Source organism: Parasteatoda tepidariorum, chromosome 8 (assembly GCF_982258835.1).
Source record: "Parasteatoda tepidariorum strain Cologne lab strain chromosome 8, Ptep-v5.0, whole genome shotgun sequence".
NCBI classification, from domain to species: domain Eukaryota; kingdom Metazoa; phylum Arthropoda; class Arachnida; order Araneae; family Theridiidae; genus Parasteatoda; species Parasteatoda tepidariorum.
The window spans coordinates 45706427-45994784 of NC_141762.1; positions in this window are offsets into that span (position 1 = coordinate 45706427).

The following is a 288358-nucleotide window of genomic DNA, read 5'->3' on the forward strand; positions in this document are numbered from 1 at the left end:
AAAAACTTTCTAAAGACAAAGACTTTTTTTCCACGTATAACTTTCCATATAATTAAAAGAAAATCTCATCCCAACTTCATCTCTTTTGCCCTTCCCTGGCGGAAAGAGTAATAAAATGCAACCTTCACAGATAAAAATTGGTTTCAAAGCCACCCCTGACTTTCAACAATTTCCTTTCCACTCACTTTGGCATATAATTCTGGTGGCCAAACCCCCCACAAAGACAGTTATCTGACTCCTCAAAAACAGTCACCTCATGTTACACACTGTGGGTAAAAGTACTTTGCTTCTTAAATTTTCATTTTTATGGCCTTTTGCTCCTTTGTCCTCTTTTTAAAATGTCAGATATCCACAGAAACATATCTTATTTGGATATCTCTTCGTAAATCGTCTCAAACAAGCAATTATCTAGATTTTCTGAGAAAACAGGTGTTTTAAGCTTTTAAGGGATCTAAACTGGGGAGGACTTATTGACATTTTCTCTGGTCTGGTCTTTTTGTGATGAGACATTTCTTAGACTAACGTAAATAAACGCTCTCTGTTAATTTTTTTTTTTAGCTCTTTTAATTACATAATTTAAGTTATCAATTTCAAAAAGAAAGCATATTTTTTTATTTTGTTTAATTGTTTTAAATTATTTGGTTGTTTTTTGTTCTGGTTGTTGTTGTCGTTATTTTTTTTACATCAGTTTGATAAATTAAATAACAAGGAAACGTAAAATAGATATCGAAAGAGGTAAGCAAATGTTTTCACTTCATTAAATTATTTAATGCTTTAATAATTATGCATTTATGTACTATTTGAATTGTTTCAGATAGTTGTTCGTATATCAAATACATTTAAATAGTACATTAGTTCATGATTTTACCGTTTGTTGTTGGTGTATGGATTAGTTTATGCTACGAATTTAATTTTTTTTAATTGTTAAATAATATTTTGAATTCTTTTTACTTTTAAAAACTTTGTTTTTATTCGAAAATGAAATTCAACCTTTAATTTTTTAAGAAAATCCTAGTCAATAAAAAAATAATAAATAAAGTACCTTGAAATAAGAAATTTGTTTTCGTATTTTCGATTATTCTTTCAACTTTTAGGAGGTACATTTTAATATCGGTTCCTTAAGATCATCAATGCCTTTATTTTATTGAAATTAATTTTCTTCTGCTCTTTTGGCACAAAAGTGATATTCATTGCAGATTAATATACTAAAAATAAATAAATAAAAATGACCGAAAAACTATTGATTCTAAAAACAGGAAAATAACACGATTGAGAATGCATCATATCAGCTCTGAAAGGTGTTTTTCTTTTTCCTTTTTCTAATTTTTTAAATTTACTATTTTATTTTTATCTTATATGATAACTATTATTATATTATGTATATCATATGATTACGTAGAGCAAAACTCTAACACCAAATCTGTTATACATTTACTCTCTCTCATGTGAAATAAACCAATTAAAAAAAACATTATACACCAACAATAATTTGTATAAATAAGGATAATTCGTTTAAATAATGATAATTTTTATTTTAATACAAACAAATTAACTACCATTTTTATTTTTAACAATGAAAATGTTGAAAAATTATTCTTTAAGAAAGGTTCATTAAAAATTTTCATAATATTTTATTATTCTCAGTAATAAAAACTTTAATTAAACAAAAAACTTATTTTTAAGAATGGGGCAATATTGGAGGGTAAAACACATTCCGTAACATTGGAGGGGAAAAAATTATCCGCGTAATTTTTGTAGTCTTTTTTTTTTTAATCATGATTTCATAGGATGCTAAAATTGTGTTAATTAACTTTGTGAAAGCTTTTTTCATGAATATTTCTTCTGAATTTAAAGTATTAATTTTCAAAAATTTTAATGCTGAAATTATAAATGCTGTTGATGGAGATTAAAAAATTAATGCGATCAATACTATTGTAATTCATCATTTCTTAAAAATGTGAATATTTCTCTTTATCAATTGAATATTTTTATTTTCCGTTTTAAACATGACAATTACGACTTAAATCCAGATAAATTAAACTGGAACAATATGAGAAAAATACTACACATAAAACTACTTAAATTTCATTTATTTTTCCGCATTTTGTGTTATATTATATGTTATATATGTATTATGTGTTATATATGTTATATATATGTATTATGTGTTATATATGTTATATATATGTTATTGTGTTATATTTTTGTTTATTTTATTTTTCTCTTTAAAAATCCGAAGCAAATAAAATTCATTGTCAAGACAAGCCATTAAAAAGAATTTTTTATTTAGGAAAAAAGCTGTATAACCTTTTTCTTTGGTATTATATTTGCTTTGGAATTTCAAATAAATAAATAGTTCCCTGTCATAAATGTTTACTCATATATGACGTCGCGAATATATATATTTACATGCCATTCTGATCAGAAGTTTCAATAGGCAAATTATTCAAAAAAGAATCTTCTTTGAAATATAGCCATATTTTTAGGTCCCTGTACACACTGGAGTAACGTAACTTTATTTTTAGCTCGATGTTAATTATATAACTGCTGAATATTTTTTTTATAGTGGCTTTTTAAAAGGAGAGCATATGTGATACATAAAACCGTAAAATTCCATCCAATTTCTATAAAATGTGTTGAAAATTTTTAATTTGAAATCAATAAGTAATTTCATTTTTTATAACTATATTTTTAACAGATTCAAGAAGTTTTATGAAATTGACACTTCATGACTTGCATTATAATTAACTTGTTGACTAGGGATACTTTATTTAAGACTTTTTATGATTACTTTATTTATTTAATTTTAAGTTATGAGCTTCCATTACCCATAAGTGATATATGCGCTAGTTTTATAAACTTAATTTATACAACAATACAGATATTTACTAAAATTGTCTGAAAAATTAAGCTTAAAAATAATAATAAAGTAATAACTTAGTTAATTAAATTAGCTCCAACTGTTATTATTCTTTTTTTAATTTTACAATATCATCTAATCTAATACGTCATATGGTAACCATATTATATATAGACAGAGCTATACTTTCTTCAAAGTTTACACTTTATATTAAATCCATTTTTTGATTTTATAAAACCTTCGAAATACAATTTTCAGTGTCTGACCTGTTAATTCCATCATACCTGTCTTTCTGTATACCGGATAATAATAATAATCTGAATCAAAATATTTTGGTTTCATTTGATGGCCTGTAGCCTTAATAGCTTTGTTTAAAAAAATTTTCTTTGATAGACAATATCAATGAAACTTTGGCGTTAAGATTGTTGTTGTTATAAGATTGTTGTTTCATCAATTAACATAAATAACGCACGTCGCATGTCGTTTTTATCATCAGTTCTCAAATTCATTTTATCCAATTTTAAGAGTTCTATAACTAATTTGTTTTTCGTTTAGTTTGCGTAACATAATAAAACTATAACCTATAGTTCAATTAAAAATTAACTTCAGAAATTTTTTTAGAATTTTGAAATTTATGTACAAAAAAGAAAAGTTATTTCTTATAAAATAATTTCAGAAAGCTAAAAATATGCAAAAATGAATATAGAAGTATGCACCAAAGAAAAAAATGGGATAATTTATTTTAAGATTTCGTCTGAAAGAGATAAAAGAAGTCCCTGGGCAAAGTAGAAATCGGGAGCCATCACCGATTTTATAGTTAATACATTCAATGTCAATTTCTCTTCTACTAATCAATTTTCAGGATCTCTTAAAACGAAAATCTTCGCTTAAGTTCCAATTGTTCATGCGATTTCCTGACAATTTTGAGGAATCTCAACTAAAATTATTAATTGTAGCATTTAGAAGAAGCAAACACATATTCATCGTCGACATTGACACCCAAATCTTAAAAAAAAGTTTAAAACATTGCTCAATTTTATAAAGAATTATTAAAATAATTGAATATCCATTTATTAGTAAATTATATTTAGTTTTTTTGCATCACATTATTTTTACTAGAAAAGCGATAAAAACAAAGCTATTGTATTTTCATATTCTAATTGGTCAGTTAAATGTGAAAATTTACGGAACATGTACAGAAACGGCTAAACCGTGCAAACACAAATTATTATTTCGTTCAAATTTGAAAGTTATTTCGTTACTTGAGTGGTGAGGTTTAGCACTTTCTTGTAATATCTCGCATGCTCACGCACTTTTAATTTTTGATTCTGTGCAGTGCAGGTAATAATTATTTATGTACGTGAACTAACAAGAGGCTAAAGTTTTCTATTTTGTAGCAAAATCAAACAATGTATTGAGCGTAAATAAATAAATAAACAAAGCGAGCACTCTTAGATCAAACAATCGCATTTTCATAGGACTCAATTCGGATAGTTCGGGAACCTGACTTTAAATATGCGAAATAATTAGTGTAAGGGTAGACGATTTTAAGAGTCAAGAAATTTCCCCCACGAAAACGTACTTGCTTTGAATAAACTTTTTCAATCAACGTATGCAGATTCTTGACCCTTAAAATAATGGGATAGCTGTAATCTGGAAGGAAAAAAAACAGTTCGACAATTTAGTCAGAGCAGTTAGAGCCTTCTTATGTTTGCGATTTGAATATTTTTGTTATACACAGGGCTGACCATTCTAAGGTTGTTCAGTGATGATCAGTAATCTTTTAATTTATTCCTTTTTTTTGTGCGTCAGACATAGTTTAATGCATTTTTTGCAGGTATACCTGGCTCAGTAATTACGATTTTTGTCTGACATTATTTACTTTCTATATTTAGTCATGTATTATTGAAATGCTTTTTCCGAACATTTTAATTTTCAAACTTCGTAGTTTACTTTGATTATTAGTCAGTTATTTTTAAAAATAATTTTTTTTCGGATTTTTATTTTCTCTATAATAATTTCTATTCCTCTGTCCTTGTTATTTTTCAAACATTTTTAAGCTAAATGGGAATTTTTGTGATTAATTTTGTGACCAGTAACTCTTTATTCTCATTAATAAAATAATAAGTCTTAATAAAAACTATGTTATAATACAACAAATTTTTAATAAGTACAGCAAATTTTTCAGATTTAGTCTTTGTTTAGTTGTAATAATTTTTTTAGATTTCATTTTTATCGGATTTTTGCTTTTACGCTTATGTTAATGATATTTTTGTTAATTGTTTTCTCTATATTTTGTTAGAACATTTTAAATTCTTTAAATATATTTCATTCAATTTATACTTGTAAATTTTTAAATATTTTTAAAGTATATAACATAATTTCCCAATATCATTTGGTTTTTCGAAAGATTCTTTTAAATTTCCATTAGTCTTTTTCGCTCTACAATTTTGTTTCGAATAGCTATAATTCAAAAAATAATATTGCATTGTTAAGTTCAAAAAGCACGTAGCCTCTAATATACAATAAAATTTTTGGTTATAATTTTATAATGTGTTTAGATTATACTTCTGTAAATAAGAAACATATTTAAATATGGCGAGCTGGAAATTAATTCCTTCATTTGTTTTAATTTTTTCATCCCTAGTCCTTTATCATGAAAACTTAATATGATAAAGTTAATTTTACTTCATTAAATTACTGCATATTTATATGCTTAAAATTGTATTTTTTTTTTCTTTGTATACATTTTAAGCTTTACCTTGGAATTAACCAGAAAAATCAGAAGACTTGTTAAAATTCAAAGTCATTTTAAAATAAGATTTAATTTTAGAAATCAATCTCTTTTACTCCTTCATTTATTTTAATGTTTTTATACCTTGTGCTTATCATTAAAATTATGATAAAGTTAATTTTCTATTTTTTTTGTAAACTGAAAATTTATATTCATGATTAAATTCAAATCTATGCTAGAATCAAAATTTAAATAACAAGTTATTTTTAATTCAATATGTTTTTGAGGAGCGAAAAACCATTTTATGTCATTATAATTAAAATGTATCGACAAAATGTATTGCTCAGCATTAACAAGTTTAAAGGAGTAAAATTACAAAATTCATTAATTAAATTTTTTACATTTTAATACACTTTTTTTCTTTTTAATTAGTTTCGGATTGATAAATCAATTTTTGCTAATTAAATTGGTGTGGATGTAATAGTTAAATCATCGTCGTCATAAACAACGGAAATAGTTTAGATAATTACAATTAGACAAATTACAATATTAAAATAATACAACTAACTTTAAAATATTAAATCAATCAAAGCTTATGACTTTGCATTGGCTCGCCCCCCCAGTCAAAAAAAAGTTGGCACGCCACTGTAGGGGACAAAATGTGCTTCCCCACATTCTTTTTAGTTCAAGGACTTCAAACATACTTATCTGGTGATTTCAAACCGTAATGAATATCTATTTTGAATTCTTAAAGACAATTTCTGGTCCTCATAATAAAAAATTAATCTGCACTAAAATATTTTATTAACTATTAGCGATAAGCAAGCTTACTAAATTAAAAAATTATTGAAGTCAAAATTCATTTGAGTACTTTTCGTAAGAAAAATTTTTAATACATATAAACTGGGAAATAATGCTTACATATATATTTTGATTTGCGGAGTAGTAAATTAGAATATCGTTTCTTTATAATGAACAGTAAAGATTCCATAATTAAGGACGTTTAAGTAAATAAACCATTTTTTAGGTTTCATCAGCTTTTTAACAATTTTAGTACATAAAAACACGTTCTACTTTTATGAAATATTTTTTATAAATAATTAAATAACTTTAATTGGGCAAATTTATTTACATTAGCAAACTGGCTGTGTAAAATATAATATTAGCACTACAAAATTATAAATTTTTAAAAAAATATATATATATTTTCGTCTAAAAGTCTTTATAAATCACTCCCCGAGTTAAGAATTTTTTTGTTTTTGTTTATGAATGAATGCATGACGACTGGTTTTTTTTATATCATTCAATTACATTACTAAAAAATAATTATATTTTTGGTTGAAAGCTAATGATCAGAAAGATTTAAAATCCTAAATAACCAACTGCAACAAATTCATTACCTTGGATACTTAAAGCAAAAATTTGAGGTTACTTTATTTTTCTACTAAATACTTACTTCTTTTAACTATCTTTATAAGGATAATGATGTTCTTTTAACTTTCTTACAGATGATATTCATACGATGAAATTCTATTTAGCTATGCATATTTATACTTTCTATGGCATTAAAATTCAGGATTTTTAAATTCTTTAACATAAAAATCGTAACTTTAACTTTAAAACTTTATTTTATTTACGTTTAAGCAACAACATTGATTTTAGAAATCCATTATTAGTTTTCAAACAGTTTTATTTAGTTTATATTTTAAATTTATACTTTGAAACACACTTATATACACGCAGTTTATATTTCAAAACATGCATCGAAATTTTTTGAAGTAACATCAGTTTTTATTTTGCTATTATTTGCATAGCTATAACACATGAAAAACGTTATTTTTTATTTTATCATTTGAAACTTTAAATATTTCATTAAATGCATAGTTAAAAATTACCTGTCTATTTTTTGTTTAAAAATCATTTCATTTATACAAAAATAAAAAATAGCAGGCTTTACCCTTTTCTTACTCCGCTCACTCCCGTAATTGCTTATCATTCATTCATCATTGATTTTTTTTTCTTTATATATACTTCCTTAAGCTGCAATATTTTTCACTTTTCGCAAAACACATAACATTTTATTTTCAAAATATACAAGTATTGCAGCTTTATGTAAGAACATTTTGCTAAGCATAATGAAATAAAGGATTTAATAAATTTGAAAAATAATTATCTGTACTTGAAAGAAAAAAAAACTTAAGGAATTTAGATTGTGTAACTCAACTGGAAAAAAAAATGAGAAGTAATACTACTCGTTAACAAGACTTATTGAAGTTTAAACAGGGAACGGTTTTAGCGTTATTTATTAAGTTTATTGTTTTTTAAAAATGTCAATATAATTATTAAGAGTGATATTAGGCAACAAACAAATCTCTCTCTCTGGCTGTCTTTCGCTACTTTTTATTGACAACAACTTGAGCGCATGTTTATAAAATAAATTTTTTATGACAATGGATAAATAGTCAATGGTCAATATTTAAAGCAAAAAAACTTAAAGAAAGATATAACGAATGGGTATTTAAATTTTCAATTGCTTTCAAACATATTGGAATTTCAAAACAAAATTCTTGTTAAGTTCACACATAAATCCGCCCTTTCAGCAAATTAAATTTTAACCAAGTTACCTTTCAGCCAACTACGCGAAGAAAAAGTTTTTCTTAAATTACCGCATTCTATGATAATAACATTTTTTCAAAACAAAACCATAGCTCTGTTAATAAAACCAAGTATTTAAACCATTTATTTGGTAATTTTTTTGTTAAAATGATAGCAGTTAACCGGATACTCTAGCTTTCAAAATTATAGCTCTTTTAACCTCACATTTAGTAAAAAATATAAAACTGAATAGTAAATTTTTCTGAACAAATGGTTTTTATACAGTGCTCTAAACTATCATGGTAAAATTATAAAATTTTACCACGTTTTTCGCATTTCAACTCATATTATAAAATCTAAATTTTTTATTACTTTACCGAAAACATTACTAAACCACTTCGTTAAAAAATACTGAGCTTTTTGGTTTTTCCCTATAGCCGGAAATAAAGTAAGTTTTACAATATTTTGGTAGTTTTGATTAAATTTTCTTTTCTAGCAAACATATCAACCAATCGCAGTATTTTTTTATTAACAATTAGTGATTTTTAAGTTAACAATCGAAATCGAAATTTTCTCTACAACTCATCATGAGAACAATCACGTGAAAAGAAAAAGAAGAAGAAAAAAGGTGCGTAAAAGGCAATAATAAAATTGCAATAAATTTTCGAACATATTTGAATACCGGTATTAATTTCAAGATCAAAATTAGCCTTTACAGAGCGCACAATTTCTAATTAGTATTTGCATTTCTGTGTTCTACAAAGCAGCCAGTACAGTATTTTTTTACACCAGATTTTGCAGATAACAATTTCCAAACTAATTATAGAATAGTCATTTTCATTTTCATCGCACTCTCTGTTCATTTTTCTGTAATCCTTTGTAATTTTATTTTATAACTGTTGTTGAACAGCCAACCCGAATTTGATCTCATGGTTACCAGTGTTCAACTTTATATCATTGTAATTTTGAATCTAAACCAAGAAATAAGAGAACTCCTGTACAAAAGTATCGGGAACGAATTGCCTTCGTGGAGAACTTTTTCATGGTGAGATAAACCACGAAAACCTCCCGTGATTAGCAAGACGAAGATGGGACTCTAATAATCCACGATGCGTCTATCACTTGGAATATTTTATGTCAGCCGGGTACGAAATTCGTATCAACCAGCAATTCTTAAGATTCAAATCCTCAAAACTCATTAGTTGGCTAGCGTTCCTTCTCCACCGCTTATCCTTCGTAATTTGAAACTTCTAAATCTTATACTTTTTGTACAGCAAAGCAAAATGTAAAGTTAAAATAAACACCCAAAAATAGCGGAGGGGACTTCGCTCCTTAGGACTTTTTTATTCAGAGGGAAATGTATTATAGTAAATATTTCTTTCAGGATTCGGCTCAATAATTTAGTAGTTTTCCTGCCACTGTTTATGAATTTTTTCATATAAAAATTAAATAAAAATACAATATATTGATAATTTTTTGCAGAATATTTTTCTAATTAAAAAGATGAAATCCAGTTTAGAAGTATCTGAGTTAACTCCTCAAAGTAAATATACTAAAAAATAGACATTTAAGTGCATGAATTATAACAGATCCAACATTTTACGCATTTGTGTCTAGTTGAATAGTACTAATTTTTGAAGTTGCGAAATAAGAAGACTTAACAATTTTATTACCATTAATTTTCTTCCTTTTTTTAATAATTTATTAATAGTGTCTAACTTGTGCTTGAAAAAAAATATTAAACATTTCTTTAATTAGTAAAACAAATTCTAACAAGAAATTTTAAAATAATCCTACTTAAAAGTTATTACTATAATGGGGAAAAAAATACTATGATGCTTCGTCAGAGTTTCATAACAGTTAAACTTCTGTTTGCGCATTTGTTTAAGAAATATAATGTGCTTACGTTGTAAAAAAAAACCAAGATATTCAAGAAATATCGCAGTGATGCATGAACACGAAGCTTATTACAAATTTATCAGATAAATTACTCAAATTTTTGAGGGTTCAAAGAATCTAATTTCTTGTTTTTTAATGTTCTTTTTTTACCTGCACAAAAATATATATGTGTTTATATTTGAAGCATTTAAAGAAACTTGATTAATTTGTATCATGGCGTACTATAAACGTACTATATTATCTCAATAGTTGTGAAAGACTCAAATAGTCGTTCACCATGATTTAAATAATTTACAAACTTTCGACTGCTTAGATAAAGAGATGAAAGATAAAGAAAAGAACGAAAAATGATGTTGTGTAGTCTGAACATTTTAGCCAATTTAATAAATGAAATACGGTTAGAAGTTTCCACCTTAACTCATAAAAATTAGGACATTAAAAAATTAAAATTTATGAATTACAAAAGATCTAACTTTTATTGCATTTGTGTCCAGATGAGAGAAAAATTTGATTTTACTAATTTATGAAGATGCGAAATAAGAAGATTTAACAATTTCGTTACCGTTAATTTTTCGTTTATAGTTTTCTTTTTATATTTTAGCTTTCTTTATTAGTGCACGAACCACGAGATATAGCTAATTAAGTAAGCTACTGATTTATTATATCAATTGTTAAAATTAAGGAAGGTTGAAACTGATTTCTCGCTTTATAATGTTTTTTTTTCCTACAAACAAATATATCTGCTTATAATTTTAAAACACATGAATGAGAATGAATTTGATTTATTTGAATCATTTACAAACTCTTGACTGTTCAGATACAAGGGGTTTAAAAATCCAAAAAAGTATTTTTTTAGAAAAAATAAATAGTTCAATTAAAAGCATATTGCAAACAATTGAAAACAAAATTGGTTTTATGAAAATGTTAAATAATAATAATCATCAGCAATATAAGGAAATAAATAAAAACTGAAATTTTAGTGAAGAAAAAAAAAAAAAATTGGAAAAGTCTAAAGTTCCTCAAGAACTCTGACCCCCAACAGGGTGGGATGCGAGAAGCGCATAACCGGACGTCGTTAACTTCTCAATTTACCATACACTAACAAAGAGAGGAAAAGGATCTTATTTTGAAACAGCTACATTCCATTACTCGTCCCCCTCAAAGCAAACTGTAACTAATTCTAAAATAAAGGTCTTTACTTCTTTTTGCAACAAATATTTTAATATCATGAAGGACACACAAATACATTTACAAACTCCCTTTTATTCCTGAAATTCTATTGCATAAAATTAATTGACCATTAAAATTCTTATGATTCTCTTTTTGATATAGACTTTACATTTAATATATACAGTAAAAAATCGCTAGTTCTTACCACGTACAAAAGTGCTTGCATTACAAACTACTAATTTTAGTGCAATAATTACCAATAATACAAATTATTATAATTTTATCGAAAACTATTTAAACCAGCACTAATTCGAGGAATTAATTATCATGATGGGTCGTGTAAAGAAGGGACAGTGAGTAAACTTTGTTTTTACGAAAATAATTCAAAATAATATTTTCATTTAATATCTGTCATAGTAGCGTAAAGATTAAAGTGTTAAAATTCTGAGTAGGAAACTAAACTCCTTTAATTTTCTATTAAGATATGTATACTGAACTGCTCTAAATTGATTTTATGGGGATATTTATTTGAGCTAAGTCAAATAAAGAATAAATAAGTTAATGCGGCAAAAGAATTACGCAGCGTAAATTACTCAACGTTATGTTGAATTACAAGTTCTTCAAAATAAATATTCTACAAAAAATATGCATATCAAATAAATTTTTTTTTTTTTTTTTTACAAAATAAAGAGTAAAAATTTAACTTAACTATGTCGTATTTGTTAAACTTCTTTATTCTTACTATAATTGCGAAATTTATTATATTTAACTGTAAATAAACTAAGAATAAGTTACTAGATATTAGATATTATTTATATAAAATTTTATTGAAAGATTGGTTTGAACTGTTTTCTAAAAACAGAATCAATTCAAAAAAAGATTACTAAAATAAAAAATTAAAAAAAAGTATGTGTTATTAAGAGAAAGAATATACAATTACAATTTTATTCGTTAATAAAATGATTAATGGAAGTTACAGAATACTATTTGTTTAATAACATGAGAGAATTGTAATTGCACTATTCCAATCACTGGATACCCATTAATCATTTGTTTTTTTGGATAGATTTTTTTAAGGTCGTCATTAATTACAGAAGGTGTCTAAATTAATTTTTGTCCTTTTGTCAGTCAATGGGCTAAATTGATTTTTAATTCCAGCCAATATACGTTTCGCAGAAAATTCTTTTCTTTCTTCAGTATTAATATTTATATAATAATTGCTGCCAAAAAGAAGAACAATAGTTGTGTATAAGTTAATTATAAAACGAATATAAAATTGCTTTAAAGTAATTTAATGTAACACTATTAAAATTACCCTCTGGTGAAAGTAAAAAGAAAAAGGTCAGTCTGTAAAACAATGAATTCCAAGAATTTCAAAAATTATCTTCTTTATTTTTAATTATATCATTTCGAGATGCTTTTTGATTTTCGAGATGCTATCATGATTTTTTTCATGACTCTTAGAATTCTTTACTTAAGATAATAGTGTTGAAGTTAATCTAATCGATTAAATTGGTCTAATCGAAAAGTGCGAACGCATGAGAACCTAGAATAATAGCATTAACACTGACCATTCCTGAAAATTCTTTTTATATGAAGTTGGAAAAATAAACTGCATTGTTAAATTAACGTGAAACGAGCAGATATTAATAAATTTCCTTCTCTGTCAGAAAACTGAATAAATTTCCTTCTCTGTCAGAAAACTGAAAAGGTCACTGATACCGCCACTGTTTTGGGGTTTTCAACTTAACGTTACATTTTATCAAACACTGTTTGATTTAGAAACTTCAAATTACGTTAATATGTAGGAAATTGAACGGAGATTACAATGGAATTAAAAAATAATTCTAAAATTAAGTCAAGATTATTTTTACTCTTATACTTGTTAGAAAAATAACATGCGGGCCGCTCTGTGACCGCAAGAATTCAGCTGCGGAAGTTAAATTTGGTATGCTGAAAGAGCCAAATTTGTTTTTAACCGTAACATAGAGTCTTTATTTCCTTTTAGAAACTCTTATTTGTTTGAAAGTTATTACAATTTAAAAGTTTTTTTTTTCATTTTTTCTTTAACTAATAATTATTTATTGATTGTTGTGGAAAAAGTTTTCATTTACGCGATTTTCATAATATCCCTCTTGACTTAATATTAAAAATAATGAAAATAAAGAAAAAAATATTATATAGAAAAAGGCTAGGTGTTGCCAAATATAAAACTTCGACATTTTATACCGACATTTGAAAATATGTGTAGAATAAAGAGAAATAAGAATTGTTTCTTATATGATCGGTTAACAAGAAAAAATTACTTCTAATTTATAAATTCTTTTCATTGTGTCGCACACTCTGCCTTTCTAAAATGTAATTTTTTTAAGCGCAGTTATTTATCATTCAAATCCAGCTATCCTTTTTATTTTGTCAAAATTAACAAGTTAATATAATGAACTTAAATAAAAGTATAATAATTTTACATTAAGCAAATAATTTTTAATCGACTTTTCAGGAAAAAAAAACTTTTAAGAACATTGTTAAGAACAGTTTGTGCCAAATACCTCTAGTTCTGAGAGAATAAAAAAACGAATTTGCGCGCGGGCATAAACTGCTTTTTCCATAGAACATCTTCAATGCGTAATAACTCTCGGCGAGACCGTTTTTCCTTCTTCTTCATTTGTCAAAACTTAGGAATCCTTAAAATGCAACTGCTGGCAATCCAATCGTAATTTTTACTTAAAAAAGTGGAAGAAAACAATTTGTACTTGATCTTCAATTATTTCAAACTTGATGAATGAGATTCAACTACAGGGATTATCGAGCGTAGCGAACAGGTGACGGTGCCTCCATGTAGAAAACAAGGATACATAAAAATAAATTGTGTCGAACAACTATTATCAGTAAGCGTATGATTAATATTTAAAATTGTCTCTAAAAAAGGACTGTAGAAGCTGATCAATTGATAAAAATTTATCTGCTGCAGTCAAGGTATAAATTATCGTCACTATCTGAAAAACATTTAATATATTTAAATATTAGCATGTTTACGAATTATGACCTGTTTTTGAATTTTTTTTAAATTAACGTCAAACTTTAACCGGATTTCAATAAATTAGTTCAAAAAGAACTGCACTCTTTAAAAAGGAGGTATGAAAATGATTCATTGGATTCGTTTTGTACTAAGAAAATTGCCAAGTCGATTCGGCAGCATGAAATACTATTTCATTTTTCACCAGTTTATGGTTAAAAGAGCTCCACTTAGTTCTAATTACATAATCATTCAATTTCGTCTAAATAGTTATGCCTTTTCTGAAATATTGATTTGCAAATTTACCGTAAATTTAAAACTATACCTACAGTTTAATGGGACAAACAGATAAAATTTCGGTTCTCTTACCGTTATTTTAATATTTCAGCCATATTTCTGTTATTAGTTCCTAAGATTTAAAACATAGCACAATTTTAAAATTTGTTAACCCAAAACCCCTTGTGAGAAAAAAACAATGTTTTTAATTCATGTATAGGAAACATTTTGCAAATGACATTTGAAAATGATTAAATGTATGTTTATTATTTTGTATTGTTATGTTTCTTTCATTTTTCTACAACTAGGGAACATTACTGGAAAATGAGTAATTTTTCACACAATGCATTTTTATTTAAATCTTATATCGACTTCGTAGAAGAAAAAATCGGTGACTTTTTTTCAATCCTGCTGTAACTTTTGTATTTTTTCCAGCTTTAAATACAATGCTATTTTTATTAACACTTGAATTGAAGTATGTGACGAATGTAGTGTAAAGAAAGATTGAAACAGAGAAATTTAATGTTTAATTTTGTCTAATTTGCTATTTAAAGAATTTAGTTTCAAAATAAAACTCAATAACGCAATTATGGTTTTAAATAACTACTCCGCTATTTAATTGGTTAAGGCAATATGCAGTAGAACATTTCTTTATTTATGTCACATTTTATGCTAGAATAAATAGTGCAGACCCTTGCCACACATGAATGATAAATTTGCTTGACTATAGTAAGCAGAAGGGAGAGGGGGGGGGGATATTGTCGCCGCAGTGTCCTCAATTGGTTATGCCTGGACAAAAGCCGTACCGACTGTCATTCTGAGTAAATTGGCGAAATTCTATCAAAGTTAAAAGAAAGGCAACCCTACAAGACCCTACACTTTATATTTTCTGCCATCTATCCGCAGGACTCGAAAACACGTCTAAAGTAAAAAATAAAAAACAGCGCCATCTATGTATTGCATTCAAAACAGTTTTTTTTCCTTAATGTATATAAACTATTTTAAAAATAAATTAATGCTGCATGAAAAAATATTTTTGTAATGCAAATAGTTTTGAAAGTATAATTTTAATTTTTATTTATATTCTGTATTATAAGTTTTTTAAAAAAATTATTTGCTTAATATTTTGAAGTTTAATTAATAAAAATATCCAAATGTATTTTTATTACTTAAAAACGTATATTTAAGAATAAAATTTCCTAAACAATTATTATTTTCAAGTATTGCTTAAAAGTTTAGGGGAAAAAAAGTTATTTACTTTATTAGACTAGACATTTGCTATAAACAGTCAGAAAATTTAAACACGATTTTTTTAAAATTCAAAATTCTTAAGACCATTTAAACTATTTTGAATCCAGTTTTTAAGAAGTAAGTGATTAAACTAAGATATTAAATTTGAAATGAACATTAAAATAAAAATAAAATAAAAAACAATTTATATAAATAAAACGTTTACTATTATAAATGGTATACATTCATTATTACAAAACACTTAAATTGTAATAAAAGTTAGTAAATTAATGTAATAAAAAAGCCCATCTCATTAAAAATCCTTGCTCTAAATTCAAGATATTTATAATTTCTAGGAGGATTTAAGCAATTTACAATATTTTTTTATTCATTTATTTTCTATAAATAGATTTTTTTATTTACATGAATTTTAAACTTACCTATTCATTTTTGTTTTAGAGAAGGTTTAAAAAAGGAGTCATAGTCTGGAAAAAATTTATGTTAATTTCATTTGGGGCTTACAGTAATAATTTTCAAGCGACCAAAACATAAACAATGGGAAAAGTTTTCATATCGCTTCTTCCTAAAATGACAAAAAATAGACAATGACGGACCTTTAGCCTTTTACTGCTATCATATAAATTATACTAGATTTTTTTTTTTACCATGAATTACAAAAATGATGGATTTTTTATTGAATCCTTTAACGTTAAAAATAAATGTATCGCTTATTCAATAAAAAAATAATAATAAGTCTTCAATAAGAAAAAGTCTTCAATAAGTATTCAATTCAATAAGTCTTTCTTAAGTACATGTTTAATACAATAAATTTAACAAAATTTTATAATAAACAATCGAAAAAATAAAAACTTTTTCTCAATGAACAAAGGAATTGTTCTAGTTAAAAGTATTAATATTTATTCTTATTTTTAAGGGAATATGTATTAAATATTTCTAGAAAGAAAGAATATATTATATTTCGAGTTAAAAATTATACTTCAGAAAATGATTTCAAAAAGAAAAAATAAATAATATAATAGGTAATACCACTGGTAAATATAATAGGTAAATATAATAGGTAATACCACATAAAGTATATTTAGATTATAGTAAAATAATAAAATTCAAGTTTTTAATATTCTATGTAAAAATTAGCAGTTTTCAAAGAATAATAAAAGTTGTTTTTTTCCTCTCAAAAATACGGTTAACGTTTTATGGATTTTTTCCATTCTCTCCTGATTTTTTTCAAATTTTTGAGTTAAAAGCACATTTTTTACCAACTCTGCATCTATTCATTATTAATCTATTGTAACATTACACTTAATTAACGGTATACAATAAAGGTCCTGTAACTAATTAAGTGTAAGAGGCCAAACAACGGTATACAATAAAGGTCCAGTAACTAATTAAGTGTAAGAGGCCAAACAACGGTTTTATTTTTCGGGCCTGTATAGGTGAAGAGTTATTCCGCCTCTTCCTGAAATGCCTCAAAACAAACGATAAAGGACCCTATTGTACTTGCCTTTTGCCGTTACCCTACCTAGAATGCCAGCTTACGGCCTTACGTTTGCCGTGAGGTGTGTGCTTACTGGGAAGTTCCCTATATAAGAAAATCAGTTTAACGTTAAACCTTATTATCACTACCTTAAATCATAATAATGTGTAATTCTTTACAAATAAAGTAATTAAACTAAGCTTATATTTTATTTATGATACTTTACGCCTTTGATATTTTTTATGATATAATTTGCTTATATTTTATTATGATATTTATATGATATTTGAAAATAGAACATGGATTATAAACAGTGCAAAATGTGCTATACAAAAACACATAAAAAAGAAAAATGGTGAGCAAATTTGCTGCACAAATTTTTCGTGATTCAAATTCAGTGAACCAGGAATCCTGAGAGAGAATTGAAAAGATGAGGCTGAGATAGATCTCAAGAACTTAAAAGTAAAAAATCGGAAAACGAATACCAATCCAAGATGGGCTTTAGTGCAAGAGAGTTAGTAGTAGTAAGTAGTTTCAGCGCAAAATAAACTATAAATTCGATTAATAAAGTTTAAAAATTTATTTAGTTCGTATTGGCATTATATTAAATTACTATGTTAAAAGATTTCATGATGTAATGCGATATTTAAAAAAATTCATGTTCATAGCATTTATTAGAAGCCATGGCGTTTATTTGAAAGCAAACTCATTTAGTTCAATTTACTCTTAAACTGTAAGAATTGTTTTCAAACTCAATGTGACTGAGTGATTTATAGCCTACATATTTCTTCCATTACTATGCAGCACAAAAGGTAAGCCCGTTCCCCAACAAGAGAAATGTCTGAAAGTATTTCTCGGAAATATGATAAAACTTACAGATTCTTAGGAATTGGATTACGATTGTCAAAAATGTTTCAACGAAATTCAGATGCCGAAGGTAGGAAAATGTAATTTGAACGAATGCCTCTTACACTTTTGCGACAGCTTGAATGCCTCTATGTTGCAGAATCCAAAAAGACGGATTTCTGGTACGTCACTTTTCCAAAGGTAGATTTGATTCATATATGATTCTCAAGTGTGAACATAAAAATGGCACTATAAAAGCTTTGAAAAAATGCCTCTTAAGAGATATGCATTCTGTAGCAATGTGAAAGTAGAAGTGTTCCATTACACTATCATTACATTACATTTAAACTTTAAACATTTGTTAGAAATTTTTAAAATGAAATTCAAAAAAAAAAAAAAAAAAAAAAAAAAAAAAAAAAAAAAAAAAAAACTAAAAACCCTGGAAAATAGCTAATGCTAAAAATACCTAATATTAAAAAATCTGGAATAAGCAAATGTCAAAGTAGAAACAAGTAGTAGATTGAGTCATCAGTATAATACCAATAAAAAAAGAGTCCTTATTAAATGTGTTATGTGAAATTTCAGAAGATTTCGAAAGTCACTGTTTGGGGACGTATTATAGTTCAATGGTTAAAGAAACAATAATTAAGAACCATTTTTCATCATCATCATCACAGTTTACTAGACAGACCATTGTGAGCCAATGCCTTCCTCTGAAGATTTCTCCATGATGACTTCCGATTTATCTTCGATCTCCAATTTTTTTCATTAATTGCGAGAAAATCAGACTCCACTGAGTCAGCCCATGTCAACCGCGGCCTTCCCCGCTTTCTTCTTCCAGTGGGTCTAAAAAGCAGTATCTTTTATATTGTGTTGTCGTCACTCATTCGAATCGCGTGGGCGATCCAATTCATTCTATTTATTTTTATGTATCTAATAATATCAGGTTGTTTATAAATCTTGTACAGTTCGAAGTTAAATCTCCTTCTCCAGTTATTGTTTTCATTTACATCACCAAGTATACCCCGCAAAATCTTTCTCTCAAATATTGCGATACAATTTTCCTCCAATTTTGTCATTGTCCAAGCTTCAGAAGCGTATGTCAAGACTGGCCGGACAAGAGTTTTGTAGATTAAGAACTTTGTTTTTCTGGAAAGAAACCTAGATTTAATAAATCTTCTCCGCCCATAGACAGCCCTATTCGCCAAATAGAGTCGGTTTTTTATTTCAGGAGTAATTCTAAGAACGATTTCTACTATAATTAAATTTAGGAATATATATCATTCGAAATATACTAGGAGTACTTATCCAAAAGAAGCGAAATCTACATATACAAGTAAAATGTTAATTCTAGTAAGGGATGGAAAATCAAAGCAAAATGATTATTTATTGCAGGAAAAAAATACAAATAAATGGAGGATTTAGTACCCCCTTGTGCAAACCTCGATCGCGAATGCTGGATGCGTTACAATCCGGCATTTAGGCATACAAGTGAAAACTAAACTCAGTGGCGTGACAGCCCATAGAGGGCCAAGGCCAACTGTGCCCATCTCAGTTTTCTTGACCTTTTGGCTCTGAGGTGCAAGAGCAGATGTTTCAATTGGGTGGTTAGCCCAACGCGGAACCCCCAGTGTTTAGTTTCCAATCATGCTTAGTACTCATTTTATCGACCCACTGAAGGGATGAATGGCTGAGTCATCCTTGTCCGGCTCAAGGATCGAACCAAGGGACCTGTGGCACGACAGAGCGAAGCGCTACAGCTCAGTCACCGGGCGCCAGGCATACAAGTTCCTTGCTATATATTGCTACATCTTGTTCCGCAGCTGTTGTAAAAACACCACTAAATCGACAAAAATTGTAAGATGCTCAACTCACGACACCCCTATGTATTCTCAGATACGCTCATTCGGTGGCAAATTTGGGGATCGAGGAGACCAGAGAATTATGATAATGAGGTTAAATCACTCGTGTGACAGCCTTGAGTTCTGTACCCGACCACTTTTTGTTTTTTCATCACAGTTGACTAGATGACCCACTAGGCGGTTTTGCGGTTTTGAATGGCCCCAAGTCAATCAATTTACCCGCTTCCCAGAGAGCATTTCTTGTTAAAAAATTACACCTGGAACTTTGTCGTGACTGGCAGCACATGCGGCTGAAGGATGTATCAAAAAAGTCGCTGAGCTGTCATGCCACTTTGGAGTCATTAGGGGTGATTCTGTGTCGTATGCGATGGCGTAAAATACTATTGCAGAGAGTTTAGGAACTGTTCAGTCTAACCAGGATTGACACTCATTCAACATGTCCTCCGTTTGGAATGGTGTCACTCTCGGCGGGATTGGGCAGCAACCGAATGAAATCAGGTCATCTTCAATGATTTTATTTGGGCAGTGATGACCATCGTGTACGTAGAGTGACCGGAGGATGGGGTACTATAGTCAACCATACATCCTGGAAAAGGTTATAAAAGCAACTGAAATTGTTCTTTTTTTCTTAATTCATCTAAGCTAGCATTGGAGGTTTTTCTTATATAAAATATTTTAAAGGAAAGTTAATGAAAAGTAGTTAAATTTTTACTCCTCGCGTGCCACATTGAGACACGTGTGTCATAGGTTCACCCTCTCTGAACTATACTTAAAGTGCAACGCTCTGACTGAGTCCATTTACCCTTTCTAAACCTAGTGACAGATATATTTGGAGCTATTTAGAACAAGTGTTAGTGTCTACCTCTTCTAGTGTTTTCGCTATTTATTTCAGGCTTAAAAAACAAATGACTTTTGTGGATTCAGGAAAAGGGAAACAGATTAAGTATATTTTCTTCAAGACTGAGCAACGTTGCATCAAATAATTGTGTCAATTGTCCCGCAGCTCCTTCCACATAATATTAAATATATAATTATAATTTCAAGAACTTGTCAAAGAAGCTAAAAATTTTGCTTAAGATACCTCGTCCTGTAAGATTTACCAAAGAAAAGAAAAAGAAAGCGTAAAAATTCCAAGAGATAGTTTGGCAGATATAATCAAGTCATGAGTGATGCTCGCTTGTACAGAAAGAAAAAAAACGGGAAATGTTTGCTTTTTCTCCTTTATTTTGGTGTCAGTCTGTTTATTGAATGCATGGTCTTGGAGTCCTTGTGTCATAGGAATTGATGTGTCTCATTTCCCTAGAGTTATCTTTAATCTTCTTCTGCGCTATCTTTTAGCTTTTTTATTTCCAACTGAACACTGATAAGATTCAAAGATGGGTGATGAATAGATTTTAGAGATTTCAGTATGCATTCTTTTACTTTTTCATCTAACACCGACAAAAGTAGATATATTTTTTTTTATTTAAATAAATCCCTATTTGCTTTATTCCGTTTGATCTGGACCTCATAAATAAACATTTTTAAAAATTTAAAAATATTAAATAATCCAATGTTTAGAGGAAAGTAGCTGAATCAAGCAAATAAGCTTGGAATTTCTATTTTTATTATTTTCTCTCAAAATAATAGTTTACGAGGTATTTTTTCTATGTTTATTGACTGTTAGAAAGAATGTTAGAATATATTTGAGAAATAGAATACATTTTTATTTTTTAAAAGAAACTTTGTGGCCTAGAAGAAAGCCATTATATAAATTGCGCACAGTGAAAAAATTATTCACGGTTTTCGAATTACACGAAGTGTGCAGAATGTAAGTGGTTCATTATAGGAATATTGCTCAATAAATGCATTCATTGAGCTAATCAAACATGTAAAATATGTATTTTTAACGAAACAATACACTTAATGTGAAGGATTTAACAATACAGTTAGACTTTTTCAGATTTTTTTAAAGTATATTCTCTAAGTTTATATGATTGAATTGTTAAATATTTATTGAACTGCAATATATAATCAAAGTATTGATTTATATTCTATGATGTGATTTGATTATAATTGATTTAGACACAGTTGATTTAACTGAATTTAGCTTCTTTTTTCTTTATTATTTTTTTTAGAAAAGACATATTTTAATTTCCATCGTGGGGATTGCTATAAATATCAAAATTTGGATTTATAGGTAACTATATGTCTACAAGCTTATAAAATTAATTCTTTCAAGTGAAATAGAAAAGTATCCTCAAGCGTTTATGTCGCACAAGGTTAACTTAACGAGGGTTTTGAAATATATTACAAATTTATTTTTAGCAAAGACATTGTAGTGATATTTTTAAGCAATTTAATTTCTGCGAAATAACATAATATATTATAATTTTATATCCATAAAATAATTTTACTACAAAACTCGTTTTCCGTTGCTTAATAAATTTCAAATTTAAAATATAGAAAATTTGTTATCGTACGATGCTGTCATGAAATATAACAGTGATGATATATACGAGTTTCTTCAATATCAGATAGGTTAGAGTTCTGGTATTACCAAATTTCATATGGTTAAATTTTTTCATGTTTCAAAGATATTTTTATGGTTTTCTTTTCCTCGCAATTCCATTGAGAATTTATTCCATTAAATCAAGTTTTTATTGATAAAATTTTCTCGATAAATTTTCCCTGATCTTCAACTTATTAGATATCTTGTTTTCACAGTTTACTTCAAAATTACATTGTTATGAAATTGTTGTTACAAATAACAAAATAAAAGTTGAATTAATTACATCAAGCTACTCGCTATGGAATAATATAGCATATTAAACATGAGATAAATGAACATTCATATAAAATCACCGAAACCACAATGAAAACGATAAATACGTCTAAAGTTTACATAATTAAAAACTAAAATGACATAAAATGTCAAAAGTGAAAAAAAAAGCGTGCTCAGGACAACGATTGAGTTCTTAAGTAGGGTTAAGTTCCGAGCAGACGAGTAAGTGCTATTTATTCATGGGTTGAAATTACAAATATGGCTATTTGCTAAAATACCTGTTTAGTTGAGATGTAACAAGTAGCCATAGCCTTTAGCTGTTATTCATTTAGCACCGCTGAGGGGCACGTGTGACGTAAGCAACTCTAAGGACTTGAATAACACAATCCTTATTGGGAATTTGATATTTAAATATCACACAATTGAGGATAATTGATGGTTACAAAAAAAAAAAAAGAAATGAATGTCTGATTTCAAATCTAATGTCTTATTTTTATTTAAAATAAAATTATTTAAAACTTGTTGAAACGTAAAGACATTTGAATTCATAGTACCATTTGTTGAAACATTAGATGTGTCAAATTCAAACATATTTCATAGCTATTTGGAAACTTAACATTATAAACTTGGTAAGGTTTGATATGCACTACATAGTTATTAAGAGTGCATACTGTAAAACTTTTTGGCACATAAAATGCCCCTATTTTTGGAATTGGGGTAAACTATAACGCAAGTAGTTACATTTTTTATTCATTTTTTCACTTTTATGATTTCCTAATTATTAATTCATTTCTTGTTTGTTAGTTAACTTAAAATACATACTTTTATGAGCATTCGAATCAATCAAATAGCTTCATTGGAGAAACATTTCGCTTAAAAACCAATAACAGTTTAGTAAGATATTTGCACTAATTCTTTTAAACAGTTGTTAGTTTACAAATTCATACTATTTTTCGTACAATAGCTGTATTTTATATTAAAAAATGTATTTAATTTATCAATACAAAAAATGGTGGAAAATATACACAAATATTTCCTACTGTGCATGTAAAAGGAGAAACTAAATTTCGGCTATATTAAGAATTCAAGTCTAAAAATATAATAAATTTTAAGAAATAAAAGAAATTCTGATATAACATATAGAAACTCAGGCCAGTTGAATGAAAACTGTCAAGCCGACATTTTCAATAAAAGTCAAAATTTGAATGTAGTTACTTATCAAGCCTATATTTCCTTCAATAAAATTAAGCAAATAAAGTGTGCGCTGTTTTTATTTTTAAAAATTCAATACTATTTTAAACTGTTTGACAAGCCAAATGATGCATTAAATTCAAACGTTTCTGATATTAATTACATTATTCCGTAGGATAAACTTGGAAAAGTGGGATTTAAAACATGATGTTAAATATCGGTACTATAATGTGTTCAAGTCTAAAAATATAATGCATTTTGGAGAAGAAAAAAAAGAACTTCCGATTTAACATTCAGATACTCAGACTAGAGTAATGAAAAATGAGTATCAGACATCTATAACAAAAATTGGCTAAAGTAATGTCTTTCTGGGAAAGAAATAATATCTCATAGCTCCTTTCACTAGATAGCAGGACAGACATGAATTCACCTAACAAAGGTATCAGCAGAAATGCCAATCCCGGACGGAGGTCCGGTGACTGGGATAACGGAATACCGGATATTGAGCTGGATATTTCATTACCCTGAGGACGTAGAGTGGGGTAAAGGGGTTTTCTGAGGAAATTCATGAATACTTCTTTTTTTTTTATTCCTTTCGATTTCCCACGCATGATGTATTTTGTCAGAGCTTTAGAACGATGAAACTTTCCCTATTGTATTTACCTCCTCACTGGAACGTTGTTCCAGATTTGAGAAACAGATTATTTTTCGAAGCATTATCGGATGGTTGAAGGTTTAGAAATGCTTCTGTAAAGTTACTTTGTGAATTGAAAAGTAATTCTTTAAAAGTGATATAAATAAAAGTTAATGCGTGCTCTAAAAATGCACTGGATGATTCATTTACGATGTTTCATCGCTGTACAGTTTGATTCTTAGTTTTTAGAAATATTTTTTCAGTTAAGTTTTGTACTCTTGATACTTGAGGTAAAGGTTTTTTTTTGTTTTCTAACCGCCGTTGAACAGCTGACTCAATTTTGAGTTTATGACGATCAATGTCCAATTCCTTAGTCTTTTTATTGAACCCGATCCGGAATTTTGAACCCAAACCGGAAAACAGGGTAACTCATGGTTCAAACATCGGGGAAAACAAGGACCGTTTTCAACAGCTTCGTTGAGGAGCTTTTGATGGAATTAACCCACATTTGTGTTGCATGGAGAGGAAAGCCACGAAAACCTGCAACGGTTAGCCCACCCACCGCTACTGACCTTCAGCTTATCTTCAGCAGCTAACCATTTTTGTTCTATTTTTATTACTCCCACTTCAAGTTATCCAGGTAATGCCTTTTACCTTTAATTCTATTACTATATTAACTATATATATCATTGCTATGTTGTTGTTAATTAAATACAATATTGCTTTCCCATGTGCTTCCCTCCCAGCAAGCTTAAACAGACGAGTTTGGTGGCTCTGTGGGGTTGTAGGATTGGTCACTAGGTGCTCGAGACAGCACACAAGTCTTCTGGGTGATGGCTGTGTCGCTTCTGAGTCCGAGGGGCATGGGTCCTGCGAACCGCGTGGGGATGATGCATTTCGCAGTGGTCATGACAAGCCACAAACCCACTTCGGGGATCGACTGGCCACCTGCGGGGATCAATCGGTTAGCCCAATGACAGGGAGATTTCAAGTCATGATTCGTCTGATTGATTGATTGAATGTAGAGGTTTTATGGCACAAGATCCAAAGGAGGATATGCTACGCCAAACAATTTGCTGAGTCAGATCTAATGGTAAATTACACACAATTATTTCATTGTCATAAATTAAATGAGACTAATAAAATTGTTTATCTCAAGACACGTATTTTTTAAAAAAGTTCATCAAAATCGATATATAGCGTAATTCTATAATATACACATTTAAAGTAAAACGGTTCATGAATAAGAAATAAGAGTGAATAAAATCAGATAAAACAGTTATATACAATTTAAAATGCCAATAACTCGCAGAAATGCGAAAATGTTAGGATGATGAATTTCACCTAACAAATCCTTCATACATAAAATAGTGCTGTTAAAAAGGGTAAGACGATGTCGGTTAAAACAAGGACAAATGGTTAAAATGTGATGAACCGTAAGTAAAACATTACAAGAGTCGCATTTGGGAGGAGATTCTCCAAACAACAGATGAATATGCGTAAGTCGAGTGTGGCCGATTCTGAGACGATTTAGCTTTACATCTGCATTACGTAGACGCAATACAGGTAATGGATCTATATATGGTTTGATGTTATAGAGTTTATTTTGAGTTTGAAGGTCCCAATGCTGGGAGATTTCAAGTCATGATTCGTCTACCAATGAGGGCATTTTACGTCAACACTGTAGTCGGGATGAGCCGGGAGTAAAATTCATATCAACCTCTGGGATTTGAGCCTGGGTTCACCTCATTAGAAGGCGAATTCTTTATCCTCTGAGTCTCCAGTGAAATGGTTATAAACATGTTAATCATAGTTACTGTTAACTTCCCAATAAAATAAGAACTTGGAGATGAATTTTATATCTTTTAATTTAATGTATTTTCATTTTATTTATTTTTTAATTCACCTAGCAAAAGCCAACCATAAGACACTCTTCCACCCTTCTCTGACATGTTTTCAGCCGCCATTCAATCCATTTTAAACAATAATGCAATTTCACCGTTTTCTTCCATACCTGGCAAGTCAAAAATGCTTCCTTATCTGAGATATCTTTAACGGTATTTAGAAACTGCTCAAGAAATTATAACTTCTGATTATATGGTATTCTATTGTTGAAAAATCGCAATATTTTTTAAATTTTAAATACATTTGATCTGATTGCAATTAAAGAATATTGAAGCTAATTATCCTTTATATATCAACTTATAAATTGAATGTTTTTACTTTCATATTACTATTTGCATTTTAATTTTGAAAGCGTCAGTAACCTAGTTCAAATATCGGCTACTTCATTTGTTTTGCTTTGAAATCATTTCATTTAAACGTTCGAATATTTTATATTGGTGATATACGTTTTAAATAAAATTAACTGATATTGTTTACTGATTTCTATGTAAAGTTAATACTTACGCAATTATAAATTGACTTTTCATAAAAATTTATATGGAAAATAAGTATGATCTTTACGTTGGTAAAAAGAGTACTCATGCTGCAAAGTTAATATTATTTTCATATTAAATACTATTTAATTTAACCTTTGGCTTACGGCTGGTACAACACGTGGACCACATGTGATGGTACAACATAGAACATCGTAAGCAAGGGTAAAAATATTTTTCAAGTATAGAAGACGCAAAGTACGCTATGATGACATGAAAATGTTATTTACATAGATAAGGAAAATAATGGCACCGTAACTGAAACAAAGGAAATAAATTGATGTACTGTAAAAATTTTCGAACAAATTACGGTGAAAAGTATGGCACTCAAGGCACTGGTACTTTTTATTGTAAAAATCATTTTTACCAGAACATGTCACGGAACAAAGTATCTGATATACTACAATTTTTATTTTAACAATTACCGTAAAATCACTAAATTACACCAATTAAATAAATATAATTGCAAAAATTACGGTATGATATTTTACGGAAAAAATGGATTTTGTAGTTAATGTACCCAAAGTGCCAGTACTTTATATCTTCATTTAATCTGGAATTTTTTAAGTGCAATATTTTAAAATGTTTAACAGAGGCGATATGGACTAACTATTGCTCTTATGCTATTCTCTATAACAGCTTGAAATTTAATTAAAAAATAGAATATGAGAAATAAGTGTTTAAACATCAATCGCTGACGAATATTCCTTTTAAAATCTTTTATCTGCGCCGAAAGCTAAATAATGTAGCAATAAAGAATTTGATATTTAAATTACAATTATTTACCTAAAAAGTATGGGTTTAGTAATATGTGATTCAATTTGTTTTTTGTATTTTTATGCTCTAAAAATTGGTCATAAAATACATAAACAAATTAAACGCTTCTTTGTCTAATTTGTGGTTTCTAACTGAGTTTAAGCATGCCATTTTTAAACTACCTGAAATCAATAATAAGGATAATTTTGAGTCTTATAGATGCCTTAGCTTTTACTCGTAAAAAAATCAGCTATAAAATATAATTAATCAAAAATCTCTTGTTAGATATATTTCGGCATTTCAGTTTATCATTATGATTAAATTCTCAAATCATTCGAAATAATTCTGAATAATTTTAATATTTATATTATGATGAATACTTGAAAAAGAACTTTAAAAAATAAGCACTTTAAACATATGAAAAAAAAAACAATTGAACATAATACTTTACAGAAATTATGACGAGTAACACGACAAAAATATTATAATACTGATAAGGCATAAAAATTAATCTAAAATAAACTTTATTGTTCCATGTCAAATTTATTCTGAAATCGAATGTTTTAGATCTTTTTATGACTACAAAGTTTTTTCTTGCATCTTAATCTAATGATATCACTGGAAGAGCACCGATTTTTATTTCACATTTCAGCACGTACGGAGAAGTCTGTAACTTTAAAATATTTATGAACGAATTCTGCAATGTTTGAATTATGGTATTTGAATAACATCTTTCTCCCTAAACATCACGTTTCACAGTTAAATCAAAATGTTTGGAAAATCTTTAGAAACTTATGCCTTGCCATATAAAATTACTGCAAGCCAAAGTTTGCATCGCATAAATAAGTTATGTGCTTAAAATTTCAAATTTTCAGTTCTTAATATACTGAAATGAATTATATTATCAATGTCAAACATTTTTTTTCTATGTTATTGTCAGTTTGCTTTATCTAAAATTAAAATCAACATTCAAAGACAGAAATCAGTAAATTCTTAGAGGGCCGGAAATAAAAACATTAATCAACAGTAAATTGCCGAAATTTTTGATAAAAGTGCCGGCATTTTTTTGCACATCTTCTATAAAATCTATTTTATCTTCAAATTCACTTTTTTACCATAAAATATTATAGCGTAATTTTTGCGGTAATATTTAGTTAATTATAATGATTTCGTGGTAATTTTTACTGTAAAAATTATGTGTTATCAGTTTTTTTTTGTTCCGTAACATGTTCCAGTAAAAACTGATTTTACGGTAAAAAGAACAGCCACACTGAGTGCTGGTGTTTTTTACCATAATTTGATCTAAAACTGTTTATAGTGTATACGCTTCGATTCTATATCGGCGCATCATTTTCAGTGTGCTCTAAAATATATCCGGTCTAAATAAAATGACGAAGAAACATTGAAACATACAGTATAAATATTACAGAATCAGCCAGTGAGAAAAATAGATAGATACTTCATTTGTTGAAATTTTAATGTAATATTTTGTTGAACAGTATTACCAGACATCGTAAACTTGATTTTAAAATTTATTGTTTCAAATTTAATGAAACAGGCTCAATATTTTTTAAGTGTGAAACAGATATGTGCCATGCTATGGGATCAAGAAACCAATGTTATTGAACGAAGTAAAATTGACTTTCCTGACAGTGTATAGTAAATAATTAAAAATATCAAAATGACTGACTGATTATGATATTCTTTTAACAACTTCTTTTCATTTAGTCATCTTGTTTCATGCTGATGATAATTTTACCTCATAGAAGGAAAACATGTTTACAATTTAATAATAAATATGCTTGTGCATTTGTGTTTAATTGTTTTCTCATTATAACAAAACTTTATTTTTCTTAAAATTTATATTATTTCACGCTCAAACTGCAAATAATTAGGAATGTTGTGAGAGACAGTAGTCATATAAAAATACTTTGTATGACTATCAATATCCCGAAATTATCGATAAATGTAATTTTTTAAAATACTGTTTATAAATGTTTAAATATTGTTTAAAATATTGTTACAAATAAGTTTACGAGAGAAATCGATTTCAATTTTGAAATCTAAAATGAAGAAAAAAAAATCTTCAAGAATCAAATCTGAAATCTAAATGAATGATTTCTAAAATGTTAGATTTATTAAAAAGAAATTAAATACAAAATTGCTTACCGGTATTATCGATTATAAAATTATTCAATGAGAGTGTACAGATTGGATCATTCAAGTGAAAATGATCCTTTTCCTGTATTATGAATTTACGAAATTATGAATTGCTGTTGTTCTACCTCTGTCAATAACTGCAGCTGCTTTTGAAGGATATTTTGTCACTCGAAACAGAATAAAATCTAAAAAACTAACTTTAGAGAAATTGGAAGATTTTTTCATATTGTTTGATGATTGGCACTTTTTTAATAAAAAATTAAATAATATAAAAAAAAATTTTTTGATCGACGTATTTTATTGATAATTGCTTAAAAACCTTAGACAAATTAGTTCATAAATAGTAAACAGAGTTGAAAATAATGTGTAATATTGTTTTTTAATAAAATATTCAAGCAATAAATTTTCTGTAATTTGAACTACGTATAATCCGTGTTATAAAATGACAGGAATATATCTTTGGAAATTCACCTTTCTATTTTAGAATAACAGAGAAAAAAAGATTCCTTAAAATTGCTAGAGAAGCGAAATTGTTCTCTAAAAATTTTTTTCGGATAGCCTTTGCATTACGTAGTTTTGCGCTTAGTGTGAGCTAACATTTTTAGCATTGTAAGTAAATGTAAGTGGAAAAATGAATTTTTATATTTCAACTTTTTTCGCTTTTGGTTATTTTTCCTTTTATTAAATTTCATAATTTTTCTTCGGATACAGGTGGATTATATTTAGGGGAAATATAGGTGGAATAAAAAGGCATTAATAAATACAGGTATGATAATAAGGATTAGGAAGTTTGTGTCACTTAGCCTCGCAAGTCCTTATTGATTTAAGAAGAACAACCACACGAAAGACGTTTTCTACGATATATAAGGAATCCAATAAAACGTTTAAAGCCGACCGGCCTGTGTAGGGGTTAGGGAACTGCCCTTGCATCAGAAAGGTTCTGGGTTCAAATCCTGGGTAAGGGATGGATGTTCTTCTCTGTACTATCTGTCCTTACTGCGGGAGCAACGTTGGCCCACCTAATATGGTGTCCCTGAAAGAGTGGCCAAAAAGTCTGCCCTTCAAATGGCTGTATGATGCCCAGGTGGGTTATTCTAAGAGGTGGTCATTGAAAAAAATAGGCAATGAAAAAAAAAAAAGGAAAAAGATAGGGCAATGAAAAAAAAAGAAGGACCTATGTATAAAGCTGGATTTTTTTAAGCTAGTATAGTAGTTACTGAGAACGAAAGTTAATTTCAGTGTTTTAGTGAAATATGTTACATACATATAAAATAGGATATTTAAAAAATATGTTATATAGCTTATTTTCTTTGACTTTCTGTTATTTTTGACCCATATATTCAGCTTATAATGTAGGATTATAGGTGATTTTATGTTATGATAATATGTAAACAAAATATTTGCATTATGCATTAAAACATTCTGATTTTACGTGTTTGTTTACAACTCATTTTACTTGATAATTTCTAAACTACAAGGAATATTTTTTTTAAAGTTGTGAATAAGGAAAACAAACAACACAATTTAAAATATTTCCAAATTTCATTACAATCTGAGCATTAAAAGTGCATTTACTTTGTATTTCTTTACTTTAAATGAGTTTTTATCAACTTTATTTTTTTCGATACTTGTATCTCTTTGAAACACTAAGGCTTTTTTTCTATTTGACTTAAAACTCTCAAATTTTCACACAGTGTTAAGAAGTGCATTGTTAATAATAAATAGTATGGAATAATGTGTATGATGTGTAGAAAATTTTATATTGGATTTTAAAGTGGAAAACGTTGAAAAATTTCCGATTTTTTGCTAAATTTTCACGGTAAATGCTAGAAAAATTTAACAAATGAAAATAATGCTTATTCCATACTATTTAATATTACTGGTTCCCTATCGAATGTGCTCAGAAAATTTCAAAAGCAGACTATTAAAATTGAAAAAGAAGTAGCGTTTTAAAAAAATTAAAAAATTTTAAGAAAATTTAAATTTTTTAAAAATATACTTATAAAATTAAATTTTTTTTAGAAGATTATTGTATGATGTTTGCTGACTGAATATAAATTGTAAAACTTTAATGAAATAAGTTAAAATTTATCAAAATAATTTTTTGGGTACCGATTCCCCTTAAAGCCGACCGGCCTGTGTAGGGGTTAGGGAACTGCCCTTGCATCAGAAAGGTTCTGGGTTCAAATCCTGGGTAAGGGATGGATGTTCTTCTCTGTACTATCTGTCCTTACTGCGGGAGCAACGTTGGCCCACCTAATATGGTGTCCCTGAAAGAGTGGCCAAAAAGTCTGCCCTTCAAATAGCTGTATGATGCCCAGGTGGGTTATTCTAAGAGGTGGTCATTGAAAAAAATATGTTTAAATATGTTTCGTTGCTTTTGTTTAAGCATTTAAATATTTCTTTTCAGATACACATGGAATGTATTTAGGTGGAATACAGGCAGAATATAAATACAATTATAAATACAGGGAGAATATTTAGGGTTAAGAAGTTTGCGTCACCTAGCCTCGCAAGTCATAGTTGCTTAAGGAGCATTGCCGCTCGTAAGACACTTTCCGTGGTTTGTAGCTAATCAAATAAAAAGCATAGATATGTTTTGATAACTTAACCAAAAGAATAAATTTAACTATAAAATCCATTTGTTTCTAAATATATTACTAACCCGGTTTTAACTTTGAATATTGACTCAATTGTGCTTGTTTTTAATAATTTATCCAATAACACAGTTGAGAAATGAAACACAAAAGATGCGATGAGAAACTAAACTAATAACAGTTACAATGTACCCGTTTATTAACTTAGCTCAAAGTTACAAAATAAGGTTAAAATCAAAATAGGACAAAAAATTGGATATATTCAAAGTAGAAATTACTATCATCATAGGTTAGTTTCTATTCATAAGCATCGAAGGCAAAAAGTAAAATAGAAGGCTTTCTCGTCGAGGAATAATGTCTTAAGCGATGTTCTTTGACATGTATTATGATTTCCTTAGATACTAATGCATATTTGACATGTATGATTAATTCGTTTCCCGCAAAGTCATCCACGAGAGTTTAGGTCACATTGTTACATTCATCTTCTTAAGATATTTTTTTTTTAACAATGAAGTTCAAGAAGTATATCCTCTTATTGCATTTTATTTTCTAAAAAAAAATTAAAAAAAGCTTCAATCGGTAAGATAGGAAAAATCTTGTCTTAAGCTTTAATTGAAAAGCAATAAAAATTGAATAAAAGTCTTTAATGCCAAATACAACAAAAGTAGCGAATTCGTTACAAATAATCATGTCATCTTAAGTCACATGATTTAATTTCATTTATGTATCTAATATAAAATTAATTTCATGTTTTGTTATTTGCCTGATTTTTTCAAAACAGCAAGAAGTTTAGTTTTTGCTAAATAGATGTTTCCGACAAAAATTTTAGTATTTTAATTGCAGTAGCATTTTTCAATGTAATGCATATGCTGTATTGTTCTTTTTCCTAAAACTATAAACATTTATGGTTATTTAAATGTTTAAAGTTATGATCTACTAAAATTATGTTTACCTTAATATTTTTATATTCATGCATGCTTCTAATTATCATAGAATTGTAAATCAAGATTACTTATAATAACTATTTTAATAGTATTCACAAATTATGATCACCTATAGTGACATACATACACATATTTCTCTTCATTCCGAATTGAAGCATGGGGCTTCTATTACAGCTCCCCCTATTTGTTGCTAGATAATTTGCTTCTCTCCATGTCTTTCTTATTCATTACAATTCACATATAATCGTCCTGAGACAAGTAGTTTTTAGGTCTCCCTCTTTTTCTATTGCCCTGAGGGTTCCAATTAAAAACATATTTCACTTAAATTTTTCAGGTTTATACAGAACATGACCAATTTATTTCCATTTACCTTTTTTAATTTCCAGTTTAGTTAGTTTCTGTTTTGCTTTTCTACGGAATTCTGCTTTTCAAACTTTACGGAATTATGATGCAGAATTCTTCTTAAAGTGGCGTTAGAAAATACTTGAAGCATTATCCTTATTGTAGTTGCAGCTACAAGTAATTGATTACTACAAATTCATTACATTAATACATTGTAATCAATTACAGTTGTAATAGTATTTTTTTTTGTAATAGATGTCCAACTCTGCTTTGAATTATGCTACTTTCTGTTAAAATTATTTATTGGAACAAATTATGACATTTTCTCGATACTAACTCTGTTTTAACGCCCGGGATGCTATTTTCATATTTTCCTAAATCCACTCATGGGGAGGTTTAATACATTCCAAATAGAGTTTCAAAAAACTATTTAAATCAAATCATCTGACTTTATGTTAAAAATTCATGCCTCACTTAATGATCAAAGCAATTCTTACGTTTGTAACTTTTAAAAAAAATGTCTTGCATAATAGATGTTTGTTATTTCAACATTCATTTGAAATGTCTTCAGACTTGAAAAATCCTTTACGAGAAAATTTTTTTTTTCTCGATTTGCTTATTTCTTACTTTCATTCAGTTGTAATAAATAAATAACAAGCTATTTTTATTCAAAAGTAAAGAAATATGTTTGGAGGTCAGTTAGAGAAATAAATGCAGCAGCCAAAGGTATAACGAAGTAGCATGGTTTGTCTGCGTCTCGGCAATATGCATTGATCTGTCGCAGCGATTGTCCACGGAAGGTTGCTCACGAAGCCACGATATAGGACTATTGTCAACGGAACTTATAGGCTTTCCCTGACATATTCGGCACAGAACATCAGTTTCGCAATAATTGGCTTCTATTTTGAGAATGGTAGTTAAGCATCCTTGAGCATTTGATCCAGACCCTATGCTGTTATTTATACAGAATAAATTTGTTCTTGCATTTGAAAGAGACGTGAAGACTGTTCATTTCCTTCCTATTTTTTCGCCAAATAGGAATAAAACGAACATTTTTACTGCAAACAAGCTCATTAATGTATCTCTATGGAGATTAGTGTTGACTCAAGAGGAAAATTGCTGATGATTTCGACTGAAGGGAGATTATAATTTGTTGTTTTAATATACGAATGATAATTGGAAATTTAATAATTGGAAAGGGTGAATGATGCTTCATATTAACAAATTTGCTGATCAAATAGTATGAAGAGGATAAAATATATTGGTGAAGCAGATTTTAAATAGTAATCATTTTTTTAATATTTGCAATCAAATGCTCTATCGTTAAGAAAGACGGGATCTTTAAAAAAATGTAAGACACGAATTTACAATTGTGAAAGAAAAGTGTAACTGAGAAAAGATGGACCTCAAAAGAACACAATATCATCACTTCAAAATCAAAAATAAAATGACATGTAGATTTTAGGATAATTTTCATCAAGATAAGTTAAGCTGGATTCAATGATTTGGCTATGGATTTTCCACTTCATAGCCAAAGGAGGAATCTATGATAGAAAAAAGACCATAGGAGTAATTATCTATAAATTGCTATTTGGTCTTTTTTCTTACCCTTAAGCATACACAATGAGTTGACGTAGGAAAGTTGGTAGAACTTATAACTGTAATTTATAAAATTGGAACATTGCATCAACCCTGCAACGAATTGCAAATTTTATGTAAATATATTAAGGAATGTAGAAACGATGATCAAAAATAGAACAGGTTTATGTTTGCATAGCCAAGATAAAGATTTTAAGCATTATATTTATTGAAGAGAGAATTAAATGATATATAAATTTAGATCTTAAATTATAGGAAATATGTTATGTTTTTTCCAATGCATTCTACTATTTTCTCTTAGTTACATATTTTTTAGGGAGATTATCCTCTTTCAGACCAAAATATCAAGCCATCTTTTATCCAAGGAACTCTCAAACGAGACGAGAATCCTGGACTTGACGGTCATTCTAGTGAAATAATCAGTGAGCTTTTCTTGGAATAAAAACCTTGTTTGCTGAACTTATGAGTACCTATTTCAGTTTTTCTTACTTCCGGACTTCGCGGAAAAGACAAAACTAGTTTTATTTCCCAATACTGGGAAAGATTTGAGAACTACAGAAACATATAGGCTTATGTCTTTCTCGTCGTGCATAAAGAATATATTAGATAAGGCAACGGCAAACCATTTACCATTTGTTTAATAATGAAAACAAAATCTTTTTTCAGAATAATGTCCAAAGCACAAACTCTAGATTACCTGCTGAATTTTTAAATGCTGCAAAAAATGCTTCTCATTTACTAACTACAACATATGATGTTTGAAACGCTATGCTTTTAGAAGAGCTTCCTGGACAACGAAGTTAGATAGCGCAGAAAGTTCCGTAACTTGTAACTTTTTTTAGATAACTCGAAGTTTCCTGTCTTCTTGGGAGGTTCTGTACGAGTATTCGGGGAAACATCATTCTTAACTTACAAACAAAGACGCTCTATAAGCCTCTAAATTAGGACCAATCCTTAGATAAATGACATTTTTAAATTGAAAAAAGATGATACTATGCTTTTAGCTAAACGAACTTGCATGTTTTATTTTAATAATATGCATAAGCATAGCAAATTATTGATTTTCTAAAAAGATTATTGATTTATTGATTACTAGCTGTACCCTGCGTGCGTTGCAACGCTTTCAATTTGAATTTGAATTTTGTATTTAAGTGTGTAAATGACATTTGCGATTATGATTTGAAATGCAAATTTTATTTAATGGTGAAAAAAACCAGTGATAGTCTCAGCAGTTAATTCTCTAGGATATCATTAGTGCATTTTCAAACAGACATGTATGGTGATGCACACGGAGCATGAAACATATTTTGGACAATGATCTGAAATAAGACTGGATCTATGGTGACATCAAGAATTTCTGCTGATATCTGATCAGTTTGGCAAGGTGTTTTTTTTTTCAATAAGAAAAATTAGAATGTGTGCCTGAGGCAATCCTCGTTTTTGCCATTCAATAGAGTACACCCAACACCGTGTCTCTCTAAAAACATGACGCTTCACAATGAAATCAAGTAAAGATTATCATTTTTGTTTGAACACACGTGCTGTAATATCATGACGATCCGATGATGATTGTCTTGGTAACAAAATATCTCTAATTTCAACCCAAGCAGAATTGCACGTAAATGTAATAAATAAATCTAGGAGCCCATATGCGAGAACATATGTCATTGCATCCTGTGAGTATTCATACATGTGCCTTGGAGTCCAAGGCACATGTATGAATACTCAGACATGTATGAATACTACATTTGCAGGGAGTCCAAGTTTTTCTCCCTGCAAATGTAGTCGGCAATATAATCATTTTCCCCACATCATTAGGATTAACGTTACCATCATTAATTATTGCATCCCGTAAATGAATGCATTCTTCTGAACGTAATTTGGTTTGATTTAATTTAATATACAGAAGGCGTTCAGTTTCAATTTTCGCATACATATCGATAATGTATTAATGAACTAATTGTCGACATTTTAAAGTATGATTATCAGCGTTTTGGCAATCATTAATCTATATGCATAAAAACTTATTGCACTTGCTTTCTTATTGGTTTTCTCGCCTGTTTGCGGACTTCTTAATTTTATGTTAAAATAATATCCCTCCTCTCCTAACCAAAATAAAATAGGATATTGCAATGCATCATATGATCGATAAGTTTCTGAGAACTCTTTGAACGTCACGATTTCTGCGATGAAGAACTGTATCGCGGGAGGTAAATTCTTCGCCAACTATAACAATAGCCACTTCATCCAATGTTGGCGCATTGTATTTTTCTTTGTGGTGGCCTACAGGTGTTTTTTCAGCTCTAATAACAACTTTGTAAATATCGGATGACATTTAGTCAAGGGCAATTGTGAACAGCCTAATTAACTGATTATGTTGATCGAAAAATTTTTGTAATACGGTAACAATTTTTCGTTTAGTGCCATTGTTTACCTGACAACGTTGATTGACTTGATCATTTGTGTTATCCATGAAATAAATTTGTAGAAATTTATGATCTGCGTTAGGCATTGAAAGAAGTGATCCTGCACGATGATAAATTTGGCCTTGCACTTTGAATGTTGGGATGTAATTCTCGTTCACGATACGTGTAGCATTGAATAAAGTAATTTAGAAACACGAATTGTACCGGCGTATATGCGCCAAAAAATGTTTCGATTGGTTTGTTTGACCTGATACGAAGGTTGATAATGTCTCGGCAGGCGACGTAAAATCTTGTAGTTTCAGTATGCCTCTAGAACAGCAAATTTCAGCTTTTTCATTTTTAAATTTGAGAGCATTACAAAACATACATAATTGATATATTTCTCCGATGATGACACTTGGGGGAAGACTATAGTTTGTTGTCGGATCATAGTGAAATGCACTGAAATTCAAATCAGAGTATTGGCAGCGTCTGAATAGCGAAATGCGTTCTCGGTCGGTTTTCATTCTTGCTTCCCGTTGCTCTGATGTTTCCGACGAACGGGCTTGTGTAGTTCGTAGTTGATTTGTTGACAGTCTTCTTTCCTGTTGCTCAGACGTTTCTAAGGAACGGGCAAAAGCATTCTGTTCTCGATTAGTTTCAAGTCTTTTTCCCGTTGCTCCGACGTTTCTGAATCCACGGGTAGTTCTCTTTTTGCGCGCTTGAGATGTCGACCGACTAAGAGCGATTTGCTTAGGCGGCATATGTTTGCAAATATTCTTTCTGACAAAGAAAAAGAAATGTAAAAGTTGACAGTGGTCGCAAATTTGCTAAATCGAAATATCACACACATATTTTAAATAATAAAAAGAGCAATAAAAATGAGATGAATAAGAAATATGAAAATTATAAGATTTAAAACAAAAATCAATTTTATAAATGAAAGAAATAAAATGGATGAATTCGAAAACTTTGCATAAATAAACAAACAAACTAATAGTTTTCAAATGACAACTGTCACAGCACTGAAATCTTCGAAAACTATATTTAATTGTGCTAACCTAAAATTACGTACTAAATATAAATATTTCTGAAAACGTGCAATTTGAATGACATTTGCTTTTGTCTTTATATTTATTAAACAGTTTTCACAGTACTGAATCCGTGATACGACCAACAATTAAGAAATCTATTCTCGTTGATTTTACTTGCTTGTGCTCACCTGACATAAAGAAACGCGCGAATTAAAAATTAAAGTATATGCAATTTACTTTAATTTACTTTTCTAAATGAATAGAGTTATAAGATAGAAAATATCACTGTTGTTATCTTCAAGATATTTGAAAAATTGAATCGTTTATAGCAAAATTTAAAACAATGGCTAGCTTTTAACCAATCAGAAAATTCCATTTCGACTTTCACTGATATCGCTGGAACGGTTTATCGCAGAATGTTCTAATGTCGACAGAAACCTTCCTCGTGCTTTGAACTATCTGTATGCCAAGTTTCATAGCTTTCTGTCGGATGGTTTAGGAGTCTATAGAGGACAGACAAACAGACAGACACACATTCACTTTTATATATATAGATGTTGCAAATTATTGATTTTGTTGGCCGTTTGCCTGAATTAAGTCTACTAAAAACATGACAGATCGTTTACCCATACAGACTTAAAGGAAAACGCCGCAAATTGGGAAAAAAGAATTGTCTACATTCTATCCCAATTGAACCAGGTAAATTTATTTAAAACACAAATCAACTGACCAACTTGGATTTTGTTTTCGAACCAATCTAAATTTGATCCTGCATTTGAGGAATGTATAAAATTTTTTGAGAAAGTTATTGAAATTGAGAAAGTTCTAAGATTTTGGTTGAAATTAAAGTATTCTAGGAAGGTCAGCTTTGGACTGTGCAATACATTTCACAAAAATATTTTACGTATGCCTATATTTAACGTATATCACTAAGTAATTATATTTCATGGTTCCAAGATTTTGAACTTCTGTTTAGCGAAAATGCTAAAAAGAAAATTATATCAAAGAGTATTGTTGATAAGAATCTCGAAGTGTTACATATTCCGTCTTCATCGTGGACTTACGAGTATTATATTTGAAATCCTCCCAATCGGCATTAGTGGTGGAGTAGCATCTATTAGTAGGACATTCTTACTTAAAAGTGACTCGGATTTCACCCCGTTTGAAATAACAAATAATACTGAACCTAGATAATGAACATATTTGGCAGAGCAAGTTCTACGTTGGTCATATGCCCTCCCCCCCAAAGTATGATTGATTTATTGAGATCTACGCAGTCGGTGGTAAAATACTGTATTGAGATAGTTTACGAACTATATGAGTATTTACAGTCTGGAATACTGGTTCATATATTGAATGTTATATAATTTAATTGAATAATTGTTGCACTGTATTTCACACAGAACCTTTAGCTTTAGATCTAGCCGTAAAATGAGGAACGAAGTCTAACTGCGACTTCCGCTCTGCTTTGTTGGTGTTCGAAGCAACTGTAATTAACCATTCTCCTCGGGATGTCATTATACTGATTCTTAAAGGAAAATCTGTACCACACTGTATTAAAGGATTTGTAGGCTAAATAGATAAGGAGAGAGCCAAACAAAAGAGGCAATATAAGTCATTGCCTTATACTCTATTTGCAATCATTTTTAACTTTCAAGGATTCAGTTTAAAAGCACAGGTGTAAAAACTTTTACTTTCTATGTTCAAAGTAGCTGGAGTAGTTCTGAGAATTGCAGATTTAATCGAAACTGTTTCCTTGAAGCATTTTTATTCTGATTTTTCTTTTTCCAACTCATTACCTATCTTAGAATTTTAAATATTACCTGTTACCTTTTGTAAATTAGAAATCTGTCTGATTTTTAATCTTCGGGGGGATCAAGATCATGGTATCTTTTAATTCCCAATTCTTTTGAATATCAATAGAGGATATATTTTATTGAATATTTATCCGAAGAACTACAGAGAGGTATACATAAAAATGGCCTGGAGACCAGAGTTTCAGTTTACAAAGACACATCGCAATTGAAAAGATCTGCTAATAAGAGGTGTTAATAATGATCACCATTAATATCTTTGCACTTTTAAGCCTTGGTCAGCAAGTTTCAGATAACAGACAAAAGCTAGGGCTACTGGAATTGACCGGCACTTTGACAACATTAAATTCCCAAACAAGCAAATGGCCACAGTCTTTCCATAAATTTGTTTTAACGTGAATTTGTTTAACGATTACCCTCTTCTTCTCTATGAGTACCATTTTCACTTGTGCACTAACCAACTCACACTGAGACAGTAAGCACTAAATCTGAACGGTTGTGCGTACACGTGATTATAGCGTCATTTCTATTAGGTTACCCACTCACATTTTGCTCAACCTTATAGAAAAAGATAGTTTATCATTTGCAATTTAAACATTTTCATTCTATATTTGTTATATTTCTCAAATAGCACACGTTCAACCATCTCTGCGTATAAAATTCACGAATAAGATAATTTTGGTAAATAGAAACAAATGAAAACTTGTCTAATTAAAAAAATTAAAAATAGTTTAAACTTATTTTAATTTTCTACATATTTTAAATTGCTACTTATTTTTAAAGTGCATCAAAGTTTAAGAAAACATTCCTATTAGAAAATTGAATTTATTTTAAATAATTTACAACAATTTCGCGTCTAAAAATATTCAGAGAAGAAAATGTTTATTATTAGAGACGATGTTTTGAAATAAATAAACATCATCCGTATTTTTTAACTTATAATTCGTTATTTTTTTTAAAAACATAAACAAAAATATTTATCTTTGCTTTTTTTTTTAAAGTTTTCCATGTATACGTGCAAGCAAATAAAAGCTAACATATTTATAACATTCAATTCTTTTCCTTTTGTACCTTCTGGATATAAAACGAAACAGAATATATGGAGTGTTTAGGACATACGCTTTCGAGGACCTACATATCTTCGAAAAAGAAAACCTACCATTGAAGAGGTGTTGTAACGGCAACTATCTCTTCCGATGTATATAATAACCTCTTTCAAGAAGAAATGAGATCAAAGATTGGACATCAAAGCACCCAATCATGTTAAAGAAATCTTGCTAAAAAGCGAACAAAAATGGAGCCACCCTCTTTTTGGAGCGTTGAAATATTTCTGTTGTCAGGGATTTCTTGCACGTAACTCCCAGGATTTGTACTCAATTTCTATCATGTTTTCAAAGCTCTATTCGAATGTGCGTGGAATTTTTTTTTCTAGTGAATTCGTAGCAGGTTCTTCTCCAATAAATCTGTATTATCTAAAAGGATTTTTCTTCTTTTTTTTTAGGTTTCGTCATTTCATAAAGCCGTGAGAAAATTCAACCCTGAAATGCGCAACCTATTTTTTTGTTGTTAGAAGAGTACAACAAAATCTTTTATTAACATAAAATATTTTGCACTTTTGAGACTTAAAAAAATTAAGCTTAAATAATTTTATAAGCATAATTTTTTTGGGACTATTTCTTATTAAATAATATTGAATGACTGAATCTTCGAAGGAATATCATTTAATCTCATTGGAAAATTTGCTAATTTAAAACGTACTAAGAAGAAACTAATAATATTGTTGCCTAAAATTTTTACTGACGTTTTAAAATGGCCAAGATGAGCTCTGACAAATGAAATATTTTAATCGATTTCCGTTATTCATAATATTCAAAAATGTATAACCTACGGCCTTCGGTCAAAAATGTATAACCTGATAACTAACGGTCTAAGAAGAGTGCAAAAATTCTTGTTAATAAGAACATAATTGGCAGTACATGATTGTAAATCTCACAAAAAAATGAGCAAAAATGAAGCCCCCCCCTCAATTTTGAATGCGGAAATATTTCTGTTGTTAGGAATTTCTTGCATATAATTTCTGCTGAAATTTCTCGATTGCCACGCTTATAAGAAGATCAAGGTTATTTTCATTCATAAGAAAAACAAAATTAAGATCATTAAATCTTAGCGAAAATTTTACGTAAGTTAAGCCTTATAAAAGTAAACTTTATGATAATTTTTAGAAAAGACTTAACTGAGTTCTTACAAAAGCTTCCTTTTCTTTAATTTTTGTCATTTCACAAAGTCACGAAAAAATAAATCCTAAAATACACAACTTTTTTCCCAATCATAAAAAGAAAAAGAATCAGGCGAAATTACTGTACTGTATTGTAATTGACATTTTTGGTAAATGGAACCATATTTTTTCCAATAAACCTCATATATTGCACTCAAACCGCACATTTGGTAATTCTTCCATTAATATCACGGTGTAACGAAAATTCTACTTTTCAAAATTATAGTTCTTATTACTAATCATCTAGTAAAAAATACGAAAGTGAAACGTAAATTTAACCAAATAAAATGGTTTTTATGACATTCTCTAAGTTATCGTGATAAAATTACTAAGTTTTACTAGATTTACCAAATTTCGTCACATGTTATAAAACTATGTTTTATTGCAAATTTTACCAAAATCATTACAGAAGCTCTTTATTAAAAGCTAGCGAGGATTTTTGTTTTACTATATAACCAGAAACATGTAGATTTTACCATATTCTGGTAGTTTTGACCATTTTCCCCTCTCATTACAAGATTGTTTTTATTTTATTAAAAAATTTCCATGCTTAAGGACCATTGAAAATAAATTAAAATTATGTTTCGATGAAGTCTTCTAAAAAAACCGATATGAGTTCAAACAAAAGAATTTTTTTAATAAAATCTTCTTTTATGACATGATAAAAATTGCATAACTTATTATCTAAAACGCATAACTTATTATTTCTCAAAAGAAAAATACAATCAAACGTGTTTATCCTCAAATTTATGTACATGTTTTAAAAATAGTAAAAAAAAAACTAACAAATGTGTAAAAGTTTTACATATTTTTTTTAAAGAAAAACTTAAGATGAGTTCTGAAATTATTAGAAACTATGTTTTTTTCTCTTTTATTTAAGAATACATTCACACGAATTGCGTAATATTTAATAAAAATGTTATTGCGTTTCTCAAATTTCAAATGAATTTACCTTTAATGCACTGGTGTGTTCGATATTCTTTTTCGTTTGTATACAACTAGTATCTTTCAAATTTTATTTATGAAATTAGAAATTTTATTAAGAAGTGGAATATTTTTGATGGTTATAGGGTACGTTTACAGACAGAACGCGCATAGGTCTAACACACATAGAATGTGTGCAGTGGATATTCAATGTTTTTCTAGAATTTGAAAACTGAGATTTATTCTTCAAAGATTATTAGATTACAGCTTCTAACTATTTTAGCATATATTTTTTTTTCTTTTTGAATAAAGGCTCGAAAATAATTAATTGATGCTTTTTTTCAATTACCATGTCTAATTTTTTTAAAACAGATTTTTTATACTGTGATTTTGATAAAGCTATTCTTAAGCTAAAGGTAAGGTGGGCGGACACCTGGGTTTCCATGAAAAATAAACAAATAATTTCTATTAAATCAACAACGTGTATATAAAATTAGGATATCCACCTCTCTTTTCATTTGAGTTCTTAGTCCATTCACCTGATGAAGCCGGAATATTTCTGATATTTTCAGAAACAAGGTTCTAAATTTCTCAATACAAAGCCACTTATCAGTTTTTTCTCTTCTAGAAGCATTCACGATAAGCAAACTAAGATCTTTTTTTCAAACCAAGTGCCATTTAATCTCCAGCGAAAAATAGATTTCTATCACATTAAATGTCAGCTTAATAGAGGTTGTTATAGTCTATCTCTTATTAAAGAGAATGGTAATTTATAGAGAGAAAATCAAAGTTAAATATTCTTATTTTAGCAACCATTTCATTTCTTAAATTTAACGATTAGTTTATTTTAATTAAAAAAAATAGGCTATTGTTGTGAGAAAACATAATATTTTCCCCAAAAAATTGTTGGATGATAAAACGATCTGTTTTATGGGCAACTTGATCTGTGTTTTAGCCACAAAATGCAGGGGAAAATTTCGTCTCGTGATATCGCATGATCGGCAACAAATGTGTTTATGCAACATTTTATAAAATACTTATTAAACTATGTTTACAAGATTATTTATTTCCATCATTTTCATTTTTGAACTCATTTCCTGTTTATTCAACAGCGCTTATTTAGTACAGGTTATAAGCTTGCAACAAGAAAATTAACATGCATAAATCATGACGCATATCCTTTCATGCATACCATGCTGTAACATATTACGTGTGTATCTTTACAGATTCTTCTTAGTTTAGTAGTTGCCGGGAACTCTAAATGCAGAAGGGGGGACAAAGGCGTGTCATTGCCGAGATGAAAGTGTTAAACACTAAAACAGTTGGTGGTCATTTTGATGTTTAAACACAGAGGACTTTTCTTGTTTATACAACCGAAATTATAATATGACCGTTTTTGTACCTTTCTTTGAGCTTTATTCACAATGTTTTTATTTTTATGAACCGCTTATTATTCAATTACTAGCTATGTAGTAGAAAACTACGATGTTCTTATTTGGAGATATAATGAGCATTAAAATTGTGACCATAGGCTGAGCTCATCCCAAATTTCTTAACCTTGGACTCTGGGCTTCAAGAGTAGAGATTCCGGTTGGGTGAACATCTGAACGCGGAAGCCCCAGGATTTAAGGCGAATAGAAGGGAAGAAAGATAGAATCAACCCTGCCGCGAAAATTAAAGACCATATTTCTGTTACTAATTTCTGGGATATTAAACATATTTCGTGTGAAAGTGGTCTTGTTTTTGACGGATAAATAAAACGTCGACTTAAAGAACATGAAAAATGAAGCTCAAAATGGGGATACTGAATGATCTTCTTTCCTACATTGTCGGAATTCTAACCGCAGTTTTCTTCTGCTGAAATCATTCATCATAGCTCTTCATCTACCCAACTTTATTTCTGGGAATCATTTCACATTTTTAAAACTTTTAACAATTTAATTAGTGATCTTTACAGTGTGCCACCGTTTCGCAGTATCTGGAATTCTATACCAATTAAATCTTATGCAGACAGGGATTCCTGCTAAACCTGTTTCTTATCTCCTTTCTTGTACTATCTTGTTCAGATTTGTTCCTGTGTTGCTGCTATTCGTTAAACCCCTTTGCACGTGTCTTTACTTTTGTAATCTCATTTGTTGTTTATATACAGAGGAAGGTTCTTTTTTATGTATCCAAAACTGAAGCATGTCCATTTCTGTACTTTTATCTGTGCTTTATTTATTTTTATTTCTGTTTCTGGCATTATCTGATTAAAGCAATAAAATGCATCTATTATTTCTAAAGTAGAAAAATACCAAATTATTAGTCACCTTTATATAATGTCCCCTTAAGAACAGCTTAAACACAATCTAAAACTATTTGTTTTCAAAAAACTATCTTTCACTACTGGAAGAGCGAGCTTATTTCTTGATGGAAGCAACATAAACCTTGCAACAACTTTAAAAAGACCTTAAAATTTCTCCCTACTGATCCAGAGCTAAGGGAGGGGGCATTTTCGGTATAAAATAGTTTCCAACGGAATCCCACGGTCCTCCCTCTTCTTCTAAGGTCTAAAATACACTCCGTACGTTGTTCGTTTAATATTAGATGTCCGCAAGTGCACTTGGCATTTATCAAGAAACTAATGTACTTATCCTTCCCAATCCTCTGGAGTATTCTTTAACCCCCCATGGTGTTGTAAAATTTATCTTCATCCAAGGAAGGTAATCCCTTCACCATTTTTTCCTAGTTTATTTCGTTGTCTGATTTTCATCCTACTAGTTTCTTTTTTACTTTGTCATTTTTCGATTGGGAGATAGAATTTACTTTTTTTTTTTTGAACAATAAGATAAAGCTTATTTTTCTTTAAACTATTCTTTGTTTTTATATTGCTTGAATTGAAGCTTCGTGCTTTTGAAAATGTAATTGAAATTATATTACTCGAATGATTTTTTAATAATAAAAAATATGGTTATTTTTTTACAGTTTCCAAGCGATAGATGTTTGAAACATTTTTTAACTGTAAGTTTATTATGAGTTTATCCTCTTTATTGTATTGTAGCTTTAACTTACAGGTTAATTTGATGATGTTGCTATGAGTACAGTAGATTTTTCGTGCTAGTAGATTCATGATTTATTATTCATTTGCATATTTTCTTTTCATCATTATCCTGGCTCTACAGCCATTGTAGAACCCTGGCTTTCTTTAAAGTTTTGTCCTATTTTTACGTATTTTGTAGAATCATTACCAAGTTTTTTAAAATAACCGTGTAAATTGTATGAATTTATCTTTTAAACAAACTGATATAATAAAATTTAATTTCACTTTTTTTTGAAAACGAAAATGCTTTCCGCCATTTCTTGAATGCATCTAATATAGAAAAAGAATGCTCGTTTATACCGGAAGAAAAGCTGTAGTTAAAAGGAGTTCAAAACTCATAACATATTTACTATGATTTTATTTATCCAATATTGATGATAATGTATCATTGATCTTATTTTATTAAATACTAGGAGGCTTTGCCCCCTACTTGCTGGCACTCGCCAGCCCCCGGAACTGCTTTCGCAGTTCATTTCGGAATGCTTCGCAATCCAATGCTCGCTTTGCTCGCTCATTGGATACGTTCTTAACGTCTAGCTTTTGTATACTTTTTTGAATACTGATGTTCCGAAAACTTTTCACTGTAGAAAATTCTAAACCTGTACATTTCAATATTAATTTGCAAACAGTTCACATATTTTGCTTAATCACACTATTCTAAATTTCAGTTGTTGAGAAAAGTAACTGTTGTAAGTTTTGTTTCAAAGTCTTTCCCACCAGAGGGCTAAAGCCACGTGTTGTAAAACAATATGAAATAGTAGTCTGCCACTGAACGCCGGATGTAAAGCATCGGCTTCGATGAAGATAATTTTGTATTTTTAATTCTCTGAAGGGCACCACCCTAATAATATGGAATTTTCTAAATAAATGTATATATTTTTGATTGTTGATGAAGCCCATCATTTTGTGTTTTTATCAGTGTTCAGAAGCAGAACAGCTATAAGTTTTTTTATTTTATCACAAAAATATAAAATATATAAAAAACAAAGAAAAGAGTAAGAAATTGAGCATAGTCATAGAAAAAGTTAAAATTATAATATAGTATTTGTCAGTTAAAATATAACTTTTTGTTTAATTCATTGTTAACAATTCAAATTTCTCCGAGGCAATTCTAAACCCTAATTTTGTTCTAAATGTCAGTATTCAGACACACAACAGAAGTTTAATATGAAGTTCTAAAATGCATATATATATACATATATATACATATATATATAAAAGGGATCTTAGTAATTATATAAGTAAAAATTAAGGTAGTATTGTTAAGTTGAAACGCAATATTTTTAGTTTTCATGTCAGCAATACAATTCAATTTTTCACAAAAATGATTGTTTCCATTATAAAATTCAGTGTCAACTCTGAACTTCTAAATATTTTTTTTTATGTACGCATTTCTAAATGTCAGTATTCAACCACAAAACAACTTAGAGTCCTCAAATTTAGCATGAAGTTGTAAAATGTAACGAAAGAGGGTCATAGCAATAATGTAAGTAGAAGTAAAGTTAGTACTGTAAAATTAACAATATTTTTAATCAATGAGCCAAGTTCTTCAAGAAGCAGTTGTAGAAGTAACTGGATAGAAGTTTTTTTATTTAAAACTTTTTATAGAATTTCTTTAAAAACACAATTGTTAATCTGGGAATTTGGCGATACAACACTTATAGAATTGAAGGATTTGTTACGTCAAGCGCTCAGGTATCATAATTTTGAAATAGTTGCGCTTCTGTGTCATTTTGATTTATGTTGCTAAGTTAACTTTCAAAAAATTCTATGGCTGGCAACAGCATTTTTATTTTTTAAGTTGTTTATTTTTATTTCTTTTGGAATTCGTAATTTTTTTAGCGAAATGTTTTTTAACCTAACAGAATTCTTTGCCGACTGTTTTCTCTATAAATGAAGAAAATAAAGTAAATATTTAAGTGTTGTGAAAAGAATCTTATTTAGTTGTACAAAGTAGTTCTTTAAAAATGAAAACTGTTGCCACCAGCGGAAAAGAAATACAGCCAAAATTTGGGAGCCACGTAAGAGAATTATATATAATAGATACACCATTTATCCAAAATTTCTGGTTTCCCTAAGTCTCAGGTGGTTAATTTTTTTTCAAGATTATTTTTTTGCTATCTTCCAAATACTTTGAGTTGGATTATACGTAATTTTAAGGTACTGAGTTGTTATTCTATAAGAGTTATTCTTAACGTGCAACAGATGGCGATCCAATCGACAGTTTGTGAAAAATGGACATTAACTATTCTTTTCCCATGATCTTTATATCCCTTATACCTTTTATATTTATTCTTGCTCCATATTTATTCAAAGAAAGTACATTTTTGTGTTATTTTAATTAACTTTTCGCCTGCGCGAGGTAATCAGAACATTTAAATTAGACCCTTGAACAATTAAGTTTTAGTAAGGGAAAATCATACCACAAGATCAAAAATTTATAAAAATGTTAGCATTTAAATCTATTTCTTGCAACAAATATTACAAAACATGTTCCAAACAGTTATTAAAAAACTATGCTGTAAAGTGACTTTGTTTTGACATGGGCTGTCAGTAATTACATAGACTGTGCATACTGACATAGGCTGAACTTGATTGTAACCATTAACATGATTTCTTATAGGCTTGATCATTTCCTATCGTTAATTTGATTGAACTATAGTGATTCAGAGGGCGCTACAATCCTAAAAGATAACTTATCGTTAATGTTATATAACATTACAAATTTCAGCAATAAGAAGCATGTTCTAGTTTTTTGGTAACCAAAGAATAAGTTGAATCGTGTTTAAAAACAGAACTTAGTTGATATTTCAATGATGTTTAGAGTGTTGTTTCTGCTGTATGTTTGGGATGTTCTCTTTTGGGGGAATAATGAGTCATACCGAATTGTGGGGTAAGTACATTATAGGCTGCACATTCTGACATAGGCTTAACTTGATTGTAACCATCTAAATACTAAGGCTAAACTTGATTGTAACCTTTAACATGATTTTTTTTGGTTTTATTATTAAATAACTTTAATTTGATGGGACATTTCAATTATAGTGATTCAGAGGACGCTACAATCTTAAAATATAACTAATCGTCAATGTTCCTTAACATTATAAATTTCAACATTAAAAAACATTCTCTAGTTGCCACGACAACCATAGAATAACAAAAATCATGGTTAAAATTTTCACTTAGTTGATACTTTAATGATGTGAAGATTGTTGTTTTTACTGCATGTTTGGGAGGTTTTCTGGTGGATGGAAATTGATCTGTTAATTGTTTAGTACATACGATGTGCTAAGATATTAAGATTACATATTAATCTACATTAGTAGCTTCGGAATGCCAACAGGATTTTGATCTTTCAAAGAGCAATACTGTGATGAGGAAATTATTCTATGTAATGCAATAACTATTTTTTAATGAAATCAAGTTGGTTTCAAATTATGTTTATTACTTTAAATGTTTTTACGAATTTAATTATTTTTAATGAGGAAGTGCAGATTCATAAGTAAACATTTATAAAGTCTTTAATTTCAAAAAATAATAATATTTTAGGATTTATATTTATCTGAGACTTTTAAAAGCAAAATTAAGAGACACTAATAATTTCTAAACACGATAAATCATATTTCATACTTTAAAGATAATATGTCATTTCCTAAATTGGCTTGTCTAGATATAACCAGAAGTATTGACTAAACGTTTTAGATAGTTTAAATAATTTTTCACATTGAGAATCTTGCAGACCTAACAGAAGCAACGTAGCTTTTGTGAAAGTCCATTTGAGTGTACGCAACAGTTAAGTTACTGATCTAGATCAGACTTGCTGATACTTTACTTACATAAAACAACAACTAAGCATTAAAGGCTAATCAAGATGTACTACTTTAACAATCCTTTCACTGAAATCAAGTGTAGTCCAGTTTTTGGTAATTTATATATATATATATATATATATATATATATATATATATATATATATATATATATATATATATATATATATATATATATATATATATATATATATATATATATATATATATATATATATATATATATATATATATATATAAATAAACATGTCTTTAGATTTATCACCTTATGATTAAATATTAAATTTAAATGTTAAAATTTTCCAAATTCTCTTTTATACCAGTCTTTCTCAAGTTCGAATGATATTTTGTATTACTTTTTCACTTAATTTAATTTCAACAATTGATTTATCCCTAGTCTTTGGAACTCTGTACATAATAATTTTTTCTAGAAAAATAATCGTATTAATTAATTTTTATAAGTTATTACCTTTTTAAACCCTTCCATACTGGAATAAGTAATGTTTTGAAGTTACGATTTACTCTATTAGCAGTCGTTTCAATTAGTTTTTAGGTTCATAGTTTCTGACTTATTAATAATTTATTTCATTCTCACACCTTCTACATATATATTCTAAGCGAGCGCAAGTTTTGCTAGTTTTTGATGAAAGTGAAATTTCCGTTTTTGATACTAATGTATGAATTTTGCTTCATTTACAATTTCACATATCTCCGCATGTTTTTAAAAGTTTTTTAGTAACATTTTATGCCAAATATAATGATCTTTATTTACCTACCTTTTTGAAACTTTCGTTAGTGTGTCAGAAACTGTAATTAAGCCATCTGCTTTTTAATCTAACATTACGTTCAATTCTTACATATAATGAAGAGAGTAATAGTAACAATGTGCAACGTTAATCTAAATTTGAAAGAAACTGGTCCAATTTTTACAGAGAGGCTGAATTTGAGTTACAGAAATTATGATTTGATTTCTTTCAATACTTGCAACTCGAAAAAAGTAAAGTGATTATGTCCAACCAAGTGCTTTAAATTAGATTTGATTGGATACCTGGAAGCGACTTCACGCCTGTGTGTCGAACCTTATTGGCTTCTAAATCGTCAGATGTCACGATTTACCTACGATGACATCACTATCAGTTATCCAATAAACAATAACGTGATTTAATTTAAATTTCAGTATTTAATAACTTAAACTGCTTCAAATGTAAAAAAATGTACAAGTTTGTAACAGAGTTTATATGTTTAAAATACTCCATAATAAAGTCTTTGTTTTAAAATCTAATCAAATTTCTTTGCTTAGAGCTAACTTTGATTAAAATGGGGTGTTAATATTTTAAATAATATTTTATAACTCTTAAAAAATGCCTTGAGGTTCGTTTTCTTAAAATAACGTTGTTAGAAAATTCTTTCATGAAAAGCATAAGAAAAGAAACTTCTATTTTATTTTCTTTTATATGATAGACATTAAAGTAAACCTACAAATTGCATCGTAAATATAAGAAGTTTTAGACATAAAGAAAATGGGCCAGTATCTGTTCCCTTACGTCGCATGAAAAGGGGCAGTTTCCTGAATTTTAGAAGGATTTGATGATGAAAGCAGTTTGATCTTGTAATTTGTTACTGAGGTTATGACGTGTATGATAGCAACACGTAGTGAATCTCCAGGAAGTTATTTACTCTAAGCTTCTTAGAGAAGCTCCCTCTTGAGTAAGATAAAAAAATTGAAGTTCTCATTTAGAAGATAAAATGTTTAAGAAGGAAAAAGATGAGGCTGAGGACTGTTTACTTTAGTGACACGTTTTGTATTTGCTTTTCTACTCGCTTGAGCTTTGATATTGTTTTCCAGATATAAAAACAGCAGTGTTATAACGAAAGTGAAGTAGTTACCAAGTGAAACCGTTTTACGAAGATGGAAAGAAAAGGAAAATAAAGGAAAGAAACCATAAGATAATTTTAATAAAATTTAATATGAATCGTAACCTTTTCATATTATAAATTTTGTACACCAATTAATTTGCAAAATAATGCAAAGTGATTTAGTAAAATCACGTAATAATAAAAAGGTATTTACTGCAGTAGCTTGTAAAATTTAATATTTGTTAATGTATTGTAATGCTAGATTAATATCTTTAATAATATTTAATGCCACATTCCACTTTACACATTGTAATACACTCTCTGTACTTTAGATCACAGCTCAATTTTGAATTTTTTTCATTGTACACTGCTCCAAAAAAAACTGACTTTTGAGCCCTCTCTTGACAAAATTATTGGGACTATATTTCCCAGATTGCGGTAACTCCCCATATTTTGGGAGTCAAAAATCCCAATCCGTCAAAAAAAAAGGGTGTGTTTTCAAGGAAAGCATGTTTTCGTGTCTGATTTCGAAACTTAAAATATCGTCGGCACTTTTTAATTAGCATATTTGAGATCACTCCCTCGAACCTTTAAGACAGAGTCCCAGAACATAAAAATCCGATAATTAAATCAAAAGTTATTCAGGTTGGTTCATTTTTAACGCACTGTACACCCATTTGAATTTGAACCTCTATATCTTAAAATTCATAATTGTAGAAACCAATTACTGTCCAAAATAAGATTTTAAATTATTCGGTTGTTTTAATCCTGAGTTTTGCTGTTCATTTAGTTCAACATCCGGTTTTAGCGCCAATATGTTCTTTTTTTTTAATTATTTTCAATACGTAACAAACCAATGTAACAGCTTAAGAAACGAGTAATTATATTTTGTCCTCAATATTAATTTTTGACCAAGAAGTACCATTATTTCTTTTTTATACCTTCATCAAAATTGAAAAAAAAATGTTTTTCCTGCAACATACGAATCTAAGCAAAGCTTTCACTTATTTTATTGGGGGTTGTCTACTTTTGTTTCGAAGGATCAATCAGAATGAAGCAGAAAAGCTTAAGCCCTGAAACACTTTCATTTCAAGCTTCTCCAGAGACACATGTGTTTGTCATAGTTGTCGCCAAGAGAGGTGGATGAAGTGTGGCAATCAACTAGCATTAGTGTCTTTCTTTCAAGAAATTGAGCTCGTGATGCTGGATTGGTAGTTTTTCGATGGTGTTTTATTAAGGGGGCACAGAATATTTGGCAAACTTTACAACAATATTTTTTCAAAGCAAATTAATTGCATTCAAAAATTGCACCTTTAAACTTTAAAAAAAATATTCATAAAATTTTGCAAAGAGATTATTTAAAAAATTATCTGCATTCAGAAATTCAGGCCGTTTCCCATTCAAAGTTATTAGAAAGTACTGAGTCTATATAGTTTGGAATTTATGGTTTAATTTTGATTAGTTATCAAACCATATCGCTGATGGGCTGCAATAGCGGTACAATTAAAAAAATCAAGTTTTGAGATAAGTGGGTTTAAAGTTTTCATTGCATAATGCATAAGAAATGCTTTAGTTTGCTTAAATGAAGATTACCTTCAAGTTGAATTATGAGTTGTGCTAGTATTGCTGCTGAAAGAATGTGTATCTTCATATTTACACTTGCTCTTAGTCCAAAATGCGTGCTTTTTGAGTTGTGCCGCTATTGCAGCTTATGAGCGATATACAGACATCTGAGAAATTATCTAAAGGAATGAAATAACTTAGTGAAATATAAGTTGAAGAAATTTCATTTTCTTTACTCAGAGCGACATGCTGAAAATTTTTACATGTTATGCAAATTTAGTAGTTGTAACTGTACGCTATACTGTCTGAACGATTATTCGATTGATTGTGTTAGCAAATGAATAGTTTATGATAAGCACGGTGAATTTTATAAAAATAATATTTAATTTGATGAGTAAAGTATTAAAACAGATTTATTCTAATTTAGATCATAACCGGCACCCCACAGGTTTTGTTCAAGTTTTGTTAGACAGCTTGTCAGACTGTTCAAATCTTGTCAGATTGCTTCTCCAGAAAATCATCTCAAACACTCATCATGTTTCTCTAATTAGAATAATTTTTTTCCTCTTTTTGATATCCAGAACAAAGAATGCTTTAGTCCGAATTTGTGCACTGGCGTAGCGGATCCTTACAATGATCTTACAATATCTGTGAGAAAAAAACTACACATTAGAATCGAGATACAATATAAGGTCCTTTAACTTTTTACAAATTTTCTTAGGTTGGTATATTATTCTTTTTAATGATAATTATATGCTAAGACTAATATTTAACATTTTTATGCTAAAATTGTAATATAATTAAAATATTTTTTTTAAAAATTTTTCGTTGACATTCAAATCACCCTAATTTTTATTAGGACATTCCATTACTTTCTTGTCTACACAGCATATCTCCGATGAACAATGGAGTCAAAAGGACATTTTTTATCACTGTCCGTTACTCTTTGAATGCTGCGTGGACCTATTGAGCTTGGCCTCCTTGCTCAATGGATCTCAACTCACAGGGATATTTCTTCGAAGAGCACATGGAATTCTAAGTATATTGAGGTGGATGAAGATTTCATAGCAAGAATCGTAGTTTCTGTAAACAGAATGAAAAAAAATGCTAAGAATCTGTAAGAGAATGTGCCAATCCTTCGTTTGCCAGTGAGAACTTGCAACGACACACGTAGCTGCAAATTTTGAATACATACTGCTCTTTTCTCTCCAATTAATAAACTTTTTGGTATCATTCATTTTTTTTCACAACATGATGTAGTAAATTAAATGTGAAATTCTAATTTCAGCCTTTTCTGCCTACGGGAGTTAAATGCAACCTTATTTTGCAAGTTTAACGAGCAAAAGAAGTCGAAAGAACTCATCAATATTCTAATTTTTTTTTCGTGTAAAATCAGCTCTCTTATTTGGTAAAAGCAATTTAAATATATACTATTTATATTGCGCACTAAATCCGCTTTTACAAAAAGAAATATTTTTCCCCTTGCAAGCTTAAAGAGCAAAAAGAATCCAAAGAATTTATCCATGTTCTAGTTTTTTTTTCTTTCCTTTTTTTACAAAATCAGTGCCTATTTTATATTATTATGCCTATTTTAACAAAAAAGCACATTTCCTCCTTCAGAATAGCAAAGCAATGTATGTAATATTGATTCATAAAATGCGTGTTTCTGTGAGCCATATGTATTCACAGAAAAGTCGATTAAACGTTGAATCTTTATATTAGTACCATGAATTACAATGCTATAATGTTTTGTTTTAACCTTAATCAGGTATAAATTATAATCATCGCATTTCCAAAAGCTATGACATTGTGTAGTGTAATCATGTTTCTGGAAGGGTTTTTCAGACCCATAATCTGGTTCATTTTAACGCTGCTTAAAGTGTTAAATTGAGCCAGAGTGTGACAAATTGAAACGACATTGACAATATAAAACTGTGTGGTGTGTATATACTAAGGAAATATACAGATTAATAAAATAACTGTTAAAAAATATTTCACAACGTATGAACAATAAATGTGATTAAATATATATTTTACCTTTTGAATATATGTAACCTAACCAATTTCTTTATTTAATGCATCATAAATCAGTGAAATTTAAATGATCTTGTTATTTACATAAATAAAAAAAAGGAAATTAGAACTACGATTACTATCAAAAGAATTATAAAAACAAGATTTGTTTCCTCTTCAAAACTATACTGAAGTAGTATTATAGTATTTTAGCTGATAAAATGCGACAAAATCAAATATACCCTTTCTTGCTTGTTTGCTAGCAACTAATAGAACGTGATCCAAATAACAACGGCTTTATGATATCTAATCTAATGAAAACTTTACGCATAAAATTTCTTCCAGGAAACTCAAGAAGAAATTTTACTTCAGATGAGACAGTAAATTATGACCCATGGGACTACTACCATAAAGTATTTCCACGATCCTTCATACATGTTTGAAAAATTTGCATTGCAAATCATCTGGTCTTTCTTCTCAATTAATCCTATTTAAAATTCACAAGTGCTTCGGTTTTTTTCCCTCCTGTAAAACGAAGAAAATAAAGTAAATGTTATTGGAATCAAATTTCTAAGAAATATTTGATAAAATAATATTTTTTTTATTTCGTTGAGAGTTTTTTCGTAATTGCGTTATTTGGAAGATAAAATTTAAAAGGATATTTTCGAAGCAGACTTAAGAGTTAGTTTAAGTGTATTTCGAAATTTTAAACTTCTTCAAGAAACTCCGAATCTGCTTAATATCAGTATTAAATGGCATTGTAAAAGAGCCTTTTTGGAAATTTTAATAAAAAAGGGGTGGGATTTATAATTTTGATGCTTGATGATCAAATCAAAAGTATTATTATTACTTATTTTACATAAATCTAGGAAAGAAATAAGACTTAAACTGGAAATAAGAAAGAAATTAAGGCTTTTGTTCATTTCCACAATAAATAATTTAAGTGCATCGACTAACGAAAACTGAAATTTTCTAGCCAGTGTTATTTTATTGTGTTTTCCGGATTTCTTTCGCTGAAGAAAGTTAAAAAAAAGTCAAAGTTTGAGCATCCTAAATACCAAGTACATTTTAACTTTGACTTATCTTGTTGTAGAAAACTAATAGGAACTTAAAACGCAAACGAATTGCAGAAATACCTTTAAAAATATTAAACCTTTTTTTAAATATAAATAACCAATTTTAAAGAATTTCTCTGTCGAAATAAATATTGAAAACAATGAATACTTTTTGATTCATGGGTTTCATCGTAACATAGAAGCGAGATGGACAAGTTGGTTCGACGTTACCTCGTATGCTGATATCTAAGTGAAGGTCCTTTAAATTAAGGGTGTTAGCTTTTACAGCAATTGCATTCTTTTATCTCCACTGACATACACAGACTATTTACAAACATTAATAACAAGAAAAAGAAGGAAAATTGGTTGGGTTACCTATCAACCAGGCAGAGTTGTAGTTGTTATATTTACAAGAGATGGCAGACGGTTTACAACAATTATTTAAACTAATACTCCATTGATGTCGGAGCATCCTCTCCACCCTGGTTAACCTCAAGAGGGATGACCAGCTGTATAGGTCGAGTTATAGTCTTTTCATCCACTCTTAATACGCATGTCCGAATTTCCCCATCACGTCCCTGAATTAGATTGGTAATTCGGGCCTTCTTCCACAGGTGTCTGGGTCTGACGTCTTCTTGTAGTACCACAAGATCTCCTGTTCGAATGCTGAAGGAGTTATGAATATTGCGAACATGGTGATAAGAGCGCAGTTGCAGCAGATATTCATTGGACCATCTTTTCCAAAATATATCCAACACGTCTTGTTGTTGTTTGTGCCGGTGTCAAGTTTCCGTATTGTCTTCATCTCCCTCTTCATGTACAAGGGGTCTGCTGTTACGGGTGACTTCTATCCCGACTAGCACATTTGATAAATTTTCTTTATCTAATAGTGCCCGACCAAGAGATTTACGAAGACAATTTTTCGCTAATCTGATTAGGCTTTCCCACCAACAAGGAAAATTGTTTGGGATGCCTAGCAACCAGCCAGAGTTGCAGTTATTATATTTACAAGAGTTGGCAGACGATTTAAAACAATTATTTAAACTAATTCTCCATTGATGTCGGAACAAAGGGAACAAAAAATTAAGACACTCTAAATTAAGGGCCCCTGGGCTGGAAGAGGATATGTAAGTAAGTGAGCATGGCAAGCTTATTTTTTTGAAACGAAGCAATGCAGTGCCGAAGAGAATTTTCAAACATTAATTCCTTCAAGATCAAGATTACATATGATGGTTGACCGTGAAAAAGCGCTAGGGGTTTAACTTCGTCGTAAGAATTCCCGGTTACTACTTCTGACTGATTTTTAAGCCTAAGTTTGAAAAAACTCATCATCCAATATTATAATACTTGTCCAACATAACGCGTTATTTAAATTCAACTTTCAACGAAACGAACAACAATTCGGCAAGCTTGGCTTTGATGCTACTTGAAAAATAACAAATGGTTCTATTTAACACAAATATAGCCAAATAAGGAATAACACTCAAAACATGACTAACTTTACACTTTATTGAAGCTGTAATATCATTTTTGTGCATTTTTTTTTAAGTACGCTACTTGCTAGAATTTATAAATTAGAGAAAACTCTTATGAATGATAAAACTACACGTAAATTTAAGCAAAAATCACATTTATAAAACCTCCCAGAATATACAGCCGGTTCACTCATTGCTTCGTAAGCATAACATAGGCGGAGAGATACACCGGAAGTCTTCTAAATTGCTTCCGGGTTTAGGAAGTTTGTTTAGTCAACCATCCCTACGTGATGAGACGCGATTCACCTCTCATCGTCCACGCGCATTTACGACTCTAGTGGCCCATGTTCTCACTGACGTAATTTGGTAGATTTTATTTAAATTTTTTAAAGGGTTAATTTTAAATTGCATCTTTTACGGACCATTTAATTGAATGAAAACCATTGAAAGTTCATTTTATTAATTGAAGTCTGCTAAAATTTCGAAAAACGTCTTATAGTTTAACCGCCAATATGTGCTTTCGTTTCCCAGTATTTCGCTTTTTTTTAAAGCAAATACATGCGTTCGGCTCTTCAGAGTAGATTAGTGAATTAGTCACGAGAAACACTACGCTTTGCGTTTTGACAGAGTTAAAGGAGGATAGAATGCTTATTGTAAGCAGAATTGTCGTTTGCAGTTTGGTGTTTTGGTATGTTGATAGTATTTGGTATGTTTTGGTATCAGATTTGTAGTTGTTTAGTTAAATACCGTGTACTACATATTAATGCAGTATATATTCAGGTATTTTCAATGATAACTATAAATGTCAGCATATTTGATTGCAGTTTTTTTATGGGTTTTTAAATGAAATTTACCTTAATTGGAAAAACCGTCATCTCCCGCACATTTATATATTCTCAGAGGGTAAGGACTATTGAAACCACGACTTTCTCCTGAAGTCGATCCTAAAGAGGTAAAAAATAGATTAAATGCTTAGCTTTTTCTCAAAACTGTAGTTTTTCACTAAGTTGATATTTTCAATATTTTCTTATTTATATTAAGAACAAATGCTACATAAAACTAAATAATTGGTAAATGAACCTTATGACATAAATAACAAACAGATAATATTTCACAATTGTAAAAGAAATGAAATATTATTCTTTGAAAACCTTCGTTTCATTCGACATCGGAAGTATTTGTAAACGTTAAAGATTGTGAGTAACTTTTAGTCTTTCAGGATCTAGAGAGTATATATAAAGATTCAAAAATGTATGAACATTTCTAAATCTCTTTTATTCTAAAATAAAACCATGTAAAAAGAATTATTTCAATTTTTAATATTTTTCTAAAAGTTTTTATTTTAATTATTAATAAAAATACCTTAGAACTATAAGATACTCATACTTTCAAAGAAAATTTTAAACTTACTTATCATTTGAAAAAACACATAATTTAAATAATTTTAATTCCGAATTTCAATAGAACTTTATTAATTTGTTCTTAAAAAATAAATTTTGAGAAAAATTGCATATGCTGCAGTAAAACTTAATCCGCTACCATAAAAATTAAAATATAGTAAATATTTAAACACATGCATGGGAATAAAACAAATTAATAAAACTTTAATATTAAATATTTAAACTACAAATGAAGTTATCTGGAACTTATTAAAAGCTCTATTTGTATGTAACTCGAATTTTATTTCTATGAAAAAAATTTAAATTTAATTAGTTTTTTATTATAAAATATGCTAAGAGACTACGAACAACACTTAAGCTTTTGGGTATAAAACAAAGTTTAGTTAATCTTAATTTTTATTCGTTATAGTTAACCATTCAGCGAAAAAGAAGATAGAAAATAAAAGATAATAAAAATGACAAGGAATAAATATATTTAAACACGACATCTTTAAACATCCAATTCATTTAAGAAAAAATTTTTAAAACTAAAAATAACAAACTATTAAAGATTCTTTTTAATAACTTATATGCGAATAGTAAAGATATTGGTTAAGAATATGAATATTCAAAATGAGGATTATAAAGTAAATTACTCGAAATAAGCTCACTTTAATTTCTTGATGAAAACGCAAAACTTTAAAAGAATTTTTAATCTGTTGGGATTTTAATGAATGAAACAAGCTATTGTTTACAACAAAGGTAAGAAATTCTAGTGGATTAAAACCTCTCACTGCTAGAGCTTCGTTAATGTAATGAAAAGAGCAAATATTCTCTCAAACATTCGTTTGGGCATTTGAATTTATAAATTAATGAGAGAATATTCAGAATAATAATCCTTGTTTATTTACCGAAAGAGATTAAAATCATTAAAATTGAGTCGTCCTAGATTCACTTTAATTAATAGTTATATTCCTATTTCCAAGTTTTATGATACTTAGAAGGGAAAGCAATAACGGAGCTTTGCTCGCAGTTTATTATATGAATAAATTTAGCTTTGAGTTGAGTTTTGTCAGTTATTGGATTTCATTGCTTGTAGAAATAATTGCTTCTGCAATCATAGATTTTAAAATAAGTACTGATGAACACAGCATTTAGAAAAGAAGAAAAAAAAGTTGATGGGACACAAAAAGTTAAATTAGATAGAAAATAATTATGAGGTAAATGACTGAGCTATTTTTCGTTGTGCGCGTTATTTATTTTAAGATTTGTTAGTTTTCATTTAAAATGCCTAGTACTAGACCACATAAAATATATTCTAAGTTAAATTTTATTGCAAAATAAGTAGTTAAATTCTAGAACTGTTAAATTCTAAATTATTTGACAAAAATTACGCAAGTTGGTAATTTATCTATTGGTTGGTGATATGCATCTTATGCGTGCAAGATAAAATAAGGGTGAACTGCATTTTTTCCCAATAGGATATTTACATCAACGAGTTATTTAATATTAATCCCTGATAGGTACTTTTAAATTCATAAATTTATTCTACTTAACAGCACAATGCATAGAAGCATCTTATTGTCTGCTTCACAAATGCAGTGCTTTCCATCAGAGCGCAATACACCGAATCATCTTATTATCGTCATAAGAATTGTAGTGCTTTTCGTCAAACCACAATGCGCCAAAACATCTTATTATCCTGCATAAGTATTGTAATACTTTCCATCAAAGCTCAATTCATCAAAACATCTTATTGTCAGCATGGGTATTGTAATGCTCTCCATCAAAGCTCAATGCACCAAAGCATCTTATTGTCAGCATGAGTATTGTAATGCTTTCCATCAAAACGTGATGCACCAAAACATCTTATTGTCAGCGTGAGTATTGTAATGCTTTCCATGAAAAAGCAATGCACTGAAACTTCTTATTAACTTACACTCATAAAAACACGTTACTGGCGAGTTTGATACTGAGGCTTGTTATTGCATGCTCCAAGTTCTTCAACTGTAATCGAAATATTCCCCACAAAACTTTTCATAAGTGTTTCATTTATTTACCCTCTCAAAAAAAGTTAAAATATAGAAATTATGCATCAAGTTCAGTGTTTAACATGAAATTAATTATAAATATTTTTCATCAATAACTTTAATTGGTTTATTTGAAGACCGACAAAACAGTATGATCAAAGCAACCAGAATATGGTAAAATCTGAAATGCTTCTGGCTTTATGAGAACACCAAAACCCTCGGAGGTTTTTTACCGAAGTGCTTTGGTAAAATTAATAATAATATATCTTTTTATAATATCTTTTTATAAAATTTGTTAATTGTGGTAAAATTCGGTAATTTTATCATTTACACCTTAGAGCATGGTATAAAAACCTTTTTTAGGTTAAATTTACTTCTCAGTTTTTAATTTTAGCTAAATGTGGAGCAATAAAAATATAATTTTAAAAACCAGAATTTCTAGTAATCCGTAACCACAAAAACGGAAAAATGATCAAATGAATTTTGTAAATACCGTATAGTTTCGTTTTATTCACCGGGATTATGGTTGTTTTTACCAGAAATGTCCTTACCATAGAGCGCACTGATTTTAATGTCAGCAACAATTTTTATCACAAAACCCAGCGAGGTTTATAAGTAAGTAGCAAATAAATCACGCAATCTTGAAACAAAATTTAATTTCATTATGAGAGTTTACACACTTTGAGGATCCAATTAAGTTTTTTTTCTTTTTTTTAACGAGATAGAATCTGCCTTTGCAAAACGAGGATAGAAAAAGCTTCTGAAGTCGAAAATGAATCATGATTTACAAATCAAGAGTAGAACTGCGTTCTTAGACAAAGGAGAGATTAACTTTCTCAAGGTTTATTTTAAATTTTATGAACAACAATAAAACAAGGTTCATTTGTACAGACTTTTATATACTTTTTTAACATTTTAAAAGTGAAGAGTGGCCTGATACGTAAGTTTTCAAGACACACAAAATGCTGTCTGAACAAGCTGAAATGAAAAATAAGGTTAGTTTGTTAGTCAAGAATTATTGGCGCAAAAGTTATTTTTAGCCATACCACCCACACCTACAACTTGTTTTATAAAAAAACATTCTGCTAGGAGTTAAAGATAAATTGATTTGTAAAAACCAATGCCCTGAGGTAAATGAAAATGTTATTGAGTGGTTTATCCCCAATTAATAAGTTAATATTTGATTAAAGCTACCAAAATGGCTGTGTCTCTGGGTTTTAAATTTGAGAGAGCTGTTCCCCACAATGTGAACATTCGAATGCAGGTTCGTTTAATAAAACATGCTTATGGGTTATTCCAGGAATGTGACCAGTTCACAAGTAATTTAATATTACTTCATGATTTCAACTAATATTTTTACTTTTGTAAGATTCTGTGGTAGGTTTAATGTTGTGCAGTTTTATACTTATTCAATTTTTCCAATTATTTTTCCAGTGAAAATTCTGTTTATCGTTAATCGCATTTTTGATTCGTGTAGGTAAAAGGGTTTTTTGATATATCATTTGTTAACTTAGCCACGATATCTGCTGTTACTTTTCCAGTGTAAATACTGCTTATTGCCAATCGCCTTTTTGATTGGTGCAGGTAAGAGGGTTTTCTGATATATTGATTGTTAACTTAGCTACGATATCTGCTGTTATTTTTCCAGTGTAAATACTGTTTATCGTCAATCGCACTTTTGATTAGTGTAGGTAAGAGGGTTGTTCGATATAATGTTTGTTAACTTAGAAACGATATCTGCTGTTTTGTTAACCCGAATACTAGCACGACCCGGAACCGAACAGAAAACTATTTCATATTCTTTTAGGAGTAAATTGTTGTACTACTCTCTAAGGAGGATCTCTTTAGCAATCCTCTCCTAGTCTTCGACTTTCTATCAGTCAACGAACTCGTGAATCTTGTCTGACTCCGTCAGACAGAGAAGATAAGCAACAACAACAAGCAACAACAAATTCAATAAGTTGCATCAATACCTTACAAAATAAAGAACTATACCCACATTCCATTATAAATAATATTTTAAGGTCCCATGCAATCCAAGAGGTGCTCAGGAGAAGCCTGGTGAATTTGCCACTTGGTGCAGGTGACGAAGGTTTTCCTGCCCTCGTTGAAAGTGAGGCACTTGATGTGACCGCTAGCAAGCCTTGATAGAACAGTCCGGGTTCGTCTGTTACACGGGAGGTCAAGGGACAAACCCGGTTTTGATCCCTTGCTCCAATTATGGGTTGGGGGTGTTTTCCCCTCCTCCGAGATTTTTGATTTTTCGAGAGAGTACTTCTTGAATTTTAATATATTAACCATTTTTTAAACTTTGTGAGGAAATGTATTGGATAGCCAGATAAATTGCATGGCATTCAGATGTAAATACAGAGCATTTCGAATGTGATTCCTCAGATATCGGTAAAAATTGTGTTAAAATCACTGTAATGTTCTCGGTGAGAATTAAAAATCTGTAGGTAAATGTTAGCAGCAGTTTGAGCTTTTAACAAATTGTTAAAAAAATATCAATAGTTTGGAGAGGAATGGCTGTCGGATGCAAGTAAAATACAAAAACCCTTCTTGGTTTTGATCAGATAAGAGCTTTTTTGTTCTCAAGACAAAAGTCGGTGTTGTAGATGTTGCTAAATAATCCTCCTTAAAATGGATTTATAACATTTGTAAAATTAGGATGACAATAATGGCTTTTAATATGAAAATAGTACCTCAACGTTAACTTATTTCGTCACTCAGCAAGAGTTGGTTCATGATATAAAACGCTTAAACTTTATATGGGTGGCATATGCAAAATGCTCTACCTCTGAGGGAATTGTAGATAGTGTCAAGGCATTTAAGAACATATTTTCTAGCTGATACGTAAACAACACAACCATAGTAAAGTATAGATCAAATCACCCAATTGTAAAAGTTGAGCAAAGCATCCGTATCTGCACCATAAGAAGAGTTTGACAAAAGTTTAAGCAAATTTAATTTTAGCACACAGATTCTTTTTAAGTGTTTAATATGAGATGCAAAAGTGAGCTTAATTTAAGATCAAACGGAGAAATATGTTTCTTTTAAAACGAGAATACGGAAGTTTTTGAGATATAGTTCAGAATCGGATTGAAGCCACATCGTTGACAGAAGTTTATATTCGTTGAATTCATAAGAATATAATAGACTAACAATCGTGAATCTGAAAATATAAAACCTAAAACCACATCACCCAAGTGTCTCAAAGTTCTTACAACAACCCCTTTTCAAGCATCAAATACGTTAAAATAAAAATCTGAACAAACTTCTAAGCTGTCACAAATCTCAGTCCTATCAACTTCTGATCAGTTTTCATCTCAAAATGCTGTTGAAAACAGTCGATACCGAGAATTTACCACGTAAATGGTCAATGTTCTGCACAAAAAATAAACTCACTCCTCTCCATTTTTAAGTCAAGACAATATATACCTGAAAGCAGACAAAATCTTTTTAATAAAAACCAGAAAAAAATTTCAAATAGCAAACAGGATTAGTTTTCATCTGATTCAATAGACGACGAAATTTGCTCAGTTGCTTCTCAAAATTCTCAAATGCAAATAGAAAAAGGGATTTAAACTCCAGAAAACCTAAACTCTAAAAGCATTAAATCTAAAAATATGAAATAATGGCTGATAAACTTATATTGTGGAATTGTTGAGATCTTTAAGTTAGTTTGCCAAGTATTAAAAATATATGAAAAACATTATCCCGTTTGTTTCTCACTGCTTGAAACACTTTTGAAATCTAACCCGAATGGCAGTGTACAAAACTATTCATGCGTGAGAAACGATTATATTAATGGAAATAAGACACGTGGAGGTGTATCTTTTTCGATTTCAAGAAGTTATCCATTTTCGCTCGTTTCACTGACCTTTGTAGCAATAGCAGCATAAGTTACATTTCAAGCAAATCTCATCCCAATATGTAATCTCTACCTTCCACCAAAGCAATCAATATTACAATCAGATCTTTGCGACTTAAAAACTGAATTACCGGTACCGTTTATAATAACAGGTGATCTAAATGGGCATAGCATAACTTGGGGAAGTGATACTGCAAATTCTCCAGGGAATCAAATTGAAATATTAATAGACGGCCTCCAACTCTGTTTACTAAATACTGATAAAAAAACATTTTCACTTTCCATCATAGTGACCATTTTCCTCTTATTCAATATTTTGAAAATTGGAAACACTAATACAGCGTGCTTCCCTAGATTACTAACACATTTAGCAGACTGATCACTTTTTCAAGAGTCACTAGCACTCAAGAAAGAAACTGTTGACAAAAGTAATACTGAGGAAACTACACTAGACATTATAATTTCTCTTATAACCGCATCTGAGAATTCCATTCCATGTGCTTCAGATAGTTTACCTTAAAATCCAAAAGTATGATTAAACGAAGAATGCAGGCAAACTCTTGAAGCACAAAGACGAGCCTTGAGAATATTCCGCCGATACGCAACTGTTAAAAACTTCATTCTGCTTAAAAATTCCCGTGTACTTGCAAGGAAAACTAGAAGGCAAAAGTCAAAGAGAATCTTGGATTAAATATATAAGTACCATAAATAACAATACATAAGTGAAAGAAGTTTGGGCTAAGATATATATATATATATATATATATATATATATATATATATATATATATATATATATATATATATATATATATATATATATATATATATATATATACAGAAATTATGGAAATGGCAATTACTTTAAACGAAAACTTTTTCCGAGCCTCTAGTACCGAAATTTACTCTCAAACTTTCCATAAACACAAAAAAAGTACTTAGACCCTCTTTTGAGCCCCCATAGGGATTATAATTCTCTTCAAATAATAACTGAATTAAAATCTGCCATTAATAAGTGTAAAGAAATATTTTCAGGCCCTAACAATATATACAATATGCTTAAACACCTCTCTGCAAAAAAGCATCTAAGTTTACAGTAAAAACCAAAAAAATAAGATGCATACCTTTAATCTATATTTTTTCTCGTTTTTAATAAATCTTTAATGTAACAAACTTGGTATACCAATAATTCTACAAGGTTTGAAAAAACGATTAAATAGTCAACCTTTCTATGCCAACCAATTAAAAATGAAAATGTCGCAATGTTGCCTAATATTTGAGTGCTATCCAAATCAATTTTGGTCGAAGTTTTTTATTAATCCCAATTATTTGTAACTAATAAAAATAGTTACGCTTCTTTTAAAATATACATGACTGATTTATAGAGGAACGCAGAACATAAAGTTTTCTTTGTATGATACGTGAGTAAATTCCTCAGACATCTTGCATTTAAATTCAGAAATAGATGGAAAATTATTTTTTAATCTCGTTGGCTTTGCATCGAATACATCATAAATTAAAAACTCTTTTTTTATGCATGAAATAATAAAAATATTTCAAGGGTTGCGCGAGTATATGTTTAGCTATTCACAAGATAATTAATTCTCTATTTTTTTGAAACCTTTTTTTACGCACTGGAAATCTTTATGAACGTGATCATATTTAACAAGACTAATTTTTGTTCGTTAAAACTTTTCCTTTTTTTTTACACTACCTTATCTACGAATTCACTACTCATTTTTCACTACAAAGATTTTTACGCTTTACCTAACACCATCAAAGAGAAGAAAAAAAAATTCTAATTCTAGAAGTGAAATAAAATGTAATAACGAAAAAAAAAAAAGAATGACATGTAGGTCTGGCTAATGATCTAATAGATTTTATACCCTCATGCTAGAGAAAATATTTCTTTTGAAGTTAACGACACAAAAATGTAGAAAAAAAATATAAAATGGTAGAATATTCGATTTTAGAAAAGATTTTGGATGGCAGTTTTTTCTTTTATAGTTCAAAAAAAAAAGTCTGGTTAATGTTGAAAATCAAACTCCATGGATTCAGCCATTAGGTAAATAGTAAGCATGCTCCGTTACACAGAATCGAATTAATTTCCAAGTTCTTGCTTAAAAGCAGGAGCGCTATAATCAGGTTTAGGCTCTTTCTTTTTTAAAGCTTATATATTTTCGCCCAGCGTAAAATGACATAAGAAACTTATTCAAAGGAATCATCCTCTTCATTCCCTCATTTCGCTCCTTTTTTTTCATTTTCTAAAAGACCTTTTTTGTTTTATGAAGGAAAAAGAATTAATCACTTTCAGTGAAATAATATTATTTCAAAGATTTTTTTTAAAAAATTCTTTCAAAAAACATTCTATGTTTTGCGGATAAAGGAAAACAGAGCTACGTTAGAATTCTTTTTCTTACTTGATCAAGTCATAAATTGGAAGTATATTAAATTTTTATTAATCTAGTTTTTCAACATTTTTTAGAGCAAGAATATGATTAAAATTTATAAAAAAATAAAGAATATTAGTTTAAGAGTTCAAAATTGAATTCAAACGTTTTTGTCTGACTTCAAAAACTGTTTACTTTGTTGATTTCCGACTTCCTACTTTTTTTTTATTTTTAAAATTCTGTTGCTATTTTCTTTACATTAAATTCTTTTCTAAATTTTTTTTAACGAAAGAGCTTTGGATTTATTTTCCTACATCAATGAAATTTCGTTAAAGTTTACAGAATATATTTTTATCTAAGGTTTCAAATAAGTATTAAATCCAGAAAAGATTCCAGAATGTAATGAATTAATTTGTTCAATATTTAAATTTTGAATATTTTTTGCCTTTCAAAAAATATTTCCCGAAGAGTCATCGCGAAGAGAAAATTAGGAATTTTCTTTCTTAGAAAAATAGTGGATCTTTGCTGTTTTATTCAAAAAGGAACTAGAAATAAACTTACATCCTAAGAAAGGTATAGGAAAATTTTTTAATCTAGTTTGCAGTATCAAATTATATTTTTTTAACCATTGTTATTTTTGCATAGTTTACTATGCTTGGATTGTATAACAAGTTTTGAAATCTCTTGGTAAATATGGTATGACTTTAAAAATCAAGATATTAAATAACTGTTTTATATATGTGTAATATATTTTAATTTAACCTGAATCAAACAAATTTTATCAATTCAAGACACCCAGTTTGGCAAATCTGGCATGTGAAGGACAGCATCATTAGCATAATAATGTTATGCCTGATATTATTAGCTCATACTGAAAAAAAAGCAAAAAAGAAAAACGTTGCTTTTTAGTAGTTAGATATTTAGTATAACTGTACTTGTTGCAGTACTGATCATAGAAAAAAGGAATTTGGAGGAAATGTGTTTTCAATAATATGTAATAGTTTTTTATCCATTGGCAAAATGGGTCTTGTTTGGGCATGATGGCGTGCGCACTTTATTTGGACGTCATCACACATTTCAATTGTGTTCAAGAGTAATAGAAAACAGTGCGCATGCGTTGCTGCTTGATAATTTTTTTAGAATTCTTTCTTTCTTTTTATTTTCACTAGCAGTCATTTTTAATGTATTTACATAATAATAATTTGAAGTATTTTTATATTCCTTTTATCATTAACTTATAATTACTGTCAGGACTGTGATTTTTAATATAAATATGAATACTGAAGAAGGAAAAGTATTTTGTGACGTCTTGAAACACGTATATAGCCCATATTTGAAAACCAATCCGACGACAAACATCAATTGAGACTAATCATTGGTTTTTGCAACCCATGATTTGAAATGCTGTGGCGTTTTTTGGAGTCAAAGCAGAAAAAAAAGCATTCGACTAATAGGTAACCAGTTATCGTTATAAAGCGATCACAATTTTTATTTAACTTTAGTTAAAATTGTTATTGTTTTTTTTATTGTAAATAGTTTTTTTATTAAATGTGTGACATAGAAGCTTACACATTACAAACAAACATAATTTACAAGAAAGCATTATACTAAGTAGAAAAGTTTCTTCTCAAAAAAAGAGTAAATCACAATTTGGAGAAAAATATCTTGGCAATATTACAAAAATAGATTCCAGGGAAGATGCGTTCCTCTGAATTATAATGCATTCATGATATCGACTTTTCGTCCTGCCAACTGAATTGCGAGCGTGGCCACATGAAAGCTTTTTACAGTTCTAGCAACGACCATAAGGGAGGTCTTAAGTTTACAAATTATCGGTCAAGGATAGTCCTAAACATTGTCTAACAAATTTATGTCCGAATATTAAGCTAGCAAATCCATCTACGTATATCTTCATATAACCTATAATCCTTGACTTGTTGATATCTTCGCACTAGCACATTATTGTCCAAAATGAAATCCAATCCAACTGAATATCTAAAAAAAGCAAACAATTGGCAACAACGTCACCTCTCTATACTTAAACTCGTAACAGTGTTTCTTTTAAAGACATGGGACACCACGAAGTTATCTAAAATGATGCTCTTTTTGATCTTCAAGCCTATACCTCGATAAATATCGATTGCTTGAACATTGGAAGGCAGGTAGCGTGTTTTTAGTTGATACTCTTATATAGAAAGAGCCTAACCTCCTCCTTACTTAACCGTCGCTTTCCGATTAATCGACTATTAAAGAATTTAATGCTTGATCGTTTTGGAAAACTTCATGTTATATATATCAATGGACACCATATCATTTGAAGGGACACCGTTACGGATTTGAGTACAAATCAGTGTTCCTGAAGGCCTGTGCTAGCCTTTTTAGGGACTCGGTTGATTATTTCATTTCATGGTTTACTGCACTCGATAATAAGGATCTCAACAAGGCGAAGATTTTCTGGAGTATTAAGATATTTACCGGAAGGATGAGTCACCAATATCTCCTGACCTGAATCTGATAGAGAATGATGGTGGGTACTTTGTTACACAAGGTTCTGTCTTAAGCCTTCCTTCGTGGACAATACATGGGTTGAAGCAAGATTTACACCATATATGATCTTTGTTCCCTCTTTGCTCCCTCTGAAAACTTAATAGACTGAATTAGTTTTCCCTTATATATTAGTTGAATACAAAATCGTAAACTAATTCTGAAATTTAAAATAAATTTACTTACCAATGGCTGCCAGACAAAAAATTACTATTTAATAAAAACAAACATTTTAATTAAAGTAATATTTATAAATGATATCATCAATTTGATTTAAATTTCTTTGTCGTAAATTAATATATATGCCTTGCTGTTTTTTCTGAAAAAGTTTTTGCTCGTTATCAAAAGTGTTATAAAAAGGTAAACTCAGAAAATTTTAAATATAAAAAGCAGCAGCCTTTTTTAACACTAAATTTATTACTCAATAATTTATGCATGTTGGCTAAATTTATCTAACATATATATACATATATGTTTTAATTTAGAAATGCTTAGTTTTGCCTGGATATCTGAATGTTTATATAAAACAGCAGAATTTCGTTCCACCTGTATAATATACGTACGTACCAATCAGATTTTATTTTGTAAATTGAATTAAATATTATAATTAACAAGCGTACAAATAACAAATTATCATCATTTCGTTAAAAGTAAACTTTATTCCTCTGATATTTTTCCCGTGCTACTAATTAAGCTAATTTTCTAATAAATTCGGGGAAATATTAAGCAATAATACATAAAACTCTTAGCAACTCACTAAAAAGTATGTTACAAAATACGTGTTTACTAGCAGAATATTTGCTCTATGCTTTATGAACAATAAAATGTCAAGCATTTTATCATTGTATGCGTCCAATTGCATAATTTCTTCCGTAAAGTGTTTCTTTATCTCTCTACTTCTAAGCAAATACTTTTTAATAAGAAATCTTATTTATTTAATAGTAATACTTATGAAGCACTTGGTGGTGATGAGTATTAAGTCATCAAAAAATGTCTGAAAGACTCACACTATGCAGGCTGTAAAGTGGGTCCATAGTTGGCCGTGTTATTCAATTGTTCACCAAATAAATGATTCTCTGTGGATATAGTATGAATATTTTTAAAAGTATTCTCTTCATTTTGTTAAAATAAAAAGAACCCTTGTGAACTATTCAGAAAGTAGAAATATTCATAAAAAAAATAACAATTTGTTTTTGAGAAGCAGTACTGATTTTTGAATATCAAATTACCTAGGTTCAAATTTATGGGGTTGTACTGAATCTCCTCCTTAACATGTGCATCATAACATGTGAGATATTTCAATGTTGAAAATAACTTGTATGTGTAGAACATGTAAGGGAAGAAACTTTGATTTAGTATTTTTCCTATATATAATAAGCATAACTCAAGAATTTTGTGAGAGCAGATATTTCTGTTTAAAAAGTTGTCTCAAATATTTATCAACAACCGGTAAAATAAAAATTATAATCTTTTAATATTTTTTGACCTCTATAAAGCTCATGGATGAATAAAATATTAAGAAAATTGCATTGCCGAAGATTGCGACTTAGAGTAATTACATATTCATGGTATTAAAACATACATAAGCGCAATTCTCAAGAAAATAATTTATTCAAATAATTTAATTTTCACAAAATTCGATTGAAGAAATTAATGCAGCATTTAAATATGGATAGAAAGATTGCCTTACATTTTTTATGTATTTCATACAGATTAATGTTCAAAGCAAAGTTTAATTAAATGTACATCAGTAAAGGTGCTTTATAAATTGAAGGTATAAGACACTTCTAATAATAGCTCATTGAAATATATTTGTATGGAATATTGCACAAATATCTTGCCCCTCAATTTACAATTTCAATGAATTGTAATGAGTTTAAAGCACTAAATCTAATTAAAATATTCATGATTACGCAAATTTATACAATATTACATATGATCTCTTTTCATAAATTAATATATTACGTTGAATTTGTCTTATGCAAACATATTTATTCCATGGAATTAATAGTTGTACGATAAGGTATATTTTTAATCATTAGCAAAAATATTGATAAGATATCTATATTTTCTGTTAATATTTCGCTATTAACAAGATAAGCACAGTTAAAAAATACGTATAGTTAAAATAAGTCAGATTGTTATCTCTTAAATAATTTATATATTTGTATTGTAGTCTGCCTAATGTCTATTAATCATTTCTGAATTCTTTCAAAGCAAAATTATGATATAATTTATATCATACAGGTAATATTTACAATTGTGATAATATATTAAAGTAATTAAAGCGATAAAAATGTCAAACTCTTGAAAAATAGGACAGAAATTCTAAAACTGATCTGCATTGCAATTCTAATTGAACCAGTAGCATTACAGTAACATTCTTTATCCTTATGAAAATAAATTAAAGCAAATGAAGTGATATTAAAACAAATAAATTACTTTAAACAAATGAAATGTCTAAAATAAGTCTCTAAAAACTTATTAGGAATTCAAACAATGGATCAGCATTTCATTTATTGAACTATAGTATAATTCATAATATATGGATAGTGTTTTAATCTTTGTAAAAATATTGAAATAAATAAAGTGATAAAATAATTGAAAGTTGCACAAGATAATTAGGTAAAAACTAAATAATTTCATCTAAATTGATGTTCATATAAAGCCCACCGACTTGTTTATTAATTTTCTTTCGCTTTTACATTTATATTAAAGATTGTTCTAAGACTGAAAATCAATAATTAAATTCATTGATTCCTAAAACAAATTCATCATTTAAAGAGAATTGAAATTTAATGATATGCAAGATTCCTTGTAAACATCTTTCTGATCTCCATTATAATGGAATCAGCTTCAAAGAAAGTTCCTAAAGGCTAAAGATGCAACTTCGATTCTGATTAAATAAACATGACTGGTTAATTGAGTTTCAAAGATACACCACGAGAGGACGCGGTAGAATTCACTGAAAAGAACTCTTTTATTCTGAGTATTCCTTTGGGAGCATATAAATACATTTCATTCCAGTTTAGGATCATTTCAGTTTTTATATATGTTTTTTGCATTAGTTTTTTAATGCAGTGAAATAGTTTCAATATGCATTGAAAAGTTAATTAAATATCCTAGAATCCATGCATTGTTAGTTATTATAATTAAAAAAACGAAATATATTCTGTAAGAAATTGTGAGATAATTACATACTTTTTTTTGTCGAATGTTAAAGTTAAATCGGAATTTTTTTTTATGGTGGACAAAAGATGTTCGATTTAGAAATCGAATATTCTTTGTCTTATTTCTGCTCGCAGTTTTTAGACATGGTGAAATTTTAACATTTAAATAATAATAATATTAAAAGTATAAATCTGGAGATATACTTAAATATAATGAGAATAAAAAAAGCAGATATAGATTTAATAGTTTTTAGATTACTTAGTACTGTTCCTTGGTTATTTCTGTTTATATTCCGCTTTTGGAAGTTATTCTAAATGGTTTCAAATATATTTTATTAAGACATTTTGCTTTTATTACTAAATGGAACTTAATACAACATGAATTAATAATTGAATATTTTAGTTACATGATTTATTACAGTTTACTTTTTATCTATTGTAAATACACCCATTAGACATAAAATAAAATTTTGTTATACAATCATGTTACGTAACTAGCAACACAATTATTGTTACATAATTATTATTACACAATAAGATGTACTTGAAAGTAATAAGAATAAACTACACATAAGAAAAACAACACAAACATAAAGATACTGGAAAATTAAACATAATAAACCATAAACGTTTTTTGAACACAGGTTATGCCTGGTAGTTTCCGTTAGTATTGAATTTTGCTGTTAAATGCAGTTGGTTTCAGATACATTTAATGTTCATACTTTTATTTTTATTATTAAAATAAAATAAATGAGAATAGAATTTAATTATTTTAGTTCATCATTTCATACAGTTATTATTTCGAATTATTCCATCTCTTTTTTAATTGTAATCACGCCCATTCAGCATTAAACATTTATATATAAAATTTTCAGATGAAGTTTTAATGTAAGAAAAATATTATCTATGAACAAGAATAAAACTAATAAAACTGGAAATAAATAATGAAACTAATGAGAATAGAATTGATGGAAATACTAACTAATGAATATATTATCTAATGAATATAATTACTGATTAAAATAAATTAATATAATGATGACTAATAATAATCCAAAACTAAAACTTGATTGAAGAATGTCCTGTCTGGTGATTTCTATATTGAATCGCTTCCGGTGCTTCTTGTATATGGCTTCCTACACATTTAAGGGCAAAATTGGTACATTTATTGTAAATATTTTGCTATTGTGCGCCTTTTACCTGATGTAGATATGTACTTTGATCTAGCATTTTCCGGATCCGGGTACCCAGTACCTGACAGAAACTGAATATTTAATTCGGTTGGTTCCAAGTACCCAGGAAAAATTTTATTTATCGCCAGGCCGGTTCCGCATTTTTGATTAAAAACTGAATGCATAATTCTGCTGTCATTATGGCTTTTGCGCAAAACAAAATGAAATAATATAACCTTACATAAGGGAAGGCGTTGTTCCAAAAGGACAGTTTCAAATTTTTATTTTCGCAATATTTATTTTATTATACAATATTTATTTTATTTTATGACATTACTTTTTAGGATATTTAATTTTACAAATATTTTTATTTTTACTCGGGTAAAGATTATAGCAGAAATGAAAGTAATTTCTTATTGCTTACCATTTAACGAATCAACAAGTATCCCAATGCACAACACCATGTTGTTCTTTGGAATGCATGGTGTTGTACCTTGGGAGGCAGAATATTGTACCTTGGTACCAGATTAGTCCACGGGTAAGTCATATGCGCAGAAATTCACAGGAAACTTGAGAGATTGCTTCTGACGCATTAAAGACCCTGTTGCTGAGAGTTAAGACAATTTACACAATATTTCTTCATCTATTTCATAGTTTTATTTCTTACAAGGAAAGTGTTCGTTTTCGTTTTGACAAGCACGAGATTCCCATCGTTTCCATTTTAACAATTTAGTCCCATAACACATTGAAAAAAACGTGGCCTGTAAAAGTGTTTGCTGTTAGTTGTTTAGATTAATTAATCATACTTAAAAGTAGATCATAATCAAAGGTTCAATGCACTATTTTAATTTTTAACTCTAATAAATTAAGAAAAATGATAAATGAAGAAAAAAATCGAAAAATAACGAATATAATTATTTACTTTTCCATGAAATTTCTCCCTTTTACTTTCTAGCTTCCACAAATCTCACTTTACAGTGGTTAGCTACTTTATGCAAACACTTGGTGGTAAAGGGAACAACTATGTCAGGTTAGTTTAGTTAGTCGTCAATTGATATCAGAGCTACGCTTTTCGTCCCAAGGAACAAATATTTTACAAGATACAGTTATTTAAATTTCAGTTATTAAGTAAAGCTACAGTTATTGAGTAAATTTTTTAAACGCTTACGCAAATAAAAATATGCATCTTTAATTTTTAATACGTGTTATTAATAATAATAAATTAAAAAGTTTAATTGCATGGCTGTTTGTCCCTCTTAAAGCTTTATAATCGTTTATGCAAACGTCCTGAAATTCGAACACTGCCTAAAGATTCAAAATTATCCCCCGATTCTAAACTAGAGCATTTGGGAGAGACGTTTTAAAATTGGAATTCCCCCAATCACTCAGAACTATAGTCGTTGATAAAATTAAATGTACAGAATATTCTGTTTTTCAAATATTTTGAAGATAACATCCGTGAGGTTTACCAACTTATAGCTCTTTATAATCAAAAGAGGAGTACGTTCGTTAATATTTAATTATATTTAATTCGTTCTATCAGAGAAAAAAAGGTTCAACGTGAAGGTGGTAAAAAAGGTGAACTATATCACCACTTAGCATCTCTAAAGTTATCTGAAACCACGTGTTTATTGTGTTTTTAATTATTCAATGAAAAGGTATTTCCATGAAACTAAATAGTTTGAAATCAATAGTTTATGAAGGGAAATAAATGGTTAGGTATTAAAAAGCAATTTTAATAGAGATTTCGTTATTAACTAATTAGAAGTAATTCATGTAGAGAAACCGTTAAAAATCTCTATACAGTCATTGGCGGAAATTAATTTTTGTAATAGTTTCTAAATGAAAATAAAAATAGCTATGTACTAAAATACAAATTTAAAGGAGAAAAGGTAATTATTGGTTTATTTGAATCGTAAAAGTTTGGCAGCTCTGATTTCATCTAGGACACTGCCTAATTTGCTAGATGTTCACCACCAAACAAAGCACAGGTCACTTTAGTGTCAGAGGATTTATCTCAGGTTTGATTGATTACCTGCGCATTTCACACATTTAGGTTCATGTCTACCGAAAGAGGAAAACTGGAAATATTGATGATACTTGTGAGATTGTGCATGCCCTGGTTTCCTATTGTATTTTTTGACTCTGATCTTTAAATTTTGTGGGTGAGTAATATTACCATTACAAAAACTTTCATTGACATGATTTTGAGATTGTTTTGCAGTATCAAGATTGATTTAAGGTTTATTTGAGGTTGTTTTGCAGTATCAAGGTTGATTTAAGGATTATTTGAGGTTGTTTTGCAGTATCAAGGTTGATTTAAGGTTTATTTGAAGTTGACTTCAAAAAGAACCTTAAAAGACCAACCCATCGAGGTGTATAATCAAGGAATATGAAGTGGTTTTATTCACATTTGAAGTTGCTGGAAATTTACTCTAGAGCCACACCAGCTTAGAGAGGATATTTTTGAGGTGTACAGCCTATTTTTTCTACACTTCAAGTGAATTAGCATTTTTGGGGTGGGAATAGTTTCATTCAATCTACTAAGAGTATTGCTGAGTTATATATATGAGAATTTCATGATGCGTAAATGAGGTTGAAATTGAGGTTTATTAATGAGGTTATATTTGGCGCAAAACATAACCTCATTTTCTACTTCGGGTGTATTTTTTTACATCTGTCAACCTTAAAGCACTTTACTCTTTTTGTAAATGTATATATCGGTTTGGAATGCTTACATTTATGTAGGGTGCAAAGAAAAAACTGTAATAATATTTCAGAACCACTCCTTCATCGGGATATTTGTGTCAGATCACGAATTAATTTCATGCATAAAATTATTTGCGCGAATTATTTTGGAATTACGCGTGAATTCTAAAAAAATATATTACATATCATTAATAGTAAATAAAGATGTATTATTTAAAAAAAAAACAGTTTTTTGATTCGTGTTTGTTTAAATTATTCCTCGCATTTTTTAGTTATTTTCGAATTATTTCATGTAAATTTACCTTAATACCCCTCTAAGATATTCAAATTTTCTGATAACGGAGAATTTTTCGAAACTACATTATTTTTTAATTTCTTAAAACTATTTCATGGAATTAAAAATGCCCACATCAATATTTCAAATAATATGAAATTTATCACAAACGTGTGAACTTTTCCCAATTTTATTCATATTATAAAATTTCCATTTTAGCATAGGAGTGCATTTTATCCTATAAATCCACATACTTATGCCAATGATAAGACACATGAATTACTTATCATCTTATGAATTACTAATTCAGCTTCGAGGAATGATAGTTACCTGTTCTTAAAATTAAACATTTTAACGTATTCATGAAATTACTCAAATCATTCTTCTTTTGTCAGTCTTGTCTCATCTATAAAATATTTACAATTGATTATTCGCGACATAAACTAGTAATAGCATTATAATATAAAGCACTGCTTAATTTAGTTACATTAACTTCCGTGTGTCAAATGAATGCTTATCTTGAAATAATGTGTGCCTTTTTTTAATAAAAGTTTTTTTATTTGTAAAATAATCCTTTATTTCGCATTCCAAAAACTCAAAATTTTTTTTCTAACATTATGACTATTCTCAATACACGTTTTGAAACCGTATGCTTAATTTATGAGACATTTGAAGACATCTATTACGAGGGTTGCTTTTTTCAAGTAAAGGCCGTTTGAAAAAAAAAAACTAAACGAAAGAAAATTTTCAAGGAGAAAATTTATTTCCAGATTCTACATACGCTTCTCTTTTTTTCAACATGTTTGCCAAGTTTGTCTAAGCACTTTTCATACCTTACAACTAGATTTAGAATACCCTCTTACAAACTTGCTGCCTGCTCCATTAACCAAGAGGTCACAGCCATGTTTACGTATTCGTCATCGTTGTAGCGATTGCCACAAAAATGTTTGAAATATCGGGAAAAAATGAAAATCACTCAGCACATGATCAAGACTGTAGGGAGGGGTAGTCCAAAACTTCCCTATCCAAAGAGTCCAATAAAGGTGGCATCTGAGCTGCGTAGAGTAGCAAAATTTCCTGTCAGCATGGCAAGGAATTTTCTTATTTTACAAATCGTAACATCACAAATCTGCCAGTGAAAGTATTTAGCAGATAGGTTTTTGCAGACTAAAAATGCATCACTGATCGTATCTCATGCGTGGTGGGTGAGTTGTTAAATTTGAACATTTTAAAGACGCAGTACCGTACCTGAGCGTACAGTTTATCTACACGGCTGCAACTGCGCACAGTTGTTCCTTAAAAATCCCGGGACACGATACAAGCATTCGTTGCACAGAAAAATGTCCCCCCCACTTAAAAAAACAACCCTCGTATATAGTATAAATGAAATCTTTGTCTAAAAACCATTTTTGTAACCTGTGTCGTATTTAAAATATTCACGTGGAATATTAATTTCCATTATTTTAAAATATTGTTGCATTTTTATTTTGTATTCAATACAAGGAAGATTATTGATGATATATTTGAAAAGTATTATTAAATTTCAGTTTCGTTATTCTAAATAAGTTTGTTTGAATTACATGATGTTTTAAGATTAAGCCTTACTTTAGTTTTTACTTTCGTCACAAATGATAGAAGCCAAAGTGCACTGAAAGTTGTGAAAGTACTGTTAAAATGCACGTATTAGTATTCTTGAATGATGTCATTTGAATTTCAGTTTTGAATATATGTACTTAAACAACAAACATAATATTACTTGTAAAAATTTTGAAAGTTTTTTTATATGTTTTTCCTTCATTTACAATTATTGCTTTTATAATAACTGTTGCACCGTAATTGATAGCTTAATTTTTTTTTTACTCTCAGTATTAAGAAACTAAAGAATCCACCCCATCTTCAGCAGAATTAATGTCTCTTTAAACGAAGTTCATGGCGAATTCTATTCTTTTTTTACCTTGTGTTACGCCCGTTTTCTTTTTTATTACATATTACTAAAAATATATATTGTTCAAACGTCTGCAATTTCATTTAGATTATTTTTAATTTGCACAAAGATGATCTTCCTAAAGATATGTGAACTGATTCTAAAAGTTTCGAAACAAAGGGATTTCATTATTTATTAAAAGTCACTTTTATACAGGTACATCTATGCTTAGAAATAAAAAAAGAAGTGCGTAGTCAGTACAAAAAAAAAATAAAAAAATTTGAAGAAATAGAAGACTGACTTAGCAAATTAACTTTACAGTGCTAGATGATATTTAAATTTTGAAATTCACACAACTTTAATATAATTATGTATAAATAAAAGCCCTTTGTCTTTTTCTCGCTGTTGCCAACTGCTTTTTAATAATTGCTTCATAATTATTATTATAAAAATAAACAGAGTATCAAATACTTCATCTCTTTTGTGGCAGCTTGCGTGGCCACTAGTGATTAAAATCAGTGTTAATATGAACTGTTAATGATTTTTAATATTCATTGATATTAATCTTATTCAAATATAAATTTAAACAAGTTTATAACAAAAGGGTAAACTCAAAAACAATATAAATAAATATATCAAATGTATGTAAAATTGTACGAAATTATGCATTAAAAATAATATTAATAAACAAATAATAAAAAATAATGCTATATTTTTTTTTAAAGATTATCTCTAAATTAAGCTTTTGCAGTACACTGAATTTTAGAATGAATGAAGTTCTGCATTATAGTCAGGAATTTACATAAAACGAATAATATTTCACGATATTATCTAACTGGCAATTATTTTGATTCTTTAATGTAAGTATCTACTTCAATTAAATTCGCAGGTTCAACACATCGTCGTTTGATGTAGTAATGCATTGAGTCGGCCAAAAGTCTAAAGTGTAGTTTGCAAATAAATAATGAGGAGATAATGGTATATATATTTTCCTAACTTAACAACTATACATTTACGAAATCTCTTACATTAAACTTGTTTCAAGCGTTGATAAACTGCTGTCAACACGATGTGAATATTACAAAATTCTTTCCTAATGAGACATAATATACACATGTTTAAGACATTCAAAATGTTTTACTGCATATGTTTTCTAAGTATTAAATATTTTCCAACTTAAACAACAAAAAAAGACATAAACAATTAATAATTCTTTCATATGCATTTAGGAAGTATTCACATTAAATTCGTATGGAATATATTTTGAAAATAAACATTAAAGATTTAACAGTTTATATATCATTTAACCTTCGGTTAATGTATCACTCGTGACCATAAAAGTATATTCCGATTCAGAACTGAAATGATTACTGTGAACCAACAATGATTAAAAATAGTTCACATACTTTGTTTTTTTGCTAATATATAGATTTAAAAAAAAAATTCTAAAAAACCTTAGTTTTAAATCCAATAATACATTATAAAAGCCAATGAACACAAACATAAAATATTTTATAATATTACCTAGCATTATAGTAACACTTATCGATGGAAACCTTTCTTATAGATTCATTTTTCAACATTTTACTCAATGCAGTAGTATAATCAGAAATCTAAATGTATAATTGAAAATAAACAATCAGTAAGTAGGAAACTATTTCAATTAGATTGAGATTCATCATGTCACTCAACGAAGTAATATATTGAGTCAGAAATCAATTAGCACAGTGGTTACCAACTGGCGACCCGAGGGCCGCACCCGGCCTGCGAAGCCTTTTTTTGTGCCCCACGAACTAAAATATATTAGTTGTCATTTTTCTGTGAGCAATTATCGTAAAAAATCTATATGGGCTTAAAATACTTTTCTTTCGTTGAAAAAATCTAATTTCTTCGTTTCTGTGAAATCTAACATACCAACGGTGCAAAAAAAAATTATTTCTCACGTTTTGCATCCAAGAAAATATTTATTCCAATACAAAAATAACTGTGCAAGTCACCCTTTTTTATTTCGTTTTTTCGTATTTTGTGAATACAATTTAGCGTGTGTGCATCAGAAATTTCTCAAAGTAATTATCCGATTTAACTTTTTGAAATCATTCATTTTGGACGAAATAATTTGCATTTGTAAATTTTAAAACGCATAAAGGAGGTAATGAGTATCATGTTTTATTTAAATTCTTTGAATTGAATATAGCCTAAGCGGAAAAGAAAAAGAATTAATTTCAGAGGATTGAGAATTTTTTTTTGTTGCTACAATTCCTAATAAGTCGAAATTTTTTTAAATTTATCACAGAATTAGATTTAAAAAAAAAAAATCTTGTCACTAAGCTTCTGATTAAAAGAAGATTCAAAATGATACGTGATTACATTATTCGTAATGCTTGTTATTTTGTTTTTTAACATTAAAAAAACTTTATATTTAAATCAAAATATAATTCTTATTTTATTAAATTTCCATTCCAATGCAAGTACACTTCCTCGGTCTCTATTGCAGGCGCCAATGAGTGTCAGCTGTGTTACCTATCTGTTGCACATTAATTGTTTAATACATAGGTGCACATTTAAGTTATAGTAGCCAGAATTTTTTAATATGCAAGTAAATAATTTAAAAAAATCTATTTTTTATTTTAATTTGTGATTCAATACTTTTGTTTTGTTCAACTTGAAAAAAATCTGAGAGTAATGTTTAATGTTACTTCAAACATAAAAGAGTCCTATACAAAATTTTGATAAAGTTGCCCCCCTTCCCCATATGATTGGCATTTTTAATTGCTGCCTACGGCCTCATGTAAGTTGGAAACCCCTGAATTAGCATATCCGCAAATAAATAATGAGAAAATATACTAATATTTCGTTTTCAAACTTGACATAAAAATTTTAAGAATTTTTTACATTAACATTGATTTAAGTTCCAGTGAAATATTATTAACTCAATGATTTAATATATTGAATTATAAATATACATGGGTGTTTTTTTGTGAATAAACAAAGTGGAAATAATATGAATTGTTTTTAAAACGTGATGTATAAGTTTCAAGAATCTTTCACATTAAACTTGTTTTAAGCACCGATGAATTATCCCTGACGTAACGGAAAAAATATATCTTAGTAAAACTGTCTTCAATTAATGACCTATGCAATAAAAGGGAAAAGAAAGAAAGTTCTAACATTTCCTCTATTATTCTACTTCGGCAACCCTATGACCCCACCCCACCCACACCATTTAGAAAACTTTATTCAACCGTGCATGATAGATGAGCATTATTAGCCTTCTTTGTTTCCAGCACAGAAAGTTCCAAATTCTATAACTTTTCTATTTTAAAGAATATGTGATTCCTTACATTTGGTTTGATTTAAAGTAATGGGATTTTTCCAAATAATAAATTTTTTTCCAGATTTGAAAATTATAGAATTATCTTCTAGAAAATAGATTTTGATTGCAGATGTTTAGAGAAACAATTTATTCGCGATAATTCAAGCATTTATTATTTGTTCAGTTTAGATCGAAAATAACGTTTATTTTTTTTTTAATGCAAGGGATATTTTCTTGAATTATTTGCTTAACATTCAATGAATTCTATTCTGTTTTATGAATGATGACAATGTCGTCAATATTTATTAGACAGATCAAGAAAATTAATTGTTTTATTGTTAATTATAAATTGAACTCGGAGGATCTGTAAGATCCATAAACTAGATATATTTGTTTTCAATAAGCTCGGCGATACAAATCAGCTAAATTGATGAAAGAAAATGGTTTTGAAACTAATTATAGGAATGGTTATAGCTATTTCATTAATAAATTAATGTCATGCACCCTTTTTTTTCCACTTACATTTGTTATCTGAATATTTCTCACTTTATCCATTAGTAATACTCACTTTATCCATTAAATACACGTGTCCTCAAATACCCCTTAAAAATATTGAATTTTTAAAGAAAAGTCTAAATAAGTCTATAAACAAATCAATCTTGAGATAAAGGTTAAAATGAAAAGTTTAGTTTTTTATTTTATATTTATTACTTTATAAACCAAAGGAATAACCAGACTAGGATTGTTACAGGAAAACTGTTTTTCAATTTTTACGAAATCTTCCTGAACTCTTCGAGATAAAGATACTGTTGAGGATATGGGGTTCTAAGGAACTGATCTCATATCCTCAACAGTAGGGCTCTAAAAATCCTTATATCCTCAACAGTTCCGTAAAAGTTTTGAAGAGCCACATGCAAATACCACAAATTTATTTGACTGTACACAAACTATAAACTGATTTTTTCTTAGCACTTGCTTGGCAACTAAAACGTTTAATATAGATTTTTGGATACGAAGAGCACTATATAAAAGAATTAAAACATTTATTCTACTATTAAAAATATATGAGTTGAATACCTAAATCTGTAACTACTAATTTTGAAAACAAATTATTTACGAGTAATTACATTGGCTTGAACTTGATTAGAAATAAATAAAAATTGCGTTAAATATTTTCACGGGTCACCACGTCCTTTAACTATATTTTCTAGACGCCTGTAATACAGCCGTATGTTTGAAAAATCAACATAAGCGACAAAATTTCAAAATTGAGATTTTTATGTATTTGGCATTTTTATATGATAAGTTATATGTTGCAAAAAAAAATAATTCTTTTGTTTTATCAGCTTTTTGAAATTCTATTTTAGCATTCCTAGCATTAGCAATAGAAGGAGAAAAGTTTTAAATACACTTTTCTCGGAATCAATCGTGATGCGTTCTCGTTGTTTTTTCAATTGCACGGTAGAATAGACTGGTAAATTCTTATGCACATGAAACATTTACATGCTTTTAAAAGTCATCTCCATCCATATATATATATATATATATATATATATATATATATATATATATATATATATATATATATTATATAAAACGCTAATACGTACGTATGCATCAATAAAACCGATGATATTTCTTTTCTCGCATTGGCAACAGTTTTCATTTTTAAGTGATATGCTTCGGCGCGCAAGAGCACGTAGTGAGCATATCATATGGCTAATCGGGTGAATTCTCACCGAATTATCAAAATTATCTTCATCGAAGCCGATGCTTTGCATCCGGCTTTCAGTACTATTTCATATTGTTTTACAACACATGGTTTTAGCCCTCTGGTGGAAAAGACTTTAAAACAAAACATACAACAGTTACTTTTCTCAACAACTGAAATTTAGAATAGTGTGATTAAGAAAAATATGCGAACTGTTTGCAATTTCAAATTAATATTGAAATGCACAGGTTTAGAATTTTCTACAGTGAAAAGTTTTCGGAACTTCAGTGTTCAAAAAAGTATACAAAAGCTAGACGATAAGAACGTATCCAATGAGTGAGCAAAGCGAGCATCGGATTGCGAAGCAATCCGAATTGAACTGCGAAAGCAGTTCCGGGGGTTGGCGAGTGCCAGCGAGCAGGGGGCGAAGCCTCCTAATATATATATATATATATATATATATATATATATATATATATATATATATATATATATATATATATATATATATATATGCCTCAACTAGAAATGACAATTTATAATTTACGTAAAAATATTGGTACGTAGCAAGCATCGGTTCAAAACTTATTGCTTAGTACATGTAACTTACAATACTTCAAATAAAGATTAATTATTGAGAAGCTTCGGAAATATTAATGTTTCTCAACTATTCACAAAAGTCGCTCTTTGCACCACCAACTTTTAAAAAATAACTTCCAATGTAGTCTACATATTTCCATTTAGGAAACCTTTTAGAATTGATTGAAGATAATTAAACTTTAAGTACGAACACGGATTCAGCATTTCCCTGCAGATGTATTATTATAATCCGAAATCGGGAAGCTCCGGGCATTAATGATCACGGAGTTAAATATATTCGAGATGAAAATTCTTTAAAGCGAAAAATAGATTGGAAAAGGGTATAGTTAAAACCGATGAGCAAGTGGTCTGATTATGTAGCTTCGTGATTAAGAATCTGTTTTGCTAAGGTAAGAGTCATTTATCTGGTAAGTCTGCAAAAGTGGCAAAGGTACTCACAATATCGTAATTATGATGGATCCTTGGAAAATGTTCTGGCAAATGACAGCTTCCTTCTCATAAACTGTCTTTATGGGGAATTCAGAATATAAATGAAGGGTTGTAAATGAGATGAATGATGAAAGTTCAAAATGATATCACCAAATCATACTTAAGTTGACATTTCGTACTGAGCTTCTGATAAATATATCCTCTCCACATTTGATAAATTTTAAAGGAATAAATATTGAGTTGTTATAAAATTGTAGGTTCCATCTTAGTAAAAATGCATTGAGTCTAGGTGCAAGGTATGTTTAGCGCCTTTTATTTATTTTGAGTACCTCGTTGGTGTTTGGGACGTTATTCTGGATTTGGTTAAGAAACGGAAGATAGGGAGTGCGTTTCATTGTGTTATCTCAATAGTGTAAAAAATGGGACCCAGAAGATATTAAAAATAAAAATTCATTTATGGCAAAATTATAGATTGAAAATTTTTTATAAGAGCTCATCTCCATTGATCTTATTGCTTAAGTGATTGTAAAAATAACTAGTACTGTTTCCATTATTCATCATTATTTAAACTGTCACCTTTATTATTTTTAAAATTTTTTTTTTAAACAGTATTTGTGAGAATAATTTGGGTATTCAGTTTTTGTACTAAATTTTGTAATAAGCATACACTTTTGAACAAATAAATATTAACTAGTAATTTCATAACTTTTTGAATACGGTTAATAAAAGAAGAAGAAAATGTCAACTGGAAATATTTTTCACATCACCTTCCAGTGTTTTATTGTGAATAAATCATTTTAAAAAAAATCAGTTTAAGAGAAAATAAATTTTTTCCGAATTTAATTCCATATGGAATTGAATTTATTTCAGCATACACTTTTTCATGGATAATTTAGTCGAGAAAAGATATTGTAGCTTTAATTACAATAGCTGTTGTCTGAATCATCTGTATTTTTCGCAGTTTTATTTTACTTGTAGTAATAATGATAAATTGACTAGTTATATATGTCTGCAAATATACTTTAGTAATAAATTTATGATATGTATGTGTCTGCAAATTTACTTTATTTGATTTTAAAAGAATAAAAACTAAATATGATTTTAAATATTTCTACATTTTTGGAACATCTAGTTTTTATTTATTTATATAGGATCCAAGGTCAGATATATTCTTGCACAGAAATCCAATGATTCAAATTTGGTTTGCAGTTGTAATCTATAACCAATACCATTTCTTTCAACTTACTTCAGCTAAGCGAACGGTGGGAAATGAGGCGGCTGGTCTCCTGGTAAAAAAGGAAGCCTCTGTCCTACAGAGATCTAATTCCAGGCTCCTTTTCTATAATATCAAAAGTCACATAAAGAGCATCTTCAGGACCTTTTTTAACGAGGAATTCAAAAATCGTAATTCCAATAAACCATGGCTTAAACAGATTCTGAATGTCCCTCAGTGGTCTAGGATGAAATCTGTTGCCATGATTCGTCTGATAACTGGCCACGATTGCCTGAAAAAACATCTATGTCACCCCAACGTGGCTCGTGAGCCCTTTTGTACATTGTGTGATCCCCACGAGGTAATGGACTTGTCTCACCTCTCTAGGTGCCCCGCTCTCCCTCGGAAATCTATCTGGGGACGCTACTGGACTGCTCGCTCTTCTTTATAGATTTATTGTTATCTTTTTGATGTTCAATTGTCTTTTAATGTGATATTGAAAATAAAAAAAAAGAACTTAAGCGAAGCTGCGCAAGTTTTTTATTGCTAAATCGAATTATCTAAGTTCTTAATTAAGCAGTTAATTGGCTTAAGTTCCCACCTTTTAGTAAGCACGCTTTTAAATTTTCTTGCCGCTTTATCACTATAACAGTCAAAGTTTTATTTTCTTTTTTTTTTAAACTTATCGTTCACAGGTGTACTTGGAATTATCAAATTCGTTTGAAGCATTTAAACCAGATTGAACTGAAAGATGAAAATAAATACCCCGACAGCAATTTTAGAGATTTCTTAGATCATAATTCCCTTATATGTTAAAATTTTTAATATAGCTGTGTAATATCTGATATATAGAATAAAAGAAATCTACGGAATATTTGAAACAATATCTTATTAAAAAAAATCTGGGGTACGGTGGGAGTAGTTTCACTGTTGTCCAGAAACACTATTTAGAATTGGGAAGTCAAATCAACCGAAATTACAATTTACATTAATTACAATAAACTAAAACTAAAATCAGTTCATAAACATATAGTTAAAGTATACTAAAGGTAATAAAATTCACATTAAACATAGACTAATTATGTTATGAAAGCACGTCCACTGTGAAAAATTTGGATAAAATTATTGTATAAATTACTGGCACTCAGGATGTCGGTGCTTTCAATCATAAAATCCGCTTTTACTGGAAAATGCTACGGAACAAACAATCTGATATACAGTAATTTTTAAAGTAATAATTACAGTAAAATCCCCGAAGCACTATAATGAATTAAATAATACTGTAAAAATTACGGTATATTATTTTACAGAAAAATTGGATTTTACCATAAAATGTTTTATGGATAGCGGCATTTACACCGCTATCCATCCCGGTATTTTATACCGTAATTTGGTCTGGAATTTTTTTTACTGTGTAGTTGAAATGTAATAAGCTGTTATTATTTTTGCTAGCTAAAAAAAACCCCTTGTTTTCAAAAATGAGACCCATCCCATTCAGGTACTTAATTATGTCCCGTGTTCTCGTATAATAATTCAGCATTAATACCCTACCCCACTAGACGTTATCACAAAAAAAAAAAATTTAAATTGCCACAACCGCAAAAAATTTTCACACAGCTTGGCGTTTTCTGACTCGCTTTACTTTAATTTTTCATAAAACTGATTCATAATGAAATGAAAATTATTATAATTAAGATATAACTCTGCTATTTTGATACAAATAACATTTTTAACACTTTTTTTTAAAAATAAGACGTCTAAAAAAAGGAAAATTTTGAGAAATACGATAAAATCGTGTACCCACATATTTTAAGCTTACGGATAATGGTCTAGGGCCTCAAATAAATGAAAGCACTGAGTTATGACGCAAAATTTGACTAAATAATAATGCTGCATTTCCTAAAAAAGTATTACAAGATAGCTTTCCCATAAAGGAAAAATGATGCAGTGATTTGGATGCATGTTATAGAGGGAAGTCATATTTGAAAAATTATTCCATAAAAAGAATTTTAAAAATTAAATCTAACGTTAGTGTTATTATGTGCTATTTAGTTTTAATTAAATGAGATTAAAATTCTAAAATTATACTTTATATAGCATTAAAAAGCGTCCTTAGGGAAGGATATTATTTACGTTACCGAAATTACACGAGCTTAGATTTGGAAAATTAACTTCGATTATTTTAAATATTAATAAAGCAAGTAAAATCCAAATTTATTCCTGTCAAAATTAAATTTATACATTTCTATTTAAGATTATTTTTATCACATTCACTTGGAAAGTGAAGATATTTTCTTAGAAAAAATACATTAGAATTCTTTCTTAATTCATAAATGCATTACTATGTATTAAAGCTTTAACTCTTCTTAATATATTTTTTTATATAATCCATATAAGCTTCGGATGCTAAATTTTTTTCTACTCATTTCTGAGTTGTACAAAATTTTATAAATCTAAGAGTATTTCTATCTTTTTTATGTGCTTCAAATTTAGTTTTCTTTTTAATGGAAAAATTAAAACATTAACCAAAACAATAAATTAAATATATTTTAAGAAAGACGCCATATTTAATTAATTATTAATACCTTGCAGTCATAAAGCTTTTAAAAGCTTTGGAAAATTACTTTAAATTATTTTTATTTAATTACGTTCTCCAATTTACCCAAAGTAATCCGCTTAGTTAGTAATAAAAATGAGCAACATAAATATATATTAATGAGTTGATTTCATTAAAATTACAATAATTTTGCTAGAATGAGCATTTCTAATTACTTAGGAATATGTTAAGTTATGAAATGCATTTTAAGTTAGCGAGAAATGCATGTTTAATTTTTCCTACATACATACAAACACATTTTCCTATAAAACTGAATCTGCTTACATAATTTTAGACTATTTATTAAGTTATAATATTAAGTAATAATATCTGACAATTATTGCGTAAAAATTTAAATTAAAATTTTAATTTTTTTTGCAATTTAAATTGATTATATACTGAAGGTTTCAATTCAACACATAAAATTAGGATTTTTTTATATTAACGAAAGAACACTACTGCAATTTTCCTAAGACTAGCTTTTTTACATGAATAGGAATATGTATTATAACATAGGAATTATAAGCATTGCATATAAATTTCTTCACACGTTTTGACTTGACAGAAAAAAAATCAAACGTTTGTCTCGTTGAAAACATAAGACTTTTCTTTAGAGGTTTCTAAAATGGCAGACTCAAAGATCCTGTTATTTTTTACGTGATTTACTTAATAAATTTAAAGTTTGTATATGGTTCATGTATCCCCTTTCAAATTTGAGACACCTAATGTTGCATACAATAAAGTTTTTATTACGAAGAAATGTGTTCTTTTAACTTAAGTGTTTGATATTTTATTAATTAAAAAAATATGAAGTTAATAAGAAAATTCAACTTTCAACAAAACTTACATTAATTTAATAAAGTTGTTTTAAACGTTGCATCATTTATGTTATACAATAAAACCAATGAAAAAAATAGAGTGTTAACTGCACTTTTAGATTCACATAAAAATTTCTTGTCATACTATTGGAAATTTCTCTGAAAAAATGGTTAAACAATAAATTTAATTGTTATTTTACCGTGTTCAACCATAGTAAAATAATCATAAAAAAACGATGGAATTCAAACTGTTAATTTCTAGAAAAATCATTTGTTGACTATTTTCACCCGATACGTTTAAGCAACCAGATTTTTAACCGCATCCATATCCAATGAGAATCTCTTACGCATTCTTCGAAAGCTGGAACCTAAGTCATGTGATATGAACATGACCTAATGTAAGTCATGTGACCTAATAATCATAAAATAATTAAATTGCATTGAGTACCTTATGAAACCACTTAATGCTTGCAACGGAGTACACATTTTGGCCAAGAAGACAAATCTGCCAATCTCAATGCCGACTGAAAGGAGGTTCGAATCTCAGCGTTTACATGACAATATTTCCTTCATTCTTTCCGCACATTGGAAGTAGTATTACCCATCTCTCACGATAGATGGCACCACTGGATAAACTAATTAAGCTACATTCCACAGTGTACTTGACAAAACTATACTTAACCACAATCTAACTCCATGCCCTTTGCCTAATATAGCCTAACTCAAATGTTCAGTTAGATCTCATTTTCGCGAATTTGAAACCATGCTATTTATAAATGATCACGAAACCATAGAATTTTGCATTCATAAATTTTTAATTATATCAGCTGTAAACGGTTTCAAACCCGTAAAGGTAAAGAAATGTTTCTAACCGAAGACTAAATGATTAATTGGACGACTAGACTGCTAATGGTTATTTTGCCGTGATTTTTTGAATGAAAGTTCAAACATTGAACACACACAAAAAATTACTTTTTCATCGTTAATTAGCAATTTGAGTAGTGTGCGTCCTTTTCAAATTATGAAGTTTACCCTTTTAGCTGTCAAAATTTGCCGAACATATCATGCGATTTAACGCTGTTCATCAGGTGTTAGTTCATCAGCTTCAGGTGTTTAATGCTAACCGTCTCAAGATTTATGTTAACAAGTCTGTACTAACGCTGTATTAAGTTAATTCAGCCACATTAATGTAAAATAATCATCAAAAATTTCAAAAACGAATCTATAGGTGACAGTGAAAACGTGTCAGATAACTTAACTATTCTACGCACGATAAATAAACTATTCTACTGTAAATAAACTATTCTCGTATATACTATTGCCATTTCCGATATGCTATTGTACGCACAACATTATACTGTAAACATTAGAAATGAATAAAATATCGAAACTTTTAAAACAACGAAAAATATTTTTTGTAATATATTTGTAATTTTTGTTTCAAAATTTTTTGAAAGAGTTATTTAATCGCAATTACCTTTCCGTATGGATTTCTTAAGACCTTGTACTTGCTGTTTAATTTTCGAATAAGATGTTTATTTCTTCCTTTTTTGCTCCTTTAAAAGTTAAAAAAAAATAAATTGCCCTTTTAAACTTACAGAATTGCTTTTTCTTTCAAATATTTAATTTCAATTTGAACATGAACTTAACTAATTTTAACTTTTAATAAAACTTCTTTTTTCTTAAAAGTTACTTAAGGAAATCAAAAAATACAATATCCAAATTAATGTGTAATAAATATTAACACAAAAAAAATATAGCAAAAAAATATTTTACTAATGTGAAAAAAATAAAAATGCAACTTCTAATTCGAACATAGTTCAATTCTAAAGTGCTTGTATTTTATTCAGAACAACAAATACTTATATAAACTATTTTTAAAGATAAGCAACAATGACTGGCAGATATAAATTGAAATATTTTAGGCAAAACATTTCATAAATCTATTTTTCTTTCACCACAACACAATCGCAAAACGCAGAGGAGGAATATTTTCTCTTGTATACAATTTAAATGTTTCACGAAACATATAATGCATGACTTTTATGTTAGTTTTTTATAGCTAGTCCAAAGTTATCCTTTTTCTAACTCTAACCGCAATAACAATAAGCCTAAGGCATGTTTTAGATCATATATTGTGTGCAACAGTATTAAAATGAATTCTGGTAACAATAAACAAACGAAAAATCTTCAAATATCTGCCAAGTGCTTGAAGTCAACAATTCTAGATGTTTTCTATGCCAGTCAAGCATTTGCTGAGACGCAGAAGTGGAAATGCGAATAAAAGAAAGCCGAACCTGGAGAATGTGATATGGAAATTCCACAGGCACTCTATTATTTTACACACAAGCCATGAAAGTTTGTTTTCTCCTTTCGCATTTTTTCCCCTTCTTATTTGTACCTCTGAGCCTGGCCGTGAAGTTTTTGTTGTTATCGTTCGTAGAAGATGGTTTTCCCTTGCTTCTGTAAGTTAAAAAAATTTGGAAGCATCTGTTCAAAAAAGAGTTTATTTTCTATACCTGAAAAGAGGGAAAATTTCAATTTCAAAGGAAAAAAGGGGAAAAAAATTGTGCTTATTAAAAAAAAAAGATTATTTCCATTACAATAAACACTTTCATTTAATGATATCCAACAGATATATTTTGAATTTTAGGAAATATGTTGGATATTTTTAAAGGTTCAGTGCGCCATAATACACCAGCGCAATGTATTACCTATTGAGGTGTAAGTTCATCAGAATATGTGTATTGCAAAATATTCCTGATTAAATTACTGTATACGGTACAGACACTTTGGATGCATCATCCATAAAATCCATTCAACCGTAAAATCCATTTTTACTGTGAGGTATTGTATTGTAATTTTTACAGTAATATTCATTTTATTTTGATTGATTCAGTGATATGATGTTACTGTAATTATTATTGTAAAAATTCCGGTTTATTAGATTTTTGTTTCGTAACACCTTGAGTGCCGGCACTTTTAGTCGTAATTTGATCTGGAACTTTTTACCGTAGAGCCAAATTTTGTGATAGCGTTATTTGGTAAAACCACTGGAAAATGACATTAGCAGGCTGGCGTCATAATGCATAAGGGTTAGCTTTGTTTTTAATATAAGGAATTGATTGATGGTGTCGGCATTTTTTACTGTAATTTATCCAGAACTTTTTACAATGTGAATTAAAATTTTTTTTAACAAAATCGCAAAAACTTGCAAACGAGCAAAAATTGGTACCTCAAGCATGGGGAAAAAAATCTAGATCCCGAAGGGCGAACATTCCTCGTGTAGTAAATGGTGACTCATGCAAGTTAAATCTTTCAGGTCATAAAGACCTCCTTGTTTCCATAACAAATTAATATCTTTGAAGGTACTGATTTAGAGATTGTTAGTTCTCTGGTTCAGGGTCAAAATTATAATCTGTTGATGTATAAGTGGATGTATGAATGGGTTTGCCTTATAAACGGGCCATGACATGTGTGGAATGGCAGTCGTATCCTTGGCCATGGATGGGCCACTGAGAAGCAAGAAACGCACACTCTGCCTTAAGGTTATTCGATTTCATCTCGTAGGCTTGCTGGTGTCGGTAAGTAGCATTGGAAACAACAACAACATAACTAGAATATCTGAATAACGGTCATATTAAGGCACATTTGTAAATACTCATTTGTGGAGCTTCTTATTAATAGAGAAATTGTTGTTCAGTAATTCAGTTGAAAAATATGTTTTTAATTATTGCACATCTTAAACTTAATAGCTCTAATCTTAACATCTCGATGACTTTTAGAGGTCAAAACTGACTTAATGACTTTTAGAGGTCAAAATACCCTTCCACTTATATATACCATTTTTGTTTCAGGAAAACCCTATTCAGTACATCACGTATTAAAAGGCTCAAAACATTCCACGAGATGTTAGAAGTCCTTTATATTTCAACTGTATTATTATTATAATTTTATAATTTTGAAAAATTAACAAAAATCATGAAAATATATATCAGAAAGATTTAAATACATTTTATTAACAGAAGTTTTCGAAAAAATCTCTTTTTTTATATTTTTCTGCTGATAGCACAATTGTAAATATTTCCATCATTATTTAAATTATTTAAATGAAACTAAAAGAAAAAAACGGGAAAGGTACAACGTTTTTTTTTTATTCCTTTTGTCATATTATTTAGAAATAGTTATTAAGAAAAGGCAGCCATGAACGTTTAATTTATTTCTAATTTTATACAGTGTTATCAGAATGAATTTGGTAAATAATTTTGAAATTGTTCATTTAAAAAGAGAAAATCTTTGAAAAATGTAAGTAATGGCTTCAAAGCTCTTATTTTTTTTATTGTATTACAAACTATTTTAAGCTTTAATCGGAAATATTTCCGATTTTAATTTTTTCAATTAGATTTAGTGGGTTGATTTTAGTTTTGGAATTAATAATATCCATAGATAATTAATTTATATCCAGTTTATATTGTCAGTGTTGTGCTAATAAATTAGTTAAATGAAAAGAAAGTAATCAGATTTTTAAGTCATATTTTTTGAGGAAACTAATTTGCAGTTATGAATGAAATTAAATGACTTTTTGGTCTGTAAGAACTTAGTAATTCCACTAATTTTTACTTATTTTTTATACAAGCAAGTTTAAATTACTATAACCGAATATGATTAAACTAAATTGATTTAAGACTAAATACTAATAAAATTTTTAAATTTTATTCAACAGTTATACAAATATAGAAAAAAAACCTAATTCATTTATAAAATTTTCACATTTGACATTAAAAATGCTAACTTAGTGAAGCATGAAAATTAATAAAGCAAGTAATAAATAATTAAATGAATCACGCTTGTTACGTTCAAACATTTTAAATTTTTTGAAACTGCTAACGTAAATTAAGCCACAAGATAGCAATTTTAACTTTATTAAAGTGAGTGCATTAAATATAGAATAACCACAGAATGTTCTGAGACATTTCTGTGATGCTTATTTCGTAAATGACCATTTTGCATTCCTCGAAACCTAATTAAAACTCAATTATAAAGAAGTGCTTTGGTGTGCAATTTAGAAAGAATTTAATTACAAAAGTTTTAATTTGTCTTTATTGTTCGGGAATTTTTAAGATGGTTCTTTATTTTTAAAACAAGGAAGAAATATTAAGAGTGTTAAAGATTTTTCAGAGATTCAATGAGTGAGGGAATTTTCTATTCATAATAAAAGAAAACTTAGTTATAATTTTAAATAATTCAAGTACACTTTAAATCGCAGTATAGCAGATCTGAATTGTATAATAAACATTCTAAGAACCTTGTTTGTAAATTGTGTTACTACAGTGATTTTTTCATATTTCATAATTATGTAATTCGAGTTATTCAATGATTTTACGTCAATTATTACGGTAAAAATTACAGTATATCAGATTTTTTGTTGCATGTTCCGGTATAAATGGGTTTTACGATAAAAAAACCGGAATCCTGATTTCCAGTACTTTCTACCGTAATTTGATCCGGAATTTCTTACAGTGTGGAAGCAATGCAAAAAAAAAAAAAAAAAAATACATGAGTTTCTTTAACTCTTTTATAAAATATTAAAGAAAATGAATATTCCAGGCACTAAAGGGTATATTGTAAATCAGGTGTAGTCTCCTTTATATGCTCATAATTTTTGCAGTGAAATTTTCTTACTACCCACTGATTTCACAGTAATAGTTTTCAGTAATATAGAGGAAAAAATTATTCCAGAAAAGAAGAATTGCAACAAGCTAGGAATATAATGGTTTTCATAAATGTTTAGCAATATTTTTTTATCTGCTATTTATCGAAGTTTCTTTATTGTGCTAGCAGGCAGCAAATCTAACTATTAAGCCTATACTGTAAGAAATTCAGGATCAAATTATGACATAAAGTTCCGGCACTCTAGGTGCATCATCTGCAAGATATTATACTTTACATTTTACAGACATGTTTATTTCATTAGATTGATTAAGTGCTTTTGCGGTGATTATGGGGCGGGGAGGTGGGAGGTTGAACTTATGTTCGTGAGAACGTGAGTTCGATTCCCCCCTGAAGAATTCTCGGCTATTAAATGGTGACTTGTACACGTTAAATCTGTCAGGGTCACAAAGCTCTCCAAGTTCCCATGAAAAAATTAATACCTCTGAGGGTACTGAAATTGGAGATTGATCGTTCTCTGGTTCAGGTCAAAATTATGATCTGTGGATTAATGAATGGGTCACCTCTTGTGAAATAGACTATGACGTGCATGTGGCTGAAGTATTTATTCTTGGCTATAGATGGCTCCATTGAAAAAAACATGAAATGCACTCTCTGCCTAAAAAATTCGCTTGATTTTTAAGTAGGCTTGCTGTTATTAGCAAGTGGCATAAGTAACAGCATTAACAGTGATTATTGTATTTAGATTTTCAGGTATTTCAGAATTTTCGGTCAGTAACATGATCCGCTACGGAAAAAATACCAGCACATTGAGTGTTGGAACTTTTTGTCGTAATTTGATTGGAGATTTCTTACAGTGTAGCCAAATTTCGTTATAGCGTTATTAATAAAGCTACTGAAAAGTGACGTTAGCAGGTTGTCGTAGTTTCGGTAATGCTTAAAGGTTAGGTTTATTACTCGTATAAAGAATTGATTGAAGGCATTTCATAACACTGCCATTATTACATGCTAATATTTTTAAAAAACTCCTGAATGAAAAATAATTAAAACTTAGTATACTTTGTGATAAAAAGCGCAATTGTATTTGGTTTATTTTTCTCACAGCATTGTCTCTTTAATACACAGGGAAAAAAGTATGATTAAAACTACGAGAATGAGATAAAATTTATCATGTCTAACTGTAGGGGAACACCAAAAAGATCGGTAACTTTAACCGACGTGCTTTGATTATTAATTTTCGTGATTTTATAGTGTGCGATCAATATGGTTTTATAGTGTACTAGGAGGCTCCGCCCTCTGCTCGCTGACGCTCGCCAACCCCCGAGAATTGCTACGCAATCCTATGTGGTTCACGCCGCGATCCATGGCTCGCTGCGCTCGCTCGCCAATTAACACAATGATCTAGCACAAAGACATAGTATATTATCATCAAAGACATAGTATTTTATCATCAAAGACATAGTACTGTACTTATGTAGAAGAATTCTATCAATGTTTTTATTGGCTTTTAAAAAAGTATATTAGCTATTCAGATTGTACATGGGGAAAAAATCAAAACATTAGCTAAATGAGAAACATATTAGCAAAATAAATTATCAAATATTGCAGTTACTCACCTAAATTCAACTAAATGTGTATAATAAATTAGTTAATGCTCGAAATTCTGAAAGTTTTAGAAAAAAAAATTTATTATTTAAAAATATAAACTTTAAACCCCAACTTTTCCTTGTGAGATAATAACCCTCAAAAAGTCTTTAATTTTCAAGAACACAAAAATTTGTTTTATCGTCAAATGAAATATTTTTTGGTGATCAGCATTATTGAAATCAATTTCTATATTAATTAACATTTGTGATAAAGCACATAACATTTTAGAACAAAATAAGGATGTTTTACATACAATAAATTAAAATGCATGGCTGTTAGCATTACCCGAGAAATACCACGTGGAGGTCGCCATGCGGCATTTCTAATCGGGGAGTTTTGATTTTGGCAGTTCCCCTTGCCTACTGCCAATAGAAGTTTCAATTAAATTTTTTCCAAAAAACATTTTTTTCTGAAAAGCTCTAAGAAATTAACTCTAAGCATTTAGAATTTCTTTGAAAACCCAATTATAGATTTGGCATCTTGGAGAAATTACTGAAAGGCTGTCAAATGACTTAACTCTTGACAGGCCAACATAAAGCTGTCCATGACAAAAAAACTTGTTTAGTCAATACATACTGATTTTCTCAAAAGTCTGACCTTGTGACTTATTTATAGTCATGGAGAAGGCCAGCCTAATTAATTCCTAATTGGGTATAATATAAAAAAACACAACTACTTCCACTTAGTAGGAATAACATTTACCATGACGCAATACTAAATTCTATGCCACTATCCACATAAATGCCACTATCCACATAAATCAATTATTAATCGAAAATCGAATATCAATTACTTTTCTTTATAATGCAATAAAATCTGGTGAGCAGCTATTTAAACGATCAAACACTTCGTTTGTTTATTTGTGGCTTGAAGTTAGGCCCGCAGAAAATGCCGTTCATGGGTTAAATTTAGTAGGAATAACACAACCTGTGACGTAGGCTATAGTATACCCAATTGGGTTTAAATTAAATATTATCATATTTTTAGGGCATGAATCTGAATTGAACAACCTGATAATGCTCACTCTGGTTATTGTTTCCGTTTTTAAAAGCGCTATATGTTGAGCCTGTTTAAATGAAATATTATGATGTTTTTAGGGCATGAATCTGAATTGAACAACCTGATAATGCTCACTCTGGTTATTGTTTCCGTTTTTAAAAGCGCTGTATGTTGAGCCACCTCATGTGACATTTGTCATGTGACATTTTTGGCAGCAATCATTAGTCGATTTTCTAACGTTGCCATACGGGGAGTTGTAATGAAGCTTTTTTTTTGGTGCCGTGTAAAAGCAATATATATATAGATGACGAAACTTAGTAAGTGTGGTATTATTTGGTAGTTTTACCATACCTTAGAGCATTCCATTAAAACCATTTATTATATATTTGGATAAGTTCATTTCTTGGTTTTATATCTTTCCAAATGTGTTGCAATAAGAGATATAATTACGGAAGCTAGAATTTCCGCTAGACTGTTTCTATCTGAACAGAGAAATTACCTAGTGATTGGTATAAATACTGCATATTATGAGTTTTATTGCCCCAATCAAGATATTTTTTAATAGAAATAGCATTACCATGTAGTTTGTTTAATTTCACCAAAATTTGTTTTTTCGAACTAAGATGAAATATTTATTTTCCAATGCCTACCTGGAGAATGACCTTTTGACATACATATTATGACATACTGCAGATTTGTTGGCTACTCTTTCAGGGATACCATATTAGGTGGGTCAATGTTGCTCCTATAGTAAGGACAGATAGTACAGAGAATGAAAGAACATCGATGCCTTGCACGGGATTCAAACCCAGAACCTTTCTGATGCAGTTCCTTGACCCTTACACAAGCCAATCGGCCTAAGATGAATTACAGCAGAGACGAAATAAAAGTCAGATATTCTACCATGATAGGAACTCTTCAAATTTTATAATTTTTTTTTAATTATTTAATTCTCATTTAGCATCCCTATATTTGTTAGGTTATTTTCACTTAAAATGGATAAGATTCCAAATTCGGAGCAATTTGAATTGAAAGAATAAATCAATCATATTTTCCTAACTTCTGCGATGATTAGAGTTTTTTTTTAATAACTCTTTTTAAAAAGGACTTTGAAATGAATTTTGAAAGTCAATTCCTTTAATGGGCTGAAAGCTAAAATAGTTTCGTTTTTTATTCTTTGAGGAGAATAAATGAGCAGAACATAGTCTATGAATAATTATAAAATGTATAAATTTTATATCTAAAGCCGTGTTTCTTTTTAATATGAAAAGAAAGTCTGCATTTAAATATGCATGAGATGAGAATAAATTTAATGACTTTTAATATTTTTTAAAAAAAATAAAGAACATTTTTCAAAAATTTTTTTTGATTAGATTGATAATCGAAAGCGATAGAACTCATTGTTATTAAAAATGCATAGATTTCAGATTATAATTAGAATATTTCTAATATATTTTTTTTCGTTTTCGTATTCTACTTTAAAATTTCAACTATATTTAATGGCCCAAAGCACCGAAGTGTATTTGTTATCAAGTAAATATTAGAAAATTTCGTAATTTCATGGCGCAATAAAAACAAATGTTTTTGGTATAGTTTAAACATAAGTTTATTGAACATTTAATCTCAAATTTTGTTAGGAGTGTTATTTAGATAAATATCACATTAGAGAAAATTAAAGCATTTTATCGATTAATATATGAAAATATATTCTTTGAAATTAATTCATGAATTAAGCAGTTTAAAGCTATTTCCAAGACGTAATATAAATATGCTTTTAATCTAGTTTTAACGTAAGTTTGTAAAACAATTCAAACTTGAACTTTAATAAGAGTGTTATTAAGATATATATCATTTTAGATGAAATTAAAATATTTTATCAAATAATTTATTAAAATATAATCCTTGAAATTAAATCCTGAATTAAACAGTTTAAAACTATTTCCAAGACGTAATAGAAACATGCTTTTAATCTAGTTTAAACGTAAATTTGTAAAAGAATTCAAGCTTGAATTTTAATAAGAGTGTTATTTAAATATATATCACTTTGGATAAAATTAAAATATTTTATCAAAGAATTTATTAAAATATAATCTTTGAAATTAAATCCTGAATTAAACAGTTTAAAACTATTTCCAAGACGTAATAGAAACACGCTTTTAATCTAGTTTAAACGTAAGTTTGTAAAAGAATTCAAGCTTGAATTTCAATAAGAGTGTTATTAAGATATATATCACTTTGGATAAAATTAAAATATTTTATCAAAGAATTTATTACAATATAATCCTTGAAATTAAATCCTGAATTAAACAGTTTAAAACTATTTCCAAGACGTAATAGAAACATGCTTTTAATCTAGTTTAAACGTAAATTTGTAAAAGAATTCAAGCTTGAATTTTAATAAGAGTGTTATTTAAATATATATCACTTTGGATAAAATTAAAATATTTTATCAAAGAATTTATTAAAATATAATCTTTGAAATTAAATCCTGAATTAAACAGTTTAAAACTATTTCCAAGACGTAATAGAAACACGCTTTTAATCTAGTTTAAACGTAAGTTTGTAAAAGAATTCAAGCTTGAATTTCAATAAGAGTGTTATTAAGATATATATCACTTTGGATAAAATTAAAATATTTTATCAAAGAATTTATTACAATATAATCCTTGAAATTAAATCCTGAATTAAACAGTTTAAAACTATTTCCAAGACGTAATAGAAACATGCTTTTAATCTAGTTTAAACGTAAATTTGTAAAAGAATTCAAGCTTGAATTTTAATAAGAGTGTTATTTAAATATATATCACTTTGGATAAAATTAAAATATTTTATCAAAGAATTTATTAAAATATAATCTTTGAAATTAAATCCTGAATTAAACAGTTTAAAACTATTTCCAAGACGTAATAGAAACACGCTTTTAATCTAGTTTAAACGTAAGTTTGTAAAAGAATTCAAGCTTGAATTTCAATAAGAGTGTTATTAAGATATATATCACTTTGGATAAAATTAAAATATTTTATCAAAGAATTTATTACAATATAATCCTTGAAATTAAATCCTGAATTAAACAGTTTAAAACTATTTCCAAGACGTAATAGAAACATGCTTTTAATCTAGTTTAAACGTAAATTTGTAAAATAATTCAAGCTTGAATTTTAATAAGAGTGTTATTGAGATATATATCACTTTGGATAAAATTAAAATATTTTATCAAAGAATTTATTAAAATATAATCTTTGAAATTAAATCCTGAATTAAACAGTTTAAAACTATTTCCAAGACATAATAGAAACATGCTTTTAATCTAGTTTAAACGTAAATTTGTAAAAGAATTCAAGCTTGAATTTTAATAAGAGTGTTATTAAGATATATATCACTTTGGATAAAATTAAAATATTTTATCAAAGAATTTATTAAAATATAATCTTTAAAATTAAATCCCGAATTAAATAGTTTAAAGCAATTTCCGAAACAATATAAACAAATGCTTCTGGCATAGCGTAAGAACATTCAATATTAAATTTTAGTAAGTGTTAGTAACACGTTAGCCATGGTGACTCAGGGGATAGAGCATTTGTCTGTAAATGAGATAAGCCAGGTTCGAATCCAAGCGGTTGCTGGTTAAAACGAATTCTGCTCCAGACTCACACTTCTTGCAGTTGGGCTAACTGTGGAGATATTCGTGGTTTTCCTCTCCATGTAACTAAAAATACGTGTTAATTTTACCAAAAGTCTTCCACGAAAGCTAGTTTGTCTCAATGCTCAATTCAAGAGTACCCTTGCCTTTGGGCTCAAAATTACAAGGCTACGGAGTTGAATAATGATAGTCGTAAACTCAGAATTGAGTCAGCTGTTCAACGCTGATTACGAAATGAAATATCATATTAAATAAAATTATAATATTTTATCAAAGTGTACAGAAATATATTATCTTTAAAATTAATTTCTGAATTAAGCAGTTTAAAACAATTTTCAAGGCTCTTTAAAAATATATGTTTTTAACATAGTTTAAACCTTAGTTTATTGATCATTTTATCTTAAGTTTAAATAATAATGTTAAAGAATTTCTAACAGCTTTTTAAAATAAAATATATCTTTGCAATGCCAGCTTAATACATGACTACCGTTCAGTTTAAAGTTTAACGAAAATATATCTCCACCTGCTATTGTTAAACTAAGCTCACGGAGTTATTTATAGAGTAATTAAGGAATAGTTTTAAACTAGCGTAGTCGAAACGTTAGCAATTGTGCGTTGTGATAGTATAATAGATTTTATTCCGGAAAATTTGCATACTTCAATTGTTATTGAGTAAACTATCTTATCAATTTCTATCTCTTATATACGTGTGCAGCAATTAAAACAGAAGTAACTTTTTGTTAAGTAATTTAAATGTACTTAAACTATCTAGATAATTAGAAAAACATGCTTACATTTACTAGTTAGTGTGACTAGTTAGAGTTGTCTCACATTTGCGTCAAATCTTCTATATTTTAACTGTATTTACTTAGTTTTATAGTTTTTCAATTTAAATGTGAACTTTCTTGTTCAAATTTTATTAATTGCTTTCAGTTTTGTTTATTTTTGCCGCGTTGGCATTTTAATTATTAATTGTTTAATTGATTTCTTTATATCCATTTTCCTTTCCTAAATAGCAACCGTGAAAAGGTTACATGATTACGACTTAAGGTTACTATTTTTGAGTGCGTTTTGTTTTGTTTTTTTCTTTTACTTTTTAAAATATTTTAGCCTTGGTATCCAGATTGTGTCTCTGGAAGTTTTAAGTATTATAGAAATCTAGAAGGTAAGGGCCGGGATAGCCTCGTCGGTAGGGCGCTGTGCACATATCCAAGAGGTCGTGGGTTTGATCCTCGCCGACCGAAGACTCCCCGTGTAGTAAATGGTGACTGATGCACGTTAAATCTGTCGAGTCTCAAAGTCCTCCATGTTCCCACAACAAATCAATACCTCTTTGGGTACTGATCCAGGAGTTTCCTTGTCTTCTGGATTAGTTCAAAATTACAAGGCTACGGAGTTGAACGTTAGTAGTCGTAAACCCATGAACTTGGGTCGGCTGTTCAACGACGGTTATAAAAAAAAAATCTAGAAGGTAAATTATAATGTAAAGAACTATCAGAAGTTATACTCCTCTTTTACTTCCTTAAATATGAATATTGATCGGAGCCAAGTGACAACTCCTGGATGGTGGATAGTGAATCATTATCAATATTCAAATTTGAGGAAGTAAAAAGATGAGTATAACTTTCATTATAATTCTTTCTTTACATTATAATTCTTTCATATAGAGTAAGTTGTTTACATTATAATTTATCTTCTAAATTTCTAAAATACTTTGAAATTTCAGACACACAGTGGGACAATGAGGGTCTAAAAATTGAAAAAATAATACTCAAAATCATAGTCAATTAATCTGGTACCAAACACTCATCAAATGATGCTAAGCTGGTACTCCGGAGTCATGTACCCTGCTCTTGGTTACAAAGAAAAATTGATGTAAATAAATAAATAAATCAGTTAAGATTTTAAATACCAAAGTGGTGAAAATAAGTAAAACAGAAAAAAAATAAATTAATCTATGGATGGCCACGTAAAGCTAAGCACAGTTAGTGCTAGAGGTTAAAATTCGTCGTAACGCTTCCGGGTTATGACTTCCGATTTATTTCTGCACCTAAGACTTAACAAGCGTGACTTCCAATATCATTATACTTGCAATATATATAACTTTTACAATATAACGATTTCTGTCATTTAACTTTAAACGAAACAAATAAATTCAGCAAATATTTGCAGTAAAAATTGCAATAAATTCAGAAAAAAATTGCAGAAAAAATTTTGGGCAGCATCATAGCAGAAAATAACAAACTGTAATATCTAACTCTTGATTTAGCCAAAATAAGAGATAACATTTAAAAACATGGTAAACCTTACGCTTTATTCACGCTTAATTATCTCAAATCTATTTGCGGCTCATGACGTTTCAGAATTTCTAAATTACAGAAAATAGTTATAAATTGTATAATTATCAGTAAATTTAAACACAGATCACAATAATAAAACCTCATAGAATATCAAATCCATTCACACATCACCTCGAAAACATAGCATACGCGGAAGAATACACCAGAAGTTTTCTATGCTTCTCCCGGTTTTGGAAAGTTTGTTAATAGTCAGTCGCGCCCATCTATTTGAACAAGAAATTTTTCATTTCGAAGAAATAACTGAAACCAATATAAATCTAAGCAATTATAGTTAAGCTATTTTATTTTATAGCCAACGTTGAACAGCCGCCTCGATTTTGAATATACATCTATCAATGTTCAACTCCTAAGGACATTGGTAGGATTGAGTTGAACCCAATCCAGAAGACACGGGAACTTCTGCATAAAGCATTGGAAGAAATTTGCCTTCGTGGTGAGAACATTGATGGAAATAACTCACGTTTGCGTTACATGGAGATGAAAACCAAACCCCAAAATGTCCCATGCTTAGCCTGGCGTAAAGGGGATTCCAAACCATGATTCGTCTACCACTGAGGATATTTTTACGTCAGTACTGAATATACAGAGAGCCGGGTGTGGAATTTGTATTTACCAGCCATCGTTGAGAATCGAACCCGGGTTACCTTATTGGGACACGAGCTCTCTATCTTATGAGCCACCACGGATCTATAGTTAAGCTATTGAAAATTTGATTCAAGTAGGATGCAGCAATATCACATTTAATGTAAACAGAAATAAAAAATTAAAGGGTGTGATTTATAATTATGGCGCTTGAATTAAGAAATTTATTTTGACTTGATCATTAAAAATTGCTTTGAGTAAAAACAAATTATAGTTGGAAATTATCAATGATATATAAATGTTGTATTTTACTTTAAACTTTTTAGGAATAATTAATTAAGAGGATAATACACTGTTGGATGTTAATTTTATGTATGCAAATTAATAAATGTTTTGTGGGTTATTCTCAACCTTTCCTCGTTGCAGAATTTAATGTAAATACAGTTAAGTTGAAAAGATCACGTATAAATTAACTAGCGAAGTTTAACAGAATGTAAAAAAATAAATAAATAAAAGAACACAGTTTATAAACCCGAATCCTTTATTTACAAATTGATTTTGATGGCTTCGACATTAATTTGATGGTATCCTTAAACCTGACATTTTATTCTTGACTATAAATAGAAAATTCAATCTCAACCTTGGATTAAAATTGTAAAATTCTTCCGGGTTGAAGAGAATTGATTTAGGTTGTCTGTTGGAAAGAGAAAAAGAATAAAAACAGCAAAGTGAAAAAGTAAATGAATAAAATAAAAAAAAAGACGATGCCGAAAACTTTGGTTGAGAATTCGGCTAAATTACAGCCATCCATCAAGAGGCTAAAAGAAAACGCTGCAATTTTCAGCGAGAAACGGAAATTTCTTAGTTTTTTTTCCAGTTTTTGTTTCCAAAGTAAAGCGCTGAGAGAGGAACGCCTACCTCTTCTTTATTTAATAGATCTCTCTACTGTGTTTGTGTGATTTGTTTCACAGGTAAATTCTCTAGACTTTAAAAGTTGGCAAGACTGAAAACTGATGTAATGATAATTTGTTCATTTGTGCTAAAATATTTTTATTATTTTGTTACAGAGTATTATATAAAGAAAGTAAATATTTTGTATATAAGTAGATTTGGGTACTTTTTTAAATATTTAATTTTGAGACGAGTATTTTTCGGAGCTAAAATAATATTGGGGTGTCTATACTTTGTAATATTGGTCTTAGAATGGCTTTCAGTACTGGATTGATATTATTTCATATGAAGCATACTTAAAGGCTTACAGTATTCACCTTATTCCTGATCATGTTTCATGTTCTCCATGATAAGGGACAGTATTTCTAGAGGTTGTTTCATATTCTGGTGGAAAAATTTCTGCAGGTGTAAACTAACTTGCTTAAATTCGCATCTCAACGATCGGGAATTGCATAACAATATAGGATAATTTTCCAAAGTACTTTTTTTCCTATCTTCATCTGATATTTTAAAATATGAAGAACAAAAGATCATGTTTTTCGCAAAGAATTGACACAAAAATTAAATTTAGAACAACTGAGTATTCCGAGTATGTACGAACAAACCCGAAACGTCAGAAAAAGTAATACGTCAATGCTATGGAGATGACTATATAGAAGAGACCAAGAGTCCTCACAAGAGGATCTCAAGACTTCCAGTAGGTTTTTTTTTATTTTTAGGATAGATGGCGAATTGGGTAATTATTGGGATGTCTATATTTTGTAATATTGGTCCAAGAACGGCTTTTAAAAATGGAAAAATAGAATTTTTTCCGTAGGATCATCATAAGTTTGCAAAATTGAGTACATATTGGGATGTCAGTATTTTGTAATATTGGTCTTAGAGTAGCTTTTTAAAGTGGACCACGATTTATTTCTATCTAGACCTGTTAGAAAGTACAAATTGTTTCTTAAGGTTCACATAAATAATACTTACTTTTAAGTGCAAATGACTTATTTTAGTTTAGAGTCTTAACTTTTCAGCCAATTTTTTAGAGTTTAAGAAAGCTCGAAAACAATATCGAAGATTATTCTCTAAAGCTTGCGATGATTCTTATAAAGAAAAATCTATTCTAAGTAGTAATGGCAGTTTCATTATTTGTAAACCCATTGAACAAAAAGTGAATATATTGATTGAAGCTGAAATGAAAATCAAAGACAATCTTAATAGTAGTGAAGTTGATGAAGCAACATGCGAAACTGAATTTGTTGAATTGGAAATGTAAATGGATCTTTGGCTTCCTTTACAACAGAAACTTATGAAATTCGCAAGTTCTGAGAAGGAAGATTCTGTATTTGGTGGGAATACTTTACCAAAAAAACGTTTGAGAGATGTCAGGTTCAGATCCTGAAAGAGTGAAACTAGAGAGAAGGTTTCTGAGAAAAATTATCTGAGTGATACTTTCGAATTTCTGAGAGATGAGGTGGAGGCAGAAGAAAAAATAGTTTTGGCTTTGATTACTGGAGAATTGAACGCACTTAAATAGGGGACCAAAAGTCATTGAGTTAGAAAAAGGTTTTATATCATAACTTTAACTTTGGGAATAATGGACAAGTACAGACAACAGCTAACCTCTTGAATTCGTCACGAAAATCTATGAAATGTATTTTCGATTCGAACTGTCAAAATTTTTCTGATTGCTTGAAGGTGACGAAAATTCTAATCGAAGAGAGAGATAAATTATGAAATCCTATACTGTATCTCAAACCAAGACATTCAGTCATTGGATGAAAAATAAGAGCGGGTTGTCTGAACTGTGAGAAAAGACACTCATGTTTTGTTACATAGAAGTATGCAAACTTAAGCATCATTTTGTCTAGAAAAGGTTGATGAACCCAAGAAAGATTCACCTTATGTGATGCTGCGGATGACCTTAATCTGTAAGAGATATCATCATGAAATTCTGCGTCTAAACGTCCATACCTGTTAAACGATACTCCTGAGGAGCTGAACTACCGAGCCAAAATTTCTGACTATCTTAAACATGCTCGTTTTGATGGGACTAGTACAGTGAATAACCATAGATTATTTTAAACTATTTTTAACAAGTGTTAAAGGTGATTAGTACCAAAAATTTGATGTGTTGAGTCAACCAGCCATTTGTAAAGCAAGTCCACTAACAAAGTTTAAGTAATGTGTCAGAAAACTGTCATACTTTGGTGTTCACATTGAAGATGATCCACATGCCTCTATTAAAGCTATTGAAACAAGGTTAGAACGGATCGTCATGGGTCACATATAGTACGTTATTTTTAGTGATTGTACCACACTGATTTCGATGATTAGCAAAAATCTAATATTTGTAGATTTGAGGTCTTTAGGCAGTTTGAGAATTACAGATCCATCAAAGAATAGAACGAAGAATGTGCTACAGGAGAAAGCTAAAGCCCAGTTTTTGAGCACCGTGAAAGTGAAAAATAAGCATTTTGTAGTGCATTTACCTTGGTTAGAGAATCATTGAGCACTTCCTAGCAATTACGAATTAGCATTCAATAGACTAAAATCTGTGTCACTGAAATTAAAAGTTGAACGTCTTCAGGAAGATTATGGAAAGATATTTGAAGTGTGGCTAAAGGAAGACATCATTGAAGAAGTACCATCAGATGAGAAAAATGTGCCGTGTGCTATTACCTGCCAAAAATGTACCGTTACCAGCCTCAGAGAGCTATATTCAGAGAAAATAATGCAACTTCAATAAGGCCGGTGTTCGATGCACCGTCGAGAAAAAAAGAGATCACCGTGTCTAAATGAGTGTTTGGAAACATAACCAAATCTAATTAAAATGATACTTACTATTTTAACAAAAATTCGCCTTGAAGAAATTATAGTAACTGCCTCTATCAAAAGATCTTGCCTGCAGATTAGTTTCTGTCTGAGTGTTAAAAACTTTTTGAGATTTTTTTGCTTTGATACTAATTGAGACATATTGGCTTACCGTCACTGTAGAATGGATTTTGGAGAAACATCCAATTCATTCTTGGTTTTAACAACGATACAATACCATTTGAAACTAGTTTTAGAAAAGGTACTTATCTTATAGAGATTTATAGAGAAATTACTTGCTATTTTTTACATGGATAACTGTATCACGAGTGTGAAAATGAGAGAGAGAGAGTTGCAGAGCTTTATCAGTATAGCTACTAATGTTATGACAAAGAGAAGTTTGAATTGAAGGGAGAGGGAAACGCGAATTCTTCATTGCCTTTTTTTCCACTAATCAATGTTCTTGGAATCCTGCGGAACAAACTATAAGATACTTTGAGAATCAATCTGACTCCTTTCAATTACATGCCCGAAAGAAAAGTAACTAAAAGAATAATTTTTGCATCATCCCATAAAATTTTGATTCACTTGATATGACACCTCCAGTTGCCTTACTCCCAAAGCTTCTTTTACAACGTTAATGGGACACTAGTTTGAGTTGGAACCAGGAAGTGAATCCAGAAATAGAGAAAAACTTCCAAATCTGGATAAGGAGATGTACAATATTTGGAAAATAACTTAAATTGACACATTTTCTGTGATGCAGGTCAATTTGCATATGCAACAATTGTCTTTCGAGTTGAAAGAGAATGCGCGGTTTTCGTACATCTCATTCAAGTTTAAAGCTAGAGTTTTGCCTCATAAGAAAAAGAAACTAGTATTGTACGTAAAGTATTGCTCAGAGCTAGAATTCGAATAACTTGAAATATCTTCCTGTGAAAAATGTATGAATTTGGACTGATTCGACTACAGTGCTTACGTGGTTAAGACGCGAAGATTTATGGAACTCATTTGTATGAAGTAGAGAGACAGAAGGTTTAAAGTTAACCCCTCAAAAAACCGGGAGATATGTTCCGGGTAATATGAATCTATTAGACCATCAGAAAAGAGGTAGTACTATCCTAACATTGTTTTCGTCTAGCTGGTGGGAAGGTCTTGATTAGCTCTATTCTTCACAAACAATTCTGTGACAAATAATCATCTTCGTACTACTTCACTACGTATGGATCGTGTGAAAGACGCTAATATGCTGTACACCATGACGTTCATCTCGTACTTGTGTCGTCTTTTTCTACTGCTACTTTTCTCTTATCCTTTCATCGCTTAGTTGCCCAAAGAGGTGAACCATTCTTAATTTACATTGACAACAGTACAAATTTTATATCATGTGTTGACTTCAACAAGATGTCTGTTAAGACGAGAGAAGAACCACTTGGAGTTGCCCGGTTGAAAGGATGGTGGGAGTGACTTATAGGAAATAAAAATATTTTTAAAAAATCCCTAGGAAAAACAAGCTTGTATCAAGAAGTAATGACCACCGTTTTATGCAATTGTGAAGATATTTTGAAAGATAGACCTTTAACTGACGTCACAGAGGAAACAAATCTCAGTGCTATTACAGCTCCTGATTTTTTGAAAGAAATAAGGAGCAACGCTATTCCAGATATCAGCACAGTCCTTAGTCAGAAATTCTATCGCCTAAGATTGTACTACATCAAGACTGTACGAGAAGCATTTCGAGTGAGACTTTGAAAAGATTACTTGGAGGCATTGCGTCTGAAACAGACAAATCGTAAATTATCACCCTTACAAAAAGGCGATATAGTGATTTTAGGAGAATGCGACTAGCAAAAATAATTTTGACCTCTTGGTCCAGTTATGAAGTATTGTTTGTCAAGTCAAAGTCAGGACACAAAATGGAGAACTTTTGAGAACTGACCAAAAAGTATATTTCTTGGAACTATCTTCCAATGAAGCTGAGGTAAAATATCTATGTACCAAGGCAAAGAAGATTGAACATAAAAGAGTACAGTCAAAAAAGAGAGTATGGAAAAATATGACAAATGTTACATCTGTGACACAAACTCGTTTTGATTGAGTGATCAAGAATGCAGAGAGACTGAACTTGTGATTTTACACATTTTTCAATTTCAGACATTTTATTACTATTTTTTTGGTTAAATTTTAAATGTTTTATCTAACTGTTATTAATTTTATCTTCCCTTCAAACATTATTGACTTAAAAGTAAAATTTTTAAATTCGGGGTTATAGGATGTTGGAAATCGTGGCCTTTTTCTTAAGGTTCACATAAGCATTATTTATTTTTCAGGTAAGTGCAGACGATTCGCTTTAGTCTATTTTTTACCAATCGTATCCATTGTTTTGGGTCTTCTATAAGCTTAAATGTTAAGAGAAGGCTATTATTTTACTGAATTTAATGGGATAAATGAGTAATTTACTACTATTATTTATTTGAGAAGCCTCATTTAAGCTTATATACTATTTCATTGAGTTATTTCATGAAAATCTATTTGTTAAGTGTCTATCGTTAATTCATCATTGTTTGTATATAATCTACATTTGTCGTCAAATAAAGTGCTTTGTGATTACCTCTGAGATTCTGATTTGATGTCTACATAATTTAATAACAATGCCCCGTATTCATCTAAAATAATTTTGATGTCCATACTTTGTAATATTGTCCCTAGGTAGAAATGATTCTTGATCCAATATTGAAAACGATTCTTGGACCATTATTAAAAACAATAATTGATCAATATTGGAATGTCTAATACCAATATACCAATACCTCGGTGGATGTTCTCTTAGGAGGATTCATATTGATTCAAATTTGAGCCCATTTGGAGCTAATGTAAAATTGTTTCTAAGGTAATTACAGAAATAATTGAATAGCTATTTATTTTTCGTAACCAGTTTGAATATCAGGAAATCATTTGGTCATTTTTATTATTATTTTTTCTTCACGAGGCACATATTTTCTGTGAGGGTCACATATTTTTAGTACTCATTGAAAATATTATTTAAGCACTGCACTGCTGATGAAAATTAAAATAAAAATCGTTACAAAAGTTAACATTGGTTCATGAATTATACTATTATTGTTTTGTCACAAGCACAAAAATCCATCGTCAACGAGTATATTTTTTTACATTTTAGGAATGACTATTTGAAATATAATTAGGAAATTTCAAAAGAGATAAAGTCTACCCCATTGCAGAGGTTTTTTTTTATATTATTCGATCATTTTTAAATAATACAATTGCAAGAAATCAGCTCAAATTTAACCAATATATTTTTCCCTTGAATCCTTCATTATACTGTGTAAATCTACTGCAATATTAATTTGTTAATACAAATATTATATCCATTTCAGTTGAATTATAGTATTGTTTAAATAATTTGAAGAATACAATTATATGGTTCAACTTGCATCCATACATTTGTATTCCTCTTCACTTCGAATCGAAGCATTATGTGGATACTATTATTGCTTTTCACCTTATTCTATTAGTGATTAGATTTTGTTCGATTGCCTGGTTCTACTTGCATACATACATTTATATTCTTCTATGTTTCTACATTTATATTCTTTATATTCTACATTTATATTCTTCTATATTATTCTTCTAAGCATGTGTATTATATCATTGCTTTTTATCTTGCTCTATTTGTGGCTAGATTTTGTATGATTGATTGGTTCAACTTGCATGCAAACATTTACATCACTTTGAAATGAAGAATATAGCCTACATCATTGCTTTTCAACTAGTTCTATTTGTGGTTAAGTATTTTGCTATGTTCTATGTTTTTCTGATAGAAATCTCTTATGACCACTTTTGCCAAGCTGTTTCAGGTCTTTATATTTTTGTAATTCCATGAAGGCTTCAACTTAAAAATTGGTTTTGCTTTAAAGTTCTTGGTTTACGGAGAACATGACTTATCCATTTTGATTTACCTTTAATATTTCCAATTGCAAACAGTAGTTTCTGATTTTCAATTCTAAGAATTTCTGCATTACAAATTTTATAAATTTACTTGCTGCATAAGATTCCTTTTAAAATGTTGTTGACGCATTTAAGATTTTTTTCATGCTTTTCATGTTTTTTCATTTTTTTTAAAATTCTAATTTTCATAAATGTCGTAATATTTATGACTTTCATAATATTGCAGTCGTTATATATATAATATCTAACTATCATAATTTAATTTATAGAAAGTGTTAACGATATTGTGTTTCAACATGTTTTGAAACTATAAACAGAGCAGGCCATTTTTGAATCGAAATTACTTTTCTTACAAAACTAACAAACTTATTTTATATAGTGCACTTATTATTATATAATTATATTTATCAGAAAGAAGCTTCATCGCATACCTAATATTTTGAAAAAAAGCTCTTTTAACGTTTTAATTTTTATATTTAACTTTATTTTAGTAAAGCATTTTATTTAATGACAATCTGCTTATTCAAATAATAGCAATAAATATTTTTTCGGAATAATCTAAAAATATTTCGTAATAACAAAAAACTCCGAGTTACTAAATAGTTATTTTGTAAATTTCGAAGCACTACGCGAATAATTCCAAACACTTTGATATTTTCCATGAAGGCAAAATAATTTTCTACGATCATCGGATCCTGTCTTCCCAAATTGGATTACCACCTTAGGCTATGAGCATTAGTAATGCGATTATGCTTGAAATTCGGAATGGAAAGTTTACAGAGACTATTCCTTATCCCTAAGGAAAAATGGGCAGCCTTTCTACCATTCCTGTTTTCATTATCTTCGTAGATTTCATAACTAGGCGGTAAAAATAAAGTATCCTTGGAAAATAATGAGAAATATCAAGGATTATTTAATTTCCTTTTCAAAGAAAAATGTATGGGGAAACATTTCAAATTTAATATTATGCTATTTCTTCAAACTCGCTATTTTGAACCTACGTGAAACAAATATTTTCAAATTTAATTGTTAGTTTTGATAAATAATATGTTTTATCTCTATAAATATACTCTGCAAAGAAATTGATAACATTATCTGAATTTCCATTAACGCTTCTGAATATTATAAGAAAAAAGGTATTAAAAAAAGCTGGATAAAAATGAGTTGATATTGGAGTGTTTATGCATTTGTGTTTTAATGTATTTGGTTCCGTATTGATTTAAATAATATATAAGTTTAATGTCTGCTATTTACGTAATCGTGTCTAGATTTTTTTCCCTTAAATTTGTCAGACATCTAATGAGAAAATCTGATGTGATTTTCTTAGCAGATTTAAGTTATAATGCAACTATTTCTAAATATCAACACTACTTGTAGAAAAACAATTTGGTAAAATTACCGCACTGTATGGCACTTGGTAAAATAAACCGTAATTCTGGTTAACAAAACCAAAACTTACGGTATTCAAACCATTAATTTATTAATTTTTCCGTTCATATGATGACGGTTTACCAGAAATTCAGATTTTTGCGCATTTAGAAGCAAATGCAAGACTGAAAATTAATTTTGACCAATTAAATGGTTTTTATGCCAAGCTCTAAGGTATCACGACAAATTTAAAAATTTTACTTTCTTTTGCCAAATTTTGCCATGGGTAATAAAATTGTATTTCTTTGTAAATTTTTCCAAAGTCAGTATCTAATCACTTCAATAAAAATTACCGTGTTCACATAGAGCAAGAAACCCGGTAAACTATACTATTTTTTGGTAATTTTGACCATACATTTTTCTCAGTATGTGTTTAATTTTAAACTTTAAATGCAAGTGAGTCCTAGAAAATAGTGTTTTCGAAAAACTTTGAATCACTCCATTTGCAGGAGAAATGTTGCATACTGTTTCACAAAATCATACAATGTATGTAGTTCATATTTGTTGATTTCAAAGTTACAAAATTTATTTGTCAAAAGTAAACCTATGCTGATAAAAATGCATGTTTCTTTTGTAGCGCGAGAAAAATATACACGTATCTTCCTAGTCATAAAATGAAAAATGGAAAATATAAGTTTATGAGTCGGGAAAAATATAAGTTTAAGTTTTAAAGTATTCTTTATGAAGATAAGGAACAACTCGAATTCGTGTTCAAGTATGAAAACCTAATACAGTTATTTTGCAGCGTTAATTAGTTAAATAGCTAATTAATAGTTTTGATAACTTTTTGTTTTATTTTCTTCAAGGAAATGAGATTCTTTGACCCCAAGGATTGAAATTTAAAGTTGTAAGCATTTTTAAAAAGTTTTACAAGATTTAGAAATGCTAACAAAATTAAAGGACTAAAATTTTGTGACTAGGTTCAATAGAAAACATTTTAATGAATAAAATGAAACAGAGTATACAAGAATTTTAAATAAATAAAGGAACAGTGTTTATATAATTCTTCATAGAATCTTTAAAATCTTTTTTCTCTGTGATGGTTTCACTTGAATCGGAAAACAAAAACCAGAAGTAATTCTTATGAATTTTTTTTTCTTAAGAAGTTAAAACTGTGTTTATAACATTGGAAACACCAATAAGACAAGCATATAACAGCAAATCATGCAAATGAAAATTATTTACAATGCTTTTATTAACTTGTTTTCCTGTTTGGGTCTGTTAGAGTTGAACCTTCCAATTGAAATTTCAACCATTTTCTAACTAGCAAGGTAGATACACTTAAATATTTACTTAAGCTCCTTTCCGGTAAACGATGCGAGTTTTTTTTTTTTTTTTGAATTTTCTGAACACTACATTAAAATTTTTAAAGATTATTACTGCAGAAGAGGATTTATTAGCAATCAAAATTATTTATTACCACTTCTACATTGAGAAATAAAAGTATGGCCAAAGCTACTATAATATGCCAAAATTTACCGTGTTTCTGGCTCTATGGGATCACCAAAAGCCCGTTAATTTTTACGATAGTAATGACTTTGGTAAAATTAGCAATAAAACATGGCTTTGAAATATGCGGTAAAATCTTGTAATTGAGATTTCATTTGATCATTGTATCATAATATATTATAATATGGCATCCAACCATTGTTTTGGTTAAATTGGCTTGACAGCTTCGTATTTCTCACTAAATGCGTGGTAATAAAAGCTATAGTTTAGAAAACCAGAATTTCCGGTGATCTATCATTATGCAAATGAAAAAATTATCAAATAATTGGTTTAGATATCCTATATTTTGATTTTATTAACCGAAATTATGATTTTTTTTACCAAAACTATTATTAGCATACAGTACAATAATTTTAACAGAATTTTTTTCTCAGTATGGAATTGCTAAAATGCACGCATATTTATTGGGAGCTCTGTGAAACAGATCGTGATTCAAGTTACAATTGTTTTCTGAATAGCGAAGGAAATCTTAACGCAAATCAAATTTTCAGCCATGTTTCAATTAGCTGGAGGCTATAATTATGTGCCAATAGCATATATAAATTACAATGGCTTCATAAATGATACAAGTAAAATTAATCACAAACGAAAATTTTGGAACAACTGAATCATGGAACTTCGGAATCATAAATTGAACCATTTTTTTAAATAAACAGCTTAACAGCTAAATAAACTAAATTAACAGACACAACACTAAAGAAAAGAAAAGAATATAATACAATAAAATATTTCAAAATTACGTTTTCCTAGAAAAATATAAAGGAAAATGAAGTTATTCTTCTTGAAAAATTGAAGTTATACTTCTTATGCGACTTCCAACAAGGTTGCGTTAAACGTTTAACGCTACATTTTTATTGGCCGGGAAATCACGTGGTAGGATGCAGTTTTCCCTCATTCATTTCCATATTGTTTTGGTTCTCACTAGCATAAAAATAATAAAAGTCATAAAAGTATTGTTTTTCTATAAATGTATTTTTAGTTTGTTTTGATACGCATATAATTTAAAAGGGTAGTATTTTTTATTTTCAAATTTAGTGGATAACAATTGTAAAAAATGAGTGAAAACAATGCCACGGACAATGCGACGGATTTAAGGTTATGTCAAGGTACGTCTCTTGTGAATATCAATTGATTGTTAGGTTTTCTCTTCTGAAATTACATTATGACGCATTCACATACATTATTAATACATTTTCCAGGGCGAGACGATGAGGCAACCACAAGCACTTCCACTAGTTCAAAAGGTCCACGAGGGAAAAATGCACAATATTACCGTGATTACAGAGCACGAAAGCGAGCGGAGCATTAAAAAGAGTCGTTGAATAGATTTAGTTCTTCTTCTACGACTGCTAATTCTCCTAAAATTAGCATCGCAGGTTGCGAAGTTTAACTTCTTCCGCGCGGAGATACTCCACGCACTATTTTTTTTCTTGAAGGGTAGTAAACTGAAAAAGTTGGGCTCATCATTTTGTAATGAACTTCTATCGCCACTTGAAACAGTTTTCTTTAATATGTTAAAAAATATTTCTCTTTAATAGTCAACTTGAAAAACATAGTTTTGCGTTTTTTTTCCTTTATAAGAAACAATTCATTAGACAATCATACTTTTAAACTTTTGACTGTGATTTTTTCTAAAGTTCATTTCACAAACATGGCTATGCTCTAAGCAATAAAAAAATCTAAAATAGTCAATAGGAATTTTCAGACAAATGTAGCTCAATGTCATTTTTTTTTATCCTAACTTAACTATTTCAATAGCACAATTATTATTTTCCTGCTTAGGAAAACAACAAGCATGCAAACAAATAACAAGTAATATATGATTTTTTTTTTCCTTTCAAATACAAACTTCGGAAAAATGTTTTACACGGTCGATAAGACAAACATATCTTCCTTCTAAACAACCAAGTGTGAGAAACAGGAAAGTGCAAATTATTAAAACAAATGTACAACTGAGTTTTTATTTTGTTATTTCACAGAACAACTATTCCCAACAAATGCGAATTGCGAATCAGATAACCTTATGTTTATAGGAAGACATGAGCTTTCAAGTATGCGAGGGATGGTATGTTAAATATTGACGCTTTATTCATGTATTTTTACCCAAGAGTAAAAGCTTTTTCTTTCGGGGCAGAGACATACATGTTCTTTCTTGCTTCACGGAATAGCTTCGGTGTTTGTCTTCATACATACTTGTATTGAATCTATAAAGAAAAGAAAAGTAAGAAAAAAAATCTCGAAACAGGGAAGAAATGTATAGCCTATGCTAAATATGGGTAGATATTATCTTTTATTAGACTTTTCCGAGAATAAATGTTTGTTCTATTAAGTGTCTCGTACGTGAATTTGGAATAAAACTGGGGATTTATTTCTGCTTGCAGAAAAGATCAGAAATACTTATATATGATGTAACTTTTCTGTTGAGTAATTTCTGTAAGGGAATATTGAGCATACTTCAAAGAGTCTAGCATAAATAGCTTAACGTATGTTTCGATACATTTCAATTTAACGTATGGTAAATAATGTATAATTTCAATTTCAGTTTTTATATGCTTTTCGAAAATTTTATGTAGCAATACTCCACTGAATTATTATGATTATGATTATGTTTGGAATTCCCTGCATCTAAAAACAATTATTGGAGAATGAGATTATGTCAATTGAATATGAGACATGAATTATTTAGTTTCTGCTTAGAACAACTAGCACATGAACAAATAATGAGAAATATATGTTTTTTTCCTTCCAAATACTTTGGAAAAATGTTTTGAGCAGTCGATAAAACAATTCTATCTTCTTTCTAAACATCCAAGTGAGTGAAACAGGAAAGTGCAATAAAAAATTGATAAAATATGACACGATAAGACATGAAACACGATAAAATAAAAAAAAATATTTTAAAAATATTAAAAAAAATATACATTTTTTCAAATTTGAATAAAAACATATGATTACATTATTTGATAACAAAGAGCAAGTAATTATTATTTAAACGAAAATATTTGACAACTTATTTCGTTTTTATATTGGGAAGGATTTAAATAAAAATAGTGAAACTAAGAATATTTACTTTAATAACGTGAGCAATTTGATTTACTGAATAAGGATTGGACAAAAAAATCGATTTTTCAATTACGAGTACATAAAAAAGAATATTTCTGAACAAAAAATAATTTTGAGCAGTTGCTGCTAGAAAATGTTCATTTATTCAAATTTATTCTACAATGATGATAAACTTTCAAAGATAACGGTAAAAATAGCAGTAGTGGTGCCAGTAGCAGTATCGAGTAAGAATTAATAAAATTTTAATTCATTTAATTTTATCTTAGATAATATTTTGTTTATTATTATTTTTTTTCCACTTACATCATGTCGTTAAAAAAGCAGTAATATACCATTTACGATATTGTATAAATTATTTATCATAGTATTAAAGTAATTTACTAACAATAAGAGACTCAGCTAATGTTGACAAGTCTCCTCGGAGTTATTAATTCGTATGAACTGATCATTTAATTTTTGGTTAATTAAAAAGAAAGTAAGTCAAATATTGTCTTTGAAATATGTAATAAGCATATTCATTCACAATACAATAACACATATATATTTCAAGACAATAAATAAAAAGGGAATTAAATTGCAATTAAATCTCAATTAAATTGATTCGTTGTCTCCATAAAAACTTTTTTAAATGAATCTACACTTGAAAGTGTAACACCACAGTTTTGCCAATCAGAAAAATTGCGAGTGATAAATACCTGAAATATTCCATGTGTCAACCGTAGACCTATGTCCAGACTAGCTTAATTCTCCCTTAATTTTAAATTATTAATAATTATTTAATAATTTTATGAAAATTAAATTCATTTAATTAATTATAAATTAGTTAATTTTTAATTATCTTGTTTAATTAAAAATTAAACAAGATACTTTTAATTTTTTAATAAACATTTTTATTTATAATTAAAAATTTAATTTTTATTAAATTAATTATTTTGTTTTTATCTTGTTAGTACATAAAATACCTTTTGTTGGCGATATCAAACAAATTACTAGGAACTTGAAGCATGTTCTAATATGTAAGAATAATGTATCGTTTCTTTAGTATTTATTAATATAAAAGTAAAGTTTTTCTTCTAAAATATGTTTATAAAAATATTCGGGAATAATAATCTAAAACTTTAATAGCATCATTCTACGTTGCAAATTTTTTCTAATCGTAATTTGGAATTAAGTACATAATTTGATGTAGGTTATATAATGGAAGAAAAGAACACAAGAAAAGAAGCAATTCATGTAAAATGTATTATTTCAGAATTTAATGTTTTTCTTTATCTCTCAAAATTATCTATATAACTTGTTTTCGTATTTAAGTGTCCCATTTGTTAAAGAATGGTTACTGAAAGTTTTTGTTTTTCTGAAGATAGTGAACGCAAGTAAAATTCAATGTGAGAAAACACCAAGTGCGAGATTTTCCTCTCAACGTGGAAATTGCCGAAACCAGTGATTGCGTGTTATAAAAGATGTATATTTTTTGTACTTTTCTTAGATAAAGATGAATTGTTCAGTTTAGTTTGTTGAGAATCTTTCAAGTAGACACTATGAAAGTTTTTAGTTTTTTTACTCCCATCAGTTAAATCTCAAAATGACACGCAACTACAATAATAACTGTAAACGATTTTACCTTAATAATATGCTCTTATTTCAAAATGGCGTTAAATTGCTCTAATACTTTTCTGCAAATATCCATTGTATTAGAAAATAAGCTTTTTTTCAATTTAAAACGAAAATGGGTAACCTTTAAATTTTCGATTATAATGCTGCAGAAATTTCAATACTTATTGAGTATTTTAGACATTCACCACCCTCTGTTTTTAATTTTAAAATGACTTAATTTTCACACTGCAAAGAGAATTCTGTTAGAATTACTATACTGCTTGGTAGTGGCATTCCTAGTAAAAAAAACGTAATTTTGGCAATACAAACCAAAGTATACGGTGTTTAAACCACACTTTTGGTACTTTTTATGCTCATTTGATGTCGGTTTGCCGGTATTTCTGGTTTGCAAAAATATAGTTCTTATAACCACACATTTCGTAAAAAATTTAAAACTGAAAAGTAAATTTCACCGAATAAATAGTTTCGAATGAACAGAATAAATCGTTGTAAGGTATCATAAGAAAATTATCAAATTTTGTCATATTTTATCACACATTGTAAAACAATATTTTTTTCTTAATTTCACTACAGTCATTAACAAAGTGCTTCTATTAAAATAAATGAGGTTATTAGTGTAGACCATAGAGTCAGACACACAGTACTATAATCTGGTAGTTTTGCCCACTTCCTTTTTCTCAGTGTGGGAATTCATCATTCATCTGGGTAAAATTCAGTAAGAACTATGTAACCGGGGGTGTTCTTATTTCTCTTTTATCTCTCTTTCTTTTTGTGACTAAGACTTATCTAGGGTTTTGCCTAACAAAGTCGCGACTGTTGAAAACATTTTTTTATTGCAAATACTGGGGCTTAATTCTGTATCTGAGGTTCGCACGATCTTCAAAAAATTTAAAAGGTGTTAGCTAAATGATGACAGTCCGACACTTAAAATTCTATTTATCAGGAACTATTCGACCGATTAAGCTCAAATTTTGTATTTTGCCATACATAACTACATTCCTTAAAATGATGTAGAAAATGTTATACCTTACGATTCGAAATTTTTTCGGCCATTTTTAAATAAAATAATAAAAAGTAATAATAAAAAATAATAATTATTTATTAAATTATTTTTTGCATGGATAAAAATCTTTGAATAACCGAATTTTATAATTGTGTGTAAAAGTTTTTACGCAGAATGTTTTTTTTTGTGTGTAAAAATTAATTCCCATAAAAAGTTCTCGAGATATAGCGAAATATGCGAAAAGTGAAATTAACATTAAGGGGTTCAAACTTTGGATCCCTCTCCTGACCAAACTCTTCGGACCGTATTTCCCAGATTGCAGCTACCCCCTATATTTTGGGGGTTAGAAATCCGAATCCGTCGACAAAAAGTTATGTTTACATGTTTTTATGACTGATTTCGTAACTTAAAATATCGTCTTCACTTATTAATTTGCTTATTTGAGGACACCCCCTCGAGCCATTAAGATTGAGTCCCAGTGCATGAAAATCCGATCATTAGATCAAAAGTTGTTCAAGATGGTCCGTTTTTTTAATTTTGCGCACTGTACAATATAGCAGCGCAGCCACACCGATCTTCAAACAAGTAACTTTCTTTTTATTACTCTTATTTTTAACTTAGACTGGTTGACCGTGTAAAACTAAAAACAGATGGCGCTAGGCGTTAAAATTCGTCGTAAGATTTCTAAGTTACTACTTCCGATTGATTTTTACGCCTAAGCTTGGTTAAAAGCCCTATTTAATAATATTATACTTGTAGAGTTCACAATTTTACAATTTTTTTCAATTTAATTTTCAACGAAGCAAATAATAAATGTCATTTGGACGACAGCACAAGCATACTATGATGCTACCCAGAAAATAACATCTTTCAATATTTTACACAATTTTCGTAATGAAAGTAAACAATAACACCCAAATTGTTATTGTTTACATATAGTCACCTATCCACATCGCATTTTTACTTTTGAAATACATCTTAAGATTATTAAATGAAAAATTCAATATTAAAAAATCCATTTTTCAATGATATAAATATAAAGATTAGATTGTTTTGTGGTTTAGCATCAGAGTTATTCAGCGTTGAAAAAAAGGATTATAAAAATGTGATACACAAATTGCTTTTTTCTTTTCAGTAACGTCTAAAAGCTTAAAACATTTCATCGATTGCAACTTAATAATTTATCCGAGATGTGAAATGAAGTAAATATGCCAAAAAACAATACATAGATTATCCGCAGTTATAACCTTAGGCATATATATTTGGAGTTTTTCATTCAAACGGATTTTAAAACTATGCATATTAGATAACACAAAAGAACATGCAAGTGTGAAAAAGTAAAACCGTTTTTAAATTATAACGTGCTTACATAAATGAAAATAAAAATTCCGTATGAATTTATTAAAAGGTAATGCTAAGAAGCTTTGCCCAACAAAATACTAGACAATACTCAGTCCCATTTGAAAAAAACTGCTTTCAAGGATTTTAACACTACTCTTGCACTGATTGACCTCTATAATTTTTGATAACATTTTTGTTTCTTTGAACTTAAAGCAGTATTTTTGACTTCATTTTAAGCAGTGAATCCAAATTATATTTGCAGATGATAGACATTACGGTGTATTCTCGCATTTATTTTCTAACCTCAAATAATTTCGCTTAATTTGCCATCAATAATTTATTTGATTGTAATGAATTAAAACTTCATCATATGAATCGTAATTATTTTTTTTAATACTAATGTGTCAATTGATTCAGTTTATGAAGTGACGCGGTTTATTTCGTTGCGAAACAATTTTGAAATAATTCGAGTTGTACTCCTTAATAATGGGAAGAGTTCGTGTACTGATTAAGAGATCATTTTCTAACAGTTAATTTACATCTGTGAGTAATTTAAAGTTCAATTCTGCTTTTGTGATAATGACAGTCTAATTATTTTATCCATAATCCTCGTCATATCGATCTGTCAAAATTTTCCCGTCTTTCAGACATGCTTCCCAATAATTCATTGGATTCTTACACAACGCTTGAACAAGCACCAGTCGATTAATTTGAATTAGTCGAAACATTGATTGTTAACAATTCAAAATGAGTAATGCAAAATGGGTGGGTGAAGACCAGGACAAAGGACTATGTAATGCTGCGCCCGGATAATTCTCTATAGGCTATGCTTCCATCATTTTCACATTCTCTTCCTGCTTAAAATATATAATGCCACGGGGGCTCTCAGTTTTCCTAATCCTTTCCTGTCATAGCAACCATCGCTGTTGCAGGTACTATAGCATGTTGCGGAAGTGGTGAACGAATAGTAGGGAGCCAAATCAGAGGTGTACGGGAGATGAGTTGGGACTGGAGTAATTAATATGCCTGTCAAGAACCCCGTTTATGAACACGTGCCTGTGGTTATGTAAGGGTCATACATTTTAACAGGTACCCCCATGCATTGGGTTCTCTGTATCCTCTTGGATATGAGGTTGTTTGTTGAAAACTGTAATTACACGCTTAAATTGTCAAATTTAAGAGAGAGTAGACGTTTCGCTAAAAGAGACGGTTTTATTTTTGTGTCATGTTGACGAAAATGTTCAAAGTACTTATTTTAGCGACAAATGCTTTTGATGGCAGTTAAAGTTTAGTGTGCGTAAAGTAATAATATATATTTGTATTGATTTAGTTGTCGATAAATTGATTACATTCCGCGATGAAAGAATGGGGATTTGTAAACTGCAGTTATGGAGAAAGTTAATTCTGACCAGATAGAAATTTGATTGTGATAATTTACATCATTATTGCATCCTAATTCAGTTGCGTCATTAAAATGGAAAGCATATAAGGATAGAATAAATATTCAAAATGTATGAATGAAAGCATGGTAATGAAATTGAAAAAATTTTACCATTTTGTATGGGGGTACGCTCAAGATTTTTCAAAATTAAAAATAAATAAGACGATACATTATTGATAGATTAAGCTAAGGAAATTTTTTAAAGAATCAATTAAAAAAAGTATGGGTCATTAAAATCATTTTTACTGAAACTTGACTAATGAAAATTCCAGAAAAATTCAGTAAAATGATTTTCAATACACTTAATATGTAAGTACAAAATTAAAATTTAATCTAAAAATACTTTCCTCTTGCAATCTTTTTTCAAATTAGGAAAAAAAATAGTGTAAGCAATATCAGTGGACTGATAGCTGTATCAACATCTTGATATTTAAATGCGAAACGCTCGCTGAGTTAAACATAATACACGAAAGAAGTGAATAATGAAAAAATACAACTCTGTACATAGCAAAATTATTAAAACGATTTAGAAAAAAAACTTGAAACTTTGGCTTGTAGCAGACTCTGCCGCATGAGGAGAAATATTAATATTTTAATAATAATGAAAATTTTCAAAAAATAAACAAAATTTCTTAAGGATACCTCCTATTTTTAATTTTCGATGCATATATATAGTACAAAAGCTAGAAATGTATTATTAGAAATTTTTTTGATGTCTTACTCAAGATGTTATACACTCTTTTTTATGTTGAAAAATAATATATCTTGAAGAACTACTGTCATCAAATATAAATCTACTTTATTTCTATTTCCGCATTTTTTCAAAAAAATATGGTTTCACTTTATTACGAAGAGCAATTTCTAAATAGAATGATTAAGTGAAAAATATTGACTTAATTAATTTTCAAACACTCAAATTCTTAGCATATAAATGAGCTACTTTTAAATATATCGCTTAACATTATATACTTTTGTTATGAATATCTTAAGAAAGTTTTATCAATTAATAAATGCTTTATCTATGTACGGTAAGAATTTTAGATTTGTTACTTTACAATAAATGGTCATTCTTGCTTTTATTTACTCACAATGTTTTTCTCCTCAGCGACTAACTATAACATTTTATGCTTAAATATTTATAGACTATATCGGTAAACAGTTCTCGTTATTTTTATTGCTGTTGTAACTATTGTTTGCTTTATTAAAAAAATGTGAGCATTGTTACACATTTTACACTAGTGTTAAATAACATGCTTTCCCTCTGCACGATGCATTTTTGCAAAATAGATTTATGCGTGAGGCTGTAAATTAGTGTTCATTTAGTATTTGTCATTTTGTAATTAAGTTTCTTTAGTCGTTAGCATATAACAAGCCTTCCTATTCTCAGCTGATATTAAATTATTTTTTGCAATAATTTTTTAAATTATATGCATAATGCTCTAAAACTAAATGGTAAAATCAAACTGATTGATAGAGTAACATTTTTAGAAGTCAGTTGGGAGTCCATTTCAGGGAAATTTCTGTTAGTTCTTGTAAACTAATTATTTCGTTTGATAAATATCTTCTGAAAGTTCATAATATAGTGATTTTATAACACATCTCCTTCAAAATTGTGCCTTTTTTTCAGACATAATAAATACGTTCAAGGTAAGAACTGTAATGATGCGAATGTTTAAATTAAAAGGAATATGAAAATTTCCATTTTTGCTTGCTGCTTAAAAAGCATCTCTACAAACTTTTTGTTAAGAAAGTAATGACGTTCGTAAAAAACATTTCCGTTTTTTTGAATAGCTTAAATGTACACTTGAACGTTGCGCAAAAATTTTAATTTTCGTTTGCTTAAATTTCAAAATGTAACTAGCAATTGCTTATAATTGGGGTTAAGTTAATGTTCATTGTCCCACGCTAAAAAAAAAGTGTACGGAAAAATATTATTGACTCGCAAACGCTATAGCCCCCCCCCCCTCTAAAATTTGCTAAAATTGCGATGCTAAAATTTAAGTAAAAGGTCAATTAATGAAAGTTATTGGCAAAACATCAGGTAAAATTTATAAAATCGTAATAGTAAAATAAGAACAATGGGGAAGTCAAATATAAAATACATAAAAATACAGATGTAGATAGCATAAAACAGATGACAGCTAAGAGACACGTGAAATGGAAATTAAAAAAACAAGCAAAAGGCAGTAAAACCGCTTCATAGGTAGCATGTAAAATCAGCGAGTAAAAGTTAAAACAGTGAATAGGGCTGAAATACTATATTATGTTATAACTATTCAGTTACATTCAGTTACTATTCATTACATAACTATTCAGTACAATAAACGACAGAATCGTGCCTAGTTCAGTTATTTTTTCAAGGATACAAATAAAAACGTTTGACACAATCTAATGTTTTATGTAATGTATTACATAATTTCGCATAACGTTACATAATCTAGCATAATATTTAACCTATTATTGTATTTATTTTTCTTTTTTTGACCAATTTCTCCTCACTAAATTTTTAACCTTTTTTATTCAATAATCACAAATGTTATGTTTATTGCTTAATAAATGTAAATTTAGATATGAAAATATGAATTATAAAATATCATTACCTTGAACAACTTGAAATACACAGTTTTTACATGTCTTAATAATCAAGGGATTTTAAAATTATTACCCATTTGTTTGTATACTTTCTTTTTTCGAATAAAAAATTATTTTTCAACTTCACTATTTTAGCTTTTTTTGATTTTTTGTTGCTTTGAACACATAAAATCAGTTGTACTAAAGTATAAATCTCATCTGAATTTAAGAATACAATTTTTCAATACATAGAAAGGCATACCTAAAAGTAGAAAGAAAGAAATTAGAAATCTAAATGTATTCCTGTTACCCAACATGACATACTACGATTCCATTTTGTATTTTTACAAAGTTTAAAAAAAACTATTTAGAATTATTTGATTAAACGATTTAGAATTAATTACTAATTAATTAATTTAAAAAGTTGGAGGTTATTATGTAAAAATATTATCGTATTCGTGTTTGGAGGAATGCATTACATTTTGTGAAGTGTTACACACAATATAAATAATACAATAAACTATAAAAAATAATACAATAAACTATAAAATATAAAAAATCTTTATCAATTTGCATTATTCAAACTGTAGCTTTGGTAATAATCTAAGAAAATATCTCTTTGATAATTATAATCTGTCTTTAAAAAATCTTTTTTATGTTTTACATTAGAAAAAAATAAATAATTTCAATAATTAGCCATTTCTAAATTTAAAAGAGATATTAATGCTATTTTGTAATGAAATATAATTTTACGTTTTGATAATATACAATTTTTAAGATCTTTGTATGCATAAATTTGTTTTTATACAGTCTATTTTAATATTGTTCATTTTTAATGTACAATTTACATTTTTTCCTTCGTCAAATAAGGAAATTTAAATCTTAATCCTACACATATTTTCAGATTAAAAGTTAATGATAATTAAAAATAACTCTACTCTCACTATTAACATTAAACACAGTAACTTTGTGTTTTTCTTTAATCTTTGCGCTATCCACAGTAAATTAGGTGTTGTGAAATTAAATGCAGTCTACTAACTTGTCAATAATATGATCTTCTAACAAATAATAAGTATTCATTGATAAACATGCATTTATTTTATATATTTGAGGAATAGGCTTAAAATTTTCCTATTTATCAAACACTTGTCAAAAATCATTAAACTCGTTCTGACACAACCCATTCGCGTGAAAGGATTCCTACTTGTTAGCGTTGACAAATAAACAGATCCTAACTTCACGAGATCCAACTATATCTGTGGAACAAAATATCACACAACACAGATGAACTCTGGACCCTAATAATTAGATCACATTCTCAGACATACAGCGATTTATAATTACGGTGAGCAAGTAACGAGCGTTAAGCTGCGTTCTAAATGATTTCCAGAGTAAGCAAATTAGCGGCAATGAAGACAAATCACTTGCATTTTACGAATGGCGAAAACACAGGATCGCACTAGTTTACCATTTGGTTGGAAACTAAAAGGATCAGACATTGCACTGTGTTCTTGCGAGCAGTCTGTAATACTTTCAGAATATCTAAGTATCTTCCCCGGATGAATGCTGCAATGGAATGGAATTAAAAGAAATCAAAATTGATAGAGGAGGAGAAGTGATTGGAAGCGAGTTTTCGGCATTTTGCAAATTGAAGAATATCTAATTAGGTAAGGAATTTAATATCATTGGAATATTTTGAAGAGCAGAAGCAGAGATTATTTTCCTTCAGATGAGATGAAAATTTGATATATATTTGGTAAATAATTATGCAAATTAAAAGGATTAACTTAATAAAATTAAAACTATGATAAAGCAACACGAATAATTTTATACTATCTATTAAAGAAGGTGATTTGAAATACAAAAGAAATTCATTTGTGATTTAATAGAGTTGTAAACTGCCGGAATCACAGGTTCCAATGAAGGGAAAAGAACAGAATCAGTTGCAGTTTGAATTGCAGCAATATCTGAACCAATCTATAGTCAGGTGAGAATCATCCCCAGCCTTCGTTGCTCGAAACAAACGGTAGGGACTCGGTCAAAATTGGCTGCTTTTGAAAACAGAACTTTCTTTTTTTTAAATAAGGAATTTTCACTTTGAATTCAGAATTTTAAAAGCTAGTTGATGGTAGTCCACTCTACCACGCTTTCACGATCAACCCACAGTCCACGTTACCCAACTAACGGTGATAACCGGTGCATCACGATGTGATATAAATCCGGTAGACATTTCGAATATATCAGATCCAAACATTACACTGTTAGAAATTTATCGAAAAAATAGTTGAATAACAATTTATTTAATTGCTATTTTACCATATTTAAACAAAACGCTCAAATAGCCATAAATAAAATGGTAATCAAACTGTTAAATGTGAAAAAAACCGTTTATTAACAGCTTCTACCTAATATGGTTAAAGAACCAGAATTTTATCACACCAACTAAATGAAGCCGCTTAGCTCCTTACAACTGCGTAAATATTATAGCTCAGCTGATTAATCTGTCAGTCTCATCACCGACAGAAATGGGTGAGCGAGTCTCACCTTTGATACCGGAATGTTTCCTCCATTGCCTTCAGCACATGCAAAGTTTACAAATTCCAGCACGTTTGAATGCCCATTACCTAACGAAAAACATAGATCCTATCCCCGGTTTATTATACTTTTTATAGTTTTGAAACAATTCTATCTGTAAATTGTTAAAAAAAAAAACATATAGTTCTGACTACATGATTTTTTTAACCATACTACTTATAAACGGAATTAAAACCGTAAAGGTAAAAAATGTTCTTTACCTTAAATTTTACAGTTTATTGGATGGACAGACTGCTGCGGTTATTTTACCATAATTCTAGAATGCAAATTCCAACAGTGTATCTATCAATAAGAGATGTTACATAGGTGAGTGTCTTCAGTTGTGCCTCGGTGGGAGATTGCTTCTGCAACGTTCTCTTCCCACCGATAGAGCATATTCTGCTAAATTTTCTTTAAGCACAACTAGGCTGGAATAGCCTGGTTGGTAGGGCGTTGGGTCCATGTCCAAGAGATAGTGAGTTCAATCCCAGTCGGTCAAAGATTCCCTGTGTAGTAGGTGCATGTTAAAATCAGTCTGGTCACAAAGCCCTCCATGTTCACATAACAAATCAATTACTTTATTGGTACTGAATTGGAGATTGATTGCTTTCTAGTTCAGGTAAAAATCACGATCTGTGGAAGAATAAATGGATGTATAAATGTGTCGGCTCCTTAAACAGGTTGTGACGAGTGTGTGGTTGAAGTTGCATTCTTGGTCATAGATGGCGTTACTGAAAAACAAGAAACGCACCCCCAGTTTTAAATTCGCCTTGCTTCACCGAGCAGGCTTTCTGTTTTCGGTAAGTGGCATTAGAAACAACAACTACAAGGAAGCGCCCGTATATATTATAATAATACAATTGGAAAATACATTTTGTTCGAATTAAGAAGTAATTAGAAGTTTTAAATGTATTGTATGTTTCTCTCCGTCTAAAAATCCCTAATGCTCAAAATGTTACGAAAAATATGATTTTAGAGTCGCAATTTCTAATAGTCGCAATGATAAAAAATATAAAATAGTGACTTTGGTCTTAGACAGTTTTTCAAGAATACTTAAAGCATCATAATAAACATTAAATGCATACACTGAAATAAATAGAAAGTGCAATATTGATCGTTCTTGAACGCGATTGATAAAATTAAGCGCATATTTCTATATGACAAAAACAGCAATTTTTTTTTATAAAAAATAATTTTATATTGCCACTTGGTTTTCCGTTCCTGCCTTACAATATAAAGGACAGAAAAGCCACTGGCTAGTTAATGACTGATTAATTAGTCCGATTTTTCCAGCAATTTAGTGGATAATAATTGGTGACTTTCCGAGACTTGGTATCATTTTTTCTCAGTCTTCTCAAAAAAGCGCATTCTATAAAGGCAATTTTAAATATCTCATTAAATTTCGCCAGCTTGGAGATCATTATGTTCTTTAACATTTATTAAATATCATATTGATATATAGACTACTTTGTGATTACACCAACTATCTGCCACGCAGTCAAGTGTGAAGAATTTTGTAATGCTTTTATAGAAAACAATCTCTGAAATATACTGAAAAATATAAAATTTTCACATATCGTTATTTTATCCATACAAAGTATCAATAAAGTAAAATATAACACTATTGACCGTTAATTCTTGAAGCACCTTCCATATTAAAACATCGGGTATAAATCTACAACCATTCTTTTAAATCGATGATCGCCAAAACGTCAATCACAAGTCACTATTACCTTGCAGAGACATTTTTTGTACATCGCGTAAAACTAATTGCATGTTTGTTTCAAAACTAATTTCATGTATAATGTTATATACAATAAATCAAAATTAAAAATTAAAAAAAAAATGGTAGATCTTTCGATTGGTAGCCTGCAGTAGGATTTTAACTTGCCACGGTAGTTCAGAAGCTTCATAAGTTTTGCAGCTACTTTTTTAACCAAATAATTACAAAATTAATAAAAATATTTTCCAAATATCATGAAAGTTCATAACCTCTTAACTAAGGAATATTTAAAGACAATAAATTTTAAGTGTGTTTTTGTTCCATTTTTGGAACATTCCATTTTTCGCAGTAACATTGTTTTAGCTACGTTTCAGTAAGTGTCTTCGGGCGGAATAAAATGGTGCCCATTTAGAAGCAGAAATAAATTGTAAAATGTCTATTTTGAAAATTTATTAATAGTTCATACTTTCGTTTAAGCTTAAAATACTACATATTCTTAAAAAATTTATTATTCCTTAAAAATATATTGCCTTAGGTTTATACAGCATGTAATATCAAAATTACAAAGCATATAGGATCTTCTGTAAAGACCAACCAAAATACGTGTTTTTTGAATCTTTATTGAAAAAAGAAAGAAAAAAAAGCATGCAAGTTTGGGGTTGCAAACTATCCAAGAAGAAACAAAAACGCTACGAGAATTTGATAAATCATAATACTGAAAGCCTGACGTAATAAATAGCAATTTCAGGTCTAATTCCAAGTAGAAACAGAATAGAATTGAAACATGGTTATTACTTTTTCTGTATTTTGTGAGATTTCAATAACGTTTTCGTTTTTTCGTCTCACAAATAATAATTTAAGATCCTTCGTGTGCAATACTTTTTTGGTTTCTATTTAATAAACATTCCACATTTCATAGATTAAGGATGACCTTGATACAACAACCTGTAGAAATGAAATCAAAGTAAAGCGATTCTGTGAGTTTTAGTAAATCATGGAATCTGACGTTTTACTTAAAAAGTCGCGTGTTCTATTTCATATGAAAATGGCTGAGGAATATAAAATAGATCATGCTTTTTCCTTAAATTTGATTGTTTAACTTGTTTCTTTTTTTTTAAATTTAGTGATTTATGACAAATTGTATCAAATATTATAAAACATAATTTACTGTCAATTTTACCCGTACAATTATCAAAGCACTTCAATAGAAATCACAGAGAATTTTGTTGTTCCCATAGCGTCAGTAGCACAGTAAATTTTGACCCTATTCTGGTAATTTTAACAGTATTTTTTTCTTTGTCAATGATAAAACTTGTGAAATTCACTAATCACTCACTTAATTTTTTTATTTTGGCTTTTATTTTTCTTCAGGGAATTTTCTAGAACTTTAATAAAACAGAAATTATGTTTTTTATTTAAAAAAAGAATGATAAAAGAAATGATAAAAAAAGTAGAAAATTAAAAAAAAAGCAGAATGATGTATCTAGAAATAGTGTCAATGAATTCTACGAAAGTTGTAAATAATACACCAAAGTTTGTCATTTCAACATGATGTGTGCGATACTTTCTCCTACCTCATGGTGAGTTTAAGATAAACACTTCAGTTCATTGAGCTCTAAAGATAAATGTAATAATCTTAAATAAAGTTCTATGCTGAATGTACACAGAAATGTCTCAGAAGAAAATATTTCATTTCGAAACTCGTTTTGGGTGATATTTTTGAGCTTTTTATGTACACAGAAATTTTGTTATATACAGAAATGTCTTACAAGAATACATTTCATCAAACAGAATATAGAGCAGAACACAGATGTACACAGAAATGTCTAACAAGAATGCATTTGATAGAAAACTTATTTTGGGAGAAATATTGTGTGCAGAAATTTTGATGCGCACAGAAATGTCTTATAAGAACACATTTGATGAAACAGAACACAGATGTACACATAAATTTCTAACAAGAATACATTTAATAAAAACTCGTGTTTGGTGGTATATTTTTTTATGTACACAGAAATGTCTAACAAGAATACATTTAGTAAGAACTCGTGTTTGGTGGCATATTTTGAGTTTTTATGTTCACAGAAATATCTTACAAAAATACATTTGATGGAACAGAACACATATGCTCACAGAGTGGTCTCACAAAAATAGATTTGATAAAAACTCATTTGTGGTTGTATATTTTGAGTTTTTATGTGGATGAAAATGTCTCACAAGAATACAGTCTATGCGAAACTCATTTTTGGTGGTACATTTTGAGTTTTTATGTACTCAGAATCACTTATTGAGAACTCGAATAATTTATTATAATAGAGAAAAAACAAAATTTGTCAAAGCAGTATTTCCATAGTGAAAAAAGTACAGTAAAAAAATATTTTCTCCTTTAAAAATGTATCATAATGCGTTTCAAAATATGGCGAGTTACGATGAATCTGAAATACATTTAATTAAATAATGAGTCTAATTCTACATACGAACCAATTTTACTGAAATTAATGTTCCAAAATGTAAACGTCACTAAATACTCAAATGAATAATATCTTGAGAGCGGAAACAATTCATCTGAGTAAGAGTATTAATTGAATTCACTGTAGATTTAATTTGCTGCCATGAAAATTAATTAAACTTCACATTGTGTTTTGACATTCATACGCTTTCTAAGATACGTAACTTTTATGTTATCGCATTTTATTGGTTTTCATTGACTATGCATTACTAGTTTCTAAAGGTAGCCTTCGATCTAGTAACGTAACCTTATAAATATGAAATTATTAAAATTCATATTCCATTTCAACCATTTCAGAATAAATCACTGTATTTAACTAATTTCAGTAAAATATTTAAAACATCGAATATTTTTTAACAAAATTTTCATGAAACGGATATAAAATTTTTTATAAAACTTTTTCGTTAAAAGAAATTAATATCAAGTGAAGTGTGGCGCAATAAATTTGCTTTAAATAAAAATTTTATCTTTTCATATTAATATTGCATAAATTTAAAATTAAAATCTGAAAATTTATCTCTGAGAATTGTCTGGCACCGTTCGAAAAAATGTAATTGATTTGAATTAAGTAAAATTTTTATCTTGGCATATCAATGCTGCAGGAATTTAAAATTAAAGTTTGAAAAATTACTACTGCAAAAAGTCTGACATAGGTCGGAAAAAAGTAATCATGATTGTATCATTCAACCATGTTTATATAGAACGCAATAAGAAAGTGGTTAATAAAAAAATTGAATTAAGAAATTTTTTTCACATACTTGATACATTTTCCTCCATAAAAATCACTAACTAATAAAAACAGATTAAATAAATGAAAATTTCTGAAAAAGCTAATAACACTTGGTTACTAAAAGTGATTTAAAAAGTGCATTGAGAAATTTTTTTGACAAAATACATCCATTTTGAAGGGGAATGAAAGTCCGTAAATAGATGTTTGCAATATAACGTCGTCCATAGAAATCCGTAAATTATTTGCTCTAAAAGAGCACTTGATTGTTGATTTACATAACTCGTATAAGATGCAGAACATCATATATGTAGGCCATGGAACTTTAAATGAATTAGATAAGTCAACACGAATAAAAGTTTACTTCTTATCTGAAAATTACAAAGTAATATCTTTCCTGTAAGAAACAGTTACTTTTTCTTTAACTGGCAAAAGAGCATTCTTATGCTTAAGGAAAGATTTGAAGAGACATTTCTTAAGCTTCATCTGTAAGGATGTCCATAATTTGAAGTGGATGTTTTTATCTGAATATTTTTATCACAGAAGTGGAAATAGGTAGAGCAAGCTCTGCATGATAATTTTTGTCCCCAGAGTGAAACCACCTAAATGGAAGGAAAAAAAAGGCAATTTTTTACCTTCCGTTTCCTCTTGTTATTTCAATGGAAGAAAATCGATACGGGAATGTTAAAATCAAAATCCCTAAAATATGGTGATTTTCCGTGCTGAATTTGGTTGTACAGAAAAATTTGTTGAAGTACCTTATAGGTAAATTAATTTATCTCTTATAAACGAATAAGAACTTAACGTTGCTATAAAGTAATGATTACATAAAACTACTCATTAAGAATACATAATTTTCTCTTCTTTTAAAATTTTAATCCTAAAATGTAGTAAGAGAAGTTTTAAAAATTTTGATGTTTCTTTATTTTTTCTTTTATTTACGTTGTATTTTTTTACTTTCTGTAATGCTTTCGTAGGATTACATTTATCAATAGTTTTTATTTATTTAAGATGCTTGGTTTGAATTCATATTGATAGTAAAATACATTTTCTCACAGTGATGAGGGGTATGAAAGATTATTATAAAAAAATTTGATAAATAAGGTAAAGTTCCATTTTTTTTTAAACACAACACTTAATTGTAAATTTTTTGGGGAAATTGTCAGATATTTTTAAATTAAAATCTTCTGTTCTTTTTTAATTGCCATAATATGAAGAAATTCAAAATACTAGCAGTGGTACTAAAGCTGGTTAATCTTGTCATTACAGGCATAAAGTTTAAATAAAATTGAAAATTTTAAAAGAGTGAAGTAGATTTAAAAAAAAGTTTTTTTAACGTTATGCAGCTATTTTTTACTCAACATTTTAATTTCATTTTTGACTTCATTTTATTATCCAATATCATTTCTTGTTTGTGTTTCCGAAAATTCCACATACCGGAAAAGACATCCATGATATAATGCTACTGTAAAGATCTAAGTTAGATCTTAAAAATACATTTTTACCGTCATCATTCAAACATTAAAATTTTCTTAATTTTGCAAAAATGTAAACTTTTTGTACAGTTTATCGATATTAACAATTGGAACTCTAAGATTATTTTTAATATAGTAAAGTCTTGTCAAAAAATGATCCTATATTTCAGACTGTAAATGGAATTTTTCAAAATTTAGTAAAATATGTCGAAATGCATCCGAAATAACTATAGCCGTATTTGAAAACAACATGTACTTATTATTGAGTATAGTGCTATGTTCAACGGTTTTTAATACTTCATAATTTGTAAGAAAATATGACGGCAAGATAGGAATGTTTTGTATTCCGATCTGAAGACATTCTTTACTCGTACAAGTACAGTAAATATTTATATAATTATACTTTCTTTTCGAGTACTCGATGGTTTAAAACTGAAAAGAGTTTTAACTTTGGCACATTTGAGGGTGATGCATTATTTTGTCATGAAATATCATTTTTAAGACTATTCACTTATATATCACTATATTCAATAATGAATACATGGGATTTCCGAATTCCACTAATATTTGTTTAAGAGCTATTGTGACACATTTTTACTCAATTTGGCGAAATATTTTTTTACCGTGCACTATTCTGTTAATCTTAACGCTCCTAAAGCTTTAAACTTTACCCTTTAAAAAAAAATTGAATCTATCAGAAAAGAGAATTTTTCTGATAGATTCAAGTTTATCTAATCTGTCTCACGACAAACGCCGCAATAGAGGGAGAGAGTAAGTGACTGAGGGGAGTCTGATTTTTGGGACGAGGAACGATGAGTGCTTGCTCTACTCCTATTCTAGCTCTATGAATTGTATATATCTTTTAAAAATGATTCAGTTTGATTATATTACACGCTATTTATTTTGAAATGTAAAATTATTTAAAAAAGAAATTATAAACTTAAAATTATTTTAAAAAGAAAAAATAAACCTAAGGCAATTTTTACTCTTGATATTTTTAAACTATAAATTAAATGTAAATATTGTGTTTAATATAAAAAAATACACACACACTATGCATAATAATAAAAAAAAAAACTAACACATATACTTTAGAAAATTCAGCAAAAATTAGTTTTTAGAAAAATATTGATTGTGTCTTTTAGATATAAAATCTTTTGAATGTAAAACAGCTTATACAGTTAACAGCTTATATAGACAGCAGCATTACTAGCAAAATAAAAAATAAAAAAACTTCGAAATAATTAAAAGATTAAAAAAAGATATTTTAAACACAGAGTAATATTTTAATTGATCAAAATATCCTTTCATGTCAAAAATTATAATTTATTGAAAATAAAATGACAGAAAGAAAAGAATTCGACAGAGACAAATTTAAAAGACTAACACATCTTATCAATGCATAATGATTTATTCATTAAGCTATTCTTTTACATAAAAATCTTTCTTTTTTTTAAAATTTCGACACATATTTAATGAAACAGCTTGTCGATGACTCGGCTAATCTGATTTATTTGACTTAAATATTTTATTTATGGATTATGCAGATTCTTTTTTTTTTTATTTAAAACCTAGTGGTGACCCTAAATATTGATTTTTCTTACTTTAAATTCCAGTTGCTAATTACTACATTTTGTTCGAAATTGACATTTATATATATATATATATATATATATATATATATATATATATATATATATATATATATATATATATATATATATATATATATATATATATATATATATATATATATATATATATATATATATATATATATATATATATATAATTCAAAGATAAAATTAGATAAAAAATAGACGTGAAATAATTAAATTGAAATGAATGAAAGGTTTCATGGTCACAAGGTCCGAAAAAGAACATGCTGCACCAGGACACGAATTAAACAGTATTTAATAGTACTATGCTATTTAGAATAATTGCATGACAGCTTAAGGCAGTTGCAGAAGATATACTCCTTAAAATGTAGTTAGAATTTATTTTAAACATAAAGTGATAATGTATACATTTTATTTTAGTTGTCAGCACATTTTTGAAATTTTAAGACTAAATTGATCTGTGCGAAATCGATTTTCAGGGAAAATAATACAGAGAGTGATAACATACATTATAGGAGAGAAGGAATTAGGAAAAAAAACTATAGATTTTATATCATATATTATTCATTAGGGAATAATTGACATCCACCAGGTCTTTAACTAGTTACAAATTTCTTTAATATGATTAGATTCATCTTTACTTCTGTGGAACATTTATCATTCTTTTTTCCAAGGACGTCTTATTTGCTTCGAACTTTTGATTCCTGTTTACTGACTTTCATAACATACTTTTACGTCTGTAAATATATGTAACGGAACATTTTTCAGTTGTTGCTCGGAGCTCAGTAAACATTAAAACTTTACATCTGTACATTGACACCCGTGAGACCTAGGGTCACTCTCAGGGTTGTTTGATTTGAAGGTCTCCTTTGGTCATCAAAATCTATTTGTTTTCGTGTACTGATAAGACACAGACATGCATTTCGAGACCTCAGTATTCCCTCGATGTCCCCTATTGGGGCGGGGTGGGGTTAAGTTAAGTTATTATATATTATACATTAGGAACGTTATAACACGTATTACAGATTAAAAAATTTCTAAATTGAAGTGTGTTTGTTTGCAATCATTATAAATTTATCAAGCAAAAGTATTTTTATTTCTGTTTTTTCCAACCATTTAGCAAAGCATTGTACAAATTCCAGAGAAACATCAGATACTTTGTTATATTAAATGCATGAAAATATTGGGAAATGCTTACAAGATATAGAGCGTTATTGGTTAAATTGACTTATTTTTTTAATTAAGGAGAACTTTATCCCTCGTATTCAGTATTCTAATTAAGCTTTGAACAGAAGCTTATAAACTTATTAGTTGTATACTAATCGAAATTGTAAACTAATATTTGGTAATGAAGGAATGCTTGGAATACCTTTTCTGCCCCACGCATTAATATTTCTTTTAGATTTATAAAAAGGAAAATATTTCATGTAAGACTTGGTATCATCAATGATAAGAGAGTTGACAAAATTAATTTACCTTAATTAAATTTAGATTATTAAATTAGTTTACCTTAATTAAATTAATATCTTTTCATTAAGCAAAGTTGTTTCAATATTAAAATGAAAAAAATTATTTCTGCATCTTTCTTACAGAAAGCTTACGTTCTTAAAGCCGCTGAAAGTTTCTCTAATATTTCATTTCAATACCAGAAAAATAATATATTTTATAAGTTAAAAAAAACCCAGTAATCATTGATATTAACTGTATTTGTCAGGCACAGATTTCTTCTGTTTCATATTCGAAAAAAGCTTAATATCAAAGCAGCGTTAAGCAGTAAGTTTTAATATTGTTCTCTTCATTCAAAGAGAGTTTATCTTGATGCTATGTAAGAAAATATTTCATTTTTGCAAAAGTTTCGGTGGTTTTACTTAACAGGACCTACGTCATACAAGGGAATCTGAGTAATGAATCTTTAGCTGCAACTATATAAAGCTTCCGAACTCGTCTTGGTTGAGTGTACACATTTTTCCAATGTGAATAGATCATCTGACTAAAGGCCTGTTTATACGGTCTAAGTTTCTGGACAAAGGGTGATGGGAACTTATTTTGCTCGGAGCTTGGATCGTGTTATAGAACAACCGAGCTCCTGCCCTAAGTCCTTGAAAGATAGTAGAGCATTTTCTATTTCCCAAATGAGTTTTTTTCCCCTATAACCAATAAACTTTTTAAGTTTTATGACGTCAGGAAGTGGGTATTTCGATGTTCCATTTTGTTGTCCGTTTTCATATATTCTATTCTAAATAAATTAATCTGCTAGGATCCATTTGAGTTAACATTATTTTATTTTATTATGTAGTTTTGTCTAAATATGGTTTTAATAATCTTGAATAAGAACAATGCACGTGTACAAGTTTTTCATCCGACTAATCAGTGTCATTCAAAAACTTGGACAGTGTAAACAAATCATTAAATTTCTTGAACAGAGAATTTCCAAGTCCTCCGATTCAATAACTTGGACTGTCTCAACAGTCCGAGGGTCCCTGATTCGCTTCTATCCAGTGTCCAACAAACTTATGTGGTTCTTTCGACAGATCGCTGACCTGCCATTATTACATTGCCTCGTTACACGTTCCTCTGACTCGTCAATATTTCTAACAACGTCACTAACACCGTCAATCTTTCTTTAAAGTAAACTGTACAAACTCTTACTGTGCGCTGCTTAACTGAAAATAATTGTTATATACAAAAACTTTTTGTACAGAAAATTTCTGCGAAAGTTCTTTTGTAGAAATTCCGTTTTCTTTCGTTTTTTGTTAAAATACGAAAATTCTCTGACAACTTTGCTATCAGAGGTTTTACAGAATTTCTCAATCAATTTAATTAAGCATTTTAAGATATCCAAGTTCAAACTAGAATTTAATTCTGCATATTTTAATTTTCATCGTCTTCAAGAGGGAAGTTTGTGATTTAGTTCTTAATTTCAAAGGTCTGTAAGAAAAAGCTTCTCATGCATATCGAATACTCATGAGCTTACCCTATACAACAGCTAATGAGACCTAAGTGAATTGGCACGAATACAAAAGTCATGTAAAATGTTTGCTGCCTTTACAAGAAGCCATTGCGAAAATTACGCTTTATATAAGAAGTCAAAATCGATCTATTAAATTTTTTCCCCGCAAATTTGATTTTTTTCATATATTTACCAATTTTTACCAAATTGCCACAATTGCTATTCTTATTTGAAATACCCGAGAAATAAAAATGGACGATCCATTTAAAAGATCAGTGAAAGGGAGAACCATAACAGAATACAACTACCAACTATGAAACACAGAAAAAATTTAGTAAATATCAATTGATCTCTCTGTTTGATTTTAATATATTTTGTGTGCTGCTATCTAATTTCGACTTTCAATAGAAATTATTTTTATCTAATTAATATCAACAGTAAATTAAAGTTTCAGATATCAGTTGCATACATGATATGACTTGGACTTTTTCTGCCTTTGCATTTTGCTTGCATGTGTCATTGTTTTATCCTTTTGGAACTAGGTAGGAATTTATAAATCAACGTAAATTAGTATTTAACTATTTCATATTTATCTGAACCAAATCATCTAATCTTAACTTCGTAAGAAACCACATTATAAAAAATTCCGGATCAAGTTATTGTGTCGGTACTTAGCACCACAAAATCCATTTTTACTGTAAAATTTTACGGAACAAGAATTTGATAAGCCGTAACGTTTAAAGTAATATTTAATGTAAAATCACTGTAGTTAAGTAAATATTACTGTAAATATACGTAAAAAATTTACGGTAAAAATGAATTTTGCGTTAAAATAATTTTGTGGAGGATGCACCCAGGGTACCAGTACCCAGGATTTCTCATATACCCTGGAACTACATTACCGTATTTTTTACAGTGCAATTGCACAGAAATACTCGAAATGATTCTTTGAGTATCAAAAATTTTCAAAACACAAAAATTTTAATGTATGATGCTAATGAACGTTAATATATATAGTAAGAAAAGAAATATGCTTCCTAGTAATAAGCCCATCAGCTATTTGGAAGAAATTTGCCTAAGAAGAAAAAGTATGGTCAAAATTACCGGAATATGGTATAATTTACTATGTCTCTGGCTCTATGAGAGCCTCAAAATATTTAAACCGAAGCGCTTTGACTATAATTTCGGAAAAATTAACAACGAAATATGGTTTTATTATATGTAATTTAAGTCGGTAAATGTGGTAAAATGTCATACTTTTATCACGATGACTTAGATTATGCCATAAAAACTACTCATTCTGTTAAATTTACTTTTCAGTTTTGTATTTTTTACTAAATATAATAAGAATTGTAGTTCTGGAAACCAAAATTTTCGTTCATCTGTTATCATATGAACAGAAAAATGGCTCGCATGGCTTGAATACCTAATCAACCGCAATTTTTTGTTTGTCCCACAAATATGTTGTTTTTAGCTGGAAAATGGTAAAAGTAAACTTGAGAAACTTAAAGCATTCGAAATACTTATAATTAATACAAAAATATTCTAACGTTTAAAAATACTGCCTGCAGTCGTTAAAATATAACTTGAAAAAAAATTTGTTTTAAAAATAAATCTTTCATGTTTTTTGAAGTTATACTTCTTATGCGACTTCCAACAAGGTTGCGTTAAACGTTTAAAGCTAAATTTTCATTGGCCGGGAAATCACGTGGTAGGATCCAGTTTTCCCTCATTCATTTCCATATTGTTTTGGTTCTCACTAGCATAAAAATAATAAAAGTCATAAAAGTATTCGCGATCGCAACGAACTATAGGGGGCGTTGTTGTATGAGACGGATACCTGCGATTTCCATATGAACAGTGATTCAGTTACTCTAGAGACGTCTTTAATGTAGCACGTAGCATTGCAACGTTCCTTCTTTATTGTGGCTAGTTAAATTTAAAAAAGAAAAATATTTGGTATTTTTTCTTATGCAAACGAAAACAAAATGGTATCTCTTTTTATTAGAGAAGGAATATCCAAAACACATCGGAAAAATATTTGTACATTAACAGAAAAAAATATGTATATTCTTATAAGAGTTAAAACCTAATGCCCGAGAAATAGTTTTACTAAATTTAATGATATAACATGAAAGGCCCATTTAAACATTACATTCTATAGCTTTAAGAATCATATTACTTCAAAAATTAAAATGAACAGAAAGTATACATAAACCTTATAATTTTATGAAATTTAATTTTGTAAAAAAAGTTTTTTGACAACAATTTTTATCAAAAAATTTCAAGTTTCAATAAAAAACATTATTTAGAAACTAAGAAACGTAAAATAAAAAATGCTGACGAAACAAAAACAAAAAAACAATTCTTTTTTGTCGCCATATTTAGTGCTACGAAAATTCGTCTTTGGGATTTGCCAAAAACAAAACAAGATGCAATTTTATTTTTTCAGGAGGGAAAGATTTTACTGAAAAAACGAAAATGCACCAGTTCTCACAACATGAAACTTCATCTTAGTAAATGTACGTTTTGGAAATGTTATTTCATTTGGAATCTTATTTATCAGAGTTCATATGGCGATATGATTGTTTTTAATCTATGCTAAACTCTATATCGGCTCATTTTCCACCGAAATCCGATTGACTATTTTGATTTTAAATAAAGTGTTTTATTTCATGAATTGTCGCAAAAATTTTAAGTCTAGATTTGCGGCACTTAAAAACCGCCAAATCTGTAGCGGCGGTGGCGTTAATACATAAGTACCGAATTTTTATTCCATACTTTTCTGAATCATATTACTTCAAGCATTAGAATATACAAGAAGTATACATAAACACATAATGTTATACCATTTAATTTTTCAAAAAAAGTATTTTGAGAACAATTTTTATCAAAAAATTATAAACTAAGAAACGGAAAATAAAGAATTCTTAGGATAAAAAAACGATTTTAAGAATTCTTTACATTGAAATAAAAATTTTCATATTGTTTCTTTTTTTATTATTCTTATACTTCTTAATCAGACGTAAAAAACCATTCTGTAGAGAACCATCATCAAATGAAAAAAAAAATATTTACAAGCAAATTTTTCATTGTAAAAATCATTGCACTTACCTGATTTATATTTCCGTAGAATTCCAAAATGATATGTTCTTTGTTTGAAAACTTTATTCTCAAATAATAGATACATAGTTTATCCTTTCATTACTTTTAGATAACATACCACACAGCAAAATTTTATAATTGTAACATCTTGATACGAATTTGACTATGTAGCTAAAAACAGAATAGCTGAATTCTAGTTTAACTTATTCTTTCGAAACTAAAAAATACTTACCAAGAAAACGATTAAAATGAATTAAGAATCAGCACAAATGGCACTATTTCAAGTAACTTGGATAATTTTTTATTGTTGTTTTCCGAATTATATGGATACAGAAATATATACTATTCTATAACGAAGAAGAATATGCTATAACTATTACAATTCTGTATGTTCTGAATTCATACTTATTCACTGGAATGATGAAAGCAATGTTAACTTCACTTTAATTCGTAATGAATTGATGACAGAAGAAATGCGTTTTACCTTAATACACACATCTGTAACAGTATCCGAAATCGGAAGTCATCAGTTGCAAGTTTGTTGATAATAGAAATTAAAAATTATTGAGGAATTTTTCTTCAAATGTTTGGCGTGCTCTGTTCCTGAAAGATTTACTAATATTCTGGAGATTTTTTTCAAGTTCTTCGGCCTTTTCCTTAGGGAAATTTTGATTCTTATTTTCTGCTAAAAAATGGCGTCTGATTCTGTCAATGATTTCGATGGAACTAAATGAAAACGTGATAAATTAATGTCTGATATTTACAGGCTTCCGCTAGACGGCGTACTCGAGCGTTGCGATCGCGAATAGCTGAATTCTAGTTGAAATTATTCCTTCAAAACAAGAAAATAATTACCAATTATTAATAATCAGCACAAATGAATCTATTTCAAGTAGTTCGGATGATTCTTTATTGTTGTTTTACGAATAATATAGATACAGAAATATATGCTATTCTATAAAGAAGAGCAATATTCCATAACTATATATTATACAGTTCTGTGTATATTCTGAATTCTTATTTATTCATTGGAATGACGAAAGCAATGCTGATTTCACTTTAATTCGTAATGAATTGAAGACAAAAAAATTATTTTACCGTAATACACACAATCTGTAACAGCAAGTGATCATGAAATTGGAAGTTATGTTGTTGGTAATAGAAAGGTAAAAATTATGGAGAAATTGTTCTTCAACTTCTTGGCGTGTTCTGCTTCAATGTTTGGCATGTTCTGGTTAGTTTTTTCAAGAAGTTCTACCTTTTCCTTAGGGAAATTTTGCTTCTTATTTGCTGCTAATGAAATGGCGTCCGTCATTGCCAATGGCTTTGTGGCAACTAATGTCTGATATTTTAAGTCTCCTGCTAGATGGCGTACTCGAGCATTGCGATCGCGAATTGTTTTTCTATAAATATTTTTGAAGTTATACTTCTTATGCGACTTCCAACAAGGTTGCGTTAAACGTTTAACGGTACATTTTTATTGGCCAAGAAATCACGTGGTAGGATCCAGTTTTCCCTCATTCATTTCCATATTGTTTCGGTCCTCACTAGCATAAAAATAATAAAAGTCATTAAAGTATTCGCGATCGCAACGCTCGAGTACGCCGTCTAGCGGGAGCCTGTAAATATCGGACATTAATTTATCACGTTTTCATTTAGTTCCATCAAAGTCATTGACTGAATCAGACGCCATTTTTTAGCAGCAAATAAGAAACAAAATTTCCCTAAGGAAAAGGCCGAAGAACTTGAAAAAAATCTCCAGAATATTAGTAAATCTTTCAGGAACAGAACACGCCAAACATTTGAAGAAAAATTCCTCAATAATTTTTAATTTCTATTATCAACAAACTTGCAACTGATGACTTCCGATTTCGGATACTGTTACAGATGTGTGTGGTAAAATGCATTTCTTCTGTCTTCAATTCATTACGAATTAAAGTGAAGTCAACATTGCTTTCGTCATTCCAGTGAATAAATATGAATTCAGAACATACAGAATTGTAATAGTTATAGCATATTCTTCTTCGTTATAGAATAGTATATATTTCTGTATCCATATAATTCGGAAAACAACAATAAAAAATTATCCAAGTTACTTGAAATAGTGCCATTTGTGCTGATTCTTAATTAATTTAAATCGTTTTCTTGGTAAGTTTTTTTTAATTTTGAAAGAATAAGTTCAACTAGAATTCAGCTATTCTGTTTTTAGCTACATATTCAAATTCATATCAATTATAAAATTTTGCTGTGTAGTATGTTATCTAAAAGTAATGAAGGTATAAACTATGTATCTATTATTTGAGAATAAAGTTTTCAAACAAGGAACTTATCATTTTGGAATTCTCCGGGAATCATAAATCAGGTAAGTGCAATGATTTTTACAATAAAAAATTTGCTTGTAAATATTTTTTTTTCATTTGATGATATTTCTCTACAGAATGGTTTTTTACGTCTGATTAAGAACTATAATAATAATAAAAAAAGAAACAATATGAAAGTTTTTATTTCAATGTTAATAATTCTTAAAATCGTTTTTTTTTATCCTAAGAATTCTTTATTTTCCGTTTTTTAGTTTAAAATTTTATGATAAAAATTGTTCTCAAAATACTTTTGAAAAATTAAATGGTATAACATTATGTGTTTATGTATACTTCTTGTATATTCCAATGTTTGAAATAATATGATTCAGAAAAGTATGGAATAAAAATTCGGTACTTACGACGTATTAACGCCACCGCCGCTACAGATTTGGCGGTTTTTAAGTGCCGCCAATCTACACTTAAAATTTTTGCGACAGTTCATAAAATAAAACACTTTATTTAAAATCAAAATAGTTAATTGGATTTCGGTGGAAAATGAGCCGATATAGAGTTTAGCATAGATTCAAAACAATCATATCGCCATATGAACTCTGATGAATAAGATTCCAAATGAAATAACATTTCCAAAACGTACGTTTGCCAAGATAAAGTTTTATGTTGTGGGAATTGGTACATTTTCGTTTTTTCGGTAAAATATTTCCCTCCTGAAAAAATAAAATTGCATCTTGTTTTGTTTTTGGCAAATCCCAAAGACGAATATTCGTAGCACTAAAAATGGCGACAAAAAAGAATTGTTTTTTTTTGTTTTTGTTTCGTCAGCATTCTTTATTTTACGTTTCTTAGTTTCTAAATAATGATTTTTATTGAAACTTGAAATTTTTTGATAAAAATTGTAGTCAAAAAACGTTGTTTACAAAATTAAATTTCATAAAATTATGAGGCTTATGTATACTTTTTGTTCATTTTAATTTTTGAAGTAATATGATTCTTGAAACTATAGAATGTAAAGTTTAAATGGGCCTTTCATGTTATATCATTACATTTAGTAATACTATTTCTCGGGCATTAGGTTTTAACTCTTATAAGAATATATATATTTTTTTCTGTTAATGTACAAATATTTTTCCGATGTGTTTTGGATATTCCTTCTCTAATAAAAAGAGATACCATTTTGTTTTCGGTTGTACAAGAAAGAAGATCAAGCATTTTTCTTTTTTAAATTTAATAAGCCACATTAAAGAAGGAACGTTGCAATGCTACACGCTACATTAACGACGTCTCCAGAGTAACTGAATGACGGTTCATATGGAAATCGCAGGTAAGCGTCTCATACAACAACGCCCCCTATAGTTCGTTGCGATCGCGAATTGTTTTTCTATAAATATTTTTTTAGTTTGATTTGATACACATATAATTTAATAGGATCTTATTTTTTATATTCAAATTTAGTGGATAACAATTGTAAAAATGAGTGAAAACAATCCTACGGACAATGCGACGGATTTAAGGTTATGTCAAGGTACGTCTCTTGTGAATATCAATTGATTGTTAGGTTGTCTCTTTTGAAATTACATTATGACGCATTCACATACATTATTAATACAAATACATTTTCCATGGCGAGACGATGAGGCAATCACAAGCACTTCCACTGGTTCAAGAGGTCGACGTGGGAAAAGTGCACAAGATTACCGTGATTACAGAGCACGGAAGCGAGCGGAGCAGGAAAAAGAGTCGTTGAATAGAACTAGTGATCCTTCTACGACTGCTGATTCTTCTCTAATTAACGTCGCAGGTTGCGAAGTTTAACTTCTTCCGCGCGGAGGGACTCCACGCACTATTTTTTTTAATTTTATTTTCTACTTTACATTACTTCATAAAAAAAAAAGGAAAATGCTTTAAGCTTTTTCTAAACATTTAAATTATTCAGAATTCTTTCAAATAAAATACATAGTTTTTAAAAAAAACTTTACTACGCTTTAGAAGCAAATAATACCTTACTTATTCATTCATAAAGTTTAGGAAAAAATTCGAAACTCAGAAACATGCATCTCTTAGATTTTATATTACAATTTTTTTTATTTTTATTTTCGAGTATAATCTTCTACCTACTTGAACCAATCTTCTGAAACTTCATTCTTATTTTAGATCTCTAGCCTTTTCAATCAATTAAGAAAATAGATCGGAAAATTACGAAAACTAAACGATGCATACTCCATCTCCATCTTCTTTTTTCATGAATAGCTCTCCAGAGTCTTCAGATCATCTAACTAACATCACGAGGCGGCAGAACACATGCTTACACTCCTCTTCCACAGCATTCCAACATGCAGGATTTTCTTAATTTTCTTTTTCCCAAACACAACTAATGAGAAAATCGTTAGTGTAAAATTCTTTTCAGAGAAGAAAAAGATGCAACTCCCCCCCCCCTCTTTCTACTATTTTTAAAGAGGGTGAGAACCGTATACCCCAGTAATTAGCACGATTTATCTAATTAGGCTTGCATGAAGCAATATTTAATGTGCTTCGTTGGATAAAAATGATGCAAAATGACAAATGCAACACGCCGCAACAGTTAATTTTCGACTTTATCTTGATTTTATCACAGTTGAATTTGTTTAAACATAACAAATAAGTTAAGATTTACGGATAAGTAACTTCAATTTGTTGTAAAAATTAAGTAACACTTATTCCGCGAACATTAACGTCAGGTTTGTACAATTCCATCTGATTGTGATTAAGTTTGTGATTAATGCAGACATAATTAATGCTTAAGCATATTTGAAACCAGATTTACATTTCTACTAATTATATTACCCTTATGTAATTGAAAAAGATTTGAGCATTTTCAAATTATGTATTATTAATTTACATCTTTTCGTAGTTCAATAATCATAAAGTAAGTTTGTCAGGATAATCAAATGATAGCAAATAAACGAAGATTTGTGAATAAGTAACTTCAATTTGTTGTTAAAATTAAGTAACACTTATTCCTCGAGCATTAACATCAGGTTTGTATAATTCCATCTGATTGAATTTGTGATTAATGCAGACATAATTAATGTTTAAGCATATTTGAAACCATATTTACATTTCTATTAATTATATTACCCATGCATTATTGAAAAAGGCTTGAGTATTTTCAAATTATGTATTATTAATTGACATCTTTTCGTAGTTCAATAATCATAGTTATGTTTAAGAAAAATTGCCAGTATATTCAAATGATAGCAAATTAATGAAGATTTGCGAATAAATAACTTCAATTTAATGTTAAAATTAAGTAGCACATAATCAGTGAACATTAACCTCATGTTTGTACAATTCCATCAAATTATGATTGAGTTTGGTCAGTCCTAATGCAGATATAATTAATGTTTAAGCATATTTGAAACCAGATTTACAATACTATTAATTACCCATGCGTTATTGAAAGGGGTTAGAGTGTTTTCAAATTATGTATTATTAATTTACATCTTTTCGTAGTTCAATAATCATATTTATGCTTACTTAAGTTTGCCATTATATTCAAATGATGAAAATCTTTCTGTTTTGCTAATCCAATTTTAATTTCTAGAATAAAGATCATAGACAACTGAATATGGAAAAAAATATATAAATTTGTTTCTCACAATTTTACTTACAGTTATTAAATATGATTTGGATACATTGTTTTGAAGCAATTGTGTTTATGAAGCTTTTTAGGCTTTTAAAAGCATGAAAATGAATAAGTAGAACTTTCAAATTGAATGAACCGTTTACATGCCAATATTCCAAAAATGGAACATGGATTGTGAGTTACAATTTAATGAGCAAATGAAGTCTAACTAATATTATTTTTTTAATATGTTTAAAATTTACATTATGAAGTATTTTTTATTTCAGTTTTAGTCTGTTTTCATCATTATTGATTTTTTTATTGAATTTTGAAAATTTCATGAAATGTGTTAATAATTTTTTCCAATTTGTAACATAATTTTCCTAACATCCAATTTTTTAATGAAAAGACTCACATATTTACTGTGTCTTGAGACGATAATATAATCAGGCATCAAATTAAAAATTTTATTTCAAAGTTAAAGTATTATTTCAAAACAAACTGTTCCATGCCTGGAACATTGGCAATTTGAGAGTTATATTTTCAGATTTCGTATGATTCATTGAGTTATAGTGTTTGCATGTAATTCAATTGGTTTTATGACATTTATTCAGAAAAAATAATGATTTTTGAAAAACAATGATGTTGAAATTGTAAAGGGTAAATAAATGTGTGTAGATTCAACTTCTCTTGAATTTGCAGGTGGAGCTAAAAGCAGTTGCAGAGATTATCGTTAACGCAAGATCTGAATTCATTCATTATAAGTATTTTTCTTTTTTGTTGAAATAATTGCAGTTGAAAAAGTCAATCTTTTAGTTAAGGTCATGGATTTCGGAGGGTATTTGTACTATTCCCTGTGTTATTTGACAATGAGGGAGGTGAAATTTAACATCAAAGAGGTTTTTCAATATAACCCTAACAAAAATTTAAGATATTTTTGAGATTAATATGAGGTCGTTCTGAGACGATATGGTTTATTTCAGGTTTATTCGCAGTTGATTTCGAAAACAATCTTAAAAGAGCAACTCCAAAGATTTATACATCTTCAAAGTGTATGGAGTTGTTTTATTCTCACTTGAGGTTGTTTTGAAATCTACTTTAGAGCAACCAGCTAAGGGAGGTTGTTTCTGAGGTGTACGGTTTGAGGTTCTACACTTCAAGCAAATACGTAGATTTAAGATGTGAATAATTTCACCCGATCCAAACTAAAATTGTTTGTGAGTTATATACAATTTTGATTTTGTGAGATGTAAAAGAGGTTGAAATTTAGGCTTATTAATGAAGTTATTTTTGGTTCAAAACATAAGCTCTCCTTTTTTTTTTTTTCTTTCTTTTTTTTTGCATCCGTCAACCTCAAAACAACTTAAAAAAACACCTCATGCTTTTGTTAGAGAATAGCACTGGATAGATCATTGTAATTGATAGTTTCTCTGCTACGTTCTTATTTTATTTATTTTATTGTAATGTAACTGAATGAGTTAAATTATATTGGACACCTTTTTTTTTCAAATGCCAATTATTATGTAATTAATATTACGTCTGACTTCCAGTACTGTAATTTATCAGATTCTTGTAGCGTTTTCGTTTCTTCTTGGCTAGTTCACAACACCAGACGCTTGTTTATTTTCTCCTTTCTATAAAGATTCTAAAATTGCGTATTAAGGGTTGTCTTTACAGAAGACCCTACATGCTCTGTAATTTTAGTTTTACATGCTGTGAAAACCTAATGCAATATATTTTCAGTAATTATAATTTTTTTTGAGAAATATATATTTGCTATATATTGTTGCAGAATTGCGTATTTGTAAATCAATCCAGTGATCTCATTTAATTATTGTCATGAAATTTAGTATTTGTAGAGTTTAGAGACGTTGTGGCCTAAGCCCTAAAGGATAGAGCGCTCGCCTGCCTCCCTATGAGATGAACCAGGTTAAAATCTCAACGATTGCTGGTCGATTTGAATTCCGCAGATGGATCGCACGGACCACAGGGCTGACGTAAAATATCTTCAGTGGTAGACGGATCATGGGCTAGAGTTCCCAAAATGTCAAGCTAACCGAGGGGCTTTTCGTGGTTTTCCTCTCCATGCAGCGCAAATGTGGGTTAGTTCCATCAAAAAATCCCCCCATGACGGCAAATTTCTTCTAATACTTGATCCAGGAGTTCTTTCGTCTTCAAGATTGGATTCAAAATTACAAGGCTACGGAGTGGAACATTGATAGTCGTAAACCCAAAATCGGGTCTGCTGTTCAACGACGGTTATAAAATAAAATAAAATGTATGTAGAGTTCAATAACTTCCTTTCACTGTAATCTGATAGTTTAAACCATCGCAAGATTTGCTCTTTTTTTAATAAATGGTTAGCTAATACCTTCTATTTAAAACACTCATTGTGATAGTTATAAGATAAAATAGAAAAGTACCCGAAAGTAAAAAAAAAGAACAGAATAACTAAAAATATATTTTTTAAATATGTAAAGAATTCCAATATTACCAGCTTTAAACGTTACACGAATGAACGTTTTTACATTTTTCCTATTTTTTTTTATACACTCCTGCGAAATTGGAATTTCAGGGCGAAAGTGCTGGACCTTATGGTAAAGTGAAAAAAAATTCCATCAAAATATTCCGTCCCTCCCCTCTCTCATCCCAATTCATACAATAGAACAGACGGAAGTGCAGGTTGGCGGGAGTGTTGGCGAAAAATTTAATAACACCAAATAATCTGCATCTTCTATAGAAATAAGAGAAGTGAGAAAAGGAAAATCACAAAGGCTTTCCTCAAAAAGCTGTCAAAATGATAGCCCCGCCTGAAAAGCGAAGGATTCAATTTTATGGACCATTTCACTGGACAAACCATCTTTTTTTCTTACGAACTTCTTTTACTTTTCTCAAAAATTGAAGAAGAAAAAAAAATGACGCAAGAGATATGGAAAAGTGCCGCGATACTGACTCAATGAGGTGTAAGAAAATGACATTTTTTTCTCTATATTTTACTAAAGCAGATTTTTCCATAAATCATTGGCACCTTTTTCGGGGTGATATTTTTCTGTCTCTTTTTCTTCTATTTTTCCGTAATATCATTCGTTGGGGGTAGTTGTCCATACTTTTTCCTTCCAAGTGTATGAAATTTCTATTTACGATGCATATAAAAAGCAAAGAAATAGCTTTAAAAAGACATACAAGTAAATCGTTGATGTCCGTTGCTTTTATGTACGTCAAAAAACTGGAAGAAAACATTCGATATACGTATGAGCAGCTGATAAATGTATTGCAAAGAGATTTTATGAATCGGTGTAATATTCTGAAAATGAGATGGATAAAGGGACGGAAATTTTCGACTTTCTATTATATTTAATGCCGAGGAGTAAATTTTTGCGACATGCACGAAATTTTTTTGCAGGAATATGTTTAGGACACTAGTTAGAATTTAAAAATCAGTACTAGAGAAAAACGGATATACACACTATTAATGATACTTTGTTGTATATTGATAGTTATTCTTTTTTTAAACTAAAAAAAAAAAGTTTTCTTATTTTTAAACAGTTCAAAGTATTTTCGCTTTTTACATTTAATTGACAATACATATTAATAAAAATTTGTATTTTTAAATTTTTAAAAATTTAAATTTATTATTAAAATGTTATTAATTTTTGAACATAATTTTTAAAATAATGCTCTTTTTGTTTTCATTTTTGTTTTCTTCTACTTTCAATTGCCAATTTTTCAGACTCGTTTTTTTATCATAAATGATTTGATATCATTTGCTGATATTGATTATAATTACTCACATTAAACAATTTTGAAAATGATTAGGAAAATTTATCTCGTGCTGTGTTCCATTACGTTACGGGCATTTGTAAGGCAGTAAGTTAGGTTTTAAAAACTGCTTATGATTTAACTATCAACATCAAAAATTAAACATGTTTTTGTTAAAGTGCTAAATTTAAACTAAATATGACGTTAATGTGCTCAGTCACAAAGTGTCTTGATATTGTTGTTGTTTCTTACGGCATTCGGACAAGTTAAGCATGCCTCTACCATTGGCCTTTTATGAATTATGCAAAGGTGCACCTTTGGTTTGACAATAAATCACCGTAAGGGTGAAAGTATGTCTCGGCTCAGAAATACAGAGATAGATTACAGCACCAGTCATTCGTGGGGCCACTTCTTTAATTTAGACATAGATTTGATGGGGAAGGAAATTCTCTCCAGATCCCGGTACGTATGATACTGCTCAGTGATCGACTACAGGATTTTCGATTTTCGATCCCACATATCTTACGAGCACGTATATCACATGTATTCGGTGGGTATTACTGGAGTAGAGTACCAAACGCTGCCCCCCCCCGAACCGGAGCTCGATTCACTAACCAATTGGCTGCGACTGTCTTATCTTAACAACTACGTTTCTTAAATACTTGAAAAAATATGTAATATTTTTTATTGCAAAAATATTTAATCAAGTACTTTATCCGAACATAACTTTATATAAAATATTGTCTTATTTAGAAACTTCTTACGTTTTAACTTCAATAATAAAAATACTCATTCAGATTTTATCTTTTTTAATTTAAGAGCTTGTTCTGCTAACTAATAAACATGAAGCTAGTATTAATTTTAAAAAAAAATGAAGAGCGAATTTATGTGACTGTAACACAATTAACTTCAAAGAGTTTTCGTTTCAAATGACATGTATTTGGGTCCAGTTACAAAATAAGTACATAAATAAGGAGGTATAAAAAAGAAACCAATAATATTTCTTCTTAAATTAATCCATTTAAATAACTTCACAAAATTATCTCCTTCGTCAAAACAATCCAAAAAACCACGAATAAAGCACTTTACCCTCGAAGTAATTTAAATACTTGTCACGTGGACCCGTCATTTATATCATTTTTACGACGAAAAATAATCTATGTAATGTCATTAAAATGAAAAGATGTATATCAATATTCAGGCCAGATGAAATGAATACCATTTCAAAAATATTAAAAACATTAAAAAAAAAAAAAGATATTGATAAATTTCTTCAAACTGCTATTTCTACTTTTGACAGAAACATATAATTAGCATTCACCCGTTTCAACCGATAAAAGAAACTTATTTTATTTAAACCAATTAATTGTTGCTTGAATATCATATAACTGATTTTACAAAGTAAAGTAAATCATTTAATGCTTGTGTTGAATTAGCGTGGGCAAATTTATTTTATGTTTTTTTTTCAAAGATTATCATTTCAGATAAAAAAAACTGGTGCATTATGATATGATTTAAAAAATTTTATTACTTTTATCGATTCCCTTTATCATTGAACTGGTAAATGAATGTTTCTTTTTTTCTAACCTATTAAAATTATTTTTTATTGTTTTGAGGAATTAAATTTATGATTAGATATATCGTATTATAAATGGTTCCTTAAAGATTACGATTCCAGTTACTAATGTAAGAATTGCTAATATATTTGAAAGTAATAATTTTATTTGCAACTGGATTCTGCTTTTGTAACAAAATATATAAATATTTCTTTTTCAAGCAGATATGTATTAATTGCGTTGTAACGAGCTAAATTGTGCTTTTATTTTTAAATGCATTTGATAAATCCCTGATATTTAGTTTCTATAACTGTTCTATTTCTTAAATGAAATCCTACATGTATTCTATATTTAGAGTTCTAGAAATATATTGCAGATATTTTTTGGCAACAATCACTAAGATTATTATAGTTATAGTATTTTGAAATAGTAGTGTTTAATTTATATTATAGTAACGGTGGCTGTGTTGTGCATTTGGTTTGCCGTCCGCCTTCTGAACCCAAGTCTGCGGGTTCGGCCCAGACACCGGATTTTCGGGATGCAGAAAATCCTCAGCGGCCATGTCGTATGATTATGCGGCATGTAAAAGATCCCTGGAGTTCCTTATTGGCTCATGGCATTTCCGGCAAAATTAAATTCCTAATGCACTTTTGCATCCAAATAGAGTCTCGGTGCTGCCATCTAGTGTGACAGAAACTAGACGTCCAAATTAACATGGCCAACGGTATCTCACCCATTGTGGTGGTCCTGAAAGAGTGAATACCACTTCTGGAGAACGCACTAGGTCTGCTCATCGGTAAGACTGATTGTGCAGTTCATAGGAAATAAAAATATCTTGATCTCAGAAAAAATGCGTTTTTGTGTGTGACTTCGGAGCTTAAAATACTGATATAATGAATTAATTGCCATATTTGAGGTTATCCTCATAAACCCTTAAGGTTTGGTCCTAGTGCATAAAAATGGGATCAAAATTAATTTAAGACGCTCTGTTTTTTTTTAATTTATTTTGCACACAGTAGATATACACTTTAAATCGATTATAAAATAAATAAAATATACTACTGGTGCAAATAAACAAGCGCATTGTGAAAACTATTTTAATATATTTTGTTTGAAAGTTAGTGCAGTTGAAAAATATTCTTTTTCTTTCGCTTAGCAAGAGCTCAATGTTAAAAAAATAATTAAATTCAATTGCATAATAAACATCATATTTAATTTATGCTTAAGAATTCAAACTTCATGCCTGTCACAAGAGCTTTCTTATCACTAGTTGAAACGGATTTCTTATATGGAAGAAAATCATTCCATCTTTTCATTGCAAAGCCAATCTCAATTTAGGTGTGCCTTTTCATCTTTCAAAAGCTTTTTCTTAATCTTCTTTTATATCTAAACGCCTTTTCTGGCTATCAAAAGAAAAAAAAAAGATAGAAAGAACATTACCAAGAAATAATTTTTGTTTTTCTTTTTTTTTTACACACTTATAGCGTTCTACTTATTTTGGTGTGAAGAAAGAGTTTTTTATGGTAAGTTTTATGCCCCCGAGTGAAGTTTTTAAGATTAAAGCCTTAACAAAATCGATTGAAAAAAAAATATAATGTGACGGTCATTGTGTTAGAGTGGGTAAAAGTTTATTTCTTGTTGACGTTTGCAAGAAAGTGATGGGATTTGTTTTTTTTATTTTCTGCTTAAATAGCATATTAAGCGAAGGAAATATTCAGCGTCAACAAATATAATGATTGCAATAATTGTCGATGAAAGAAAATAGTAAGAGGCAAACAAAATCATCTCATATGGTCTGATTTTAATGATTTCTCTTGATTTAGTAATGTTTGAATGTTTTTTTTTAAAGAAAAAAATATATTTATATAACATTGAGGTCTTAATTCCGTATTTAATATGATGATTTATAATAGTGAGTTTAAATAACGCTGAAATAAGTGATGTGCGAAAGATGACAGGTTTGTATAGATGTGCGTAGCTGTTATCACTAAGTTCGAAAGTGTTCTTCATGTAACGTGGTCTTAATTTTATATTTAACGTAAACGTTCATAACAGTGATTTTGAATAACGCTAAAATAAGTGCTGCGAAAAGGATGACAAGTTTGTATAGATGTGTTAAATGTTACCACTAAAGCTCAGAAGTGCTTTCAATATAAAATTGCTTTAATTTTGCACCTAATATGTTAGTTTATAAGAGTGAGTTTGAATAACGCTAAAATAAGTGCTGTGCAAAAGATGACAGGTTTGTATAGATGTGCGTAACTGTTATCACTAAGTTCGAAAGTGTTCTTCATGCAACGTGGTCTTAATTTTATATTTAACGTAAACGTTCATAACAGTGATTTTGAATAACGCTAAAATAAGTGCTGCGAAAAGGATGACAAGTTTGTATAGATGTGTTAAATGTTACCACTAAAGCTCAGAAGTGCTTTCAATATAAAATTGCTTTAATTTTGTACCTAATTTGTTAGTTTATAAGAGTGAGTTTGAATAACGCTAAAATAAGTGCTGTGCAAAAGATGACAGGTTTGTATAGATGTGCGTAGCTGTTATCACTAAGTTCGAAAGTGTTCTTCATGTAACATGGTCTTAATTTTATATTTAACATAAACGTTCATAACAGTGATTTTGAATAACGATAAAATAAGTGCTGCGCAAAGAATGACAGGTTTGTATAGATGTATTAAATGTTACCACTAAAACTCAGAAGTGCTTTCAATATAAAATTGCTTTAATTTTGTACCTAATATGTTAGTTTGTAACAGTGAGTTTGAATAACGCTAAAATAAGTGTTGTGCAAAAGATGACAGGTTTGTATAGATGTGCGTAGCTGTTATCACTAAGCTCGAAAGTGTTTTTCATGTAACGTGGTCTTAATTTTATATTTAACATGAACGTCCATAACAGTGATTTTGAATAACGCTAAAATAAGTTCTGCGTAAAGGACGAGATGTTTGTATAGATGTGTTAAATGTTACCACTGAAGCTCAGAAGTGCTTTCAATATAAAATTGCTTTAATTTTGTACCTAATATGTTAGTTTATAACAGTGTGTTTGAACAACGCTAAAATAAGCGCTGCGCAAAAAATGACAGGTTTGTATACATGTGCCAGCTGTTACCACTAAAGATTGGAAGTGTTTTTCTTAGAACACGGTTTTAATTCTTTTACTTAAGATAAGAGTTTATAATAGTGAGTTTGAATAAAGCTAAACTAAGTGGGGGCAAGAGATAACAGATTTGTATAGATGTGTTAGTTGCTACCACTACAGATCAGTAGTCCGTAATATGCCTATTACCTAGTAAATTCGCAAATTGACTAGGGTAATCCGTTAGAGTGAGGGATCAAGATTGTCTTGTAATTTACCAAAGTAATCGGTGCATTAACGATAACCGTATCGTTAAAGTACAAAACTTAGTATCTCTCATTCTATCAACTTGCTAATTGCTTGATTGTGTCATTGACTTGATTTTTAAGATATTGAAAAATAAATAACATTATGTTAATTTCCTTAATTGTAGTAATATTTTAAACCATTTGATTCTTTGCATGATAGCTTGTAAGGCGATTGAATATCCAATGTATGAGCTACTATGCTGAATGTTTGATTGTAGTAACTCGGTTTTTAAAGGTAGCGAAAATTAAATCAGCAAAATTATGTTAATTTAAGAGCAGAAAAACGTTGCGAATCCACTAGCAAAGATTTTATTTTCACTGTAATAAGAGCCTAGTGGGTAATGTGCTGGTAATACTAAGGTAATTTGGGAAATAAAATAATTTTTTGGGTGTTATAACGAATTACCCTAGTATTTTTTACCCGAGACAAAATAATTCTAGTAAAACTACCACACTACATGGTAATGACTGAAAGTAAAAAAAAAAAACTAAACTCAGTGGCGTGACAGCCCATAGAGGGCCAAGGCCTACTGTGCCCATCTCAGTTTTCTTGGCCTTGGACTCTGGGGTGCACTAGAAGATGTTCCGGTTAGGTGGTCAGCTGAGCGCGGAACCCCCAGTGTTTAGTTTCCAAGCATGCTTGGTAAGTATTTATCGACCCACTGAAGGGATGAAAGTCTGAGTCAACCTTGCCCGGCCCGAGGTTTAAACCCAGGACCCGTGGCACGGGAGAGCGAAGCCCTACCACTCAGCCACCGGGCGTCAACAACATGGTAATAACATTTCAAGTAAAATAAACTCTGATAATAAAAATCAGATTGTACGAAATTTAAACCATTCATTTGCAAAAGTTTTCGTCCATATGGTAATAATTCACAGGATGTTCTGGTTTTCAAATTTACAGCTAAAAATATAATTAAAAAATACAAAACTGAAAAATAAACGAGTATTGACTGTCTCGACTGCTTCAGCGTGGATTGTAAATTTAAGAAAAATCGTAAATATAAATTTATTTACACTGCCCATTTTATACGCAATTCACTTACTTTCCTTATTTATAACTTTAATAGCTGTTTGGAGAATTCCTAAAATTATCAAGTTATGGAAATAATTTTCAAAGTATTTTAGTTTTTATACATGTACCACTATATTTTATGACACTTAACTAAACTATAATCTGTTAATTTTTTTAATACATTTGATATAAACTAATTTTTGATGTATTTGTTAATTTTCTTTCCATTTATTGAACTTTTACGTGAACGTCTTACCAAAACCTGGAATTAAGTTTGAAAAATGACTGAAAGTTCAGGTTGAAACATCAAATACTTAAGTGAAAAATATCTTTCGTATTTTTAAGATTCTGATCTCGAAAAGAAAGAAAATTCCGTTAATAGGTAGTTTCAAAATGATAAATTTATCCAACTTTCTTTTCAGAAAGAATCTTCCCCAGTTGTTGAGGAACTAAGTTAAAAAAAAATCTTTCAACTTTACTTATTTTTCTTACTACATACTTGCGGGTCAAATGTTATATAGCGAAAATAAACTAGATATTTTTTAAGCTCGGATATTGTTAGGAAATATTGTTAGGAAAATATAAATCTATACAAATAATGATACATGAACAATATTACAAATATTATCAAATTTAATTTGCCTTTTAGCATAACCATTATATAAATTTTCACCATATAAATATACATTTTGCTTAACATTGAAAATGTCGTAGTAACATAAAATATCATTTTGCAACACAGGTAAACGTTTTACGACATTGTTTGCATTCAACACATTGTATGCAGAAAAACATTTTAAAGCATTTACAAGGATGAAGCAACAAGATTACAGCTATTCTAAGCGTTTTAGTTTGTTTCTCAAAAGCACAACCATCATATAACTTTTTTATATAAAGATAGATTTTAATTTGACGTAATTCCGTACATTGACGTAATTCCATAATATAGTAAAACGGAATACCATACACAGCCCATCTTGCAAATTTTACTCATATGAACATAGATTTTCAGTTGTATTCAAAATGACATAGTAGCATGGAGCATCATTTTGTAACAGAGATGAACATTTTATGATATTGTTTGCATTTTAACACATTTCATACATAAAAGCATTTTAAGTCATTTAACACATTTTATAAGCATTTTATATAGCCTTTTATTGCATCGCATAAACTCAAAGCATTAAAAATAGTGAAAATTTTAAAATGGTAATAAAAATAAGTTTTTAAATTATTTATAAGCAATAAAGGAATCTGCAAATTTTTTTTTCTCAAGAACATCTATTACAAATAATTTCTCTATCTAACTATAAATTAATCTTGCTTTTGCAGTAGTAATTATACTCTTGTTACGTCACACTAGAGCTATACAATGGGCCATTTGCAAAAGTGTGGGAAACATTCCTGAGGATAATCCTAAAACATGCCATCTCAATTTTGATCCTTCTTCAGAAGGCATGGCTCCCCCGCTTTTTTGTAGCTCTAGAACCTGCTCGTGAGGTCGAGTTCCTTTCGCTAGAACAGTTTAGCATACACCGATACCGTACACCATTGGTCCCGATGCAGGCTTATTAAAGTGGTCATCAACCTGCCCACTAACCGCACCACGACCAATGATGCTTGACTTACGGTGTTCTACTGGGAACCGAGTCTTTATGATCACTCCACTGCTGGACATCTTGCTTTTGAAAAAGTTGCAGTAATATTAATTTCTTTTTTTTAACAGAGGTAAACATTTCAAAACAACGAATCTTCATAACAGCGAACAATATTAATTAAAGCTTCATACTAGGTTTCACTATAAGGTCGCAGTAGTTAAAACATCTTTTCCACTCGTCTAATAAATGAAATTTAATCTCTCTGCATGGAAAAATCATAAGAATCACCACCTCTGTTTTGAATTTTTAACTTAACGTTACAATTTGTTTTGCGGCGCGAAATCTAAAAAACCTGGAAACTTGAGCTAGAAAAAACCTTGAAACTAGAACTAAAAGCCTAGAACCTGAAAATTCTAGAAATTTTGAATGTGTGTGGTAAAATGTACAGAGAGTGTGATGGAATAACAAAATTTAAAATTTGAGAATTAATTCGATAACTATCAACTGCGAAAAAGCTCCAGGCAAGTCGATTTTTTGCCCGTTGAACTACAGAGTTAAAATTCTACATGCTTAAAGGGCCAGTTTCAGTTATAAGTTTACACAATTTTTTTTTTTTGAATTCCTAATTTTAAGGGATTTTCTCACGAATTTTATGCTTTAAATAATGATTATTTTTCTATTGCAGTATAATAAAAATCATTTCTTACTCTGGTGAAAATGTATCAGAGTACAAAATGTATCAGAGTTGAAAATGTATAATAATAAATATCAAATTGCTTGTTTGGGAAATGTAGGGTTGTTTTGACAATATTATTCCCATTCGAAAGTTTGAGGTTCTTTGATCTATTTATCTTTCAGTTTTATAAATCCAAATTGGACAATGTTATCATGCTCCTTGATTGAATATAGCAATCGTTAAACTTGATGGGAATTACAATTACATCTACCAGCTCATTTTACTGCAGCATGGTATTTACTAAATTCTTGCTGAAGAAAAATGAATAAATTAACCAAAATCGTAATCGGTTACAATTTTACAAATCTTTTATTTATCATCTTACAAATTATGTCTCCAACGTTTTAAAAACGGATAAGCTTGTAACAAAAAATGACACGATAAGCGTGAGAAGACCTAACCAAATTTATTTCATACTAATCATTAAAAGAGCATTTTACGAAAAGGCTATAATTTACTTCTTGTCAAATTCAATTGCAAATATCTTAAATATGTTTAAGAAACTCTTATTCTTTTCCTCACAAATATAAAAGGTGTGTGTATGTCTTATGTATATGTCTATGTTATGTAGATAGGTTATACGTGTATATATGTTATGTTCATATATTATGTATATATTTCATGCATTTGTTTTATATACATGCTTTTAAATAGTTATAATATTGATACTTCATGATTGTAAATTTCAAATTGCCTTGAACCAAACAATTCGTCTTCCCTCCTTCTAAACTTAAATTTTTATGCAAGAATTTTTTAAATAGTCTTTGGTTTTCCCCTTCATGTGTCAGTTTTTCTTATTTCTTTTTATTTATCACAATATATAAACTCAATTCTGTAGTCACTAACATGAAGATCTGAATGCGACTTTTTCACTTTATTTCTTCGATGTTTGGTTTTTCGCCTTCATTTATTTTATTACATTGAATTTTTTTGAAGAAATAAAAAAAATTATTTTTGAAGTTTTCAATATTTTTCAGAGTGGAATATGAGATGCTCTGATAAAGATCACGGTTTTCACTGACAAATCTTCTGAAAATGTGAATGTTTTAAAATTTTTGATGCTTTGGAAATTGAGGTTGCAGACTGAAACCATTGTTTGAATATTCTCCATTTGGCAGAGTAAAATGACAATGGTCTTATTTTCTTTTGAAAGATACCTGTACCCTTTTTAACATGAAAATATGCAGCTTCGTTTCCCTATAGCCTACAGTATGAGGGCACCCACTGGAAAACAATTCCACGTTTACAACACCGAAGCATGTCTGCAGTCTTTGTAATTGTTTGCGCAGTTGAAGAATTTTCATTATAAAAACTCAGCACAAATCATTTTTGATAGTCTCCCATATTGTATTTTGATTTAACTACTATATATTATCAATAAATTTGCAAAAGTGATACTGCAATTATGCCTTTCAAATACTGACCAAATCGGTTAAAAGAGCAGATTTTCCAGAATTTTCAAAACTTTTAGTCATATTGTTTGAAACTACTATTTTTTAATAAATAAAAATTATTTATCAAGCTTTATATTAAAAAGAAAATTGCTCTGCTCTGTGCGTAATATTCTTAATGGTATGAAGACCATTAAATTTTATAAGCAATAGTAATGCAAATCAAACACAATATCGTCATAAAGAGGAGATGAATTTCTGCTTCTAATGTTCTGAGGAATTTGAGCATTATAAGGGAAGAAGTCTGTCTTTGCTCATGGTGGACGCACAAAGAGTCTCTGTTCTTTTAGGACAATGAGGATCTTTGCCGTTTGCTCTAAATGTCAAGCTCAGCAAAACTGTGCGGAACACATGCTAGACTACTTGAATCTGTTCAAGGAAGACTTATACTCTTTTCTTCTGGTTTTCAATTTTCTGTGGATTGACAATTTAATGCATCTTGTCTGGTTTCGTCAGACAGTTAGACGATAAGCCAAAACAACATAATTTAAACTGAATTTGCAACAATTTAAATAATTTTATTTGTTTATAATTTTATGCAAACAACTATTCCATGTTAATAAATAAAATTTCCTGGATTAACATTGCGGTTTCTAATAAACTTTCTTGAACTCCCTTAAAACTCAATAATGTATTTAAAATAATGTGGTGATTCTTTTGACAAACCACTTGACTCATTATAAAGTAGTTTAAAATAAAACATGTTCTTTTTAGAATAAACTCTTTATATATTTTAAATTACAGGGAATTTAAAGTATGCGTTTAAGGTAATGACTACAGAATGAATAAATAAAGTACAGAATGAATAAATAATGCTTCCAGTCGGAATCAAATCGAAAAAAAACTAATGTTCTATCTAACATTTGTAAAACAGAAAAATTGAAGAATTCTGAATGATTTCGACATTTCTTTCTGAGAAAAAAAAATTCCTAAGTAATCCCGCGGTTAAAACTTAAAAGGACGATCGTCATTATCTTTTGAATTTCATGGCTTTACGCTTTTATGTGTCTTCTGCCCACACTTCAACTTCCACTTTTGTTTTAAAATCCTTCCTTGTACTTTGTTCTTCACTTCAAATCACTATGTTCTTTTTTCTAGGAATTTTTGAAATTTTTTTTTAGCTTTGTATTGTCATTCAGTTTTGCTTTTTCATTACCTTTTATTTGAAAGGAATTTTTGTTCTTTTACATTTTTACATTGAAAGGACAAATGGAGCTTTTGATCGTTTTTTGAAATTCTGAGTTTAATTATCTAGTGATTTTTCAGAGAGGAAATGAAGTGAAAAAATAGATCCAAATATTGCTTTTCTTTTGCATATGACTGTTGCTTCGTGGCGTATTTTTGCTAGTTTATATGTTTTATACTAAGTATGATGTTTTCATTTGTAAAATACGTAAAAACTTTTTTTTTATCAGGCATTATTTTTTCATGATTTAGCGGTGTTGGCATTTATCATATCTTGTATTAATTTATAATAAAAAAAATTCAAAAATATAAATTTTGCCAACTTTAAATTTCTTTTTCAATTTGTAACTGTATAAATAATTTAATTTGCATAAAATATTTTTTAAATTTTTTCAACTCTTTTAGCTTTACAATAGGTTTTATTGGGAACTTAAAATTGAATGAAGTTGAAGCCTTAGATAAGATTATTATAAGAATAAGAATTTTCCTTTTTATTATTATTAGTTTATTACTGAATGTATTTTTGTAATTTTTTTCACAGCTCCAATCTCAAGCATCTGGAATGCAAGGAGGCTATTGATGTAGAATCTAGTGCTTTTGCAATAAAAAAAAGATGCTCAAAACATGTAATTATCGTGAAATTTTAAATATCTATAGAGTTTTGTGCTTAGCAAGTACAAGCTAATTATTCATTCTATTCTTCTTTTTTTATCGGAAAATCAAATATATTGATAATGCTTTGATTTGAAACCTTACAACAGGCGCTTACCCTATGAGACATTAATACCAACGTAAAAATTGACCCGTATTTCTTGAACAAACACTTAAAAAAAATGTAAACAAGAATGTAAATATTATAATAAGAGTGTACCTTAAAACTAATAGTTACAATAAATTTTACAAAATTTTTTTTTTAGGAATTGAAACATCACTATATCAATGCACAATGACTAAGGATTTAATGAAATAATATAAAAAAATAAATGAAGTTCAAAGTATTTTTAACAGTAAAATTTGCAACCGAGGAGTGAAAAATGTACTACGTAAGTAAAAAGCAAAATTGAAAATTAGATACAGCAAGGGAGCTATTACATTGTGGAGTTGAAACAAAGGAAAATATGATCTTAGTGTCCTAAGGTTTGTATTTTAAACAATACCAAATTATAGTAATCAAAACAGATTTCTGATGAAGAATGAAAGTAAATAAACAACATGCAGAAGAACAGTTAATAACCCGTTTCCAGTTTTATATTTATTCCATAACAAAGTTTCAATCAGCGCAATTGCTAAAGCATATTCCATAGCTATTTCATTGTGGAGTTGAAACAAAAGAAAATATGATCTTAGTGTCCTAAGGTTTGAATTTTAAACAATACCAGATTACAGTAATCAAATTGGACTTCTGATGAAGAAGGAAAGTAAATATGTAATATGTAGAAAGACAGTTAATGACCACTTTTTATTTTCGTATTTATTTTATTGCAGAGTTTTAATTAGCGTAATTATTAAAGTACTTTAAATGTATGAATTTTAAATTATGCCTCCAAAATAGACTTCTGATGATGGTAGATAAAAAAGTATGTGTAAGAATAGTGAAACACTGATCTTCTTAGCTCTATTAAAATCAAAAATATAAAAACACATTTATATCAAGTGTATGTCCCACAAGTGCGTGTCAATTCAGAGGTTTATTTTTGCAAATTGCTGAAAGTTCACAGCGAATTAGATCTTTAGAAAAAATTAAATTATGAAGCCATATTTAAAAATATTTCTAAAATTAGTAACATTTATATTGTAAGAGATTTATGTCTGATTTCAGGTATGTCTGGTAACGGTATTTACTTTGTATAATTTTTGAATCTCAAATGCCTCTTTTCATTATTCTGTAATGTCCTTGAAGAAATATCTATTACTACATGTAGCGGTTGAATTTGATCTGATATTTATTAAATCTTCTTAGAATTTTTAAGTCCATACTCTTTGAAATTGGGAATGGTTTAAAGTGCAAGCTTTTAAAATTTTAACGCTGATTTTTAAAATTAGGAAAATCTTTATATTTGATTCAGAATCACTCTAGAGTTGCAAGGCAGATTTTAATGAATTCAGAATATAGATAGATACTATATAAAAAAGGCAACCATTCAACAGTTATAACAAATACGCATGATCATGCGTAACGCACTGATATGAATCAAATCAGAAAGTAATAAACCGTGCTTATTGATTTGACCAAAAAGAGGATTTACAATTGGTATAGTACTCTCGCGTTAATACAGGTCTCAGAATGTGGTTTTTATGTTTAAAGTAGGACATTTTTTAAGCTTCTCTGTCAATAGTTATCAGATTTATTGCATAACAACATTTTCTTGCTCTAGATTATTTTCAACGAGGAATCGTCCTAGTCCTTTTTGAGCAAGATTTTGCGAGTTGAGGTCGAAATAACTGGTAGACCTGTCCATCTGGCGATTTCATTCCACTTCTGGATGACCGTCAACCAGGTGAGTAGATTTCAATTTGTAAAAATTATTAGTTAATTGAAATTGGTTAAAATTATGAAATATTTTTGCACTAGCTTACCTACAAATTGTGAGGGTTTTGAGTATCATTTTTCTAGCGATCGTGAACTGTAGCCGAAATTTATTATACGAATTGAATTCCTTTTTACGTAAAACACTTATCTGGCTAAAATCAGATTCAGTTTTTTTACACTCATAAAAAAATTCTGATATGCAGTGATGGACAATGGCAAATTTTTTACGAGTAGTGATAGTTATCCATGTTATAGACTTTCAGCATTTTTTAAACCTATGCCATGTTTTAGCTAACTATCTTCTGAAAATCAACACGATTTTTTCTCCCATATACGTTGGGGTTACTAATGGATTACTAATGGGGTTACTAATGGTCAGTCTAATGGATTTGGATCTTCAAATCCATTATCATCACCACATTGTTCCAATCATTGGAATTGGAGATTTTAATCATCAAAAATCTTTAAGATTACTTTTCCCACTAAGGTTGGGGACACTTCAAATTTTCACTTCAATTTCCGTTTTGAAATCGCTTAGAGACTACCAAACAATTCCAACATCAACTATGATCTGTTTATAACAATTTCTTCTCCCACATAGGTTAGGGCATTTACAAGCTTTCTTATTTTGTTCGGATTGTTCTAATTGATATCCGCTGTTTGGAATTTAATTCAAACAATCTTTTTTTTCAACTGATGGTGGCATCAGCAATCATCATTAGCAACATTGGAACATTGGATTTCTCTCACTCTTTTGATAATTTATTATTTGCACGGGGGCCTATTGGCGGCTCGGAACAGACTCACAGTTGCCATTTTTTCTATTGTTAAATTTTTCCCTTACTACATTTTCTTTGTAACGTTTGAAGACTGTCGTATCCCACACGATAAATTCGAATAGTGGAATTATCATGACCGGGAGAAATACTCCGCAACGCATTCTCGATCACACCATGCCATCTCGAGGTAGATCTCGTAGTCGTCACAATCCGGAGGAAATTTGTCCCTATTCATCATCTAAAAGAACCACTGATTCACTTATTAGACGCTCTGCCCGGATAAATCCTCCAGTCTCTAGAGAGCCTCCACAAACATCGCCGTATAATTTATCGAACATATCACATAGTCGTAGTTCTCTATCAAACACTGATTCTATCACCTCAACTTCCTTTTATGGTAAAAACAGCATTAAAAATAGCTCAGTTGAACACAACCCTCCTGCTTCATCATCAGACGTCCAAACGGAAATCAACGCCTTCCCCTATTGGCCTGCACTTGATTCCTCTTTTGAAATTGACAAGTATTTACTGATAATAGTGAAACATCTTGATAGATATCTGAACGGTCGGGGTCAACACAATACAAAAGAATTTAACGAATGCAAAGAGGCTATTGCAGAAATTAAAAAACTCTCCAATCATCCATTCCGACCATCCAATTTCCAGACCGACTTGAAACTCAACATTCCAACCAACTAAAACTACTTGAAGACCAGATTAAAGATCTCACAATACAGATTAAGGATCTGAAAATCACCGATAAACAACCATCGCATAGCGAAGTGGTCAGTAACCCTCGTCCACCTGCTCCAATAATCATCAGAACAGACAAGGATAAGAATCCAGACAATATCCTACAAATAATAAATACCTCAATAGTTAAACCAGTGGTCAAAAAAGTATTCAAAAATAAAAACCTCATTGAAATCAAATTCCATAACCAAAAGGATAAGGATAAATTGACATCATCCATTCAAAAAAAAATTGATTTTCGAGATAAAGTTCAAAGACTTACATCACTCATAATTCTAAATGCTCCAGCTCAATTTGAAGGGGAGGATATAGCTACCATACTACAGCAGAACAGCTACTCATCTAACGACGACAACGTTATAAAGTATCTTAAATCAATTCCACACAAAAAATGCGCGGACAAAAAACACATCGTAGTAAATGTATCGCATAGACTAGCTACCCATCTTCTGAAAATGAAAAACATCTTCATTGGATTTAACAAGTGTATCATCAAGAAACGCATAGTTCTCAGACGGTGCCAGTGGTGTCAAGGCCTGGATCACCATACGAACCAGTGCACGGCTGATTCTGCAACATGCGCAAAATGCGGTGGAAATCATCACACCCATGAATGCAATTGCGATGAGTGCTATTGCATTAACTGTTGGCACTCGAACACGTATAATGGTACCAACTACAACCCTAATCATTCAGCCTTCGTCTCAGACTGTCCGACATACCAACAAATACTACATTCGCTAAGAATGAAATTCATCGACAGCTAGATACATTTACAATATAAATGTTTCCCTACAAAATTTCAATCTTCATGAAACTTTAGAAAAAAAAAACTTTTTTCCATAACTTTTTAGACTTTTGAAAAACCTTTAAATTTTCTTTTCTCTTTTCTTTTAGTATTCTTCAAAATTTGACACAACGAAAATTTAAAAAAAGGAAAAATTACGTTTCTTCTTGTCAACAACTACATATGCTGTTTTTCATATCCATTTGCTGTTTGCTGTTCACCTATATGTATTGGTGTAGTCACTATTGTTCTTGCTTTATTTGTTGTTTCCTTTTTTTTATTTATTTATTTTTTATTAACTAATGTGATACGCATTATTGTCATCTGCATTACGCAATTGTGCTTTGTAATCGTGGTGCAGTTATGAATTTTGTAATAGTTTGCTTATGTGCTGTGTATTGTGCGAGCTAGACTGTCGGCCAGACGTGGACTATACGGTTAAGGGTTTTGCAAACCTAGGTACGTGTCCACGTCTGGAAGAAAAGAAAAAAAAAGTTATCCATGTTTGCCTATGAAACGAAATCAAGGTCAATTGTATTTTTAAAAAACAAAGACAGTGCTACTGGACATTATCCGTAGAGCTCAATCCGGTCAAAGTACCTCTCTCATAGACATGTTGGGGTGTGCAGCTACTTGAACAAGAACCATCAAATAGTCGCCATATTAACCTTTTCCTTACAGCTGGTACAACATGTGTTGTTGTTGTTGCTTATCCTCACAGTCTGACGGATTCAGACAAGATCCACGAGTTCGTTGACTGAAAGGAAGTCGCAGACTAGGAGAGGATTGCTAAAGAGATCCTCCTTAGAGAGTCCCATGCAATCCAAGAGGTGCTCAGGAGAAGTCTGATGAATTTGGCACTTGGTGCAGGTGACGAAGGTTTTCCTGCCGTCGTTGAAAATGAGGCACTTGATGTGATAGCTGGCAAGCCTTGCTAAAACAGTCCGGGTACGTCTGTCACATGGGAGGTCAAGGGACAATCCCGGTTTTGATCCCTTGCACCAATTATGTGTTGGGGGTGTTTTCCACTCCTCCGAGATTTTTGATTTTTCCAGAGAATATAACTCCAAAAAAGTAAGTGTGGAAGGAGAGTTGTTGAAATCTTGTACTCCTCCTTAGCAAGAATATCGGCCATTTCATTCCCGTGGAGATTCACATAGGAAGGTACCCATTGCAAATGAACATCATGATTAAGTGAAATGAGCTTTAATCTAAGCAGGATAGAGGTGCTGATCCTGAGTACAACATGTGAACCACATATAATGCTACAAATGGTACACAGCAAGCAAAGGGTTAATGGTCGATCTCTCAGAAATCGGGGGACAGATAGTGGTTCTTTGGTTCTCTCTCGAGAGTGTGAACCATTTGAAATGGGACATAAATCATTGATTATAACCACTTAACATGGTTAAATATATAGTGTTTAAGGCTGTTTTTTGAAGGCTCAGTTGTCATATAAAGCTATGTTTTATTGCGAATAATGAGCTAATTTTATAATTACTGTGAATTTGCAGCAGTTATCCATGACTGTTAGGTCACATTCAGCCTGTCTTTAGCCAACGTTCTCTATACTTCTTTTGAAAATGACTCAAAACGTCAATACGGAGAAAAGCTATACTTTCGTGAGAATAAAAAGCTTTTGTGGATTAATTTTTTAATATTTAAAAACTTACTCCAATGCGGCATTACCTGGGCTCATAAAAATTTCCAGTGATTTTGACTATTTTCCTTTATGAGTAAAAATGTCTCCAAATTGGCGATTTCTCAAAAAGTGTAATAACTTTTAAAATATTTAAGTCATTTGTCTGTTCTAAAGCACAGATAATTCTTCGCAACAAGGTGATACATAAAGTTTACAATTATCGCTTCGATTCAAGTTAAAGGCACTTAAACTGTGGCTTTTTTATATTCCTTGGTGACAGAACTTCGAAAAACAACGTTAAAATAATTGCATTAAAAAAATTTAAGTTTTTTTTATTCGTTTCATCCCGTACTATTTTCCCCATTTCAATTTTTAGTTTAGCTCTTTACAGTTTATGTCTCTTTATTTTGACTTTTAGTGGTGAACATATAGCAGATTTAGAAGCAAGAATCAATGATTTATATGTGTTGTATTTTTTAAGCATAAAAAATTATTCTTAGCGTAATTATAAAAACATTACGAAATAATTTCGAGATTTAATAGCTATTTGTAAATAATGCGTTAATTCTACTGGTAAATTGCAAAATAATTTATACATGTTTAATTACTCTTATTAAAAATAGAATTTAGCATCTATGATAACGGAAATTATAGTTAAGGAAAATTAAATCGTTAGAATATGATATCGTTAGAATATTATTTTACAAATTATGAATGAAGATATGATAGTTAAAGGCAAATAACTTGCTTTGACCATAAACAAAACGTTCAACACTTTGATATACCTAATGCTTGGTAGCATTGGTGTAAATTCCTATAATATAATTCCTATGATAAGGGTATCTTGAATGTAAATGTTCAAACTAACAATTTTTTCATTAGTTTATGGACACGAAAGAACAATTTTCACGCTAACCCCCTAACTCAAATGTTTTTGCAATTGATTGTTTTACAAATAAAATAATTTCTACGAAGAATTAAAATAGTTCTTACAAAGAATTCTACTAATTTTCGTAAAGAATTCAACTAATTTTTACACATAATTATTTAAATTTGTAAAAAAATTACAAAATACATCTACTAACTATATGGAATATTTTATTCGTAGATAAAAATTTAAGACAGAAAACTCTATTCCCTTTATGAAGTATAACAACTTAAAAAGCAAAATTATGTTTATTCTTACTTCTTTCTTAAATTCTCATTGAGATGTGTCTAGACTTATGGAAAAGTTATTGCCATTATAACTAAACTTGGACTGTGTAATATTCTCAAAATTTGGAAACTATCAGCGTAGTTGAAGTAATAGTTACTTCTAAGTTTTTATACTTTATAAAGTTGGACCATATATTTCTTCCTTATATTTATCATACTTATTCTATAAAGAGAAAGCAAAATGCTAGAAATATTGCTAATATAAACGAGAAAAACTGGGATGCATTTCTTTGAAACCGAACATTTTCAATATATATGGTCCTTTTGATCAGAAGAGAATTCCATAGTTTGGACCACTTAATGTTAATTTCACTTTCTGTGTAGTTTGCCATATTAAGATAAATTTTCAAGCAAATTTAAATTTCTTTGCGAACAGTTATAAAATTCATATATCCAAGGATAATCCTGTGAAAAAATTATTTTAATGCATTTATTATTTTATTTGGCAATATTCGAAAACGGTTTTAATAGTAAGTACAAGCTTTTCATCATTTTTACGTAAGTAATTTTGTGTGGCAAAATTCAAAATTAGAAGGAAATCGAGTAAATAGTTCTTGAGAAATCGAATTTTAAGAAAATGAGATATTTAAATTTCTATTTCTTTAGAACAATTTTACCGATTTCGTTCCAATTTCACATTTTGTCAAATTAAATTACGTTCCTTAAAATTATATAAGAATTTGTAAATCTTCTCGACTACAGCTAAGTTAAATAATAATAAATAATAATTTTTTTCTGCATTTAAAATTATTATCCTTGGATAAACGAATTTTATAATCTTTCGCAAAAATGCTTAACTCACTTAAGAATTTCTCAAGGTAACGCGAAGTACGTTAACATTAAAGGGTCCAGAATTTTATTTGGTGTAATGACCAAACTAAAGGAACTATGGTTCATGTTGAAGCAACTCCATATATTTTGAGGGTAAGAAATCTTAATCCGTTGGAAGAAACGGCATATTCATTCAGAGAAAGTAAGTTTTTGTGTCTGATTTCGTAAATTAAAGCATCGTTTACGCTAAATTATTAGTATATTTAAGGTCACCCCCTCAAACCTTTAATGTATAGTCCTACTACTTGAAAATCCAAAAATTAGATCAAAAATTAGTTTAATGTGATTCTTCTCTTTTATGTATTGTACCTAAAAGGAAGTAAATGTAAATTATTATGGGATAGAGGACTATTAGGTATTGTTAAGGTTTATAGTTCTTTTTTTCCTAATGATTTTAAAATAATTACCCGAATAACGCTGGCATCAACATTTTATGAAAAATAGTGCATTGAAATTATTTCAGTATATTTGTTAAACATATAAATATTTGAAGAAAAAAAAAGAAAACAAATGGGCACTTGAATGAATCTGAAAGTGATGCAAGCACAGAAATGTTAAGAAAATCCTAAAATGCAAATTTACTGCATTTAAAAAGAATGGTTTTAGTTATAAATTGTGATACTAGTTGTTTAACAGTAAAATAAAAAATTTGTTTATATTTCATAAGTAATTTAATGATTATTCTGATGAAGTGTAGTAAATGGTAATCAACTCTATCGCTATCAAACTGATGTTGGTATCAAGAAGAAAAATATTTTTTGAGCACACATATCCCTGAAGTTTAGGTACATTAGGCTTAAAATAAATTTTTTCTGCTAGCTTTCTTATCACTCTTTCAATTAAAAACAATTCTGTCAGTTATTATAGCTTGGATTTTACTATCTGGTGGTATCTGTGAAAGTATGGTTTCACTCTTTAGATGTTACGTCTACCTTGTATTCTATGCACTGAACTTGCAGTAGATGCTATAGCTCCGACAGATAGCCTGATAATTATATAATCTCTTAATGTGATTTATGGTATAAATTATGAGCTGATTGCTAACTGACGTATGTTGATTAGCCCTAGTTTTACCTTAAAAATTTTCTTCACTGTAAATAACCATTATCCTCCTTTTATAGTGTACAAATTCTATTTAACTGTTACGTTACAATTTTAAAGTTTTTAAAGTGTCTTGAATAACTTGTCATGTAACTTATAATAACTGATTTGTGGATCATTTTAATAGTCATTTATGTATAGAAGTAAATATGTGGTTATTACTTGTCACTTGAGGCTTGGCGGCTTCGCTTTCCTGTGCCACGTCTTGGGTTCTATCTTCGAATCGGGCAAGGTTGACTCAGGTTTATTTTTCTTCTGTGGATAGATAAAATGAGAACCAAGAATGGTAAACACGGATTTACTTTCGGCTGACAAACCAACCGGACATCTGCTCCAGCACCTTAGAGCTAAAATTAAGGCTGTCATACAAGGCCATTGGCTGTCACACCAGTGAGTTTTTAGTTTTATATGCTATTAACTTAGTCTCTATCTTCTCTATTGTATTTTCGATATAGTCAAAAGTAGTCGTTCCTCCATCGTTCTCATATATACAACACGATAATCTAGTTGAAGAAGAGTTGGTTGAATTCGTAATAAATTCTATACAGCCATTACTTTAAAATTTCATAATGTGTATTGGACAACGTGCTACTGTTTATCATATGATTTTTAAAGTTTTTAACAAAAATTAGTTTATAGAATGGAACCAAGTTAGTGGTGAATATATATAACCATCCAAATATATAACTAGCAAGCCTTTATAAGAAATATTATTTGCTTCCAAGATATTTAGTTTCGATAGTAAAATAAATTTTTCCTTTCTTTATTTTGCACTGGAACTACGATGGAATGGTTATTCTTTCCCTGAGCAGTTATGAATCACAGGAACTTTGTCGATGTCGATGTCGATATTTTGAAACGCATCAGATTCAAATCAGTGAGTATCATCTCGTCTGAGAATCAGACGCAACCAACGCGTAATGTTGTCCACGTTGTTAAAGTCATGCCACTGTCTCGAAATTGTTCAGCCTTAATTTACATAAGAATTATTGGCTGATACCTGGCAGTTGCTGGGATGCTTTAATTTTTATAGAATGTTATTCAAAGTATGCTTCTTTAATAATATTTAACTTTCTGCAACTGGTGTTTAAAAAAAATACTAAACATTCATATTTTGAAAGGGTTTGTATTTTATTTTTTCATAAATAAACATTGGCAAATTTACAAAGTTAACATGCAGAAACCTTTGACCATTATGCTCTAAAAATAAATTTTTTAAAATTCCTTTTAAATCGTATGTTTCCGAAAAGAGAACATTCTATACGTATTTGAATTAGAAAAATATGTCCTCTCCGAAAAATCCATCTTTCCATTTATTGTTATTTATTCAATTGTATTTGCATTATTTTATATTCTCCTTTAATTCCAATAACATTAGGTCATTTGCTCTAAAGTTCATGCGATTAATCAAAAGCCAAAGGAAAAAAAACTAGCTTAAGTAATACAAAAACGTCTTGATGATACTTAAGGCCCATACATTAAGATGGAAATAGCGAAAAAGTAGGGGATGAATTTGAGTCACTTGATCGTGTGATCTGATTAGGGTCTGGCTGAATTGAACTTGAATTGGGCGAAAATGCACATTTTCCTCTTATAATGAGGTATTTGTTAGTATATGGTCCATTAAACTTATATTGCCAAAGCGTAGAAAAAATCCCATTTACGATTGTTTGGCTTGATGGATAGCTGAGTTTACTCTTTCTTTAAGAATTTGTAAGCCAAACCCGTATCATTTTAAAAGAACGTGAGTCAAAAGCTCAGGAAAATCGCATTTATCTTCCAATCGGAAAGGTTGAGAGATCCACTTTATATTCCTTTTTTTAATCCAAAAAGTCTCAGAACGTGTGTAAAATACAATTAAGGGGATTATTTTGAAGCTCTCTGTTCTTCCAATGGTATTAAACAAGATGGTTTTTACCATCAATTTTGTTTTTTTTTCTATCGTTGTAGTAAGCATGATTTAATAATTAGGATTTAGGGTTTTTAACTCGAGGATGGGGTTTGAGAATTGTTGAAATGTATCTTGTAACTTCAGTCATTTTAAATGATACTTTTAACTTTTTTTATATTTATCTATGGTAGGTTAATACATTGAGAAAAAAAGTATAGTCAAAACACCCGGAATATAGTAAAATTCAGCGTGTTTCTGATTGTATGCAATCACCAAACAGCTTCTAATTTCCATCGAAATGCTTTGGTAATGATTATATTAAAAATAATACTAAAATGCAGTTTTTTGATAAATAATAAAATTAAGAAAATTTACGTGATACCTTAGAGCATGGCATAAAACGATTTATTTAATTAAATTTGTTTTTTTTTAATTTTTTACTAGGTTTTGTATTTTTTGCTAAGTTTGTATTTTTTGAGAAATATGTGGTGATAAGAACTAAAAGTTTGAAACCCAGAACAGAAAAAATATCAAATGAATCGTTTGAATAACGTATATTTTAGTTTTTATAACAATAATTTAAGTATTTTTTCTACCAGAAATGCAAATACCCGAACAGTAATTTTACCAGCATTTGTTTATACGTGTAAAAGGTTCTTTTCAAATTTTTTTCTTATTTACTGTTTAAGCGTTTGTTAAACAAATCTTTTAAATTTAAGAAACATTTAAAAAAAAGCTTGCTTCTTTTTAATGTCATCAAACAATAGGTTAGTTTCTAAAACGGTGAAAACAAGTATCGAGTACATGATAAGGATAAGAATTTATGGATTAACTGAAAAGGAGTATTCATATAGTATAATCGAAGTTTTCTATTGCGCTCTAAGTAGCAATTTAGAAAAGTAATTTTCTTGAAGCGTAAATAGTATTTTTTCCATAATTATAAAAACCAAATGCATATTTAGGAAATCAGATTCAAAGTTTGAAAGTTTTTGATTGCACCCTGTGTCCTAAATGATTCAATGCCTAAGGGTTCATGAATAAACTCTAAGTCAATAAAATTTAAATTAAATACTTAAATTAAATACTTAAATACTACTAACTAAAGCACTTGCAATGTTTAACATAACACAAATTTGAAATTACTTTAATAATCATTTGATGTATTTTCCTCCATTTTCTTTAAACCAGAGCTAAGTTCATTTGAGCATATTAAAGAATCTGTGCTTGTTTTTACCAAATTATCAAAGTACCGTAACTTATTCTTTTTAGATGATAAAAGTGCTAATTATTAATACTAAAACTTTTACTTTAAGAAAGCATTAGCTGATTGTAAGCCATATCATGTAAAATAGTTGTTAGACTTTGTTTTAATTTAATTAAATGAAGAAGGATCAATATACAGGAAAAAATAAACAAAAATGTTGCATACACAACTATAAAACAATACAATAAATGGAGTTGTCAATAAGATTAAACATTTTTTTCGCAATAAATTTACCTCAAAAACTCTTCGACAATTTTGTTCCTCTGATTTGAGCTACGCTAATTATTTTTTTTTCTTTGCGATCATTTATAAAACAAAATGACTTCATATAATTTTACAATATCTTTAAATGCGTTTCTAAATATATTTGCAAAGAGAGTTACGAAAAGTTGTGACGAATTTTTAGACATTCATTTTAAATTTAAGTTTAATATGCTTTTACCTATGTCATTGTAATTTGTTATTTTTTGTATATGTTACCGGCAAAGTATGAAATCCGGCATTGTATAGAATGACTAGGCATTGTATAGAATGCCTAAAATTAGCCGGCAAAGTATGAAATGATTTATATTTCACACATTGCCTAGGCATTCTATAGAAAGTCAAATGAGAAACCGACAAAGTATAAAATACACCTCCGATTCGTCAAAATGTCATTCAAAAATGACAAATTCAAAACGTCATCCGATTTGATATTAATTTATTTGTGGATATAATTACATTTATTCGTTATTTTAATACTTACTGACGATAGATTACATTTATTCGATATTTTAATTATTACTGACGATAGATTAGAAGAAACATCAGTGTTTGGAGTATCGGGCAAATATGCACAGGGCAATGGTATTTGACCTTAAAAAATATCAGTGTAGGGTATACCGGGCAAATGTATACCGGGCAATGGCACTTGACCTTAACAAACCTCAATGTAGGGTAAACCGGGCAAATGTACACCGGGCAATGGCACTTAACCTTAAAAAAACATCAGTGTAGGGTATACCGGGCAGTGACACTTGACCTTAAAAGGACATCAGTGTAGGGTGTACCGGGCAGTGGCACTTAACTGGACCTAACATATATTTCGGACATTTACCGAAGACCTAGTCATACTAGGTCTAGTTAAGTGCCATTGCCCGGTATACCCTACACTGATGTTTTTTTAAGGTTCAATGCCATTGCCCGGTATACCCTACACTGATGTTTTTTTAAGATCAAGTGCCACTGCCCGGTATACATCTGCCCGGTATATCCTACACAGATATTTTTTAAGGTTCAGTGCCACTGCCCGGTATACATTTGCCCGGTATACCCTACACTGATGCTTTTATTAGATCAAGTGCCATTGCCCAGTTGTATTTGCCCGATACTCCAAACACTGATGTTTCTTCTAATATATAGCCAGTAAGTATTAAAATATCGAATAAATGTAATTATATCCACAAATAAATTAATATGAAATCGGATGTAATAAATATTTCGGACATTCACCAAAGCGACTATGTGATTGTCAACATTTAACGGTGAAAGTCAACAATCACCGATTTCGCTCATTCACAGTAACATGCACATCATTTACATAATAAACCTTATCAGGACGTTTATTTCATACTTTGCCTAAATAACATCCGGCATTGTATAGAATGCCTAGGCGTCCTATACAATGCCTAGGCAAAGTATGTAATACTTCTCACATTTCATACTTTGCCTATAAACGTCAGGCATTCTATACAATGCCTAGTCATTCTATACAATGCCGGCGTTTCATACTTTGCCGGTAACATATATAATTGAAATTATGAACGCGAAAACTCTTAAAATCTCATTTCTTTGATTTAAATAATAATTTTTGTATCTGCGAGGATATTTAAGGCGAAATACATTTTATCTTTATTCTAAAGGGATGAACTACAAGAAACGAATTTTGCTTCTTTCAATTAAAGTTATCGAAAAAGGCAACTAATGAAAAAAAAGAATTGAAATTACTTTAACAACATTAATTTAAAGAACTTTGTGGAAGAACCTGGTAAGTGGCATTTTCAGAACGAAAAAAAAAAGTTGCATCAGAACTATTTTATTACCAATTTATTAAATGACGGGGCGAATAATTCCTTGCTTTATCTTATTTATCAATGCCAAATTTGAAATAAAAATCATGTAAGTATACTGAAAACTAATGCGGAATAGTTATGTTTAGATTAAAGTCAAAGTAAAAGCAGTTCTGTTACATTAAACATATCTGTATTGATGAAACCGCTTTATGTTATTTTCTCTGATTCATTAATCCCCTTTAAAATGTCACTTACCTAGTTCATCCATCAATCCCTTTACTTGTGCCGCTATATGCCTTTTAATTTTGAGCATGATTTCGTGTTTTTCAGTACTGATTTCTCGATTTTTTTCACTTTTTTTATTCACCCCAGGTGAAGAACGACTATTCAGCCAGTATGTGATAAAATTTAGTAAAAGTGATAAAATTAAGTGACTTTGACGACAGCCGTAGAGCAGGGCAGAAAAACCATTTATTCGATTAATTTTATTTTTGAATTTAGTATTTCTTACTAAATGTGGGGTAATAAGAACTATAATTTCGAAAACCCTAATTTTCGGTAAACAGTTACCTTATGAATAGGAAAATTAGAATTATATTGAGATTTATTAATCAGATTTATAGTTGTTTTATAAAAAATGTCATTAGAGCATACAATACGGCAATTTTATCAGAATTGTTTTTTCCCTGTACTATTAGATCGGGATTGGTGGTTTTTTGATAACTGCTTTAGAGTTCCTTTCATTTTAACTCCAGCATAAAAATAATTGTATAATAAATACGAAAATACATAGAATTTCATGACAGTCAATACTTTGACTAAAATTTCAGCATCAGATCTCACATGATGGCTTGGTAAATAAAGATGGCTTGGCTCACTCCAGTTATCTAATAAACTTGGTGTTTCTCCAAAGTTTCTTTAAAAAAATAAAACTGAATAATTTGAATATTTTTTTAAAGTAAGATGCTGTGTACTTAAACTATTGTGTACTTAAACTAATTATTTCATAAAATTACATAGTTCTGAATGCTTAAATAAGCTAATCAAAATTCTATGTTATTTTAGAAACATGTCAATAACCTATTACTTACCATAAAAAGACGCAAAATTGTAAAAAAAAAGTTATAATTTAATTCTAATCTCCTATATTTGTAACGTTATTTCTAACTTTTGTTAGAAAAGGATTAAAAATACACATTACGTCCTTGTAAAAATACTCTATCCTCTTAAGAACATAATAAAAACTAAAAATAGCCATTTTGCTTTTCCAACACCCACTAAACCTTATCTAAATCACACAGCAATTTCCCCATAAAAATTTTAACAAAAGTAAGTACGCCATTTTTCTATCGGTAGGTATCAACACAGTAAATGAACCAATCTAAAAAAAATAAATCATGGCATTGTAAGCTTATCATCGGATCTATTGTTGTTAAAAGGTACTCCTGCACAATCAATTTGAGGGGACATCTGTAGTGGTAGGTACCCCACTTAATTCTTTCTAAAAGGTTCAAAGATTGAACTTTTAACGTTATCTTACAGTTTCTCTATGTAAACGAGACACAAACATGGCATAAAATTCACGTATCGCCAGAAAACGCGCCAAGAGAGAAGAGTAAACGTTCTTTTCTAAAAATGGGATTATTTTCCCATAGCAATATTTTTAATGCGTCTCCTCGGCGCAGCACTTGGCCAGTGATAAGCCCCAAATCACGATGAACGTAAGGGCTATAAAAACAACAGGGCAATAAATTCTTTCTCCTATCCGGCCACACGTTTCTTGTTTTATTTTCTCGTTCAAACGCCCTCTTTTCTTCTGGTTTAAGATTGAGAGCCTCTTTTTAGAGAAAAATAATAGGTTAAAAAATAGTTGAAGAGTTTTTTTTTGTTAGGTAAGCATCTTAAAATTAAAAGCGTGTAAAAGGAGAAGTTTCATTTTTCCCCTTAAGGTTAAATTTGGCAATATTTGCATCTAATAATTCCCTTAGAGGTATTAGAATAAAGTGATTTTTATTAATAAGTAGGAAATATTCTCGAGTTTATATCAAGTAAGCAAGCAATTAGCTCACATAACGAGCTATTTAGCTTAAATTATATGTTCGCTAAAACATTTTTATTTTAATATTTACTTAGTGTTTAAGTAATCCAACAAGCAAGCATCAACAAACTCAATTTTAATCTAATTTAATTTTTTTAGTTTTTTCAAAGGTCTAACACTAGTCTATATTCATTCTGAGCGATACTTTACTTTAAAAAAAGTGATGTGTATAATTTGATTAGATTTTATTAGATTTTATTATATTTATAATTTTTCTTGGATTTTCTACTTTTAGACAGTAAAGATAATTTTTTTCTAAATTTTTTTCCCTTCCCTTGCTATATATATAATAGAATAGCACACAATGTATTTAAGAAGGCTTAAACGGATAAAAATTTATACATTTTAAAAATAATAAAATCTACCCATTTCATAGTTCATAAAATTACTCGTAAAAAACTCTAAAATGTCTCATTAGTGCTTTTACTTTTGATTTAATAAGGAAAACTAGTATATAATCCAATTCTTTAAAAAAAAAATTCTCGAAAAATGTCAACGGTTGGTTAAATAAGTGGAGAAAATTTATTTGCAGTATTTCTTTTTTATTCAAGCGTATAAACAATTTAGTTTAAGAAAATTTATTTAATGGACTCTATTCTTTTAACATAAGAAATACTATGCAGTTTCCTAATATTTATTAGAAATTAAATTTGTTTTTCTCCTTCTTTTGTTGTTTTGCTTATTTACTTTAACTATTTTTAACCATTACAAATAACCTTAAAATGATTTTTAATTATATACGTAACTACATTATGTTAACCCGAATTGTTTTCAGAATTAAATTATTCTGTGATTGTTCCTGTAATCACTAAGTCGTTTTACTAGTTAAATATTTAATTTTTCTAACCAACTTAAAAGTTGTCAATTTTTTTTAACTCATCAAAATGTATTCGATAAGTTCTGCGGGATTTGTAAACTTCTCAAAAAGTAAAGCTAATTTTTTCTCGAATATTATTTAAAGTATGTACATGTATTTTCTTTGCTAATATGAATAATGAACATTTATAAATATTTAACATTTTTAAATTTACATTCTACATTTTTAAATCGATAAAAATTAAATTACAGATGATTCGGCGTCGCCAGTTGCTCATTGTGCAGCTCTAGTGCGACGTAAATGTAACGCAACAACAGATGACTCGGTTTTGTCAAATATTTTAAAAATAATGTCTGTCATGTTTTTTAGCTTATAGCTCTCATTAATAAAATGTGTGTTCATGGTAAGCTCTTTAATATTCAATTATTTTTATTCATGATGTCAAATAAACTGACTTGTTATATCAGACAAACAAGTGAACCATCTCACCAAATAAATATAAAAGAAAATCTGAATCCACTTGCTTTTTTATTACAGTTTCACTAGTTGTTGTCGTCAAACTATTCTTGACGATTATATAATATAAGTAATTGGTCCGGATTGAGATAAAAAAAATAAATACCAAAAGGCAAAACTAATTGAGACATGCTGCTAGTTTATTCCAGAGGAATGTGGAAAGTCGCTGTACTATTATTAATAATAATGATGATTATATAATTTCGGCCAAAGGCACTGATAAGAATTAAAAAAAATCTATGTACTAAAAAAACAAAATTAATTGCAACTTGGTGCTAATTCGTTTGGGATAGACGTAAAACATCGATGCGCTATTATTTACACCAATGATTCTTAATTAATTTTGGTAATAGTTAATACTGTTATTATGTTACCATATTACGTTAGTGGAATTTTAATAGACACCAAATCTTTTAAGATAGGTATAAAGTTTTATATCGATATATTTAGTACCTATTAACAATGCACCAATACTAAGTCGTTTTAATATAGATACTGAGGAAAAATATTTTTCTTTATAGTTTCTCCTAAGGGAAAGTGCAGGAGAAAATTATTTTATGGTTCAACAGATTGTGCTTAGAGCAACAGCATTATGCCAAATAATATTGGAAACAGTTAATCTTTATTTATGGGATAAACTGCTAAAATTGTATTTTGCTTAATATAACGACTTAAAGCCACTGATGAGGGAATAGATATTTATAAATTAAAATAATTAATAATAAAAGCATTGAGTTATTTTAGCTTTATTGTGTCTTTTGCTTCTTTTGTATGTTTTTTAGTTTAGTGCAGAAATTCTTTGTTTTATTTTTAATGCTATGTTTTATTTTATTTTATAACCGTAGCTGAACAGCCGACCCCAGTTTTGGGTTTACAACAACAAGAGTTCAACCCCGAGGCCTTGTGATTTTGCGCCTAATCCAAAAAACAAGGAAACTCCTGGATCAAGTATTAGGAGAAATTTGCCTCCGTGGAGTACATTTTGATGGAACTAACCCGCATTTGCGTTACATGGAGAGGACATTTCCTCCCATGGTTAGCCTGACTGCAAGGGAACTCTAATCCATGGTCCATCTACCACTGAAAATATTTCACATCAGCACTATGGTCGAAATGAGCTGGTTGCGGAATCCGTATTGACTCAAATTGGATTCGAACCAGTTTCACCTCACTGAAAGGCGAACGCTCCATCCCTTAAGCCACCACGGCCTTGTTCAACGAAATAATACCCGTAACTACACGCCATTTTTTTATTTTTATTTTCATATTTAAAATTATAATAAGCATTTTATTTTATGCCAACATATTTTTTTTGAGTTCATTGCTTAATTTAAAGTTGATTTTCATTACTCAATATATTGTTATATTAATCTCTATCATATATTATTCCAATGTTATTTCTTCATTGTATATTGAATTCGAAATATTCTTCTTTTATTATCTAAAACATTATAACGTAACGTGAAATATTAAATTTCTAAGAATTGCGATATTTAGGTAGAAAATACTACGTTTATTGATTTTGTACAATCATTTTTGATTCATTTTGATCAAGCATGATATTTTTATTGTCTGTGAAATAATAGAAACGAACTTCAAGACAGAGAAGAATTCTTTAAATTTTGAAAATATAAATTTGAACAAAAAAAGCGTTTGAAAGCAATTTGAATATGTTCCTAAAAATACATTTCTCGGAAAATACTTATTCCGAGACTTATTTTGATAGAAGTGCATAAATAGTTTTTTATATGCGCTTCATTATTTGTATTGTAGTTTCTTTTTTTCAAAAAAAAAATCGTTGAAAGCTTAAGTTTCTTACTTGTTTATCTAAATTTAGCATGCAAAGTTTTGTTTTAATAAGTGAAATTTAAGAAGCACTTATCTTTTTGATATATAGTGTAGAATTATTTTTATTATATGCAAAAATTTTGTGGAAAGTATGGCGATAAAATACGACTCATTGAAGTGTTGAGATTGCTTTTTAACTACATCACTTGCTTTACGTTTGCAGAAAATGCACGATGCAAATCGGTGCACTCATATTCAAGTTATTAAAATGTATAAAAATGTTTAATTTTACTTGTAGAAAGAAGGAAAGAAGAAAGGGTGTAGTTTTTCTGTCTGAGTAGCTCTTTAACATTATTTTTTAATTCTTTTAGATAAAATTTTATAATTTTCGTTAGAACTATTGTAAATTTAGTTATTCATAACTAATAGTTAGGCTATATTATTTTATTAACGTATTGAGTATTGGATTGCTCTGTTTAATGTTATACGAAGAACGTCATTTAAAATAAACGTAAGCCAAACTTTGCTTCAGGAATAGCATTTTACAGCAAAATTGAAATTCTATAAAAAGAGCAATCAATACACGATTTAATAATACAATGAAAAAGAATCCTACAAGAAATATAATCCATATCAATGCAGTAATTATCACAAAAATAAAACAATAAAAACACGCTTATATGTATATTTCAACTAAGTGGTCGCAAATCAGCTTTAGTGTTTTTATATTTTCCCGTGTTATCAATGAAAAGTTGAAATAAACTGACTTATGAAGTGGACAGAAAAAATATCAAAAGTGAATTGCTCATTTAAGCAAACAAACAAACCAAAAATTGAGTTATATTTTTGTTTTATTGATTCTTAGTAAATTACACTGATCGCATAACTCATTTTGGTTATTATGATGTTCAATTTACACAAAAGAAGCATTTTAAACCTGAAGAATAATAGAAAAAAAAAATTAGCTACATATAGATCATTCTAGGATAGGATCCTTTAATTCTGCTACTGCTGTGTTTTTAAATTCACTAATTCCCAATGTTGTATTTAGGAAAATTTTATACATTTTCAGGATAGCCGACTCTTATGCTACTGATGATAATTTACATTTATCATAGATTTAAATAAAAGTTTTGTTTTAACACGAACTCCTTACTGATATGCAAACTCCATTTTAACGTACTTTGTAACTGTTCTTCTTGTCTTCATTTTCTAACTCTTTTCTTTGTTCTCTCTTTATATCTCTTCATGAATTTACTTAAAAATGCAATATTTAAAACTACTGTATATCCCAACAGTCAGTGAAATTTAAAATTGCAAATTAAATGCTGCATAGCTTTGGGGCACCATTTTAATAATATTGTCATTATCTATGCAAAGCTAGCTTGAAAAAAAATTAACCAAAGAGCAAAGGAAATGGTCTTTGATTTTGGAACAAACCAGACGAATCAAAGAAAGCAGTTACGAGATCTGACGAAAGCGGAAATCAGAATGCTCCACCCTAAAAATTTTAAACCTATGAACCAAGAATACTTTATGCTGTAATAGGATAAAAGTTAACTACATTTAAATAGCTTAATAAACAAATTCCTCAAAGGTATTTAATGAAATTATTTAGTTTATAATATAATGGAATATACGTAAGTTTTTCTAAAAGACCATCAAATATTATCTAAGATTGAAGTTAACTGCATTTAAATAACTAAATAAATAAATCCTAGAAGGTATTTAAACTATCTTTAAGGTCCCTCTACAAACGTATATTGTTAAAAGAATTTACTGGTAGAAAACTCAATTTCTGAAGAAAATTTAAACAAAGGCTGAGAGCTGTAAGCGCAACATTGATCTGAAAATACCTACGACTCCAAAGAGAATAGGTCTCTAGTGGTTTGGTGCCGATCAATGACCATCATCAGTGAAGATTTAGAATTTCAATAGCCTTCACTACCACCCAATGCACCAAAGCGACGGAGTCGAAAATACAGGGTATAGGGGAAACGTTAAATTTAGAGAGCAGTGAGAATATTTGAATAAAGAGACTATAGAGAACTGTCTGTGGTTGGAAGCGATCGAATCTTCTTCTCGTTTAAATTATTGTCATGATGTTCTAAGCACAATGAGCAAAAGATTTATATTTAAAATTAAAGGTGTGTCTGAGTTGTGTTTAGGTTATGGAAATTTAAACTATACTCGACGTTTAATATATTGCACCACAAAAATATTTGCTAACTTTAATGTCTGATAAGTAGAGATTGAAATTGTGAGTGAATTCTTATTCAAAACTAAAAGTGTGTTTAAGTTATGTTTAGCTTATGGAAAATTAAACTATACTCGACGTTTAAAATATTGCACCACAAAAATATTTGCTAATTTTGATGTCTAATAAATTGTGAGTGAATTCATATCTAAAATATTTAATATAATAAACAGTATTTTCTAACTTTGAGGTCTAAAAAGTAGTGATTGAATAAGTCTAGATTGCTTTAAATTGATACTATGTTATCCTCCTGTAATTTATGCTTTTGCATTTGTAGAAAGTTATTTTAATAATTAAGTCGTCACAGATATTCATTTAGATATTAAAATTTATCGGATATATTTGAATTGTACATAAATAATTCTAGCATTATATCCTACAATTTTTTTAGGATAGAAAAGCTTAAACTGGAAGTTTATTTAAATTTTCAAATCCAAAAATATTATTTTGGAAAATAATTTATTTCATAATTTTTTTCAATTTTTTTTAAATAACACTAAATAAACAATAATTAATTTAAATGAAATTATTTTATACAAATGAAATAATTTTGCTTCAGTAGTAAGTGTAATATTAATTTATTTACATTCCACTAGAATTACACAATAGGCTGTTGATGAAGGTCTGGCAAACATAAGATGATCCAAAAACATATCATCATAATTTTGATCCTCAGACTATAGAATAGCTCCCCGGTTTAGGTTGCTCGACTACCTGAGAGCAAAGTCAAGTGCATTGCAATTTCATTTTAGATTAAAAATTATAGGAAAGTAGGGTGAGACCCGTAGCTAAGATACGGAGGCTTTTGGTGATAAAATTGTCTAACATAGAAACTGTCAGATTTAATCAAGATACTCATTGCTGAGATGTACACAAAATACCATTCATGTCTTACTCCACTAGAGGGGTAAGGCCAGGGATGGTGTAAACCAAGCACACATGTTAACTCAAAGGTAAATTTAGAAATACTAGAATCTCAGTAATAAAGTAGCAAGCATGCCTATTTTATATCACAATTTAAAAAGATTATGCAGTGGCCGGGATAGCCTGGTTTGCAGGGTGCTGGAAACACGTTTGTGAGAACGGGGTTTCGAATCCAATCGGCCGAAGACTCCCAATGTAGTAAATGATGATTGGTGCACGTTAAATCTGTCGGAATTAGAGATTGATTGTTCCCTGGTTCAGGTCAAAATTATGATCTGTGGATGAATGAATGAATAGAAGTATGAATGGGTCAGCCCTATAAGTGGGTGTGGCAGAAGTCAAATTCTTGGCCATAGATGGCGTCACTGGAAAACAAGACCATTCGCTCTCTTTCTGCCTTAATGACAGACGACAACAACAAAAAATTATGCAAGTAATTTATATAGTCAAGACCTTACTGATTTGGGGGAGAGGAGAGAACAAATGTTTCTAGCCTACGAACAACTGAAGGCCTGACACCAACATTTCCTTCAAAAAACATAGTGTTTATTAATTAGTTTTTTTTTAAATTGCAAAGAATATAAATATTAAAATAAGGCTTTTCGGGCTTTGAGGAGGGGACCCACAACAATTTTTTTCCAGGGGCCAACAAAACCTTTGTTCAATCTTGAAAGTTGTCATCTTTTTCCTGTTCTGCACTGCGCAGCTTTCGTAGATCCAGCATAGACAGAGATGAACAGGATAGCAAAACCACTTAGTATCCAATAAGCAGGACTAAAAATAAGTTTGGTAAATGTAGTGACTATTAAATTAGGCTATATTAAAACAAAAGAACATTTTAGAGAGTTGATATAACAAAATAAACTTATCTACATAAATACCGTGAATTATAATGCTACAACATGCCATCATGGTAGAACCATCTTTTTGAATAGTAAATGGTAATTCTGAGTTTGTTTGCTATATAACTGACCAAATTTCGCTACAATGGGGGTCATTGTTCTCACCACACTGCCTGGTCTTACAACACTACCCTCTACGCACTGTTTATAATTTAATTATTAAATTTTTTAAAGTTTAAGAAATCAAAATTTAAAGTTGTATTCTTGTTTACAACAACAAAATTAAGTTAATTTTGTTTGTTTTTTGTTTCAAATTTTATTCAAATGTGAAGGATTAAATAGCTTTACGTAATATCTTCACGGTTTTTTTTAATATAATGTATGAATAAAGTTGGAAAAAATCATTTTTTATGATAAATACTTTATAAAAATTACATTTCTATTTTTTAATCACGCACGATAGTACGTTTTATATCCTTATTAGAATGAGCATTGTCTAATGAAAAAAAATAGATTTGTATTTTAAGTTTGTTAAAGTTAATAAGGTTATAAATATTTTCCAAACATTAAGGAGTTTGAAGAATAATTACGGTATAAATTTATTACAAAACTTCAAAAAACAAAGTACAAAGCGGAAATTTTTAAGTAAATTGAATTTATTTCTTGAACAATTAGAAATTTTAGAATAAATATTTAGATTGCAATTTTAGTTATGCTGTTGAAAAAAAAAAGTAGCATCGAAAAATTATAAATTTTTAAGTTCCAAAGGTAATAGTGAGTTTCATGTTTCAACCCTGCATATTATAAATGAAGATAAAGTATTTCTGCTGTTTAATTAACTTGATAAATGATTTAATTACATTCAAGTAACTCATTAACTTAAATTATATATATATAAACGACATTTATAAATGAAGCTACTGAAATATTATTAGATCTAAACTAATTAATTTGTACTAGAATTTAATTTACAATAAAATATTAATATTAATTTACAATAGCTTATTAATTTACAATAAAATTATCGAAAATAATGAAAAGCTAAACACTTATAACTGCAATATAATCCATGTGACATTAACAAAAACTATCGAAATAATTATTACTGTATTGAGCAATGAAATCTTATATCCTTTAACCCTCCTGGCGTCAAGCCCGTTATATTACGGGCTTCATTTCCTTGCTAAAAGCGGCTTGCCCGTGTTTTCACGGGTTCACGATCTGCCTCTGGAGCGGCGAACCCGTCTTTTTCTCCTCTAGAATATTTCCTTCCCCCTCAACCTCCTACTGCTCACAAATTGAGAGGCGTATAAGCTGTCATCGTAAATCACTCACTGTGCTATAGTATTTCTGTTTGAATAGATGTGAATATTTTGCATTCTTTTTGATTTTTGAACCCCCACTCAAACTAAAAGTTTACCTTTAATAAACAGGTTATTTTTTTTTTTATTCAACTTATTCGATAGATTTAATTTTATTCAATATTTATTGCTTAATTTATTATACTAAATCTTTAAATGTTTTAAATCGTTTTGTATTTTTAAATTTCAAATAATTTTCGAAAATTCATTTAATTTTAGTGTAAATTGCAGCAAATTATTTCTTCTCTAAATAATAATGTAATATTTAATGAACTAATTTATGAATTTTTAATATTACCAATTTTCTATAATATTTAACTAATTTAGTTAAAGTAATTAATTGTTTTTAAAAAAAAATTTTTTTTTTTTTGCTTACAAAATATATTTCAAAACAATTCTTGCAATTGAAGTTAACTCTAAAAACATTCTCTCCTCTTCATGTAATGTTCTGGACTTTCTCAGCGTTTGTCTAAAATCCCATCACCTATGACACTAGTTTTATTTGTACTTTAGTTTAATGATATTGAAACATTTTCATGGATAGAGAGGAAATCGAAATTCTTTTCATTTGGAAATACGTTTTATTAAATTAGTAAAATTACAAGCTGTTAAAACTCCAAATAACTAAGTGAGTTTCAATATACCAAATATTTTTTTTTCATCCAAGCAAATAATCAAATGAATTGTAAATTTTTATGTCACTCACATTACGATATACATTTTAAAGAAAACGATTTATAGCTTGTTTTAGTAAAAACAAATAAATTTAATAATAAACTTAAATTTTCTTAATAAATTATATTAAAAAAAATTACAAGCTGTTAAAACTCCAAATAACTAAGTGAGTTTTAATATACCAAATATTTTTTTTCCATCCCCACAAATAATCAAATGAATTGTAAATTTTTTGGTCACTCACATTACGATATACATTTTAAAGAAAACGATTTATAGCTTGTTTTAGTAAAAACAAATAAGTTTAATATTAAATTTTCTTAATAAATTATATATCCAGATCAGAATGCGTTTTTCTGTTTATTTTCGTAACTTAAAATATGGTATTGATTCTTTGTACGTGAAAATAAGATTAAATCAAAAGTTAATCAAGGTGTTCCCTTTTTCCATTTCATGCACTGTACATAAAATAAGTCAATGAGAATCTGTTAGGTTGATTAATATATATTTTAGGATATTGAATATGAACAGTTTAATTGTTTTTCTGACTCAATCAACAATCTTTTTACTACTAAGAAAATGATAAAAAAGATAATAAATAAAAAATATTTTGTTATTGTTTTTTTTCCGACTGCATATTTATTGCGTTGATTAAAATATAAACCTTGAATCCGAATAAGTAAATGATTTTCCTCAATTAATAGTATTTTTAAAAAAAAAAGATTAAAAAATTAAATTTTTTTTATTTTGTTCTTATACTTTCATTTTGCTTGAAAATTTCTAAAAGAAATTATGTGATCACATAAACCATTGATAAACACATTACATAAAAAAGAATTCGCAAAGAAGAGGACCTGTGTATCCCCTTCTTAGTTCTCCAGAAGAAAGAATAGCAGTTTGAAAGATAAGTTTCCAAGAAAATGAAGATGTGTCTGTGGGAAAGGATTTCTATGGGACTTCGAAAAGTCTTCAATTTCACCTATGTCTAATCGCATCCAGTCTCTAGTTTGACAATGTACAGGTAAAGTTATGGGTAGTGCAGTGAAACTATAATTACATAGAATCTACAATATATTTTACTAATTTTTGTTACTAATTAAGAACAAATAGATAAAAAGTCAACTACAAAATTTTTTTATTAGGCATTTGTAAAAGAATTTTTGACATAATTTAGAAAAAAATGTGACCAGACTATTTTCCGGACGAGACTTTAAAATTTTCCCGTGGGAGGGGGGGGGCATGCCCGACAGGGGAGCAATTCCCCCTCCCCTGATCCCGCCTTTGCTTGAAAAAATATTCTTGCAATGATTCTTGTACTGATATTTATTCCTTGCATGCGAAATTTAATAAGATTTTGATATGTTTTCATTCTTAATATTATTTTTACTATGAAAAAATGTAATGAAAAATGCAGTTTTGCTTAATAACTACTAGTGTAAATAGAAATTCATATTTTTCGAAGTTTTATAAATCTCTATTAGAATACCTAACGATTTTTACTCAATCGCGTAAACGATGAATTAAAAATGGATATTTCGTTTTGAAACAGTAGCGCTTAACAAAAGCTTTTTCTCCCTCTCAAAGAAAAAGAGCCATTATACATGAAAATATAATATCCACTGAATTGACGTTATATTTCGCATCTATAGTACTATTATATAAGTACTATATAAGTACTATAAATTATTTTTTAAATTCAAAGATATCATTAATGTGGATTAAAAAGGTAAATATGATTTGTTATTAACACGTATATCAACGAAATTGTTCTCATCCTACATGAACTTAGAACTGAAGTAAATTAAAAAGGATGCAAATTTTTTTTTTTAAAACTTGGCAATTGTATCTGGGAAATAACAGAAGTCAAAAGAGCTAGGAAGGAAAAAATATCAGTAGAAAGAACCTATTCAGTACCATCACAGGGGATATTGATAACAACCTTTGATGTTATATATCAACGTTATCATTGTCAAAGTTCAAAGGACAAGAAAAAGTGTAATTTAACCTAAAAGCAATAATCTTATCAGTAAAAATGTCTTCTTCATTGCTTGATATTTCAGAGGAAAGTGCAATGTTGACCACAGTTCAAAAATGACTTTCGGAAAAGTGAATCACATACGCGATTCATCCATCAAACTGTCATGACCCACCTGGACCTCCTAGACCGATAATCACCCCTTTTAACCACAAATTGAAGTGGAAAGGGGAAAGCATACCTTTTGTCCGACCCTCGACACTTTTCGTGGCATCTTTCTAAAATGTGTCTGCCGTGTAAAATGTGTCTAAAATGTATAAGTGAACATAACTAAGAGAGAGGGGAAACGCCAGGAGGGTTAAATATATACGTAAAAATTACAGTGCTTCTCAATATCATGAGTAAATTATAATAATAATAGGGGACTAAGCTCCCTATTTGCTGACGCTCACTAGCCTCAACGATTGCTTCGAAATAATTGCTGTTTTTTTAGGCATGAAACAGTTACAATTAATCAACTAAAAATATATGTACCAAAAAGAACACTTGTCCCACCACTTACTTTCTTTACGATATTTTTAAGATCTATTAGTGAACATAAATAATTTTTCTAAGTAATCATTTTTTGAAATAACATTTAAAATTAAAAGTATATTGTTATAACAAATTTGGCGAGTTGGGACAAATTTGGCACTTTGAGCATGCAGCTGAAAGTTAAGTTCTAAATCATTTGAAGAATATTTCTTACCGTAATTCATAATAGTATAAATGTAGTTTGCACCAAAGAATAACAATTGTAAAATGGTTAATAAGATCGGACATGGATTTAAATAATTTCTTTTTAAAATGTAACGTAGATTAACCTAATCTAACAATAATAATAATAAAATAAAAAAAACAATTCTCTTAAACTCTTAATTTAGAAAACAAGCAATATCAATGACGTAATAATAACAGTACAGACAAATATATTTAAATTAGGGATGCCAAAAATATTTATAGAAAAACTATATATTTATGCCTTAAATCATTTTTATGTTGATAACAACCAAACCAATATGAAAATTAATTTATGATAACTAAATCCTAACCTGCGATTTTCCGGCAAATAAAAATGCACCGACATTGAAAAACTACAACATATTCATTTCATTTATGTATACAGTAATAAAAACTATACTTCTGATTATTGTACATTTAGTAAAAAATTGCAAAATATACCAGATGATTTTAACCGAATTTATGGTTCTTATACAGCGTTCTAACAGTGTTCTAAATTATCATGATAAAATTACCAAAATTTACCACATTAACCAACTTTCATCACATAAAGCCATATTTTATTTTTAATTTCATCAAAAATATTACCAAAGCACTTCAGTAAAAATCAACGAACTTTTGGTGTTTTTATTGTGTCAGAAACACATTACATCTTACACTATTCTGGTAGTTTTGATCATACCTTTTTTCCATGTTTATTTAACTACGTGTCATGCAGCCAAATATTATGGTTATTCTTGAACAATAAGTAAATATAATAGCAGTTCAGTTTAAAAATAACTGAAATTTATATTGTTACTTGTGGCAATATATTAAAAAAAATAGTGCGTGGAGTCCCTCCGCACGGAAGAAGTTAAACTTCGCAACCTGCGACGTTAATTGTAAAAGAATCAGCAGTCGTAGAAGGATCATTAGTTCTATTCAACGACTCTTTTTCCTGCTCCGCTCGCTTCCTTGCTCTGTAATCACGGTAATATTGTGAATTTTCCCCTCGTGGACCTCTTGAACTAGTGGAAGTGCTTGTGGTTGCCTCATCGTCTCGCCCTGGGAAATGTATTTGTATTAATAATGTATGTGAGTGCGTCATATAGTAATTTCAGAAGAGAAAACCTAATAATCAATTGATATTCACAAGAGACGTACCTTGACATAACCTTAAATCCGTCGCATTGTCCGTGGGATTGTTTTCACTCATTTTTTACAATTGTTATCCACTAAATTTGAAAATGGAAAATACTACCCTATTAAATTATATGTGCATCAAAACAAACTAAAAAAATATTTATAGAAAAACAATACTTTTATGACTTTTATTATTTTTATGCTCGTGAGAACCAAAACAATATGGAAATGAATAAGGGAAAACTGGATCCTACCACGTGAAATCCCTGCCAATAAAAATGTAGCTTGTTGGAAGTCGCATAAGAAGTATAACTTCAAAAAAAACTTTCCTTGAAAATATAAGATTAGTTTGAGCTCAAAACGGACTGATTAGTGGTGAGAAGGGAGAATTTGTTTAATAATTTCTGATTTTTTAGTTTATTTAACGGAAGATATTTCTTTACTTATCCTATTTCAGTTCAGTTTCTCATTGTATGAAATTAAATCTAATAGCTATAAAATGATACCCAAAATATCGGCCTTGTTATTTTCAAAATTTCAAATAACACAGCCCGAAGAAAAATGTGTTTAGAGCTTGAATAAATCTAATTCAATTTGCAACGTTAGTGTAATGACATGTAAATAGTTTCTAGGTTTTGATAGATATGAAGTATTCCTTTTCATTTCCGAACAAATGCATTCTAAAAGTGAGTAAATGGGTAGGTATTCATGAGCTGAAGAGAAATGGTTGAAGTAAAATTGCTCTTTCACAAATTATAAAGTATTGCAAAACTGATACTTTGTTTGATACGACCGAATGCATCGAAGCTATTTAAATATTTCGTCAATAGATAATATTTGTTACAAAACTCAACTGATTTTATTGCTGAATGGATATCATTTCAATAAAGTTTACATTTTGTAAATCAGCACATTTTGAAATATCAATAAACACAATGTGTGTGTGATGGAAGCATATGTTTCACGAAATTTGCGAATTTATATAAGCAATCTTCGTCGCTGCTTTGTCCTAATCTTTTGTGTGAGAAACATCCGCATAAACAATTCTGGAAGCTCAATGCTGATTCGACATTTGGTGAGCAAGTTTTGGACAATTCAAGGAGAATACACATGAAGTTTTATTTTTTATGATGTAATTATAGGTATTACTTATTTCCTAGTCTTTAAATTTCTTTAATTTCATAAATTTTCTAAATATAAGCTCAGTGCTTTTTAAACATTTGCGTGCAAGACTCGATAAATTTAAGAAAAATGCACATGGAGTTTCATTATTTTATGATATCATTATAGGTATTGCGTATTTTCTAGAAAAATTTATATGTTGATACTTACACCAAAAGTGTCTCCAATATTTTGGGAGAAACTTGTAAAAATTGGCATTCGATAAACTGAAAAATAACCAGAGAAAAAATAATAAACAATCAACTCAAGTGTGTAGACTTAAAGTTCAAAATTTTACAGTTCATGTTTTTAATTATTTATACTAAGACCCAGGCAGAGACATTTTACCACGTTAGTTATTGCAGCTGGCATGACATAGATAGGGAAATTTCCTCTTCACAGAATTCTGTGTATTCATCTGTATAAAAACTTTGGTTTATATTATGGAATTAACAAAAACCAAGCTTGAGACACCTTTTTAATTCGTTGATTTAACGCATAATCAACCTTAAATCAAGAGGAAATAGTTTAATTCCCTAAAAGTAGTATATTTTTCTATGTAAGAAAAAGACAGTCGTGAATCAGTAGTAGTTAGTTCATAAATGAAATTTGTCTATCCGATGTCGTGAAGAACTTCAGTTCATTACCCACGTTCGATGAAGAAACGGACCACTTAATGAAATCAGTTTACTTCGACGTGAAAGAAAGTTTTTTTTTTCTTCTTGAATTTGTTTTTCCTACCCTCTGTCGATTCACTATTTTATTCTGAGTTCTTTGTTTTTCTTTGATCAATTGATCGGTGCATTGCTTACAACCGTGCTGGAGTAAATCTAAGTTAAAGTTACAGTTACATGACTCTGATACCATTATTTTTTTGCTTACTTCTGGATCGCATTAAAAAAAAAGTCCCCAATTGATCTTTAAGAAATTACTCGACCTCCTGACGCCAATCCCAATCTAATTGTCTCGGTGGAGCTTACTTTAATTCAGCATTATCTTATTTTCTACAATGCTGTTAGAAAATTTTCGGACTCCATTAGTGTTTTATTAAATGCTGATAAGATGGCTGCGTTTCATCAAAATTTCATTTTCGAATTCCTTAGGGAGAATATTTTTTATCAAAGCAACGTTTCCTTAATAATTTTCGATAAGTTTAAATTTTGTTTAAATGGTTGCTTTCATTTTTTGTTTTCAACGGTTTTCAAACCTACAGTTAGAAATTTTGGTTCTTGTTGAACCAAATTATCTCGCAAACCTGGTGGAACTATTTAAATTTGGTGCCATTTTGAAACATATATAGTGTCAATATAAACACAATATTTTGATTCAAAATTAAGGAGAATTTGCTGTTTAATTTAACATATAATTAAAGATGCAACATATAGTCTTAGGTTGCTGTTGTTGCTGCATATGATTGTTTAGGCAGAGGGGTGCGAGTGTTCTTGTTTTGCAGTGGCGCCATCTATGGCCAAGAATTCAACTTCTGCCACACCCATACGTCACACCCGTTTATAGGGCAGACCCATTCATACATCCATTCATTCATCCACAGATCGTAATTTTGACCTGAATCAAATAACGATCGATCTCCAATCTAGTACCCCCAGAGGTTTTGACTTGTTATGGGAACATATAGGACTTTGAGAACTCAACAGATTCAACATGCATCAGTCACCATTTACTACACGGGGAGTCTTCGGAAGGTAGGATTTGAACCCACGAACTTCGAACCATGGCCCAGTGCCCTACCGACCAGGCTTTCCCGGCCCATGGTCTTAGGTGCTGATGTTATATTTTTATAATGAGCAAAATTTTTCTGATTTTATAAAGTGATTAAAATACATAAATTGCAGTGATTAAAATGATATTTCCCTACCTTTGTTGTTCAATATTGAATTAAAGAAAAACCTTTTATAAACTGCAAATATAACTCGTTTTTTTACCGTATTGTTTCTAAGTTGACGGTTTAATGCTATTTTAATAAACAAAACTATTTTCTTTGTTTTTTACCCCAATTATAATTGAATTAAAACCTTAAGTTTAAATTTTAGTTTCTGTCGCACAGCTTCATTAACCAAATAAATTGCGAGACAACTTTAGCGTTTCTTAAATTATATATGACGATTATTTTCTATACTTGATCTTACTTTTTAACAATTATTTTATGGTTTTAAACATTGTATAAATAAAACAGAGATTAGACTTTATTGTGAAATTGATACTCTACGTAACTATTTTCTTTATTTACAAATATTTTGAGTCACTATAGTTTAGAGAATGATTTTTCACTGAAATATGATTTCAATATGTAAGACTTTTTAGATGATAACAGTAGTTTCAGACTCGGAAGCCTCAGTAGTTCAAGAGATAGAGCTCACACCTCCCTCGAAGGTGACCAAGGATTGAATCCCAGCGATTAGTTGTCGATAGTAGTAACATTTTAGCGATTAATAGTTACTTCTCCCGGATCACACCATTACTTGGTACCTTTCGGTGCGAAAACATCTGCTCCATAAATTCAAAGTTCACTTTGTAACTTTTAGAGGATAATTTTTTTTTGCTATAGTAAAATGAAACCAAGGATTGAATCCCAGCGATTAGTTGTCGATAGTAGTAACATTTTAGCGATTAATAGTTACTTCTCCCGGATCACACCATTACTTGGTATCTTTCGGTGCGAAAACATCTGCTCCATAAATTCATAGTTCACTTTGTAACTTTTAGAGGATAATTTTTTTTTGCTATAGTAAAATGAAACCAAGGATTGAATCCCAGCGATTAGTTGTCGATAGTAGTAACATTTTAGCGATTAATAGTTACTTCTCCCGGATCACACCATTACTTGGTATCTTTCGGTGCGAAAACATCTGCTCCATAAATTCAAAGTTCACTTTGTAACTTTTAGAGGATAATTTTTTTTTGCTATAGTAAAATGAAACCAAGGATTGAATCCCAGCGATTAGTTGTCGATAGTAGTAACATTTTAGCGATTAATAGTTACTTCTCCCGGATCACACCATTACTTGGTACCTTTCGGTGCGAAAACATCTGCTCCATAAATTCAAAGTTCACTTTGTAACTTTTAGAGGATAATTTTTTTTTTGCTATAGTAAAATGAAACCAAGGATTGAATCCCAGCGATTAGTTGTCGATAGTAGTAACATTTTAGCGATTAATAGTTACTTCTCCCGGATCACACCATTACTTGGTATCTTTCGGTGCGAAAACATCTGCTCCATAAATTCAAAGTTCACTTTGTAACTTTTAGAGGATAATTTTTTTTTGCTATAGTAAAATGAAACCAAGGATTGAATCCCAGCGATTAGTTGTCGATAGTAGTAAAATTTTAGCGATTAATAGTTACTTCTCCCGGATCACGCCATTACTTGGTATCTTTCGGTGCGAAAACATCTGCTCCATAAATTCATAGTTCACTTTGTAAATTTTAGAGGATAATTTTTTTTGCTATAGTAAAATGGAACCCATTGAGAAAACGGTTTTACTCTGTAAATTTTAAAGTTTTGAACAGCTAACGCGAGTGCCACATTATTTTGGGATTCTCATTACAATCAATATCTAAATTAAATGTTTCACTTTTTTTCCCAGTGTCTTGTTGCAAAAACCACTCAATAACTTTTTGTATTTTTGCTTCGTAAATAGGCAAGCAATATTGCTTGTGGGCCATTACAAGACTTTATTTTTAATAAAAATTATATTTTGTAATCGAAGGAAAGAGTGAATTTTGATGTTTGCAAATTTTCCCTATCAACTTGCCAACTTTGGCGTTTGAAAACAAATTCTATTTAATTAGAAATGTAATAAAAAAATTTGTTGGCAGCTGTATTTTGAAGGTAAAACTACACAGTTTAATTTCCAACAATATATTTTTTCTTTACTAAATTTGTTTTCTTTAACACTTATCTTGACAGGTTTCTTCCAGTTTCTCTATCGGTAAAAAAAAATTCAAACTCATAGTTATTCATACATGAACTTTATATTTTGAATGTATTAAGATTTTAAAAGGTTAAGAAATAAAATCAAAACCTTTAAAATGCAAATCAAATAAGATAGTAATTAACTGTAATGGATAAACAATTCAAAATCATTTAAAACAAATAACTTCCTTTAAAAAATTATTATTATCATTTCTCATTAACAGTTAAAAATCATTTTCTTAAAAACACAAACTTTAAAGAATGGACAACATAAAATAAAATTAACAGATTGTTTGCAAGTGTAAGCATAAAATACATTATTATTAAAGTGATAAGATATGAAACTACAGTAAAGCATTAATAGTAAACTCTTTTTAAGAAAGAAAACTTTAAATTTATTTTTATAACAATTCTTCAAGATTTAGCGAGTTTTCAAGTTATAATGTATATAATTTACTCATTATATACATTATATAGCATATTTTTAGAGTATAATAATTATGAATTTTCAGGAAAAACTGATTTATTTTTGAATAGCTAAAAGTCGCGTAAAACTTAAACATTCAAGATTGTAAATCTTTCTCCCAATCATACAAGTATTTTAAGACATTTTTAAAGCTATTTTAAAAGAGGAACTTACTTTCCGAACTTCATTTTTTACAACTGCGCCTCTGATAGAGAATAGTCACGTTAGAAAATTTAATGTGTTTTATAGCTAAAGTGCGTGGACGAAGTAATAAACGGATTGATTAATTCTCGAGGGCATAAAGAAACGTTTGCCATTTTTTTATTTATATAATGATCAAATATAAAGCTTTAGGATTTGTTTACGTAACAATTATTCACCACATTATCTGTACAAGCGCAAAATAAGTACAATAAGTACATACTGCTCATAACAAACAGTTGGATAATCGCTGCATGTTTTTAAATTAAATAACTTAATTATATAATTTAATTGTTTATTTTTTACGTTACCAGTAAAACTTAAATTATTAATTAATAGTTATACTCTGTTATAATTTGAATTCGAAAATTATGTTAAAATAAATGGCAGCAGTCAGTTCTTCCGATTAACCGTAAAGTTTACGGTAAAAAAACATTTTTTACCATTGAGGTGGTGACACCGCTTACAACTAGTATGGTTATAAAATCTTGAATACAAAACTATGCGGATTTTAACCATTTACAACTAGCATGATTTCAAAACCGTTAGAAAGACATTTAAGTGGAAATAGTAACTAGTCTTTTCATTAGTTAATGGTCACTGGAGAGTGCAGGACAAAATTTGGGGAATACAGGACTCTTTAAACTATTCATGTGTTTAAAGCAATGGGGGAAATATTGTGGTTTCAACGCTGGAACTCGAATCCCAGTTCTGTCGGTCATGAGATTGAGCGATTAGCCCTCTCAGCTCTCTGTTTATTCTTCAAATATATAATATTCATTTCGAAAATAGCAGCTGAAGTTTTTGATTAAAAACGTTTTATTGCTTTATAAGGCAGCTGAAGGTTTAATTAGGAGGAGATAATGTCTGAATATGAGCTAGCTATAGTTTCAAAATTTTGTTGCTGCAGTTTCAAAAATTAACCTCTCATCTAAAATAAAAGGATAATTGCAACGCAGAGAAAGTGTTTTGCCAACTTTGACCAGCGAGAAAAAAATTGGAAAATTAGAATAATAACTAAATCCATAGCAAAATTTTTCCAATAAATACATGTATCTATTATTAATAGGGTACCCAATTTCCTAAATAAACTCATGTTTGTGAAAATTGCAACACCATGAAGGACTTACGCGAGTGAGCTGAAATTTTCAGGAAATGCAAAGTAGGGCATGGTATGCAAATGATTAGAATTTCAGACCCGTAGCGCATGCGTATGCTGAGGAGCGCCCTCTGAACGGCAGATGGATCCGAATAAATAGACGGCTGTAGCCAATCGAGTATGGTTATCGGTGGTTATCTGCTAGTGGAAAACGTTAGCTTAGTCATTACTTATGCCTATTCGACAAAAGAGAGCAAGATTTCACCAACTTACGGAGTTTAAACGGGGGAGAATCATCGGTTTTCGTGAAGCTGGATTATCTTATCATGCAGTAGCTGCTCGTGTGCAGCGTAACAGCAGCACAGTGATGCGTGCTTGAAAGCAGTGGATGGACGAGCGTCGGACAACTTGGAAATCCGGGAGTGGACCCCGAAATGTCACGTCAGGTCGCGATGATTGACACCTGTTCGGCGTTGTGCTAATGGACCGTACGGTTCCATCTAGACAACTGTCAGCACGGTGGTCAATAGCTACATGTGTTTAATTTTGTGCTTCATCAACTCGTAGACGTCTGCTGCAGCGTGGACTACGTGCAAGGACTCCTTTATACAGGATCCCCTCACGCTAAACCTTCGCCGCCTGCGGCTGTAATGGGCCAACCAGCATAGGGACTGGCGTGCTGGTCGGCAGCGTGTCGTGTTTTCTGACGAATCTCCCTTCAATTTGTCGTATCATGATGGCCGCATTCGTGTCAGACGCTATGTCGGTGAACGCCATCTTCCGGAGTGCGTTATCGAACACCACAGTGGACGAACACCCGGAGTTACGGTCTGGGGTGCCATAGCATATCATGGACGATCTCAATTGCTACGAATTGTTGGTAATCTGAACAGCAACTGGTACATCAGTGAAGTTCTACAGCCCCAAGCTGTTCCCTTCCTTCAAGCCTTGCCAGGTGCAGTATTTCAACAGGACAATGCCCGCCCTCATACTGCTAGGACTGTTCAATCCTTCCCTGCATCGCGTCAGGTATAACTTCTTCCTTGGCCGGCGTATTCCCAGGATATGTCGCCGATTGAACATGTGTGGGATTTCGTTGGTCGGCGTCTCGCTCGTCATCCTCCTTCTATTGCTTCTACAGACGAGCTTTGGGTACGCATACAAACAGTATGGAATTCTCTTCCCCAGACCGACATTCAAAGTTTGCTTGACTCCATGCCACGTCGTGTAGCAGCACTTATTGCGGAGCGTGGTGGCTACACAAAATGCTGATTTCGATTTCTTGTTATTGTTTGTTTGCTTTGAAAGTTTAATAATTTATTTGTACCACTAACACTCAACTGTGTACTAAATTTCATTCAATTATGACAATTCCTTCATGTTGTTGCAATTTTCACAAACAGGAGTTTATATGATGCTTTTGCGATGAAAAAAAGTAGTACCACATTGCTCATTTTAAAGCATTTAAAAACTCTATTTTAATTTGCATGATCTCTCTAGTAATTATAGTTATTTTTTAAAATATGTTTATTAAACTTTTCATTTAATTTTCTATTGCATTGTTTGCACAAGATTAAATAAACCATTAAGTTTCTATTCAAGTTTCTTTTCAGGTCATCCACACAATAGTGTTCGAAATTTATATACATATATAAGTAGCTTTTATAACCATCTTGATTAAGCAACGTCCCTAGGTTTCTTAGTGTGATGGCATTTTATTTTAAATAAATATTTATAATTGACTCCCGGGTTATGGCAGTATTTTTTTATTCATAACTTAAGTTAAGGTAACTATTTTTGATTCATTTTAAGAAGAAAAAAAAGTTTATTGACTTATATCTGAAAAACGTTTTTATTGTTAAAAAAAGCTTCTAAGCTTATTTTTGCCCTTTGTTTAGAAATTCCAGTGTTTTTAATAGTCGTTAACATTGCATAAATGCGTAAAATTTATTAGCTATGTATCTATAGATATAAATGTCAAAGCTCTCACTGATTCACCGATAATTACTCAATTCCCTTAAAGTTTGAAAGCTGAAATTTGGAATTTGTGTTCTTCTTGCAAGAAATAGAAAAAAACAGAAAAAGTTTGTTTTCGATATTATGTATTTATCGGCGTAATTAGCCTAATGGCCACTAATGCTAAATACCATTCTTTTAAGAAGAAAAAAGCCTCAAATTCGAATCACGAGTTCTCCATGAGATAATAAAGAAATCTAAAAAGTTTCATTTTGATATTTGTAAATATAGGTGTAAATAAGCTGTAAAAAGCCAAATCGACAAAAATATCAGTTAGCAATTTTTGTGCCAAATTGAAGTCTCAATTTCGGATCATATGTTTTTTATGAAGTAGTTTTTTATTTCCAATGTCTAGACAAAAAGTTACAAAGAATTATAACGATATAAAGATTGATTCAAACAATAGAACTAAGAACAGGAAAATCTGTGTCATTGCCTAATGAGTGACCTTTCCTCCGGTACGTCGACTCTTCTGCAGAGCCTCGCAGTGCCCCACAACGGAGTAGATGGTACTTATTCACTATTTCACTAGAGTCAAATTGTGAACAAGTAAGATCGGTTGAAGTGCCTATGCGGTGCAAATGAGCAGCAAGGCAATCGTTTCTCAAGGAAATGAACGGAAAACCGCAACTGCTACTTGTTCGGTTTATCAAGAATAAGAGAAGGACTTAACATCATCCAGTTGTTTAAGGCCGCCCGAGCCTGATGGTTTATAAGCTATCAAATGAAAATATATTTTTTAACATCATTCAGCTGTTTAAGGCCTTCCGAGTCTGATGGTTTTATTAGCTATCAAATGTAAATATTTTTTTAACATCACCTAGCTGCTTAAGGCCGTCCGAGCCTGATGGTCTTATAAGCTATTAAATGTAAATTATTTTAAACACCATCCAAGGCCGTCCGAGTCTGATGGTTTTATTAGCTATCAAATGTAAATATTTTTTTAACATCATACCTAGCTGTTTAAGGTCGTCTGAGTCTGATGGTTTTATACGCTATCAAATGCAAATAATTTTTAACATCATCCAAGGCCGTCCGAGTCTGATGGTTTCATAAGCTATCAAATGCCAATATTTTTCAACATCATCCTGCTGCTTATGGCCGTCCGAGTCTGATGGTTTTATTAGCTATCAAATGTAAATATTTTTTTAACATCATCCAGCTGGTTATGGCCGTCCGAGTATGATGGTTTTATTAGCTATCAATTTAAATATTTTTTTTTACATCATCCATCTGGTTATGACCGTCCGAGTCTGATGGTTTTATTAGCTAGCAAATGTAAATATTGTTTTAACATCATCCAGCTTTTAAATGCTGTCTGAGTCTGATGTTTTTATAAGCTATCAATAAAATATTTTTTAACATCTTCCAGCTGCTTATGGCTGTCCGAGTCTGATAGTTTTATTAACTATCAAATGCAAATATTTTTTTCACATCATCCAGCTGTTTAAGGCCGTCCGAGTCTGGTGGTTTTATAAGCTATCTAATGAAAATATTTTTTAGCATCATCCAGCTGTTTAGAGCTGCCCGAGTCTGATGGTTTTATACGCTATCAAATGTAAATATTTTCAACATCATCTAGCTTTTAAGGCAGTCCGAGTCTGATGGTTTTTTACGCTATCAAATGTAAATACTTTCAACATTATCTAGCTTTTAAGGGCTGTCTGAGTCTGATGGTTTTATAAGCTGTTAAATGTAAAAATATTTTTTTAATAAAAATTTGATCTCCCAAAAAGAGAATGCTGCATTAGGATGTTGCAGTAAACCGGCATCAAGTTTTCTAAAAAAATATGCTTGTTCATAGTCCCAAAAACAGCAATTACTAGGCTCCTATAAAAGCTGTTTCTCTGTAAAAATAACAACACGCGCAGAAGAAATTTCAAGAAGAAGAAAGAATTTCGTTAGGGAAATATACCAATTCTCGAAACAATTAATTAAAATGCAACAAAATCTTTCTGCAATTTCAGTTACCCAATCAGTGCTAAAATATTTGTTCATTACATTTATTAAAAAAATAAGCAATGATTAAAAATAATGAGCTATAATTACTTTCAAAATTTAGCCTAGAAGCTTGTTGAAGTAACGGTAGAAAAAATACATATTTAACCTTATCTATGCTTGTCATGTAAAACCTTTACCGAATTTCAATGAGGCTCTAATTAATAGAAAAATGCTACAGTTTGCTTAAAAAGAATAAGGTTAAATATACTCTAGAGGGCTTCTATTTTTCTCTTTTTCTACGATGAAGATAAAAGTTTTTATCACAATCTAATTAGCTTAATTTTATCATAGTAAAAAATTAAATATCTTGTAATCTAGAATATGTTTTATTACAAAGAAAAAAACTGGCAGATTTATTTTGCTTGATCGGTTTAACTTTTATAAAGGCAATGAAACTGTATTCAACCTAAAAAATTTCTTTTCTTTGCTTCATATGAAAATATTTTGAATTAAACTAGTATTACATGCTAAGGAAATGTTATTTATGATTAATTCTACAAATTTGATAATATTTAAGCGAACTGTTTAAATAAAGGAAAAAATAATTTAAAAGACAACACCAAAGCAATTTTAATGTTAATTATTAATATTATATTATCAACAGTGATTAAATGTTTGTTTTTTATTATTTAATGCGCATTTGAAACAGCAATAAGACACATAAATAGCTAGAAAAAACCAGTGAGTTTGAAGATCAGTGAATAATATTTGTTGACATTCTTACTACACTAATCATAATTGTGAATATTTAATGAAATTAATACTATTTTCATCCATAAAGATCATTTGTTTGTCCCATAAATCATTAACTTGTTTCTTATTGAGGCATATGTGCTTGGTAAGATATGACAAATCTTATATTAGAAATATAACATGTAAGCTTGTTTGCTTTTCAAAATTTGGATTTGTAAGAGTTATCAGTACACATAATTAAATTTCAAATATATATGTTGACTTTTTTCAAAACCATGTTAATAACCATTTAATTATTATTTAGTTTCCAATTATTATCAAATTATTATTTAGTTTTTTTTAAATACTTACATAAGTCATTAAAAAAACCTCCTTATTTGTTTTGTTATTAGTAAAAATTTGCAAAAAAATCTAACAAAATCTATCAATAAATCTAGCAAAAAAATCTTTTTTTAAATGATCATGTTTAGGTAAAAAATAAAGCCTTTTTTAGCACAAAAGCTAAACAGATTGAAGAAGGTTCTACCGTCTAAATCCAAAAATCCTTCAAAGACTTTATTTAGAAGGTTATAAACTATGTTTGTTACTATCTTAAAAGCGAGTGAAAAATATACAACTAAATTAGGTATCAAAGTAATTAATAAAGCAAATTTTTAAAAATGTGTTTCCAAAAACTTGTCTTAGCGAAAAATCGTAATAAAGGAAATTCTAATTAATTCTTTTAGTCTATTGTTCAAAACATGCGTACCATAATTGCAAACACTAATTGAAATTTGTACACAGTTGTTTTTAAAACAATATGAGATATCTTGTTTAATAAGGTGCAAAATGTGAAAAAGCCTGATTTTCATATAAACGCATTTAAAGTATTAAAATCATCAGTCTATCCACTCCCATCGCCTTGAGGAAAAACTGCTATAACATTAGTACAAACAAATGTTAAGTCGTTTTAGAAAGTTAAGAGTACAGGAAACTAAGAAGCTCAACTCCTAAAATTTTTCCAAAAAAAAGTTTTGTTTTTAGTCAAATACCTAAAATATTATTTCCTTGAGAATGTCGTAAATCTTACAAGGTTATCATAAAACCTTCGCAGAAGCATTTAGAACAATAATTCACTAAGCATGCGTTCTACCATACTTGCCAATTTTCGATCATTTTAATTTTGTTAAAAACATATTTGTACCTTTAGTTCATATGGGTGAAATAAAAAGCCATTGGATCGTGTTATATATCATATATAGGAAAAAACTTTGATGAATTTTGTTCTTTCTGTTTTTAAAGTTTTATTTATACACATTGGTAGTTAGAGAAACATAATAGACAAAATTAATTTCCGTTTTTAGTATGAATTCTCTGGAATGCACCATGACTATTTCTTAAAAATAATTTAAGAAAGAAGACTGTTTTGATATCGTTTAGGTTTCGAAATAGAGAGTTAAAAGAGTGTAAAAATGTGGACAAAACAATTTTTTAAGTTTTTCAATACATAAAAGTAACAATTCTATTTTCCAGGGGCAAATAATTCTGTTAATATTTCTGTAGTGTATGGTAATGACATTTTGAGTACAAAAGTCATAATTCTGGTTATAAAGACTTAAATATATGGTATTTAAACAATGCATTCAGTATTTCGTCCATTCAAATAGAAACGGTTTTTCGTAAAATCTTGTTTTTAAAAATGATAGTTCTTATTAGCATTAATTTAGTAAAAAATACAAAACTAAAAAGTACATTCAACTAAATAAATAATTTTTTTGCCGATCTGGTTAAGTGATTAAATCACCTGGCTATTAAAATCACCTAATATTACCACATTTACCAAATTCAATCATATAATATGAAACTTGATGAAGAATAATTTTTATGCCGATCTGGTTAGGTGATTAAGTCACCTGGTTATTAAAATCACCTAATATTACCACATTTACCAAATTCAATCATATAATATGAAACTTGATTTTTTTGGTTAATTTTACCAAAACCCTTACCAAAGGCTCGGAAATTACTAAGCCTTTTAGAGTTCCCATAATGAAAGAAACATTGTAAATTTCACCATGGTTTGGAATTTTTGACCATACATTTTTTTTTTCTCAGTGTTAGAACTTACCGTATCTTGTTTGAATAAACGAAAGAAAATATTAAAGTGCTTAAATAAAGATCATTTTTACAATCTTTTGCAAAACGTGCAAATTAGCAAAAACCTCATTTTGGAATATGTTTAAAAAAATGCGTATGGAAGTTTTCTTTTCTGTTTGGAACAGTAAAAAAAATCTCTCAAAATTAAATTTTCAATAGAGGACATAAAAAAAAAGCTGCAAGTATTTGCATAAATACGTTGTCCCTATTGTGTAATATATTGATAAATTGACATTCTCTTAAGTAAAAATAAAGCTAATATATAAGCTAAGAATTTTGAAGGCCAATTTTAAAACCATTGTCTAATACAGAAAAAAAAAACCAAGCATTGATTTTCCTGTCACTAGTCTTCATATGTAAAATAGGCTCTCACTTTGTCTGACGTTAACTTCATAAGGTTTTTCATATGCTTAAAAAACTTTGGTTTTAAAATTGAATTTTAGGGCATAAAAGAATATTTAAAATAATATATATTTCATTTTAAAGAATTATAACAGCATAAAATTAGTTACTCAGTGACTAATAATTTTGTATTAATGGAATGTTTTTCATTCGTCGAGTATTTTTGGAAATTGACTAGTTTTAGTTAAATATTCAGGAATACTGTTAAATATGTTATATTTATCTGTTAAATAACACATAAAAGTGTACTCTATTTCATTTAATCTTTATATACCAATGTATATAAACACTAGCTAGCAAAAGTCTTTCGTCTAACTCAATATTATAGATTGCTTATTCTAAATGCTGTAAAATAATGTGTAATTCTATTTCTAAACTTGCTCAGTATATGTTTGTCAACAAGAAAGCAAAGTCAGCGCTTTGAAACTCACTTAGAATCTAACACAGTTTTCATGTCAGTCAGGTATTGCATGAATTCTTGTTTTTCGTAGAAGTAAGTATTAGATAAATTTCTTTGATTATAATAATACTAATTAGTTAATATGCAATTCTAATTAATAATTATAGGTTTTGCATGGTTATTTACCAAGTTTCTGGTGTTCCCATAGAGCTAGAAACACGATCTACGTTATTATATTCTCGTAGCTTTCATTATACTTTTTCTCAGTGCAGAATGAGTGTTTAACAAATGTGATGTATAGACTGCAAAGACTTATACAATTCATCATTTATGAGGAGTCTCATTCAAAATTAGGAAGATTAAAAGTCGCAAAGTTCCATAAGAATACAAAAAAAATATGAAAAATAATTTTTGAAAAATATTTTCTGAACTTTGTTTCGATATCGAAAATAAAGTTAAAAAAAACTCTTACACCTAATGCTTATGAGCGTTTGAAAAATGCTCACAGACATTGAGCGTTTTCTTGTTCGGAAGCCACTGGGAAAAGTTTTAGAGGAATCAAAATAATAGTACATGTTCTTAGAAAGTTTCAAAACGTACGGAGAATGTAGCCCCATCCGAAGAAGGTAGGCAAAGTCTCGACCCAATAGGAGGCTACAAACTTATCAAATAATCGCCAACACATTGAAATGTCTCAAAGTAAGTTTCTTTAGAGAAATTCGATGGGAAAAAAATATATTTTCGGTAACTCTTCAACTGAGAAATTTGATATTATGCTTTTGAATAAGAATTTAAGTAATTTAACAGAAATTGTTGTTTTTCGCTCTGTAATTTAAATAATTATATTGTAGGGTAGATCTTCTCAGAAAGATTCTTTTTCATTTGAGCTGGATTTATGTAATGTTTGTTTATTAATGCCAGTGATGTATTCATTTAAGATTTGGTTAGATTTCCCAAAAAGAGAAAGACAATTATCTGGTCCAAAAAATTCCTGTTAAGATAAATTGGATTCCACCTTAAGACATTCTGAAACCACTGTGATACATCGTGCAAGTACCACATCAATGATAAAGTGTAAAAATTGGTAAAACGATTAGTTTAAATGGACAATCGAATTACTTTTATTGGATATAAAGATGTTAATGATGACTATCAAGCTAATTTTAAGTTTTCTTACTTTCTTTTTTTTCTAAATTTGACCCTATTTTTTTTACTTTAAGTCAATTCTTTTACTTTATTCTAGATATTCGACGTAATATATTTTCCACAAAAATGCTTTATTTTTTCTTAATTATTATCTATCGTTTAAAGTTAAACTCGTTTAAAGTTAAACTCATTGTATTAGTTAAAACAAATAAGGGATTATTATTTTCTTTTCTTAAAAATATAGCTGCACAATTTTTGACATAGTTTCATCGTCAATCTGCTATCTTCGTTTGCCGTAATTATTCTCCGAATCAATTGCATTGTCCAAAATTGAGCAAATAGAGATTGAAAATTAATAAAATTTGTGTTAACTTGTCAAGCTGTAAGCGTTGTAAGAAAGCATGTATCTTGCTTTATTGTTATAATTTCTTATTTTTATTGCATGGACTCTGAATACTATGATAATACTGTTATGTGTACTTTCACATCTCTGTGTCTATTCCCCGATAGCAAGCAAACTTGCTGGAAACGCTATACTTGCAATTTCTTTTGATTGAAACAATAAAGTGTACTAATTAATCATTATTCCTGCAAAGCAAAAATGTTATAATGTAAATATTATTTTTTTAAAGAGATGATGAAGTCACGCATAAGCCTTTATAAGAAGATAAGGAGTATATTTCCTTTGCTTTAACAGAAAACCTTGTTTTTGAACTTATTTTGTTTTATAAGTTAAGGTTCACCAACACAACATTTTTTAATAATGGATGTGTAGTGATTTTAGTTTTAATATCGATATAAAAGGGCTGTTTATGCATACTTAATTAAAACCTCATTGCGCGTAAACTGGCATAGTTAAATTTAGCATTATTTCAAGCTTGCGTGGTTTATTTTCTAATCTTTTATAAGCCTTGTTGAGATTCTGTGATAAAGGTTGCTGCTACATTAAAATCAACCTCAATGTTATCTGGGACTACAATTACAATTTGGATTCATGTGTTATGATTTTTAAATTAGTTTTGAAATGACAATAATAAATTTATTAAGTAACCATTAAAGTGAAATCTCACAAACTTACTTCATATTAGTTTAGGGAATGGAATAATTCACACTTGATCTGCGAAATTCCCAAATTTAAGATTTCAAGACAAATAGACAATGTCAAAATCGAGATATATTTTTAAAGTTGAGCAAACTTATCTTTTTGTCAAAATACAAGAAATTTTGAAATTAAATATTCCCTAAAAGATTTCCAACTATCTTGCTGAATGAACTTTTTTTGAATTACCATTGAGATAAGGAGTTGAGAAGGTGTAATTTTACTTTTGTACTAAAAATGCTTACCTTTATTCGTGTTGATCAAAGTTTTATTGGATGAATTGTGCTTAGTTGCATAAATCAATTTTTTCCTCATCCTTGCGGTGCTTTTGTATTATTTTCCAAATAAATACTTTTTTACTCTTCTGGAAAAATTATACTTTCATTTTAAATGATCGAAACATCATTTTTAAATATTTTAAACCCCTTAATCAGTGTGATGGGTAGAGTTTTAGCCTATCACGGCTTCTATCAGGACTTCAATCCTCGTCTTAAATGCTAGAAGTCTGTAATCATTGTATATTCAAACTATTTAGCTAAATTCTTGTATGAACTCTTGAGTAGGGCTTGTTTTATATGTATATGAACTGCTTTTAGACCATTAGTAGAAGTTTTAAGTTGGATAATTGTGCAATTTCAGGATATTGACAATATGACGAACATGATGGCGCTTTCCTTACAAGAAGAGTACTGGTAAATATCTTCTTGTAGGCTTGAATTGATAAACTGGTCACACCAAATAAGTTTAAATCCTGTTTACCAATTAATTTAACAATATTAATAGTGGTCGATTATTTGCCGAGTAATTTCAATCTTCTTGTCTGATTGATTTGACTACTCATATAAACTGTTATAAAGTGAGTATATGTTTTTAGTTGCATAATACAGGTATTTATGTTCTTATAAGATTTACATAAAGGCGTCAATTGTGTAAAATAATTTATAATCATTTTTTTCTATTCACTTTGGGCTTTTTTTTAAAAAAATTCATACTAATATTCTTTTTCAGCAACAAACTAATTTTATTTTATAAAAAATAGTATATATATGCATCCTAAATTTATGATTCTAGCTTTAGTACTGGTGAGTCGTAGAAGTATTTTTGCTGGTTCTAATGAGAATTATATCTTACTGTAATTATAAATATTAGTTTTACTAAATAATAAACATGATGGCGGTTACTTTACACAAAGTACTGTAAAAGAACATTATAGAGCATTGTTTTACTACACCAATAAATATTTTCGCATAGTTAAGCACTTTTCTTGAGGCGCACTTAGTAAATCACTACTTTAGTGTAAAAAAGTTACGACATCTTTTTGGTTTCTAAATGCGCGGTATTTTTTTAGAGTGTAGCTTTTTTAATTATTTAGATTATATATTTGTAGTCATTTTTAATCATTCTAAAATCCTTTTCTAAGTAAATACTTGAAATAATTAATTTTTATTCATTTTCACAAAAACTTTATTGCAATCGGAAAAACAGTTTAATTTTCCTCATTGTTTTGGTAGGTAGTTGAAACCTCGCAATGTCAGTGTATGTCAATTATGTGTCAATGCATGTCAATATTCACATTGTTTGTTCGATATTAGAGGGGTAGAAGTTAGAGCACGGATGGGCTCACAGATGGTCGCAGATGGAAGAGAATTTTTTTGCAACCTGAAAAAAGTTCCATTTTCCTTATCGTTTTAGAAGTAGAAACCTCACAATGTCAGTATAGGTCAATTATGTGTCAATACTTGTAAATTGTCACATTATGTTTTTGGCGTTAGAGGCGTATAAAAGTCAGCGTACGGATAGACGTTTTAGATCGTGGGGTGAAGACCGTCTTATTAATACTACAATTTGCTTTCGGATTATAAATATGTCCCAGAAATATATATCAACCCGTTTAAAATAGTCCATTAGTTTATTTTTAGTGCGATGTGAACAACTAAAATGAACAAACCTTTTAAAACTAAGTAAGAACTGTTGAAGAAACCTGTAAAAGAATCCACCTTCAGCCATTTTTCTCTTAGTCTCAAATATCAATATTCTTATTTCATTTTTAGTTGAAAATCTGAAAATAAAAACAGAGACATTGGACCACATGAAAAGAATGGATGATAAAATTTAATAGAAATTAGCTTCAGAAAACGAAGAGAGGGAAAAATAGTAATAATAAAAAAAGCGACGAAAACCCGATTATCTGAAATTCGATTTTTGCGGGGAAATAATAAAACGCGAGTGGAAAAATAATAAAAACTGAAAAAGAGAAAAAGATTGGAGAAAAGTTGTCTTCGAATTCGTTCGTAATGACCTGCCAGGTTCCTGTCTCCTTTATTTTTTTTTCTTAGGCAAATACAATACCCTGGAGTTTTCTTCAACTTCTTCGTTTCATGGGGATAAATGCGGTAATGTAAATTTGTTTTCGCTTTATTATGTAACGTCAATAAGAAAAATTGGATTTCAGTGAGTTCTTTTTTTTAAAGTATAGTTCGTTTGAGAAAAAATAATTATGTTCGAGATTTCGGCTGAAATTTAGTTTCGTTATTAAAATTGATGTTCACCTAAGTGAATAGTTATTGTTTTGAGGCTTGGTTAGAAATGTAAAACCAATTTCTATTATTTGTAAGGAATTAATGTATCAAATTAGTAAGCATAAAAACATATTTTCTTGTGAAATATTTATATTCAAAGCTCAACCCCGTCCCGCCCCCTAGTGGGGGCATCCGGGGTGAAAATTTATTGATCAACAAAAGGATACAATACAATTTCCAGTTTGAAAACAAAAGAAGATGAGAATTTACAATGATAAACATGAATAATAAAACAAAATAAATGAATAATAAATAAATATAATAATATTTAATGCTTATCCTAAATTTTAGTTGACATCCTATAATTTTAGTTGACAATGACTTGTATGCCTTAGTATTGAATAGAGACGAATTTGATATAGCATTACATGATTTCTTAAGTATCTTTGAATATTACTAACAACAACAATCTGAAAAAGAATACAGTATATAACATTGGATCCAAGAGGGTAAACAGGTAAGTGAAAGATTGTAAACATTAAAACATTGGATCAAAAGGTAAATTAGACAAGCAAAAGCAATTTAAACGTAATAAAACATTGAAAACATAGAAATTGAACCAACAGGCTTCCAGAATAAAAAATATAAAATATCATTGAACCAAAAGGGTTCCAAAGTTAAAAACAAGTGAAATATTTATATATAAAACACTATTTTCTTTAGAAAAATGAAATTGTATGTAAGTGGCATTTAATCATATAAATTCTAACCTAGCCATTAGATGTTGCAAGCACTCAGACAATAAAGAGAGGAAAATATTAAATTTTCAAATATCAAAGAATTAGAAAAAAATTTGAAAAAATTAGAAACATGAAGGAAATGTTATTGAAGGAAAAATTAGAAACGTGAAAAAAATTAGAAACATGAAGGAAATTAGAAACATGAAAAACTTTCTTAGGTACGTTGATTTGTATTTCTTTACTTTTTTTATTTTCCACAGGACCTTAAAAATGTTTCCTTTAAATGACAGTCAATGGAAAAGAAAAGGAACTCCTTTAAAATTAGCTCAACTCAACTCAGGTTTAAACTCAGGTTTGAAAGACACCTTTATTTTAGTATTTAAAATGATGATTGAAAAAATACATATCCAGAATAAAAAATTGAAAAGAAAACTATTATTGTGATTGCTTCAAAAATTATTTTAATTATTAATAAGAGAAGTATTTTTTTTTAAATATATGTAGTAGAAAAATTATTTTGAAAATTGTCACAGCATATTAAGAGGTTCTTTTTATAAGCAATGTTTTAATTTAGGATTATATTTTTTTTATTTAACATAGACATAGTTTTTATTAATATATTTTAAATGTGATTTTAGGCTGGGATAGCCTGGTTGGTCCCATGTCCAAGTTGAAGCGAGTTTGATTCCCTGTGATCGAAGACACGCCTTGCAGTAAATGGTTACTGGTGCACGTTAAATCAGTCGGGTCACAAAGTTCTCCATGTTTCCGTGACAAATTATACCACTGGAGGTATTGAATTGGAGATTGATCCGTCTCTGGTACAGGTCAAAATTTAGATCTGTGGTCGAATAAATGGATCTATGAGCTTGTCCGCCCTATAAACAGGTTGTGATGAGTATGTAGCTGAAGTTACATTCTTGGCCATAGATGGCGCCAGTGAAAAACAAGAAACTCACCATCAGGTTTAAATCCGTTTCGCTTGTTTAAGCAGGCTTGCTGATATTGGCAAGTGACATTAGAAACAACAAAGGGGATTGTTTATTTTATTTTAAACAGTAGAAATTACAAACCTGTAATCGTTTCTGTTGTATCACCATAGTCTATTTTACCTTACAGCTATATAAAGTTACAATATATGTTATATAGACGTAGTGCTAAATTCCGATGCCCATGTTTACTCTTTTATTCGAGCACTCTATAGTTTGTCTATGGCATGAACTGCCTCCACCAAGTCTGAGACCGTTTGCTATTACGGAAACAAGAGTAGCGCATTTCAGGGAGGGTACGTTCTCTTTACTCTAGGGTCAACACGACAAACTGAAGAAAAAGATTTCCGTTCTCTCGCTGTCCAGATGTCCTAAGCAATGACTCCACACCACTACTTGAAATATTTGTACCTCGTTACCATAGTCAACACTACGGGTTCAGGCGAATGGTTAGGGGAGTTCTTACTTTAGACAAACTATACCTCCATATGTAATAGCATCTGGGGAAAGAATAGACTTCTATAAAAACTAATTTTAATAAATTACTGTTCTGAGAATTTATCTATTTATTGCTCCACACACATATATCGACTTGTATGCTAATTACATTGTACTATTTATTGTAAGCTTTTTTCAAGTTGAAGAGCAGATAGCTCAAATTAGAGAAATATATTAAAATGATGCATAGATTGCACCGTGTAACTAGCGATTTCACCGTGTCCCAGGATGTATGTTTGTGCTGTTTTTAGTTTAACAATTAGTCAAGATCATTATATCGTTTCTTATAATACTACTGTATCATTTAAACATTTTCTTTTAATAAAACATTTTTGATTTCTGTAAAAGAAGGCCTGAATGCTAATAACTGTTTAACGCTAATAATAATGAACGCTAATAATTGTTAAAACCACTATCAAAACGTACAATGACATTTCATAGCTATTAAAGTTTACTTCAATGTTTTCAAATTTTCTAGTGATGGCATCGCTTTTAGATCTCATTCTTCGAGAGAAAATTTTGAAATTGAATAGAATAGCAGAGGCACTTGAAGAAAAATAAGAAGGAATATAAAAGGAATATTAAAAATTTAATCTAAAACAAGACCGTTTATGCTCGCGAAATGTTCCAATGCCGTTGGAGGACATGATATAGGTTCTTTGAAAGGAACAATTAATGATGACTAATATGTGAACTAAAGGAAAAAAGTTTCTAAGTTAAAAGCAAAGACATTTTTTATATAATGATCTTTGTTTTAAAAAAAACAGGTTTAAAATTCTGAATAATATCAATCGTTTTATTGTTGTTTAGCTGTTTATAAACTTTTATTTTTACACTATAATTTGATTTCAGGCTGTGTTATTTAATTCTCTGATTTTGATAAAGAATATCTTATTAATTAAGTTAATTTCTTTTCCTGTGCTAGAATCTGGTTTTTTCACACATTATTCACAAAGAGAAATAAGCAAAATTCATCAGAATTTTTATCTTTGCTTAATTTGAACGCGTTTCTTGTTGCTATTTATTGCTATTTATAACTCAACGTATTCATTGGCTCTTTTTGGATATTTTAACCAGTTTTGCCTAACCGGTTATCATAAACATTCAATAAAAAGCTAGTAGGGATTAAAATATTCAAGAATTCAAACAGTTTTACACTAATTTTCAAGGCATCTAAATAATTTTTTTGATTTTAAAATATTTCAATGTATATAATCTTTGTTCTTAGGGCACGAAGAAATTATTCTGAAGTTTAAGTTTTATAAATAAAGAAAATTCTTTGTTAGATCAAGAGCTACCTGATAGAATTATTTTCTCTTCGCCAGTGGCAAAGCGGATTTAAGTTTGTCATCCATTGCGGAAATAAAGGTGATTTCAAGCTCATTTTTAAATGTCATTTAATTTTATAACCGTCGTTATAAAGCCGACACAGATTAAGGTTTACGACTACAAATGCTTAACTAATTGGCCTTGAAATTTTGAACCTAACCCTGAGCACAAGAGAACACCTGGATCAAAAAAATGGAAGAAATTCGCCTTCGAGGAAGACTTTTCATTGTAACTTACCAGCATTTGTTTTACATGGAGTGGAAGACCACGAAAATCTCTTACGATTAACCTGATGGCAAGCGGAGTCTACCCCATGATCCGTCTACCACTGAGAATATTTTACGTCAGCACGTGTGGCCGGTGTGAGTCAGGTGCGGAATTCGAATCGGACAGCCATTGATGGGAATCGATCTCGGTTCACTTCATTGGGAGGCGAGCTCTCCGTCCACAAAGCCCACCACGGCTCTAAAAAGGTCAGTGGAATTAATATCCAAAGTTATTTTAGAAACTAAAATTAGTAAAGAAAATCGTGTATTTTAGATATTTTTTTTATTTATTATGTTTTCACATATTAACTTTAATAAATATGTAAAACTGATATAATGCTTTACAATATTTAATCATAAAGCCACTCTTGAATAAATTTGTGCACTTACTGTGATTAGAATTTCTTTTAGCAATATTCATGTGTATGTTTAGAGACTGATATAACAGGCGACACATTTGGTTTTTATAGAACACTTTAGTTTCAGCTAATTTTGCTCATATTCTGATGCATTCTTTTCTTTAGCTGAAAGGATGCGAATTGCACTTATTAAAATAATTAAAACGACCGTGTTTTTAGTGATAAGGTTTATCTTAAATTCAATTTTTAAAAAAAAAATATTGGTTTTTTATTTTATGTTTTTACTATTAAAAGCAAATGGAACTAACATAAAAAAGCCAATTTTCCCTCGAAATTTTCTTATGAAAATTATGTAACTTATATTATTTTTATATTTAATATTTTCTTTTTGTAAGCACATTAACATACATTTGGTAAATACTTGAAAGGGTGACATAAATCATTATCAAGCCTTTTTTTTTACTTTTCCAGGTAATTTTCATTTTTCTTTACAGAATAATTATTCTTTCGAAGGAAAAACGTTTTTTTTATTTATTTCTGAACAGTTTTCTTTTTTCGTTTCCTTCAACCAAAGAAAAAAATGAATAGTTTTTTGAGACACGGGATCATTAATATCATTTACAAAGCTGATATGATATCATTTGCTTCAAAAATCAAGAGAAGAAAACTGAAAACTGGAGTTAGCGAACAGATGGAAACATTTACACATAAATTAAATAACTGTCACAATTCTTTGCAATCAATTTTAGTTATTATTAATGACGCTTAATTTCACAAAAGTGAAATTGAAGTTTAAAGAACGTTTTTTAAAAAGAAAAACTTTTTTTTTCTTCTTTTTTTTAAAAATTCTCTTTTGTAAAATGAGTGCTATATGTGCACTTTTTCCGATCAAAATTTTAAATGCACGACAGAAGTCTGTTCTTGTATGTATTAAAGCATATCAAATCCCTTTTATTACTGTGTAAAATATTTTAAAAAATAATATGCGGTAATTATAAAAAAAATAAGAAGATAAGAAAATAGCTAACTCCAATTAGCAATTTTAGAATTTTTATTACTTGTTTATTATGGTTATAAAAAATACACAACTACAATTGAAGATGAATTATAAAGTTACTTTAAAAATAGAAGTTCATTTGAAAACTATTAATAATGGTAATTTTAATACTGATAATGGGAAAACTTGTTTTAACTTGTGTTGTTTTAAACACTTAGAGACGAAAAAAGTAATTAGACATATTTTAAGAGGTATAACGCAATTTTTCCTCTCTATTTTATTAAACAATTGAAGATTTTGCATTATTAAATATATCTTTCCTTTTCAATCTCTTGAGATTAGTTTTCTTCCAATGCTCGTCTGGGAAATGACCTACGTCATACAGGCGTCTGAAGGACTAATTTGTTGACCACGTTTCCACGGGCAGCATATTAGGTGAGCCAACATTTCTCCCTCGGTAAGGACGGACAGTACAAAGAATGAAAGAACATTTATGTCTTTCCCGGGATTCGAACCCAGAACCTCACTGATTCAAGGCTAGTTCCCTGATCCCTATACTGGCTGACCACTTCTTGAGATTATTCACTTCATAATACTGATAATATATTTCAATAAATGTTTATAATAAGGAATACAACTTAATGAACTCTATTTATGCTAGCTCATAAATGTCAAACACATCGATATATTTTTTTCACTTCGCAGAATTCAGAAATACAGAAAGTACTTATTAGTCTTAATGTGTAAAGATCAGGGCACTAAACTTCTGATGCTAAATAATTAATGCTAGTTTTCGGAACCTTAATAAGTTCCTTAATTTAATCTTAGGATAGCAACGATATCATTTTTAGAAATATTTGCAGGTTAGATGCTTAATTAATATTATTGGATTATTTATTCCCTATGGTAACATTTGCTGAACAATCAATGATTGATAGCTGAATAATCATTGCTTTTGAACAATATTTCCCCTTATAGATGCATAAATTAACTCAAATTATTAAATAATCAAATGTTTTTTAGCAGTCAGTTAAGTTAATGCATAGGTATTATTTGATTTATCGATATTTCAAACTTATATTTCCCTGTATAGTTATCCTTAAATAAACCAAATAATGTTCACGAACATATTGCTTTGTAGTTGAGAAAGTTAATATGTGGAAATTCCGTGAATAATCAATGTTTTAGATTGATATTTTCCCTTATATTTACGAATGAATAAATCTAATAAATTAATGGCCTAGCATTTCGTAGTCAATCAAATTTGTGCATAAAATATTCATTGATTAATCAATGTCTTAGAGATTTTTAGTCATATTTACATGAAGGCTAAGCATTGAGCAGTTGGTCAAATGTCTGTACAGATATTAACTGGATAATCAATAATTTAAAGTGACATTTTCCCCCATAGTTATCTTAAAACAAATCTAATAATTTTTTCGACCTATCGTTTTGAAAAACAATAACAACAATCACGACTTTGAACAAGTTAGTACGCCAATTTCTCCTCACTACTTAACTTTCTCGTAAAAAAACTGTTTTTTTATTTTTTTATTTTTTTATTAGAAAAACAGCAGATTTGCTCGATATAATGCGAGCATTCTGAGCAAGCGTTGAGACGCAAGGAAGCAGTATGGCCCTAAATTAAATTTATTCACATGCTGCAAACAATCATAATTTTATTGATAAATAACATTTTTATATATTGCTAAACAACAAGACAATGGCTATATACACTGAAGAGCCAGAAAACCTGGTATACCTACCTAATATCGTGCAGGGCCCGCGAGCACGCAGAAGTGCCGCAACACGACATGGCATGGATTCGATCAATGTGTGAAGTAATGCTGGAGATAATTGACACCATGAATCCTGCAGGGCTGTCCATAAACCAGTGGGAGTAAGAGAGGGTGGGGATATCTTCTGAACATCACGTTGCAAGACATCCCAAATATGTTCAATAATGATGTTTAACCGGATTTCCGATACTCACGGTATACTCGTGAAATGATCGTACGTGAAAATCCAAATTTCATTGCTATCTCGGAGACGCTATGTCCCATCTCCCGTGCGCCGACTATAACACCACGTTCAAACTCACTTAAATCTGTATAACCTGGCCTTGTAGCAGCAGTAACCGATCTAAGAACTGTGCTAAACACTCGTTGTCTTATATACGCGTTGCCGATTGCAGCGCCGCACTTTGATTGGCATACTCATGCCTGTTTTTTAGGCTCTTCAGTGTATATTGCTAAACTACTTGAAGCTTTCACCATTCTTTTGTGCTATAAAATTTTAGAAAAATAGCAATGTAGTACATAAATTAATGTATTTTACTGAAATCAGTTGGATAGTTGTTTTCAGGGAGCAGAACTTCTGGAATGCATTGGAAATCAAAATGGCACTCTCTCATCCTGTCGGTAAGTACGTGCTTAGACGCTGCAAATGCTCAGGTGGTAAAGCAATGGAAATACGCGAAGAAATAAAAATAAATAAAACAGTAAAAATTAGAAATATAAAAAGTTCTTTCTAAGTTGCAATGAACTCTAAAGAATTTTTCTTCTAAAGAATCCCATTTTTTTTTTAAATTTTCATTCCAAGTAATTTATTCTGAAAACTGATGTTTAAAATGGCAATCAAGAGAAAAAAGAAGCTAAAAGAAAAAGAACTCTTTATTATTTAACTTAAGTTCCAAAGGTATTTTCAATTTAAAACGAAAAATAGTAACTTAAAAAATACGTATGCAACATAAAAAAGAAAAAACTTATTATAGAATTGCTTAAAAAATAGAAATTTTCAATTTGAATTTTAATTATTGGTAAGAGAAACTTTAAAAAGAAGAGATATACGTTATCGATAGAATTATTTAAAAAATTATCATAATATTTTAATTTGAGAATCCTTATGTAAGCATAATTGTAATTAATATTTTTTCTTAAAATTTAAAACGCTTGCAAATTAAAATATATTTAAACTATAAGCTATTAATATTAACGAACACTTTTTCTTTCCCTTTGAGAAATTAAAATAAACACACGAAGTTAATTTCTATTAACTCGTTTCTCATTTAATTTTTTTATTAACTGCATCTCAATTAATTAATTTGATTTGGGAATAGTCATGCAAGATATATTATTTAACTTGTCTCTGTAAATGACATTTTCTACTTATAGTCTTTATACAAATCAGAATAGATTTTATCCGTTATCAGTTTTTTAAAAATATTTTCTTATTGTAAGAACTATTTGAGATTATCATATAAAAGTACTTTTTGCAGTTATAAGAGCTATCTGAGAGCATTACTTTGTTTCTACTTATACGGAGTTTCTAATATTATTTTATTACTTAAGTTCTTTACCGTTATAAGAGCTATCTAAGAGTATTACTTTGTTTCTACTTATATGGAGTTTCTAATATTATTACATTACTTACGCTTTTCTGCTTGATTTTTTTTTTTTTGCTTTTTAGGTGACATAGAATTATGTGAGCAAAATATTACTTTCGGAAATACGTTTTTTTTTGTCTCATACAAGTTATCCAAAAGAAGTTTTGTCTCAGAAGCGCTATCTAAAAACAATACTTTTTGAAATGCATTTTTTAGTCTTACAAGTGCTATCTGTGAAAGTATTATTTATTAAAAAAATTTTTTTTAATAAGAGTTATCTTAAAATAAGATTTTTATAGTATTTGATTTAACCCGCATTAGAAAGGTTGACTTAACGGGTATTTGCCGTAAAATTGAAACATTTAAAGTATTATATTTTTATGTATTATATATAAGATACATTTTAATGTATAATATGTGAGAAAAAATTGTGTAATAATATTTTTTTATTCATATTTTCAAAGAAGATTACTTAAAATTTGTTTTATTTGGAATTGTTGTTTTAGGTAAAAAGGAGGTAATAAAACAGACATTTTAGAAAAAGAAAATTAATAACATTACATGCATGGGTTTTTGTATTATTTACCACCTCATGTATGTTGCATTTTAAAATATTCCTTACAGTTTCCTCTATCATCCAATAAATTCATAGAGACAGAAAGACAAATTAATGCTCTTACATAAATTTTTTTGTCTTACATAATTGTTTACAAAATTTGTATTTATGTTTTTAATCATGACAAAAATTTTGAATGGATTTTGTTCGCAAATATATCGATTTCATAATGTTAACATTTGTCAGCAACATCAGAGTATTAGGAATAGAAGGTTAGTCACTCATGAATCTGTGTTTGCTTTCTTATTCATAAGGGATTGATATGCAGCTACTGAAATGTTCGGTACAAATCTTTTGAGACAAAGGAAGTACTGTAAAAATATTAATTTTATTTACGGCCGAAATTTTTTTAACCTCTTAAATTCTGAACTAAGAAAGGATAAACAAAATAATTTGAAATTTATAAATCCATAGCTAAAAAGCATCAAGTAGAGTGAAATTAATTGCGTTTTTAACGATTTTTCCTTTTTAGAACATTGGTATCTGGCAGGAGCTACTTTGCACTGCAGGTGATTGTGATTGCTTAAGCTGCGTACTAGTACATATCTTCAGATGGAACAAAATAGGATTTAATTTTGGAAATCATGAAAATGAAATATATAATTTTGAAAATTATATTAGTAGTTCAAACTTTTTGAAGCATAAAAAAATTATATATTGACAAGATATTCTACTTTTTCTCCAGGAGCAATTTTTAAAATATATCAAGAGGAGCACAGTTCTTCCATTCAATTTTTGCAAAACAATTTTTGCACAATTGTTTCGGGCCTTTTCAATTCGGTTGTCTCATTAAATGTAACTTCTTTATTCGATTTAATAATAAGTCTTTCAATTTCAATTTTTTTTATTTGCACTTTACTCTAGGATTTGACTTTAGATAGTTGTATTTTGAAAATTAAATATTTAGTAAATTATATTCGAACCATGAAAAAAATTCACAAAATGTATCAAATTTCTAAAATTTATGAAAATCAAATAATTGTGGAAATGGAAATAAATGAAATGCAAACCATGCTTCAAAATATATATTTTAATTTCATGAAAAATGATATCATTCGTACTTTATTTGTTCATAAAATTCAAACACAAACTTTATGTTCCATTTCTAGGGCATGGTTAAGATTAAGAAATAAATCTAAATGGTTAAGGAATAAAGCTCTTTAAAAATGCACGACACTCCAATACGACACTCCAGGGATGTTGTGGGTAGTCTATCCCTAAAAGGTATATAAAAGAACTATATGAATATTATAAGAAATTTAATCACTGTTTTTTAAACTAATTTCAATTAATCTCAAAATTATTATATTTTAAAGATAGATTGTATATTTAAATCTGTTGTTGTCATAGTTTCATATATCTGATTTCTATCGTCAGAAGATCTAAATCTTTCGACATTTATGTAATTTGGAAAATTTCAGATTTAATTAAAACAAATATAATTCAAAGATTTATTTTAAATGCATGGATAATTAAGTAATAAGAAAATATTAACTTTCCCCACACGAATTTAAAAAGCTGCTGTATAATTTTATTTTTTCAAAGAAAAATAGTCAGTAAAACTTTTATTATTCGATATATATTATTCGAATACAAATACTTATTACTCGAATAAACAAAATTTTATTACTCGAAAATGTTATTAAAATACTTTGTAAATATTGTACATAATTGCTGTAATTTGTTATGTTTTAAGTTTTTAAGTCAGATTGAAGTTGTTTGTATAACATGAGCAAATAATCATATTATTATCAATTGATATGAAATATAAATTCCCTGAAATTCACTATTTGTTTTGCAGTTTTCTTGTGAAAAACGCACTTATAATAAATTATTACTATTTGGGATTTTTTTCAAAAATTGGGTTTGTGGGTAAAAGTTGTCTATATAACCTATGAACTACTTTTTCTGGTATTAAACTGTAATTATAAAAGAACACAATTACATTATACATTTAATGGATACAAACACAATTGAAATAAATTTAAATATTTGTGTATAAAAATATTCATTACCATTTCGCGATGTATTTTTTATTTTTTAAATTGAGCAAAAGAAAGCAACTAATTACTTCTACTAAAAGGACCTTCTCAACAGTCTCCCGGGAATCTCATTTCTGGTTCTCTTTTCTACAAATCACTACTTTTCTTATTTTCCGAAGGAGATCTTTTGTGGAATGGCTACTTACATTAAAAGCAGTTGGTCATTTGGTGGGGGGCAGTATGGAGAAGGGTGACCTCTGTTTCCTTCCGCTTCATTCCTCGGATATAAACACGAGTTCATTCTTTGCTATTATTCGGGATCTATAAAAGGAATAGCTGCCGGAAGAGAAAAGATTAGACAATTGAAGTGACCTGATCGGGGTTTCTAATTTCGAGGGATTTGAGTACTTGAGCAGATCTGGGAGATTTCGAGATCTTCAGATGTCTAGTGATTTACCGAAAGAACTGTTAAGATCCGGTGATGTACGGCGATTCTTAAACGTCACTGTTTTTGGACTTTTGTGGAAGTTATGCTGCCTATTTGAGATTTACGATGTTGTTTTCTGACGGAAAGAAAACTAATTCTTATAATGCTTGCCGTTTTTAAATGTGACCCGATGGCAGTGGAATTACCATAGATTTTTACGAGTTAAGATCGCATGAAGTACGGCAATTCTTAAACGTTAATTTTTTTTTTTTGCACATTTGTTGAAGTTATGTTGCCTGCTTTAGATTTACTTAGACGATTAAGGAAAAAAAATACTTCTTGTAATAATTACAGTTTACAAAAGTGTTCCAATGGCAGTCAATTTACCATATAAATTTATGAAGGAACTGCTGAGATCCCGTGATGCATGGCATTACTTAAACATTTTTTTGCACGTTTGTTGAAGTTATGTTGCCTGTTTCAAATTTACTAAGATGATTAAAGAAAAAAATAATTCTTGTAATAATTACAGTTTACGAAAGTGTTCCAATGGCAGTCTATTTACCACATAAATTTATGAAGGAACTGTTAAGATCCCGTGATGCATGGCATTTCTTAAACATTTGTTTTTGCACGTTTGTTGAAGTTATGCTGCCTGTTTTGCATTCATCAAGTTGCTTTCAGAAAAAAAGGAAAAAAACTAATCCTTGTAATAAATACCGTTTTTAAAAGTGGTTCAATTACACTCAATTTGCAACATAAACTTACAGAGGAATTGTTAAGATTGCATGATGCATACAATTCCTAAACGTTTGTTGATTTTGCACTTTTTTTAAGTTAGATTTACCTTATTCGTTTTTTTTTGGGGGGGGGGGGTGAAACTTGTTTTGTAAGATAAATGTTTGAAATTTGCTTTACTGCTAGTGGAGTTGTCAAATATGCAATGAGAAAAAAATATGGGTAAAATTATTGGAATAAAGTAAAACTTACGTGTTTCTGGCTCTATGGGAGCACCAACTGTCAATTATTTGGTAAGACTAAGGAACAAATATGTATTTACACTGTTTGTTAAAATTAGGTAAAGATGATAAAATTCGCTAATTTAATCAGGATAACACACAGCATGGCACGGAAAACATTTATTCGGTTAAATTAACTTAGTAGATTTGTATTCATTTGTATAAATAAATATATTGAATTTAATTCTATCAATTTATTTATATTATTAAATAAAGGAATAAAATATAAAAAAGACACATTTATCCCTTTTTTCCTTCTCTTAATTTGAACAACTAATTTGCTTTTAGTCTATCTACAGATTGCTCTTTCCTACAAATTGTAGTCTAAATTAAGTATCTTTATATTTTATGAATAGCAGAAATGTCTACGACAGGAATCTACGAAAAACAAGTTATTTTGAAAAATGCAATGTAGTTAACTTTTGACACCGTTGATATTTTGATTTTAATAGTAAAAAAGGAAAGCAAAAAGAATTTGGTCAATAAAAGTAAATTTTTTTTTAATGGTAGAGTTTTTTGAAAAAATAGGTAGACTTTTCTATTGTCATAGGTAGATATTATAACTTAAAAGGTGACTGCTCAACCATGCTGTATAAACAAATAAGAAGTTAAATTCGAAAAAAAGAAACAGACATTTTATTCGTTTTTCGATTTTTTTTTTTTTGCATTGATACTAGAATGAGAAAAATGGGGTCAAAACTACCAGAATATGATACATGTTACCATGTTCAAACACCAAAAAGCTCGGTAATAGTTAACGAAGCTCTAAATTTCGTAAAATTAATAATAAGATATAGTTTTTTAATATGTGATAAAATTGGCAAATGTGGTATAATTTGGTAATTTTATAATGATGGCTATATAGAGCCTTGAAAAAAAAAGCATTTATTCGGTTAAATTTACTTTTCAATTTTGAATTTTTTACTAAACGTGCGGTAGTAAAAATTGTATTTTTAAAAACCAGATTTTACAGAAAACCGTTATCATATGAATGATAAAATTGCCAAATGAATGGTTTAAATATCACTTATTTTGTTGTTTTTTTATATCCAGAACTAAATTTTTTTTTATTAGAAATGTCATCACTACGTAGTATGGCAATTTAACCTGAATTTTTTCTCTGTGCTGAAATAAATAAAAAGCTTCTTCCATTTTAATCTTCGTTTCATAATACTCCTTGCCTAAACAACAGAAAAATGCATCCCCTCTTTAGAGAAGAAGCTTCATTAGAGGAAGGCTAATAGTTTTCAACCTGTTATAAGCATAATTTTACAATCTATAATATTAGCTCTTTAACTGTGATTTGGAAATTAGCCGTAACAGCGGATGTGATACACTTCTTATATCGAGATTTTTTATATTTGTAATAAAAATAAATCAATATATCCAATGTATATTTTGAATAAAACATACGCTGATATAAATAAAGTCAATTATAATTTCACTTAATATTATATTTAACAATCCCAAAGTTTCAAAAATACTGGAATTTTACTACATCAGTTTATTTTTTTAAGTTACAGTTAATTTCTTAAAGTAGTCAAAGTATATAATATCGCTGTTTTCGACTTTTAACTCGACTAACAAATCATCATTATTTCATAAAAAAATATATATAATGTTCTTGAAAAGAATTTTTTTTCACTAAAATTTAACATAAATTCATTTTCATTCTGTGTTTTATTCTTCTGTATAGATTTTTAAACTTATTTGAAAAAGATGAGATGTGTTTCAAAGGAATTGTATGCAAAAATATTCCAATATTTGGCATTTTTTCCTCTCTTTCTCTTGTCTACATACATATGCATATACACATTTTACTCTTTCAGGGATAAAATATGCTCCTTCATTTTGCTTATATATTTATGAGCCTAGTGTTACTATTTTCTTAAAAAAGAAAAAAAAAACATGTTTTTTTGTGGCATATGGAGTTGACGGTTTGAATTTTAAGGAGCCTAAAAACACTTATAAGTGTGTTTTTAACGAGAGCAGCAGGTGGCTTGGAAGCAAGTTTTTTTTCTTCGGAACAATCTCTTGATAATTTTAACCCTGATCGACGATTGTGAAAGAAACGTTTAGTAACCATTATTGAAGGGAAACGTGCTTTGGCTGTTTCCCCGGCAATAATAAAACATTGATCAATACTTGTAAGACATTCATTTTCTTTCTATGCCGATGTCAATGTTTTTTTTTTAGAAAAATATAACGCTTATAAAGTGTGAAAAAGATTATAGCCTTTTTTTATTATTTTAAAACATCTTCAAATTAAATTGCTGGAACTTAATTTGTCTCATTAATGTCTAGCAACAAAATGTGGTTCATATAGAAAAGAATTTATGAGAAAGATGATAGTAAACATTTAAGCATACCAACTAGATATTTTTATGCCAAGGGCCACATTAGCTTCTTTAATTCAAATATAATTTTTTTTTATTGATACGATAAATCATGCGTGCGGACATGCGGATAACCATTAATTATATTGCCTCTAAACTGGAAGTTTCACATGGGAATAATCACAGCATTTTCCATGTTAATTTTTTAACGTGCATCGTGTTTCTTTGTCCACGGTTCCAAAAATGTTGTCACGTGAGCAAATAAAAATGAGAGTGAACATGTACAAGGATTTGATTGATTGGCATAGGGAGATGACAATCTCTAGAAACAAATCGTGACTGGTGATGATACATCGTGATTTCTTTACGACCCTCAGATTAAATGTGAATCAAGTGAATGGAAACCTATGGGAGGAAAAAATTTCGCTTGGACAAAAGCTAAGGAAAAGTGAGGGTCAAGATTTTTGTTCGGTTACGCGGGCGTCATTCACTATGAATTTATTTCTGAAGGCCAATCTGTGAATAAAAAACTTCGTCTGGAGACCCTTAAACGACTACTAGATGTAGCAACCAGAAAAAAGGACGTGCAAAATGTGCAATAAGCAATTGGTTTCCTTTACGTGAGAATGCTCCCCCACATCGCTTTTTGATTGTGAAAAAGTACCTTGCCAGACACAGTGCTACCACTCTGGAACACCCTCCTTATTCTACCGACTTAACTCCAACGGATCGTTTCCTGTTTCCACGTCTCAAAATGAAATTGAAGGGGAACCGTTTTGTGCATTCAGATGTGGTGATCGCAAATTTAAGGAAGGAATTGAAGAATCTCTCAGAAATGGATTCGAGGAGCATTTTAAACAGTTATAAGAACGCTGGAAAAAGAGTGCTGATGCAAGAGGTAAGTAAATTGAAGGCCAATAGGTAAAAATTATTGTTCTATTTTCCAATAACTTGTAATTCACCTATACCTGAACTTTTTGACCCTATTTCGTACATTATGATATAATTCGCATAGCACCTTGATTTTAAAAATAAATCCTGGAAATAAAACATTTTGGCTACAACTTTTTTGCTTTTCGTACGACATGGAACAACCATTTTGAAAGGAAGCTAAGCATGATTCCTAACCATATTGGGTATATTTTTTCAAACTTCCCCATCCCCCTCTTGTTTTAAGAGCAATGCATCATCTGAGATGACACACTGGCTGAGCTGTGATTGTGGATGAACGGGGTTCAATCCTTGGAGGGGATCTGAAGCCCCAAAAATTTCAGATTAATGGGTCTCAACTTGTCTGGGTAGAAATATCAGCTGGTGTGGCTTACTGATCTCATTAGAACCGCTGTGTCGTTGGTCTCGAAATTGTAGTGTCCTTACGCCCATGATATTCTCTGACAACCAAAACCAAGTCCTTTGCTGGTAGTCTTTTTATGGGAGACTATTATAGGACCTCTAGCCTATGCCTTTAGTTTACCTTAATTTTCATAATAAAAATAAACCAAAGGTACATATATATATATATATATATATATATATATATATATATATATATATATATATATATATATATATATATATATATATATATATATATATATATATATTAGTTAATTTTTATTTTTATATTGTACAAATGCTTTCGATTTCAATTAGTGAATTGGAATCTTCTTTTAAAACTTTCACTGATGTTAAAAATAGGATATAAAATCATATGCTGTTATGTGTTCAGTGACCTCTATTTGATATTTACTTTATTTACTTTTATTACTACATACTCCGTTATTTTCGTGAAGGCCTTTAAATTTTTCAAAGTTTTGAGTTTAAAGATTATTTTTAAGTGATTAATACCACTAAATCTTGCTGTTGTAAATGTTTCCTGTAATGTAAAAGCAAGTGCATTTGCTTCGAGAAATAGATTCACTTAATGCCAGGTAATTAAACTGTGATTAACTTAAATTAATATTTACTTAAATATATTAAGTAAATATTCAATCACACTTTTACACTAGGCGCTTTAATACGTCTTTATATTTGCCACGCAAAAATAAGCATAACATAATTTAAAAACTAAATTATTATCTAATTTAATCCTTTTCCGAACAAAAATTAAGTGTTAACATCCGTTTATTTTGTAATCTTGGAAAACAAGCTCAAAAATCAATTCTATAAATAAATTACGTTCTACGTCTGCTTTAATCTTTTGCATTAAATTCGTCTTATTTAATTTAATGAGAGAGTTTGGGGTTAACAGTAGGTGAAGACCTATGGAAAAAAGTGAGGCATTGCTTTGTATTTTTTTTACTCTGAAATGAACGACATCATATTCAAGTTTGTAGGTCAAATAGTTCAAAAAGTTAAAAGAGACTTTGTAAATATGTGGTATATAAAAGAACAATTATTGATTTTTGTCATTTATGCGCCTAAAATTCTCTAGATAAATGAGAGATGCTTTTCTATCTATTTATTGACGCTAAATCAAATAAAATGAAAGTAAAGTTGATAAAACCAGTAGTTCAAAAGTTATTATTGTTTTAATGTTTTCAAGGTATAGTTTTGTCCTGCCTACGCATTTGATGGCGTATGATGATAGATTTGCATCTCGTTATAAAGAATTATTGGATACTATGTATTGCTTTGTACTGAATTGATTAAGTGACTAAGACTTAATCCAGATCATTAGGATTAAAATATTCAAAATTATAAAGGCATTATTCTAGAAAAAATGCAGTTTAGTACTTCAATATATTTATGCTTATCAGGTATTGCCGCGTATTCAAACTGCAATTTTCCTTGTATTAATATTTATGCATAAGATTCTCATAACTAAAAATTTTATAGTTCTATCAACTTGACTTTGAAATTTTTTTGAATTAAGGGTAAAAAAACGCAAATAAGCAACGTTTTACTTGTCTATAACATTTTCAAATGCTTATTGGCACAATTTATACAAGAAACAATTAACATTCTAATATTTTCTAAAATATACATTTCGTTTTATATTAAACCTCTTAATACAGTCTGTTTACTCAAAGTTAATTATTAGAGCAATTCACGTATAGAAATTAATACGTACTCAATTGATTAACATGCACTAACCATTACTTTTCCTAGATATATTACGTTTTATTAATCTGTTTCATAGCATCATAATATAATTACCTATCTCAAACGTTCGAAACCCTAAACTTTTTTTTTGTAAAATTTACTTCATGAATTTTTTTATACCTGATTAATTTTTTGAAAACATTTTCCAGATAGAGCGACGAATTTAACAATTAGTATTATCAGTTTATACAAATTTAATATTTAATGTAATTAATGAATAGGGACTAATACATACTCAACTGATTAACTTACACTAAATATTACATTTTTATAACTTTTATGTATATATAATTGAGTTAATGAAAGCACTTTCTAGATAGAGCAAAGAATTTAACCATTACTACGATTGGTATTAAACAAATGTAACTATTAATGTATTTCAATTCCGGAATCTAATACAAACTCAACTGATTAACATACACTAACTATTACTTTTTATCTAAATGCTTTAATTACATTAAACTTTGCTTTATTATCATGACTATAAAATATTGTATTTCCCTCGTAACATATGTTTATTCTATTAAGAATGTGCTTAAAAAGATTAACAGTGGTTCATTTTTCCTCTACATAGCCGATCTAAATAGTAAAAATTCAAGCTGGAATTAAAAATATTCTACTTTGTTTTAGTTACTCTCAATCCAGCTTTACGAGAAATTGCCTTTCTCTGAGAGGTTATTTGCTGCTGAAACGTGGAGAAACCCGTGATTTCTAATTTAGAAAACTAGTCAAGTTCAGTGATTGGTGTACCTTGCGGTTCTAATAAGATTACAGCTCTAGGAATTTACCTTAATTGGTTTTTTTTCTCTCCTTTCTTCTTTCAACTTATTTTCTTTTTTTCCCCTAGCTTTACCTAACTCTTCTTAGCCAGAAGCGTTGGGTTTTCATCCTTTTCCCAAACTTTCGCAAACCTGCTCTTCCGTAAAGCAAATGGTGTACTCTCTTAGTCGAAAGCAATTATTTGAAACCTAAAACTGCAGGTAGCCGCAAAGTAAGAAAAAGAGAAATGTGTGATTGCATTGACAGTTATATGTTTGAGTTTTGGGGGAACTTATGTTTGACTATCGGCATACCTTTAATTTTCATTTAGCTGCAAAAACTAACAAGTCATAGGGAAGGCTGTTTCAGAACTTAATTGATTTAAGGAAGATCGATAAAATCAATTAAAATTAAGAAAATTGAAATTGTTTGTCATGTAATGAAAAATATGTTTTGATATGTGAAACTATCAAGTTAAAAAAAATAAGTAAGATACAAGTTTTAAATTATTACTTTTTTAGGTAGACTGAATAGGCGAAAATGACTTAAAATGAATGGATCGTTACTTTAAAAACACGTCTTCGGTGGTCATAAGAAAAATTACCAGAATTGATGAGCAATACGATTTTAGCTTAAATTGTTAACATTATTTTTCTCTTTTGTAGTCTGTTTGAAAAACGCGGCTTTTGAAATTGGCACGAAAACGGATGTGCGCAAAGTAATATACACTGGATAGTTTAAGGAAGTTAAGGATAGTTATTGGAAGTTAATGGACAGATAAGAATATTAAACTTGATAGTTTAAGGAAGTATATAATCAATAAGGTTGATATTTAATTACACAGTTTTAATGATTTTAGAAGATTAACATTCATTTTTTTCAAAGCGAGAGAGAAGCATGATTTATCCATCTTGTACCGATTTTTAGCCATGAATTACTCCAAATTGGATTGACACATGGTAGAAATATATGTTAACAGAGAAGGCTTTAGTAAATTTATTAATAATAACTTGCAATGATTTTATATATTGAATTTAATTACTTTAGTTGGGTATCCATTGATCTTATAAAATTTTGAAAGCGTACGTTATTTGATTTTTGAATAAATAAGCATTACTACACATTCTTTTAATTCCATTCATTTGAATAAAAATTGCTTTTAAATAGATGTTTTTAGAAATATAAGAATTCCAAGTAATTAGTTCTTTTTATATTAAAATTAAAATCATTTCCTTTATTGTATAAATCAACAAAGCAAATATTTTCTTCCTTTTTAATACCCAAAAAATTCAAATTAATGTTATCATCATGATTATGAAGCAGGATTAATTCCTCGGTGTAAATTTGTATAATATTAAAAATAAGAGATAATTAATTCATAGAATCTAAAAACAAATTTAATATTAAGAGTATATTTTTGTCATAATAGTGAGAAAATAAGTTAGCTAAGAGAGATAAGAAATTAAATCCTTGTGGAATTCCATCAATTTGAATTAAAATATTTTTTCCTTTGTGATAATATAGGAAAAATTTTCTTAAATAATATTGTTAATAATTTTATTTAAGTAGTTAGAGAAAATGGTGCCAGGTTTAGTTAGATAAGTATTAGACTCACCTGTAATTGTTTTACATTTTATTGGAATTTCATGAAATTTTGGACTGATAATTAAGTAAGGAAATTGTATATTGCTAATTCTAGTTTTCAACCTCTTATAAAAAGCTGAAATTTTCAATGATAATATTATTATTTAAATTACTAAGCATAAAATTTTTACCATTTTTAACTCCGTATTTAAAAGTTCAACATAGAATTTTTTACAGACTATTGCATAATTACTATTACCTTTGCCTATGGTGGTAATTACAAAACTTTCTCGTAGTTGCTTAATTGATCGAGCAATTTTAGAAAAATTTGTTCAATTGTTACTGATATTTAACTTTTCCTTATTGTTGAAAACAAAGTTTTTGAAGAAATATTATGCAGCCCATTTCCATTCCGTTAACATACCTAAAGATAGGGAGAATCTATTTGATATCTTTAAACAAAAATTCTTAAGATTGTTACGTAAGTATCTTAGAATTTTATTAATTGATATATGGTAAATGGGTCTAAATGTTGTGTCTTTTATCACTTAATTCCTAAGTTCTAAATTATGTATAATATTTAATTTTTTTCGTCCTGTCTATGACTTAGCCGAACAAATGTTTCCATGAGTCTTGATCACTGCTTCTGTGATTTGCTTGATGTTATCGTCATAAAGGTCAATCAATGACGGCAATACTCCTATTTCTCTCAGATTAGCACTCATTGCTGGACAGTCAAATATGTGGCATGGTGTCAGCTGCGTATCTGGGCAGTTATCACAATTCCTGTATACTTTCCTGTCCTCTTTGTCGATCTTCATGCCTCTGTGGTGATTGGTTCTCAGCATGGTTATAGTTTTTGTTGTGGATCTATCTGCATTTATTTTACAAATCATGTGTTTCTTTGGAATTGATTTTTCTCTTAGTTTAGATTTAGCAATTGCATTTGAATCTTGGCTGGAGACGTTACAGTCATTAATGTTGAGATTTCTGGCTTCCTTGGCTAATTTATCTGCATTTTCATTGCCTGCAAGTCAACGTGTGCTGGTATCCACTGAAGGGTACATGTTCTGCTTAAGTCCTGAAGATCATGAAGATTTGAAATGATTTCTTGGGTGATAGAAGAGTCTTTCAAAATTGCTTGGAGGGCGGCCTTCGAGTCGCAGAAGATAACTAGACCCTTTGCTTGCTCAGAGGTGGGAAAGGCTTTATACATATTAAGAGCCAATATTTAAATTACCAGTAATAATATGTTTTTGATGCTTATCAACAAAATATTTCTCTTCTTCACAGTAACATTCATATAATCGGGTGTATTATTTTTCCCTAAATTTTTCTATCATCATTATAATTAAATATAGTTCTAATAATAGATTTATTATATTTGAATCTTTTAATTATGTTAAAAATTTTTAATAGAAACAGATATTTTAAATTTTAACTATCTAAATTTTTATTTTTATTTGTGGAAATTTACTCATTCTAGCTTTTACAAAACTGAAACAAGGACTTTTGAAGTGTAAATTAATAAAAGAAAAGTTAATAATAAGTTCTTGAAGCTTATAAACATCATTATTTTTAGGGAAGAAAACAAAGCTCCTTCATTGGTTTAATATTAAAATGTTTAGTAAAATCTCTTTCAGTATTAGAAATAGAATTTACATTTAATTTGTCACTAAATAGTGAATTTTTATTATTTCCTAATCCTCTTTTACTTTGTTTAGTACGCTTACCTTCTGTATGAAAAAGGGAGTAAGTTGAGGAGTTAAAGTTGATCCATGCATGTTGAAAGGTATCGTTTAGCCCATTCGGCAAAAATGGTTTTGTATAAAATCATGTAGTAATTTTCTTTTAGTCGTCTTAAATCGGTATCTTCTACTACATCTAAAATATTAATTTTAATTATGTTCCTTAAATTGATTCAATTCTAGGTTATTGATCATTTTATTACTGTTTATATGTGAACAATGTTGATTAATTCTAATATTAAGAGAGTCACTGCTTTGTCCAAAGTATTTCATATTGAAAAAACCACAGGTTAATATATAGAGAACATTTTTAACTTTCTTAACAGACTTGGAGATATAGTTATTATGAATTAAATTATTTTTGTCAATAATAGAGCTAGTTGTACATCTTTTATGATCACACGCTTTCTAAGATGGAAGAAAATTTGAGAATTGAAGGCAATTAAAAAATTCTTTTGTTTTCAGAGTAATAGGATGTGGATTGTGTTGCATATATCTGTATCTATATATCTATCTATCTATCTATCTATCTATCTATCTATCTATATATATATATATATATATATATATATATATATATATATATATATATATATATATATATATATATATATATATATATATATATATATATATATATATATATATCAGAGTTGGCCGTTGATTACAGTAATCGATTACAACTGTAATTGATAACAGATAATTACAACTATGTAATCAATTACTTGTAATCACGATTACAAGTAATCAATTACTTGTAATCATGATTCCAAGTAATTGCGATTACAAGTAATCACAACAAAAACGACTACGAGTAATTATGATTACAAGTAATCAAAATATATGATTACATGTAATCATGATTACATGTAATTTGATTACATGTAATTGTGATTACTTGTAATCAAACTATACGATTACAAGTTATTACGATTGTGTACTATAGTCAAATTTTTCATGTAAGTATTCATGTGTTTACATATTTTTATGTACATAGAATGTACGCACGCATGAACGTACTATTTGCGATTCCTATACATACAATGTATGCACAAACGTTGTTTGCACGTACAATATTCATAATTATATTGTGATATACTTAATACAATGCGCATATGCTTAGTACATATAATTATGCATTTATGATACATGTACGCATGTATGTTAGTTTGTACAAAAAGGCAATGTTTTGTATCTTTGTATACATAGACAACTTTGTATATGAACATATATGAAAATAATGTTTATGCGTTTGCATGCTTTTATGTACTTAAGTACATATATTGTATAAATTTACGATAATAGCGCGTATATACAATGTACTTATGTATATGAAATTGTACGTATTTACGTACAATATGTAAGAATGTTATTTAAAGGTGCAATATATGCACATAGTTGCGTAAATAAAATGCGTACAGGTATACATGCATATTTATATGTACATCGATATATGTGCACGCAAAGTATGTACTTAGGTACAACTTACGTATGTACTTGTATAACTACATACTTTGTTAATACTTATGCGCATGTAATGCATGGATGTACAAAAAAATAGTTATATGCACAATGTACGCATGTACATACAACGTATTCATGTACATAATTACAAGTAATGTACAAATACATGCGTACATTTAAATATATGTAATTACAATATACACATACATTGTGCATACATTAAAAAAATGTATATGAGTAAAGTTATTAAAATTTGTTTTAAAATTTATTCTAAGGCATATGAAACTCGACCTCATATTTTTTAGAAAGCAAACGATAATTTTATTTTGAATTTCTAAATATTAATTCCTCACATAAAATTTACCGTTTTTCTTACCATTTAAAAAGCTTCTATGAATCATGCATTATGTTATGAAAAAAATAAATCTGTATTGCCAAACATATCATGAAACTACCTGAAAATAACTCTTTATTCAAAGAATTTCAAAATGACATAGAACAATTAAAGCTGAAAACTAAATTTAAATATCGTTTGATTTTGTCATTTTAACTTACTTGAGTCATTAAAAGTTAACTTACATGCATTTTATTTATTGCATTGTACACATATTTAGACATAAATGTAATGTACATATGTATACGTGTAATGTATGTACTCATGTACACTGTATGTACATACATTCATGTATTGTACGTGCATATATAGTACATATGGATATGCATACATGGAACATACGTGTATTGTACATGTGTGGATACATTCATTGGACATATATACATTGCACCATATGCATAGATAGGGATAGCATGCATGTACACATGTAAAATTTGTACGAAAGAATTATGCCCAATATATTTATGCACATATGTACTGTATATGTACACACATATGTACATTATATAAATATTATATGTTCATTTCATCATATGTACATTATATGAATATACATCTGTACGCTATACGTATATACATCTGTACAATATATGCATCTCAAATGCGTGTATGTACGTACGTTATGCATGTCGAATGTATGTATGAATTTATGTAAAATATAAATACGCCCAATGTACGTACAATCGTACACAAATGTATTATGCATATTTGGAAACATACATGAACATATTATGAATATGTACATAAATACACTGGACATGCATATCAAGTACAAGTATACATACATATATTGTACATCCTACAGATATACCTATATTGTACATGCATACAGATATTATACTGTTCATAAATAAATTGCACATGCATGCATGGGACATACATTGTACAGACAATGTATGTTCGTACAAACACAAGTACTTGTATATACATGCGTACATGAACATAGATATACATTTTACATACACAAATATTTGCATAAAATGCATATATTCATTGTGTATAAATGTACATGTCTACATTGTTTGCACATACATACGTAATTATTATCTATATACATACGTACATATATTTTATACCTACAATATAAGTGTATGCACATGTGTGGGAAACTAAAATGTCTGAACATATGCACTAGATAAAATCATTTGTACATACATTTTAGTTACATTCATTTGTACGTATACAAATACGTACAAAATGCAGTACATGTTAATACGTGCAAAATGTATCATTATAAAATACATTCTACTATCTACTGTAAAATATAATCATTTATAAGAATACAATAGTCTTGTAATCGTGTAATTAGATTACATGTAATCATAATTACATGTAATCAAATTACATGTAATCAAATTACATGTAATCATATATTTTGATTACTTGTAATCATAATTACTCGTAATCGTTTTTGTTGTGATTACTTGTAATCGCAATTACTTGGAATCATGATTACAAGTAATTGATTACTGTAATCAAAATTGTAATCATGATTACAGCTGTAATCAAAAAATGTAATCGATTACATTTTTGGCCAACTCTGATATATATATATATATATATATATATATATATATATATATATATATATATATATATATATAATTTCTTCCACAAATTTTATAAGAAACTCTTTCTCCAAAATAATTAATTAGCAAATCTTTCCTGAAAAGATTCGTCATAAAATACAATTTTAATGAAACTTATGAGTATCTGTCCTTGTTTTTAACATGATTTGGGTTGATTCCTTCAATGTTGCTTCAAAACAGTTTTTGTCATGCCATTTTAACTGGGATTATCTAGTAATTTAAACTAATTTCTATGCAATATTTTAAAAAAATGGACAAGCTAGAAAGGGTGGAGTAATTATATAAAACGTGATGTAAGATGGATTAAAATAACACAGCTATATATATATATATATATATATATATATATATATATATATATATATATATATATATATATATATATATATATATATATATATATATATATATATATAGATATATATATATATATATATATGTATGTATGTATGTGTGTGTGTGTATATATGTATATATATGTATGTGTGTATATATGTATATGTGTATATATATATATATATATATATCTTTCCCTATACAGGTAAATTTAAAAGTTCATCTTATTTTGTACAACAGAACACAAATTATGTAGAAAGATAAATACCCTCTGTTGCGTCTGACATTTTAGATTTTTGAAATCGACCTGCTTGGGTCTCTCTGCGTAACACTTATTGAACTTTCTATTGATAGCAACTGAAATAAGGAATTATTTACCAGACTGGTTTAAATTTTAGCTTGATAGACGAACAATGATTTCTGATTTTAGTAGAACTAGTTCGCAAGTCGATCTGCTGCGAGACAACTGTGCAGTTGAGATTATGACTCATGAAGCATGCAGAAAAATAGAATATCCTGATTGACTTTTGATTTAATAACCGGACCTTTACTTTCTAGGAAAAAATCTTAGTAGTTCTAAGAGGTGGCCTCAAATATGCCAATTAATTAAGGCAAGGGATGGTTGCTAAATCAGAATTTATGTCAGAATAAATATACGTCTTTATTCATTTTCGGAAGAACTATTCCACAAATTTCACTCAAGTTTTGTATTTTGCTTTGTAAAATTAAACTCTTTAAAATTATGTAAAAAATTGTATACCTTTCAATCCAAAGTTATTTCGTCCATTATTAAATAATATAATAAAAAATAATAAATATTTACCAAAAGTTGTGGTTTGCATTGAATTGACTTTGGACAAAATATTTTTGTTGTAATTGTGAGCAAAAGTTTATAATTCGCTTAAGAAAATTTCACGAGATATGGCGAAGTATGCAAAAAGTAAAAAAAAAAATATTATTAAGTGTTTGGATCATTCTCCCGGCAAAAGTATGGGGACCATATTTGACAGATTGTGGCTACCTACTATATTTTGGGGGTTAGAAATCCGAATTCTTCTGAAAAAAGGTATGTTCATTCAGAAAAAGTACTTGTGTCAGATTTCGCAATATTTTTTTAAATACAGCTAGACAGAACTTTATTTTTTCCGTCAATATATAGTATGAAACATTAGCAATGCTATCTAATATTTAAATTCCAATGTTCATTCTAAATTCTTATTGTAATTTGGATAAAGTACTCACTGTGTTTAGAACAGAAACTTCCAAATGAGGAATAACGAACTTATGACAACAGGTGACACTAATAAGCACGTGATAGGTAACTTTTTGGTATGTGAAAACTTACTGTTATTCACTAAGTTTCACTGAAAACAACAATTAAAAAGAAATGCAAAGTAAATGTGTTATGTTAGCTACCATTATTGACAGAATTAGAAACACGAGGAGTTTTAGAACCCATTTAGACATTTTCCGGGATTTGTTACATTGACCAAATTGCTCAAAAATATGAAAATCTATGTTGGAGTGGAGACCAAATTATGGTAAGATGTGAATAAAAAAACCGCAAACTGAATTGAAGTTTAACAAAATTTTGCATTATCCTTCTTCATCCAATTGCATGACAGCCTAGCTCAGGCCAGAGTAGCCCCTGAATAAATTGTATCCATCTCAATCGATCAGACTCAGATATTAATCTATCCGGTATTTTGTCTTCCCTTTTTTCTGTTTTCAGTAAATTTTCTGATTGTCTGTGGCGTAACTACCACTATAAATATTAAATACCAATTCACTAGTATATAAGACATGTTAACTTGATTCTATCTGGAGGTACCTTTTGATAGATGAAGGTTAACGTAATATATAAATAAATCCCCACGTGTCCTTCTTTATTGAATCACGGCCATTCTTTCTGCAGATGTGACCCAGCCATCTTATTCTATAGGATTGATTTACTGAAATTATGTTTGGTTACTTAAATTTTCTGTATAATTCATAATTGTACTAAATCCTCCAAACATTTAAGTTTAAATCGTGATGGCTCAAGGAATAGAACTCCCTCCTTCCAATGAGGTGAGCCAGGTTCGAATCCCAACGATCGCTGGTTGATGCGGATTGTGCTCCCGGCTCGCACTTTTGATCGAATCTTTTAAGTGCTGTCAAAAACAAAAAGTTATGAGACGAAAATTAAGGACATGGCTGATAGGATTCAGTAACAACTAAATGGGATAAAAATCATGAAGTTTTTTAATGTATGTGTATCAAGCATTGATTAAATGTATATTGAAACTAAAAATCCGATTTAGTTGAACAGTTTTAAATATTACGTCATTTTGAAATGGAAAAATCAAATCTGTAAGTAAACTATTTTGAATTGCATTGATATATTTAATTTTTCATACAATAAAATTGAAAATATTTAGTATTAATTACATTCATTTCATTTCCTCACTCCTTTTAAAGGTGCTCGTTTTAAGATATTTTATTTTAGTTAAACTGAAATAACTTTATATTATTGCTAAAGAGCACGATTTACATTTGCAGCAAGTTAGTTAACAACTAAACAGTAAATATAGTTTCCCACGCTGTAATACTTTGATCTGAATTCAAAATACAACGGTTTAAAATGAATTTATGAAAAGAAAAATAACAAGTACCACATTAGACACCTTGAAATAATAAACCGTAATGGTGCTGGCTCACTAATCAAAACCTTTTCGCCATCTCCGTTCTAAATATTCATCTTTAATTTAAGCGATGAGGTGATATTAAAATTTACTTCGCTTAATTGATTTTTTTTGTTGTTTTCGTCATAAATATTTAATCTTTAATTGGTTTCGATGATGCAAGCATTTAAATCCTTAGATTAAATTTATTATTATCTTACTTAGCTTTTGTTGAATAAAAACAAATAAAAAACAAATTTCTTTTTCAATTTCGATGGAACAGGAATAAATTAAAATATTTGAATTGAAAAAATACGTACACATTCAAATTTCTAATCATGAGCAGATAATGCTCAAAGTACCAGAATTAAAAAACCAATAAGTTTTTCATTAATACACCTAATATTTTAATTAACTCAAAAATGTAAATTTTTCCTTATTTGAAAGATAATTTATAGGATTATTTTGAAACATTTGAAAATCGCGTCATTTTTGTGGCACTAACCTCTTTAACTCTTATACATTTACATAAATTTAAATACATACGTGTAGGTGCAGCAGAAGTAAAATTAAAATGCATGGCGTGTTTGCCTTACCAAAATTTATTTTGAAATATTTTTAAAGCCATAACCATAAGACAAACAAAATGCATACGATAGCACCTTTACACCTTTTTATTCAAAAGCTATTTTTCCCGCATATTTTCGAGCCATTTTCATCCATCAATTCATCATCATCATCATCATTATCTAGGGACTCTAGAGAAATTCTCTATACCAGTACGAGGTAGAGTTCGATGAAAATCTAGAAGGACTAAAACCCATATCATGTCTTCTTTCGAAACTCCACTATGTGTTTCTTTTTCAACTTTTTGTTTCACCTCGAAGAGATTTTTTCTCAGTACCTTGTGTGCACGTGAGAATATATCTTCTTCTTTCTGTTCTGTTGTTTTTATACCTTCTCTTTGCGTTAAGTTTTTGCTCACGAAGTTTCTTTAGTGATTTAAGAGTTCTTAGAAGACAGCTTCCCGAAGTTGCACTGAGTTTCTATAAACATTACTTTATACAGTGAAAAAAAATTATACTTGAGGTCCGCAGAGAGTTTCCCAACTTTTAAAGATGCTAATGTACTGTTTTCTATACTCGTAATTACATATCTGGTTGAAAGAAAGTATTTCATGGGTGCGTATAAAATGCAACATTAATTAAAGATAACTTTAAATCTAATATATGTCTAAAATGGCGGACAAACACCTAATTTTTATTTAATTGGAATTAAATTCGAATAAAATTTTGAATGTGACAAAAACATGCATTTAGGCTATATTTTATGGATAAAGTAGGATTAAGTTATAAACATAGGTTTAGTTAATTAAAGTTGAGCATAACCTATATCACACTTGGTAAAAGAGATTCGATCCGCAATATTCAACTTAAACCGGCTATACTGAGTCAAACCATTCGTGGTAAATTAAAGCCCGAAATTAGTGTCAGCAATACACATGTTTACTTAGATAATGCCCATTTTCCTAAAAATAAACCAGTGTAAGGAATACCGAGCAAGGGAATAGCGGAAAGTGGCACTTGCATCTAAAAAAATATTAGTATAGTGAATAACGGGCAATTACCTTTAATTTATATAAATTCTAAAAAATTAGATATCATTGCACTGAATCCTAAATTCTTTTGAGACTCGTGAGCACTATGTTGGGAGAGGGATATCTAATCACCCCCTAATACAAATAAACAAAGCGTCTTCATGCACTTTACAAATCTAGTATTAAAAAAAAATCCTCTTTTGAATGGTTAAATATATGGTTAAATCTCTATTTTTCAGTAATACTTTATTTGAAAAATATTTATTTCGCAGAATAAAAAATCTAATTTATATAAACTCATTTGTATTAAATATACAATAAACACGAAATGTGAGACACATACTTGCTTCTATCTTGAATATATTATTTTGAAATTGATGATTATAAATCAGTTTAGATAACACATTTTATCAGGGTTTAGTACAATATAGTAGATGAAATACATTTGAGCTTGTGAAATGAGTATTACATTGAAAATTAAAACCTAGTCTTTCTTCTAAATTAGGAAAAGTACAGTGTGCAAAAAGACCTACCTGAATAACTTTTGATCTAATGATTGGATCTTCATGTTTTACGACTCATTCTTAATGGTTCGAGGTGATGACCTCAAATATTCTTATTAATTAGAGCAGAAGATATTTTAAGTTATGAAATCATACACAGAAAAGTATCTTCTCTGACTAAACATATATTTTTTTCAATGGATTTGATTTTCTGACCACTAAGATATAGGGGGTAACCACAATCTGAAAAATATGGTCCCCGTAGTTTGGTCAAGAGAGAGATCCAGAGTTTGGACCCCATAATGTTAATTTTACTTCTTGCGTATTGCACCATATCTCAAGAACTTTTTAAGCAAATAGAAAACTTTTTGCACACAATTATACAAAGCTTTTATCCAACGATAATTCCATACAAAAGATAAATTTTAGTAAATATTTATTATTTTTTATTATATTATTTAATGATAGTCGAAAAAATTCTGGATTGTAAGGTATATAATTTTTTGCATCATTTTAAAGAATTTTATTTTGCAAAACCAAAGTAACAAATTTTGGTGAAATTAATCAAATAATTCTGTAGAAGACAAAATTTAAAAACATCAAATATTTCAATTTTAATTTCTTCACAGCTTTTTCGACGGATTTTGCTCAAATTTTGTATTTTGTCATGCAATATTAGAATTCCTTAAAACGAGGCAAAAATTGTATACCTTACAATTCAAAATGCTTCTGGTATTGTTAAATAAAATTATAGAAAAATAATAAATAATTGCTAAAATTTGTTTTTTTGCATGAAATTATTTTTGGATAGACGATTTTATAATTTTTAGCAAAGTTTTTTTAGTTCCCTTAAGTTCTCAAGATTTGGTGGTATACGCAAGAAGTAAAATTATTATTAAGGGACCTAAACTTTAGACGCCCGGTGGCTGAGCGGTAGCGCTTCGCGCTGTCGTGCCACAGATCCCTGGTTCGATCCTCGGGCCGGGCAAGGTTGATCCAGCCTTTCATCCCTTCAGTTGGTCGATAAATGAGCACCAAGCATGCTTGGGAACTGATCACTGGGGGTTCGGCTGACCACCTGACCGGAGCATCTGCCCCTGTACCCCAGAGCTCAAGGTCAAGAAAACTGAGATGGGCACAGTAGGGCCTTCTTGGGCTGTCGCGCCGCTGAGTTTAGTTTAAACTTTGGATCGCTCTCTTAACCAAACTATATAGGGACCATATTTTGCAGATTATGGGTACCCCCTATTTTTGGGGTCAGAAATCCGGATTCATCTGAAAAAGTTATGTTTATTCAGAGAAAGTAAGGTTTTATGACTGATTTCGTAACTTATAATATTGTCTGCACTAAATAATTATCATATTTGAGGTCACCTCCTCACACCATTAAGTATGAGTCCTAAAACTTGAAGATCTAGTCATTAGTTAAAAAAAATAATCAGGGTGGTCAATTTTTTTGCGCAATTGTACCTCTAATTTTTATAAATGTGATGGTTCTTAACCGGTGCCATATTAGTTAAAATAAGATAAAGATAATGTGCGATAAGATGTACGATATGCAGAACAAATTTAAATCTTATCTTAAAATTCGAAACAAAATTTAAATTCTTAGCTCAAAGATATAATAGATTCAATCTTTAAGATTTTTTTCCGAAACTGATGTCTACATATGAGATTAAAAGGTTTAATTTTTGCATTTAAATATAATTAAATTTTGCTTTAAGTTGCAATTTACAATCTACGTTTTAATTAATCAATATTTTAACTAACTTATGTTTCCTTGTTTATATAACTAAACTATTGTCTACTTAAACGCATAAATGCTTTTAAATCCAGTAGATAATTAAAAAAAAATATTTCAATGTTAAAAAAATACTGTGTTTCGATACGATGCGTAATTTTTTAAATAACTTACTTTATCATATATACTAGAAATAAAATATCTCAGAAGAAAAAGAAAGATTTTCTTTTCTATATTGCTTCGCATGAATAACCTATACTTTCAGGAAAGTACGTTATGATAAACATGCGAGGAAATTATTCAATACAGAATTCTGTAGAATCAAATAATGATGCAAATAGAAAGGTGAATAAAATATAATATTATGATTTTGTCAAAAGCTTTACTCATAAACGTTTTTATTTTTAGTTTTTCTCAAGCAAAAAAAAAAAAAAACTGAACAAAAATTTAGCTAATTTTCAGCTACATAACGGAATTTTTCTTAGATTTTCTGTAGACAGTCATGCCCTGTCACGCCTGCAACCGCAACTGATCGCGGGTGGTCAGGAATAAAAGCTGAGTTTGTTAAAAGAACACTCCAAGGCTTGCCATCGCAAGCCCGAGTGGCAACATTTCTAGAAGTCTTTTGATACATGAGTGATGTCAGCAGTTTAATGGAATTGAGGCTTGCTTTAGTTTTGGGCTTTTGGAGAACCACAGCTTCTCTTTTGGCAAGCATATCTGCCATCTCATTTCCAGTGTGAGGGTACCCATTGAAAAGATATCTTGTGGAAAAGTTCTTTTATGATTTCCTGGCTCTGCTTGACTAACATGTTCTTACACTCTTGATAAGAGAAGATGGCCTGCATTGCTGAAGTTGAATCTGAAAGGATAACTACTTTCTTGAAAGAGTTCTGGATTAATGATAGTTGTTGAAGAGCCACCTGGATGACTTTCAGTTCTCCATCAAAATGCGTGGAGTAAGCTCCTACGGGTAAGTAGAAACTGAAAAGCTTGCTAAAAACTCCAGCTCCAGCCCCCTGGTCCCTAAAGGTCAGTATCCATTCCTCAGCCGGAAATCGCTGCTCAATTATTTCCAACGCAATGGCTTTCATTTGCTCTGGACTCATGAATTTCTTATCTACTTTTATATTCAGGTCCAACCGCGCATGAAAGAAGCTATAGTCCAAAGAGTTTGTCAAAAACAGCAGTGCCGGTAGTTTAAAGAAAATAAATAAGTAAAAAATAAAAACAATAAACCTTCAATTAAAACTATTATAAGGGAAATTTAGTTTTGCTTGGGTCGTCAACTCAGCAAAATTCAAATAAAATACAAAGAGAAGATAATAAACTGCTTTATTTTTTACGTAATTCTCATATTTCATACTATCTTAAACATATTCTTCAAGAAGTACAATGTCTAGGTGAAGTAAACGATATCTCACAAATTTCCTACCTTGTCTAAGACCACCGGGTATTATGTACTATTCTGCTTTTTCTACATTATTGTGGTAATATATACAACAAAACAACATAATGAATGTAGGAAACAATGTAGGAAAAAAATATCATTTTAGTGTAAAAACTGTTTTACTGAATCTTAATTTTAATCGATTTAGTTAATCGATTTAAAACCCTTACTTCTAAATTGTTTAAATAATGCTGCTGAATCATCTTTTAAAAAATTAATCGAAATCTAAAACAAAGAAACGATGGAGATTTAAAGAATGAAATCTTCACCATTTCTCTTCGAAACTCGATTAATTCAATAATGAATTCGTTTTCCAAAATCCCCCGTCATGTTTTAATGATTTTTACCCGTCTTAACAATATATTATTTAAATTCCACCGCTTCTCATTGAGAGTGTATAATGAGCGAGGAATTCCATTTGAGCTTCCTCGGCCGCCAATCCCCCAGATGATTTTCAGGTCTTAACTTTTAATCGCGGTGCATATTTTATGGTGGAGATTTTCGTTAATTCTAACGAAATAGAAGATAAATTCAAATTAATGAAACTCATTTTTGAAGGTAAAATAAATAATTTTAAATTATATTGCTATATCGGTTTGTTACCCTTCGATGTTAGATGAAGTTTAATTTATACAAATTTGTAGGTTCAAGCATTTATGAATTATTGACCAGGGCAATGGCAATCTTTGATTTAATTCCTTGACTTTAACACATTAACGTAAACTTAATTACATTTTTTAATCATTAAGTTTCATTATAATTTGCAATTTAGCTTGTTACCAAAATAACAAAAGATGGAAAAATGAACCACTACTTCCCTTACGAAGTGCTGAATAGTCACGAAGTTGCGATATAAGGACACCACCAAACAAAAAACTAATTTAAAATATTTCACTCTAGTACGTGTTGTTTTTGAAAGGATGTTACAAAATACTGTTTATATTTAGTGAACAGTAATTATCATTCAGTTAATTATAAATATTGAGTTACAGAATGGCTGCAAGAAAGGGCTGTATTTTATATTTTATAATCGTCGTTGAAAGCCAACCTAAATTTTTTGAGCTTACGACTAGTAATGTCCAACACCGTGGCCTAGTAATTTTGAAATTAATGCAGAAGATAAAGGAACTCCTTTATCATGTATTGGATGAAATGTGTCTTCATGGAAGACAAATTGATGAAACGTTACATGGAGAGGAAAACTACGAAAACCACCCACGGTTAGCCTAACTTCAAGGAAACTCTAACCCATGATTCGTCTACCACTGATGATATTTCACGTCAGCACTGTGGCTAGTGCAAGCCGGGTGTGGGCCTACCAGCCATCTCTGGGGTTCGAACTCTGTTCACCTCTTTGGAAAGCAAACGTTCTATCCCCTGAGCAATCAATGCTTAATAAATGGTTATAAAAAGTAAGGGTCAGTGCTAAGAGCAGTAAGAATAGGTAAAACTGTTATTCAACAATCATTTATAGGAAACCAGCACTGATTTCTGCTCTTTTTGGCAAAATTGTTACTAAATATGGTGGCTTCTAATCTTCCTAATCCTTAACAAGAATTTGTTGCTTATTACCTCATTGCTAAGAAACGCAGGAATAATTTCCTCAACTATACGCCAATCATTTACAAAATTCACACAATAGCTTGTGCCACAGTTGCAAAGTTTGCTTCCAGGTATGGTGTTTTTATCTTCCTGATACTTATTAAAAAGTGTTGCTCCCTCTCGAAGTAAGTGCTGGCAATAGTCGGTATTAGTGCTACTACCGTACAGTAATCCTTTAAAAAAATCTCGCAATCTTATTTAAAATTTATAAAATTATTTAAAATAAATTTATTCATTACCATAAGATTTCCAATTTTGTCGCTACCTTGTAAACTAGAGTGAGGCTGCACAAAAGAGTATAATTTTGAGACAACTTTTTCTCTAGCAATCTACAACAGTTGTGTCCTGTTTCAGGTCTTCTTTTTAATCTTACTGCCATCATAAAAATTAGTGTATTATTGCAAACATTCATTCGTAAGAAAATAGCTTCTATTTTACGCATATTATAATGGTTGGTTTACGGTAGCATCAATTGTTATTAATAAGAGTTTAAATTATTAAATCCCATATCCATAGTTTAAATTATTAAATCTCAAATAATAAATAACAAATTTTATCAGTTTAAACTTTAATCAGTTATTTTAAACTTGTTTAAATTAACCACACTGATAAGTTTCAATTATCTTTGACCATAAATTATCTTATGATAAGTATTTTGCCTAGAAATGTCAAGCAATTGTCGATCAACAATAAAACGTTTATTAGCAGCGATGAAAAAGTAATTTTTTGAGGAAAAAAAAACTCCAATTGTTCTGATTGCGCCTTTGAGAAAAAATTTTATTACCGGTTTCTAAGCAACGAAGTAATACATCACTACCTTGTTATTATTCAAGGTATGCTTATCATATTGATCATGTGTCGGCATACTTTTTAAAGTATTGCTATAAACATTTATCTTTCTAGCACCTTTATTATTAACCTAACATATTCAATGATTTAAATAATAACCTGTATTAATGACTTAATATATTCAATAATTAATTAATAGCTTATATTTATGATTTTATATATTCAATAATTTATTTTACATACTCTATCAATGGCCTAATTTTTCCATAATTTAACTAACAACCTCTTTTAATGAACAAATACATTCCATATTAAATAAAAAATTTCCCCCCACTTATTTTGCAAATGTTTAAATATATTAAAATATTAGTACATAAAAATTTTCGCTTATGCACAGAAAGACCGCTCTTGTGTCTATAAGCAAATAAAGAGTACTAGATAATTATCCTATTTAGGGTCATCTTTAAAAAAGTTGGCCTTTAATATGTTTATATATATATATATATATATATATATATATATATATATATATATATATATATATATATATATATATATATATATATATATATATACAGTCAAACCCCGCTATAGTGAACTCCCGGATATAGTGAACGAAATATTCTGTCCCGCGCCCTGCTATATTCGTATAATGTTATTTTTTGTGGATATAGTGAACCAAAAAAGTGAGTTGGATATAATGAAATTTTTCCATCTCTAACTGATTTTTTTCTTCATTTTTTTGTGATAATTTTAAAATTTTTACTTTAAAATAAATACATATGCCGATTTTTAAAACCATCTATGGAGGGGAATTTAGAGATAAGCTTCTTTTATTTCACTTTCCCATTCCTAAGCAAACCAAGCAGATATTTCCAATCCAGGCAGATAATGCACCTGTAAGGTGTCAGTGGCATCAATATGCATTTTCTGTCAGAGGGAATGAGTAAATTATTCATTATTGGTCAAAGGGTTGGACACTAATATGTGTTGATAAGGCCCTCATTTCAACTCCTTTTTGCTCTCAGTTAGGTTAAAAAAAAGCCTGCAAACAAGTGTCTAAAATTTAACTATGACGAGAAGTAAACGTAAAACGTTCCCCATTGATGATAAAATGGGCATAATCAGAAAAATTGAAAATGAATGCAATCAAGCTGATATTTGCATTGAATATAAACTATGCAAATCTGCAGTTTGTAGCACATGGAAAAATAGACAATTAATTATGTCTGCTCATAAAAAAAATTTTAGATGGCTGAAAAATGTTCAGAAAAGCAGATCACAAGGATGTTGACGAAGCATTACTGAAGGGCTTCAGCATTCAAAGAAGCCGCAATCTTTCAGTATCTGGACAAATGTCAATGAATTTGCTAAGCGATTTTATGAGACTAATTTTATGTGCTCGAATGGCAGGTGAAACAGGTTTAAAAAGCGGAATAACAGAAATCCATTAAAAATTATCTGAGAGTCAGGAAGTGTTTCCATATCTGATGTTGAGGATTGCTCATCAGCTAAAGATTACAAAATGTTTTTTTTTTTTTTGTAAGCAAGATGAAGAGTAATGAAAAATAACACATTTTTCACTACTACATAATATTTTTCAGTCATTTATTTAAATAATGTGTAATAAGAGGAAGGAGTTTGGGAACCATTTGTTAAATTGCCTGCGTAACGGATATAGTGATATCCCGGTTATAGTGAACCAAAATTTCCATCTCTTGAAGGTTCACTATAGCGGGGTTTGACTGTATATATAAATCAGTACATTAAAGTAAGAATTACTTAGAATGATAACTTTCTCATCCATTTGTTGTGTTGCTTATCTTATAATCTAGGCAGGATGATTTATAAAAATGATAAGATTTAATAGTTATCGGAATTCCGTTCCAATTTACAATAAATGAGCATGATTGGGATAAAATTATAGCATTCATTCAAAAAATTGGAAATTTGAATAATGGCAACCTAATTGTTAAACTTTCATTGGTCCATATGTATTATATAAATACCCTAGATTGAAATAATGGAATTAGGATCCATAATAAAACCGCCGAAATCAAATATCTCGACGAAAGAAATTGCAGTCCAAACTAACTGCTTGATCATCATATGGAAAGTTAACTTCTTTTCTGAAGATCTTCTCACTGAATTATTTTCAACGCATAATTTGTGTGTTGATAAATACTCATTTTAACTGTGTTATTATGATTTAAATCATGATTTAAAAAAGCAAATTATTTGCGAGATAAAAAAAGAGAAAAAAAAACTGAGCATTATTCAATCAATATTAAATCAAATCCCTCTACCTCTAAAATAAATGATAGTTTATTTTTTATGTTAATAAAATCGAAATATTCGACGATATCGCAAATGTTTTGTGGATACACTTAAAAACAAATTTCCAAGTTCATATGAATTATTCATGCGAAAATCGCGTTATATCAGAAAACGTATCGAAATATGGAAAATAAACGAGATTCCAAAAATTTAAAAACGTTTTAAAAAGAACAAAACTAGCAGGGAAAACATTATATTTACATTTTTGCTCAATTATGCTTGGTAGTTTACTTCCTGCTAACATATTCCAGCTTCTGAGAGAAATTTTCAAACTGTGTTTCCAAATCTTTGAAAAGTGAGATATGCATATGTTTGCTTAACATCAAATTTTTTAACATATATTTCTGTCAAATAAACATAAGACGTTCGAATATTAGTTCACTAAGAAAAGGAAAGAAGGATATCATTAGCCTTTGATTAGAAATGTTAAGAAAAGAAGAAAAAAAGAAACGATGTAAATTTTAATTTCTTCAATCTTTTACCGTTTTTCAACCCTTAAAGAAATCTATTTACTTAACTACACTCATATAGTGTTTCAACAACTTTTTCACACACTCTATTTTTTTTTTGTCTAGTATATTATTTTTTTTTCTTTATAACTATTTAAATGCACGTTCTTCGTACATGGAGGAAAAAAAAAGTAAGCAATCAATATATCAGTACTGTTATAAACAACAATACAAAATCCTGGGTGAAGTTGTAAGACGTATACAAACACAATTACTAAGCTAAAATAATAATAGCTAAAATAATAAAAGTTAAATGTTATATTTTGTCATTCTCTGTGACTTTACGTTATTATATTAAGCAAATCAGGTTTTTAGTGGTTCCTCTCATCGAGATATTTTTATTTCCTATGAACTGCACAATCAGTCTTCCCGATGAGCAGACCTAGTGCGTTCTCTAGAAGTGGTATCCACTCTTTCAGGACCACCACAATGGGTGAGATACCATTAGTCATGTTAATTTGGGCGTCTAGTTTCCGCCACACTAGATGGCAGCACCGAGACTCTATTTGGATGCTAAAGGGCACTAGGAATTTAATTTTGCCCGAAATGCCTAGAGCCAATAAGGCACTCCAGGGATCTTTTACATGCCGTATAATCATACGACATGGCCACTCTCATCAAGATAAAGATTAACTATATTCTGTATAATTTGGTATCATCAATATATTGCTCGAGATCAACACATGAGAGTCAAAGTTTAATAGAACCATGTGATTTTCTCTTGTGCTTATATTTTTAGAGGGAACGTAAAAACCCTCATTCTACAGTATAAATCTATATATTTTCACACATATGTCATATCATTTCCGTCAATAAAAATATGGTGATTTTTTACCTCTCCTTTAAATTAATTAGTTTCATTTCCCTATAACTTGTGTTTTATAGTAGTTGTACTATATGGCTTGTTTTGTTTTAGTTAAGCTAGTACGAATTACCAAAATAAATCAAGCGTCGTCTTCAATAATAGTTTCATGGAATTCACCATTTCCCCATTAATATTGCTTTGAACAGTGCTTATTTTTAATTTCAAATAGTAATTAATACCAAAACTAATTAAGCATCAATCGCATTTATCATAATAATAATAATAATAATACGGCTTATTATTTTTTCTAAACGATAAGTCATTACTTTTTTCTAATCGATTTAGTACAATTTCTCTAATAATTTTGCTCTATAGTGCATAGCACACTTTTCCATTAAGTTAATATTTAATAATGTGTTCCAGGTTCGAATCCCAGTAGGTGAAGATTGATACCACTTCTACTTTCTGCTCACATCGAAAACAGTGCTAACGTAAAATATCTGCAATGGTAGACGGTAGTGGTGGATTAGAAACCCCATGCCATCGGACTACGCAGGGGATAATTTCGTGGTTTTTCTCTCCACGTACCACAAATGTAGGTTATTTCCGTGTAAAATTCCTCCAGTTTGCCACAATACTTGATCCAGAAGTCCCCTTGACTTCTGGGTTGGGTTCAAGCTTACAAGGCTGCAGATTTAAAAATTGATACCCTTAAGCTCAGAATTTCGTCAGCTGTTCAACGCTGATTTAGAATTAAAAAATGCTTATTACTAAAATTAATTAGCGTTTATAATATTTTGAATTTTAAGCTTCTCAAGTGAATTAACTAATTCTCTCAGATGAATTAGTACCGTTTCTTCAAAGAATTTTTTCTTATGTGCGCAGTTTATGTTTTATTTCATATATATGCTATCATTTAATTGCCATTAATGACGACAAATTGAATAGAAAAATATTTTTTCATTCCATTACTCCAGGATTATTCATTTTATGGAAAGCATAATAACGCATATTAATTCGATTTAACTATTAAATAATAATAAAGGGACTACGAAGAAAATAGTTTAAGCGAAAACAAGATTGGAATAAATATTGCTTAGACAGCGAAAAACATTGCTTTACTTACATAAAACTTCCTTTTTTTTTACTTTGATAGCAAATATATTAAGATAGTTTGCTAATATATTCCATATAAGTATTGTTTGTGGATTCAAAGCACTCGAGCTAAGGGCTCATGAAAAGAATTTAGATAACACGTTCCTTGAATTTTTGTTTGAAAGGAAAGAAAATCAATTCAAACATAAATAAACAAGATAAATTTTCATCTTCTAGGAAACGTCTGTTTTTATTAAATTTTCGTTCAGAATGCAAAGAGTGCTCTAAATTACATCTACCCTAATACATTTTTTGGTTCTTTTATTTACTATAAAATAAATTACTGTATTTGGTTTTCGTAAAGGAATCAATCATGCACGTAATGTGTATTTATGCTGGTTTGAGCATTTTTAACGACATAAGACTCAATTGAAGCAAACATGTAATTTAATATTTAAATAAAACTATGTCTTATAAAGCTATTTTTCAAACTTTCATTTGAAATTGCTGCTTCAACGCTTGTTATAATCAATAATTATTTTTAAACAAGCACGCGATTGTTGAGAGAGAAAAAATTCTGTATATTTGTAAAAAAATATATATAAATTTTTATTTTAGCTGTCCCCTATTTTAAGAAAATTCATATTTAGATAGGATGTAAATTCAATTAGGCTTTACTCTCGTATATCTTCACTGCTTAACTATTCCACTCTCTGTTAGTAAATAATTATGTTTCCTTTATTTTTTTATTTTTGATGAACAATGCTCAAAAGAAAATAAAACAAATAATTATGGATAACTTTTGATCTAATGATTGGATCTTCAAGTGTTAGGACTAAATTTTATTGGTTCAAGGGAGTGACCTCAAATATGGGAAATAATCGAGACAGAAATCAGATACAAAAACGTACTTTCTCTGAATAAACATGCCTTTGTTTGACAGATTTTTTTGTAAGCCCTCAAAATATATGGGGTAACAATATGGGAAATATGGTCCCAATAGTTAGTTCAGAAGAGCTTACAAAAGTTCAGACCCCATAATGTTAATTTTATGTATAGCTTATTTTACCATTTTCGAGAAATTTATAAGTGAATCGAGTATTTTTTTTCATAAAACACAAAAATTCGTTTATTTTAAGATAATTTCATGCAAAAACTGATGTAGGGGAGAGTCGGGTAGCCCCGCCCAGCGGGTACCCCCGCCCACTGTCAATTTCATATGTATAGAATATTTTTTCAAGTCAATGGGCCATCGGACATTAGTTCTTATACTGAAAAAAGATTATTTTCAAAGTTTCAAGTATTTATGCAGCTGTTAACATGGTAAACAATAGTTTGGAAAATATGTTGAATACAGTAGTCATGAAATTAAGAAAAATAGGTTGAATGTTTCGATTAAACTTCATTTTAATACTAAAAAAATATTTTTTTCTACACATACAGCATTAAAATATGTAGTTTTAAGTTTAATTTGCACAAAGAAAGAAGTTTGTATGTGAAAAATTGTTCGAGTAATTACAAATTTACAAAAAAATTGGAATTCGGGTAGCCCCGCTCACATGAATATCGGGTATCAACGACCAATTTTATTTCGTCGATAAATGTACGATTGCAAAGATTATTATTTTATTGCTTCAAATTTGAATGTTATGTGCATTTTTAACAACAAATATATGTTTTAATATTATATGAAACATAAATTTATATATTTAAAAATGCAAATTTAATATTTTTAAAATGTAATTGATATATCCAAATTAAATTTAATATCAAGAAACCATAAATATTATGATAAGCTATTCGCTTACTTATTTATTTTCACTTATTTGCGAACGAATCAGTCTACAGAAGCATTTGAAAGTAATCAAAATACAAAGTAAATTTGTAATTTTTTAAGAAGTATTTTATATTAAGTTTATAAGAAGAGATCAACCAAATAAGTTTATATTGGAAAAAAAAAACTATTGTTATTAATTATTGTTACTTAAATGAAATTATTTTCGTTAAATATTTAATATAAATTTATATTAATATTATAAAATATTAATATACATTAATAATGATAAAAAGTATGACATTTGTTGTTATTAAATGATAGAATTCACTAAAAGTGTATAAATATGTAATAAATAAAATAATTTTGTGATAAAAATGATAAATGAGGTTTATCTATTGTCAATACATTGGTCATTCTCACTTACACCTGAAGAAACAGTCAAAAAACATAATTTTTGTAACTGGGCGGGGCTACCCGACACATTTTGAAAAGAGCTGAAAAACATGTTTTTTTAAATTTCGATTTTTTTAAGTTAAACTATTCTTTTTTTGGTTTATTCTTTTTGAATTACTTAATTAGATGATAAAACAATAGAAAAATACAAAAATATTGTTTGTTACTCAATGTTATACAGAAATATAAGCAATATTCCTTAAGTGAGCGGGGCTACCCGACTCTCCCCTATAATAAATATTTTGTATCGTTTCATTTAATAAATTTCGAAAAATTTCGAATCATACGGTATACACAGTTTTAGATCATTTTAAAAAATGTAATTTTACGTGACACATTACAAAATTTGAGAAATATTTGTCAAATGGTTCCTAAGGTGGTGATGAAATGGTGATGAAATGGTTCATCATGTGATTCATTAGATTCCAATTTTGCGTTTTGGCATAGGTAAAATGTCCCAAGAAATGATTTTTAAAATATTTTTTTGCCATGTAAATGTTCTTTCAAATGATGTATAATTTTATATTCCTAACAACTCAAAAATTTTTTGATAATTAATAAATAAGATTATAAAAATTAATTATTAAAAATTACAATGTGCAAATTTGGTAGCATTTTTGTTCAATTTCTCAAAGTGAAATATATTTCTTAACGAACAATGAAGCAGAACTTTTTTTAAAAAGATCTTGCAGAATAAAACTTATCTGCAATTATGTGCGAAAAGGAAAATCGAAAGAATTTTACTGGATAGTGTGACGACAAGAGTGCTGTAAATCTCTAATCGGTTTTTGGCTATTACTGGTATATATTTTGCGTTCTCACAAAGCAAGTGGCAATAGTATAAGAATCAATCAGTCAATGCCGGGATTCCAACAGGGGATCATATCAATATGAAGTGATTTTTCTATTTATTAGGGCTATAAGTTCGTAAGTTATGAGTCGTGATACTTTAAAAGAAGTAATACTGTAAAATGAAAAATATCACGCTGTGTCTGCGGATCTCTATACTCGACTTTAATATTGCTATAAAAGACTCAGTAACTGAGTAGGGGAGAGTGGGGTCAATTGTAACAGGGTACGACTGTAACAGAGCAAAAATTTCGAGTGTCGGGTTCTAGATTTGGTTCCTAGGTGGCGCATAAGGTGTATTTAATAAATCTACGTGTACACCCCTGCTGGCTACCATTTTTATGTCCTTTAAAAAGAGTTACGTCACAAAAGATATTTTCGCGCTACGTAAAGTACTTTTTTTGGTATTGGAACTTTATATTGTAACAAAGTAATTTTGTTTAAACAAATAAAAATTATTAACCGAATATGTAAGTGTACGCCTTAATTAACATTTCAATAAAAAAAAGATTAGTTTTGTTAATTAACTAGCATTTTTTTTAACAAATGAAGCTGAAATGGCGCCTTGAGGACGATTGTAACAATAAATAAAGGGACGATTGTAACAGCTGAAAATAAATAATCTTATGTTTACAAACCATTACTTAACTCTTTAAGAACCACCAATAGTTTCCTATATCATTTATATTATGTTGCATGTGCATTATTTTATTTGTCACCTTTCACAGCATAAATTAAAATTTTTTACCCCTTAAAGTTAAAAGTTTAACCCTTTAGGTCTCTGCTCATTATTATTTTTACTCCTAAAATATCACTACTAATTTTGATCAATAAAAACATATATCACAACTGTGATAATATGTATACTTAACTATGGTTTAGTTGAATTTGACCCTGTAAGATACAATTGACCCTGTAAGTGGGGACAATTGTAACAAGTGCACGACTGTCAAAAATCGTTAATAACTAATATAATAACATTTTAAATAAGATATTTATTTATTTTTTCTAGTAGAGGATAGTCTACTTTACTTGTCTGTCAATTAATACTAACAATATATTGGATTTTTTGTTAGCTAAAAATAGTTAAGTAAAAAATGTTACAATTGACCCCACTCTCCCCTACAGTACTGATACTGAGTTGCCATTATGAAAAATCGGAGTCCGATCCTTATGAGTTCCTTAAAGTTGAATCATCTATCGATGGGCATCAGCTTGCTAGAAACGTAGACCACATTGCCACATTCACGCCATTGTTCAAGAGCATTTGCCTTCTAATGAGGTGAAAAGAGTTCGAATCCCAGCAATGGCTGATCGATATGAATTTTGCTACCGGATGGCACCGGCGACAGTGCTGACGTGAAATATCCTCAGTGGTAGACGGATCATGGGTTAGAATAGTCCTTTTCAGACTAACCGTGGGAGGTTTTCGTGGATTTCCCAGCAACGCAAATGCAGTTTATTTCCCCACGGAGGCAAATTTCTCCCAATGCTTGACCAAGGAGTTCCTTTTTCTTCTGGATTGGGTTCAAAATTACAAGGTTACAGAGTTGAAAATTAGTAGTCATAAGCACAAAATCGGATAGGCTGCTCAACGACGGTTATAAAATAAAATACGGAGTCTTAAGCTTCATAACCACCTAGAACACAGTAGGCTCTGTTGCAAGATTCTTTTATAAATTAATATTATTTTACAAATGCAAAAGGTTAAAGCTAGTATTGACTTCATATATATTAGTCACTATACGAACGATGGTTCCAATTATTGCTGACTTAAATAAAATTTTAAAAAACTAGTATTTCTGAAGAGATGGCGTTTACTGCATCAAGATTTATTTTATTTAACACATATGGCTATTAAGGGATTTTAGAGTAAAGCATTTTTACTCGATTGCGTTTTCCTGTAAATTGCCAATCTATGGGCAATTATTAGTAATATGAATAGTTTTTCTTACATTAACCTAAATTGATTGCTTGGAATAAATAATAGTATAAGTAAGTCCTATAAATAGGAAGAATATATCTGTATATTATAGGAATAAGAATGTTATAGCTAACGTAAATATTAAAGGAATGCCATACCGAGAACAATTCTATTTTTTTCAGATTGGTTCTATGTATTAAAGCAATAGGATTTAAAGCAATTTTTAACTGTTTTCCGCCCTTTTGGCTGCCATTAAACAATAAATAATTGGTGTAAAGAAAGACACAATGTACTGTTTTGAGCTATACAAAAATTTATCCCTAAAAACGATAATCCATGAAGAGATAAAATTCTAAATATATTTAATCAATGTTTTTGAACAAATGCGTTATATATTTCAAAGAAAAGTCTTTTGAAAGGACTTTTTTCTAACTTTCCTTTTCTAGTAAATGTCGAACAATTTATTTGTTTTCCCAAATATTGAATAATATGTACGACTAAGTTAAAAACGGTTTTATTACCATTGATTTTTATACATTATTGTTCGCCTAATATTTTATTTAGTTTTTAAATGCATTGTAGAATTTAAAAAGGAAAATATTGTGAAAAATAATCTGTTCGAATTAAAATTTACTTAGAAGATTAAATGGAATATATACCAAAAGCTTTTCCTGCAAACGAGCTTTTTAGATAGGTTGTGCAGTGGAACTATATTATTTCTTTTACTAAACATTTTAAAATACGTTTCAAAAATAGAAAAAGATTGACTACCTAAATATTTTTAATCGAATATTTATCTTTATTTCATAAAATTTGATAAGAAAATATTTATTCGATAGGGACTATTTAAATCATCAAAGCATGTAAAAAATTTAAACTAACTTTGCGGTCAAGGGACTTATTGAAATTTGAATAATATTGAATCAATTTTTAATTTTTAAAGAGTCGTTTAACCTCTAAGCATTTATTTTACTTTAATATGTTTTTAAAATCAAAGTTTTACTAAAAATGAAAAGATAAAAACGATGTACGTTTACTAAGATGAAATAACAAGTTATGAAAGAACAATATTTTTCCTAAAAAAATACGCCAGGCTTTTTGACAATACTATTTGTTTACATACTATATTGATTTCAGGTGATTTTTCAAGGAATATTTAAGGATTTACAATTTATGTTCGATTTTACGCATAGATAATAAATATTATTCAAGTTATTATAGTTAACATTTTAAATCAATTAATATTAATAGACTACAATTAGTGCTTATACACTTTTAAATTTCTATTAAAATAATGCAAAAACTTTTTGCATTAATTTAAAGTAGCTATCATTAAATATCTTTAGAATAAATTCTTTGGAATAATATATCATTTTCCTCTCTTAATGAACTTAAGTCGTATTCAAATCCATTACACGCGGAACTACGGCTTCCGTCAACATTTTCTGTCTTCACTTTTGAATAACATTTTTGAATTTGCTCAGATAGGATATTTTATAATTACTAAGGATTTAGAGCATACAAGATCGAACAAAATAACCAAGCGGTTACATGTCGGGAAATTGGAGGGCCATTGATTCTTTAACAAATAGTCAGCTAAATGCTTGCTGCACCACTTCGGTATAAGAAAGAGCACTATCCTTTTGGAAACAGAAATATTTCACATCATACGTCCTCTGAACTATTCGGAGTAACACTATTTCCAAAATCTCAGTTTTACAATATCGGGCTTTGAGTTTTATTCACTTTTCAATGAAAACTAACAAAAGTGTGCCACTTTTATAATTATTGCCCATCAAGCCATCAGCAGTTTGATACCACTGAACATAATACTTTCTCTCAGAGATGTTATCAATAGAAATTGATTATATTCTATCAATTTAGGGGATGAGAGTTTACTGCAAAACGGATAGTTTCGCGTCTGAAAAGACAAACTTACCTCCAGTGTGCCATGTTGGAAATTCTTCCACCCTCTGCTTCTTTTTTATCCTAGCAGACTCTGAAAGTCAGTGAATTTTGTTCTTTCTTTAAGATTTGCAGTTAAGGTTCTCTCTCAAAACGTTTAACATAAATTCCGGTTGCTCCAAAATGTTTAATATCAAATGTTAAACATTAATTGAGCCTTTGAGCTAGCTTTCTAACAGACCTTTGTCTGTTTCACTGACCGTTTTACCTTTTGTCTGAAGAGACTGTGGTCTGCCAGATCTTCTTTCATTAACTGAAAGCATCTCTTTATACTTTCTCATATATTTCTAAGTGAAATAACTCTTCAAATCCTGGGCTTCCAAGTCTCTGAAATATTCACTCAACTGCTCCCTTTGATTAATTTATTTATCACATTTTCTCTAAATTTCTTCATTTTTTCTAGGTAAAGAAAAATTACAAGTAATACAACATATAAGCAATTGCTCAGACATATATTACACGAAAATGTCTGAAGGAAATTGGGACTAACTGTGCTGAGTTGCACAACGCAACTGTGCTTAAGTTGCACGGAGAAAACAAATCTGTTAAAATTACCGTACAGTATGGTGATAAGATTTCCGCTAAAAATAATGCAATGCGAGTAATAATGCGAGTATATTGTACTATTAAACCATTCATTTCATAATTTTTCTGCTCATATGGCAACGGTTTATCTGAACTTTTGGTTTTTAAAACTACAGTTTTATTACCAAACATTTAGTAAAAAATGCGAAACTTAAAGGAAACTTAAGACATATAAATGTTTTTTATATGCTATGCTCTAAGAAATTATGATAGAATCACCAAGGTTTGCCATATTTTCTAACTTTTATCACATATTATATCACTATATTTTATAGTTAATTTAACCAAAATCAGTACCAAAGAGCCATGGTAAAAATTACCAAGCTTTCCGTTGTTTTAATAGAATCAGAAATGTGGTCAATTTAGCCCTATCCTGGTTGTTTTGACCGTACTTTTTTTTCTAAGTGTGCCATGACCTTTTAAATGTAAAAAACTCTTTAAACTAATTTTTTATCATTGGATTGACTACAATTAAAGTAAAATTCACTAGCAACCCAAGTCGTTATTTCGGGTATATTTCATGAAATGTTTCGAATTTATGCCTACTTCCTTCAGATCTCTAACTATCAAGTAGATATATTGCATTCAAGAAGAAGCGGATGTCGTAGGAGAAAAGAAAAAAAGAAGATGCATAGTCAATAAAAAAGGAGAAGAGAAATAGAAGAAGGAAGACCTTGCTTTGGCATCTCTTTCTCCATCCAGCTGTGTTTTTATGACTCGAAGAACATCTCCACAAGGAAAGACCGAGGCATTACCTATGGAACTGTGTCAATATGCGAATCGATCGTCCCTTGCCTCTTACAATCTCCATCCGCTCTTCTGCATCTTTTCTTGCTCCCCATCCTCCACTTTTTCTCTTGTCTCTATCTTTCTCGGTTTGCTCTGTTTTTGTTTCATCATTCGAGCTGTGTTGTTCGGATTACTAGAGTCTATCGACTTAGTAACGAAAGAGGGATTATTAACCACGATGGGAAAACATTGCAGTGTTTAGGATTCAAGGGATAAAGGATTTTTTTTTAGAGGAAACAGGAAATTAAGCTGATAATTCACAGACTCAACTAGTTCCCTTATGAGAAAATAAAAGATGCTAGATAAACGATTATCCGTCTTATATTAAACAAACAAAATCTGGGGTCTTCATTGCAGAAACGTGACCTGATTCCAGAAGGATAACAAGTTATTTATCTTCAATGTTTGGAGGGTCGAAAAAGAAATATATTTTAAGAGGAACATTATTTACACTTATCCATTCAATATAGAACATTATTGAGAGGGCTGAGTGGATAAATGTTCGAAATTCCATGTTTAGTAAAATTGAGTAAATTAGCTTAAAGGTTTTTGCGTCGACATTTAGAAATATCACTATGCATTGCCTTTATTTATTTAGAAGTATTACTTAGCAACCACAATGGGAAAACTTTTGATGTGCGTAGGATTCATGAGGGAGAAGATTTATTTATAGGAAATAAGAAATTAAGCTGATTGGTTGAATTCCCACATTGCACAGTCTCACTTATGATATAAAAATCATGCTAGATTAACAATCACCCATGTTCTATTGAATAAACATAATCAGGTGGCTTCACAGCAGTAACGAGGCCTGATTTCAAAAGGATTATATGTTATTTATCTTCAAGGTTTGGAAGGTCGAAAAAATAAAAGTACTTAAAAGAAGTATTTTTTGCGTTTATATATTCAATATAGATTATAAGTATTTAGACAGCTAAGAGGATAAATTGTTAAGTGACAATTTAGTGAATTTGTAAAAATTAGCTACATTATTAATATATCAGCATTAAGAAATAAAACTTACGTCTTGCCTCTATTTATTTAGAGTTTTCATTAAGCATGGTAGGGAAATACCTGATGTGTATAAGTTCAAGGGTTCGAGATTTTCTCAGAAAAAACAGTATATTAAGCTGAAATTTCACATATTACACCGTCTTACTTAAGCCAAATAAAAGATGCTCGACAAACAATTTCCTATGTTCTATTGAACAAACAAAATCTTCATTTCAGAAACGTGACCTGATTTCAAAAGGATTAAATGTTATTTATCTTCAATGTTTCGGTGGTTGAAAAACTAAGAATAAAAGGAGTATTATTTGAGTTCATGTAGGGTGTCCCATAAAGTCTACCCTCAATATATATTTTAAGAACCCTTATAAAAAAAACTAAAAAAAGGAAACATTGTGGATTGAAAATTATCATTTAACTCTTTCACTGCGCTTGGACGAGATAACTCGTCTTCCAGGAATATTCGATGGATTACTGTCTTTGTTTGTATTGTTGTTATTGCAATTGATTAATACTTATTCAAGGGAAATAAACAAGTTGCAAAGTAATTTGATTTTTTCTTGGATTTTAACTCTGCGGGGTAACTATAAACGCAGAAAATGGGACAAAAAATTCGCCATTGACGCGATGGAAGATGAAAAGCACTTTCGAAATCTGACAAATCATAATATCAGAAGTTGAGTATAATAAGCAACAGGACTGGTTTAATTAAGAGAGGAAACAAAAAGGAGTTTAAAGATGATCATTATAAACACCTTCAAGTTTCATGCTCCAGTTAAACGAGTTTATTGTTAAATACATTCGATTTCTTCGAATGTAATTTATCAAATTTCGAAGGTATGTTGGTTTTTCTTCAGTTTTCAATGGCAATTTTCATAAAGTATTTATTTACAAACCTTAATGTGTATAAAATTGCTTTCATTTTTTATAAGGATTCTAAAAATACATATTAAAAACGGTATTCACGGAAAAAACTGAATATCGAGTATAGGTATTTAAAGAAGAGTAGATAACGGTTCAAAGGAAAACATTAAAGAATTAGGTAAATTAGTTTTAAATTTATATACTAAAAGTATGAAAAAAATTATGTCTTGACCTAAAATTTTGTCAGCAAGCTTACAATAAGCATGCGTATCACTCATTCAAACTGATCAAACTCGTTTTATAAAATAGGAATAAATAAATAAGAAGTTAACTCATTTTTCGACTATTATTAAATGAAATAATGAAACAAAATGTATGTTTTTTAAAGGCTATATTGCACATGGAATGGTCTTGTGATCAAGGAATTTTATAATAGTGTGAAAAATTATTTCGATTCGACCAAAAAGTTCTCAAACTATGGTGAAATACCCAAAAAGTAAAATTTACAATACGGAGCCAAAACATAGGACCACTCACCTGACCAAACTTTTATAGCTGCATGCATTTTTCAAATGATAAGTGTGATTTTTCACTTTGTTTAGAGTAATTAGAACCGTTTTAAAAAATGTATGGTGTATTAAAACGAAATATCAACTTTAGTTTTAGTTGACTTATTTGGTTTCGAGTTCATTTAATTGAAAAAAATCAAAAATAATGCGTTACTTTCTCTAGAAAAAGTTTCTGGTGCATAAAATAGGAATAAATAAACAAATTATTCTTTATACTTCAAACTTGTTGAATCCTTCATAATTTCTCAAGTATTAGTACAATCAAAACGGTTTTTGCGTCATTCTATTTAGCGTCAAAAAGTAAGGGGCATAAAAATGAAACACTATCTCACTTGTCTTTAAAAGAATGTTTAAATTTTCCATATTTTGTCACCCTTCTGTAAATATTCGAGATGCTGGCTAAAGTTCATCTCTGAATGGACAAGCTTCCTGATTCACTAGTTATTTCCGTATTGAGCCTTTCTTTAATTCTATTTTGACAGGGTATTGCATTTATGGTTTTAAATATCCCTTGAAACAAGTGAAACAGTGTTTCATAAAAATGAAACATTACCTCACTTGTCTATAGAAGAATAGTCCCGCAGTGGACTGATCGTTAAGACACGGTTCCCAGCAGATCACTGAAGTCAAGCATCACTTGCTGCGGTCAGTGTGGGGGTGGGTGACCACTTGGATTAGTCTGCGTAGGGAACCGAGGGTGTGCGGTATTGGTCCTCGTTAAACTGTTCTACCGTAAAGTGCTCGACTTCGAGTGCAGGTTGTCGAGCTACCGAAGCGGGGGTGCCATCCCCTCTACAGAGGATCAAAATTTTAATGGCATGTCTTCGGATCATCCTCTGGGATGCTTCCCAGACCGTCACCAATAGCCCATTGTACAGTTCTAGTGCGACGTAAATTAACTACTACTACTACTATTATAGAAGAATATTCAAATTTTCTCTAGTTTGATTTCCTTGTCGCCCTTCAGTAAATTCAAGATGCCGGATAAGGTTCATCTTAGTTGAAGGAACAAGCTTCATGTTTTTCTACTTATTTCCGTACTGAACCTTTTTTTAATTCTTTTTTGATAAGGGAACTGAAATATTCGCTTGCATTTATGTTTGCAAACGATGAGAACATACGCTGTGGGATTTGTTCTCCTTCCATTGAAACAAACCTTTAGTTATTCTTAACTGTCTTTGCAACTTTTGCATGCGCTTATCATTTATTCGTTGTATTGCAGCTCCAATATTTAAAAGCAAACAATAAATAAATAATCTTATAATTTTTGAATTTGCCTCATAATTAAATCATTTATTACGATTCGATTAATCCGATTACATCTACGTATTTAAATTCTTTATTCTGAGAATGAATTGTTTGCAGTTAGGATCCATCGATGAATTCGCAAACAAACTATCTAATATCACAGCTATTCTCCAGACAAAACTTGGCAATAACTATATTCGATAAATGCTCTGCTGATTCTCATATGTATTTCTACCTCAACATTTCCATTACTATTATAAGTTATTGTTACGACATTTGTATAATGTTTGTTTTATGCATAAATATATAAATATTGCGAATTATAGTTGAAATATAATAAATACATTAAAATCAATTTACATTTTCTTCTAAAATAGTCACTTCTATTTCATTTATTTAATATACCATAGTTAAAATATTAAAATAATTGACAAAATTGCAGAATTATATATAATGCGTGTAACATTGCATTATCAATAATCGTTATTTTTCACAGAATGCATTAGTCAATATAACGTAAGTGGGATGGGCAAGAAAGGCAGAGTTATTTTTTTATTTTTCTTTAAATCAACTCATTTTGATTACAATATATCTTAAATATTTCAGCCGATTTTAAAAGGAAAAAAATTGGTTTCAAGTTATTTATTTTAAAAGCAAAACATATTGCAGAGGGAGGGGGGTGTACAGAATTCAACGGACAAACATTGTTTTTGAACTCTATCATTATTATAACTCTACCTACAGCTTTTTGTTGGCAATTAAAATCAAAATTTAAATATTATTTTTTGTGAAAAGCTTATATCTAATGTAGTGCGAATTGATAAATTGCTTAAATATAGTTACGAAGCTGTATCCACATGTTTAAAAGTCCTGAGAGTAAATTGAACCAATTATACTACCTAATTTTCATGAAAAACTTTCTTCACCCATATCGATTTATCAAATTTAGATTCCTTAGTTGGAAAATAACTTTGACAAAGGGAAGGAAGTAATGATATAAAAACAAATCTCAAAATTATCGATCTTTCATATAAAGCAATTTTATTATTGATGAAATCATGGACTCAGTCTGCGAATTGATAATAATCTATTGAGGAACTCGATACAAAACCTGTCTTAGGTAACACGGTATTGTGAGAAATCTATTATTAATTCAACTTCCAAGTCAATATTTTTCCTGTTTAAACAGTCAAACCAGCGACAAAGGATATAAAATAAAAAAATAAAAAAGAGCTCGATAAGTTAGATACAAGTGTTCCGATACCGAATTTCTGTTTAATAGGATAATAAGAAGACCAATAAAATACCCAACGGCGATCGATACCTAATTTCTTGAAGCCACATGGGAAGTTGGTTAGGAAGAGATGTCAGAAAAAAAAAGCAAATCAAAACAAGAGTTTCAATCGAGAATTGCATAAAAAAAGGGGAAAATAATAGAGGAGAAAAAAAAAGGGAAAAATCTTGAGGACACAGGCGTTGAGGGTAAAAAGAAAATCCCCTGGGAACACTTTAGTATCGATACACAGAGGGATATTGCTGGTAGAGAAGGGGAAAAAATTCTTTTCTGGCAGTCTCTAGTATTTGCTGTTTGTTCTCAGAGTAGAAGAGGTGTTACAAGAATGTGTACACAAGGAATTCCTCTCTGTCCTTAATCACTGATAGGGAAAAACAAACAGGGAAGTTTCGGGAATGATGACAGGGAGATGTTAAAGAATACATTTGTTTTCCACCACTTTGATTTGAATAGCAATATATAGATAAGGGAATCTGTTTTTATGCAAATATTTTGTTAAGTTAAGGTTTTCCAGCAAAAACCTCTAAAATTTCACAAATATTCAGTTATTTTTTTTTCTGTGACATTTAATTTAATCATTTTTTTTTATTTATTTCCAATGGCAGGCCAATTTAAAAGAACAAAAAGGATAAAATAACAAGAAAAACAAGGCAAAAAGAAATAAATAGAATTGAATGCATAGTGACATGCTTAGCCCATACGGGCCCTACCTTCCCAGTAGCGTCCACACACAGTAGTGGAGATGAGCGCAGGACAGACGGAAATATGGGGCAAGTCCATGTCCTCCCTAAGGCGACAGAGCTTGCATTTAGGAGAGTCAAAAATGTTTATGCTAAAAAGGTGTTAGGCCAGACAGTCATAGCCCGTTACAAGTCTAAAGAGAGCGACTGCCGTAAACCTGGGCTGATTTGGGATAGTTAAAATACGGTTGAACCAGGTTTTGTGTATATTGCTTGTACGGAAATTCTCTGAGAGCATGTTCCGGAATGGGTTTCGGACCAGCAATTTAAATGAGTGCAGAGAGATGGAGCAACGAGATGCTTGGGCAATAGTTGTTCCTTTCTTGGCCAAGAAATCAGCTTTTTCATTACCCCAAATCCCGAAATGTCCCGGGATCCATTGGAGGACGATTTGCTTGCCTTTCAGTGTCAGGTATTTAATCATAATTTCATCGAATAATTTAAACAAAAGAACTTTGCATGCAGTATATCCTAGTTTCGTTTAGTTCTCATATTTACCCACATTGCAGTTGCAGTTAGAATAATATGGTGTTTAAAGTATCTAAATTTTAAGAATGAAGTTTTTAGTTCATTATTTCATTGGTATACTCTATGAATACCAAATTTTGGAGGGAATGAGTAAGGTTTTTCAAGAATGAGTACAGGAAGATGTAAAAGAACACTTTTGGGAGCTTAACATTTGGTTAGTTAAATAAATGGACTGCCATTGAGCTGGTTCAGCTCATGAAACATGAATGATTCATGAAACCATAAACTGACACACAATTAAAAACAAGGAATTTAAAATATAAAAGTGTTTAGCCTAAAATATAAAGTTTGTTTTCTATTGCTTTGAATTACAATATAAACAAAAATGTTTTGTGTACAGATTTTATAACGCTTTGATTCAAATTCACTTTTTTAGATATTTAAGCAAAAAAATACAAACAAAAACACACGTACAGTTATCTTGCTTCTTCCTTAAAAATTATGAAGTTTAAAATTTAATTATATGGAATAGCTTTTATAAAGTATTTTAATAATAATGACTTCAATTGAATTTAATGTGTAAGCAGTAATGGGGAGTACGAGAGTACCGATTTCATGATTGAAGTTTGTAGTTTTTGTGATGGTTTCTATTGAAAATATTGGAAAAAAAATTATGTTTGAATGATCATGTTGAATCATGAAATCATGTTGAAGTATCATGTTTGAAAATTTATATTAAAGGAGTTCCAATTAAACCAAGTTTTAGTCACGAAAAGCGATGATTGATTTTATATAGGTTACTTAAAGGGTCAAAGCAAGATTAAAGATAAAAATTTCGATGTGTATGCTAAATGATAATTGATGCACTGCATGCTAAGTGTATTTCTTTGCTTTAATTAAAAATTATATTCATGTGATATTATATAAAATAGCATCTGGCATATAGATGAGGTGATACGGTAAAATTGCATAGTAATACCTCTGGTAGAGTATGTTTTTTAGCATTGGCCCAAAGAAATTTAATAACTGGATCAACTCATTAAGTTTTGTGTAGTATTCATGTTTAAGCATGCTTTAACAAATAAAGAATCAAACCCGAAACTAAGACTTAAAACATTGCTAGATAATTTTATAACAAATCTGATGATTTTTTTAAAAACTAAAAGGAAATTATTTTTAATATTTATTTTTATTTTGCTGAAAAAAAATTGAAAAAAAGTATATAAATATTTATTTATAAACTAAATTCCTTTTAAAATTATGAGAAAAAAAATGAGTTAGTTCTATGCTTTCGGTCAGATTAGCCTGGTCATAAAAACAAACAAAGGGTTTAAAGAAACCATATGGAGTGGCTTAAAAAAATTGTAAATAAAAAACAAAGCAACGTAGGGAAAAACTTGAAAAAAAAACCTAGGCGAGTTGGTTTTATAACTAAACATTTCAATTAACTCAATCCTAAATTTCAATATTTACTGCTCCTTATTTTTTAATTAAGGTAGGAAATTTTTCTCAAGGAAAAACAAAAATTTAATAATATTTTTTTTAAAAATCTTTTCTTATTTTTAAAATTCAAAACTACAGACGCGGCCCTAATTAACGCAACAAAAGATCTTGTCAGAATCTTGCTCGGCTATATTCATCTTCTTTGAAAGGTGTGATCCTTTTACTTTGTTCCTTTTCCTGCGCCAATGGCAGTGTACTTTTTGAAAAATAGTCGCCTTTCCCATGAGGCATACGGAGAGGAGATTCGATAAAATATAATAAACGATATCGCATGAATCTTTCTTTGTGAAGTCATCGGATTGAATAAATAACTTAGAACGGTAAAAGCTCCAACCATAATGGACTTCCATTCTTCTGCGAAAGTCTAAGGTAACTTTCCAAGATGCCTGATATTTATTTACGGTGATGTTTCAAAATTCATTTTAGTCGACATGCAGCCGTGACATGAAAAATAAAAGCACTTTTAGAGAAAATGTAATAGTTTTGACGGTTTCTGCATAGTTTAAAGCTGTGATTTATTTTTATACACTTCAGAGAAAATAAAATAGAACCCTATACTAAAGTGCGTTAAGAAATACAGCCCTTATATTTTTAAAGAAAATAAGACGATATAAACGGGGCATCCTTACTCTGTAAATAATTTCAGATCAAATTACGGTAAAAAGTACCGGCATTCAGGATATGCAAGTACTTTTTAAGTTACAATTCATTTTTACCGGAACATGTTACTAACAAAAAAAATCTGATATACCGTAATTTTGTGAGTAATAATTGTTTTAAAATTACTGAATTTCTTAAAAAAAAACTAAATATTACTGCAAAATTAACTGCTTAATATTTTACGGTTGAAATGTTTTTTATGGTAAGATAGATTTTACGGATGATGCATCTAACTCGTTCACCTCCGGATCACATTATAGTACTATATACGGTAATTTGATCCGGAATGTTTTATTGTTATAGTCATTGATCCAGTGATCGGATCAGCATTGATTATTATTTGGTTCTTTGTAATTGAATTGAGTGAATAAAATTTCGTGTATTGTCATTATTCAGATGTAAGCGCTTGCTTTATTTAAAAATAAATATAAAGACAAACAAATAAGTGAAAAATAATTTGCAGTTTTATAACTTATGTGAATAGTGATATCTGAAATGCAGAGTGTGGAAAAAAATAGAACACTTAAAATAATTCTGGATCAAATTACGGTAAAAAGTACCGGCACCTAGAATACCATGATATTTTTCTTTCATGAAATCCATTTTTATAGAAACATGTTTTAAACAATCTGTCATCCGTGATTTTTATGGTAATAATTTCTATAAAATCTCTGAATAAATATATAAATATTACTAAATAAACAAATATTACAGTTAAATTTACGGAATAATGTTGTACGGTAAAAATGGATTTTACGGATGATACTTCACTAAAATTTCCGATACTTAATATCATAATTTAATTAATAATTTTATACAGTGTAATAACGTTTGATCAAATGATTTGATCGGTATCAATTATTATTAAGTTTTATGTAAAACTAGATTAAATATATATAAGATAACATGTATTTAAAATTATTTATATCTAAGCATTTGCCTAGTTTAAAAAAATAAAATTATATTTTTGTTATAATTAGTTTAGAGTTTAACTTTAAGAGTTATGACTTTTTCTCAAAATTTGTGACTAAGGGATTAGGAATGAACACATTGGAAGCATTTGTTGTGAGTCATGTCGAAATATTTTCTCCACTTTCGGATCAGAATTAAAATTTGGGGTATATTAGAATATTTATTTCTGTTTGAATTTTAAAAAAAACTATATGCCCGTTAGAAGGAAAAAGTATCAATATGTATTAAAAATAAACTTCCATTATTAGTAAATAATGAAATGGTATGTTCTAACGTTTTTGGTAATTTTAACAAAACTGTTAGAACATACCATTATTAATGTTCTAACTGTTTTGTTAAATTACCACCTTTCCAATTAGCAATATAACAAATAGTAAGAAAATATTCTAAGTAAAACCAAAAAAATAAATTGGTGGGAGTGTTCTTTAATAGATATTTAATTAGAAATAAATTACATTGAAAAAAAATTTAAATTTAAATATAAATGAACGAAATTAGTGAATGAAAATTTAAAATCGGAATATAATAATTCAGAATTAAATCAGATTGAACCTGGAGTCTACCTGATATTTCTCCTCAAGTGAAAAACTTTTTAAATATTCATATAATATTGGATCGGAATAAATTAAAGAGACATGGACTAAATTGAGTTACACAAATTAGTTAAAAAGGATTAAAAACTGGCATTTACTGATGTTTGTTACAACTGTTGTTTTTGTAACAAATCTAAATAAATAAAACCACCATAAACTGTTTCAAGCCCTTAAAATATGTTGCAAAATGCGAAAAAGTCAAAACATAATTAAAAATGGGATAAAATCGTTCCGTTTTGCATTCTATTCATTTAAAAGTATACAGCGTAAAGAATTATATAATATTATGAAGTAATAATTTTATTAAAAATTATACTGTAAAAGAAATAATTTATTACAAACTATATTATAAATTATTTATGATCTTAACCATTAACCATCATATTATTTCATAATATAAGGATTCAGCCTAAAATTCAACATATATCAATTAACCAATCTAAAAATTTTTTTTCGAAAATGAAATTTTCGTACAAAAGGAACTGTTTAATATAATGTTTAAAAAGTAGATTCTTACTAAGGATTTTTACAATAGATTTAAGGGCAGTGTTAACCCAGTGGTTAGAGCATCTGACTCTGATTCAGAGGGGACGAGGATTGATCCTCGATTCCAATAGAACCCGCCGAGTACATGTGATATACGCGATTGTAAAATCTGTATAATCAAAAGTCCTGTGGTCAGTCAACGAGTGGTTCCATGCCGGATACAGAGATGTGAAGAAAAAAAAAATTTCCCCTTCAGATCTATGTCTAAATTGAAGAAGTGGCATCAATGAGATCAAATCTACAAAGGATCAAAATTGATCATCGATTCCGCTGTGACCCACCGAGTACACGTGATATACGTGCTCGTGACATCTACGAAATCATTAGTCCTGTGGTCACTACGTTGAGCAGTAGGAGCATGGTCACAGAGATCTAGAAAAAATTTCCTTCCCCTTCATATCTATATCTAAATTGAGAAAGTGGCTTCGTGAATGGCTCGCAAGCTTGGCTTGTTCAGGCATCGTTAGAAACAAAAAAACTAATGTAATATTGTAATTTTTCTATGCCATAAATATGCCACAACTAAGATAAAAATCTTTTAAAACAGTTGTTTGATTACAAAATAAATAACTTTTAGAATGTGTAAAAAAAATGGTTTTATTACCCATTTAATTAAGAATTTTCTTACAAAATTATTTTTTACATTATATATTATATTAATCATGCAGGACTGCTTAGTACTTTTTCTAATATCATTTCCTCCAGCATAATCTGTCATACATTTTAGGAAATTGTAACCCCTTTTCAAATGCTCAGGAAATCGTCACGGTGATTTTTCTCTCCCCAAGGGGAATATGATAATACAATTATAGAGGAAATTCCATAACCTACAGATCACCACGGCATTTCCGTCTCTAGCTAATGCCTCCACTAATTAAGCTTAATTATTCCTCCGTGTATCCTTCGGCCATATAATGAAATAATAAGTCGTTCAGCAGAAATGAATGTAGCAAGCACACATCACATAAAGTTTTGATAATTTTAGTTGCTTTTCGAGAAGTATCTGCATTAACTCATCTGCTAGCCTCGTAGCAATTATGACGACACATTTCACTCCAAAGAGAACTTGAATTATTTTTGTTGTGAATGTATACAGTAATGAACATTGCTGCACAAATTAAAAGCAGAATGGTCTTCTTGGAATACTATTAATATATTTTGAAAGTTGTTTGTTTTCAATAAAATTTTGTTTTTACTATTTTTAACAATTTTGTATTTCATTCTTAAATTAATCAGTCAGTTCATAAATAATGAGTTATAAACTACTTTAGTACAAAAAAAACATTATTCTTTAAATTCTAAATTTAAAAAAAAAGAAAACAATAGGTATTCTACAACTAATTTTTATTTGAAAATTATAAATGCCATTCAAATGCAAGTTTAAGAACCTTAATTGCTATTTTCTACATTGATTTTCCCTTTTTTTCAATCATAACTTTGAAACTTGTTTACTTATATCTTAATTCACTTACTTTAATTTTCAATTTGTTTATTAAATTTTCAATTTGTTATTTGTCAATATCAAAGATTTTAATGGGGGAACGCCAACTATTTTTTGAGTTTCTATAAAAAGCTATGCACAGCAAATAAGAATACTATAAGCGGGCCACATTTAACTGATTTGCTTTTAGAAACTGTCTTTCATCTAGAGTTAACTTTAGATGGTGAGTAAAAGAAAAATCAAAAATTTATAATAAGATGTGCTTATTAAAAAATAGAAAATTTCTAATAAGATGAGCATAACAGCCAACGTGATTGATCACCACACACGCCTCACCACTGACCCTGCTCCCAGTCCCTGGGGACAGACAGTGAGTTCGGAGCTTTTCAGCTACCCGTGATGGCCATTTATGTTAAATGTTAAAAAAAAAAATTAAATAAATAAATAAAAAAAATAAATAAATAAATAAAAAATACCTGTCACGTGACTAGCTATTTTATATTGCATTGTTATTGTCGATGTCCATCCTTTGAGTCTGTAATGTAACGCTGCTAGTTAATGAATGTAAAATTAAATTGTCGCTACTAGGCCGGGATAGCCTGGTCAGTGGGGTGCCGGGCCCATGTCCAAGAGTTCGTGGGTTCGGTCACCGCCCGTCGAAGACTCCCCGTGTAGTAAATGGTGACTGATGCACGTTAAATCTGTCGAGTCTCAAAGTCCTCCATGTTCCCATAACAAATCAATACCTCTGGGGGTACCGATCCAGGAGTTTCCTTGTCTTCTGGATTGATTCAAAATTACAAGGCTACGGCGTTGAACATTAGTAGTCGTAAACCCAAAAATTGGGTCGGCTGTTTAACGGCGGTCATAAAATAAAATAAAATAAAATAAGATGTGCATGAGCCATGGTGGCTTAGGGGACAGAGCGCTCGCCTCGTAATGGTCGAATTCAAGGTTCGAACGCCAGCGTTGGCTGGTCAATATGGATTCTGCCCCCAGCTCGCACTGACCACAAATATATCTTCAGTGGTATATGGATCAAGGGTTAGCCGTCAGGCTGACAGAGGAAGTTTTTCATTTTTTTCTTCGTGTAATGCAAGTTGTTTCAGTTCCATCAAAAAAATTTCCATGAAGGCTAATCTAGCCCAATGATTGATTAGGAGTTCTCTTGTCTTCTGAATTAGGTTTAAAATTACAATGCTACGAAGTAGAACTCTGATAGTTTTAAACTCAGAATTCGGCAGACTGTTCAACGCCAGTTATAAAATAAAATAGAATGTGCTCATTTATTAGGAAACAGAGCGCTCGCCTCCCTACGAAGAATCCCTAGAGCTGAGTGGACGATTAAAATTCTGCTTCGGGCACGCACTAACCGAAATGCTGACATAGAATATCTTCAGTGATAGACAAATCATGAATTAAAATTATCTTGCCGTTGGCCTAACCTTGGAGGTTTTGCTGTTTCTCTCCAAGTAAGGCAAATGCAGGATAGTTTCATCAAAAAGGTTAGTTTTTCCCGATGCTTCATTCAAGAATTTTCCTGTCTTCTGGATAGGGTTCAAAACTACAGGGGTACGGAGTTGAACCTTGATGGTCGTAAACTCAAAATTGAGTTGGCTGTTTAGCGCCGGTGATGACATAAAAATAAAATAAGATGTGCATAAATTAAGAACAAAAAACTTCTCATTTAGTCAAATGGGATTATTTAAACTACTTTTCACCTTAAATCACCTTCCAATTTAAAAATATTTAATTTGGAGATTAATAAGTTATTTTAATTTTTGTTAAACCAGCTTTAAAGGCTGGCCACACAGTGAGAGAGCCAGCGGTAAGTAAGTAGCATACGACAAGCAGATCCCCATACTTTTGCATTATCATGCGTGTCTCGCATCCTACGGCAAAAAAATAGGAATTCGCGACGTTATGCTTTTTTCTCACAGCTGGCTTCCTCAGTGTGTGATCAGCCAAAAAATTTTAATCTATCACAATATTTCGGGACGGAAAAGTATCTTAGTTTCCAAAGCATAATATTTATGGTAAAAGATACAAAAGTTACTTTTATTTTTATTCACATTAGAAAATGACAAACTCTTACAAAAAACGAAACATGAAGTATATAAAGAACTTCAGCAAGAGAAAAAAGTCACTGTCCCCTCAGATGTCAGCACTCTAATGTCTTTTCACCTCGGAGTCTTCACGCAGGGCCATGCATCCCACATAAAGACTCCTGTACATGACTTAGTCTTTCACACAGAGTGTTCCATTTAGACTTTTAAAAAAATAAGGTGAATGTATTCCATCAGGCATTTATGACCCATCTCATGTATAAATTCCGCGACACCTTTAAGTTACCAAAGTAGGCAACTAACATTAGTTAAACGATTTCTTATTCGACAGAAAACATACAAATATCGTAGTCTGAAGCCATGAGGTGTTGAACTTCAATCGCATGGACGGTAAATAGGATTTAAAACTTTAAATAATGTTTCTAATATTTTAATACGCATAATGTAGTATGTAATATTTGCACATAAATTTAAAATATTTGAAAAAAAAACAACTTTTAGCTGTATTGCTTATTATCTAATAAGATAATTCGTTTTTACAACAATCCTGTGAGATGACAAATAAAATGACATCGTTATTTAAAAAGATATTACGATTCATCATTGTCAAACTTTAAGAACTGGAGATCTTTTTTTAATGTACTTAAAACCCATTAAACGCCGCCATATAAACCGTTGATAAAAAATTGGAATTTCGGTATGTTTTAAGGTGTAATAGACATTTCTAATCATATGAGCTTTAAATTTTTAAAAAAAATTTAATTGGTTAAAAGATATAATAGGGTCCCAAAATGGGAGACTTGGCGCTTAATGGGACTAACATAGCTCACTTACACACTACGCTGGAAGTTAAACGATTAGTTTCATTACTTGTATATATTTTGATAAAAATTGCCAAATCTATTTTAATGGGATCAATAAAGTTAAATTTGAAATAAACATGCTTGAACGAAGAAGCAAAATAGTTCATAAATATTTTTACCAGTTTTATTATTATTATTCAAATTTGCCTGTTCTACATTTTTGTATGAAACAAAATTGTACACTTTTTGTGAAGCATTACTTTACATTTTTCACAACACAAAGGAGTGTTCTTTTTGCACAACTTATATTTTGACTGCTTACCAGCCTGTGTAATTAAGTGAACTCCATCAAATCGAATGTTGGTATTTACTTGCCCATGTGGTCCAAGTCCATTAGGCAAAGTCTCCGGTCCGTCCCATGACTACATCACGAAGAAATGTTAATTTTGACATCTGTACATTAACCTCACGATGAATCCTCCATGCTGTTACCACAGTCATGTTAAGAATGCTGGTAAAAAAGGGCCACCACCACTTTTTACACTTTATTTTTGATCTGTAAGAACTGAAATCACTCAAGAATATAAACACCACCCATGTTCTGATTATATGAGGCAACTATTCCAGGTGGAGGAAAATCAGTTTTCTTCCTGGACTTTTGGCACCAACGTTTTACACGTCCTATTGGTTCAATTCCCTCAAAATTTGATGCCAGGAATACAGTTTTATTGTCTTAACACTCTTTGTTGTAACGCAGACACAATGCTACAAGTGCGTAAAACTACATTTATGACCTGAGAATTTATCAGTATCTAATATTTCCATATAATCAATGCTTGCTGCGCAGTTAAAAACCTGCGAGCCACTTTTAAAAAGTTCCTTAGAAAAAAAGAACCACACTTACCGAACGATTAGATCAAAATACTGAGAATTTTTTTTTTTTTTATCTTTCAGTTTGAAACATTCTATGTGACAGAATGGATAATGGGAGGGGTCACAATGAGCAATGCAACACCTGCATTGATAATATTTGACCTTCAACAACAAAAGAGAGTATGACGAAAAGGAATCCATAAATATTTGCCTTAATGTAAATGTGTTGAGGATGGTGTTAGTCACAGAATGCCAAGTCTCCCATTTTGGGACCTCTTTAAATAAACAACTGTAAAATCGGTCTAAATCAATTTATTTAAATTTTGTTTGTAACTATATGAAGACAAAACAATTGTTTTGTATATTCAATATTTTTAAATTTCTAGCCTTGAAAAAAAATTTTTTTTTCTGAAATTATTTTCATTTGAATTAAAAAAAGCGATTTTGATTACATTTAGGCAATTTCTAAGCAAACAATTTACATTTTGAACCTTCTGTGAAAATTTCTAATAAAACTAAGAACTTTCAACAGTCGATAAAAAAGTATAAAAAATATGCATGTGAATTACTCAGCGAGAAAAAAATTCTTAAACAAAGGTTCCCAAAATGGGAGACTTGGCGCTTAATGGGTTTTAAATGACCACCACACATATATGAAACTTTAAGTGTGGTAATAAGTTCATATTGTACAGACATTCAAGCATACATATTACTCTTCATTTCGAATTGGAGCATATACGACAGCTACTATCTTGACCCATTTGTGAACAGATGTTTTACCCACTTCCATGCCTTGTTAAATGTATTAAATTCGTTGGAAACAAACCTTCGTAAATTTATTTTGGACCTTTATTATTTTATATTGTTTTGACAATTCCAATTAAAAATTTGTCTTACCTTGAAATACCCAGGTTAACTACGAATACAATTAATTCATTTTTATTAATTTAAAAATTGACTGGTTCTTGACTGGTTCTCCCGAATATTTAAGAAAACTTAAACTTTTCCACTGCGTGATCGGAATGAATCTTATTTATTTATGATTTTGACTTTTTTGAACCATGTTTTCATTTTAGAAAGTCAAATGCTTATAAATATCTAACTTTTTATTTCAACGAAAATATTGTTGAAATAAGAAGTGTGAAGACCTTGAATAAGAAGTTTTGTTCATTAATAGATTTTCTTTTTTAACACTGGTACTTACAATGGACAACTGGTAAAATTTTAATATTATTACGTGGATAAGTTAACTGTAAGCGGATCTGAAATCCAAATGTAATTATTTTCCTCATAAAATCCTTTTTGTTGCTCTGAGTATAAACAAAAACCGGTTTTGAAGCTTGCGAAGAAGTTTACCTTTCCTCATTACCAAAGCTAATTTTGTAATAGAACCGTAATGCAACTTTTCTCTTGCTTGAAGACTAGAGTACGAGTAAACAAACGAAAACTTAAAAGGTTTCGCCCTATTCACAATGCGTATTCTAGTAAACCAAATTTTAATGATAAAAATATATTCCTATTTCCAAGAACCAATTATGGCGCAAACTTTTTATCTAAAAATATTGTTAAATTCTAAAAAATTTTCTACCTATTTTTAGCACAATCTCATAGAACAAGTTAAGACTAAAAGGAAATAATGTTGAAATTTATTCTGCAAGTAAAGGGCTTTTCTAAAATATAATCTCGAAATTTTAAACATACCATTCATGTTTTAAACTTTACGTGTAATGATAAAAGCAGCTATCAAGTATTCTCCAGTATATATATGTGTGTATTCAGGGTTATTCATCGAAAATTCCTATCACTTTTAAATGGAATATATGAGAGTAGCTCTTCCCGTATTTAAATCATCCACGAAATCTGCAACTCGAGTAATACTCTACCGAAGTCAAAATCTACGAGAATGTTGTAGAAGCCTTCGCAGCATTTTATTAATCCGTACGGAGCATGAGGAGCAAATTGACGCGAAGAGATGAGACTTCCGGGATCAGGGAGTCAAGACTAACGAATTAATGTTGCTATGGTAACAACATGCCGTATCCATTAAACTTTGAAGCTTGGAGGAAGCTCTTGAAATCCTTTTCCGTTTTTACTTTTTTTTTAAAAGATTTCGAAAAAAATATCCTTAATAGTCGACGAATGTCTTAAAAGAATGGATCCTCTTGAAAATCCATTTTGTTTGAAAGATGATAGGACACGGATTTATTACCATGTTTATCGGCTGAATTAAGAGGAAAGTTCTTTTTTTCTATTTATCAAAGAAACTTAGAATTGCTTTTTCTTTATTCAGTTTAATAAATTATTTTCTTTACATAAGTCTATACTACGCAAAAGATATAAACAGAATTCAGGAAAGTATTTTATAATTGATAGAAATTAAATTTGTATAAGATGTTTTCTTCGGTATCATTATAATATTATGAAAGAAGGTACCAAAAAATCTAGATTTGTTCTTTTTTTATTTATATTCTTTATGGAGTAAATTTTTTTGTCAACTTATCGTTTTTAAAGTTAAATTAAAGTAAATTTAAAGTTAAATCGAGTTTCTGAATGTTCTTGATCTTTTTCACAAACAATATAACTTAAACGTACAATCTTTGTTATTTTACTGCAAGATTATCGTTTAAATTTCGAATATAATTAGAAATTATAAATTAAATAAGACAAAGATATGCATTAAATTTTGCATAATTATACAAGACGCATAAGACAAAATATTTGAACCATGTAGTATTAATCAAAGAGTTAAAATACAGATAAGGAAATGCTCATACATTTTCGATAATCACGTCTGCTATATTCTTATTAATGAATACATAAATACAAACCTTTTTCAGCGAAACAGTGTCTGTCAAGATTATATTCTTTAGGTCTAAAACCAAGATCAGTTATTTAAGAGTTTTAACTGTAACTGATTATACGTCATGATAAAATATAATATGCTGCTTATATGTTGCAATCTGACCCAACAGCTTACTGTGATTATTCCAATGAAAATGTTTAAAGATCTTGGAGTTTTCATATTTTCGGAATTAAAATTTTTTATACGCTCTCAGAAATAAAACTCTCATCTTACGCCGTTCAGCAATCCTTTAGCAGTATTTCGTTGATTTTGAGACTCATTTTGTCAGGAAAACACGTAATTTCTGAAAAAACGCGAACTTATAGATATATGACGAAATTGATTCTTGAACTTGAACCTCATTCTAGTGCATTGTGAAAGATTGTTAACTTGAATGATGAAACTAGAATAAAGATCAGACAATGAAAAATAGAATTATCCTGTTCAGGCATCGGTATAATTTACTTCTCTGTTCTATTTGTCCTTGTGTTATGCCCCCTAAATGGTACCTAATTTCGCAATATTTGAGTATTCATTTTTTGCACCACGAATTTACATAAAAATCAATCATCAAAAATGATAAAAATGATTTAGTTACAAACAAATTAATACAGTCAAATTCTTTGCTCTATCTAGAAATTTCTTTCAAGAATTCAATTATGTCAAACAAATTTACGATGTAAATTGTAGAAACATATTTATGGTTTTGAAAGCGTAAGATGGCTTATTTTAACATGTTGTTGCTGCACATGTTATTGTTACTTTCTGTTCTTATTGTTACTTTCAAATATAACCTATTTTACATTCACAAATTACGCACAATTTCACGTTCTTGACCATCTAGTGTTTAATATTGTAACAGTGCTCCTTGCAATTGAAAGCTAGTTATGCTATTTTTAGCGGAAAATTGCGCAAAAGCAAGAGACATCCTGTCTAGTTTGACCATTTGCAAAACCAACAAAAGTTTAGAATGGATTTGAACTCACTAGAAGCGTGCCCAACATTTACACAACCTCCTGTTTCACTTAACATTTTTAACTTGTATATTTCGACAAAAAAAATCACTAAGAATTTGTAGCTTTCATTAACCAAATTCACTGCATTACATTTGAAACTGATTTCATATTTGAAGTCCCCGCATACGAATTAGGCAAGATGTATATAAATGTAACAGAAAATTTGCTCCTCAGTTTAATCCATATAAATATATAACATTTTGTAACTAACTATAATGCATTAATATGTGATCCATAAAATGCTTCTTCTCCATAGTTTTCAGCAATCTCAAGTGCTAATGTAGCCCTTTTCTTTGCCGATCTACCCTCATATATTTTTAGAGCAACAGCCAAGATTCTGCATTCCTCTTCAATTTTAACATATTCTTTGGCTATTGGGCATACATTTAATTACATAGGTTTCAAAACTGTCAATAATCTCTTGTAATCTTCATTAAAATTTATTACAACTAAATAAGTTGCAATTTAAGCTATTTATATTGAAAATACCATTAATTTTTTATATAATTTAAAAAAAAGCATTTTATAATAGTTAAAGTGATAGCAGTTTACTAAAATATTTTGATAGGAGTTAAAAAATCCATTAATAGGTGCATAATTTCACTCATACATGCATGCCACAGCACGTCCTGACTCGCGCTCAGCGCTCCACATATAATGCTTGAACTTGTACATTTTTACGAAAATCAATTCAATATTTTGGAAAATAAGATAATTTGTTTCCTTTTTAGAGTGAAGATATATGTTTGGTTTATGCAACAAATTAGATTTTGAATAAAGTAAATTTAATGTAATTAAATTTAATCAAGTACTCATATGAATGATTTATCTTGAATTAAATGAATTCGAAGATTTTTGTTATGCTTATAAGTGATAAAGAAGAATATTTTAGATTTAGGATTTTATAATTAGAACATTTTCTCTTTTTAAAGCATTAAAAATAAGTAGAGTAAGGCATTTTTAAACTTTTTTTCATATTTAAAGGAATTTTTAAACATTAATATCTATGTATTATTTCTGTATTCAATATCTGATTGCATAAATCCCGTCCTATTCTATAAATCCCTTCGTATGTATTTTTACAGCCGGAAATAACAAAAAAATAATCTTTAAGTGCCACAAACACTTAATAGCTTAATATAAAAGATTCATTAAAAAATTATTCATTGACTTAATAATATTCATTGAATTAATAATTTTTCATTAAAACATTATTTTTTCTGAATGTACAACATTTTTAATTTTCAATTATGCAGCCAATCGTTATACTCACTGCCTTTATATAGAAGTTATGACATTAGTTTAGTCTATTAAGAATTTGATATTGAATTTTAAGTAATTTTGACACAATCTGTACCACATTACATGTAGAAACAAAATAAAAAAACTTTTTTTTCTTTTTGTATTCATAAAAGCTTCTGAGCTATTCTAACTAGAGTGAGCTACTAGTAACCTTCTGCCATTTTCGTTTCTTCAAAAAAATACTTTCATTTAGTTTATAGCCTATAAACTAACATTTCTAGTAAATATGAAATAAACTTAACACGATAAAAACATCCACGCGAGCTACTAATAGTTTGAGGTAGACAGTTTGACGATTACTGTTTATTTTTTGTGAAGTTTGGAGTATTGACAATGATTGGGAATATAGAGAGAGAGATACATTATTGGTGATTTTCAAAACCAAGCACTGCAAAAAGAAAACCAACCCTGGATATCTAACGTTAATATTACATAATTTGGCATAATAGTAAACACCAAAAAATCATAATCATTAAATAAACTTGTAAAAAATCATAAAATGAACCAGTAAGAGTAAATTTTTTATGCTAAATTGAAAGTGATTAAAAGAAAGAGAGATTCGAAATAGATTTGAATCAGTGTTTGTATAACTTTGAATAATAATAATTACGAAAAGAAAAGATAAAATATATATTTCTCTGTGAATGGAATTTAATTTAGAAAGGAAAATATTAAAAAAAAAAGAAACGTTTACAGCTGCTTCTGCTTTTTATGAAAATTAATTTAATGTCATATTTATTTAGAAAGTGATTAAAAATATTTAAATATTGATATGAATTCAAAAATTTACGAAATTAAAAAGTCATAAATTCGGCTATTATAAGTATTATATATAAGGATTATAATGACATGACAAATCTCTTTTTAAGTGTATTTAACCTAATTTTCAATCGAGACTCATACTTGCAAGGCACAATAGGTAGCTAAAATTCACACATCCATTTACTGTGATCTATTTCGATCCTAAGACATACGCATTCATTAAGCAATACACATTTTGTCGACCCAGTTGTTAAGAAATCGGACTCCTGTCCAATAGAGCTGGGGTTCGACCCTCAACTCTTCTAAGACCAACCGAGAAGTGATATAAGCGTGCTCGTAAAATCTGCGGAATCGTAAGTTCTGTGGTGGCTCCGTTAAGGTCATTGGTGCAAGGGCAATGGCCTGCGAGTTTGGCTTGTGCAAGTTTTATTAGAAATAATAACACGTTTTTGAGTTCATCAAACTTATGTCATTGTACAAATAGTAATACAATATAATGAAATTCAAATTTATTTTTAAGCCTGAAGGAGAAAAAAATAATAAAATAAGTTTTTTTTTTAAAATTACTTAAGCAAACTTTTCAATTAAAAATACGATTTTTTCAAATCTCATAGTATATAAAAATATGACTACATTTGTTTATTTTTCAAATCATCAGATATACTTTTTCAAGACAATTTAAGCAACCGATAATATAAATCCATATTGGATAAAAATTCATTATTCGTGTAACGTGCAGTCATACACGGTAATCTAGCGAAATTTAGCTCCTACGCATGTCATGCTTTTCGTGTATCACATCCTTGTCGTTGTGCTAATGGAAATGCAGTGCATTTTAACCCACTGATGGTCTAGCAAATGAGCAAAATTTGGAAAATATTTCACCCCATCACACTATTTTCCTAACTTATAACATAGAAAAACCGGTTTTGGTCAGTGGGTTAATAGATTTAATGTAATTGCAAAGTTATATGCCTCTTAGTAAAAAGCTATTTTCAGGGGAAAAAAATACTAATATTTGCAATGTTTCTTTAAAACATATTTAAGAAAAAATTGCTATCAAAAATGCGAATTTTAGAAATTTACACTTAAAGTATAAAAAGTAGGGTTACATTTGTTTTTGTTTCTCATTCAACTAGACATACTTCTCTATAATATATCATACTTCCAAGACAGAACACTTATCTAAAATCCTCTTTAGTTTACACATTTAAGCAAACTCTGCAAAGTATGTTCCGGCGTATAAATGCGTGCATACAATCCATGTAGTGTAACGTGTTGCGCATAATCAGATGCGTCATGTTTTTCAGTGTAACAAAATTACCTCATCTTGCTAAAAGAAATGTAATTTCACAAAACAGTACATTTAAAAAATTTAATGCCTTATTTGTTTAATGGAACTATAAACATTTGCTGGCTTGTGTGCTCAATTTAGGCTTATGAAACTTTGTCAAATAGAAGGACAGATAGTACAATACAGAGTAGGACAGCACGAAAATACATCCAGCGTAACAGCGGGATTCAAACCCGCTACCTCCACGCACGAGCACACACTAGGACCTCCACGAACAGCGTTTAGCGGGCGACATCGCTAAGTCAAAGAGGCTCCTATATTTAATGAAATTCAAAACAAAGTTTTTATCCTGGTGAGGAAGAAATGTTATTTAAAAAAATGTTTATGGAACTAGCAGATATGTTTGAATAGGATTGGATTCTGGTTTGAAACGTACGAATTTCTAAAATTTTATGAAAAAGAAGTACGGTAATACCCGTTTTTATTCCAGTCTATCAAATCTACTTTTTAACGTTATCTCATACTCCCAGGATACAACATTCACCTAAAACCCTCATCAGACTAAAAATTAAAGGAAACTTTGCAAAGTATAATATTACGTATACGTACGTGTAAGTCCACGTATAAATTCGTGTACAATCCACTTAGAAATACGTAATACACATAATTATTTGCGATAATTTGACTCATTCTATGCTTTTCAGTGCATCGCAATAGTATTGGCGAGTCAGAATATAAATGCGATTTTGGCAAAACAGTAGGTTTTAATAAATTTAATGAAATTCGAAACAAAGTTCTAATCTTGATGGAAAAAATCAATTTTAAAAAAAAATGTTAATGAAACTAGCTTTTTTTTTCTAAAAACTATTAAGCAAACTTTGCAACTGAAAAAGCAATTGGAAAGTAAGAACTTCTAAAATCTTCTCTTATTGTATAAAAAAAAAGGCACCGTAATACCCGCTTTTTTTCCAGTCTACCAGACCTACTTTTCAATGGTATCTCATACTCCCAGGACGCAGCAGACAACTGAAATCCACTCTTCCATTTACGGCAATCTAACTTAAGTCCCTTTTCCTCTCACGCGCTTCACGCCAATCCTAGGGAGGGGAAAATGACGGGGAATTTATTTCCAACAGCGGGATTTTTCTTTTTCTGAGCAAACATTCTCCGAGGAAGCTGAATTTTAAAGCGAATTTTATTGGCTTCTTAGGATTGGTCCTAGCTGACCAGTTGAGATTGTTTGCTTTTTCTATCCCACATATCTCTCGCATTATTGAAGGAGGATCTTCTTGTTGTTTCTTTACCTCAATCTTTACTTTTATTTTATTGATATGATATGTTCAAATAAATCTTTCCCATTGGGTCGTAAACTATGTGGAAGAAAAAGAAAATCTACTGAAAAGTCGACTCTATTTTTCTGTAACATGCATGCAGTATATAAGATAAATGACAACTAAATCAAATCTGTATCTTAACTATAATAACTGGTGATTTATTTTCTTTAGTATATTTCATGGAGAAGCTAAATGTGCTTATTTGTCTTATATGACAACGATGGGACTATATTTTTACGATATTGATGTAGCATAAAGTTATCAATCATTATAAGTTTTGCATTTTATTATATACTGTACTATTAACGATTGTTCTCTATGTTTTCTATGTTTCTCTCTGTTTTTTTTTCTTTAGTAAGAGTACAAAAATATAGATTTTAAATTGTTCGGTCAATATAATTTTACAAATGGTTTGCCTAATATAAAAAGAAATTTCAGATTAAAGTAAAATTTTATGCTTAATCTTTTTATTTTAATTTATAGATAAAATATCTGAATGCCATTTTTTATTATATATATATATATATATATATATATATATATATATATATATATATATATATATATATATATATATATATATATATATATATATATATATATATATATATGTAATACAAAAATTAAATACTTTTGTATTAATAAAAGCATTAAAACTTCATTCCTTTTCATTAAATATCTTTAGTAAAGGATAAGGGTAGAAATTCTATTTTGGGACTTCAAGGCTAAAAACATGCCAATGAATAATAATTAGATTAATACTTCAAAAGAGAA